Source organism: Erinaceus europaeus, chromosome 5 (genome assembly GCF_950295315.1).
Source record: "Erinaceus europaeus chromosome 5, mEriEur2.1, whole genome shotgun sequence".
Lineage (NCBI taxonomy): Eukaryota > Metazoa > Chordata > Mammalia > Eulipotyphla > Erinaceidae > Erinaceus > Erinaceus europaeus.
Genome location: NC_080166.1, coordinates 122,747,435 through 123,035,792, shown reverse-complemented (window position 1 = coordinate 123,035,792; position 288,358 = coordinate 122,747,435). Strand labels below are relative to the sequence as shown.

General features: G+C 40.9%; 4 protein-coding genes and 2 long non-coding RNA genes across 18 annotated transcripts in view; 3 read left to right on the top strand and 3 right to left on the bottom strand.

Annotated features, from left to right (window-relative positions):
• Positions 1–61,254, bottom strand: part of ADAMTS20 (ADAM metallopeptidase with thrombospondin type 1 motif 20) — a 139,839-nt gene extending 78,585 nt beyond the window's left edge. For all 4 annotated transcript variants that reach the window (XR_009550014.1, XM_060191745.1, XM_060191746.1 and 1 more), the window contains exons 1-14: positions 60,849–61,254; positions 60,043–60,401; positions 43,765–43,930; positions 32,897–33,156; positions 25,201–25,284; positions 23,699–23,823; positions 21,791–21,831; positions 19,589–19,694; positions 16,549–16,695; positions 12,913–13,054; positions 10,010–10,114; positions 4,193–4,338; positions 2,303–2,484; positions 2,069–2,205 (exon numbers count right to left, since the gene is read on the bottom strand). Coding sequence is in view for 3 of the 4 variants with exons in the window: in XM_060191745.1 (XP_060047728.1) it covers positions 2,069–2,205; positions 2,303–2,484; positions 4,193–4,338; positions 10,010–10,114; positions 12,913–13,054; positions 16,549–16,695; positions 19,589–19,694; positions 21,791–21,831; positions 23,699–23,823; positions 25,201–25,284; positions 32,897–33,156; positions 43,765–43,930; positions 60,043–60,401; positions 60,849–60,939 (2,091 nt within the window). In the remaining variant the exon portion in view is untranslated. The remainder of the gene's footprint in view (positions 1–2,068; positions 2,206–2,302; positions 2,485–4,192; positions 4,339–10,009; positions 10,115–12,912; positions 13,055–16,548; positions 16,696–19,588; positions 19,695–21,790; positions 21,832–23,698; positions 23,824–25,200; positions 25,285–32,896; positions 33,157–43,764; positions 43,931–60,042; positions 60,402–60,848) is intronic.
• Positions 34,626–95,399, top strand: LOC132538653 (uncharacterized). Its single transcript, XR_009550015.1, has 2 exons — positions 34,626–34,753; positions 95,260–95,399. It is a non-coding gene; the product is annotated as an uncharacterized LOC132538653 (long non-coding RNA).
• A 72,329-nt stretch (positions 95,400–167,728) lies between these two features.
• PUS7L (pseudouridine synthase 7 like) lies at positions 167,729–205,381 on the bottom strand. Of its 4 annotated transcripts, none has more exons than XM_060191742.1 (9): positions 205,292–205,381; positions 201,654–202,582; positions 199,455–199,614; positions 195,245–195,437; positions 189,896–189,994; positions 186,565–186,646; positions 182,719–182,999; positions 175,523–175,576; positions 167,729–171,714 (listed from the first exon to the last, which is right to left on the bottom strand). In XM_060191742.1, exons 2-9 carry the CDS (start codon positions 202,564–202,566, stop codon positions 171,388–171,390), a joined length of 2,109 nt encoding a protein of 702 aa, XP_060047725.1. In that variant the 5' UTR covers positions 202,567–202,582; positions 205,292–205,381; the 3' UTR covers positions 167,729–171,387. The 4 variants fall into 4 exon arrangements, with proteins under 4 accessions (XP_060047725.1, XP_060047726.1, XP_060047727.1 ...); XM_060191743.1 differs by having other exon boundaries at positions 205,301–205,345; XM_060191744.1 differs by lacking the exon at positions 205,292–205,381 and adding an exon at positions 205,035–205,204 and having other exon boundaries at positions 195,245–195,359.
• An 85-nt stretch (positions 205,382–205,466) lies between these two features.
• IRAK4 (interleukin 1 receptor associated kinase 4) lies at positions 205,467–229,786 on the top strand. Of its 6 annotated transcripts, none has more exons than XM_016190615.2 (13): positions 205,467–205,599; positions 206,859–206,940; positions 209,049–209,218; positions 213,824–213,969; positions 216,674–216,862; positions 218,520–218,680; positions 220,355–220,419; positions 222,429–222,543; positions 223,249–223,358; positions 224,726–224,909; positions 226,986–227,048; positions 228,759–228,917; positions 229,041–229,786. In XM_016190615.2, exons 3-13 carry the CDS (start codon positions 209,058–209,060, stop codon positions 229,071–229,073), a joined length of 1,386 nt encoding a protein of 461 aa, XP_016046101.1. In that variant the 5' UTR covers positions 205,467–205,599; positions 206,859–206,940; positions 209,049–209,057; the 3' UTR covers positions 229,074–229,786. The 6 variants fall into 6 exon arrangements, with proteins under 6 accessions (XP_016046101.1, XP_060047723.1, XP_016046100.1 ...); XM_016190614.2 differs by having other exon boundaries at positions 205,518–205,715; XM_060191739.1 differs by having other exon boundaries at positions 205,518–205,768.
• Positions 229,787–233,243: 3,457 nt separating this feature from the next.
• On the bottom strand, positions 233,244–248,882 carry TWF1 (twinfilin actin binding protein 1). 2 transcript variants are annotated; one of them, XM_007528619.3, is made up of 9 exons: positions 248,791–248,882; positions 246,662–246,739; positions 244,696–244,874; positions 242,681–242,776; positions 238,710–238,814; positions 236,564–236,689; positions 236,194–236,344; positions 235,562–235,683; positions 233,244–234,403 (listed from the first exon to the last, which is right to left on the bottom strand). In XM_007528619.3, the coding sequence occupies exons 1-9, from the start codon at positions 248,813–248,815 to the stop codon at positions 234,233–234,235; spliced, it is 1,053 nt and encodes a 350-aa protein (XP_007528681.1). In that variant the 5' UTR covers positions 248,816–248,882; the 3' UTR covers positions 233,244–234,232. The 2 variants fall into 2 exon arrangements, with proteins under 2 accessions (XP_007528681.1, XP_060047720.1); XM_060191737.1 differs by lacking the exon at positions 246,662–246,739 and having other exon boundaries at positions 248,791–248,856.
• Positions 248,883–249,016: 134 nt separating this feature from the next.
• Positions 249,017–270,571, top strand: LOC132538652 (uncharacterized). Its single transcript, XR_009550013.1, has 3 exons — positions 249,017–249,145; positions 265,104–265,218; positions 270,489–270,571. It is a non-coding gene; the product is annotated as an uncharacterized LOC132538652 (long non-coding RNA).
• The last annotated feature ends 17,787 nt before the right edge of the window (positions 270,572–288,358 follow it).

Sequence of the window (288,358 nt, the reverse complement as noted above, 5' to 3'; positions counted from 1 at the left end):
TTTTTCTATCCTGAGGCTCACATGTTCCAGGTACAGTCCCTGACAATACCATGAGCCAGATCTAAGCAGTGCTTTGGTTAAAGAAAAAAAAAATTAAACTGTCACAAGCTTTTCAAACCACTAAGTACCCCCTTTCTACAGATTTAACCTCTTTATTTAACCTCTTTTGATTTTCTTTGAATATTCCATCAGTTCTTTGCAAGCAAGTTCTTTTGTTATCTAGGAAACATGGCAATTTGTGTTTACTCGTAGTAAGAAACTGATCCTTTAAGTTCTAATTCGAACAAAGGAACGAGTTCACAAGATAGCTGTAGTCTTGAGATAGTATTCACTATCCTAGTCCTTAAACTCAACAAGTATTTTTTTAAATCTGTGCTTTAATTGAGGGTTTCACCTGCTGTGACCAAGCACAAAGCCAAATGAACTATCTTTACCCTTTTCCAATCCCGGTACATTCTAAAGATTACAATACACATATCACTTATGTCCCTGACTCAACTCCAGATCCTACCATGGCTCTCCAAAAAAATTCAGAGGAAAAAAAATGACTATTAACAAATAGCTGCTAGTCCCTACCTCCAGCCTAGGTCCCTCACCTTCGTCACCTTTCTAAAACCTACTCATCCTCAATATACAGTTCAAACTTCTCAGCTTCCATGAGGATTGTTTGAATCCTATACTCCCCTCCATCTGCATAGCCTCAGAATATATTCCCCAACAACTTGATGAGTCCCTGTGGGGCTAGAGTTCTGTTCCATTGCATTCACACAGTAGCTGGAACCATAACTAGCATCTAGCAAGTATTCAGGGAGTGTCTACTAAATAGACAGACCCAAGATGAGACCAAAGAGGGAGGTATTATCTCAACTTCCAACAGAAGAGAAAGGTAACACAGAAGCACACCTTCAAAGTATAATAAGAGTCTTTTTTTAAAAAAAGAATTGTTTATTATTATTTACTATTATTTTTATAAGACAGAGAGAAATTAGAAATGGATAAAAAAGGAGAAAGAAGCTCATGAAGCCTGCCCCCTGCAGGTAGGGCCTGGGGACCTGAACCCAGGTCCTTGGGCATGGTGATAAAAAAGAGATTTTTATACTTTATACTTTAAACTTTAAACTTTAGACTTTGTATCCTACTGATGCTTATCTTTTTAGGAAGCTGGTCTCACCTCTCATCTTGATATTGAGTACCAATGGCAAAACAAAGTGAAACTTGGGCTGTATGGACCCGGGGTTGTTGTGGGTTGCAGATGGTGGAGGGTCTGGCTTCTGTAATTGCTTCCCCGCTGAACATGGGCGTTGACTGGTCGGTCCATACTCCCAGTCTGCCTCTCTCTTTCCCTAGTAGGGTGGGACTCTGGGGAAGCTGAGCTCCAGGACACATTAGTTGAGTCGTCAGTCCAGGGAAGTCTGGTTCCCTCTCTTTTTTCTAAGCACCTGATCTTTCTGTGTCTTTGGAAATCCATGAGAATTATAGTAATCATTGTTGATCCACTTTATAAATTTAAAAAATTATTTTAAAAATGATGACTTCATCTTGGATGGAAATTGAGGGCATCATATTAAGTGAGATATGCCAGAAGAAAAAAGATAAATCATCTCACATACAGGTGGAACTTAAGAAACAAAGGCAGAAAACACAAAGTGTAACTTATAGTGGGTCTGGTGTATCACACCAAAGCAAAGGACTTCCTGGAGGAGGAGAGGAAAGGAGGAAAGTGAAAAGAGCTCTGAAAAAGAACCTCAGTTGGGGGTGAGAGGCTTCTGCAGACATCTGTCATGGGGAGATGACAAAGTGCGTCCGTGTGCAAAGAGCTACACCACTAACCATTAACAACCCTCCCAAAAATGATTAAGTAAATCAATAAACAAAAATGGGCTGAAATGGAAAAAAATAACACCTTCAAATGCTGGTGAGGAGGTAGAAGGAGGGGATCACTGGTCATTGTTGGTTGGACTGTAGATTTAATCACCATCATATAGCAGCGTAGAGTCGCGCTCTAGTCACGCAAATAAATAATGAATGACGCTTAAGACATAATGTCTTTTTGCGTAAATTTACTTACCCGACACAAGCCTTGAACACAGATGTCATTAGTTTCAGTCCCACAAGGAGTGCCATCAGCAACCTTGTCCTTCAGCTGGTAGAAGTTAGTGGTTCCAGCAACCCGGCAGTAGAGTTTGCATCTGTCTTTTATGGCAACTGTAACAAGTGAGCATTGTGGGTAGGTACAATAAGCAGCTGTGTGTGACTCAAGGATAGTCTGCATCCCAAAAATAAAATGATTCTGAGTACTTACTCCCACTGTACTTCGGAAGCCACCTGACATTGGGGGAGAGCCCATTGATGTTGAAGTGTTTACCATCAAAGTCAGAGCACTGCTTCTCGCGGAAGTCTTGCTTGCCTTTTGGACAGGAATCAGTGTTACATGACCGAAATTTCATCCTGCGGCCCACACAGTACTTGCCTCCGTTTCTTGGCCTAGTCAAATTCATTACATTTTAAAGCACATCAGTAGAATATTCTTCTGCCGGTGACATAAAAAAATCATTCTACTCTTTTCTGGATCCTGTAAAATACTGGTGCCCCACTATCTCTTTCAGTTTTGAATAGATGATGCAATATGGTACTTTTTTTTTCCTTTTCTTTTCCTTTCATCTTTCTTTTTCCTTTTCTTTTTCACCTACAGCACTGCTCAACTCTGGAGCATAGTGCTACTGTGGATTGAATATGCGTCCTTTGGTGCCTCAAGCATTTAAAGTCTTTCCAAATAACCATTATGCTATCTCCTCACCCCTGTAATATACATATATATATATATTTTTAAGACACTGTAAGGCTAACTATGAAACTATCCATTGAGGCCTAGAAAGCAGAACAGATTTTTTTTCCTAAATGGATTAACTAATGATGAGATTTTTAAAAATATTACAAAAAATTTTTTACTTTCTAAGAAAAAAGAGAGGGGTAGCGAGAGAGAACCAAAGATGCTGACAAAGAAAGCTAACACCATGCTAAACAAAAAAGAACTGTACAGTCATCTTTATTTTGTATATCCTACTTTTTAATTCAAAGAACTCCATGGCACCAATCTGTATGCATCTATCTCTTTATTTCAAGTTGTGCTGAAAAATAAAAACTCTTTTGTCAGCATTCTGTATATATGAAGACTCGCTTCATAACTAAGTTATCCAAAAATTCAAATAATAAACAGTGTCAGATTTTATTCAAAGTTACCACTACATTAAAAATATCTGTTAATAGAAACAAGTTGGGGGTATGGACACCCATGTCCAGAGGAGAAGCAGTTACAGAAGCCAGAACTTCTACACCTCATAAAGCTATCTGGTCCGTAACCTCAGAGGGACAAATAAGAAAGCTTCCAATGGAGGGGATGGGGTACAGAGTTCTGGTGGTGGGAACTGTGTGGAATTGTACCCCTCTTATCCCACAATCTTGTTGATCATTAAGTCACTAATTTTAAAAAATCTGTTAACACAAGTGAGGAATGTTATGTTTCCCTATCAATACGTATATCATGTATATATGTGTATATATATATATGTTTATGTTTACCTATATGTTTATATTTACTTAGGTACAGGTAACACAGATTTATGTATCATAAAACAGAAACATTTAAAAATCTTTAAATTTTCAAATCTTTAAAATTAGAATTCCATTTATTTTAATACTCTAAAGGTGGACAGTGGATATACATCAGCATGGATCTGAGTAGATATTGTTGTCTCTAATACGTGAAGCAGAGAAAGAAAATGACATATCAAGTTATAAAACACAGAAAAAAATACTAGTAATGAGGTACATAATTTCATCCAGGAGTACTAAACCTGGTTGAAAGAGCTAATCTTTCAATAGAGACACAGTAAATGTGAAAATGCCCTTACGTCACTGTCATTCTAGACAACTTTTTCTCAAATGTACATCAATGATAAAGCTGAAGAAACTGGCTCTGCATATACAGTCTAAAGATAATTTTAATCTGTTCAGGTTTTTTTTAAGATATAAATCTAACAATCAATAAAGTGATATGGCTTTAAAAATCCAGAACTTTTCTAAATCTCAGAAACTTACAGACTGACCTCCAGCATAGAAGTGAATGAAACTGATGTTTACTTTCTGGTGCCTTGAGATAATCTTAATCTACAGTGACATAAAAAGGACATACTCGGGACGATTACAGAGCCTGCTCGTGCTTTTGATTCCACCTCCGCACGTTCTTGAACAAGAACTGTAAGGTCCCCACGGTCCCCATTCACCATCTACAAGACGTGTTTCCATTTCTTTGTTTACACATAGCCCATGGTGGCAATGCTACAAAAATAATAAACACAAAGAAGAAACAATCATGTATGTGGTAACTAGACCGAAGTAATTATGACTGCTACACACAAATCAATGGAACAAAATGCAGACAGTTTTTCTGCTTGGTAGTTTAGAAACGCTTAAAAATTGAAGACTGGCCTTGTATTAGAGACCACTTATGGAAATATTCCATAAGATCAGCCTCAATTGCATGCAAACACACTCTCATTTTTGCTTACTTAAAAAGAAAAGAAGGAGAAACTTTCTAGCTTTTGTATAGTTTCTCCTTGAGAGAGTTACCCATTCTTATCATCTTACTGACCGACCTTACTGTGTATTCTCACGACCACACCCCAGGCAAGTTTCCATATCCCTCTCCCCCTGCGTGAGACTGCTCATGTACAAGTCATTTAGTGGTTGCCACGATGACAATACCAAGGAACAGTTCTTAGTCTTGAAGGTCCTAGACTTGACAGCAGTGTCATGTCTAGTCTTTGAAACATTTGTCTCTCTCTCGGTTTCCAGAGCTCCACACACTCCTAGTTGTTGTTTTTTGTTGTTGTTGTTTGTTTTGTTTTTGTTTTCTGCCTTGGTTATTACTCTGTCTCACGTTCTGCAGTTGCTGCTCTGTGTTGGCGGCATCCCTTAGCTGATAATCATTCCCAGTGCAGCTCTCTCTCTCTCTCTCTCTGTCTCTCTCTGTCTCTCTCTCTCCCTTAGCTGACAATCATTCCCACTGCAGCCAAACACTAGAAGAAGAAGTGCAGCCCTCTCTCTCTCTCTCTCTCTCTTGCCTCAAGGGTTATTGCTGGTGTTTGGTGCCTACACTATGAATCCACTGCTCCTGGAGGCTATTTTTTCCCCTTTTGTTGCCCTTGTTGTGGTTATTATTATTGTTGTCACTGATGATGTTGTTGTTGGATAGGACAGAGAGAAATGGAGAGGGGAGGGAAGACAGAGGGGGGAGAGAAAGATAGACACCTGCAGACTTGGCTCACCACTTGTGAAGCAACCCCCCTGCAAGTGGGGAGCCGGGGGCTCAAACTGGGATCCTTACGTTGGTCCTTGCACTTTGCGCCGTGTCCACTTAACCTGCTGTGCTACCACCCAGCCCCCAGTGCAGCTCTCTCTCCTGATCTCTGCACTCTATATACAGCTGTCATTCATCTTCGCCTGAATATCTAATAGATAATGCTGACGGAGCACACCCAAACTGAGCTCCTGCCTTGACCCTTGGTCCCTCAAAATCTATCGAATGCTTTGCAGCATTATCAGTCAAAAACCTAGTTATCTTAACTCCTGCTCCCCTAACTTTTCACCTTTTAGATACCAGCAAATGCTCATTCCTACAAAAGCAGAAACATGTCCTTTCAGTCCTCTCCCTCATCACTCTGATTTGAGCCACCAGCATCTCCCACTTTTCTTTTTTTTTTTTTTTCACCAGAGCACTGCTCAGCTCTGGTTTATGGCAGTGTGGGGGATTGAACCTCGGACTTGAGAGCCTCGGGCATGAAAGTCTCTTTGCATAACCATTATGCTGTACCCCCACCCACCACTTCTATCACTAAAACAGTGCCCTAAGCAGATATTCTGCTTCCACCCTTGTTCCTATAGGTTAGCCTCAATAGCTGTAGGAAAGATCCTTCTACAACTTCATTTTTAAGCTAAATCAGGTTATTCCTCTGTGAAAATCTTGTATCTAATTTTGAGTAGCTGTAGACTTCTTACAATGGCCTTCAAGGTTCTACAAAATTATGGCTTTTATTTTTCTGTATGATTCTACTGTTCCTGCTCCCTGCCCCAGTGCTTATCAGACAAAGAGGGCTGGAGAGAAAGGAGAAACATCACAGCCCCACTCCACCATTCATGAGGCTTCTACGAGAGAGGTGCTCCCATGTGGTGATCAGGGCTTTCAGCCTAGGTCCTTGTAAAGGGCAAAGTGTGTACACTCCTATCTCCAGACCCACCCCACCCCAACAAGGCTGCAGTATTGCATCATATTATGGGGAATTTCAACAAACCCAAGCCCAGTATACCATCTCACTGTAGAAATAGTCAAAACAATTACCAAGCATGTAAAAAGATGTTTGAGACTGATAACTATCATGAAAATACAGATTAAAACTACAATGACACTTAACATCTACTTAACTGAATTTTTGCTAAAAGATAAACACTAGTAGGAGGCCAGGTGGTGGTTCACCTGGAAGAGAGGACGTGTTATCAAGCTTCACAAACGATGCGGCCATGCTGCCAGTGTCTCCCTCTCTCTCCCTCTCCCTCTCTCTCCGTCTCTCACTCTATCAAAAAGAGAAAGAAAGGATGGAAGAACTGCCCAGAATGGTGGAGTGATGCAGGCACCAATTAACACTATCAAAAATTGGCAATAATGGAGGTGCAGGGGGAAAACTGACAATACTGTAACTGGACCTTTCATAAACTTCTAGCAATACCTATCTTATAAAATTGTTCAGCAGTTCTTATGAAGTTGAACTCACCTAGCCCATGATCCAGCAATTCTACTCTAGGTGTATACTCCAAAAAAATGCAAGCAGATGTCCACAAGAAGACAGGTACAAGGATGCTCATATCAAATTTATTCAAAATAGTCAGAAAAGAAAGTAGAAATGATCCAAATATCCATGAACAGGAGAACGGATAAAGGACTGTACATTTGAACAGTAAGTTACACTGCAGCATCAAGGAATGAAGTACTGAAGCTCAGAATAACATTAAGTTGACCAATAAAGAAATTAAAAAAAATTAAGATAATAACCAGGGACTGGGAGGTGGCATACCTACTTGACAACACATTACAATGCATAAGGACCCCGGTTTAAGACCCCTACCCCCACCTGTAGAGGAGAAGTTTCATGATCAGTGAAGTAGCAATGCAAGTGCCTCTCTCTACCTCTCTATTTTCCCCTCATCTCTCAATTTATTTCTACCCTATTAAAAGAAAGAGAGGAAGAAAAAGAGAAAGGAGAGGGAGGAGAGGAGAGGGGAGGGGAGGGGAAGGGAGGGGAAGGGAGGGGAGGGGAGGGGAGGGGGAGGAGAGAGAGGGAGGGCGGGGCGGGGCAGGGCAGGGCAGGGCGGGAAAGAATGGCTGCCGAGAGCTACAGATTATCATGTAGGCACCTAATCCCAGCTATAACCCTGGTGGCAATAAAATAAAAATAAAAACATGAAGTTGACCAAAAGAAGCTAATGTACTGTTCCACACCCTTCCCCCAAAGAAAGGATATTAGTTCCCTTCACACTAAGATCAAGAGCAGACAAGCTCATATACTGAGAGATAAATAAAACAGGAGTTTTCTCTGAAAACAGTTTACAAATAAAAAAGATTGAAATTACTGGATGATGACACAGCTTTCGTCCTGACAGTGCTGTTGGAAACGTGAGCATCTCCATGTGTGAAAGGTGTGCCCTGAGGATCTGTGTGTTCACCTCATATATCTCACCTTAAAACCATGCTTATCCAGTCTATCAACCTTTATTTGCAATCCTAACAGCAATTATGCCTGAAGACCCAGGGCACCAAGTGACCTGAAAAGTTGCTAAAGTAGAAAAAGTTTCAAATCCAGATTTAAGACAAGTAAGCATCTTTTTTTTTTTTTTTTTGCATTATCTTTATTTATTTACTGGATACAGTCAGAAATCGAGAGGGAAGGGAGTGATAGGGAGAGAGGCAGAGAGACACCTGCAGCACTGCTTCACCACTTACAAAGCTTTCCCCCTGTAGTTAGGGACCAGGGGTTCAAACCTGGGTCCTTGAGCACTGTAATTTGTGCACTCAGCCAGGTGCACCATCACCCGGCCCATACAAATGAGCATTTTGAAGTAAGGCTAACAGGCTGATACAAGCAGCCGGGTCATGAACCTTGAAAGAAGCTTTTCCCTGCTCACCAGAAGATAGTGATGTTAATGTTTAGTTTTCTGGGTACTTGCTGAGATTCCTGAATCAAAACTTTAGTATATTAATCAATAGATTTGTGCTGTGAGTGATACATATGGAAAAGTTAGAGGGGGAAAGGAGTCAATAGAAAATATAACCTATTATAAGTATCAGTAAAGTAACAGGTGGTAAAGCTCAAAGCTCAGCTGATGAATGCCCATCAAGGAGTTTTTACTTTGTAGAGGGGCAGTGGTACTTCCTGTCGAGCACACACATTCCCGTGTAGGGGACCTGGGTTGAAGAGCCAGGGGGGAAGCTTGACAAGTGGTGAAGCAGGGCTACAGGTGTCTCTCTTTTTCTCCCTCTCTATCTTTCAATTTCTCTATGTCCTATCAAGTAAAAAAGAGGGAGACAGGGAGTCAGGCAGTGGCACAGCCGGTTAAGCACCGGTGGCACAAAGCACAAGGACCAGCATAAGGATCCCAGTTCAAGCCCTGGCTCCCCACCTGGAGGGGAGTTGCTTCACAAGCAGTGAAGCAGGTCTGCAGGTGTCTTTCCCCTTCTGTCTTCCCCTCCTTTCTCCATGTCTCTCTGTCCTTTCCAACAATGACAACAATAATAACTACAACAATAAAACAACAAGGGCAACAAAAGGGAATAAATAAATATTTTTTAAAAGAGGAAGATGGGGTGGGTGGGGGGGGCAGGGAGAGACAGTTACCAGGAGCAGTGCATTTGCCCTGCAGTCACCAAACACCAATGATAACCCTGGGAGCAATTAAAAACAAATTTTACTTTTGCCTAGTGTAAAGTCAGTTAAGAGAAGTAGAACTAGCCAAAGCACACCTGAAAAAGTGTTACCTTTGCATAATTTTCTTGGCATAGACAAGCACATCTGACTTCATCCTCATATCCAGTTCATATCATTATCAGACAGATTTAGATAGTCAATAGTGATGTTAGACCAATAAACATGTAGCATGTAAGGCAGTTTAACAAAAATTTGAAGGAGTCACACAAAGATTTCAAATTTACATAAGTTATATGGAAAAGAGGCCTATGAAATAACAACATTCCTGAATTTGGGGAGTTTAGGGTCAGAGAAATAACTTACTTAGTGTACTGCTTTGCCCTATGTGCAATCCATCCCACACCATACTGAACCAAGTTTCAGTGCTGTGGTTTCTTTCATTCTTTAATTCTCTCTATCTACCTCTCTGTCTCTAAGGGGAAAAAAAGCCTTAGGTGGAGCTTGCTAAACTATTTGGACCTTTATGTATACATGATTTAGAATAACTAGACTGCAATATACTTAAATGGCTACATAAGTAATGTACTCATGAGAGCTTTATATAACTTTAATGTTAGTCTTCAAGGATCTGTTAAAAGGGACAAGGTGAAAAAAACTTTTCCTTTTTAAAATTTTTTATTATCTTTATTTATATATGAGATAGAGACAGCCACGAGGAGGTGGGGGAGATGAAAGGAGGGAGAGGGAGAGAGAGACACCTGCAGCCCTGCCTCACCACTTGTGAAGCTTCCTCTTTTAGGTGGGGTCCAGTGACTTGAACCCAGGTCCCTGCACATTACAATGTGTATGTTTAACCAGGTGTGCCACCACCCGGCCCCGGTGAAAACACTTTTCACTTGACAACATACCACTGCAACCAAAAATGACATTAGCATTAATCCTACTGGCAGAGCAAAAGGGGCAAAGGGATGAGGCAGAGGGCTAAAATATCAATCACCTCCTTAATACATGACTCACCCTTCAAGAAAACCTACCATCCCAGGACCACAGTTGGTTCCATCTGCCAATGGCATGTGTTGCGTGCGACAGCCCTTGTGAACACCTTCTGCACTCGTGCACCAGAGACGCCTGCATTGTTTCTACAAGGAACAAAAGACAGGGGACCGGAGTGAAAACACAGCCACAGCCACTGGCTCTAGTCAATACAGCACATGGGTGTGAGACTATGTGAAAGCTTGGTGGAGCTTAGGGGAGCTCTCCCATCCCTGAATGGAGGTCTGGAAAGACACCCCACTTGTCAGCCTCTCTCCTTATAGAGATGAGCCAAGAGGGAAAAGTCTCCCAGACTCAGTTTCTCCTTGTTAGTCTCTCAAGCTCACAGAAAGCCTACAAACCTTTCACACTTAGTTTCCCCTGCTAGCAGCAAGCCAAATGGTTGCCTGCCTTAGGGTTCACTCAAAGTTCACACATCCACTTCACCTTTTGATCATAAAGGAGAACACACTCTATCATACACCAACACCAGGCAGTGAGACCCCATATTCTATTTCCTTGTGCCCTTTGATATCTGTGATTTACGTCAAGCTTTGTTTTTCTTCTTCTCTGCCTCACCTTACTGGTTTAACCCCTGCTTCTCTCAAATACCTTTGGATAATTAACTTGCCTGCATCATGGGAGACTGATAGTTTTGACCTTTATGTATCTCATCAATTCTTGTCATACCAGCCCCCTACCATAGGGGCAAGCTGACCTTTAAGAAACCTGTAATTTCTGACATATGTGAAAAATGTCCTTTGTTTAACTCAGTACTCTTCTCCCAATAAACGAATGCTCGTACCAGAATATTCCCCGATGCCTCTTTCTGAGTCGCACAGTCCCTAGAACCAGCGAGGGAGGGTCGGAGGCTTACCCCCTGGTTGGAGCCAGTCCACGTGAGCCCCAGCACATGGGACCTTAAGGGTAGCCTTCCTGCTCAGAGACAGAAACAACCACCGAAAATCTTGACCAGGTACTAGCCATTAGTCTTCCTTATTATACACATAAAAGGCCAAGGTTTAGTTTAAAAAAAACTTTCAGATTTTCAGCATGCATTTTTAACAGAGGCAAAGAGGCATTAGAGAAGAAATATTCAAAGTTATGTAAGATACTTTCTCTCTTCCAAGATATTTCTCCAAAGGGCTTTTTGTTGTCAAATGTCATTCATAAGGCGTTTCCAAAAAACCCCTCTGATTCAATGATGAAATGTATAAATAATGTGCACAGAAGGACTGTATAATGTCCTCTGGCCCTTCGTGGTCAGAATGCAGATTTTCAAACATTTAAACAAAGGGTGTTTTCACTAGACACAGAAATCCCCAGAGGCTCAAAGGATCTATAGCCAAGGTAATGCCCTTCTTTTTTCAAATTTAAATTCAAAGTTTATTTAATGTTCCCATCAGGCAGGAAAGAATATACCTATTCTAACAAAAAAAAATAATAATAAGATAAATCTTCCTCTTCCATGGATATTTAAAGGTTTGCTAAAATTGGAATGATAAATTTACTATTTTAAAAACAGTTTTCATTAGATGGACTAGGTCTTTTATGTTTTTGCTCTCATTAGTAAGTAACCTCATATAGCCATTAAAAAATTCAGTCAGCATTTATTCTGTGGCATCTTTTATGTGGAAGCTCCTAAACTAAACACGTAAATGAAAGAATAAAACTGTATTCCTGGTGCAAAGATCTTCACAATCTATCCTTACAGTTAACAATTTGACAAAGGTTTACACAGGAATGGAGAAAACAGAATGATTGTTTGTTTAGTATGTAAGACATGAGTTCACCATAGTAGCTACACTGATTCCAATTAAATCCTAAATTTACCCCCAAGACAAGGCAAAAACCATGGTTTTAACCCAATAAATATGTTAAGCCAGCAAAATCAAGGTATTCTACAAAAAAAAACTCTAAAAGTAAATTATGAAATGGTAGCTTAATAAAAGATAAATGACAGCCCTCACATTTCATTATGGTGGGCCACATCTATGTAAATTAAAATATAATCTTTAGATTTCTCAGACCTTTAGTACATCTCATTCTCAAAACACATTTTTCCACACTCTCACAATAAAGCTATTTAAAAATAAAAAGTTAAATCCTTTTAAATTCCAAATCAAGATCTGAAAATTATTTGTAGCTCCCCATGGCTTTGTTTTCTAAATGGGCCCATTTCATATGATTTTGTGGGAGTTAGTAAAGATAATCTTTTAAGTAACTAACCCACAACTTAGCATAATAAGTTATCAGTAAAAATAAGTCCCCCATTTCTCTCCTTCTGGAAAACACTTTTTATATTATTATTATTATTATTATTATTATTACCTCCAGAGTTATCACTAAGCCTTGGAACCTGCACTACAAATTTACCACTCCCAGTGCCCCATCCCTTTATCTTTTACTTGATAGGACAGAGAGAAATCAAGAGGGGAGATGGAGATAGAGAGAGACCTACAGACTTGTTTGACCACCTATGAAGCTTCCCTCCTGCAAGTGGGCAGTGGAGGCTTCAACCCAGGGCCTTGAGCACGGTAACATGTGCATTCAACCAGGTGTGTCACCATCTAGCTCCCTTCTTCCCTTCTCCAAAACTATTTTATTTGTTTTATTTTAATGAAATAATGAGAGAAAGATACAGAGAGAGACCACAGCACTGCTCGGCTCTGGCTTATGGTGTGAGGAAATGAACTTGGGACTCTATAGCCTCAGGCATAATCATTATTATGGTATCCCACCCACCCACCACCACTCTCATTTTTTTCCAAAGACTTTAAAAACATTTAATATTATATAGTGCACTTCCTGTTCAAGAAAATTAATGAAGCACATCTTGAAATAAATTCCAACTATAGCTTGATGGCAGTTTGCTAACAACAACAACAAAAAGCCTTTTTCTTACCAAATAGGGACACACTTGTGACCCAGGACCAAACATAAGCTCACACTGCTTATTGACGTCATACGTCAGGCCAGGGAGTTGTAAAGACAGATCATATATTCTTCCATTTGGTTTGTCAAGGAGGCACTCTCCATGGCCAGTGCTGAACCAATAGCAGAAAACAAAATGATTAGACAGATAGGTTTCAGTGTAAGAATTCCTATCACATTTCCTTAGTTCTTCATGGTCAAAGAAAGTATCAGCAATTTTTTTCCCTCCACAATTCAAAAAACCAACTCACATCAAAGTAAGAAACATCTCAGTTTACCAAGGACTTGTTATGTCATTATTCTCACTGGCTTTTCATAATTGCCTTTATGCCTCCAAATTTTTTTATATTCTTTCTTTTTTAAAAATTTCTTTATTGGGGGATTAATGGTTTACAGTCAACAGTAAAACAGAATAGTCTGTACATGTACAATATTTCCACATAACAATACAGCCCCCACTTGGTCCTCCTCTGTCATCATGTTCCAAGACCTGAACCCTTCCCCCAACCCCAGAGTCCTTTACTTTGGTTCAATACACCAACTTCAGTCCAAGTTCTGCTTTGTGTTTTACCTTCTGATCTTATATTTCAACTTCTATCTATAAGTGAGATCATCCTATATTCATCCTTTTGTTTCTGACTTATCTCACTTAACATTATTCATTCAAACTCTATCCAAGATGAGGCGAAGAAAAGGAAACCACCATTTTTAATAGCTGTGTATCTAGACCACAACTTGCTCAGCCACTCATCTGTTGTTGGACACCTGGGTTGTTTCCAGGTTTTGGCTATTACAAATTGTGCTGCTATGAACATAAGTATATACAAATCTTTTTGGATGGGTATGCTTGGTTCCTTAGGATAAATCCCCAGGTGAGGAACTGCAGGATCATAGGGTAGGTACACTTCTAGCCTTCTGACAGTTCTCCAGACTGCTGTCCACAGGAGCTGGACTAATTTACATTCCCACCAACAGTGTAGGAGGGTTTTTTGTCCCCCACAACCTCTCTAGCATTTGTTGCTGCTACCTTTTCTGATGTATGACATTCTCACAGGAGTGAAGTGGTATCTCATTGTTGTCTTTTATTTGCATTTCTCTGACAATCAATGACTTGGACCATTTTTTCATATGTTTACTGTAAGCCTCCAAATTTTAAACTGAGCAATAACAAATAAGAAAAAAACTCTTCCAAATATAATCTAAGGCCTGGAATAGTGATTAAACAAAAAAGTTTTTATGTCTGAGGTACCAAAGTTCCTAAATTGATATCCCTAGCACCACCATATAAACCAAAGCTGAGCATGCTCTGGTCAAAAACAGCTAAATAAAGAATAATGATAATACAATAGTAATATGTATTTAAATAAAGTACATGTACATTCATATGTTGATGACACAATACTTTTGGTCTACTATGCTATTCAAAACTTAAGCCTGTACAACATTTCCAAATTGTCAAAAAGTGAATTTTAAATTAAGCCATGTCAGAAACTTCCAAATTTTAGAAATTTCCAAAAATGCCTCTGCTTCAAATCCATTTGTCCAGGAATCTAATCAAGTGAGACTACCAGAGTCAGAAGCTCGTATGCTAGGCCACCAGTTCCCAAGATGTTCTGCTGTTAACCAAGTGTTGAAGCTCCCCGAATCAATTTCTCCTCCACGGTAAATTGGGAGACCTGCATTAATCTTTAATAACTCATGTTCCCTGCAGAAATCTTAAAAATGCTATGAGCATTACACAAATTAACACATACGCTCAATTAAACTTTGTCAAAGCTGCATTCCATTAATACTATTTATTTATAATTAGTGACTATTGAGTCACAAAATCATGAGATAACACATCTAATTCCATATCATTCCCACCACCAGAGTTCTGTGTGGATTTATGCAATATTCTTGGCATTTTTAAGATTTATTCAGGGAGCACGAGCAGAGGCATTTTAGGAAACTAGGGAATAGTGTGGAATTGGATAGCTGGATCAGCTGAACACATATTGTGATGACTCTGTTGTTGCCTCCTCTCTCACTTCTCGCACCAGGCCTTGGTTTCTCACATTTTAATATACACCAAGCTCAGTGGTCTATGAACTACTTTGATTAGCAAGAAAGTGGTATGAACTTCCTTCTGGCTTTGAGGGTGCTATCAGAATTAGGATCAGTTATATTTAAAAGACTTATAAAATGTGGCGAACAGCAGAGGGGAATGTGTGTTTGTTTCTCCTACTTTCTTGTCATTTCCAGATTCTAAACAACTTTTAAAAATATTCAGACTTTCCATTTGGGTTAAAAGTAGTCATTGGTTCAATGGCAATAGTTGAAAAAGGATTATTTAATCATTTTTAGATTTTTGTACTGGTTAAAAGAACCTACTGAATTCTGTTCAAAAGATAAGATGTGAGTTTCAAGACTCCCATTGGACAGAATAATAGTACTCCCTTCCAAAAATAAGCATATGTACACTGGTGTTTAGTTTTTATTTCTGGGCACTGCTCAGCTCTGGCTTATGGTGGTGTCAGAGACTGAATCTGGGATCTCAGGCCCTCAGGCATGAAAATCACTTGTATATACTATTTCCCACTTTTTTAAGCTGTCAATCAATATATTACCTCGTCATTGAACAAAGCTACAGGCAATAATACATAAGTCAGCAACTCATTTCTATATTTTTAAATCAAGCTTCCAAGCAATGATAATCTCTGTTAATTATAATTATGAAATACATGAATACAGAGCATGAATTCATTTGGCCCCACAGTCCTAGGGAAGAAGGAAAGGAGGGGATGGGCTGGGGGGGGGGGTTCTTTCAGGTCCTGGTACATGGTGATGGACTTAATTTGGGGATGAGAGGGTTTTTCAGACACCTATAGGTGAAGTGAGAAAATGTACCCTTGTGCCAATAACTGCACTGTAAACCATAAACCTCCCAAGAAAAAACAAATAAATAAAAGAAAGAAAGAAAAACTTTAAAAGGGGGGAGGGGCTAGAAGCTACTGGTGCTCTGAGTTGGTGATTGGAAAGAGTATTTCACTGAGACAAAGATTACCTGAAGGAAGTTCAGGCTTGCTTTCTGGACAAGTTTCAGGGGTTAGAATTAAACACCACTTGGATAAAAGAAGTTGGGAAACAAAAAAGCTCACTGTGAGGTTAGGCTATGAAAATCTAGTCTAACACTTGGGAGCTGTTAAGACCTTCCAAGTGAATATGCATCCCTGTGGTTCTGACCGTGACAGTGACGTGGAACATTCAGTTCGACTGGAGCTATTTTCTGTCCTTGAGGGTCACCTCAAATTTCAGCAATCCTAGGAGCTCCTGCATCATATGCAAACATACCTAAAGATACTATGATTCTCATTCAGTCTGCCACCCCAAGGGCTATCATAATACAAGTCCCCCAAAAAAATTTTAAAAAGGAATAAACTGCCCCTTCAAAAAACATAAGCATACTTTTTTTTAGATTAAAATATCCATTCATACAGTGAAATTCAGTTTACATTTAGATAATTTAAAAAGCTGGATAGAAGTGGAAGATTTTTTTAAATTTCAAATTCTATTATCTAATAAAAGTTCAACTATTTAACAGAAGTAATATAAAAATCAAACTTACTCAAGGAATTCAGTGATAAATTTCTGACTACATTTTGACCAGGTCCAAGGGCTAGTGTGGTAATTTAATGTTGGAGCCATTACATGATACTGGTGTTTGATTCCAGATTCTTTACATTTAAAACTATCATCATGAGGAACATTAAACCTAAAACAAAAATAAACACTTAAGAACTACTGAAACAAGTGTGCAAATCAGCTGTAGATCTCTTACATTTACAATAAAAAACAGAGAAGACCTGGTAACATCAGAATTTGTATCTTTATCTCTCCATTAACATTGTAAACCTCAGGCTACCTACAGGATTAAACACACATTCTCAGGATCTTAACTCTGATCGCTAGTACACTGTGTTCATTTTACTGATGAGTCTAAACTAGCAAAACATTTTACTGTGGCTCACACATCAGATTTCAACTACCATATTCTGGGAGACGTGTGAGGGCAGATAAGATGAAGGAAGTGCCATCCTAAATTCTCAACCGTTGATCTATGTGTGCCAGAATCAAAGGATTTCTTTAGCTCTAATTCCACATCCATCTATTTGACATGAAAGAGCCTAAGTGCTGCTTCTGGTCTATAGTCACCAGTCAGTCGTTTGTTTTTAGACATAGACAGAAAGACTGAGAGACAGAGAATGAAGCGGACCACAACTTGACCAAAGTTTTCTTCAAGGCAGTGGGGGTCAGGCTTGAACCAGGATCATGCACATGACAATGCAGCACACTGCCCAAGTGACCTCTTTTGTTGACCCAATAAGTGATTATTGACAGAAAGTAAATAATAAAATCATTCCAAAGGGCAAATACTTTTACATAATTTTTACCTTAACAGCAACAGATCCTTTGCATTCTTGCAAGGACCAACGTGCTAGCTGACTAAAATCCTTGTCTGCTGAAATGTGTACTGAACCCAGTCTTTGAATTAGACTACTTACCCATTTTGTAAAGACATCTAACAATACTCTCAAAAGCAAAGTTAACATCCAAAATGGCACTCTCTGTTAACAGCCTTCTACTAGTGAGGAGTCTTGGAAACCAGGATATAATGCTTTCTAGATATTGTTGCAATGCACCAGGGCCCTCAGATATTCTCTTAACCCTACCCCCCCCCCACCTTAACAAACAATTCAAAACTCTAAGTATGCACCTTGTTGGTGATCACAAGATATCGCCAGGCTACAAGGAAACTGAAGAGACCTGACTTTGGTAAAAATGATCTCCACTTGAATTATCCCGGTTGAAAACTCTACTGATGTCAAGACATGACCAGAAAAGAAACACTGGCCTCCAGTCCTTAGGAAAAGACAGCCAAGAATCCCAGGAATATTAGGCCTTATTCAGAAGCATTTTACAGAGGATGACTATAAGGGGATGTGTGTGTGTGTGTGTGTGTGTGTGTGTGTGTGTGTGTGTGTGTGTGTGTGTGTGTGTTTGACATTAAAGGGTATTGCAGGAAGTTGTGGCCTCTGTTCTTAAAGCATAAAACTTCTGTAATATGTTTTTTCTTTTTCTGATAGAGACAGAGAGACCGAGAGAGAATGAAAGAGAACACAGCACCAAAATGCAGTGGGAGCTGGGCTCCAACCCGGGCTGCCCACTTGGCAAAGCAGCACACCATCCAAATGAGTTATTTCACCAGCCAGATATGCAGAATTTTTAACAATCCAGGAACAAATAAGAAACTCTAACAGATGTATTAAGCAAAGGGGGGGGGGGGGGGAGTGAATCTGGGCAAAAAAAAAAAAAAAACACCTCTGGGGAAAAAATTATTTAAATGATAAAGAAAACCCCCCGGGAGTCAAGTGGTAGCGCAGCGGGTTAAGCCCACATGGCGCAAGTGCAGGACCTGCATAAGGATCCCGGTTTGAGCCCTCGGCTCCCAACCTGCAGGGGAGTCACTTCATATGCAGTGAAGCAGGTCTGCGGGTGTCTGTCTTTCTCTCCTCTCTGTCTTCCCCTCTTCTCTCCATTTCTCTCTGTCCTATCCAATAACAACGACATCGATAACAACAACAATAACTACAACAATAAAAAGACAAGGGCAACAAATGGGAATAAATAAATAAATAAACAAATATTTTTTAAAAAGAAAGAAAACCCCATGGGTTACATTATCTTTTACTGGGGCTCCAAGCTTTGGAAAAGAAAGAAAGAAAGAGAGAGGGAGAGAGAAGAAGGAGGAGGAGGAGGAGGAAGGAAGGAAGGAAGGAAGGAAGGAAGGAAGGAGAGGAAGGGAGGAAGGAAGGAAGGGAAGAAGGAAGGAAGAAAGAAGGAAAGAAAGAAAGAAAGAAAGAAAGAAAGAAAGAAAGAAAGAAAGAAAGAGAGAGAGAGAGAGAGAGTCGGGTGGTAGCACAGCAGGTTAAGCGCAGGTGTTGCAAAGCGCAAGGACCGGCGTAAGGATCCAGGTTCGAGCCCTCAGCTTCCCACCTGCAGGGGAGTCATTTCACAGGTGGTGAAGGAGGTCTTCAGGTGTCTATCTTTCTCTCCCCATCTCTGTTTTCCTCTCCTCTCTCCATTTCTCTCTGTTCTATCCAACAACGGACAACATCAGTAACAACAACAACAACTACAACAATAAAACAACAAGGGCAACCAAAAGGAATAAATAAATAAATAAATATTTTTTAAAAAGAAAGAAAGAAGTTGGCTAGGAAGAAATTTATGGCTATGATTACACATTTTGGGGAATCTCCTAGACTGGGAGTCTCTGCAGACCCTCCCATAAAATGAAAAGAGGAAAGGTCCTGCTCATGTCTAGGATTACAGTGAGTAGAGACCAGAAGCACTTGTCGTGTAATCCAGTACAATAAATGAAATAAAAGAATTCCCAAGCTCTAATTCTTTGGCTCAGTTTGTTGATCTGTGCAGCCTGTCTGACCTAACCTAGATCACAAAAGAGCCTGAGTCAGCATTTCAGGGGTGATAATTACACTAACATCTTATAATCAGTCAGTCTAGGTGTTAATTACTTAACCGAATAAGGAGTTACACGTATGCTAAGTCAAAGACGTATGACCCAGATGGCACATGGTACTTACACATGCCCAAGTTCATGAGCGATGGTAAAGGCAGCACTGAGTCCGTTCTCTTCACTGATAGAACAGCTCCGTGAAGGATCACACAAGGTACCTAGTTCTGCTAAACCTGAAAAATTCCACATGTTCATCAAACTGGGGAAGGATACCGGGTCATAAAGTGAGCACTACATTCTAAAGCACTGAGCACTGGCATTACAACTTTGAGCTAAAAAGAGCTGGTTGATGAATGCTGCCTCAACATGTCACAAGGTGAAGAAGCACAGAAGAGAAATGGCAGGGCTTGAGCTGAAATCTTTCCGCAAACCCTTCTTTTACTCTTGTCCCACAGTATGTAGTGAGCAATTTTTGAAAGAAAGTAAAAAGAAATGTCCACAGTAAGATTAAAATTCAGTCCACATCTGTACAGACAGTAGAAAACAGATCTTTAAATTTATAACAGAAAAACTAGAAAATAACACACAGCATCACCTATGAATTTTCTTTGACTTTGCATGTTGAAGGAATATATAGCTATTCAACCGACATATACTACAAATGAGTAAAGTACATTGTTTTTTTTTTTCTTATTTTATTTATTTACTATTTACTATTGGATAGAGACGGAGAGAAACTGAGAAGGGAGGAGGAGGTAGAGAGGGAAAGAGATGGAGAGACACCTGCAGCCCTGCTTCACCTCTCATGAAGCTTCCCTCCTGAAGGTGGGGACCAGGGACTTGAACCTGGGTCCTTGTGTACTATAATGTGAGCACTTAACCAGGTGCGCCACTGCCTGGCCCCCATTAAGTGTTTATAATAGTGCCTAACCTTTACAATGTCAAAACAAGTATGGTGTGAGAATTAATGCAAGCACTCAATAATTTTGTCACTTTCTACACACACTAAAAAAAAAGTTATCCTGAGCCAGTTGTGGTATATATACACAATGGAATACTACTCAGCTATAAAAAATGGTGACCACCGTTTTCAACAGATCTTGGATGGACCTTGAAAAATTCATGTTAAGTGAAATAAGTCAGAAACAGAAGGATGAATATGGGATGATCTCACTCTCAGACAGAAGTTGAAAAACAAGATCAGAAGAGAAAACACAAGTAGAACCTGAACTGGAATTGGCGTATTGCACCAAAGTAAAAGACTCTGGGGGGGGGGGGGAGGAATACAGGTCCAAGAAGGATGACAGAGGACCTAGTGGGGGTTGTATTGTTATATGGAAAACTGAGAAATGTTATGCATGTAAAAACTATTGTATTTACTGTCAAATGTAAAACATTAATTCCATGATAAAGAAATTTTTTTTAAAGTTATCCTATTTTAAAATCTAATCTCTCATATAAAAAAAAAAAGCATGCAAGTTGATTATGCTGCTGAAAATAGTAGTGTAAACTGGCTGGAAGCCAAAGACAGCAATTACAGTCGATAAAGTCCTTTAAAAATAATCTGTAGTAAGAACTATATGCAAAATAAATATCCATTACAACAACCTATATTGTATTATCAGCCAAGTTAGCATTTCATTTTCATTTACTCACCCCCCCCTTTTATGGCAGAGCTGGGGACTTGCACATGTACAATTTCACCAATCCCAGAATAAAGCTCAGAGTTTTTTTCCATTAAAATACAGAGTGGAAGAAAGAAAGACGGAGACAGAGATAGAGAGAGCATAGTGCTAGAGCTTCCCTATTGCCAGACACCCCTTTCTAGTGCTGAGGTTCAAGTCCCACCACCACCACAAACCTTGTTCTAGGAGGTTCATTTTTAGCATATCCACATCTAAAGCCTATTTAATGTTATAGCACAATGACACTTTTAAAAACTTCATGAATGTACAACGAAACTCGGTGATAACATTTCATATTTCATGGGGGGGAGAAAATATTCACAAGCATAAATATTTTACAGATCCTGATGGCAATTATAGTCAATAATCCAGATAAGACAAATCAGTATTTCCAAAATTACTTGAGTAAAGACATTTTATTAGTAAAAAAACAAATGTGTAGAGCTTTGCACAACACTTGTCATTTAGAGACTGTGATACAAATTATTAGTTATTATTTTCTAAGTTTTATAGAATCAGCATAAACTGTAACAGCTGCGATCAAAACAGATGAAGCAAGCAGGTAGCAAATAAAAGATAAATTGCCAAGCATTATTTAAATAATTGGGTAAATGATTAGATGTTAAATTTACAAAATAACTTACCTAGTGTGTCACATTTCTCTCTAGCTCCACAAATGTCTTCCCTTAAAACAAAAGATTTTTGAAGCATTTTCAGAAACGAACAAAAATCATCTTTAACCACAAACTGACTTCTCAAACTCAGTATGTATTCCATCTGCACTAAAGGTAAAACCTCAAGCAATGCACCATTTGTGCAAATAAGCAACAGGTGCTATACAAGTGACCATGTATAACTGAAGTCCGACCAAATGCAAAGAAGAGTCTTCTAAGTGTGTATTTTCACCTCTAAGCCTTTCCATAAAAAGTATATATACTGTAATCTACTCTCTTCTTGATGTTTCAAAATCATTTTAAGCTCCAGCTACTCTTCTATGCTGCAAAACAATGTTCTCAGATAGCACCACACCAAATTATTACTATTTATTATTATTATGTATCATTTAGTCCTGATTACTCATTTTGACAGTTCTCTTGTCTTAAATTTTCCTTCTCAAATCTTTATGTCCTTCCTATTCTTAAATCTCTTATTTCCAACATCTATTGCTTACATGCTAACTATAATTCAGAGGAGAACCATGGGCTGGTGACAGATTACTATGTGTGAAATAAAGCCAATTCTGCTTCTATTTGGAAGAAAGGGACAAAATGTTGGCTATCTATGTTTTGGTTGAGGGAGCTAATGGTTACAGTACAGTTGTTGGCACATGGGTACAACTTCTCACCTTGTTACAATAGGTGTCTGCAAAACACTCTTACCCCTATCTTGGGTCCTTTTCCACCATCAAGCTCCAGGACCCCAAAGCCATCCCTCTCCCTAGTCTCCTTTCTCAGAATCCTTTGGTGCAATACACCAAACCAGTCCAAGTTTCACTTTGTTTTTCCTTTAAGTTGTTTCTTAAGTTCTGCCCAGGAGTGAGATCATCCCATATTCATCCTTATCTCACTTAGCATGATTCCTTCAAGCTCCAACCAAAATGAGGAGAAGAATGTGACACCTAACTAATGTTGAATACAGGCTTTTACTTCTGGGCTCTAGAAACTTTAGATTCTGAGTATGAATGACCAGGAAAAGATCGATTTCCTGTGGTTAACCAGCCAACCAAAAAACTTAAGATTTAGATAGCCTATTAAGATAAGGTTTGCTAAAACAAAGGTGTGAATTAATAGTGCAGTAGTGCTTGTCAAATGGGTAATTATTTTATAACAGAAGTCATCTTTCATATAAATAATAGATTTGAGAAAAACCCTAGCAGTAAGAGCATAATAATTAAGGCATTTGTAAAGCATTAGAATGAAGAACAGATTTAAAATAAATACAAGAAATCAAAAAGGTGGACAACCAAATAAATTCAAAAGTTCATCTCTGAATTAAACTTAGAAAGACTGAACACCAAATAAAAACTGACCGAAACCTGCTGTCAGTTCTCTAATTACATCAATTCCAATCTGTTCCCACATCCTCTTATTCTGTCACTAACGTAATAAGGAAATATTATGATTAGCTAAAGCTGTTACTTAGTCACTGGAGGGGCCAACTACTGCTTTATTCTAAAGGAATTCTTTCATCCAGTAGAATCTTTCATAATACAAGTTCTCCTAGAGCATTTCCCCTAATAGTGATTAAAAGAAGAAAAATTAAAGTAAGGGCCAGGGGATGGCACCACCAGATTAGCACACACATCAGCAGCAGCAAGGACTTGGGTCCAAGGCTCCTGCTCCCCTATAGGAGGGAAGTTCCACTAGTGGTGCTTCAAGTCTCTCTCTCTCTCTCTCTCTCTCTCTCCCCCCCCCCTTTTCCTCTCAACTTCTCTCTGTCTTATCAAATATAAAAGAAAGGGAAAAAATAATTAAAGTAATAAGAAGTGTCAGAGATCATTCAAGAGAGGCAGTAAGCCATTAGACTCGAAAGCATTGTTTCCAAAGCCGTACCTAGTGATCAGAATAGCCGTATCATGGTGTGAAGGGTGAGCGTCATCCAGAACATTCTGAGTTTGTTGCCATAAACAAAAGCTGCGTAGTGTGGTAGCTGCATTAAAACTGATGACTGGTCCTTCCTACACAGAGACACACACAAAAGAAGCAATTGGGTATTATGTCAAAATGTTCATCATCTCTTCCCTGCAAGCTGGTCAGTATCCACACAACGTGTCAAGCAGCACTTACATGGGTAAATGAAGGAGCACCATCTTTCCTTTCTACCTCAATTACATTCAGCAACACTTCAAATGTGATGAACAAAACTGCATCTAGCCTAACACACACACACACACACACACACACACACACACACACACACACACACACCACCCTGCCCTTTCTCTATCTTTAACCTCGGCACTGCTCAGCTCTGGCTTATATTGGTCCTAGGTATTGAACCTGGGACCTCAGAGCCTAATGCATGAGAGTCTTTTGCATTAATGTTATGCTGTCTCTCCAGCTCTTAGCCTAGCCTTCTCAAATCTCAATTCAAGATTTGGGATAAAGCAAAATATCTCTAAATATACCACATTTTAAGTCCTACAAGACTAGTATTATAAAAATGGATGTGGGAGTTGGGAGGTAGCACAGCAGGTTAAGCACAGGTGGCACAAAGCGCAAGGGCTGGCTTAAGGATCCCAGTTTGAGCCCCCAGCTCCCCACCTGCAGGGAAGTCGCTTCACAAGCAGTGAAGCAGGTCTGCAGGTGTCTATCTTTCTCTTCCCCTCTCTGTCTTCCCCTCCTCTCTCCATTTCTCTCTGTCCTATCCAACAATGACGACAACAATAATAACTACAAAAATAAAACAAGGGCAACAAAAGGGAATAAATATTTTTTTTTAATTTAAAAAATGGATGTAGGCTTTTTTTTTTCTTCCCTCCAGGGTTATTGCTGGGCTCGGTGCCTGCACCATGAATCCATCGCTTCTGGAGGCCATTTTCCCCTCCTTTTGTTGCCCTTGTTGTTGTAGCCTCATTGTGGTCATTATTATTGCCATTATTGATGTTGTTCATTGTTGGATAGGACAGAGAGAAATGGAGAGAGGAGGGGGAGACAGAGAGGGGGAGAGAAAGATAGACACCTGCAGACCTGCTTCACCGCTTGTGAAGCGATTCCCCTTCAGGTGGGGAGCTGGGGGCTCAAACCGGGATCCTTAAGCCGGTCCCTGTGTTTTGTTGCGCTTAACCCACTTGCGCCACCGCCCGACCCCCGGATGTAGGCTTTTAACCTGACATTGTCAGCTCATTAATTATTGCTACTTTCTCTGCTGTGCAGGCCACTTTCACATCACAATAGAAAAAGTAATTTCAAAAAAAAAAGTAATTTCACTTCTTTTCAAATCAAGTTTAACATAAATTTTTAAAGATCTCATTAAAAAAAGAGTTCTGTAGCCTGTATCTGCCCATTAAGAGCCTACTATAAATAGCATTACTACTCTTAGTCCTGCTACTTACCTGTTCACTGTGGATGACGACCAATTTTACAATGACTATGTTTATAAGATTTCCAATACTTGAGTCCTTGTAGATTGCTGCAACCTGCGAGGAGAAATGTAGGAGAAGATGCCTAAAATGAGTTACTTCTCCTCCAAAGCACATTAAAAACCAGTCCTGGAGCTGGAAAGAGAACTCGTCAGGTAAGGCACCTGAAATGCAAAGTGCATGGCCCAGGTTCAAGCCCCAGCACCATGTGGAAGATGCTATGGCGAAAGTGGGAGTTTTGGAGCTGGTGTCTCTTCCCACCCCTCATCTCTGTATCTGAATGAAAAAGTGTGGCCTGGAGCATTGAGATCATGCATGTGCACGAATCCCAGTTTCATCCATCAGTAGTTCTAGAGCATCGATTCTCTGATTTAGCTGCATGATGGAATTTTCTAGACAGTTTTTAAACACATTCTTTACCAATTAAATCAGAATCTCTAGAATGAATGTCCAGGCTTCACTATCTTTTTTAATGGCCTGCCACTAGGATTAGGGAGATAACTGCACAGGACTTGAATGCCTGAAGTCACAGGTTCGATCTCTGGCACTGTCATATGTCAGAGTTGAACAGTGTTCTTATCTCTCCCTTCTGCACTTCTCTCTCTCCTAAAATAAATAATAAAATAAACTTGGCTGGTACTGATGCTGGGGAAATGAACCATCTTGTATCCTCAGGATAAATTATACTTGGTTATAACCCAAGGTCCTTTTGATTTGCTAAGATTTTATTGGGGATTTTGTATCTGTCTCTGAGTCTTCGTCCATAGTTTTCTTCTTTTTTTAGATGTTATTATCTATGTTGGTATCAGAGTAGTATTAGTCTCATAAAAATGTGTTTGGGATATTCCCTCCTCCTCAGTTTTTGGGAATAGCTTGATTGATACATGTTAGATCTTCCATGGAAGTTTGGTAAACTCACTGCTCCTGGACTTGTATGTGGTTGGGACTGGGGGTGTCTTAGTTATTATTTCAATTTTTTTCTTTATATATTAACACCATTCCCACCACCAAAGGTCTGTGTCCCTCCCCCCAAACCCCTATAGTAGAGCTGAAAATCTACCCTTCTCCCCACCCTGAGTTTTTACTTTGGGGGCAATTCTTTTTTTTTTTTTTAGGATGGCTTGGCTGGCCGGTTTTCCTATTTCTTCCTGAATCAGTCATGGAAGTTTACAGCACTCTAAGAATGATTCCATTTCTAGTTCTCCACTTCTTCAAGACTGTCCAGTTTCTACTAGCATGTTTATATTCACAGATGTCTCATAATTATTGATATTTCAATGGTTTTGTTGCGAGTCTTTCATTTCTGATTCATCTGTCAGGGTTATCTCTCCTCCTTGTAAACCTAAGCCTAACTAAGTGCCTATCAAGTTTCTTCACCTTTTCAAAGAACCAGTCCTTGGTTTCAATGACGTTTGGTGTTGTCTTTATTTCTGCTCTGTTTTTTTTATTATATTCTTCCCTCTACTGGCTTTTGGTTTCATTTGTTCTTTTTCTAGCTCCTTTAAGAACACGCTTAGCATGTCTTAGGATTTTCTTAGTTCTTGATGTAAATCTATTTTTCTAAAAACTTTTAATACCACTTTTGCTGAATCACATGGGCCCTGACAGTATGTCTTCATTTGTGGCTGTCTTCAAGAATATAGTTCTCTTTTGATGTTTTCAGTAACCCAACAGTTATTCAACATCAGGTCACTTAGTTTCTATATATTTTAGATGGTTTCAGCTGCCTATGGGGGTTTGGTTTCTACTTCCATACTTTGAAATCACATTGCTATGATTTCAGTCTTCATAAATTTATGGAACTTACATTTTATACTCTAATATATGGGCTGTCCTTGAACATTTTTTCATGTGCACTTAGAAAAAAAAGCCTACTCCTCCTTTATTGACTAAAACATTTTGCATGTTTCAAACCCACCTGCTTTAAACATGGTTTATGGCACATTTTCCTTGTTATTTTTTCTATTTTAATTAATTAATTTATTTATATTTATTTTAATGAGAGAGAAATATAGAAAGACCAAAGCCCTGCTGAGCTCTGACTAATGGCGGTGCTAGGGATTGAAATTGGGACCTCAAAGCCTTAGGCATCAGTCTTTTGCATAAACATTGCACTGTCTCCTCAGCCCCTTGTTATTTTTTCGTTTAGATGATCTGTGCTTAGATGTGAATATGAAAACGTCCCAGTTATTATACTGCTCCCAATATCTCTCATTAGGTCTATTAATAACTGTTTTATATACTTTGATATTCCTTCGCATGGTACAAATATATAGAGAGCTGTCTTCTTAATGAGTTGGTGCGTAATCATTATATAAACTTAATTTTTGTCTCCTTTTACTTTTTTACCAATAGTAATAGATTTACTTCCCAGAAGTCAAAAGGCCTGCTCTCCCCTTGATAAATTATAGCTTTGAAAACCCCCCAGGAACTTAGTTATCTCAAGGAATGCTAAAAATATCTTCCAGAAAGTGATTACATGAACCAATATTTATATAAAATACAGATAGAAAATTTTTTTTTTTTAAATCACCAATTTGTTTTTAAATCTGCATGGAACTATTCCTATTCCAAAAAAACTCGGGAAAAACTACTCACATCAATTTACTCCTTTTATGCACTATTTTCAAAGCACTGATATCAAAGCTATCAGGCAGTGGCACAACTGGTTAAGTGCTTACATTACAGTGTGCAGTGATCCAGGTCCAAACCCCTGGTCCCCACCTGCAGGGGGAAAGCTTCTCAAGTGGTGAAGCAGGGCTGAAGGTATCTCTCTGTCTCTCTTCTCTATCTCTCTCTCCCCTCTCAATTTCTCTCTGTCGCTATCCAATAATAAGTCAAAATTTTAAAAAATGATCAAAGCAATATTCCATTTAACATGCTTCAAAATCTGTTACATTTTCAAAGTCTAGGATTTTCCTTCAGTATCTCTACATTCTCAACCCACCACTTTTATCATCTCCTTGAACCATTTATAATTGCAAAGTTTATCCCACATATAATTGATACAATTTCCTACATATCAACTGACATCCTCCAGGTCAATGTTCTCATTAAAATTCCTTCATAATGGGTATGAAACACCCACATACATAATTATACATCTTGATAATTACACATCAAGAAAATTACTACAGATTTGTAGTTGAAAAAGTCATAAGGACAAATTTCTATGTAAAGCTCTGTTGTCCTTTTAAAAATTCCAGTCAACAAAACACAAATCTGTACCAGTTTCAGAAAAATACTATGAATTGTCTCTATTAGATATCATTTCTATTATAATGCCATGCTTTCTTTTTTTTTAAGTATTATTTCAACCACCTATTCACTTATTACTTGTCTCTGTAACTATGAATTACCAGATACTATGTTTAGGAAATATGCCTTATATCTTTCTAGCACTATAATCATAGGATTTAAGATAAAATATAATATCTAAAGAAAATAACAGAGTCTTGGCATTTTTGCATTATAGTGAAATTAACTGAGAATTTCTAACAATGGCTAGTACAGGATGATTACTTAATGGACTATACACAATAGATCTGGGGACTCAGAAGGGGAAGGGGGGGCACTAAGGGGAGGTTGGGGACCTAAGTCCTTATGGTGAAATAAGATGATGGTGGTTTGGTGGAGGATGGATTATACTGATACCTGTCTTGATGATGATGGTTTGGTGAAGGATGGATTATACTGATACCTGTCTTGATGATGATGGTTTGGTGGAGGATGGATTATACTGATACCTGTCTTGATGATGATGGTTTGGTGGAGGATGGATTATACTGATACCTGTCTTGGGGAAATGTGGAACTGTACCCTTGTGGCAACAACAAGCATACAAGTCAATATTTCCTCAATAAATAAATATTAAAAATGAAACAATAAATAATAAAATGACAGCACTGGGGGAGAAAGAGGAGAGGAGTGCTTGAAAGAAACCAGTTTGAGGTAAAAGGGAAGTAACTGAAGAAATGTGACAGGATAAAAGAAATGTGTCTGACAAGGAAAGGGAATGTTTAAAAGATAAGTCTCTGGAAACTATGGAAAATATCTAAAAAGACAATGAAAAGTTCAGAGATATGTAAAGAGTGAAGAAAAAAAAGAAATCTGAGGCAAAAAGGAGGTGTTTAAGAAGAAAAGGAAGCTGTTGGAGATGAATTAGTGTCCGGAAAAAAATGTAGTGTGTGTGAAAAGTGAACTACTGGCAAGAGTGAATAGAAAAATGAAAGTCTGAGGAGAAAAAGAATGAGTCTGAGAAGAAAAGGGAAGTATTAAGATAAAAGGAGCAGTGTCAGAGAAAAAAATCTGAGAACATGGGAAGAGTGAAAAGAAAAATCTGAGGAGAAAAGACTTGTTCGAGTAAAAAGGGAAGCATCAGGTGAGCTTGCCTCCAACAGAATTTCTAGCTGAAATAAAAATTACAGTGTTTGTGAAGAAATACAATGTGTCTACAGTAATAGCGAACTGATTAGATATTAAAAAAGAAAGTGTAAGAAAACAAAACAAAAAGAAAAAAAAAGGAAATCTAAAAAGAAACTGTAGGAGGACCAGATGGTAGTGTACCGGGTTAAGAGCACATAGTACTGGGAGTCGGGCGGCAGCGCAGCGGGTTAAGCGCACGTGGCACAAAGCGCAAGGGCCAGCGTAAAGATACCGGTTCGAGCCCCTGGCTCCCCACCTGTAGGGGATCACTTCACAGGCGGTGAAACAGGTCTACTGGTGTCTCTCTTTCTCTCCCCCTCTCTGTCTTCCCCTCCTCTCTCCATTTCTCTCTGTCCTATCCAACAATAGCGACATCAATAACAACAACAATAATAACTACAGCAATAATAAAGAACAAGGGCAACAAAAGGGAAAATAAATAAATAAATAATTTTTTTTTAAAGAGCACATAGTACTAAGCACAAGGACCAACTCTAGGATCCCAGCTGGAGCCTCCAGCTCCCCCCCTGCAGGGGGGGTCACTTCACAAGCTGTGAAGCAGGTCTGCAGGTGTCTATCTCTCCCCCTCTCTATCTTCCCCTTCTCTCTCAATTTCTATCTTAACTAATAAAATGGAAAAAATGGCCACAGGAGCAGTGGATTCACAGAGCAGGTACCAAGTCCCAGCGATAACCCTGGAGGCAAAAAAATAAAGAGAAAAGAAAGGAGGAAGGAAGGAAGGAAAGAAGGAAGGAATGAAGGAAGGAAGGAAGGAAGGAAGGGAAGGAGGGAGGGAGGGAGGGAGGGAGGGAGGGAGGAAGGAAGGAAGGAAGGGAGGGAGGGAGGAAGGAAGGAAGCGAGAGAGGGAAGAGAGAAAGAAACTAGTGTTTGGGAAGAAAAGTTAATAATCTGAGGAATAGTGAATAGGTGAAAGTGAAAAGGAGAGTCTCAGAGGAAAGGGGAATGTCTGAGAAGAAACAAGCAGGGACTAAAGATAAAAGGGAACTTTCTGAGGAGAAAATAGTAAGGACAATGGAGAAAAGGAAGATTTCTAAAGACCTGAATCTAGAGAGAAATGAGAAGCATCCCAGTAGATACTTTCATAAAGGAAAAATGTCTGAGGAAAAACTGTGCTGGGAGAGACATTCTTGAGTTTGAATAGAAACTGCAGGATCAGAAATACAAAGTAACACGGAGACATTGGGATCTAAGAATACTGAAGATATGTTAAGAGTCTTGGGAAGAAAGGGAACATGTCTCAGAACAAAAGGGAAGAATCCAAACAGAAATTGTAATCTGAGGGGAAGAATTCTGGTTGAGGGCAGGGTTTCTTGATGAGGTAAAGCTACTTCTGAGGAAAAGATTATCTTTCTGAGGGCACTTGACTGATAAAAGTGTGTGAGGGGGAAATAATTATCTTTGAGTAGAAAAGTCTACATGGAGAAAAGTTTGTGAGGGACAAACTTTGTAATAAAGATTAAATGTGCAGACGGTCACAGGTTCACCCCATTCCTCCCCTCCTCTTTGTCTCTGCCTTTCTTTCTCAAGCTATAAATAAATCCTTTATAGAAAATTCTGTTCTGTGGATACTGGCACCATTATTGCTGGACAAAGATAATAATCAGATCAAGTACCCATAACTACTATGACTTCATGCCCCAAATTTGCTAACAAGGGTGTTGAAGTATTAGCCTATGCTTTTATTTCATAAACACATTGACAATTCAAAATACTCTCCCTTTGTCCTAATTTGATCTGGCAAATACTGCAGTAGTAAGGATATATGCCCTCCCCTCTATGCTAAAAAAAAAAAAAAAAAAAAAAAAAAAGAAAGAAAGAAAGAAAGAAAGGAAAGGAAAGAAGGAAAGAAAAAAGAAAGAAAGGTAAGAGTTCAAATTAAAAGGCTTGAGAGTACAATGGACAAGTCTCACCCTGGGAAAACCACCTGCCTGATCATGGTCTTTCCTCTGCCAGGTAAGTATGGGCCCCAAATGAAACTGATGGGGTCTATAGTCAACAATATTTATATACCTTTCCCATATCTGGGAGCTATTCTATTTCCTGATCCAACTTTCTAGCCCTTTTTCCAAACATGACATCATCTACCCTAGACAGTAACTTGGGTCCACCTGCATATCAGAGGTCAGGTTCAGAAAAAGAAAAGAAAAAGAAAAAAAACAGTAGTCATGGGCCTTTTGGAATATAACTAAAATAGGCCTACTAGCTATCTACAAAACGGAGACCCCCAAGTCTTCATCTGCAATATTCCAGTCTTTAGGTTCATGATTAATCAACAGTTTGTTTAGCTTTATATGTTAACTTTTTTTTTCAGCCATCAGGTTCCAGATGCTAACATGATGCCAACTGGACCTCCCTAGGCCGACAACCCCACCAATGTGTCCTGGAGCTCCGCTTCCCCAAAGCCCTGCCCCACTAGGGAAAGAGAGAGACAGGCTGGGAGTATGGATCGACCTGTCAACGCCTATGTTCAGCAGGGAAGCAATTACAGAAGCCAGACCCTCCACCTTCTGCACCCCATAATGACCCTGGGTCTATACTCCCAGAGGGTTAAAGAATAGGAAAGCTATCAGGGGATAGGATATGGAGTTCTGGTGGTGGGAACTGTGTGGAGTTGTACCCCTCTTATCCTATGGTTTTGTCAATGTTTCCTTTTTATAAATAAAAATAAAAATAAATAAAATAAAAAAATAAATGGCTTGTGAGATCTTACTAGACTCTTCCTGGCCACTAGGGGGCAGAAACTAGTTATGTGATGAAGTAAGGAATAATTCAAGCATTGTCTATGAAGTAGTTTTAGAAAGTTTTCAGTGTTTCAGAAAATGATCCATTGAAAATGACATGATTGAGACATTCATCTAAATCTCAATTAAACAATATTTTGGGCTTAAAATCTATATATAGTTTGATATATGAAAAATTATGTTTTAAAATAAACGTGAAAAACTGCCAACAGTGGGGATAGACAGTGACACACCTCGTAGAGTACACACATCGAGTGGGTCAAAGACCCAGTGGGTTCAAGCCCCAGTCCTCATCTGCAGAGAAAGAAGTTTCAGAAGCAGTGAAGCGGTGCTACAGATGTGTCTTTCTCCATCTCTATGACCCCCTTCTCAATTTATCTTCCTGTCTAAAATAAATTAGTAAATAAATTATGTAAAGGAAAAGAAATTTTAAAAAGCTGAACCACTTTAGGAAATGTAAAGAGATTGCTAGTTTTACTTACAATCGACATCAGTGTTAACACGTAGTGCTGCAAATTGTGACCATGATGATGGACCATTTTGGCATCAGCTGTAACCATGACTTCCACATATCTTGGATAGGATAGGAAACGCTTTTTCCTGGAATGTAACTGACTTCTTTCATCTTCTAATGAGACATTTCTCGCCAAGAGTCGTGAAACCGTTTCCCTCTTTAAATTAATATCTTCATCCATGTTGCTGTAGTTATGAAAAGGTAAAGTGATTTTCTTTACTTGACTTTCTAGGTGGGGCAGAGGAAAGGAAAGAAAAAAATATGAAGCCATTAAACTTGATGTGACCCAGAAAACCATACAAAATAGAGCAGCAAAATAAATAAATGAATAAATACACTTCTGTTCCCAGTGTAAAATAATGTAATGATAAAATAGAAGGTATTTTTAAATCTTTTACAGTACTAGTACTACCCATAATCATAAAACGTTCACATTTTTTCATTTAAAAAAAAAAGCATCATATTACAATAGCTGTAACTATTCAAAGCTTTTTTTGTTTTTGTTTTTGTTTTTGTTCTTTTTTTGTTACCAGAACACTGTTCAGCTTTGGGGGATTGAACCTGGGACTTCAGAGCCTCAGGTATGAGAGACCATTTGCATAACCATTATGCTATCTACCCTCCACCCAAAAGCTATTTCTTAACCACTGAGTATCAAATTAAAATAAATCAAGGACCTTGTGATTTTTCTCAGTAAGTAAAATGGATCTATAAGTCTCCAAAGAAATTTATTTATTTTATTTCTTTTCTTTTCTTGCCATCAAAGTTAGCACTGGGGTTTAGTACCTACAAAACTCCACCATACCCAGAAGCCATGTCTTTCCTTTTCCTTCTTTTTGAAAGAAGGTGATGCTGGGGCTTAAACCTGGGCCACAAGCATGGCCAAGGCACACACCCTTACCCAGTGAGCTAAGTCCGTAGCCCTAGGAACCTCTCCAAAAACCTTAGTAAGTGCCTATTTATTATTCAAAGTTCACTTGCCAATTCAGTTGCATCACTTTACTGCAGTGTTTGTCTATTCATAGTCCGTGGCCATATGCTAAAATAATGTTTTGCCCTTATTAATAACAAAAGTACTGTGAATCATAATAAATTCTGACCCAACCCAAACATCAAAAATAAACATTAGGCAACAATGATAATCTGCCCATTTGAATATAAAATATGGGGCCAGGCAGTGGCACACCTGGTTAAGTGCTCACATTACAGTGTGCAAGGACCCAGGTTCAAGCCCTTGGTCCCGACCTGCAGGGGGACAGCTTCATGAGTGGTGCACCACGGCTGCAAGTATCTCTCCATCTCTATCTCTCCCCTTCCTCTCAATTTCTATCTCTATCCAATAATAAATAAAAATTTTAAAAAGAATATAAGATACCTAAAATTTCTTTTTAAAAATATTTTATCTATTGATTATTGGATAGAGACAGAGAGATATTGAGAGGGGAGAGAAAACAGAGAGACACCTGCAGCCCTGCTTCACCATTTGTGAGGCTTTCCCCTGGCAGGTGAGGACCAGGGGCTTGAACCTGGGTCACTGCACACTATTATGTGAGTGATTAACCAGGTATATACCACCTCCTGGTCCCCCAAAAATTTCTTAGGTGTATATAATCCTTACAGCAACATTGAATATTTGGAAGCACAATAACACCATTTAAAGCTAATAATAATGTCTAAGAATACAAAGTGCGGGAAGTCAGGCTGTAGTGCAGCGGGCTAAGCGCAGGTGGCGCAAAGCACAAGGACCGGCATAAGGATCCCGGTTCGAACCCCGGCTCCCCACCTGCAGGGGAGTCGCTTCACAGGCGGTGAAGCAGGTCTGCAGGTGTCTGTCTTTCTCTCCTCCTCTCTGTCTTCCCCTCCCTCTCTCCATTTCTCTCTGTCCTATCCAACAACGACAACAACAATAATAACTACAACAATAAAACAACAAGGGCAACAAACGGGAATAAATAAATAAAATAAATATTAAAAAAGAAAGAAAAAAAGAATACAAAGTGCTAAAAATATCCATGCTGTATGATTTGTAATTGCTAAGCTATGTAGATAACAGAAGTGCCCGTCAATAGATGATTGCATAAAGTAGAGATATAAGGGTCTGGGTGGTAGTGCACATGAAACAATGTGCAAGGACCCAGGTTCAAGCCCCCGGCCCCCACCTACGGGGGAAAGCTTCACAAGTGGTGAAGCAGTGCTGCAGGTATCTCTCCCTTTCTCCCTCTCTCAATTTCTGGCTATCTCTATCCAATAAATAAATAACGGTAATAAAAGAAAATCTAAAAAGAAAAGAAGTGATATATATGTATATACATATATCAAGTAACATATATTATCTACAATGTTATATGAATTGTCAATGTTAGTAGAGATCTCAACCAGTATTATAGACTCATGATATACTGTTTATAAAACACTCCACAGTGCATTATTTCAGTAAAGCCCCATTTACAAGTAATGAATGTGCCAGAGATTATGACTTGCCTATGGCCAGCTAAGAAGAGCATCACATCTTTAGTCCACAATGCAGCCCTGAATCAGTCACTATTACAGTGCACATTTAACAAACAGACATATGAGTCAGGTTACATGAAGTTTCAACAGACACCAGCTGAGTAAGGAGCATAGCAAAGACATGAATTCAGATTTCCTTAATACCAGTGATCACACCCTCAATTATTATATCTGAATTCCCTACCTCATGACTCTACCAAAAGTCTTGTGTGGTAATGTGTGCAGAATGTTAAGAATTTAGTAACCAGAGTCATCATGGAAAATGCTTCCTCCTCGAAAACTAGAAGTGAGGTTAGCTATTCATCTTCCTGCAAATATGGAGCCTATCCACTCCTCTTCTCATTATAGCATCAGAGAAGTAAGCTACATTTGGGATCTGAAGACATGGAGCTCTACCTTATGTCGACCTGACACAGATCTAAGGTTGTCCTTTCATTCTAGTGACCCTGAGAGAAGAGAGCACTGGAAACTCACCCAACTAGTTCCTTTGGCTGTGTGAGCTGGCAGGACAGAGTACACAATGGGAAGTACTATAGAGTAGATACCCTTTCTTCTGCATTCTCAGGAAGACAACACATGGGCCCCAGCTAAAAGCTGATTAGCCCAGAATTCCTTTAACAAACAGAATCAAGGACTCTTGGATGGATCAGCAGCAGAAAACAGACACACTGGTTTCAATCCCCAGCAGCACCATAAACCAGAGTTAAAAGGGTGCTGTGGCCTCTCTCTTTCTCTCTCTCTGTCTCTCTCTCTCTCTCTCTCTCTCTCTCTCTCTCTCTCTCTCTCTCTCTCAAATAATAAAGTAAAATATCTTAAAAAGAAAATATACATATTCATTCATAAGTTCAAAAGCTTCAGATTGCATGACCATCTAAATTCTCACTATATTACTTTTGAAAAAATATTTAAGTATTCAATTAGTAAGTTCATTGGCATATAAAGATGTGAATGAACTGTCGCTTTTACTTCTTTAAACAAATTCAATCTTTTACATAACCATCTCCCCAGCCCTGATTAACTAATAGTTTAGATACAAAACTCAGATTTGTTGCTCTCCATAAATGATCTGTGTTAATTTTATTCCTTTCCTTTAACTTGTTGAGTAAACCTAAAAGAATACCAGGAGTCTTAAACATAATTGAGGACATCCTTAATATCCCTTATGTAGCCTGGTTTGTATTAAGCATTCCTTGCAATAAATCCTCATCTCCCTTGCTCTTTTCCCATACAATAAGGGGAAGACTGCAAACCAAATTCATCTATGCACAATGATGCAAAAATTTTAAAGAAAGCATTATAAACAAGAATACAGACTGTCACTTGAAAATAAATGAACTGAGTAAAGGAAAAAATATATATGATCAATCATCTTGGTATACGTTGAGCAAAAGTGCTGATAAAATTCTACATCCACTCAAAATAAAAATTCTAAATAAACTATGGATTAAACTGTTTACTGTTCAAAATCCTACATTAGCTCTGATGCTCAAGTTATAAGCATGGCTGTTAATACCACTTACACTGGTCTTACGTACTGCGTAAGATTCACCACGAACCTAACACAGCTTAAATTTCAGGTCTTTTCACAAAGCTCCTTTCAATGCCTTGGAAGGAATCCCAGAATTTTTACAATTGTAACTTTTCTATTATTTTTCATAACAGATAAGGCTGGGGGGATATAGCATAACGGTTATACAAAAGACTTTCATGCCTGAGGCTCTAAGGTCCCGGGTTCACTCTTCAGTGCCCCCACAAGCCAGAGGTTGTAAATGTATTTTCTCGCTAGGTCCCACTTCCTGGACCTTCCCACAGATACGTTAGCTAGACTCCCAGAAAAACTCCTCCCCTCCAACTCCCTTCCCTCATGTAACTGCACTATTCTGGAACCAACAATCCCCCCTGGTGTCTGCTTCCATCTGGAATTATTCTCACTCACTCTCCTTTCCCAGCTAATAGTTCCCACTCATTTGAGGGATAATGTGTTCTTTTCTTAAGTAAGCCCTCTCATATTTGCACTTCTGAGCAGGGTCTGTCTCCTGAGAAAACCACCCCAAATCATCTTCTGAATGAATCTCATCTTACACACCTGCCTGTTAACAGAAAAACTTATTTTGGAACCAACAATTCCTTTACCTACTTATGCAGAAGTCACTGCAGACATAACATAGCATTCGTTGCTGGAGGGGGGGGAGTAACCATTTACTTAAGGAAACATAAATACAGAACCTAAAAACTGATATCTGGAATACTATAGACACAGAACAGATTTTGAAACAATACAAGATAGTACACATTGTGTGCAAAATAAGCAACACAGTCCCTAAATTGCAAGCTATTATTGACAGAGATTCCAAAGGTGATACTTAAACTTATAAAATTACAAAGAGGGACATTAACCATAAAAGAAAGCACAAGCTGCTAATTACGAAAGAGCTTCATAGCAATTTTCAATAAAGCAAGTTTGTAATTAGTTATAATTAGTACACGAGCCATAGACTAATGACTCTGAATTTTTATTTCTATAAAGCACACCTTGCACTTAAGCATTTAAATGAACTCATCTTTACAGCAAAGTTTTTTTTCCCCCTTCCTAGCAGGCATCTCTCACTGTGAAGGAAATGCCCAGAGAGAAATTTCCTAAAGGCGCAGTAAGAGCATAGCACAGCAGAGGAAACACAGAGCCACACACAGACCCTTGAAGAGTGAGCTTGTGGAGTCACAAGGGGAGATGCAGTTAATTCTAGCAAGGAATGCTTACACTGTCATCAAGTAAAATCTCACAGAAATTCTAGTCTTAAGGACTAAAAATTTTACACAGGAGTGTCAACATAGAAAGTGATCCAAAGACAGAAATATCTTAGTTTGTAGCTGGGAAAACAGCACAGCCAAATAAGCACCAGACTTCATGCTTGATGTCCGTTCAATACATTGTTTGTAACATCATGGCTCCTCTTCCTCCTCCTCCTCATGGGAAACTCTTTCCCATATGTAACAAAATTAACGTTTAAAAAAGGAAGAAAATTCTTAGGAGAGGAAAAAGAGAAAAGTAGAAACACGGTGTATTTTAAAGACGAGTTAATATTCCATTGTGGGCAAGGGTGGATAGCATAATGGTTATGCCAAGAGACTCTCATGCCTGAGGCTCTAAAGTCCTAGGTTCAATCCCCCACACCACCATGAGCCAGAGCTGAGTGGTGCTTTAAACAAAAAAAAGGAGAGAGAAAGAGACTGAAAACTGGGAGACTAGTAAATAAAATTCAGCCACCAATATTTATATTTATTAAATTAGTCAACTAATTTTTCCTCACCTAAAAAGTTTTCAGTGTCTGTGCAACAAATCTAGTCATGCTTGCTGCTTTACTTATTTCTTTGCAAAAGGTACGTATATTCCCTTGGACAATGAATACTTCAGTGCCTCACTCCTTTCTAGTATCTCTGCAGGTACTTGTAGCTGTGAGGCATCTGATTCAGGAAGCCCTACTGGTTAGATTCACTTAATTAGCAAGTGGAGTAAATGCACTACTTACAGCCTACAAGAGATCGAAGTCAGAGAAGTTAAGTTCTCAAAACATACAGCAGAGGATTAATCTTTTGGTCACAAGATAGCTTCATGTTTTGATTCACTTTTCCCACCTTTAGCCTCTAAATATTAATTAAAAATTATCTTTAAAAAAAGTAACACTATCATGCCAGGTGAGCAATACTCCATGTGACACATAACAAATCTACTTTAAAATGTTCTCCCTAACTAGGGAAATCGCGGAACCTATTAGTATGCCCAACTTGCACGCCTGAGGCCCCAGAGGTCACAGGTCCTATCCTTGGCACCACTTCGTACCAGAGCTGAACGGTCATCTGGTCTCTCTCACTCGCCCATCTTCTCATTCTCCCTCTCTCTGATAATAAAGATTTCAATAAATAAAATGTTCTGTGGGGAGGGTAGGTAGAGAGTACATTTTGGTGAGATGGCACTGGAACTTGGAGTGGAAGGGTGTAGTGAGTGATACGCCAAGCAGGTGTAGAAGCCACACTTCTGGACTTTTATAATGTCACAAACCCAAGTTGAATCAAGAAAAAAAAATTTTAACTTTGTACGCCCAGTACCGTTGGAAGAGCCTCAAAAACATTTTGTCCTGGGAGTCGGGTGGTAGTGCAGTGGGTTAAGCGCAGGTGGCTCAAAGCGCAAGGACCACATAAGGACCTTGGTTTGAGCCCCCGGCTCCTCACCTGCAGGGGAGTCACTTCACAGGCGGTGAAGGAAGTCTACAGGTGTCTATCTTTCTCTCCACCTCTGTCTTCCCTCCTCTCCATTTCTCTCTGTCCTATCCAACAATGACACCATCAATAACAACAACAATAATAACTACAACAATAAAAAGAGGGCAACAAAAGGGAATAAGTAAGTAATTTTTTTTATCTTTAAAGAAAAACAAAAAAATTTAGTCCTGTTGGATCTACCTTTCTGTCTTCCTAGTCCTCATCTCTCCTTACTCCCCAGTCTCTTCACACATTAGAACTTTAAAGATGCAAATACTCTCTAATGTCTCTTGCCTGTACCCCTGTTCTAACCAGCTTTTATAGATGGAATAATTGACCAACTACTAACCACTCATCACAGGACCAAACTGTCCAAGTGCATTCCCTCTGCTCTCTCAGTCTGGCTTTCAGCAGAGTTCTAGAGTCAGACCCCAAACCCTCCAAACCTCAGTGTCTGTGTTTCCCTCTTTCCTAAAGAGATGGCCTGCTCTAACAATTTCCCACCTCCATCGTAAAGCCTTCTGCCACACTTTCCCCTCACTCCTTTGCCTCTTGACAACCTAGAAGTTTCCCAAGTGGGCACTGGGAAGTAATAAACTCACCCCTCAAAAATAATGGTCTCTGTAGGTCATCTTACCTACCTGATTAAGGCAAATCCCACATAGATTTGATATAGGCTTCAGTTTGGCAGTTGCTTTCCCTCCCCACTTTGTTGTTGTTGTTGTTATTTCTTTGTTTCTGACTTAGAATAATGTCTATGAATTCTTAAGAATGGAGATTAAATAGTTTTTTCCATTTTTATTAGCAATTTAATAATGGTTCAAAGTTCCTAAGATTGCTGGAGGATAGTTCTACCCTATTTACAAAAACTCCCTACCCAAAATAAAAATCACCATAGTTCTAGAAGAGTCTTAGAAACAATCATTGCACTACTGCCCAGCCCCCTATTTTGACATTCCTAATGGATTTTTGTTGGGTACTATGCCAGCTCCCCCTGGCTTCTGCTTAACCAAGCACCGGTATGCCTATATAGGGATTGGTTTGATCCCATTCAAAGCGGTCTATTTACATAAATCACTTTTACATTTACATAAAGCACCACACTCCCTCCAGGGCATTGGTGGTTTAGTGGTAGAATTCTCACCTGCTCCGCCCCCTCTCCTTGTCACACCCTGATCCTCTCCTTGTCACACCCTGATCTTCCACCAGTCACTTTTTGCTCCACCCTCTCTATGTCACATCCTGTTTCCACCCTACTTGGACAGTACAAAAACAGCTGCTCTTCTGATTAAAGACACTTGGAAATTGCTTTCCGGCTCCGAGGGTTCCAGAGTGTATCTCCTGCGAAGTTAGTGCGGCACGAGTCCTAGATCGGCTCCAGTTGAGTTCTCTCCAACCCAGAGAGCACTAGCTCAGGAAGAAGCACCCTCAGGCTATCCCGGCAGATTTTATTTCAAATGCACCTGATATTTACATGGCAGCCTAACATCAATAATATTGGATTTAGGAAAAATTATGCACTTTTGCATAGAAAAATATGGCATGACTTTTGTGACAGTCCAGCAGGATGTTTAGATTTTGTTATCAAATAAAATATGTATGGCAACAAGGCACATGGTAAATACTGATATTGTAAACAATTTAACTTAATTCACCAAGACTGAAGCCACAATGATTTGTGACACTTTAGGTTCACAGTGAATAAAAATCATCAATGGAAATAGGGGAGAAAAAACGTGTTTCCTTTCCTGCTAAGTCCACCTGCATAAAGAAATCTCCTAAATGTTTTGCCTTTTGGGTATGTAAGCTCCTGAAAAGATTTCTGAACAGTGTATGAACTGGGAAGGAAATAAGCCTCAACTAACATTTTGCTAATTACATTCTTTACTTTTTTTTAAATTTATTTATTTTCCCTTTTGTTGCCCTTGTTGTTGTTATTTAGATAGGACAGAGAGAAATAAAGAGAGGAGAGGAAGACAGAGGAGGGAGAGAAAGGCAGACACCTGCAGACCTACTTCACCGCCTGTGAAGCGACTCCCCTGCAGGTGGGGAACCGGGGGCTTGAACCGGGATCCTTCTGCCAGTCCTTGGTCTTTGCGCCACGTGTGCTTAACCCGCTGCACTACCGCTGGACTCCCCATTCTTTACTTTCTATGCGTCTCAACTTGAACCAGCAAAATGGTGATCAACAACTACTTGTTTAAGGTCGGCAAAAGAGCTCACCTGGATAGCGTACTCGCTTCCCATGTATGAGTCAGGTTCAAACCCAGCCCCCAGTTCACTGGGGAGATCTTAATGCTGTGGTGTCTTCCCCTTTCTTTCTGCTTCTTTCTCTCTTTCACATACTCTCTCTTTCTCTACCAAAAAAAAAAGAGTCAACCTGAGGTGGTGAAGCTTCCATAGAAAGATTACAAAGGCCATATAAGTGATTGACTTTAAGTCATAAAACATATGTGTGTCAAGTTGCCTCTTTTTCTGATACAATAAAGAACAGAAAAGAATAACTACTGCTGTTTCCTATTTTAGTGAATAAATGCTATGAGGGAAAAATGACAATGAATTAAAAGAAAAGTCCCATAGCAGTCTAGTTGGCTTTCATTTGTAACTCTTTAGCACAAAACATCATTTTCACAGGAGAGGCCAGCTTTTCTGAACCAGTTCCTCCTTAATAATAAACCCTGACTGACTGTGAATGCAGATCCCTGCACATCATTATGTGAAACATGTCCGCGTTCACAGTGTCTGTCTGGTGGGTTTCTTCTGAAGAAGCTAAGCAGTTCATTAAACAAGCTGCTCATGAATGATAGGCCAGAACAAGCGTGAGCTGCCTTCTCCAGGCTTCCATTGTGGAGCTGTACCCATATGTGTTTTCTTTGAAGCCATAAAAATGAAACCCTTATGGTCACAGTAAAAGCATAAGAAAGGCATCTATTATGTCAGTAGAGTTAAAACACGGCCTTGGACACAGTGAGAACCACTCCAGCACAGACAGCACTTTTCTAATAGCAAAGGTTAAGAAGTGCATTCCCAGGGGAAACCTTCAAAGGCCTACTTATCACTATGCCCCAGAACAGATGACATCACAGTGTTTACAACTGCAGGTTAGGGACACCTACATTCTCAAATAAATCCTTGCTAATCCCCCTTTTTTGTCTAGATTATATATTTCGATGATTACTGCAGGTGCTTTTCCCCACCAAATTATTGTGCCTTTCTGTGAAGAATAAAGTTTCATGTGTACATACGGGCATATGGACATAACCCTTTGTACATACAGCATGCATGCAACATACACTGTGCTGTGCAATGTGATAACACTTGATAGAAAGCTATTTGTCCTAGATTCTACCATTCTAAGTCACCAGTAATCTGAATGTTACAGAAAAACTGAAGCATACAGTTCTCTCATTTATTGCTGGAAGAATAGACTCGTGAAAGGTATTTTGAAAAGCAGGGAACGTGGACCAAAATACTCACAGCAAAAAATAAAATACACACACACACACACACACACACACAGACTCAGGTTCAAGCCCCTAGTCCCCATCTACAAGGAGGAAACCTCACAAGTAGTGAAGCAGGACTACAGATGTGTATCAGTCTCTCTTCCTTTCTATTTCCTCTTCCTCTCTCAATTTCTCTGTCTTTATCCAAAATTAATTAATACAATATTTTTTTTAAAAACTGAAGACAGTGTTTTTTGTCACTAAGGCTGAGATATGTATTAATTAGCTAAATTCTGCAGAGAAAAGTCATGCTAGCATGACTTTTTTTGTGTGTGGACAATTTGGTACAATCTATTTCAGTGAAATTGTCCACAGACATTAGATAATACCTACAGAATTCTCAGTCAAGTCCCCCTCCCATGATTTGTAATGTAGACTGGGGGTTAGGGAAGTACCTGAGCCAATCAGAGCACAGGATGTGCATGCCTGAGGTCACAGAGGCTGCAGGTTGCATTAAATTGGTGTAGACTTTCAAATTCAAGAAAAATGGGCAAATTCAAGAAAAACGGCCACTGTTTAAACCAAGTGCAATGTAACCAAGAAATTTCATTTCCTCATGTACCTGAAGTGTCACAAGGCTTGTGAGGCTGCAGAGCAGAGCTCTTCTTTAATTCCTGTCTGTATATGAGATGCGGCTTGCTGTAGTCATCATCTTCATGGTCACTCCCATCTGCCTTCATCACAGGTTCGAGGAAATACTCACCATCATGTGCTTTAAATGTGCCCATCTAAAAACAGAAGTTTTTTTGTCACAAAGAAAACGCTTGGTGTTCATCCCAAGAATGAGCACGCAGATGAAGACCATAGGATAAGAGGAATACAACTCCACACAGTTCCCACCATCAGAGTTCTGCATCCCACCCCTTCCATTAGAAGCTTCCCTATTCTTTATCCCTCTGGGAGCAGAGACCAAGAATCATTCCGGGGTGCAGAAGATGGAAGGTCTGGCTTCTGTAATTGCTTCTCCACTGAACATGAGAGTTAGCAGGTCAATCTGTACTCCCAACCTGTTTCTATCTTTCCCTAGTAAGGTAGGGTTTTGGAGAGGTGGGGTTCCAGGACACACTGGTGAGGTCTTCTGCCCAGCGAAGTCAGAATCTCTCATTAAATGCCATTGACTAAACATAAAGCTGCCTTTCCCTGGCTCACTCTCCTCTCCCCACTGTCAGGGATAAAGCTGAGGTGACAGACATTCCAGATATAAAAAATGTCATATGCAAAGGCCACAAAATGAGAAACTGTAAGGAATGTTCTAGAAGAAAGGTCAGTTTGTCCTGGTCTATGTAGTATCAGACTTAAAAATGTAAAGTAAAGGACTCTGAGGAAGGAAGGTAGGGAGAGGCTAGGGCAGGAGTGGGGGTCCATGATGGCAGAAAAGGACCCAAGTTGTGGGTAAGAGTGTTTTGCACACACCTATTATGGGGAGATGAGAAGGTGTACCCGTATGTCAACTGTACTGCAAACCATTAACCATTTCCCCTCCCATGATTTTTAATGTAGACTGGGGGTTAGGGAAGTACCTGAGCCAATCAGAGCACAGGACATGCATGCCTGAGGTCACAGAGGCTGCAGGTTGAATCTCTAGTAGCACCTGATACTAGAATTAAGCCATGCCACAGGCTCACTCAATAAGTAAATCCATATATGCATACAACTTGTGAGGGCTTTTTAAATCATTATATTGGGAGGATAACAGTTTACAGTACAGTTGTTAAGACAGCAGGCCAGGTAGGAATGGGAGAGGCATGGTGGCAACTGTTGGTGGTCTGTGTGTTTGAAGATGGGCTGGGAGGAAGGGGTGCGGGTCACACAGAGTATCAGAGAATACTGTAAGTTTCAGGTGAGGGGAATGGGTGGTGGTGTGCTTGGCTGAAAGCACATGTTACAATGTGCAAGGACCAGAATTTAAGCCCGTAGTCCCACCTGCAGGGGGAAAGCTTTGCAAGTGGTGAAGCAATGTTGCAGGTGACTCTGTGTCTGTCTGCCCCCCTCCCCCCTCCCTCTCAATTTCTGGTTGTTTCTATCCAATAAGCTTTTAAAAAGCTAACAAATAAAATTTACGTTTCATTTGATGAGGTCATTCTAACTATGAATCAAAATCCATTAAAATATTAGTAAGTTCACTAATAAAAAGCAATAGAGAAAAGACTCTAAACTTGTAAAAAGATATATGTGTGTACATATATGTGTATATGTATACATATGTGTGTATATACACACACACATATATATACATAAGTCGGGAGTAGGAGTATTTTATAGACACCTATCATGAGGAGATGAGAAATTATACCCATGAGTCAACAACTGCACTGTAAGCAATTAACCACCCAATAAAAATGGAAGAAAAAAAGAAAAAAAGAAACAACAGTAAAATAGATGCTATATTTATGTATATGTGTGTATACACAAACAAACACATACACATGGAGAGCCAGCAAGACAGCTCATGTGGGTGGGGCACTGCCTGCTTTTCCATGGACAGCGCCCCTCAATGTAAGTTATTTACTTTGCATTTTATCTTAGAATGTGCTGAAGTATTCTGATGTTGGATAGTATGCCAGCTCCCCCTGGCTTCTGCTTAACCATATGCCTATATAGGGATAGATTTAATCCCATTCAAAGCTTTGGTCTATTTACATAAATCACTTTTACATAAAGCACTCCCTCCAGGGCATTGGTGGTTCAGTGATAGGATTCTCGCCTGCTCCGCCCCCTTTGTCACACTCTGATTTTCACCAGTCACTTTTCTCTCCACCCTCTCTATGTCACATCCTGTTTCCACCCTACTTGGCAAGTATATATAAAGACAGCATTGTGAGTTTTAGGGTACTTGAGTTTAGCTTAGCTCGTCTTAGATTGTGCCGCGCCCTGCATGAATAAAGAGATACTGCCTACAGCCCAGCCATGAGTCCCTGGTCGTCTGTTACCCGCCCGTGAAGCCAGCCCGGCGAAAACAACATAACCTGTCGAAAACAACATTCTGATGGTGGCCCCATAGGGTGAATCATAAAATTAAGAGAAGTGGCATGAGGAAGGAAAGTCAAAGCACTAACTGGAAGACTAAAAGGTCTTAGAGTAATTCTAAACCCAAAGCAATACATAAGGATCCCGGTTTGAGCCCCCGGCTCCCCACCTCCAGGGGGGGTCACTTCACAAGCGGTGAAGCAGGTCTGCAAGTGTCTGTCTTTCCCTCCCCCTCTCCGTCTTCCCCTCCTCTCTCCATTTCTCTCTGTCTTATCTGGCAACATCAACAGCAATAATAATAACCACGACAAGGGCAACAAAATGGGAAAAAATGGTCTTCAGGAGCAGTGAACTCACAGTGCAGGCACCAAGTCCCAGCAAAATGTTTTAAAAAACAGTCTGAAACACACACACACACACATGATTTTTTCTGCCTTTCTCTTAATACTGAAGAGTAAAATAGGAACAAATAAGGTGATGTGCTAATATGATAGGATACAATATATTTATTAAAACTTCACAAAACTCTACATATAGTGAAGTTATAATGTATAAAAGATGATATTTACTACAGATCCAGCTATTTCTTGGGTATTTTCATGAACATTCTAGCTTGTTTAATTTTCTCATGCCTGCCTTTGGAACATAGCTACCGATCACTTAGTTTTTCCAATACACATCTGAATTCCAACTCTCTCTACCTTCACAGGGAAGATATTATATTAGTAAGCAAAGATGCCATTAGAGACTTTGGTTTCATGGCTGGAAGGGTGGTTCAGAAGCATAACACCAGATTTGCAGAGAGAGAGAGAGTGAGATGCCAGAGCTCTTGCTCTGAAAATGGCACTTAAGTCCTCTCTCACTCTTGTGTGCTCTCTCTCTCTCTCTCTCTCATAAAACAATTACATATTTTAAAATATATACTGTAGAGATAACTCAGTAATGGAGCACAGGACTCAAAAGCCTGAGGTCCCAGGTCCAATCCCAGGCACTGTATATGCCAGAGCCTGCGCTCTCTCTCTCTCTCGCTCTCTCTCTGAAATGTTTTAAAATATTAATACATCAAAATATAAATAAATTTAAAAATATATTAATACATCAAAAAATAAATGTTTTTAAACTGCTAGTTTTGAAACTGGTTTTGGTAAAGGAATCCATGAAAAATCACTTTTCTGCCTTTTGGGGGTAGAGGAGTGCCGCAAAGGGGAAACGTGGCAGACTCTTGGTAAAAGATACAAACAGAAAGGAGGCCACTTGATACCTAAGTGCATCTATGAAACTACTTTGAATCACATCTCATTTCCCCCTCTCCAAGAATATTGGAGATATTTAAATTTAAATAAATTTAAATAACATCGTATTGAGATGTTATTTTATTCATTTATTTTGGATAGAAACAGAAATTGAGAGGGAGGCGTGGGAGGAGAGAAAGACACCTGCAACTTTGCTCCTGCACTCATGAAGCTTTTCCCCTGCAAGTGGGGACCTGGGTTTGAACCAGGGTCCTTGGCGTGGTAATACACGTGTCCAACCAGGTACACCGCTGTCCAGCCCCTAGACCTTGAGACCTGATCATGAAGTACTTCCACCAGACTGTCCTAATACAGCTGTCTGCGACCCAACCTGCATCCCCCTGTGGAAAGTATATATACTTTGACTCACAGTCTGTCCGCCCCTTCGTCTAAGTCATGCTTGAAACACTCTGAAAACACTGTCTTTCCAGCTCAATTATTTCAGTAATAATACCTTTGCTGTAAAATAACAAGCTTGAAAACTAATTGAAAATAATTTGTCTTCTAAGTGATTTCCTTGTATTGACCAATGAAAAACCTGACAGGTATTTCACTTCCACCAATTTTTTTTTATATATATATATATAATCCACACCATTGCGGAAGGCTTTCTGTGCAAATAAAGTATAGTAGTAATAGTAAATAATAACAACAACAACTAGGGTTCTGAAGGAAGCACCAAAAAAAAAAAAAAACTAGGGAAAAGAACGTGGCAAGGCTGGAGAACGTAACAGGTGCTGCCTTGAATCGTATTGAGAGTATGATGTATTTTCAGCAGCCTAACCTGCAATTTGATTCACGAGAAATGCCAACCAGATTCCAAATACATTCTAAAGATGACTATTAAAAGCAGCAAAACTAGCTTCCACTTGGGCAAGGGTTTCCCAATTACTTGAAGCAACAATCTTCTACTTGCCAAGTTGTTTTGAAAGGTAGTGAATGATTATACAACTGCTTCCAACTGACTCTCACAGGACAAAATTTTTATATGTTATGGGGATTTTACACAGTTGTTTTTCAAAAATGTTCTTATTTCAGTCTCGTCACAATCATCCACATATTTCCCCTCAGGGTATATAGCAAACATGCACTATAGTCTCAACCAACAATGCATCTTCAAATTTCATTAAGACAGCAGCCACAAAATAGAAGCCATTTGGGTTTCTTCCCTAACTTGTTTAGTGAGCAAATTAGCATTGGCAAACAAACAAACAAAAAAAAACATTCAAAACCAGGGTATTATTGAAGAAGGTAATTAGAGCCTGTACTGAGAAATTATTCTGGTAATAAATTATTCCCAGATATTCATAAAATTGGATTTTCACTTAAGACTAAGACATCTCCAGTCTTCAATCCTAAATCCCACAATGAGAATCAGTATGAATATATATAATAAGAAAGTTTGAATGGGAGTTCTAAGTTTGTACTCATGAGAATGAGAATGTGGAGAAGTCACATTATATCTCAGGCTGTCAGCTCTGTGTCTTGTAAAACATAACAATTAATTTTATCTACTTTTCTGAGAAAGACAAAGTGTGTCAAGATGGTTTCAATCACTTTTCAAAGAGAACATATTCTGAAATAGGATGAAAATTCTCCACTAAAGACACAGATGTTATGGCCACATTTTTATAATCATAATAATCTAGGAAGATACATTTTTACTTTGAGATACTCTGTTCAATTCAAAAAGTTCCCCCTCCTCATGTTAAACGAGATGAATCAAAATGAGAAAGACACACACCAGATGATCTCACTCCTACATGAAACTTTTGAAACAAAGACAGCAAGAGAAAACACAAAGTGAAATTTGGACTGGGCGGGGTGTATTGGACCAAAGCAAAGGACTCTGGGGAAGGAGGGGAGGGAGGGGGTAAAGGGGGTCTTAGGGTGCACCATGGCGGAAAAGGACCTAGGTTGCAGGGTGAGTGTTTTACAGACACCTATTATGGGTACATGAGAAATTGTACCCATGGTGTGGTCCAGGAGCTAGCACAGTAGATAAATTGTTAGGACTCTGAAGCATGAGGTTCTGAGTTCAACTCCTGGCAGCACATGTACCAGAGTGATGTCTGGTTCCTCCTCTCTCTTCTCCTATCTTTCTTATTAATAAATAAAATCTGAAAACGATTATAAAACAAAACAAAGAAAAAGAAAATGTACCATTGTCATGTAACTGTACTCTAAGTCATTAACCCCACCAACCCCTACAATAAAGTGATAAAAAGAAGTTTTCCCTTCTTGTCTCATATCACACCGCTGAGCATGTCTAGGGAAGGGTTTTAGCTACACCAGCACATGTTGAATAAATGCTCCAAAAGTATGAAAATACAATTGACTCCAGAAGCAGAAAACTCATCTCAAGGTTTCTTCTCCTCTACTCTAGGAGCATTCCTCCAGCTCTCCGGCATGCAAGAAGAAATATGTTCACAACATAATGTAACAAAAAAAGGAGGGTGGCTGATGATCCTCCCGTGGGAAGACACCTCCTTTGCAAGCACACAGCCCAGTTCAAGTCCAGTTCCCATCACAATGGGGGAGCTTCAGTGCTGTCGTGTCTTTCTCCTCTCTGTGTCTCTGTCTCTCTCTTTCAATCTGAAAAAAAAGTCACTCCAAACAGGTGAAGGCAGTGACAAAAATAAGTCAAAGAGGACACAGACATGTACAATCATCTACTATTATATTTCTCTAGTGTATCTCTTTACTCGTTCAATGGGATTTAAATTGTCACCAACAGAACTTGAGAACATCCAGTACTGAACACAAACCCAAGGCTACGTGTTACAGGTATGAAGGCGAGATGGCAAGAGAGCCCAGTCAGCATCAGCACCAGCCTCTTCACTGCTTACCACTGCATTTGCTGAGTCAGTGGCAGGACCAGGTGGAGGCATCACATCTGTTTCTGAACCCCAGATGATGATGGATATAGGGGTACATTCTGAACCGCTGGTGTTGCATGAATGGATGTTTTTACAGCTGAGACTTAGAAATGGGGTATGTGAACCATAAACCTTTTGCCCTCGAAGAGACATTAGGCTTCTTACTTTAGCTGAATGAGACATGTCTTGTGAGGGGGTTAGTCTTCTAGTGACCAAACCAGCACATAACCATGAATCTGCTATTCTTCACACAAAAGTAAAGCCTCTTCTTGTAAATATTTGAATGTATAGTTTGAAATAGTCAAGAAAGGTCTATCAGGTAGAATCTAAGACCTGGATATGGTTTGACTATTGGAAAAAGGACTTGATGTCTTAGCCTTGCACATCCAATTAAAAAATATCTTTCAGGGAAGAAACATATTGAAATACTGGCTAGAAAGACATTAGTTATCCACTGTACAACATCTGCGTTAATATCTTTTTCAGTATGGCTTGGATAAATTTTTACATTATCTAAAATCATGGTTATATACCAGAAGAGAACATCTGACATTTGACTTATCACTCTTGGCTCCTATTCTGTCATCTCCATGTGTCATCTGTGACTTATGCCATCATCTGTGCATCTTTTGGCATGATCTTACGTGAGGCCATCTGGTCACATTCCATGACATCGCGAATGTTCTCACATTAAGTCATGCACATGAATGGGTTGCAAACCCTTTACCTGGCATGGTTTTTTTTTTTTACCTGGCATGGTTTTTTCCAACCCCTGGCATAGGAGGGAGCAGGATATTCAAAAGTAACATGGCCCTCTCCTGCAGTTTTTTTTTTTCTTTCACAATGGTAAAATAAGCAAAGATTGTATTTTAATTATGTCACAAGAAGTCTGGAGGTCAGTTATTTTTGGCATTGATTCAACAGTCCAAAGTCATTGGAGTGAATGCCAGCTATTATTCTCTTGGCTTTTCTTTCCCTTCTGGTAGGAGGGTAAGTAAGTATAGCTAAGCCATGAGGCTGGATGATAAGAGAAAGGGGGCAACTCCAGAGGTACCGGTCACTTTTTTTTTTTTTTTTAGAGAGACAGAGAAAGAAAGGAGAGAGAATGTGAAAGGGACCACAGCACCAAAGCTTCCTTCAATGTGGTGAGGGCCAGGTTCAAACCTGGGTCACCCACCTGGCAAAGCAGCACATCATCCAAGTGAGCTATTCCGCGGATCCTGCACCTAGAACTTTTAACAGGGAAAGAGCTACTTCTCCCAGAAATCCTTAGGATACCTCCTCATGCATTTCATCAGCCAAAAATATCCCTTTGTCCTAGAGTAGAAGCTAAAAAATGAATCTCTGCTTTGCTAGTCTGCCCAAGTATCTCTCGATTTATTTACAATTACTGACACATGGTATTATTTAGTATTCGGACAAACACACCCACTTTTCTCATTTGTTGTTACGCTTAATATTTCCTACCTAAAGGTCACAATGTATTGTGATTTTGTGATACTTCTTTAATATAGCTGGAATTTCATTTGGCTGATCAGTAAGGCATGAATCCAATATTTTGTTTTCCTTCATAATAGAGTTTTGGCATTCACGGATTTAACATAAATGCCTTTTAGGCTTTGGCAACTATCACAGGAAATGAACTTAAAGCAATTATCAAAACCCAATCTGCCAACAGGAGTTTCTGAAGGATTAGACTGTCAAAGAAACCACAGGTTCGGACGAAAGAAACCTTGACTACTTTTGTTGTCAGACATCCTAAGACCCTGAGAATTGCCCCAGCATCCTGAATCCCCCACAGCCAGTATTCTCCCCAGATGTGCCTTGAAGGGAAATCAGCAAGACCATTTCAAGGGGCAGAAGACTGATAAGTCTTCCTGGAAAGATGAATCAAGAAACTCCCCTCTTGCCAGGGTTGGGGATTGAGGGAGTCTCCACAATTTCTCCTCAGGAGACCAAAAGGGCTATAAACCAGCAAGTGTCAGGCACATCCCGTCTTCCTGTGCAGGTGATGCTGATGGCTGCAGTCACGCTTTTCAGATTGTAGATCAGGTCAGAGGGAGAAGCAGATACTGGTTTTTCACTTGCCAAGTCACCAAAAAGCTGCATCTGGACTTTATGGAGAAGACCAGCTTATCCAGAGATGCTGGTCTCTGAGCCAGAGACAGTGAGCCTCTGGGGTTGTCTCCTTGAAGACAAGATGCGTCTGTCTGGTGTGCGGGAAAAGATCTAATGGACATTTGATAAGTAGACTGCTGATGATGGCCAGTGCACAGCCACAACACACCCCTCTTTTCTCCCTGGACATAGCTCAGCACTTCTTTTTCTAGCCCTTTGCATCTAGGTAGACACCAGCTAGCTCACATCAACAGAGTATTCAAAGAAGTGGTGTTTTTCTGTAGTCCAGGAGGTGGCACAGTGGATAAAGCACTGGACTCTCAAGTATGAGGTCCCGAGTTCAGTCTTTGGCAGCACATGTACCAGAGTGATGCTCTGGTTCTCTTTCTCTCTTTTGTTTTATATTCCTCCTTAATAAATAAGATCTTAAAATAAAGTAGAATAGGATAAGAAGTAGAAGAAGACGTGGTGCTTTGTCACTTTTGAATGGAGATGGTCAAGAACCAGTCCACCTTCTCTCCCATCTTGCTACTATGATGGCGAAGTCGCATAACTCAAGAAAGCTTTTATTTAGCAAATTTAATACTGCTCCAACAGGAAGGGTGTTAGTGTACCGCCAGATCTAACAGTGGATAGCACACAACAGATGAATGTTAAGTATTTCTTGAAGAAATACAGTGTCTTCCTTTGAATGTTAGTATGAATCAGCTATGGATAGCACAAAATAGATGAATCTTAAGTATTTCTTGAAGAAATACAGTGTCTTCCTTTGAATGTTAGTATGAATCAGCTAGCTTATGGAAATAGTCGTTTGAAGCAAGACAAGCATAAAGCTATGTTTAAATCCGTCTAAAAGCCATGTTTAAATCCATCTAAATGGCATAATAAATAGAGCACAGCTAAGATATGGTCAGAAAAGGATCTAATCCATACAAGAATTTAATATAAAATTTAAATATTTAAGCTAGGGGCAGGAAAGTTGTGCACCTGGTAGAGCACACACATTACCATGTGCAAGGACCTGGGTTCAAGTCCCAGGTCCCCTCCTGCAGGAGGGCGGCTTCACAAGTGGTGAAGCAGTGCTTCAAGTGTCTCTCTTTCTCCCTTTCTATCCCTCACCTCCCTCTCAATGTCTTTCAGTTTCTATCAACAAAAGGATAGAGAGAAAAATGGCTGCCTGGAGCCATAGTGGGTTCACTATGCAGGCACCAAGCCCCACCAAGTGTATATGAATATGGACAGTGGGCGCAACAATCTGACCTACACTAGTCTGGGCCAGCTGAGAAAGTAAACTTTTCCCAGAATTGACAAATTAATAAAGATGTTACTGATGGTTTCCACAGTTACTTCCTGCCTGAATAAAACGTTATTGGTACTACACAGCTATTAAGAACAATGAACTCACCTTCTCTGACCCATCTTGGATGGAGCTAGAAGGAATTATGTTAAGTGAGTAAGTCAGAAAGATAAAGATGAATATGGGATGATCACACTCATCAACAGAAGTTGAGAAAGAAGAACAGAAAGGATTTGACTGAATTTGGAGTAGGGCACCAAAGTAAAAACCCTGGGGTGAGGGTGAGGATGGATGTTTGGCTTACAGGGGGTGGGGGGGGAGGTGGATGGGATGGGACACAGTCTTTTGGTGGTGGGAATGGTGTTCATGTACACTCCTATTAATTTGTAGTCATATAAATCACTATTTAATTAATATGAGGGGGGAAATTGATTGTATGTCTCAAACTTTTTAAAGCAGATACCGAGTCTTTTTAATACATAGGCTGAGACTTTGATATGTTGACTCTCTTGAAAGCCTAGACCAGGGAGAACAGAAGCAACCGGTGGGTGGCACAGCTATATACAAATCATGCCAAAAGACATAAATTATGGTGATGTTATGTATGACACAGCAAATCCTAACAAAGCGATTTTCCAAAGTAAACCCAATTTCCAAAGAATGTGATTATAGCAACAACTATCTATTGTCTTCTTAACCCTAAGACAGTAGGAACCTCCCACTTCCTCAATAGGGCCTATATTTCCCCCAGCCCTGGAACATCTAGGGTGGGGCTCACTTTCCTGCATGCTTCTCTCAATTCATACCAAATGATATTGCATCCGTTGATCCCAACCTAATCAACACAACGAGTACCACCTCAGCATGCTTCACTTCAGACTGTGTCCAGAGACGTCAGGCGTGGAATGTCAACCCTTCACCCTCATGCTGACCAGACTTCCCTGGACAGACAACTCCACCAACGTGTCCTGGAGCTCCGCTTCCCCAAAGCCCCACCCTGCTAGGGAAAAAGAGAGACAGGCTGGGAGTATAGATCAACCTGTCAATGCCCACGTTCAGTGGGGAAGCAATTACAGAAGCCAGACCTTCCACCTTCTGCATCCCACAATGACCTTGGGTCCATACTCCCAGTGGGTTAAAGAATAGGAAAGCTATCAGGGGAGGGGATGGGATATGGAGTTCTGATGGTGGGAATTGTGTGGAGTTGTACCCCTCTTATCCTACGGTTTTTTTCAGTGTTTCCTTTTTATAAATAATTTTTTTAAAAAAGGAAAAGGAAAGAAAAAAAAGAATAATCAGTCCAAGCAGTCAAGTTGGTTTGGCTTATGAAGTGTCTTTGGAAGAGGAAGCACAGGGTTTGGGTGGTGTCACACTGGGTTAAGCGCACATAGTGGGAGAGGAAGCACTAGACACTCTGTAGTAGTTCCTTAGTGGGTTAAAAGAGTGTGATTAGTCATTATATTACTTATTGATAATAGCATAGTATGGTTGAGTTCCATTTTCTTATCTACTATAAGTTTTAGGAATATATAAATATACCAAGTTAGGCATGATAGAATTATGAAAAAGCAAATAAAGTAGTAAGAAAAAATACAGAGAAAGAAAAATTGAAATGTTCTGGTAAACTCTTAGCACCTTTCAGTTCTTGGGCATAAAATATGTGAGAAGTCTAAGCAAGGACTGTCAGAGCGCTCATGTGGATAGGGGCTGCTTTGCCACATGCTTGACCCGGGCTCAAGCTGGGTCAGGGTCAAGGAAGTTTTAGTACTGAGGTCTCTTTCACTCTCCGCTTCTCTCTAATAACACAACACCACCAAAAAAATATATAAACAATACTAGTCCTGGTTCAATGGTTTAGTAAAGAAGAAAAACATGTAAATGCCAAGAATTTTTTAAGTTGAAGAAAGTAGTCCAGAGGGAGGTACAGTGGATAAAGCACTGAATTCTTAAGCATAAGGTCCAGAGTTCCATTCCTGGTAATTCATATACCAGAGTGATGCTTAGTGTTCGTGTTCTCTCTCTCTCCCTCTCCCTCTTCTCTCTCCCAATATCTTTCTCATTAATAAATACTTTTTTTAAAAATGGGGAGAAATACTCATGCAGAAGTTAAAGGACTAGGTGGCATGCACAGGGTTAGCACAGCATGAATCACTTAACAGAATCAATGGCCGTGTTTCAATGGTGATGTATCACGGAGTGTTTTGATACAGCATTTTGGATTTCTATTCCATTCCTGTCAAATTTCTCAGCAGCCACCAGAGAAAGGAAGTGTCAAGGCAAACTCAAAAAGAAAGTGGGACCTCAAGAGGGAAGATGGGAAGAAAATAAATGCACCAACTAAATATGATGGGAAGGATTCCAATAAGAAACATGGATTCCAAGAAGAAACATGGAAGAGGGACAAGAAAAGACATGTATGCTAAGTTCTCCATTGAGAGTGGAGGAGATGACAGTGGCTGCCAAGAGAAGTGCTGGCCATGTGCTGTGTGGGACTGGGAGGGAATTTCCAGGGGGTTCCACACTCTGGCACTAACAGGTGTAAAGTCTGGCATAGGAAAAGGGAAGGAACTGAGTCCCCTTGGATTTGCAAATGCTACAGAGGATTCAGCCCATAAAAGAAGCAAAGTGACCCCTGGATCTGAAGCCTGCACAATGCATCAGCCAAATAAGGAAGTAAGTGGGTTTTGTGGGGGAGGGGGACCTATCACTGAGAACCCCCCCCCCCAGGAGGGATGCAGGAGGGATGAGTCAGAGCCAAGACCCGCAGGCCCCAGTTGGACAGAGAATAATGGCCCCAAATTCTTAGACATGAATGCAATGATCAGTGTCACAAAGGTGCAGAGAGAATGAGTACCAGAAGAAATGAATGATTTCCCCCACAGGCAGACTTCAGAACACTTTACAGACCTGTATGTGGTCATCTGTCATTTATGGTCAATGGAATCGTTCTTTTAGGATCTAAAAACTGAGGCTAAAAAAAGAGACCTGATATGACTAGCGGACTCCAATATCTGCCAGCAGATCTGCTACTTGATGAAACTATAATTCAAAAGAAAATCTGGGATAGTCAAAGCAGACATCAAATACACCATCATAAATATATATATAACCAAGTTCTGTCTGCGTCAGGGCTAATACTAACAACAGAAAACAAAATCAGTGAAATGAGACTATTCTCATTAGTAGTTAGGGTTTAATATGATTCATGATCACTAAACGAAGAAATCTATATATCCTGGCATCTCCAGTTACTTGCTGTATTACTAGAAATCGTCTGCTTGTCTCAAGACTGACATCCTCAATGCTGCCATATAAATACAATGAAATTCAGAAGAAAACTCAGTCACACAGACACAAAAATGTTTTCATACTAAAGGAAAATGCCTAAACTTTAAGCAGATAATATGCATGCATAAATCAAAATAATTCAAATAATCCAAACTGACACAATGTCAGGAAAGGACAAATTTCTATTACGCCTCAAAGACATTTTCAACTGTTTTCTGGTTTCAAAGAGGGAATACTGAATGATCTGACCTGTGCCAACATTTACGAATCAAAGTGAACCAAAGCATCCCATCTGGAATGTTGTCAAGAAACACTGACCATGACAAATTTGTGGTAGTAAATCTAGAATGTTCCAGAAAAACTAAACATTATTTTGAAAATACTTATTTCTGTCCTTTGATGTGCAGGTTTTTGTCTTCCTGAAGACACCTTTATTTATAGCATAAAAGAAGAACACTGTTCAATGTGTTCCATATCAATGTAGCTCAAGAGACAGCATGAGGAGAAAAATTTACTAAGGCATAATGCGTGTTCATGCCCCCAAAGGCATCTTACATCAATCAATCTAAAAGGGAGTATTCTATTTGGCCTGGAGGAGACTGGTTTTGGTTTTAACTTCATCCAAGAATAATGATATTCTAATGATATTTCTACCACAAAAAGGTAGAAAACTTGGGAGAAGTGCCAGAAGCCAATCACCAAATGTATTATTGTTGTTTCTTCTTAAACTTACATGTGTGGGAGGAATGACAGATGAAAGGTGCTTGTATGTATGTAAAGCAGGTGTTCCTAAGGGTTAAGAACTTCCCATGAGCTTAGATGGGAACTACATCTTTATATCCACTAACTTCTGATAGCTGACAAGCCCTTCATTATAAATTATAGATAAAACCAAAAACACTGTAACCTTATCACAAAAAACTGGCACTTTCTTATCACAGAATTGGATTTTTATACCCATAATGACTACAAAATAAGCACAACCCTCCCTTTGACTTTGTAATATTGTGACTAGTATTAGTTTTAGAGAAATTAAGTCAACTAAGTAACATGTCTGTTCTTTTACATATGCTGAAAAGAAATGCAGGATTTCTCTAGATTGATGGAGAAAGGGGAAAAAAAGTTTTTACTGTTCCCAGAGGTGGGACAGTGGTAGATCTTGGTAGATCTCAGAACAGGAAAGTGGTATGAGGCCCCAAGTTTGATCCCTAGTACTGTATATGCCAAAGTGATGCTCTGTCTGGTATGTTTTCTCCCCATCCCCACCCCCCGGCCCCATTAATACATCTTTTTAGAAACAGGCTGGGGGTATGGATCAACCTGTCAAGGCCTATGTCCAGTGGAGAAGCAATTACAGAAGCCAGACCTCCCACCCTCTGTACCCCATAAAGCTCTTTGGTCCATACTCCCAGGGGGACAAAGAATAGGGAAACTTCCAGTGGAAAGGATGGGATATGGAACTCTGGTGGTGGGAATTGTATGGAATTGTACCCCTCTTATCCCACAATCTTGTCAATCAGTAAATATTAAATCACTAATTTAAAAAAAAAGCATTTAAATCGGGCGGTAGCGCAGCAGGTTAAGTGCAGGTGACATGCAAATCGCAAGGACCAATGGAAAGATCCAGGTTTGAACTCCCAGCTCCCCACCTGCAGGGGAGTCGCTTCACAGGCAGTGAAGCAGGTCTGCAGGTGTCTATCTTTCTCTCCCTCTCTCTGTCTTCCCCTCCTCTCTCCATTTCTCTCTGTCCTATCCAACAATGACGACAACAATAATAACTACAACAATAAAACAACAAGGACAAAAGGGAATAAATATTAAAAATTAATAAAAAAGCATTTAAATCAAAATGATTAAATAAATACATCTTTTAAAAGGTGTTTTAGAATATGTTTCTAAAAGAGAGGCAAATAAAACAGTTCAACTCTTTTTTTTTAAGAATTTATTTATTTATTTATTCATGAGAAAGATAGGAGAGAAAGAACCAGCCATCACTCTGGTACATGTGCTGCCAGGGATTGAACTCAGGACCTCATGCTTGAGAACCCAATGTTTTATCCACTGCACCACCTCAACTCTTATTTCATGTTCTCTCTCCATAGAGAGGTTCTAACCGTCTTTTATTCTCATCACTCTCACCAGTTCTCACCCCAGCCCCTCCCTATTCTGAACCCCCACATATTACCACCAACACTAATTTGCCCTTGTCCAAATATTTTGCTTTAATAGACACCTTCATTCTTTTCTTTTTTTCTCCTGTCATTCTAAACTCAAGGAACAAGTTTCAGTACATTTAGTGGATCTGGGGTCTGCTGCCTCCACCGGGGGTGGGAAAAGAGTGGAATTGAATCAAGCAACAGCCACATTTCTCTCCCTTAGAACTCACCTAGTTACAGCCAGCCACACACGGCTACCTCTTCCAAGTCTCCGCAGAGAAGGGTTGATTTTGCCCAGCAGGTAGAGACAGAGTACAGCACCCCTTTTTCCTTAGCAACAAGAAGTCATCTGGGAGTCAGCGGTGCAGCGGGTTAAGCGCAGGTGGCGCAAAGCGCAAGGACCGGCCTAAGGATCCTGGTTCGAGCCCCCAGCTCCCCACCTACAGGGGGGATCACTTCACAAGTGGTGAAGCAGGTCTGCAGGTGTCTGTCTTTCTCTCCTCCTGTCTTCCCTTCCTCTCTCCATTTCTCTCTGTCCTACCCAACAACAACGACATCAATAATAACTACAACAGTAAAACAATAAGGGCAACAAAAGGGAATAAATTTTTTAAAAAAAAGATCACTTTAAAAAAAAAAAAAAGCATAGCTTTTAAAGGAGGAGGAGGAGAAGGAGAAGAAGAAAGAAGTCATCTTGCAGGTTAGGCCCACCTGGGGACTTAGCCACCTTTGGTGGCCAGCTCCATTCTCCTGGGACATGAAGCTCCACCTCTGGGACCCACTGCCCAGCTCACAGGCCTCACTGAACCCCCAGAAAGTGCCGAGGCACCGGCGAGCGCTTACCAGGCCTCCACAGAGGCTGAAGACAGCTGTGTGGTCCTCCCGCGCGTTGACCCGGCCACGGTAGAAGCAGTGGCGCAGGTCCAGGGGCTCCTCGCCCGGCTGCCAGCGGTGCGCGGGGGCCCCCAGGTGCACCTCGGCGTAGCCCGCGGCCAGGAAGGTGGCGTCGGCGCTCAGGTTCAGGAGGAAGAGCTGCCCGTAGGCGCTGATGCGGTAGTGGGTCCTGGCCGGAGGAGGCTCCGGGGCCTTGGCTCTGCGCTTTCGCCGGCGAAAGTGGCGGCTCGGGGGAAACGCTTCGCCGAACTCGTTCACCCTTGAGGGAGTCACGACTTCGTAGGAGGCCAGCGTCCTCACCAGCGCTTCTGCGAACACAGCCACCAGTCGTGGAGCCCCCCACGCCCTGCGCTGCCCGCTGCCCAGCCCCACCCCCACCCCCGGCACCCAGCTCCCAGACCCCCGAGTGGGGTCCCCGGGGGGGCTGCGCGCACACAGGCGCCAGCGTGGGGGGAGGCGTGCACCGAGGCAGTCCCGCACCCGACCTGCCCCGCCCACTCCAGGCAGAGAACCCCCCTTCCGAGCCGCCGCCCCCCCAACTCTTCCCCATCGCGCCAACGCGTATTCCCCGGGCGTCCACCGCGTGGTCGGGGCAGAGGTGTCCCCTGCTCGTGGGACTCCAAAAAACCCAGCACCGTGGCGACCTCTTGGAGAGCCCAGAAGGAGCCGAAGCCCCCGAACGTCCTCGCTCCCCGCCTCGGGCCACCGGGCCCCGCGCCCCCCGTGCGCTGCTGGGGGACACGCGGCGCCCTTACCTTGTCTGGGGTGCCAGTGGGCTTCCCAGGATCTGGTGATGAAGAGCGAGAGCGGGTACAGCAGCCCCGTCAGCCACTTGGCCGCCCGCATGGTCCCCCCGGAGGGGGGCGCAGCCGGGAGGCCACTCCGCCGCTCGGCCGGCTCCCCGCTCTCCGCTCCCCGCGCTCCGCCCGCCGCCGCGCCTCAGCAGCCTCCCGAGCAGCAGCACCGGCCCGGGGCCGGCTCGACTCGCCACACCGCCTGCCTCCGCTCCCTGAGCCGCTGCTTCATCGCACTGCAGCCGCACAGCCCCGGCTCGCTATCCGCAGCCTGGCTCCGGTGCCCCGGTCCGCGCCGCGCTCGCCAGCCGCTCCCGAGTCCAGCTCCGCGCCCCGCAGAAGCTCCCGCTCGCCTGCACTGAACCATATACCGCCCGCGGGTCCGCCAGCGCGGCCTAAGCCCGCCCCCACGGAGTGGACCGCCCAATCAGCGGGGACACCGCGGGGCTCAGCCAATCAGCGGCTCACGGCCCCCTCCCCTCCCCGCATGCAGTTTGCATGAGTCCCGCTGTGGGCGCAATAGGAGATAGGAAAGCCCAGGCTGGGTGCCGGCTGCCAAACGGGCATCCCGGGAGGGCTTCGGGACGTGGGGTGTCCAGCTTTTACAATGAAATGACAAAGTCAGATGACACGCTTCTGTCATTGATGTGTCGTGGAAACGTGAGGCTTTTCAAAGAAAATCAAATAGATTCTTGTACCAGAAAATGCCACCAATGGAATTTGATGGCACTGCTTGTCCCAGTAGTTTGGGGGAAGCTTCGGGGTGTTTTAGAAGTCGATGAAAGAGGAAAAGGGCTTTCATACCTGAGGCACCAGCGGTTCCACGTTCCATCCCCAGCACCACCATAAACCAGAGCTGAGCAGTGCTTTGCAAAAAAAAAAAAAAAATTGCGGTTGTAGTCAGAGTTTCTAACAATTCTCTATGGGTGGGGGGTTCGGCGGGGGCGCACCTAGTTAAGCCATGCACAAGGACGGGGTAAACTGTTAATCAGTGCTGCAGGTGCCGCTGTCTCTGTCTCTCCCTCTGACTCTCCCTCTCAATTACTCTCCTATCAAATAAAAATAAATATTTTAAAATATTTATTTATTTATTCCCTTTTGTTACCCTTGTTTTTTATTGTTGTAGTTATTATTGTTGTCGTCGTTGTTGGACAGGACAGAGAGAAATAGAGAGAGGAGGGGAAGACAGAGAGGGGGAGAGAAAGATAGACACCTGCAGACCTGCTTCACTGCTTGTGAAGCGACTCCCCTGCAGGTGGGGAATCCTGGGCTCAAACCAGGATCCTTACACTGGTCTTTATGCTCTGTGCCACGTGCGCTTAACCTGCTGCTCTACCGCCCGACTCCCATAAATAAATATTTTAAATAATGAAGAAAAAAATCTTAAGAAAGGAAGTCTGAGTCTTTATAATTCAAGCAACTTATGTGATTTTCCTTTTAAACTTTCGTTTTCGTACTAAATATTTTTAAAAGACCTCCCAAAAAATGCATAAATCCAACGAAATCATTCCAGTGCACTTTGTTTAAAATATGCAAGTGACCCTGCTCACCCAAAACTGTCTCTCTCAACTATTGTAGCTCTGTGTCACCTCATGTCCAATGGCCAATTGGACCTCAGTGGCACCTAAGGTTAATCTTTGTTTCAGAACTCTTTTATTTCTCAGATACACTTGTTGTTTTACAGGTTCCACAGTATCTCTCTCCTTAACCAATATGAAAACAAAGTGTGGGAGGGTGTTTTGAAGTCCAGCCAGGGAAGAGAAAGCAAGTGAGAGAAATGGGAGAATACACGTTTGAGGGGCCTGACAGTAGCAACCTGCTTGAGCACACAGGACCAGGGGGCAGCTTTGTTCCACACCCACAGGGGGCCCACTTCACAAGCAGTGAAGCAGGTGTGCAAGTGTCTTTCTCTCTCCCTTTCTATGCTCTCTTCTCATTTCCTCTGCCCTACAAATAAAATAGGGAGAAAAAAAAAAAAAAAAAAGCTGGGATGAGGGGGAGAGGATGTCTGCCACTAGCAATGGATTCATAGCGCCAATACCAAGCCTGAGTGATAACTCTGGTGGCAATAAAAATAAATAAGAATACATGTCTTCACAAACACAAAGGGATATGCTCCCAATTTACTTCCTGGCTGCCCTTCCATCTCTGAATGTTCCACAAAGAAATTCTATTCCACTGCGCTGAGCTTTATGTCCCATGCTTTGCACACCTGTGTTTCACCACTAGTGCTGGTGCAAGTCTTGCTCAAGGAGAGAACTTCATCTAACTTTTGCCAAGGAAATCACCCTGTTTGGAATGTTAATTTTTCCATAGTCTATCTGCTTCTGTTTACCTTTTCCACAAATGTCATTTCATTCATCACAGAATTACAGGCTTCTGGTGGGTAGTTTTTGCTTTTGTTTGCTTTTTCTGGTTAAGCATTCTGTTATTCTAAATAAAAGTGTTCTGAACCCACACCTGCCTTTAGCACATGGTAATTTAGAGCTGTTTTAATTACACTGCAGCTCTAAATTCATCTTTACATTAGAAGCCAGGACTTCCTTTATGCAAATAACAGAAAAAGAAATGCACCTGATAACTTCAGGCAGACTAAGGGTAAAATGAATGTTTTATTTCCATCACTAGATATCTGTCATAGAAAGCAGTACTGGCAGTGGAGTATTTTATTTATTTTTTTAAACTGCTCAAACTTTTTGGAAGTACTGTCTTAGCTGGGCACATTTTTTACAAGAAAGAAAGGATGAGATGAAGAAAGAATGAATGAGAGAGAGACAAAAAAGAAAGACAGGCCCGAGACTGGGCAGTGGCACACCTGGTTAAGTGCACACATTACAGTGCGCAAGGACCCAGGTTCAAGCCCCTGGTCCCCACCTGCAGGGGAAAAGCTTCACAAGTGGTGAAGCAGGGCTGCAGGTGTCTCTCTGCCTCTCTCCCACTCTATCTCCTCCTCCCCTCTCAATTTCTCCGTCTCTATCCAACAACAAATAAATATTTTGGAAAAAAAAGAAAAAGAAGGGCCTGGGTAGTGGCACATTGGATAAGTGCTAGACTCTCAAACATGAGGTCCCAATATCTGGCATCACATGTACCAGAGTGATGCTCTGGTTCTCTCTCTCTCTCCCTTTCTCTTTCTACTTCTTTACTGGGGATTAATGGTTTATAGTCAAAGGTAAGATATAGTAGTTTGTACATGTGTAACATTTCTCAGTTTTTCACATAACAATTCAACCCCCTCTAGGTCCCCCTCTGCCATCATGTTCCAGGACCTGACCCCCCCCCCCAACCCCTGAGTCTTTTACTTTGGTGCAGTACACCAAGCCCAGTCTAGGTTCCTCTTTGTGTTTTCTGATTTTTCAAGTTATTTTTTATGAGTGATTTAATAATGATCAACAAGATTGTGACATAAGAGGGGTACAATTACATACAATTCCCACCACCAGAATTCCATATCCCATCCTTTCCATTGGAATGTTTCCTTTTCTTTATCCCTCTGGAGTATGAACCAAAGAATTTTATAGGGAGCATAAGGTGAGGAAGGTTTGGTTTCTGTAATTGTTTCTCCACTGGACATGAGTGTTGACAGGTCAATCCATACCCCCAGTCTGTTTCTGTCTTTCCCTAGTGGGGAAGTCCTCTGGAGAGGCGGGGTTCCAGGACATATGGGTGAGGTCCTCTGCCCAGGGAAGTAAGGTTGGCATCATGGTAGTATTTTTCAGCTTCTTTCTATGAGTGAGATCATCCCATATTGATCGTTTTCTTTCTGACTTACTTGACCCTCTCTCACTTAAATATTTTGCTTATTTACTGGATAAAGACAGAGAGAAACTGAGATAGAAGAGGGTAGATAGAGAATGAAAGGAAAAGAAAGACACCTGCAGCACTGATTCACCCCTTCACAAAGCTTCCCCCTATAGGTAGAGACCAGAAGCTTAAACCAAAGTCTTTGCACATGGTAGCATGGGTATTCAAACCTTTCTCTCCCTTTTTTTAAATTTTTTATTTATAAAAAGTAAACATTGACAAAACCATAGCATAAGAGGGGTACAGCTTCACACAATTCCATCACCAGACCTCCGTATACCATCCCCTCCACTGATAGCTTTCTAACCCTCTGGGAGTATGGGCCCACAGTTATTGTGGGATGCAGAAGGTTGAAGGTCTGGCTTCTGTAACTGCTTCCCCACTGAACATGGGTGTTGACAGGTCGATCCATACTCCCGTCCTGTCTCTCTCCCTAGAGGGGAAGGGCTCTGGGGAAGCAGAGCTCCAAAGCACATTGGTGGGGTCGTCTGTCCAGGGAAGTCTAGTTGCATCCTGCTAGCATCTGGAACCTGGTGGCTGAAAAGAGAGTTAGCATACAAAGCCAAACAAATTGTTGAACAATGGTGGACCTAAAGGCTGGAATAGTGCAGATGAAGTGTTGGGGGGGTCCTCCATTTTGCAGATAGCCAGTAGGCATGTTTTAGTTATATTTCAAAGAGCCTGTAGCTATACTAGTGTTTTTTGTTTGTTTGTTTGTTTGTTTGTCTGAGCCTGAAATCTGATATGCAGGTGGATCCAAGTTATTGTCTGGGGAGATGATGTCATGGCTGGGAAAAGGACCAGAAAGCTGGATCATGGAAGAGAGTAGCTCCCTAATATGGGAAAGGGGTATAAATATTTTTTACTGTAAACCCCATCGATTTGATGTGATCTGGGGCCCATATTCAGCTTAGGAGCCTATGTGACCTCTGCATCCCTGTAGATCTGAGCTCACATTCTGTGGTCACGAGTAGGAACATTCCATGCTGCCCAGTATCAACCCACATGCTTCCTCAGGTGTAGCATAGAGTATGTTGTCCATCCTCCCATCAGAGGATGGAACATTCTCTACCATTGTTGATCCAGGTTGAGAGCAAGGTCCTATGGGGGCCCACAAAGAGGTCTATTTTGTTGTTCCTGATAGAGATAACAATGGAGAGAGGGATTTATTTGAGGTCTAGGCCCATCAAGTCTGTTTGGGAGTCTCAGGATTCCCCGATTAGGGCCCCAGCTGGTGGAATGGCCTGATAGTGACTAAAGAGTCATTGTTAAAGTATGCCAGTCTCTTGCCCTTATTCAGCTTTTGCAGTCCTTGCTTTGCTAAGGTTAGCTTTGGAGTGAGTGATAGAACTGTAATATGAAGTAGGTGAGGAGGGTAAGTCTAAGTAGACACTATTTCATTATGAACTTGATACTGACTCACTACAAACTATTGTGTATTTTTGCTTTCAGGTATATATTTTGCCCTCATTTATGGATACATGTGAACATATGCTCTATCTTACAGGACCTGGGCTCTATCTAAGTCAATCCTCTTTCTCAGATAAATCTTTAAAAAGGAAAGAAAAGGAGAAAGGAGGAAAGGATGAAACATGATGTTTGTGTTCTTTGTCATTTCACAATATTTGACAAATAGCAATATTTCCTCCTCAAATAGAAAATAAATGACACATTTTCATACAGTATTCATGAAACTTCCTTTACTCTTCTCCCTAATGATGCGTCATGAATCACCTAATGTAATAGTAAGCTAAGCTAGTAGTCAGTGTAAATCATGTTGGTTTCTCTCACATGGGTGATCATGGCTCCAATATATGCAATTGTGTTGACGTAGTCAAGGTGATGCAAGAAACTTTAGAAAATTGACTCATTCAATTGTTAATATTTTCTCCAAGGGGCTCAGTGAAATTAAGCAATTTACCATCTTTACATATCAAGGTAGACTTGCACTTCTAGGGCTTAAAATTCCATCCTCAACTTTTTTTTTTCCTCCAGGGTTATTCCTAGGGCTCAGTGCCTGCACTACAAATCCACTGCTCCTGGTAGCCATTTTTTTCCATTTTACAGGTTAGGACAGAGAGAAATTGAGAGAGGAAGGGGAGATAGAGAAGGAGAAAGAAAGATGCCTGCAGACCTACTTGACTGCTCATGAAGCATCCCCCCTGCAGGTGGGGAGCCAGGAGCTCAAACCCAGATCCTTATGTGGGTCCTTGCGCTTGGTACTATGTGCGCTTAACTGGATGTGCCACAGCTTGGTCCTCTATATGCAACTTTTTAAAAAGAAAAGTGTACCCATCTTAGCAGCTCAGGTCTGGTACAGGCAGTGGCAGTTAGCAACAACTCAGAAAAATGGGTCCTTGCATATTGTAAAATCTGTGCTTAACCAGGTGCACCATCACCTGGCCCCTTGAATGTAATTTTTTAAATTTATAGTTCTGAATATCAACATTCTAAATATAAGCTATACTATGAGGTAGAGTGTTTTCAGTCTTGAAAAGCAGATACACTCACTCTTCTCACTATATTGAAGACAGACCTTCTTTTATTGGCCACCATCTCTTCTGCAAAATTCAACAATTTATCAAAACTCTTCAACCATCCTTTTTCTCAATATTGTAAAATGGAGGTAGTAATCTTAGTTGAAAAAGTGCTGCTTACTTTCTTGGCACGATAGTGGACAAAATATGCACTCAATACATGTTCAAGTTGGTTATGGCTTTTTAAAAAGTTTTATTTATTTTGAATACAAGCAGAAAGAAATTAAGAGAGAAAGGGGCAGGAGACAAGAAGAGAGAGGGTGAGAAAGAGATATCTGCAGCACTGTTTCATCACTCTTGATGCTTCCCCTCTAGGTGGGGACTGGGGATTTGAACCCAGGTCCTTACATACTGGAATGTGTCACTCCACAAGGTGTGCCACTACCTGGGCACACTTATTATGCTTTTTATTTCATTACCAGAAACATTCAGGTGATTCATGTTTATACCAAAAATAACTATTTGCTTTTTTCTGATATTAATAAACAACAGTATGGTAATTAATGGGTAAGCTGATCCATCTTCACCATTTGCCTAAAACAGAAGAGTTTTCTAAGAGGCAAGACTCTCAGGACTGACTTGGGAATCCCTGGGAAAATCAGTGACACCAGATGAGTTTCTCAAACTAAAAGCTATTGACTTTGAGGATGAGGGGACTCTTGGTTATGGGGATTGCCCTGTGATTTCTAGAATCTTTAACAGTACCCCCAGCTTCCCTTTGCCCAATGACCTCTGTTGTGACAACCCAGAATATTTCCATATTTTACCAGGTGTCCCTGGAGGAGGAAAATTGACCCTAATTATGTCAAATGAATGAAGAAAATTTGGAAGTGGTCAATGTACTTAAGCGGGGGAAACAGCCCCGTTCTTGACACAATTGACAGCATAATAGAAACTGTAGCTTGGCAGAGGGTAGATAGCATAATGGTTATGCAAACAGACTCACACGCCTGAGGTTCCAGAGTCCCAGGTTCAATCTCCACACCACCATAAGCCAGAACTGAACAGTGCTCTGGTAAAAAAAGGAAGGAAGGAAGGAAGGAAGGAAGGAAGGAAGGAAGGAAGGAAGGAAGGAAGAAAGAAACTGTAGCTTGGAGTCAGTATCTGAAAATTATCTTTCATTAAATCAAAACAATACAAATTGCAGTCATTCTGTTAATAATTTGAAAGCATTTTCATCTCCTGGCAAGAAATTTGCTGTTGCAAATAGTTAATTATTCCTATTACTAATAAATGTGTTGGCACTCTTCTAGTTATCTATTGACTGATCTGCATTCAGCACTAGATTATAGTGGGCAGACTGCGTAATGGTTTTGCAGAAAAACTTGCAGGCCTGAGGCTCATGTGGGGAAGCGCTGAAAGAGGGCTGTTTGTGGCAGTATCTCCGGCACCCAGTGTTGTGCAGCATTAAATATTTAGTGAATGCAATGCAGGGAGCAGGAGATAGCTTGCCCAGGAAGCTGTGTGCCATGCCGTGGAAGGGGCCTTCAGCTGGAAGCCAGCACTATGGCGGGGGGCGGGGATCTCCATGAATCGCAGAGTTGTGTTCTAGAGACTCTCTGCTCTCTGTCTCTCCCTGTCATTTTTGTTTCATGCCTGCCTTTAAAGTAGGTGAATGAGAAAATTCAAGCTCTGGAAGCTTCTATCATGTTTACAGGGCTCTGGCAACAGATGAAAAGCAATAATAATATTAATAATAATAAGTGCACATAACCTATAATGATAAACACACAATGTCATTTCTATTTAGTATAATATGTACGTTTACATGCAGGTCTGTTATCTTGATTATCTATTATCTTGATTCTTGTTTTCTATTTGTTCTATGTTCCACTAGTTGTTTTTTCTTTAATCTTTTTATTTATTTATATTTATGATTGGATAGAGACAGAGAGAAATTGAGAGGGGAGGAGGAGGTAGAAAGGAAAAGAGACACCCTCAGTCCTGCTTCACCACTCATGAAGCTTTCCCCCTGTAGGTGGGAATCAGGGGCTTGAACCTGGGTCCTTGTGCACTGAAATATGTGTGCTTATCTAGATGCACCACCGCCTGGCCCTCTTTTTTTCTTTTTATACATTTCTTTTGACTTGCCAAATGTATTTTCTCCAACTACCTAATTTTTGCTAGTTATAAGTTCTAGTGTTCTTAGTTACTCCGAGGTTTTTGTTTACAACTTTTACTTATCTCCATCTGCCTTCAAATAATAATATGCCAGTTGATTGTATCCCTTCAAATCTTCATGCTTTTGTTGTCAGTACGGGATTTAATGACTGTACAACATGGGATTTATAACAATGTAATTTTTAAAGACTTTAATACTTTATTCAATTTTTGAGGGGTAGAGACAGAGAGAAATTGAGAGGTAAGGGAAAGATAGAAAGGGAGAGAGAGAGAGATACTTGCAACACTGCTTCACTGCTTATGAACCCTCCCCCCTCAGCAGCTTGAACCCCGGTCCTTGTGTGATATAATACATCCACTCAGTCAGGTGCACCACTACCAACCCCAACATATGTGAAAGTTAAACTGAGTAGACCCCACATTGCATTGGTGCTATATTTACTTACAGTTTTTTTCAATTTTTTTGTTTTCTTTTTCTAGTTTTTTAAATTTTTTTATTATCTTTATTTTTATTGGATAGAGAGAGCCAGAACTTGAGAGGAATGGGGAGGCAGAGAGAGACAGAGAGACACCTGCAGCCCTGATTCACCACTCGTGAAACTTTCACAGGTGAAGACTGGGGCTCGAACCCGGGTCCTTGAGCTCTGTAACATGTGCGCTCAACCACGTGCGCTGCCTCCCAGCCTCTTAGTTATAGATTTTGAAAGTGTTTATTTGTTTATTTTAATAAAAGAATAGAGCACTGTTAGAGTCAAGAAAATCATTACTAAGATTTTTGTTTAATTCTACACTGAGGCCATGATATATTTGGAAAAATCAAAAAGTTACTTTTATGATCATGTTACATTAACATATAATAACCAAAGGGTGGGAGTAGATAGCATAATGGTTATACAAACAAACCCTCATGCCTGAGGCTCCAAAGTCCCAGTCCCAGGTTCAGTCCCCTGCACTACCATAAACCGGAGCTGAACTGTACTCTGGTCTTTAAAAAAAAAAAAAAGCATGTAATAACCAGTAGACAGTTTTTGGGGGGTTTTGTTTGTTTTTGACTTGACTGAGTGTGAAAGAAGATAGAACAACATCAGAATAGGGTAATAGGGGGAAGATGACCAGCAGACTCTGAACTCCAATCTCATCAGGACCTGGAAGGTGGGGGGGGCATGCAAATGTAGTAGGTGTGACTTAGAAAGGAAAAGAAGGCAGGCCCATAAGAAAAATGGGCAAATGTATGTAAAGGTAAATAAATAGTTATAGAAATAACAGTCAACTCATAGCTGTGTTCTTGGGAGAACTAGTGCACTTTCTAATGGAGGGAACGGTGTGGCATTATTCCCCTTTAATCTTATAATTTTGTAAATCAATACTAAATCACAATTAAATTAAATTAAAAAGGCAAGGAATCTTTAAAGCCAGTAAAGGGAGGGGCAATGGTATCGTTTTAAGGAGTGTCTTCTCCCTGTTAAGCTTGAATTAGAAAACTTGGAAGCATTGGGAAGAGCTAGTAATTCAACTCTGTCTTGGCCTGGCTAACATGAGGATGACTGAATGGTTTAAATATAAGATGTGACTTTGCATAGGCAGAAACAAGTGTATGTCTGCACTCCGGAGAACATGACACCAAACAAGAATTTGTGTAGGCCTTTTCATTCCATCCGCATTACCACACTCCCAGAAATCATGACCATTCATTCTATAAAATAGAGGCTACAGTGACTGACACCCTTGGACGAGTCAAAGTCAAGCAAATCCCATGAGCTGAAGGAGGGATTTGAAATGAACCTGAAGGAACAGAGTGGGAGAAATAGGGCTTACTTCTGGAGCAAAGGCAGTAGAAAGTCAGTAGAAATGCCGGCTTCTGAAATCACATTGGCAACCCAGTCAATCATTTTGCATAACTGAGTTCATTGAGAGTTTCTCTCTTCCCTTCCCTCTGTATGGCATTATAAGGGATGCAATTTTGGAGCCTATTAAAAATTACTCCTGGGCCTGACGAGATAGCATAATCTTGATGCAAAAGACTTTCATGCCTGAGGTTCCAAGGTACCAGGTTCAGTCCCCAGCACTATCATAAGCCAGAACTGAGCAGTGCTCTAACATCTGTCTGTGTATCTTTCTCTCTGTATCTATCTAAAGTAAAAAAATTATTATAAAAATAGTTGTTTTTTTTTTGTCTTGCTTTATATCTTACTGCTTTTCAGCCACCAAATTCCAGATGCTACTACAATCCCATCCTGACCTCTCCAGGCAGATGACCTTGCCAGTGTGTCCCTGAACTTCACCTCTCCAGAGGTCTACCTCACTAGAGAAAGATAGAACCAGGCTTGGGGTATGAATCAACCAACCAGTGTCCATGTCCCAGAGAAGCAATTACAGAAGCTAGAACTCCTTCCTTCTGTACCCCCAAAAGAATTTTGGTTCAAACTCCCAGAAGGGCAAATGTTAGGGGAAGGTGACCTCTAAATTCCCAATTACTCCAGGACCTGGAACTTTTGTGGCCAGAACCCCTTTTTTTTTTTTTTGTACCATCACTAAAAGATTCTAGGAAACACCTGAGAAAGTCAGGTACTGTTTTTCTTACCTGAAAGGGAGTAGGAAAAAGGAAAGACAAATATGAGATGATTTCACTTGTAAATGAAATACAGAGAATTCAGGGGCCAGGTGGTGGCTCACCTGGCTGAGCACACGTTACAGTGCGCAAGGACCTGGGTTCGAGTCCCCAGTTTCACCTGCAGGGGGAAAGCTTTGCAAGTGATGAAGCTGGGCTCCAGGTGTCTCTCTTCCTCTCTATCACCTTTCCCTCTCAATTTCTGGCTGTCTCTATCCAGTAAATAAATAAATAAATATTAAAAAGAAGAGAATTGAAGCACATGAACTTGAAAGGGGGGAATATATATACATCATATATATGATATGACCTTGGAAGAACTATGGTGTTATCATTGGGGGCTAGGGGAGACAAAAAAAACACACATATATATATTACATGGAGCTACATCTTGGAATTTAACGCTTTTCTTAACTGGGTATATCCTGTAACCATTTGAAGTCAGCATGGCAGAAAGTTGAAATGGATGGATCAAGATTTCAGAGCACAGGATGGGTAGTGGGGAATTGTTTGTGTATACATAAACATTGTGTGTGTGTGTGTGTGTGTGTGTGTGTGTGTGTGTGTGTGTGTGTGTGTATTACCTATCACCACAGGAAGAAAGAAAAAAGGCAGATTCAGTCTTGGAAGAAATGCTTCAAAATAACACAGTCTTTGGGGGATTGGGTGGGGGTTCAGACTGTGATGCTGTGAAATATCAGCAGCTGGGGCCTCTGACAAATGACAGAGTAAGTGGAGAATTCTGGAAAGTCTATTTGTGGCACTAGGGAGATTCCTGAAATGTCATCTGAAGCATAATCAAACCCCTCTACCAGAAAAAGGGACTTGGTTTTGAATTTCAGTTTCAATTCACTCCTGTTTCCCAGTGAAGAAGAATCTGCTTGTCAATGACTACAAATATAGACAATAAGTTTATTTGATAAATAAAAAGGGCATCACATTACCAGTTCTTGCAAAACAGATTATCTGGCAAGTCTTATTATTGCCTTGATTTATTTTTCAAGAGTAGTTATCTATATATTCACAGCCCTTATTACTTTCTCCAGTAAATATAACTTCTTTTTTTTTCTTCAAACTCACTGTACTGGAATATTAACATCTTTTAGTATGGTTGCTGACACATAAATACAAGTTTTCTTCTTTTAATATTTATTTATTTATTCCCTTTTGTTGCCCTTGTTGTTGTAGTTATTATTGTTGTTGTTATTGATGTCATTGTTGTTGGATAGGACAGAGAGTAATGGAGGGGAAGACAGAGAAGGGGAGAGAAAGACAGACACCTGCAGACCTGCTTCACCGCCTGCGAAGTGACTCCCCTGCAGGTGGGGAGCTGGGGGCTTGAACCGGGATCCTTGTGCCAGTCCTTGAGTTTTATGTCATGTGCACTTAACCCGCTGCGCTACTGCCCAACTCCCCAGGTACAAGTTTTCATCTCCCTGTGATAGGTGTCTGCAAAACACTCTCACCCCCAACTTAGAGCTTTTCCACCATCATACACCTTCTCTTAAGGAACTGGTTCTTCTCTGCTCTCATGTTTTGTTTTTTTCTTTTTAGTGGTTTAATATTGACTTACAAGATTATAAGACAATAAGGGCATAATTTCATACAGTCCCCATCTCCAGAGTTCTGTGTCCCATCCCCTCCATTGGAAGCCTCCCTATTGTTTACGCCTTTGGGAATATGGACCACAATTCCTTACAGAGTGCAGAAGATGGAAGGTCTGTCTTCTGGAATTGCTTCTCTGTTGGACATGAGCATTGGCAGACAAACACATTCCCCCAGTCCATTTCTCTCTTTCCCTAGTGGGGTAGGGCTCTGGGGAGGTGAAGTTCCAGGAAACATTTGTGAGGTCCTCTGCCCTAGGAGGTCATGATGGAATCATAGTAATATCTGCAACTTGGGTGTCTGAAGTAAGATAGAAAGCAGACAAAATGTTTAATAAACAGGAACCATAAAGTAGGAATATAGTACATGAAAATAGGGACCTTAGGATAGAAGGAAGCTAGGAAGTCTATTTTAGAAATGCTCCTAGGAGCCTATGTTTTAATAATCTTTGCTTGAGCTTGATAGCTAACATGGGGGTGGACTAGAAATATTGTCTGGGAAGATGGTGTCAGCATTGAGAAGCAAGATTAGGGCAGAGAGTTGCTCACAAGCTTGAAGAAGATAAATAACACAGGATAAATAACAAGAAGATATTTAACACAGGAGACTGTATAACCTCTGAGTCCTGGTCAGAGTGAGCTCACAGTCCATCATCACAGCTGGAAACATTCTAGGCTGCACTCATTTCAGAACCAGTCTTCCATATGTGGCAGAGTAGGATGACCCTGCTTGTCTTAAGAGAGTGGGGAAGACCATAGTGAGGGAAGTTCATAGTGAGGGTGTGGGTAGTCCGAGAGACAGCGCAGTGAATGAAGCATTGGACTCTCAAGCAGAGTGAGGCATGGACCTGAAGAAGCCTACAAAAAGGCTTATGGTGACATTTCCAATAGGTGTGACCAGTGATGGTGGAGGGAAGGATCTATCAGAGGTCTAGGCCCATCATGTATCTATTTGGATATCCAAGAGTTCCTTGTCTTGGACCCCAAGTGATGGATTGGACTGATAGTGGCCAAAACAAGCACTGTTAAGTGAGCCGGTCTCTTGCCCTTCTTATCCAGCTTTTATAGTCACTTCTTTATCTGACGAGCTTAGACTTTCTCCCAGTTGTTAGAGTGTTGTGTCATTTGTTGTATCCAAACCGGTATCTGCTCTCATTTCTTAACACAGCTGAGACCGTCAGCAGGAACAGACAAACCAAGCTCACCTTTCAAAGGGTTCCACTGTTTTAGCAGCAGAGATTGTTATGAGGAGTCTGTTTGAACTTGGTTAATCGGCATTATTACATAAAAGTATTCAAAAAGCAGGATCTGACTGAATTTGGAGTAGGGTACCAAAGTAAAAATCTCTGGGTTGAGGGCAAGGGCAAGGGCAGGCATTTGGCTTCACTGGGAGGGGCGGGGGCTAGAATGGGACACAGTTTTTTGGTGGTGGGAATGGTGTTTATGTCACTCATATTAATTTGTAGTCATATAAATCACTATTTAATTAATATGAGAGGGGAAAATTGATTTAATGTCTCAAACTTTTTAATTCATAGACCATAGGCTGAGTCTTTGATATGTTGACTCTCTTAAAATCTTAGACCAGGGAGAACAGAAGCAACTGGTGGCACAGCTATATATAAATCATGTCAAAGGACATAAATTATGGTGCTATTGTGTATGATACAGCAAATGCTAACAAAGGGATTTTTCTAAGTTAACCCAATTGCCAAATAATATGATTACAGCAATAACTATCTATTGCCTTCTCAAACCCTAAGACAGCAGGAACCTTTCACCTCCTCTATAGAGCCTGTATTTTCCCCAGTCCTGGAACTTCTAGAGTGGGGCTCAATTTCCTGCATGCTTCTCTCAATTTATAACAAATAATATTGCATCTGCTGATCTCAACCTAATCAATGCAATGAGTACCACCTCCACATGGCTTCACTTCAGACTGTGTCCAGAGACATCAGGCGTAGAATGTCAAACATTCAGCCTCATACGCAGGTGAGACCTTTCCTTTCATAGGATTCTCTAATTCTATTATATCACTTCCTAACAAAGTCCCAAAACCTAGATATTTCCCAGGTCCCATGAGGTAGAGCATATGTTCACATTAAATTAGGGCAAAATATTTACCTAAAAGCAAAAGTACACAATAATCTGCAGTGAGTCAGTATAAATTTCATAATGAAATAGCACCTACTTAAGACTTAAATACCCTCCTCACTTACTTCCTATTACACTTCCCTCACTCACTCCAAAGCTAACCTTATCAAAGCAAGGACTGCAAAAGCTGAATAAGGGCAAGAGACTGGCAGCTATTTACAAAACGCAAACTCTTTAACTCTTCATCTGCACTATTCCAGCCTTTAGGTTCAAGATTAGTCAACAATTTTTTGGCTTTATATGTTAACTCTCTTTTCAGTCACCAAATTTCAGATGCTACCATGATGCCTACCAGATGTCCCTGGACAGACAATCCCAACAATGTGTCCTGGAGCTCCGATTCCCCAGAACCCCGCCCCACTAGGGAAAGAGAGAGGCAGGCTGGGAGTATAGATCAACCTGCCAATGCCCATGTTTAGCGGGCAAGCAATTACAGAAGCCAGACCTTCCACCTTCTGCATTCCATAATGACTCTGGGTCCATACTCCCAGAGGGATAAAGAATAGGAAAGCTATCAGGGAAGAGGATGGGATACAGAGTTCTGATGGTGAGAATTGTATGGAGTTGTACCTCTCTTATCCTATGGTTTTGTCAATGTTTCCTTCTTATGAATAAATAAATAAGTATTTTCCATGAAGCAGTGAGTGACAAGCTTATTCTTTGGAGTTATGAAGCTTTTGTATCTACAGAATTAGAGCAGCTTGGGCCAGATGGTAGCACACTTGGTTGAGTGCATATGTTGTGATCCACAAGGACCCAGGTTGAAGTCTCTGGCCCACACTTGCAGGGAGGAAGCTTTGCAAGAGGTGAAGCAGTGCTGCAGGTAACTCTTTGTCACTCTCTACTTCCCCCTCCCCTCTCAACTTCTCTGTCTCTACCCAATAAATAAAATATAAAAAATAATAAATAAAAATAAGTAATAAAAAAGAATCAGAACATATGTTCCAAACCAAATACATTGACATGTAGACAAAGACAGTTTAAAGATTGGAAGATGGGGCGGGGGGCTGGGTGGTAGCACAGCAGATTAAGTGCACATGGCACAAAGTACAAGGACCAGCGCTTGCTGGTTGGAGCCCCCATCTTCCCACCTGCAGAGGGGTAGCATCGCAAGCAGTGAAGCAAGTCTGCAGCTGTCTATCTTTCTCTGTCCCTCTCTTTCTCCCCTCCTCTCTCGATTTCTCTGTATCTTATCTAGGAGCAACAGTAGCTATAACAACAATAACAACCAGAACAAGGACAACAAAATGAAAAAAACAGCCTCCAGGAGCAGTCCATTCATAGTGCTGGCACCGATCCCCAGTGATAACCCTGGAGGCCAGAAAAAAGACTGGGAACAGGGACCACATATTGGTGTACCCAATAGAGTACACATGTCACAGTGTGCGGAGACTTAGGTTCAAGCCTCTGACATCCATCTTCAGAGGAAAGTTTTGTAAGCAGTAAAGCAGTTGTCTTCCTCTCCTCTCCCCTTTCCCTATCAATATGTCTCTCTATCTAAAATATTTTTTAAATCTTAAAAAAAAAAAAAAAGCAGTAGCCTTGAAGGCTGGAGGAATAAAAACCAGAAAAATTAAGCTTGGGAGGTGTGTGTGTGTGTGTGTGTGTGTCTGTGTGTGTCTGTGTGTGTGTGTGTGTGTGTGTGTGTGTGTGTGTGTGTGTGTGTGTGTGTGTGTGTAACGTATGCATTACAGGCAGACAGAGAAAAGAGGCAGGCAGAGAAAGAAGAGGCAGGGAAATCCAAGTCTCATTAGAAGAATAAAAATTATCTTTTTCAGTTTACATGTTGCTCTATTGACATTATCATGCTGTTTCCTGAGAAATAATTTTCTTAAAACAAAAGAAAACACAAACATCAATTACAGTACATCTCGGGAAGACATGTGTGAATGTTTATCATCATTTAGCTGACCCAGCCTTACCAGGCTGCTCAATTTTAAACTGTTTATTTCTACTCTATCACCAGGTGTGACACTAACGAAGATTCTAGCTTCAGAGTCCATATGTTAAAAGCTGCATTGGTGGTCCAGGAAGTGGCGCAGTGGATAAAGCGCTGAACTCTCAAGTGTGAGGTCCTGAGTTCAAGCCCTGGCAGCACATGTACCAGAGTGATGTCTGGTTCTTTCTCTCTCTCCTCCTATCTTTCTCATCAATAAATAAAATAAAATAAAATAAAATAAAAAATAAAAAGCTGCATTGCTTTTGCTCACGCTCTGGAGCCCCACTGTAAATATTTCAAACATGTCAAGTTTATGATCTGCAAAGGAGATTTCAAGCAAAGATGAAGGCTCCGAAACTCCCCTGAAATATCAGGACGGGCAAGAGAGTCATTATAACTCATAAAGTTGTGTACAATCCAGGCTGATTTCTTCACTTGGCAGTAGTGCTTGAGTTTCCTCATGTATCTTTCTTGAGTAGCCTTGTTTTTGGCAGCATCGGCTTGCTTAATACTTTTAAAGGCTCTCTCTCTCTCTCTCTCTCTCACACACACACACACACACACACACATACACACATACACACACACACACACAGAAAAAAAGTCGAAATGGAAGAAAATGTTACTGAAGAGTAAATCAAAATGGTCTCGAACCACCAACAAATTTGAGCATTGAATTTTTCAAGGCGGCAAATTTTCTGAATTCCAGCTCTATGTTGCAAGAATTGGAAACGGATAACAGAGGCATTGTTATACATTTTCCACTTCCAGTTTTTTTCTGCCACCACAAAGCATCCCAGTCTCTGTCCTGTGGTGTGTGTGTGTGTGTGTGTGTGTGTGTGTGTGTGTTGATAGGGAGAGGAATTTACATGGAAAATAATGAGCTTTTGGTTTTGTTTTCCAGTAACAAAGATGCACTTTTGGACTTCCACAAAGAAATGGCTCCACCTAAAATTCTACCTGTCTCAGGTAGAATTCAAATTAAAATCCAAAATGTCTCAGGATGTATCAGGTAAGACTTACTTCCATATTTCCATTTTTTTTCATCCTTAGGGGCACTTGCAAACATAAAGACTGGAAATAAGAAGACAGATCTTTTTCCACAATATATAGAGTTCTCATATTGCAGTCCTAACTTGGAGTCTTTAGATTGGCATTCTCCATATTTATCCAAAGATCACATAAAAGATAAAATCTTTCTGACCTAAACTTTATTGCAAAGTTTGATGCATCCATATTTAGAAGGATTTATCTTTATGAGAGGGGGAGAGAGATGCTGAAATCAAAGCTCTGCTCAACTGCTCGATGTTGGCATCTATGCAGTGCTGGGGATCAAACGTGGATCCTCAAGCATCCATGTCTTGTGTCCTGCTTCAAGTTCTCCAGTTCCACTCCATCCATTCCTGTTTATAACTGAGACTTCTATCAAAATTGAACATTTAAAGGGAAAAAAAAGTCTTTGTTTTTTTATCTTTTCCTTTAGAAGTGTTCTACCCCTCACTCCAGCAGGATTGCCCATAGGGTTGTTTGTTTTTTTGTTTGTTTGTTTGTTTTAAATAGAGACAGAGAAGGCAGAGTGTGTAAAAGAAACCACAGCACTGAAGCTTCCTTCAACACAGTGGGGACTCTATGGGGGAGGGATAGACTGTAACCTGGTCCCACACAAATGGCAAAGCAGCGCACTATCCGGTTGAGTCAGTTGACCTGTCCTGGATTGATTTCTTACATGAAAACAAGGCTAGTCTCTTTACAGTTTGAAAAGCAGCCTGACCCACATACTTAGTTGTTTCTTCACTCAGAAGAATGCTTTAATGATGTCCCGCCTTTCTAGAAAGTCACAGCCAATACTGCAGGGAAGGAAGAGAGAGCAGGGAGATGAAGAGGAACCCACAGCAGAAACATCACCTCTGAGGAAACAGATTCAGGAGGGAGGGTCACAGAAACCCCCAGCAAAAGAATTAACTGAAAAGGTGCGATATCATCACAGAGCTCAGTATTTCAGCAGACACAGATGGTGTAGCATATGAGACCCTCTACCACAGAATCGTCCAATAAGAGACCTTGTACAAGTGTTTCCTTCTGCCTATCTCCTTCCCTTAGCAGAACACAAGACCCCTAAGATCCCTCTCAGACCCTAATGTGTCCACGTTCTCAACAGACTGAAGTGAAGCTGACTCAGAACAAAATTTACAGCAGGGCTGTTCTGGACAATGAATGTCTAATGAAATAAGTTTGGAAGGACTAAGAGTTCCCACTGTATCTCTCAGCTAAAATTACATACAGATGCTGCTCAGTGCCTGTATTAACTTGTAACTGTGAACAAATTATAAGGTTTGAAGATCATGGAAAAGTTTTTGAAGTTGAAAATAACCACCATTACAGACAAAATAACCTGTCACTTCTTCTAGAGTTGAGGGAAATAAAATGTTGGTAAGAAAATAAAGCATCCTGGCCCCATGCCAGAACATAATATTACAGTCTTTCATACAGTTCTAAAGTGCTTAGATGTCAGCAAGAGGTTGTTTGCTCAAATCCAACTCCCTTAAAATTATTTAAGATCCTTGTGTGTCTGTTTTTATAAAACATTATGTGTTAAGTTTGCTCTAAAATAATAGTATCCAGACCTCTATTTCATCTGACCAAACCTGCAATATATGCAAACTCACCCACAAATCAAGGAAGGACAAATGTGTGATTTTTTTTAAAGTGAAAAAAATGACACTACTGGCATTTTAATAATGCACTGGCATGACTATTTCCCTGGGTTTATTCTTTGAAATCTGGTGTGACGTTCAGATTTCTGTATACAGGGGCCAGGCGGTAGTGCACCCACTAAAGTGTACATGTGCAAGGACTCAAGTTCAAGCCCCAACCCCCACCTGCAGAGGGGAAGCTTCATGAGTGGTGAACCAGAGCTCCAAGTATCTCTCCTTCTCTCTCCTTTCCTTTCAATTTCTCTGTCTCTATGAAAGAAAGAAAGAAAGAAAGAAAGAAAGAAAGAAAGAAAGAAAGAAAGAAAAGAAAGAGAGGAAGGAAGGAAGGAAGGAAGGAAAGAAGGAAGGAAGGATGGAAAGAAGGAAGGAAGGATGGAAAGAAGGAAGGAAGGAGACAAAAAAAGAATTAATTTCTGGGGGCCTGATGGTGTCACACCTGGTTTAGTGCATACATTACAGTATGTAAGGTCCCAGGTTCTAGTCCCTGGTCCCCACCTGCAGGGGGAAAGCTTCATGAGTGATGAAGCAGGTGTCTCTCTGTCTCTCTCCTTCTTTATCCCCCCACTCTCAATTTATCAATTACTATTATTTCAATAATAAGTAAATAAAAATATTTATTTAAAAAAAGAATTTCTGTAGTTTAGGGCACATGTTACAATGTGCAAGGACCAGAGGTCAAGACCTCAGTCCCCACCTGCACGGGGAAATCTTTGCAAATGGTGAAGCAATGCTGCAGGTGTCTCTCTGTCTTTTTTCCTCTCTAGCACCCCTTTCCTCTCTATTTCTGGCTATCTCTATCCAGTAAGTAAATAAAGATAATACAAAAATAAATAAAGAAATATTTTAAAGTAAAATAAAATAAAAGAAATTCTGGATATAGCTTATCTTCTGTCCACAACTACTTCACCAGTCAATGACATATTTTAAAGATGTGTGTGTGTGTGTGTGTGTGTGTGTGTGTGTGTATTCAGAGAAATGAAACCTAATTATAATGTTATTCTGTAGTTATGAGAGTAATGGCTTACTCATAAGGAATAAATAACTGATGTGAAATGGAAAGGAGGGTTGCCATAGAACACTCTGATGAGCCAAGAAATATGCCGTTTTTCCCCACCTGCAGGGAAGGAAGCTTCATGAGTGGTGAAGCAGGGCTGCAGGTGTCTCTCTGTCACTCTCCCTTTCTATCTCCCTCTACCCTCTTGATTTCTGACTGTCTCTATCCAATAAATAAAGATAAGAAATTTAAAAAAAGAAATATGCAGTTTTTGCTCTGAAAGGGTTCTCTGGAGATTTCTCCTCTGCAGCTGTCATTACAGAAGTCTAAAAACCACTGAAATGAGTTGCCCCAAGGTTCATCCCACGTTTTTTCTTTGACGGGAGCTCTAAGGGTAAATTTTTGAGCCTTATTGTTATGCCATTTCAAATACACTCTTTCAGTGGGATCAGTGGAACAAGGTCATGTAAACATAGGTCCAGCATCTCAAAAGTCTTTAATTCTGACCTTCTTTAGTGTTTCTCCCACATGTCGAGCCATTCTGGCTTTTATTTGCCTTCTTCCTTCTGTCTTCCTCTCATAGAGGAAAATGCTAATGTAAATGCAATGGAACTTCCAAGCTATGAAGTGCATTGGCATATAAATAGCCAGGCAGAATCTGTCGTGTCCAGATTCTAAATGCTACGTATTATTTGTTTCAAGTAATTAAAGTCATAGATGTGACTTCTAACTTTTTTTAATTGCCACCAAGGTTATTGCTGGGGCTCAGTGCCTACACAATGAATTCTCCTGGTAGCCATTCCTTTCTTCCCTTTTCTTTCTTTTCTTCCGTTCTTCCTCCCTTCATTTCCCTCTCTCTCTCTCTCTCTCTCTCTCTCTCTCTCTCTCTCTGATAGAGACAGTGAAACTGAAAGGGAAAGAGAGAGAAAGAGAGGCACTACAACACTGCTTCACTGATCATGAAGTTTCTGACCTACAGGTGGGGATAAGCTGGCTTAAACCTGGATCCCTGAGCACTGTAACATGTGTACTCAAACAAGTGTGCCTGGCCCCAAAATTTCTAACTTTTAATGACAACATAGTGCCTAATACCATAAGTAATATTTCAAGAAGGTCAGTCCTAGACTATCATGTGAAGAGTGGGATTTATAAACCATTCAGCCTAAGTACAATACTTTACTAGATGTAATACTTTTGAGTACTTTGGGATTGTATTAACTGACTAAAAGGCAGAGTGCTTTAGATTCTACCTTGCCCATAGAATTTGGTCTAGGATAGGGAAGACTCCATTATGGTTATGCAAATAGAATCTCATGTCTGAGCCTCCAAAGTCCCAGGTACAATTCCTGACACCACCATAAGTCAGAGTTGAGATGTGATCTGTGAAAGAAAGAGAAAGAGAGGGAGAGAGAGAGAGAGAGAGAGAGAGAGAGAGAGAGAAGTGGGTCTAACCTTGAGCAAGTCTTGTTAAATATCTTTCCAAATCACTGGGTCACTCAAAAAAGTTATGTCAAGTGGAATAGAATTGAGAGCCTGGAAGTAAGTCCCCATACCTATGGACATTTAATCTTTGACAAAGGTGCCCAGACTATTAAATAAGGAAAGCAGAGTCTCTTCAACAAATGGTGTTGGAAAAAATGGGTTGAAACATGCAGAAGAATGAAACTGAACCACTATATTTCACCAAATACAAAAGTAAATTCCATGTGGATCAAGGACTTGAATGTTAGGCCAGAAACTATCAGATACTTAGAGGAAAATATTTGCAAAACTCTTTTCCACATCAATTTTAAAAACATCTTCAATGAAACGAATCCAATTACAAAGAAGACTAAGGCAAGCATAAACCTATGGGACTACATCAAATTAAAAAGCAAAAGAAACCACCACCCAAACAAAGAGACCTGTCAAAGAATGGGAGCAGATCTTTACATGCCATACATCAGACAAGAGGCTAATAACCAACATATATAAAGAGCTTGCAAATCTCAACAACAAGACAACAAATAAACCCATCCAAAAATGGGGGGAGGACATGGACAGAATATTCACCACAGAAGAGATCCAAAAGGCCAAGAAACACATGAAAAAATGCTCCAAGTCTTTGATTGTCAGAAAAGTGCAAATAAAGACAACAATGAGATACCACTTCACTCCTGTGAGAATTTCATACATCAGAAAAGGTAACAGCAGCAAATGCTGGAGAGGATGTGGGGTCAAAGGAACCCTCCTGCACTGCTGGTGGGAATGTAAATTGGTCCAACCTCTGTGGAGAACAGTCTGGAGAACTCTCAGAAGGCTAGAAATGGACCTACCCTATCATCCTGCAATTCCTCTCCTGGGGATATATCCTAAGGAACCCAACACACCCATCCAAAAGGATCTATTTACACTTGTGTTCTTAGCAACACAATTTATAATAGCCAAAACCTGGAAGCAACCCAGGTGTCCAACAACAGATGAGTGACTGAGCAAGTTGTGGTATATATACACCATGGAATACTACTCAGCTATAAAAAATGGTGACTTCACCCTTTTCAGCCGGTCTTGGATGGACCTTGAAAAACGCATGTTAAGTGAAATAAGTCAGAAACAGAAGGATGAATATAGGATGATCTCACTCTCAGGCAGAAGTTGAAAAACAAGATCAGAAGAGAAAACACAAGTAGAACCTGAACTGGAATTGGCATATTGCACCAAAGTGAAAGACTCTGGGGTGGGTGGGTGGGTGGTGAGAATACAGATTCAAGTAGGATGACAGAGAATCTAGTGGGGGTTATATTGTTATATGGAAAACTGAGAAATGTTATGCATGTACAAACTATAGTATTTACTGTCGAATGTAAAACATTAATTTCCCAATTAAGAAATTTTTTTAAAAGCTTATTCAAGGGCATGAAGTTCATGAAAGGGCCAGATAAATCAATTATTCAACTGAATGGGTACCACTGTCATGTCATGTCACATCATACAAGAATATGATAAACCGAGGCCTTCAAAAATGTTATTATGGGGGCTGGGTGGTGGTGCAACTGGTTAAACGCACACATTACAATGTGCAAGGACCCAGGTTCAAGCCCCTGCTCCCCATCTGCAGGGAGAAAGCTTCATGAGTGGTGAAACAGAGCTGCAGGTGTCTCTCTGTCTCTTTCCGTTTGTATCTCTCCCTCCCCTCTCAAATTCTCTGTCTTTACCCAATAATAAATAAAATAATATAAAATAAAAAGATTTTTAAAAACTGTTATTATGCAGGGCCAAGCAGTAGAGAATCAGGTGAAAGCCCCCAATACCCACCTGCAGAGGGAAACTTCATGAGCAGTGGACCAGTACGGCATGTGCCTCTTTCTGTCTCTCTCTATTTTCTCTCCCTCTGTTTTTCTCTGTCTCTATCATAAAAAAAAGAAAAAGGGGGTAAAATGAATGGCTTTCAGGAGTGGTGGAGTGGTTGTACAGGCACCAAACCCCTGTGATAACCCAATGGTAAAATATGTATGTATGTAAATCAATAAATAATGTTTGGGTGCTACTGATATTGGCAAAATTGAAATTCACTTAAATGGTTTATGTAAGGGACCTGAGAAAGCAGTTGGCATTTAAAAAAAAAAAACACTAAGAGCTGGGTAGATAGCATAATACTTATGCAAAAGACTTTCCTACCTGAGACTCTGAGGTCCCAGCTTCAATTCGCCAGCACCACCACACCCCAGAGCTGAACAGTACTCTGGTTTCTCTCACCATATCTCTCTTAGTAAAATAAGACAAAGAAAATATTTTCAAATGTAATCAAGTAAACAACCACTAACATGGTGAAATCTGAGATTAGCAAGGCTGTTAGTCAGGGAAGGCAGTACAATTGGAAAATGAGAAAGCAAACTGGATGTAAGAAGATTAAATAGATAAAGAGTGCTTAAACTTCTGAACATTCCCATAAAGAAAATGGAACCTTCAGAGTGGAAGAGGCCAGAAAGATATGTCAAGTTGATATAACTCAGCAATATGTGCTAGATAAGGATCTATTTGAGGGAAGAGGAACTTGACCAGGTAGAAAAGATGGCAAAGGGAAAATAATGGCCTGAGAAAGGACAGGAATCATCAATGCTTTAGTTTGTTCCACTGAGCAGTGACCTCTTTCAGCCCCCGGGCAAGGGGTCAGAGGTCTGCCTTCTGTTGACTTCACCGGCTCTTCTAGCAGGTACATGTTATGAACATGTTCATGAGTGAACAGTTAAGGCACACAGCCCTGTGAGCCAAGATTGGAACCCAGGCAGATCCATACCCCTGTCTTATGGCTGTTAAATGCTGCATCTTTGAAGCCTGGGAGGTAGACTGCAGGAGGAGAGAGAGGTGGTGGGAAGGCACTGTGTGGGTGGCTTGCAGTGGTTGCATAAGAATGGGAGAATAACAGAGAGCAGATAGAGACAGACGTGGATGGAGAAGGCAGGAAGGTGATGGAAACAATTACATCACCACTTGTGAATGTCTAACACTTGGTATGTGAAACAATACATCCCTTGTTTCATTATATTGCCATCTCAATTTCACCCTTCTCTCTGCCCTCACTGATCTGAACCTCATTCCTTCATCCAGGACAGACATGGGGTATATAGTTTCTTGGACTCCTGGGCCAGAAGTAGAGAAGACAAGAAAGATGTTAGAGGCAAGGAATAAGCATAGCTTAATAGAAAGCTGAAATCAAAGTTCCTCAATTAAAAGAAAGGAAGAGAAGCAGATCTGGAGTCCAACAGTGGCCATCCAGTAACTTAAAATTCTAGTAGTCACATATGGAGAGTCCTCAAACAAGTAAAAATGAATTCACCTTATGATCTTGCAATATCACACTTGGGCATTTATTCAAAGGATATGTAAACACTAATTCAAATGGGACATATGCACTCCTATGTTAGCAGCTTCATTATTCACTGTAGCCAAAGACTAGAAACAGCTTAGAGGTTCACTGACAGATAACTGGATAAATATATATATATTTGTGTGTGTGTGTGTGTGTGTGTGTGTGTGTGTGTGTGTGTGTTTCCATGAAATACTACTCTGCAATCAAAAGAGATTATATTGTGTCCTTTGGGACAAAATGGTTGGAAATGGAGGTGATTATGCTTAGCAAAATAAAGAGATGAAAGACAACTAAAAGATGGTTTCATTCATATGTACAATCTAAACAACTGAAACACATGAAATGGAAAATAATGCCAGAGGCACACAAATTGTTTCTAAGATTATTCTGAGAAATCTGATGGTTATGGGGTGGAGTTGGGGGCACAGAACTTTGGTGATGGGTGTGATGTGGAACTATAACCTATCATTTTTAATCTTCTAAACTATTATTAATCATGAATGAAAAAGGACTTGGGAAAAAAATTCTGGGAGTCAAATAACTAGGAAGAGCCCCAGATCACATCAAATTGATGGGGTTTACAGTCAACAATATTTATACCCCTTTCCCATATTAGGGAGCTACTCTCTTCCCTGATCCAGCTTTCTGGTCCTTTTCCCAGCCATGACATCATCTCCCCAGACAATAACTTGGATCCACCTGCATATCAGATTTCAGGCTCAGACAAACAAACAAACAAACAAAAAACACTAGTATAGCTACAGGCCCTTTGAAATATAACTAAAACATGCCTACTAGCTATCTGCAAAATGGAGGACCCCCCAACACTTCATCTGCACTATTCCAGCCTTTAGGTCCACCATTGTTCAACAATTTGTTTGGCTTTGTATGCTAACTCTCTTTTCAGCCACCAGGTTCCAGATGCTAGCAGGATGCAACTAGACTTCCCTGGACAGACGACCCCACCAATGTGCCTTGGAGCTCTGCTTCCCCAGAGCCCTTCCCCTCTAGGGAGAGAGACAGGATGGGAGTATGGATCAACCTGTCAACGCCCATGTTCAGTGGGGAAGCAATTACAGAAGCCAGACCTTCAACCTTCTGCATCCCACAATGATCTTGGGTCCATACTCCCAGAGGGTTAAAGAATAGGAAAGCTATCAGGGGAAGGGATGGGATATGGAGGTCTGGTGGTGGGAATTGTACGAAGTTGTACCCCTCTTATCCTATGGTTTTGTCAATATTTCCTTTTTATAAATAAAAAAAATTTTAAAATACCTAGAAAGAGGCTTTAAAAAATGGTCGTACTTGGATGTTAAACCAGAAACTATCAAATACTTAGAGGAAAATATTGGTGGAACACTTTCCTACCTTCTTCTTCTTCTAGCGTTTGCCCTTATTCCGTAGCCAGTCATCAGCGTCAGGTTGAAAGCTGTCAGGAGCTGCTTGTTGCTGGCTTTGAAAGTGACTGGGATCCATGTGGATTCAGTCGGCTAGGAAGGATCGTCAGTTTCCCCAATCAATGGGTACTCACGGGATGCACCACGAGAAGGTCGATCCAATGCATCCCACTTTCCTACCTAAACCTCAAGGACAACTTTGATGATATAAACTCAATTGCCAGGAAGACTAAAACAAAAACAAACCATTGGGACTACATCAAATTGAAGAGCTTTTGCACAGCAAGAGAAACCATCACCCAAACAAAGAGCCCCCTCACAGAATGGGAGATCTTCACATGCCATACATCAGACAAGAGGCTAATAACCAAAATATATAAAGAGCTCACCAAAGTTATCAATCAAAAAGCAAATGACCCCATCCAAATATAGGGATAGGGTATGAACAGAATATTAGATATAGAAGAGCTCCAAAAGGCCAACAAACATATGAAACATTGCTCCAGGTCCCTGATTGTCGAAGAAATGCAAATAAAGACAACAATAAGTTATCACCTCACCCTTGTGAGAATGTGATACATCAAAAAGGACAAATGCTGGAGAGGTTGTGGGGACCAAGGAACCCCCCCTACACTACTGGTGGGAATGTAAATTGGTCCAACCACTGTGGAGAGCAGTGGCTAGAAACAGAATTTCCATATGACCCAGTAATTCTTCTCCTAGGGATATATCCTTACTCTGATCCTTGCATTTCGTGCCATGTGCGTTTAACCTGCTGCTACCTCTGGGATATATCCTAAGGACTCCATAACACCCAACCAAAAAGATATGTGTACATTTATGTTCATAGCAGCACAATTCATAGTAGCTAAAACCTGGATATAGACCAGGGCCCATGAGATAGGGCATGTGTACACATGTACCCATAAGTCAGGGGGAAATATACACTTTAAAGCAATAGCGCACAGTGTCAATGAGTTAATAAATGCAGCAAGCAAGTAGAAATACCTAAAAAAGACACCATAAAGTACCTAATCAAATAGTTTCTACTTAAACCTAGATACCCCCCTCACCTACTTCCTATTTCACAACCCTCAATCACTCCAAAGCTAACTTTTTCAGACAAAGTAAAGATTACAAAAGCTGGATAAGGGCAAGAGACTAGCATACTTTAATGATGACTCTCTGGTCACTACAAGGTCACCCCATTACCTGATACCCTAGTCAGGGAGTCCTGGGATTCCCACATAAACATGATGGGCCTAGACCTCTAATTTATCCTTCTCTCCATGGTCACTGGTCATTTCCATCAAGAACAACATAGTGGACCCCTTTGTGGGCCCCTATAGGACCTTGCCCTCTGTGTGGATCAACAATGGTAGGGAATGTTCCATTCCTTGAAGGGAAGTTTGGCAACATACTCTACCTATCACTTGAGGAATATGGGTCCTGAAATTAGTGCAGCCTGGAATGTTCCTAGCTATAACCACAGAATGTGAGCTCAGACCTACAGGGATGCAGAGGTTACATAGGATTCTGTGCTGAACATGGGCCCCACATCAAATTGATGGGGTTTACAGTCAACAATATTTATATATTTTTTCCATATTTGGGAGCTACTCTCTTCCCTGATCCAGCTTTCTAGTCCTTTTTCCAACTGTGACACCATCACCCAGACAATAACCTGGGTCCACCTACATGTTAGCTGTCAGACTCAGGAAACAACTAGTAAAACCATCGGCCCCTTGGAATATACCTAAAATAGACCTACTAGCTTTTTCCAAAATGGAGACTCCTAAATTTTCACCTGAAATATTCTTGCCTTTAGGTTCATGACTAGTCAACAATTTGTTCTGCTTTATATCTTAACTTTTTTTCAGCCACTAGATTCCAGATGCTACCATGATTGCTAACCTGACTTCCCTGGGTAGAAGACCTCACCAATGTGTCCTAGAGCCTCTCACATCCCCAGAACCCTGCCCCACTAGGGAAAGAGAGAGAGATATCCAACATCCATGTTCAGTGGAGAAGCAATTGCAGAAGCCAGACCTTCTAACTTCTGCAGCCCATAATGACCCTGGGTCCATACTCCCAGAGGGATCAAGAATATGGAAGCTATCTAGGGAGGGGATGGAATGCAGAGTTCTGGTTGTGGGAATTGAGTGGAATTGTACCCCTTTTATCCTATGGTCTTGTCAATATTTCCATTTTATAAATTAAAAAAACATAGTTCACATTAAAAATAGTGGTCATAACAGATGTCATTACCTAAATCTTTTTATCTGCTTCATTTATGTCCAAACCGACTAGCCTAATGGGCTGTGGAGGTGTTTATTCTTTCAGGTTATTCTTTTCAGGTATTTATTCATCTTGGGACAAAGAACCATGCCTTTTTTTTTTTTCACCTGTAATTCTGTCCCCAGCATGTGACCATGCCCTGACATGGAGAATGTGTTTAAAACATTGAGTAAAAGGCTAGCTGTTTTGTCATGTATATGGCCCAGGTTTGAGTCCAGCCCCCACTGCACTGAAGGACACTTCTGTGCTGTTTTTTCTTTTAAGATTTTATTTATTTATGAGAAAGATAGGAGAAGAGAGAAAGAACCAGACATCACTCTGGCACATGTGCTGCCAGGGATCCAACTCGGGACCTTATGCTTGAGAGTCCAAAGCTTTATCACTGCGCCACCTCCTGGACCACCTGTGCTGTGATTTTGGGGGGGGGGGATTTTTGTTTGTTTGTTTGTTTTGTTATTTTTTTAAAGTCACTGTGGAGCTCCAGGTGCCTCTATTTTTTTTAATCTTTATTTCTAGATAGAGACAGCCAGAAATGGAAAGGGAAGTAGGTAACAGAAGGGGAGAGAGACAGAGAGACACCTGCAGCCCTGCTTCACCACTAGTGAAGCTTTCACCCTGCAGCTGGGGACCAGGGGCTTGAACCTGGGTCCTTTTGCACAACAGAATGTGCACTCAACCAGATGTGCCACCACCCAGCCCCATGCCTCTATTTTTCTTTCCCTCTCTTCTCCCCTTTCCACCACAGTTTCTCTGTCTTTGTCCAATAAATGAATAAAGAAATAAAGTATGTTTGAATTTTTTAAATATTTATTTATTCCCTTTTATTACCCTTGTTGTTTTATTGTTGTAGTCATTATTATTATTGATGTCATCATTGTTGTTGGATAGGACAGAGAGAAATGGAGAGAGGAGGGGAAGACAGAGAGGGGGGAGAGAAAGATAGACACCTGCAGACCTGCTTCACCGCCTGTGGAGCGACTCCCCTGCAGGTGGGGAGCCAGAGGCTAGAACCGGGATCCTTACACTGATCCTTGTGCTTTGCACCACATCCACTTAACCCGCTGCACTACCACCCGACTCCCCTGAATTTTTGTTAATCATCCTTTCTACTTCTTCTTCTAGCGTTTGCCATCCTTTCTACTGATATTTGTAGACAGCTCAGCAAACCTATTTATACTGAATCCACATGCCACTGCGGGCCCTGGGCTAGTATGCAGTTCTCTAAATGTTCTATCATTCAGGAATTTATAAAGCAAGTATGATGCACTACCACTTATATCAAGTAAGGGATCAAGTATAATGATGGGGCATTATGAAGGATGGTGAATAAATTCATTCTAATTTAGTGCTTCTGCCTCTGACTATAAATCTGTAGTCACAAGGGGCTCCCAGGACTGACAGTCTGGACATGAAGTGGGCTGTGCTGTAGCAGCTGGACCTCATATCTGTCATTCACGGTGGTGATTATGAGATGCAAGTGACCCAAAGAAGGGACTTAATCCCTTCTCCATGGAGCTGCACAGGTAGGACTTCAAGAACTGAAAAGGAGCTGGAAGAGCCCCTACCAGCCACGGCTCAGGCCAATAGTGAGGCTGCAAAGAAACAGTGACAGGCACAGGCTTCCATGCACCATTCTCCCTTCCTGACCCCCAGAGCCCAGGCGTTCACTTAGGACTCGTGGCCTCACCTGGCACAATGTTCTCCAGGCTTGGCTTCTAAGCTGGAGCCATACAAGGAGGGCAATTCCAGGGAGCATCATTGCAGGTTTTATGCCAGTTTGCATTAGCCCCTGACTCAGGACAGGTTTTGTCTGTTTGTTTTATTTTTACTGACACCAGAATTATCTCTGGGACTCAGTGCCTGCACAATGAATCCAGTGCTCCCTGAAATCATTTTTCCCTCTTTTTCTCTTTTATTTGATAGGACAGAAAGCAATTGAGAGGGAAAAGGAAAAAGAGAGAGACAGAGAGAGAGACCTGCAGTACTGCTCCACCACTCATGAAGCATATGGGGTCCTTACACTAGGTAAGCTGTGCTCAACCAGTGCACTACTGCCAGGCCCCCAGTTCCTGTTACAGAGTGTTGGTGTTGTCATCTTTCTACTTCCCTAAAAGGCAGCTGCAGAGATATATCCAGTTAGGGAATAGTTCATGAATTGATTATGATGCCTTTCATTCTTGGAGTCAGAATTATTTTGCCCTTATTTATTTTTTTGTATTTTTTTATTATCTTTATTTATTTATTAGATAGAAACAGTAAGAAATCAAGAGGAAGGGAAAGACAGAGAGCGAGAGAGACAGAAAGACACCTGCAACCCTGCTTCACCACTTGCAAAGATTTCCCCCTGCAGGTGCCTATTTCTTGTTTTTAAATTTAACTTGGGGCTTGGGGTTATTATACATTGAACCCTGTTCTCATTTTCTTCAAATTTGGGGACTGCGTTTTGCTCTAATTATTCCTAGATATTGCAAATTGATATGAATGGCTGAGTCTCTACAGAGGAGCAAGCCTCCATGTGTGGGGTAAAGAGACATCCTCTTCCCTAACGATGGAAGTGAATTCAGTCCATAAAATGTCTTTCTAATCTTAAAATAATATCCTGTCCTGTTGGCATGTTCCCAGAATAGCAGAGACCTGCCCTCTGACGCACATGACATCTGCAAACATATCACCTCAGATATTTCTGAGATAGAATAACATTGGTTTTGTGCATATCAAACAGTGGTTGATGGTCAACACTGAACACTTACTTACGTGTATTTGTTTAGATTATGCCCCACTACGATCTCCCCAATTCTGTTAGTTCTTCTCTTTTTTCTTTTTTTTAAATATTTTTTATATTTATTTATTTCCCTTTTTGTTGCCCTTATTTTTATTGTTGTAGTTATTACTGGTGTTGTTATTGATGTCATCATTGTTGGATAGGACAGAAAGAAATGGAGAGAGGAGGGGAAGACAGAGAGGGGGAGAGAAAGTTAGGCACCTGCAGGCCTGCTTCACTTCCTGTGAAGCAACTCCCCTACAGATGGGGAGCCGGGGGCTCCAACCAGGATCCTTATTCCAGTCCTTGCGCTTTGCGCCACTTGCACTTAACCCGCTACACTACTGCCACACTCCCTCCTTTTTCTTTTTTTAAAGTTTGTTTGTTTTAATGTCAGAGAAAGACCACCCAGAGTACTGTTCAGCTCTGGTTTATGATGGTGCTGAGGACTGAACCAGACCTCAAAATCTCAGGCCTGAAAGTCTTTTCTTTTTTTTTTAATTATTATTTATTTATTCCTTTTTGTTGCCCTTGGTTTTTTAATTGTTGTTGTGGTTATTATTGTTGTCATTGATGTCGTCGTTGTTGGATAGGACAGAGAGAAATGGAGAGAGGAGGGGAAGACAGAGAGGGGGAGAGATAGACAGACACCTGCAGACCTGCTTCACTGCCTGTGAGGCGGCTCCCCTGCAGGTGAGGAGCCAGGGGCTTGAACTGAGATCCTTATGCCGGTTTTTGAGCTTTGTGCCATGTGCGCTTAACCCGCTGCACTACCGCCTGACTCCCCTGAAAGTCTTTTTCATAACCATTATGCTGTCTCCCAAGTCTCTAGCACCTCTTAAAATGTCCATACTGCTATCATTTTTGATGGGTACAATCAATCAGTAACTATGAACTGGTAGCATCATATAAATTATCTCTTTGAAGTATTTTCATTGTTGTATCCTTTTTCCTTTACCTAAAATAGATTTCCTAGCTCATTCGAACATGAATACCCCAAAATTCATCTGTAATACTTCTACATTTAGTGTCCTGATTGTTAAACAAATTGTTCTGCTTTTTATCTTAATACTTTTCATTTACCAAGTTGCAAATGCTACCATGATGCCAACCTGACTTCCCTGGGCAGACGACTTCTCCAACATACCTGGAACCCCACCTCCTCAGAGCCCTACCCCACTAGGGAAAGAGAGAGAGAGGCTGGGGGTATGGATTTACCTATCAACTCCTATGTACAAGAAAGAAGCCATTACAGAAGCCAGACCTCCCATCTTCTGCACCCCATAAAGATCTTTGGTTCATACTCCAGAGAGATAAAGAGCAGGGGAAATTCCAATGGAGGGAATGGGATATGGAACTCTGGTGGTGGGAACTGTATGGAATTGTACTCCTCTTATACCACAGTCTTGTCAATCATTATTAAATCACTAATAAAAAATTAAACTAGGAAAATGTTGTTCATAAGACAGTAGTTGTCTTAGGGGTACAATATCACATGCCCCCCGAATAAGTGCGTGTTTGAAATGCCTTCTTCCTCCACTACAGAGCATAGTGTCCCTTCCCCGCTTTGAGCACCCTTTCTTGCTGTCCCACTGCTGTCCTCACATCTGCTGATACAGATCAAGGGGTGATTCATGTTTCACCTTTTCATTCTTTCCTTTGCTTAATATCTTTTATTTTTTTAATATTTATTTATTCCCTTTTGTTGCCCTTGTTGTTTTATTGTCGTAGTTATTATTGTTAGTTATTGATGTCGTCATTGTTGGATAGGATAGAGAGAGAAGTGGAGACAGGAGGGGAAGACAGAGAGGGGGAGAGAAAGACAGACACCTGCAGACCTGCTTCACTGCCTGTGAAGCGACTCCCCTGCAGGTGGGGAGCCGGGGGCTTGAACCGGGATCCTTCCACCGGTCCTTGTGCTTGCTTAATATCTTAAATCCCATGTATGAATAAGCTCATTGGATATTTGCTTCCCTTTTTTTCTTCTTCTACTTTTTTTTTAATTGCCACCAAGGTTATTGGTGAAGCTCAGTTCCTGCACAACTAATCCACCAATCCTGATAGGCTCTTCCCTTCCCTTCCCTTCCCTTCCCTTCCCTTCCCTTCCCTTCCCTTCCCTTTCTTTTCCTTTCTTTTCCTTCCCTCTCTTTTCTCCTTTCTTTCTTTCTTTTTTAAGTCTTTGCTCAGAGAGAAATTGAGAGTAAAGGGAGAGGTAGAGCAGAAGAGAGAAAGAAAGACACCTGCAGGGGCCGAGTTGTGGTACACAGGTAGAGCATACTACAAGTTACAATACGCAAGGACCCTGGTTTGAGTTTCTGGTCCCCACCTGCAAGGCAGAAAGCTTTGCAAGTGATGAAGCAGTATTGCAGGTGTCTGTCTCTCTCCCTCTATCATCCCCTTCCCTCTTGACTTCTGGCTGTCTCTATCCAATAAATAAATATAATTTTAAAATTTTTGGGGGGTCGGGCGGTGGTGCCGTGGGTTAAGCGCACGTGGCGCAAAGCGCAAGGACCGGCGTAGGGATCCCCTTTCGAGCCCCCGGCTCCCCACCTGCAGGGGGGTCGCTTCACAGGCGGTGAAGCAGGTCTGCAGGTGTCTTTCTCTCCTCCTCTCTGTCTTCCCCTCCTCTCTGCATTTCTCTCTGTCCTATCCAACAATGAATAGCATCAACAATGGCAATAATAATAACCACAACGAGGCTACAACAACAAGGGCAACAAAAGGGGGGGAAAGTGGCCTCCAGGAGCGGTGGATTCATGGTGCAGGCACCGAGCCCAGCAATAACCCTGGAGGAAAAAAAAAACTTGTAAATAAATAAATAAATAATTTAAAAAAATTTTTTAAAAGACACCTGTAGCACTGCAGGTGAAACATCCCCTCTGCAGGTGGGGACAGGAGACTTGAACCTGGGTCCTTTGTGCATGGTAATGTGTGTCCTCTACTGGATATGCCACCATCTGGTCCCTGTCTTGCTCCTTCTGACTTACACTTGAAGTGTCTACATGAAGTCTGTGAAGACAAAGATTAGGACAGAGTGAAGTAAGATAGAATGAATCAGTGCACAAAGCCGGGAAGATGTGTAGACTTCCATGGCCTGCCTGCTCCTTTGAGTCCTTTCAGAAATGAGTGACTGACAAGATGGAGAATCACACCTATTATGGGCCCGAGGTGAATGACAAAGTCAGGTTCACCAATCTGATTCATTTTTTGTTGTTCGACTTTGTTGTTTGTGATGATAATGCTCTATATGTTTATAGGGATAAACTTCATGCAGTTCTGAATTAATAGTTTACTAGTTTTAAAAAGAATACATGTATGGGGAAGCAAGCAGTGTAAACACACAATGTAACTATGATTTTGTGATTTATCAAGTAAAGATACATTCACCATGGATATCGATGTGCAGTTTTCTCTCAGTTCTAATTCAGAGCTCCCTTATTAATTTGGACATATCTTACACGATTTTTTTTTCTCTTCTTTATCCCTGCCTTCTCTCTCTCTCTCTCTCTCTCTTTCTTCCTTTCCTACTTTTGTCACCAGGTTTATTGCTGGGGCTTGGTGACTGCACAATGTATCCACTGCTCCTAGTAGCCTTAACTTTTTTTTATACAGATAGAGAGAAACTGAGTGGGGGAAATAGAGAGGAAGAAAGAGAGACACCTGTAGTGTTGCTCCCACACGTAGGAGTTAAGCTTGAATGCTGCTCCTTGTGTACTGTAATGTGTGCATAAAACCAGGTGCACCACTGCCCAGTCAAAGCATAACATATTTCCCTCTGCCCATATAATTATCATGTCATCTCAATTGTATCCAACTTAGGAAAGATCCAAATCGATAACAATTTGTGGTGACTAGATTTTCAGTGACTTACGTGATCATGATCTCACTCTTCCTCCTTCTGTAGTCCTTTTTTTTCCTCTTTTTTTCACATTTCTTTCCGTTCTAATTCTTCCATTCATCCATTTCTCTTCCATTTACTCTTAAACCATTAGTACAGTATCTCACAAACCTCTTTGTTGGAGCCATTGTGCAATGCACACTTAGTATTGTGTAAGAAATTCCCTTGTACATTCTTCAGGATTGGCAGCTAGTAGGTTAAGAAAGCCTGAATGCAATTTAATTTTCCTTGTATCCAATAAGATGAATCCGAATTAAGGAATGCCTAAGGGCTCGGACCAAGGAATAGAATATTCATTTTACAAAAACATGTAGGAGTTTTCAATGGGACAAACCTTTGTGTTGGACACAGGGACCATTCATAAGTTACAGTAAATCTCTATAGATGATTCAGTCGTGGAAGTTCCCTGCATCCTGGCCTGTGGAAAAGAAATGTTACTTTGAGCAGAATTTCTGATGCCACCCTATTACACCAAGTTCCATGTACATACAGCTTCTATAAAGAATGTATTCAACTAGCCGCAGTAGGAAAAGAGGTCATGTATCTGAAGAGTAAGAAAGGCATAAAGGACAAATCTTTGAGCTATTGGAATAGCTCGATTGGTAAGTGCTCTGATCCAGTTTCAAGCCTGGCCTTTACCGCATTGAAGGAAGCTTTGGAGCTGTGGATTCTCTCTCTCTCTCTCTCTCTGTATGTGGTGTGTACTTGTGTATCTGTCTATCCCTTTTTGTGTGTATGTGTGTGTCTATCTGTCTGTTTCCATCCAGAAAAAAGAAATGAAGGAAGGAAAAGGGAGGAAGAGAGACAGAGAGAAGAAGAGAGGGAGTGGGGAGGGAGAAAGGGCTTCAAGTGATAAACTGTTGACTTGGGGGGGGGGGTCAAGGGGGGGGCTCTGTCCTTAACTAATAATGATAGCTGAGCTACTTCAGGTCTTAGACTTCATTTTTCCCTTCCACAAAGTTAAAAGGATTGAATAAGATAATATTAAATAGCCCTTCCAATGTTCTTTGTTCTGTAGTTCATAATGAGAGTGATTTCAAAGAAACACAAAAAGTTGAGTTTTTCTGCAAAATAAGCAAATGGAAGGAGGAAGAAGATGGACGAGATGGAGGTGAAGGGTTGTATGAAATCGTTCCAAACTGGTTGATTGCATAAAGATGCTATTTCTTTATGTACGAATGAGATCGATTTAACTGACGAATTCCTGCCATGCTTGTGGTCTCTGCCTGCTCAAAGGGAGGCAGGGTTTTCTCACGGGCGGAACAGAATCTCCTCTAGTAATGAGGCTGAACTTGAGCAGTGAACTTGAGAATCCCCAGAATATAAAGGGTGTGTGTTTCAGAGCTGATGTGGACTCTTGGGACCTCTCGATAGAGAGGCAAGAGTTCTCTGTACCACTCAGAGACTCATTGGCAGCAAAGCCATAAGCATTGCACATACCCCTGGCCTTTTCTCACACTTTTTACAAGAATGGAAGGAGCCAAGAAAACAGGAAAAGCTCTGTTAACTCCAAACTAGAGGCATATAGTTTGATAGAAGAAAAAAATGTTTTTCTGGTTTGACCATCTCATCCTTTGAGTCTCTGAAGGGGGAAAAATGCCCCTCCTTCTATTTTTGTCTTTCCAGTGCAATGATTTCAGGAGAATTAAGCGCTGCCGTGCTGATCTGAAAACTTGTTCCTAAACTTCTTCATTTCTGCAGAGCCCATGCAACCAACCACCACAGGTCAAAGATCACAGTTCTTAACAAGGCAGCTCCGTGGAAAATGACTGTGTTCACACAAAGCTATGGACTGCAGTACTTCAAACTCACTCAGGGTGGTGAATGCTGGCAGAGCTAAACACTCAGTAATTAATTCCACAGCTGCACACTTGCCTCTGTGTATCATATCACTAGATCTAATTGCAATCAAAATGTACAGACCATCAACAATCCTTACATTTACTGAATCTAAAGCTCCAAAATCCAAGAGGACTAAAGTTTCACATGCTGATATCAGACAATTTCATTTATGGAGGGTACATATATATTTTTTGTGGCTTTACATGAACTAAGCACTAAACTTATTTCATCTGACAGTGTGACAGTGGCTTAGTTGGCTGGAGTGCACTGTACTGTGCACGTGCCAGGAAGGTTGCTGTTTAGTAAGCGGGGGAAATGGAGCTCATAAATGTTTGTGGAGGACTGGAATGTTCTATGCTAAGGCAAAGTTTCAGTGATGTATTATTTAAAAATTATAACAACGCTTTGGAATTCGAAAGTGTCTGATATGCTGTGTTCCATTAAACTGCATACAAATGCCCTCTGTTTTGAGGCAAATCCAACAGCTTCAGCCTCTCCACTGCCATCCAGAGGAAGAAAGAGGGGGCAGGAGAGAAAGAGAGAAAGGGGCCAAAAAGAGAAGGATAAATACAGAATGGTTTCAACTCATAGTAGAACTTAAGAAACCAGGACAGGGATAAAAGGAAAACTATCAAGGGAGGGGATTGGGTATGGAGTTCTGGTGGTGGGAATTGTGTGGAAATGTACCCCTCTTATCCTATAGTCCTGTCAATATTTCCATTTTATAGATAAAAATTAGAAAGAAAAAAAAAAACATGACAAAAAAGGAAAACACAAAGTGAGACCTAGACAGGATTTGGCGTATTGCACAAAGCAAAGGACTCTGGGAAGGAAGGCGAAGTGAGGAGCTAGGGGGTTAGTTTTAAGTACTGGTGCATGATGGTAGAAAAGGACCTAAGGATAAATGACATAGTGGGGGTTGTATTGTTAAATGGGGAATGTTATGCATGTACAAACTATTGTATTTACTGTTGAATGCAAAACATTAATTCCCCAATAAAGAAATAAATTTTTTAAAAAAGAAAGAAAAGGACCTAAGTCCTATTCCCAAATTGGAGGTGAGTATATTTTGTAGACACCAAACATTAGGAGGTGAGAAATTGTCTGCTTGTGTCAATAATTCCTCTATAATTCACTGACTCTCCAATAAAGTCAAATAAATAAAAGAGAAAAAATAAATCAAAATTTTAAAAAAATAGGGGATTTTTTTCTCCAGAGTCTCCAGTAGAAGAAAATTATTTTACTGTAGATTTTCTCAGATTCTGTATTTGGAGAATCTTCAGTCAGAGAATAACAGCAACAAAAAATAACAACAGGGAGCCAGGAGGTGGCACAGCGGGTTAAGTGCACGTGGGGTGAAACCAAGAACAGGCATCAGGATCCTGGTTCGAGACCCCAGTTCCCCACCTGCAGAGGGGTTGCTTCACAGGCGGTGAAGCAGGTCTGCAGGTGCCGAACTTTCTCTCCCCCTCTCTGTCTTCCCCTCCTCTCTCCATTTCTCTCTGTCTTATCCAACAACAACAACAGCAATAACAACAATAATAATAACAACAACAATAAGGGCAAAAAAGGGGAAAAAGTGAATAAATAAATAAATAAAGTTTTTAAAAAATAAATAAAATAGCAACAAAAAATTAGGGGAAATATTTAAGTGACTAAGAGATTCTCAGGTAGTATTCACATGTCACAGATGTGCCTAGGGTGTCAGGATACATGCTTCTTTTTTTTTTTTTTTTATTTAAGAAAGGATTAATTAACAAAACCATAGGGTAGAAGGGGTACAACTCCACACAATTCCCACCGCCCAATCTCCATATCCCACCCCCTCCCCCGATAGCTTTCCCATTCTCTATCCCTCTGGGAGCATGGACCCAGGATCATTGTGGGTTGCAGAAGGTAGAAGGTCTGGCTTCTGTAATTGCTTCACCGCTGAACATGGGCGTTGACTGGTCGATCCATACTCCCAGTCTGCCTCTCTCTTTCCCTAGTAGGGTGGGTCTCTGGGGAAGCTGAGCTCCAGGACATATTGGTGGGGTCTTCAATCCAGGGAAGTCTGGCCGGCATCCTGATGACACCTGGAACCTGGTGACTGAAAAGAGAGTTAACATACAAAGCCAAACAAATTGTTGAGCAATCCTGGTCCCAAAGCTTGGAAAAGTGGAGAGGAAGTATTAGGGAGGTACTCACTGCAAACTCTAGTGTACTTCTGCTTTCTTGCTTTGGTGCCATACTCCAAACTCAGTCAATTTCTGCTTTGCGTTTCTACTTCTTTTTTTTTTTTTTACATGCATAACATTCCCCAGATTCCCATTCAACAATACAAGCCCCACTATTTAATTCATCATTTTTCATGGACCTGTATTCTCCCCACCCACCCACCCACCCACCCCAGAGTCTTTTACTTTGGTGTAATACTCCAATTCCATTTCAGGTTCGACTTGTGTTTTCTTTTCTAATCTTGTTTTTCAACTTCGGCCTGAGAGTGAGATCATCCCGTATTCATCCTTCTGTTTCTGACTTATTTCACTCAACATGATTTTTTCAAGGTCCATCCAAGATTGGCTGAAAACGGTGAAGTCACCATTTTTTACAGCTGAGTAGTATTCCACTGTGTATATATACCACAACTTGCTCAGCCACTCATCTGTTGTTGGACACCTGGGTTGCTTCCAGGTTTTGACTATTACAAATTGTGCTGCCAAGAACATATGTGTACACAGATTTTTTTTGGATAGATATGTTGTGTTCCTTAGGATATATCCCCAGGAGAGGAATTGCAGGATCATAGGGTAGTCTATCATGTCAGATATGAGAATAGCTGTTCCTGCCCTTTTTTGTGGGCCATTGGCTTGAATGATAGTTTTCCATCCTTTCACTTTAAGTCTGTGTTTGTCTTGTTGCGTTAGGTGAGTTTCCTGTAGACAACATATTGTTGGGTTGTGTTTTCTGATCCATCTTCCTACTCTGTGTCTTTTAATAGGTGAATTCAGGCCATTCACATTTATTGATATCAAAGATTGAAGATATTTTAACGCCATTCTTGTAGAGTTTTAGAGTGTTTTGATATGTGTTCTATTTGTGGTGGTCTGGTTGTTTATAGGAAACCTTTCAGAACTTCGTTCAAGGCAGGCTTGGTGATGGTTGCTTCCTTCAACTGTTGCTTGTCTGAGAAGGTTTTGATGCTTCCATCTAGTCTGAATGACAATCTAGCAGGATATAGTATTCTTGGCTGAAAGCCTTTCTCATTGAGCACTCGATAGATATCTTGCCATTCTCTTCTGGCCTGTAGTGTTTGTATGGAGAAGTCTGCTGCTAATCTTATGGGTTTTCCTTTGTAGGTGACTCTTTGTTTTTCTCTTGCAGCCTTGAGGATCCTTTCTTTATCCTTATTCCTTTCCAATCTAAGTATGACATGTCTTGGTGTCTTTAGGTCTGGGTTAATTCTGTTTGGGACCCTCTGGGCTTCTTGAATCTTTATGTCTTTGGTGTTGTCTAGACTAGAGAAATTTTCAGCTATTATGGCCTGGAGAACGCTTTCTTCCTCTCCTTCTCTTTCTTCCTCTGGTAAGCCAATAATGCATATATTGTTTCTTTTGAAGTCATCCCATAGGACTCTGTTGTTGTTTTCAGCATCTCTTAATCTCTTTTTGAGATCTCTTACTTCTTCTTTAGTTGTCTCTAATTCATCCTCAATCTTGCTAATTCTGTCTTCAGCCTCATTGATCCTATTCTCTCTGCCCTCTACTGCTTTCTGGAGTTCATCTATTTTGTTGCCCTTCTCTGATACTGTTTTAGCTTGTTCAGCTAGTTGCCTTCTTAGCTCAGCAATTTCAGCTTTCAGCTCTCTAATAACCATGATATTATTAGAATTTTCTTCCATATTCTCATTTGTTGTTCCTGCAGTTCTGATTACAATTTTTTCAAATTCTTTACTCACTCCTGTTATTATTTCCTTAGCTAATGTTTGGATGTTGAACTCGTTGTTTTGTGCTTCGCCCTCTGGAGGACTTTTAGCTGGACTCTTGTCCTGGTTCGAGTCTCCATTATTTTTTCTTGTTGTTTTAACCATTTTATATAAGTTAACAGTTTTTTCAATCCCTGAGTTGGAGTTCAGTGGTGTAAAAGCCTTTTTTTTTTCCCCCTGTAGGCTATGGTAGCCTGAGGGCTTTTAAACTATCAATAGGCTTCTTGGCTTAATCAATGACTCCTGACCAAGAGATAAAGCAGGGTGTGGCAGAGATAATCCAGTGGTTATGCAAAGAGACTTTCACAGCCCTTCAGCTATGCCACCGAGGTATAGGTCTTCTCCTGAGTTTCCCGGTTAGATCTCTGTGCCCTGGTGTCCCTCCCTGTTGCTGCTCCAGATTCTGAGGGTAGTAGCAATGGAGACTCAGAGTTGTACTTGGTGAGTCTCTGGGGAGTCCTTTCCTCCCTTCAGCTGTCCCCTTGTTGGTGGAGCAGACTGGAGGTGGTGTCTCCACTGACAGACTGTCGAACTGTTAGCAGTCACTTAATCTCTCCTTAGGCCCCTCTCTCCTCTCTGTCACCAGCCACACGTGTTTGTACTCACGGGTGATTTACTGGGTTTCTGTGGTCATTCTAGTCCTGTCTTTTCGGTCCAGGTGGTCTCCTTTGGTATTCCTAGTTGATCCGGGAGAGGAGAGGAGAGGAGAGAAAGCTATCTGCTGCTCGTAGCTCCGCCTCCGGAAGTCGAATCCCCGATACATGCTTCTTAAGTGCAAGGCAGGAACTCAAGTCTCCCTAAGCATGGCCATTCCTTACATGAATAGCAGGAATGACTGGAACAGCTCGGTTCTTTCAAAACTGTTACCCTTCAGTTACCCTGGCTAAAGTAACTCGGTCTAGAGCTAATTGTAGATTGCTTTTAAATACAGTGTGAGGGGTCTCCAATTCATAATTCTCCTTTTTGCTTATTGAAGAGATAAAAGTGTGTGTGTGTGTGTGTGTGTATTCATTGTCAGAGAATAAATTTAGCAGAATAAAGTCAAAATAATGTTTTTTTTGTTTTTTTGCTTTGTTTTGTTTTGTTTTAAATATTTATTTTATTTATTTATTCCCTTTTGTTGCCCTTGTTGTTTTATTGTTGTTGTCGTTGTTGGATAGGACAGAGAGAAATGGAGAGAGGAGGGGAAGACAGAGAGGAGGAGAGAAAGATAGACACCTGCAGACCTGCTTCACCGCCTGTGAAGCGACTCCCCTGCAGGTGGGGAGCCGGGGTTCGAACCGGGATCCTTATGCCGGTCCTTGTGCTTTGCGCCACCTGCGCTTAACCCGCTGCACTACAGCCCGACTCCCCAAAATAATGTTTTAAGATCTCAGATATTCTAATGTATGGGTTATAACATTTTATTATAGGTTAAATTTATATTTCCCTCATGACTATTAACATTAAGCCGCATATATATGTATGTATATATATACATATATATATTCTATATATTTTTAAAGAGCCAGAGTTTACCTTTCAAGGTAATTATTTTTCTTTCTCCCTCTCTCTCTCTCTCTCTGTCTGTCTGTCTCTTTTTTTTATTCTACTACCTCCAGAATTATCACTGGGGCTCAGTGCAAACATTACAAATCCACAGCTCCCAGAGTCCATTTTTCTTTTTGCCTATTTTATTTGATAGGACAGAGAAATTGAGAGGTGTGGGAGAACGAAAGACACCTGCAGAACTGCTTCACTGCTTGTGAAGAGTCCCCCACACACACACACCTGGCCCCCTCAAGGCACTTATTTTCATTTAGATAAAAACAGAGTTCGGCAGTAACTGCCTTCAAGTGCCCTCTTTCTTTTTTGCATCACCCTCTGTTGTTAGGTAATGGGCACAGAGTTGTCATAGAGACAGGGTGGACCATTTGGCCAGCAGTGAAGTTCTGAATTTATCATCCTACTATTAAATATGTTCACTCCAGTTTTTTTTTTTAGATACTCTTAATATAAGAAGTACCCTCTCTGTTCCTATTTTGTTGGCAAGTTTGTAATATAAGTAGTTGTTGCTCAAGATACAGCCATAGGTGGCTGATGAGATTAAAATGATATGACATATGTGGAGAGAGATACTACTCAGATAATGAAAAGAAAAAAATGAAATTCCACTTACAACAACATGCATGAATGGAATTTGAGATGATTAAGTAAAATCAATGAAAATGAGAAATAACGAATTATTTCACTCATCTGTAGATTATAATGAAACAATCAAACTAAACCAAACAAAAAACTACATCTATCCACTGAGTCGCCCACTTTCCAGGTCACAAAAGTGACTCCTAGACTCTAACAATGAAATAGTAGTTTGCAGAGTGGATGGGAGTAGAGATGGGGGGTGGAGTAGAGAGCTATCAGTTGACTTTTGTTAGAAATACTAAACTCTTTTGGTATGATGGTGTGATGTCATACATTTGAAGAATTGTGAGTGGGGGCTGGATGGTGGTGCACTGGGTTAAGCACACATAGTATAAGCACAAAGACTCACACAAGCATCTGGGTTCGAGTCCCTGACTCCCCACCTGCAATGGGGACACTTCACAAGCAGTGAAGCAGGTCTATAGGTATTTATCTTTCTCTGTTCTTCTCTTGTCAATTTCTTTCTGTCCTATCCAATAAGATGAGGAAAAAAAAAAAAAAAAAGGTTGTCAGGAACAGTGGATTCATAATGCCAGCAACAAGCCCCAGTGATAACCCTGGGAAAAAAAAAAAAAAGAATTGTAACATCGTGACTGTAAAACATGCACAATGCTGTAAACCAATGTTACCTTATACTAAGACAAAGAAGGAAGGGAGGAGATTGAAGAAGGGAGCTTCCCTTGGTTCCATAGCTTCCTTGCATGTGGGTTGTGCCTGAGATTCACACAAGGCAATGAACAATCTGGCCCAGTGAGCTTTATCTCTAGTCCCAGAGATTTGATTTAATTTTGTGGTGTGTGTGTGTGTGTGTGTGTGTGTGTCAGAGAGACAGAGAGAGATAGGTTGACTGACTGACCAGAATACCAGTCCAGTACTTATGATCCAAAGCATAAGTATCCAAACTCAAAACGTTTACAGCTTTGCCATGTGTTCAGCAGGTTCAAGCTTTGCCCCCACCACGTTGAAGGAAGCTTGTATGCTATAGTCTCTTTATATCTCTATCTTAGAAAAAAGAAGGAGAAGGAGGGGGAGGGGGAGATGGAAAAGGAGAAGAGAAGGAAGAGAAAAGAGAAAGGGGTGGGTGGGTTGTAGCTCAGCAGGTTAAGGGCACATGGCATGAAGCACAAGGACCTACGTAAGGATCCCGGTTAGAGCCATAGCTCCCCACCTGCAGGGGGGTCGCTTCACAAGTGATGAAGGCGGTATGCAGGTGTCTATCTTTCTCTCCCCCTCTCTGTCTTTCCCTCCTCTCTCCATTTCTCTCTGTCCTATCCAACAGTATCATCAATGACAATAATAATAATAACCACAACAAAGGGCATCAAAAGGAAAAAATAGCCTCCAGGAGCAGTGGATTCATGGTGCAAGCACCGAGCCCCAGCAATAACCCTGGAGGTCAAAAAAAAAAAAAAAAAAAAAAAGAGAGAGAGAGAGAGAGAAAGGGAGTGTTTTTAATTAGTAATTCTAATAATTCATAACCTGTTGATTGTTTTCCATTTCCTGCTGCCGCCATTTTCTGGATACATGGTGAATTACCATGACTTCTGTACTGACCACTGTTAATGTATAAACTCGTGTCCTGCTGTAATCTTCTTTCTGTAATCCAATTTTGATTTAATTAGCTGTCATACCACAACTTCTGTCTCAGTTTTCATGGGTGTGGTTCAAATCTCCGTGCAGGTCTAAAAATACTGTTTGCCTGAACTTGTCCACACTGAAAAGTGAGCCTTTGACATCTTCAGGGCTGTATGCAGAATTAAAGGCTACTCTCCTCTGACTGTCTCTAATCTGAGAGTCTCTCTTCACTCTCCAGTAACCCAGAGGTTACCTGGCTGGGCTCTCTAGTTACAATGATGGACTTTTGATAGAAATTGGCATCGATCTTGTAACTATCTACTTCTAGCAGGTGGCTCAGTGAGTAGGGTTTAACCCAGGGATAAAGCATAAAAGGAGACAATGGGAAGTGTGCCGCTTGAATTCATATTTCTATTCCCTTCTACATCTATTTACTGTTTAGAATCCTGAAACAGCATTTCCCCTGCTACTGTATGTGATGATTAATTTAAGATTTATTTATCTATTAACTAATGAGAGATGGCGGCAAAAGGGGGGTGATGAGAGAGAAACAGCATCATTCTGGCACATGCAATTCTGGGGACTGAACTCAGGGGTCCAACACTTTATTCACTGTGTCACTTCCAGGGGTGCTTCCCCCAGGTAGTTTAGTTGCAGTTAGGAGAATTGTTGGATTATAATCAGTTTATACCACCATTATAAATTATATTGGTGGTATAAATTATAATCAATTTATAATTTATACCACCATGCAGAACTCTTTCTACATAAATCAACAATTCTCAAACTTCAGCATAAATATATCATTCATATAATCAAGTTAGTGAATCATGGCATCACACACCTAAAACTAAAGGCATCAGGAATTAGACTAGATTATATCAAGTGCTACCACGTATAGTAAAACTAACTCATTTTTTTAAATAAATTTATTTATTTATTTATAGAACTTCTTTTTAATATTTTATTTATTTATTTATTTATTGAATAGAGATGGGAAAACTGATAGAAAAAGGGACAGAAAGAAAGAGATTTGTAGCTTAACTACTCATAAAATTTTCAGCCTGAAGGGCACTTGAACCTGGGTCCTTGTGCATTGTAACATGTGCACTCTACCAGGTGTACCACCACTCAGCCCCCAAGCTCCGTTTATAAAATGTTTCCTTGATTTCTACTCAACAAATATTATTAAGCACCTAGTATGCATCAAAGATGGTTTTATTTATTTAATTTTATATATGTTTTATTTGTTTTCTTTTCATGAGAGAGACAGACAGAGATAGAGTTAGGCCAGAGTACTGCTCAGCTCTGGCTTATGGTGGCTCTGAGGATTGAACCTGGGACTTTGGAGCCTCAGGCATGAAAGACTTTTTGTATATGATTATGCTATTTCCCCAGCCCTTAAAGACTGTTTTAGATTGTGGGAAATATGGTAGTGAACGGAATGTACAAGGATGCATACTTTATAAACAATTGGTTGGAATAAAAACTTTCTTTTAAATTTATTAATGAGAGAGACAGAGGAAACAAGAGAAAGAAAATTAGACATCACCATGGTACAAGTGCTGCTGGGGAACAAACTCAAGATTTCATGCTTGAGAGTTCAATGCTTTTTCCATGATACTACCTTCTGGACTGTGGAGGAAATGTGTAATGTGCTAAATAAACGAAAGCATCCAGGAGATTGTTCCGTGGCTGAGCACAGGACTTCATGCACGAGGCCCCAGGTTCAACCTCTAGTGCCACTTAAGCCACAGCTGACCAGCACTCTGAGATCTGCCTAGCTATCATATAAAAATAACTAAACTTTTTTAAAATCCCAGAAAGAAAGAACCCTTCCGCACCTGTCTAGCCTTGTGTGGAATCATTCTGAGAAGAATGCTGGGAACGTGTGAACTCCCTCAAATTAACACCTCACTGACACCATATGGTGTTAGTCTCACCAAATCAGGTAAGTGAGGAGCTGAGGCACAGCTAAGAGTGAACAAAACAACAGATATGTTGTGAGTTTTTCCCAGAGATTACACAAATAGATCTCTCTGTTTTAATCCCTTAAAATTAATTTCAGAAGATGAAGAACATGTATATCAACATGTTAACTGGAAACCTAAAACCCATTTTCAAATTCCTACCACCCCACAGTCAGGAAATCTCTAGAAACTGTCTAGGTCTCTGAGCTGCTGGTGCCTGACAGGGGCTCTGGCCTCTATTTTTTCATTCTCCCATCTTCTCTTTTCTGCTACCTCCCTCCCTCCCTACCCCCTTCAATCCTTGCCAGTCAAATGTCTGTTATTCCTCACGTAGGACAGTGTCAATTTTCCTTTCCTCAATTTCTTGCCCAAAGCTAGAAACAAAGACATTAAGACCCACTCGCTAGTCACCATTCACTCTACCTTCTCTGAGTGAAAAGAGTATTCTCCCTTTCTGCAGGGCTAGCCCGAGGGTGTTTCTTCCCGGGCACGTGCTCTCCAGGTTGGAGAGAATTCGACCTGAGCCAACCTAGGCTGCTGCTTACTCAGCAATGCAGGAGAGGAACCAGGAACTCTTGTGGCTGAGCAGGAACGCAATGCAATGTGTTTTTTGATCAGAAAAGAATCTGCCTTTATATCTTCCGAGGCTGAAGTGGCCAGCCAGAAAAGGAAGTGGGCAGGAGAGTGGGTGGAGAGAAGGAAAAGAGCAAGAATTTCATCCAACCAGTGGGGATTAAACCAATGCCCTGCAGGCAAGGCGAGTCTCAGACAAAACAATGATTATGTAAATTGACCACAGCTTTAAGCAATGCAGGGGGCCTGGCATAATAACCAACACCTTTCCATTTGGGGTCAGGTAAAATTTGAGGTCTGGGTGTGCTACTGGAAGGTAAGGGTGTGTGTGTGTGTGTGTGTGTGTGTGTGTGTGTGTGTGTGTGTGTGTTTAGCTAGAAACGGGGAAACAGAAGGGCAGAGAGAGAAAGTGAAAGAGTCTATAGCACTAAAACTTCCTTCAAACTTCCTGGTGAGGACCAGGTTCAAACCCCAGTCAGACCCCTGGAACCCCACCTCCCCTAAGCCTTACCACACTAGGGAAAGATAGAAACACACTGGGGGTATGGGTTGACCTGTCAATACCCATGTCCAGCAGAGAAGCAATTACAGAAGCCAGACCTTCCACCTTCTGCTCCCCATAAAGATCTTTGATACACACTCCCAGAGGGATAAAGAATAGGGAACATTCCAATGAAGGGGATGGGATGGAATGTGGAAATCTGGTGGTAGGAATTGTATGGATTTGTACCCCTCTTATCCCATAGTCTTGTCGATCATTATTAAATAAATAACAATAATAATAAGTTGAAAATAAGAAAACATAAAGCAAAACTTGGACTGGGTTTGATTTATTGCACCAAAGTAAAGGACTCTGGGGTGGGGGAAAGTGTTCAGGTCCTGGAACATGATGGTGGAGAAGGACCTAGAGAGGCTGAATTGTTCTGTGGAAAACTGAGAAATGTTACACATGTACAAACTACTGTATTTTACTGTTGACTGTAAACCATTAATCCCCCCAAAAACCAAAACAGTCATGACACTTGCTAAAACACAGCACTAAGAGTTATTTTATCAGCCCAGAAGTCCTATTTTAACCCCCAAACTTAGGGAGGGAGTAGACAAAGACTCTACTGTCTTCATGTCACCTAGAAGTAGATAAGAGAGAGACAGGTATATTTTTCTCTCTACAAATATCTCTAACAATATACTTGAGTAGGCAACATCTAAGTGAACCAGCAAATTATATAGTCCCATGCAGGAGTTTAAATAGTTATAATTTTTTTTTTTCTATCGTAAGGCTGCTTTACAGATAGGCTTGATTTTAGTAGCAATGTTACCTACCTAGTTCTGCTCTGGCATTGTTGTTGGGATGAGACAGCACAGCACAGCCTCCCAGGCCAGGCTCATCGCAGAGGTCATTAGCTAGATATGCCCCCCAGCCCATAAGGGTAACCCTCTTCCTCTGTCTCAACGTCATCTTCAGCATAATCCTCTCTGTTAAGTGCCCTAAGGCAGCCATGACAATTAATCAGTACTGGGACAGATGTTAAATTGTATTTTCCCTCTAGACTTTGTGTTAGTGATAAGAACTTTCTTGGAAAACTGTTTTCATCAAAAAAAAAATTACAGTTCTGTCAAGGAATGACTAATTGAGAAAACAATGTCCATTTTTACTCTTTCAAGGTTACAAGAAGAGATGAAAGAAACAAGATTAAAAGCAGCAGCATCTTCAAGTCACACAAAAAAATTAAGTATACATAACTGAAGAAAATATGCATTTAGACCAACAGAAAGATCTTTTTTAAATAACAAGTATTTCCTCCCCGTCTGCTTCATAAAAAAATGCAATTCTGGAAGCAATTTGGCAAATTTACTACATGTAGATTATAATTAAGTTTAGACAGAAATCATTTGCTTTCTGGAAAAGTGGTCAGTAAACTCAAGGACAGGGAGATCAAGTTCAAGTCAGGCAGAAAGAGATCCAATACATGATACAGCTCTCACTACCTGCTAAATGGTTGGAATTGCTATGATTCATCCATTATACTACACCGGTATGTTGCAGTAACATCTAACACATTTATAACTTTAACTGCAGAGATGTTATGAACATGATCATTTTAATTCATTTTGCATCGCACATAAACTAGAGATGAATTTGTATTTATATACCACCACCATCCAGCCTAGAAATGCAGGGGCAGATTCTTCTTAAAAAAAAAATGGGGGGGGGGGGCAAGGCGGTAGCGCAGCGGGTTAAGCACACATGGCGCAAAGCACATCCACCAGTGTAAGGATCCGGATGCCAGCCCCCGGCTCCCCACTTGCAAGGGGGTTGCTTCACAAGTATCTTTCTCTCCCCCACTCTGTCTTCCCCTCCTCTCTCAATTTCTCTTTGTCCTACCCAACAACAACAATAATGACAACAACAAAAGCAACAAAAATGAAGGGAAAAAAAATGACCTCCAGGAGCAGTGGGTTCCTAGTGCAGGCACCGAGCCCCAGCAATAACCCTGGAGGCAAAAAAAAAAAAAAATCAGGAGGGAAAACACAAAGCAGTTGATGTACTGCACCAAAGTAAAGGACTCTCAGGTGGAGAGAGCGTTCAGGTCCTGGAACATGATGAAGGAGGAGGACCTAGGTGAAGAGTTAAAGTGTTATGTGGAAAACTGAGTAATGTTACACATGTACAGTCCTATATTTTACTGTTGACTGTAAACCATTAGTCCCCCCCCAATAAAGGAAAAATAAATAATAATAAAATCAACTCTTGAAAAAAAAAAAACCTGCTCTTTTTCACTAAGAGGCCTGCTCCATTCCGAAGAATTTTAATTTCTGCTTCATAGGGAAAAGTCCCAAAAAAAAATGTAGGTTCCATATTATTAGAGGACTGAGGGTATATGTATATTATATATATGAAGGTTGGGGAGACAGCATAATGGTTCTGCAAATGTCTGTCATGCCTGAGACTTCTAAGTCCCAAGTTCCATCCCCAGCACCACCATAAGCTAGAGCTGAGTAGGGGTCTGGTCATTCTCCCTATGTCTTATCTCTCTGAATCTTCCTGTCATTAAAATAAAACAATTTTTAATCAAATAATGATTAAAAAATAAAACACGTTTTTATAATTTTATTTATGATTTTTCTTTAGCATTTGCCAAATATATACTGTGTATCATACTTTTCCCTCCTTCACAAAATACTCTAGACCTGTGTTTGGTTTTACTAAGATCTTTAGCAGATATTCTTACCCTTTTTAAAGAAAAGTATAAACAGCTGAAAGTAAAGAAATCTCATGTTTCCATTAAAAACAAAGCAAAAAAAAAACTACTCCAGAAAGCGGAAGAGAGAGGGGGGAGGGGGGAGACACTGAGGAAAAAAACAGTTGCCTCCTCTTAGATCTGAAGCTGGCACTGACTTGTGATAAAGAGAGAAGATCTTGCCTGAATACTGCAGAGGTTTGAATTATCTTTCATTCAAATAATCTGTCAAGGTAGTGTCTCTTGAAAATGCCAGCTCTGGAAAGTTTGAGGTGATCTGTTCTAAACACTTTCAGTTCTCAATCGCATGATGCTGGTTTTTTTTGTATGTTTTTTTTTTGCCTCCAGGGTTATTCCTGGGGCTCAGTGCCTACACCATGAATCCACTGCTCCTGGAGGCCATTTTTTTCTCTTTTGTTGCCCTTGTTTATTGTTGTTGTTGTTATTACTGTCGTCGTTGTTGGATAGAACAGAGAAATTGAGAGAAGAGGGGAAGACAGAGACAGGCAGAGAAAGATAGACACCTGCAGACCTGCTTCACCGCTTGTGAAGCGACCCACCTGCAAGTGGGGAGCCGGTGGTTCAAACCCGGATCCTTACGCTGGTCCTTGCACTTCGCACCATGTGTGCTTAACCCACGGATCTACCGCGGTCCCCGCATGATGCTTTTAATAACTGATACTGTAGCTTTGAAGGTTTTCATCCTCAGCTTCTAAAACACACTTCACGCCAAACAACTTGGCATTTGCCAAAACAAGCAAATAAACAAGACACCTGCAGTTCCCCTGCTGGTATTTACTTTCCAGGTTTTTCTTTAAAGATCTTTATATCATCTAAGACTTCATCTCAAAAGTTAACTTGTTTATGCCTTTCCTTATTCTTTTTACCCTGCCCCTACCTTCATTATTTTTTGTCTTAGACATTACTTTAAATTTGTTATTTGTGTAACTCTGAACACACATTACTTAATCATCTGTTTCTACCAAGAGATCCTGAAGCTAGATCTTTCTTTCCTTTGAGATCTCACCCTGCGTCTATTTACATGGAACTGAATCGGTTGCTAAATTGTTGACGGTTAACTTTGATTAATAATTTCAAAGGAGAGACTCTGGCGCAACATATGAAGGCTGACCAAACACCTCCTGCCCAGAACATTCTGTTTTCACATTCTCAGGTCTTGTTTTATGATGCTATACGTTTTCCAGTATACCCTACTGTTCTGCCTTTCGTAATCATGTCCTGTTTTCACAACATAAATCCAATCAAGCAGAACACTAAGGACGTCATCCTCTGCAAAGAAGTGGAGCCCTGGTTATGGGACAAACAATTTGCAGAATGAAGTAGAAATAGACAGAATGAAATAACATGAAGAACACTATTGTAAGCTAGCTATAAGATTTCCTACATGAACATCAAATTTTCTGGGGTTTTTTGTTTAATCTTTATTGTATAAAGACAGCCAGAAATCAAGAGAATAGAGGGAGATAGGAGGAGAAACAGAGAGACACCTGCAGCACTCAAAAAGCTTTCTCCCTGCAGGTGGGGACCAGGGGCTCAAACTCAGATCCTTGCACATTGTAACATGTTCACTCAACCAGGTGCACCACACAGCACCACTTCTATGTTTCTTTACAGTGGACTTTGTTCTGCCTTCTTTCTGATTCACCTCACTAGTCAGTGTATTTACAGTTAACTTCTGTCTTACATGTCAAATCTGTGATTCCAGTGAGTGTATATGCCACTGCCCTCTTTCTGCCTCCTACCTGCTACTCTTGTTGGCAAATTGCTTAACAAAGACCCCCTTTGCTTCCTTCTTTCTACACGTTGCCTGTTGTGAATTCTTGAGCAGATCTGTAAGGTGGGTCATAGGCAAACACACCTTATGACTGACTTAAACTTTCAATTTCTGCTGTTCCAATCCAATGTCACCATGATATAGTGGCAGGGGCTAAGTTGTATCCCCCTCTCAATTATATATTAAAGACATAAACCTAAATACCCCAGAGTGTGAACTTATATGAAATCTTTTTTTATATATAGAAATGACCAAGTTAAAGTTAGGGTGGCCCCCAATCCAATAAGATTATTGTCCTCATCAAAAGGGGGCATATAGACATAGAAATACATATATAGGGGGCCGGGCAGTGGCATGCCGGGTTAAGTGCACACCATCTGCAGAAGGAAATATTCTGCTAACACCTAGATTTTGAGCTTCTAGTCTCCAATTCTGAGAGACAATATCTGTTTGTCTCCTAAGCTGTGGTCCTCTGCCATAGCAGTTCAAGCTAATTAATGCATATTATAATTTCACAATAATTTTTCTACACATTTTGAAATTTATCATCTTCACTAGTTATTTTCTTAATTCCCTCACTTGAATTTGACACATTGCCGTGGGTCTGGTCTTGACAATCTTTTCAACTGCCAACATTCCTGTTATTATTTTATTATAACACTTCCAATGGGGAGGGGGATATTACATACATCATCATTCATCTGTCAGACAATGATTGAGAACCCATCAGGTTCAACAAAGTTCCACAAGTCCTAAAGGTGTTGAGGGCATAAGATCATCAAATATGTTCCTTTGATCCCAAGCACACAATCTACCATAAAGGACCAGACCAGTCTACTGAATTTTAAGATGTTAACACTGTGTCCAAATATGTTTGTAAATTCCCAAATACTAGTGGATAATTCCATCAATGATCTCTCTCGTAGTTCAAATGGATATACTGATTCCCACACCACAAGGTTGGTTTGGCAGTTTGATAAAATAAGCTATCACAGGATTTACCCTGGAGGCCCTGAGGTATTTCAACTCTGAGGGGTTGTCTAGGCTTTCAGACCTTCTCTGTGACTCACACATGCAGACTGGCCTCAGCAAAGTGTTACAGAGGAGGCTCTAAGCCTCCCTCAATGTCCTCAGACGTGAAGAGTTCATCCTGTACAAGTGGTTAAACTTTAAAGCAAGGAGGGATTTGTGATAAGGGAAAAATGCTGTCTCTCTGAATTAAAGACACAGGTTAAGGAACTCAGAAGAAAAGGGGATGGACTGAAGTCCTTGTTGACTATGGTAGAGGAAGATGACGGCTTGGTGAAGGTTGAGGTGTGATGATAACTGTCTTGGGAAGATAAGAACTATGACAACAACAGTCCTGTAAAGCAATAAGTCCTCAGTAAACTGATATTGAAGCTGGAAGAGGAGGAAGAGAAAAGGAAAAAGAAGAAGGACACAATGTTGTTTTCGCCGGGCTGGCTTCAAGAGCGGGTAACAGACGACCCAGGACTCATGGTTGAGCTGTAGGCAGTATCTCTTTATTCATGCAGGACACAGCGCAATCTATACCAAGCTAAGCTAAACTAAAAACTACAAACAATCTTGTCCTTATAAATATACTAGCCCAGTAGGGTGGGAACAGGATGCGACGCAGAGAGTGTGGAGAGAAAAGTGACTGGTGAAAATCAGGGTATGACAAGGAGAGGGGGCGGAGCAGGTAAGAATTCTATCACTGAACCACCAATGCCCTGGAGGGAGGGTGGTGCTTGTTAACAGCGGTTATGTAAATAGAATGCAGTGGTTATGTAAATAGAATAGCGTTAAGCAGGGGGGATTAAACTAATGAAACAGAAGGGGTTTTTAGAAGCATACCAACAATTCCCCCTTTCTTTTTAACTAATGGCCATAGTATCAGGATTGTGGGGTGAAAAGAAACCTATATGGTACAGGCGTTTTCAAAAACACTGGCATAAGACATGGAAAACAAAATAGGCGAGCAGCAATAACCAGTGTGATGCCAAGGGGAACGTTTCTTGCCTTAAAGGGCAAGGCCTAGCAGGCGAAAGGGCATTTCTTGCCTCTGGGAGCGCTTCATACCTCTGGGGGCATCTCTTGCCTCAAAGGGTGTTTCCTGCCTCTGTGGGCATTTCTTGCCTCTTGGGGCGCTTCATGCCTCTGTGGGCATAACCTAATAAGGAGGGGGAGTTTTCTGCCTCTGGGAACAGAGCCTGCAGGTGAGGGAACATGGTCTATAAAGTCTCAAGGCAATTGGCTGAAGTTAGTCTTTGAGAAATACAGCAGCATATACCAGTAAGTCCGATGGAGGTGTCAGTCCAAAGTAGCTGACCACAGAAGAAAATGCCAAGGGATGAAACGCTGCATGTCTGTCTCGATGGGGAATGTCAGCCACCAGAATTCTGCTTTTCTGTAGAGAGTGAGCTTTGGAGTCTGTGAATCTGTTTCTTCAGGTCATGCCAGGTCACATCATTGCTTTCCAGGGGTGTGTTGTAGTCATTCCATCTTGTGGGCGATGTCAGAGAACAGGGGTCCAAATGGATTTCCGGGAATTCCATTTGAGCAGATGTTTTTTCATGTGAAGATTTGACAGCTGAAATTCACTTACTTGTCAAACAAAACTTGTAGCAGAATAGAAGTTTACTATAGTTGATAACTCCACTATAATTGGAATTCTTTTCTAGTATGATTTTAAGGTTGGTTTAAACAGTTTAAACTCAATAAAATGTGGAAAGGTAAACAGAAGAATCACGGTTAAAAGCCTCAGGCATGAGAATAATTAACATAATCATTCCACTATCTGCCCCATCCATAACTCATACCGTTTCGGGATTAAACGTTTCAGATTTATGCCAAGACGTAAACAAGAAATCAAAGGAGGGAAAAAACAATTTTTTGGATTGTTTTTGGATGTCTCTAGAAATCATGGCTGCGTCCAGCATTTTTTTTAAGTCAATGTCATACAAAAATTCAGTCATTCAAACCACTCTCTTATGATAGGCAACTTGAACCAGATTATCCAGATCTCACCATGTAGTATCATGAGTCCCCAGAGGGCATCCTAGTCCAAAAAGCTCTTCGAAATTCCATTTAGGGTGCTTCTGACTGTTCCTGCTGGATTGCTTCAGGCACCCATTTTTCTTTTTTTTTTCTTTTTTTTTTAATATTTATTTTATTTATTTCCTTTTGTTGCCCTTGTTGTTTTATTGTTGTAGTTATTATTGTTGTTGTCATTGTTGGATAGGACAGAGAGAAATGGAGAGAGGAGGGGAAGACAGAGAGGAGGAGAGAAAGACACCTGCAGACCTGCTTCACTGCTTGTGAAGCGACTCCCCTGCAGGTGGGGAGCCGGGGTTCGAACCGGGATCCTTATGCCGGTCCTTGTGCTTTGTGCCACCTGCGCTTAACCCGCTGCACTACAGCCCGACTCCCCAGGCACCCATTTTTAAAAGTGTCTTCTCATCGAAGAAAGAATCCAATCAGGAGAGTAGAACTAACCACGTGTCTCCATTCTTAGGGATTGCCAGGGTACTCGAGAATGCTCCTCAAATTAAAGTAGTCCTTCTCCATGGGAAACATTCGAGAAGAAGTCCAGAAAGTCCCAGGGGAAATCTCCATGCATATCCCAAGGTCTACGATCATGGTCATAAAGAACCAAATTGTGGCCCGGAGCAAAATGTAGTCCTTTTCCTCAGGAAACATGGGCGAGGGAATCCAGAAAGTCCAAGGAGAAATCTCCATGCATCTCCCAAGCTCTATGATTAGGGTCACAAGAAATCAAAGTTCCCGGTCAGGGAAACAAAGTGTGGCCCAGAGCAAAATGTTCCAGAGACAGAGTAACTGTCTCATGATGAAACAGTAGAGGCTTTGGCAAACCTCGTCGTAAGTAGAAGAGAAGACCATAGTGCATCGGTAGGCAAAGTCTTCACTTATCTGGGAGTTGCGCAGGTCCGGCCCCACGTTGGGCGCCATTATGTTGTTTTCGCCAGGCTGGCTTCACAGGCGTGTAACAGATGACCCGGGACTCATGGTTGAGCTGTACGCAGTATCTCTTTATTCATGCAGGACACAGCGCAATCTATACCAAGCTAAGCTAAACTAAAAACTACAAACAATCTTGTCCTTATAAATATACTAGCCCAGTAGGGTGGGAACAGGATGCGACGCAGAGAGTGTGGAGAGAAAAGTGACTGGTGAAAATCAGGGTATGACAAGGAGCGGGGGCAGAACAGGCAAGAATTCTATCACTGAACCACCAATGCCCTGGAGGGAGGGTGGTGCTTGTTAACAGCAGTTATGTAAATAGAATGAAGTGGTTATGTAAATAGAATAGTGTTGAGCAGGGGGGATTAAACTAATGAAACAGAAGGGGTTTTTAGAAGCATACCAACAACACAATAGTAGTTTGAAGACTGAATTGCTTGTTATTTGTGAATATGTTGTTTTGTTTTTGCTTTTGACTTATGAATATGTAAGAAGGGCCATAGAACTATAGAATTTCCCCCACTTTATGTGATCATAAAAACATTTCAGCAAGGAGAAAGTGTCATGAGACACTAGGGCATGACACACTACAGGCAAACTCAGCTTGGGATGCAAAATGAATTCTGAACTCCCGAGCATAAATCTCTGAGCAGGTCACTCATCCTGCCTTTAGATTGTTCTCTTACGATTTTCCTTTTTCATCACCACCAATTCAGGCTGTAGCCTGTTCTATATTTTCCACAATTTGGTGCACGATGTGCAGTCTGCTTTTCTCTGCTTCCCACCTCCTCTCTCCTTCCTAGAATGAAGTAATCACTTGACACTGGAGAGGAAAAAAATATTAACTTATCCCTTAATGTCTGGCAAAATCTCTTGTTCTATTACTCCATTTTATTTTTTTTTTATTTCTTTATTGAGGGATTAATGTTTTGCAGTCGATTGTAAATACAGTAGTTTGTAAATGCATAAGATTTCCCAGTTTTCCACCGTTCTATATTTTTATTTTATTAATGATTTAATATTGATTTACAAAACTACATGTCAACAGGGGTATAATTCCATACCATTCTCACCTCCAGAGTTAAAATAATAAAGAGAAAACAAAGGCCTGGCATAGATTTTGTTTGAGGAGGAGACAAGAAGTTTGGAAAACCTTGGACCCTTCCTTGATTGCCCCTGAACACTTTTCAAGTATAAATTCTTCCTAAAATCAGGGGGAGGGCTGGGGAGATAACATAGTGGCTATGCACAAAGATTGAAGAAAAGAAAAGAGAGAGAGAGAGAAAGAGAGAGAGAGAGAATAGAGGGGAAAGGTTAGTATGAATGCTCCTGCCTCCATTCAACAGCAATAAATTAGCATTTTTTCCTTCATGCAAAAAAGCTGGTGTGATGGTGTTTGGCTTTCTGTGAGAATGGGTAGCAAGTCTACATTCAATTTCCTGCTCATGTACCAATAGATAGATCATCACTGTGTCTTTCTTTTTATGAGACTGTGTGTAAAAGAGAATATGGGAGAGAATGAATGAGTCATCTGTATGTATTTAAAAAAAAAAAAAGAAAGAAAGCTCCTGGAACCAGAAAACACCTAGAATTGCCAAAACTGTCTTGAGGAAAAGAAACAGAAATGGAGGCATCACACTCCCAGATCTCAAACTATATTATAAAGCTATCATCATAAAAACAGCCTGGTACTGGAACAAAAATAGGCACACAGACCAGTGGAACAGAAATAAATAAAGGTTGGAGACAGATCATCCCAAGGGCCCTGGAATACATCCGAAAGGCCTTTCTGTGCAAAGGTTCCTTTATCTTAACACTCCACATCATTACACCTGTGCCAGCTTCTCACTGGCCCGCTGAAAACCACCAAGTGTGGTTACCTTATTGAAACTCCTCCCACTACATACGTGCAGTGCAAAGCACCTTTCTTGTGCTCTCTGCCATGTACTCATACAGTGTCCTTGTATCCTGATTGCACATGTGCAAACTCAGAGAAAACAAAGTGTCTGTGCTCTCACGGGTCTCCCTATGCCCCTGTGCTGCCCCTCAATAGTGTCAACAACTGTATTTACTGTTAACCGTAAGCCATTAATCCCTCCCAATAAAATTAATATAAAAAAATCTTAAAATTGAAGCGCATCCAAAAGTTTATGGAGCAAAGTACTTTTATTTTATTGAAATGCCTAGGGTCATCAAAGTGCAAAGAAATTTCCTAAGAGATCTTCAGTCTTGAAGGGAGTTGGGCAGTGGCACACCCCAGTTAAACACACATATTATAGGGCAGGAGGACTGGGGTTCAAGCACCCACAAGTGGTAAAGCACTGCTGCAGGAATCTCTCTTTCAAGCTCTTTCTATCTTCCCTTTTAATTTCTCTCTGTCTCTGTAGTAAAACCTTGGGGGGAGGGGAGATATATACCACTCTAGTGGTACAGTGACTCATAAGAAACATATCTATTCTACCCAAACCAAGAGACCCCTCACAGAATGGGAGAAGATCTTTACATGCCATACATCAGACAAGAGACTAATAACCAACATATATAAAGAGCTTGCCAAACTCAATAACAAGACAACAAATAAACCCATCCAAAAATGGGGGGAGGACATGGACAGAAGAGATCCAAAAGGCCAAGAAACACATGAAAATATGCTCCAAGTCTCTGACTGTCAGAGAAATGCAAATAAAGACAACAATGAGATACCACTTCACTCCTGTGAGAATATCATACATCAGAAAAGGTAACAGCAGCAAATGCTGGAGAGTTTGTGGGGTCAAAGGAACCCTCCTACACTGCTGGTGGGAGTGTCAATTGCTCCAACCTCTGTCTAGAATAGTTTGGAGAACTCTCAGAAGGCTAGAAATGGACCTACCCTATGATCCTGCAATTCCTCTCCTGGGGATATATCTAAGGAAAACAACACACTCATCCAAAAAGATCTGTGTACACATATGTCCTTAGCAGCACAATTTATAACAGCCAAAACCTGGAAGCAACCCAGGTGTCCAACAACAGATGAGTGGATGAGCAAGTTGTGGTATATATACACTATGGAATACTACTCAGCTATAAAAAATGGTGACTTCACCCTTTTCAGCCGATCTTGGATGGACCTTGAAAAATGCATGTTAAGTGAAATAAGTCAGAAACAGAAGGATGAATATGGGATGATCTCACTTTCAGGCAGAAGTTGAAAAACAAGATCAGAAGAAAAAAAGAAAAAGTAGAACCTGAACTGGAATTGGCATATCGCACCAAAGTAGAAGACTCTGGGGTGGGTGGGTGGGGAGAATACAGGTCCAAGAAGGATGACAGAGGACCTGGTGGGGGTTGTATTGTTATATGGGAAACTGGGGAATGTTATGCATGTACAAACTATTGTATTTACTGGTGAATGTAAAACATTAATTCCCCAATAAAGAAATATAAAAATAAAAAAAGAAATACCTATTCAACACAGGTTCAAGGCCTGTCCCCACCACACTGGAGGAAGCTGGAGCATTGTAGCATCTTTCCCTCTCCTCCTCTATTTCTCTTGTCATTTGCTTTACATCTTCCTTTTCTAAGTTGGCTTGGTGAGGTAAAGCCATAACCATGACAAAAGAAAAAGAGAGGGGGAGCAAGAAAGAAAAAAATACATCTATCATCACCATAACTCAAAATTGAGAAAAAATAAGTGTGTGTGTGTGTGTGTGTGTGTGTGTGTGTGTGTGTGTGTGTGTGTGTACGTGAAATCAAAATATATTTATTTAAAAACATTTTTGTTTGGTTTTTTTATATATTTATTTCCCCTTTTGTTGCCCTTGTTTAACATTTTTGTGGTTACTGATGTCATTGTTGTTGGAGAGGACAGAGAGAAATGGAGAGAGGAGGGGAAGACAGAGAGGGGGGAGAGAAAGACAGACACCTGCAGACCTGCTTCACCGCCTGTGAAGGGACTCCCCTGCAGGTGGGCTCGAACCGGGATCCTTATGCTGGTCCTTGTGCTTTGAGCCACGTGCACTTAACCCGCTATGCCACCACCCGACTCCCTTTTGTTTGTTATTTATTGGATATGTAGAGAGAAATCTAAGAAGAGAGAGATGCACCTGCAGTACTACTTCACCTCCTGTGAAACTTTCCCCCTGCAGGTAGGAACAAAGTGTCTGAACCTTGATCCTTATGAATTGTAATGTGCACTCAACCAAGTGCGCCACAACTCAGCCCCTTAAAAAAAAAAATACATACATATATATATATATATATATTTCAAACTATAACTTTATTATACCTCTTGTCACAATCCACAGTTGTTGAAGCACAGCTCTCCCAAATTCTTGGCACTTCCTTCATATTGAGAGTGTTTACTGTGTCTCTTGTTATGCCAATGAAGTAACTTTGGAAACAACACCCCACACACACCATCCATCCTCCATTGATTGCCAGGGAAACTGGGTATAGGGCTAGAGTTCCCAATCACATACCCAAACTTCCATGAAACTTAAATTCAGTGGCCAATGGCCAGACATTTAATCTGTCACACCCCCATAACTAATGGCCAAGAAGAATGCCTTCAGAGAGCTTCCAGGATAAGGACCACAAAAAAAAACTTAAGGGAGAATGGCACACATGAAGAGAATATGGAAGCTCCACACCTTTTCTCTATGCCTCTCCTTGTTTATCTTCTAGTCATCTGTCTGTTAATTCCTGTCCTTTATAATAAACCTGTGTCCTCATGTGTAATGACTTTCCTGAGTCGTATAAGCTACTCCAGTAAATTAGCTGAAACTCAAGATGACACCTTAGACAGTTTATATTTGTAGTCAATCAGAAGCACAATCTGGGCTTGCAAATGACATCTGAAAGGTAAGGCTGCTGGGTCATAAAAGCTGGCATTTGATCTGAAAATAGTCTTGGAAGCCTCAGCCCTGCCCTGTGGAAATGTTACACATGTATAAACTATTGTATTTTACTGTTGACTGTAAATCCCCCAACAAAGAAATTTTTTAAAAGAATTAAATAAGGGTGGAGGGTAGATAGCATAGTGGTTTGCAAACAGACTCTCATGCCTGAGACTCCAACGTCCCAGGTTCAATCCCCCACAGAACTGAACAGTGTTCTGGTAAAAAAATTAAAAAAAAAAGAATTAAATAAAAGTAATACAAATAACCAGAAAAGACCTAGAATTGCCCAAAAAAAAAACTTGAGATGAAAGAACAGAACTGGAGGCATCATACTCCCAGATCTCAAATTGTATTATAGGGCTGTTGTCATCAAAACTGCTTGGTACTGGAACATGATTAGACACACTGACCAGTGGAATATAATTGAGAGCCCACAACTAAGCCCCCACACCTATAGACATCTAATTTTTGACAAAGGGGCCCAGACTATTAAATGGGGAAAGCAGAGTCTCTTCAACAAATGGTGCTGGAAAAATGGGTTGAAACATGCAGAAGAATGAAACTGAACCACTATATTTCACCAAATACAAAAAGTAAATTCCATGTGGATCAAGGACTTGGATGTTAGACCAGAAACTATCAGATACTTAGAGGAAAATATTGGAAGAACTCTTTTCCACATCAATTTTAAAGACATCTTCAATTGAAATGAATCCAATTACAAAGAAGACTAAGGCAAGCATAAACCTATGGGACTACATCAAATTAAAAAGCTTCTGCACAGCAAAAGAAACCACTACCCAAACCAAGAGACCCCTCACAGAATGGGAGAAGATCTTTACATGCCATACATCAGACAAGAGACTAATAACCAAAATATATAAAGAACTTGCAAATCTCAACAACAAGACAACAAATAACCCCATCCAAAAATGGGGGGAGGACATGGACAGAATATTCACCACAGAAGAGATCCAAAAGGCCGAGAAACACATGAAAAAAATGATTCAAGTCTCTGATTGTCAGAGAAATGCAAATAAAGACAACAATGAGATACCACTTCACTCCTGTGAGAATATCATACATTAGTAAAGGTAACAGCAGCAAATGCTGGAGAGGCTGTAGGGACAAAGGAACCCTCCTACACTGCTGGTGGGAATGTAAATTGCTCCAACCTCTGTCTAGAATAGTTTGGAGAACTTTCAGAAGGCTAGAAATGGACCTACCCTATGATCCTACAATTCCTCTCCTGAGGTTATAATCCAGGTTCAGTCCCACACCACTGTAAACTAAAGCTCTTTAGAAATAGAAATGTTCACTCAACGAATCTCAGTGGTGGAAATATTCGCAGATACCTTAAATGTGCTAACTGTGAGCAGTTTCACAGTGTCTGCTTTACATCAGACATCTAGTTCATTGGGAGGGAAACATATTCCTGGGAGAAATATTTCAATTGCACTAGAGCAAAACAAAGACAGTCTTTCTAAGCCACACTAGAAACGTACTTTTTTTTTTAAATATTTATTTTATTTATTTATTCCCTTTTGTTGCCCTTGTTGTTTTATTGTTGTAGTTATTATTGTTGTTTTCGTTGTTGGATAGGACAGAGAGAGGAGGGGAAGACAGAGAGGAGGAGAGAAAGAAAGACACCTGCAGACCTGCTTCACCGCCGGGGTTCGAACCCTTATGCCGGTCCTTGTGCTTTGCGCCACCTGCGCTTAACCCGCTGCGCTACAGCCCGACTCCCAGAAACGTACTTTTAAAATCAAACTTACGTAAATTTTGTAGACCTCTTGGATTATACCAGCCTTTCATTATACCAGAACTGTTATTTCTGTGATGATAAAATTATGGGTTGTTGGCATTTCCTTTAATCTTTTTATATTCATTAATTAATATAAATGTCCAGGAAATTTTACTTTCAGCTAAGACCCGACATGGAATTGGCATAATTTAATTATAAAAGGGGTGAAAATAACCACTACTAAGACACAGAGAGACAACAAATTTTCTTTAGGAATTCAGCCTCTTTTTTATTATTATTTTCCCTTTTCTTGCCCTTGTTTTTATTGTCATAGTTATTATTGTTGTTGTCATTGATGTCATTGTTGAATAGGACAGAGAGAAATGGAGAGAGGAGGGGAAGACAGAGAGGGGGAGAGAAAGACACCTGCAGACCTGCTTCATCACTTGTGAAGCGACTCCCCTGGGGAGTCGAATCCTGATCCTTATGCAGGCGCTTCGCGCTACCTGCGCTTAACCCGCTGCGCTACCGCCCAACCCCCAGAACTCAGCTTCTATATCTTTCTTCAATATACTACTTTAGGTTTTGGTTTTTGTTTTTGAATTCTTTATTAACTAGAGCACTGCTCAGCTCTGGTTTGTGGCGGTGCTGGGGACTGAACTTCGGACTTGGGAGTCTCAGTCATGGAACTCTTTTTACATAACCATTTCGCTATCTTCCAGCCCTTAGAGGTTTTTTGTTTGTTTGTTTTGCTTTGTTTTAAGACTTTACTTACTTATTAATGATAGAGATGAGAGAGAGAGCCAGAGTATCACTCTTCTAACCCATGTAATGCTAGGGATCAAGCTTGAGACCTCATGCATGCCATCACTCAAAGCAACACACCATCTCCCATCTCCCCGGTCACCTGTTTCAGGTTTGTATTGAGTGGCTTTAGCTTTTTATCACTTAGTTTAGGTATAATTAATTAATTTAGGACACTCATGTGTCCTGCCTATAACATCAAATTTAAGGTCACTTTAGAAATAAGAGTTTATGGGACCAGGTAGAACACGTATTACAGTGTGCAAGGACCCAGGTTCAAGCCCCCGGTCCCCACCTGCAGGGGGAAAGATTTGCAAGGGGTGAAGCACTGTTGCAGGTATCTTTCTGTCTCGCTCCCTCTGTGTCTCCCCCTTCCCTCTAAATTTCTATCTGTCTCTATCAAATAAAGATGATTGAAAAAGAAAAAGAAAGAAAAGTTTATGCTTTCTTGGGAATTGTGTGCTCAGAAATGGTAGGTGTGTCACAAAGTAAAACTGTACTACATATATAGAGATTGAGATGAGCAAGACACTATCAACTTGTTATTCCTTTTTTCCTTCTTTCTTTTATTTATTTCTATTAGTGATTTACAAAATTACAAGATAACTGGGGTGTAACTAACTCTGCACCACTCCCACCATCAGAATTCTGGATCCCCAATCCTTCTGTTGTGAGCATTTCTCCCAAGGTTGCACATAATGGTTTAACTATTATTTCTGCCACTATCTGTCTATATTTATATGTATTTGTCCCTTTTTTAAGGTCCCATCTTCTCTTCCTTTCCGAGTCACACATACACCTATTACTACATCCAAATGTCTCTCACTTTTTCCTCCTCTCTCTCTGGTTTCTGATGAAGCTAGAATTCAGAGCCCTCTGGCCATTGCACCCTGTCATTTCTCCCCCATTGGAAGTGTGGATCCTAATTCTTTTTGGGGTGCACAAGGTGGACAGTCTGACTTCTCTAATTGCTTCTCTGCTGGACATGGGCGTTGGCAGGTTGATCCATACCTCTAGCCCTCAACTTGTTTTTCCAAAGTCACACCTAGGAGATTTTCTATTTGATGGATAAATTGGCCTTGAATCTTTAGCTTAAACAAATAAACAAAAATCACAGTCATTTGAAGAAGTCAGCATGATGCTTGGAACAGGTTACTATGATTTTTAAAAGCAAAGCATAAATAATTGTTTACTCACAGAATTCTTTCATGCTGTTGTGGTTTTCTAGGAAATACAACTTTTTTTATCCAGTCCCTTGTAAATATGCAAATTAGACACATTACCTCATGGAACAGTTAAAGAGAAGCACCTGTGTATTTTAAACTGGTTTGATAAGGCCTTCAATTAAATATTGATTAACCAGAAGAGTGGCACTATGTTCAAAGGCCATGAAAACTATATTTAACATCTCTCCTTTAATACCAACATGATAGAGAAGCCTTTAATACCAACAGGATAGAGAAGATTTCATTGTGTTTCTAGGTACTGCCTTACAGAAAAATCAACTGTCATAGTCATTTTTATAACCCCTATAATAACATTAGGGTAGTGGCTGAAACATGTAAACATTTTAAAATCTGTGGTTAAATGGTAAACATGGCTGTCTTAGTTCTGAAGCTATATAGTTAATTCAGACAGTTGACAAACTGCCCCAAATTATTCAATGAATATCCCGTCTTTGAAAATGATCTACAAAGTTCATGCCCTCTTCCCAAAGTTTCTTGATTGTGTAGTTCAATCATTTAGCAATCCAGGGGGTTAACTAAAGATGGTAAAGAGAGAAGCCCCAGGAAGATATTGTAAAATATTTCATGCTAAAAAAGATTATGTGGCTTAAGCTTGACAAATAGAAAGTGACATCTGCCTGGCTCCTTTGTAGAAGCAGATGAAGGATCTGCTTCATCAAGGCAAACAAAACCTGACCAGGAACCAGTAAGAGGAACAGCACATCAGCCCCAAAGAAGCAGATCTCTGCAGATGATTCACACACATGGCTCTCAGGAGATGAAAAGGAAGAGTTTTTCATTCATTTTCTGTAGACCACATAGAAGGAATCTTCTAGATCAAAGCCTTGAGTTATAGTGGGAGCTAGTTGAATACAATTACAAGGAAAAGCATTTGTCAGAATGTGCAAAAATGAAACATTTCATGCTAGAAGATTTTTAGAGACTCAGTTCTACCATTGTATCAAACTATATTATGTAATAGGCACTAGAAGTATTGGCATCCCTTTGTGCTGCTTCCTTATGAGGAAAAATAGTGCCTTGCCAAGCAAGGGAAAACTGGGCTACTGTAAATGTCCGTAGCATAAAATATGACTCTTGGGCTAGTGGTGGCACACCTAGTTGAGCACAGATTACAATGTGCAAGGACCCAAGTTTGAGTCCCAGATCCCCACCCACAGGGGAAAAGCTTTGCAAGTGGTGAAACAATGTTGCTGGTATCTCGCTCTGTCCCTATCACCCCCTTCCCTCTTGACTTCTGGCTGTCTCTATTCAATATAGATAATTTTTTAAAAAAATTAATAAAAAATTTTATACAGGAATTTCTATTGCTATATCATTTACAGGCAAACTCTCATGTGTTTCCATGTTTAAGGGTGCCAATTATTGGAGAAAATATTTAATACTTGACTGTTAATTAGGTCATCATGGTCACTAGAATTCCTGAACTATCAACCACAAAGCACAAATCTTTCTGGTATTTTCCTGCATTGTTGCAATTGTCTGACTACATTTATAGCAAGAAATTCTATTAGTAACCTTAACAACCTGAGTATACTTCTGTAGCTTGCTCTCATGATGACTCATTTGAGTGGTCAACCATAACAAAGGAAATGGAGGGTCAATGGTTCCAATTAGTCTAGTCAGGATAAAAAAAAAAAAACTGTAAGAGTTAAATCTTCCTCCTTGTCTGGAAAAGCACTTACATGACCTCACTTAGGCATGTAAATGTTCAACTAGCAGGGGTATAGTCTTAACAGAAACATCTTTTGATTTTGACAGCTATTTTTGAAAAATCACCTTACTCAAGTGTAGAACATCGAGTTGTCTTCTTTCATTTCCCAACCTCCATCAAAGGAATACGCAACACACCTCAAGCACAAAACTCTTCTTTGAGAAACTCACACAGATATCTAAAACCAACCAGTGATTGGCACCTCATCCCTCATGAGCTCCAGATCTCTGCTCAAGTCTACCTTTCTTCACTCAGGTAGTCCAGAGACAAAGCAGCAAAATGCCTGGCTTTTCAATGTACTGGGATTGGGGCCAAGGGTCTTATCTCCCTCTCTTGTTACATCTTTAATTGTTTATAAACCTTAGTTCAGAGCAATCCTCCATGACACTGAGAAATAGCTTGTCCCTCTCAAACTCTCTTTATGGAATGGATATCACTCTCTTACAAAGACTGATGACCCTTATTCTCTCTCTCTGGAACATTTATTTATTCATTTATTTGTTTTTATTAATGATTTACAACATCACAAAATAACAGGGGTACACTACCACACCATCCCCATCACCAGAGTTCTGTGTCCCCATTCCCTCCATTGGAAACCAGTGATTCTCCCTAGGTCACAGATATGGGTTGACTATTATTTCTATCACTATCTGTTTATCTATCTATCTTTGGACTACCAGCTGAGGAAGAAAGTGAAGGTGATTATAGGCAATCAGGTAAACTATCTAATTAAGTAAGGCCTGCAGAGTAGAGAAGCAATCACAGAAGCCAGATCTTTCACCTTCTGCACCCCATAAAGATCTTTGGTCTATACTCCCAGAGGGATAAAGAAAAGGGAAGCTGCCAATGGAAAGGGTGAAATATGGAACTCTGGTGGTGGGAATTATATGGAATTGTACCCCTCTTATCCTACAATCTTATTGATCATTATTAAATAACTAATAAAATGCATTGTATTAGACATTTTTTTTAAGATAGCAGCAGGGAGAGAGAGAGAGAGAGAGAGAGAGAGAGAGAGAGGACAATCCAGATATCACTCTGGTACATGTGCTGCTGGGGATTGAACTCAGGACCTCGTGCTTGAGAATCCAGTGCTATATTCACTGTACCACCTCCCAGACCACTGTATTAGACATTTTTAAAAAGTTATGGCCTGCAGGAAGTTGGATCACCCTGATTTCAGGAAGTTCCTTGAACATAGGTTATAGGGAATTTGGGACATTTACTTATTTATTTATTTATTCATTTCCAGAGCATTGCTCAGCTCTGGCTTATGGTTGTGCTAGGGATTGAATCTTGGACTTTGGAACCTCTATCTCAGCCCCAAAGATTCATTTATTTTATTATGAGAGAGGATGTTGAGGAAGACAGAAGCAAAGTAATGCTCAGGATTGTCATAAAGTGGTTCTGGGGGAGGGAGGACAGGTGGTGGTGCACCCAGTAGAGCAAATGTATCGTGATGTGCAAGAATCGGTGTCCAACCTCCTGGTCTTCATCTGCAGGGAAAGCTTCACAAGTGGTGAAGCAGTGCTGCAGGTCTCTCTCTCCCCACACCCCCTTTGTATCTCCCCCTCCCTCTCAATTTCTCTCTATTCTATCAAATAAAATAAATAAAGTTAAAAAATTTTAAGTGGTTCTAGGAATTGAACCTCTGACCTCTAAGATCTCAAGCAAAAAAGTTGGTGCTTTAACAGACTGATTTATCTCCTAGGCCCAGAATTGATTTTTTTTTTTTAAGTTTATGACCTTAGGAGAAATTCAAGAAAAAAAAAAAATCTTGTTTGATTTTTATAAGAATTATTCTCATGGAAAACGCCAATCTTACTTTATTCTATTCTTTGCCGTCCATGAAAATCTAGAATTTTATGATGATAATGTAATTTGGAAAAGCTGATATTTGATCTTTCATTTCTGTTTTTCAAGTGTCAACTCAACTTTGATGATACACATGAGGTTTTAGAGGAAATTTGCATCAAATCTGTTATGACCAGCAAAAAACTCCAGTACAAAACTGCCATGAGTTTATAGAAAAAGACTGAATTGCTTTCAGGTTTATAGTCATTCAGACTGAACACTGAACATCAGGGTTAGAGAAACTCTAATCAACTCAAAATTAATAACAAATTTGTGGATTTTCTACTTTTTTTTCTTCAGGAAGGAAGATTCTATTCCCCCAGCTGCAGGGAGCAGAACCTCAAACAGCCCTCTAGAGTCGAGCAGTGGTCCACCCAGTAAAGTTCCCATTACCATGCACAGGGACCCGAGTTTGAGTTGAGGTCCCAACATGCAGAGCAGAAGCTTCAGGAGCAGAGAAGCAGTGCTGCAAAACAGCCCTCAGTCACCAACCTCTTTAGTTATGTCCTCAGAGATCATAATTAATAACAGATGAATAGAAAGTTGTGGGTGAAAAAGCAACTTTTAAGTCGGAAAGCTTGTAGATAGAATAGGCTTTGAATCAGGCTTCAAAGAAGAGAAAGTGTTGTGCTTCAGAGGGTGAACAGTAGATAAAGCATCAGGCTCTCAAGCCTGATGTCCTGAGTTCAAATCCTGGCAAAACATGTACCAGGAGATGGTCTGATATTCTTTGTCTCTCCCCAACCACCTCATAATTTTTTTAAAAAAATTATAAAAGGGAGTCAGGCTGTAGCACAGTGGGTTAAGCACAGTGGCGCAAAGCACAAGGACCAGTTAGGATCCTGGTTCAAGCCCCTGGCTCCCCACCTGCAAGGGAGTCACTTCACAGGTAGAGGAGGCAGGTCTGCAGGTGTCTCTCTGTCTCTCTTCCTCTCTATGTCTCCTTTCTCTCTCAATTTCTCTGTCTCTATCCAATGACAAATGAATTTCTTAATTTTTTTTCTTTTCTTTTTTTTTTAATATTTATTTTATTTATTCCCTTTTTTGTTGCCCTTGTTGTTTTATTGTTGTAGTTATTATTGTTGTTGTCGTTGTTGGATAGGACAGAGAGAAATGGAGAGAGGAGGGGAAGACAGAGAGGAGGAGAGAAAGATAGACACCTGCAGACCTGCTTCACCACCTGTGAAGTGACTCCCCTGCAGGTGGAGAGCCGGGGTTTGAACCGGGATCCTTATGCCGGTCCTTGTGCTTTGCGCCACCTGCACTACAGCACGACTCCCTAATTTTTTTTTAATTATAAAAGAAGGAAAAGTTGGAGGTCTGCTTATATACCCAGTAGTGTTAGGATGGAGTGGTCTATACATCTAGGAATTTTGGGGAGGATGGGGGTATCATTTATTTTTCTGAAGGACAAAGGTAAGCATACTCATCAGAGGAACACTGTTCTATTTCTCATTAATAAATGCATAAATATAAATATAATAAAATAAATGCATAAATATTATTAAAAGAAAAGGAAAACTTATTCACCATGCTGTAAACTGCTAGATTTATTAAAATCCATGTGTCTTCAGATGGTCAAGTGGTGACACAGCTGGTTGAGCAGACATGTTGCAAAGTACAAGGACCTGGGTTCAAGCCCCTAGTCCCCACCAGCAAAGGAAAAGCTTCTCAAGCAGTAAAGCAGTGCAGCAGATGTTTTTCTTTCTCCTCCATTTCTCCTTCCCTCTTGATTTCTCTGTCTTTATACAATAAATAAATACAAAAATAAATGTGTTCTTGGGTTAAAAAGAGGAGTTTTAGTGGGGAATGAGCCTGGGGCCTTGGAGCCTCAGGCATAAAATTCTTTTGCATAGCCATCATGTTATGCAAAACCATCACCAGAAGCCAGAATTAAACAGTGCTCTAGTGAAAAAAAAAAAGGCCATTTTATACAAAAAACACATGCAAACTTAAGGAGCATAATTCTAGTGAATTCCCTAAAACATAATGACTATAAAGCTGAGAAATTTTACAAAATTGTAACACATCTGTTGAATTCACCAAAACTAATCACTGGAGCCATTTGTGTACAGATTACAACCACAGAGAAAAGCAAAAACCAAAATTTAGGATGTCTACTTAAAACCACTGAGCCTGTCTAAACATCTTTAAAGAACTTGTCAAATGAAAGCATATGCTTTATTCTTAAACTTGACTTTATTTTTAATTCTTATATAAGTCTCTCATTGGATAAGCATCAATCATCAAAAAACTAAAATTTTATGAGTAGGGAGTCAATGAATGAGGAAAGGCAAATATGTATGGAGAAATTCTATTTAGAAAGGCAGCCTTCAAGCTTTTAAGTACATTTTCAGATTTGTGAAGGACTTAGAGTTATTAAATTGAGCCAGGATCTATTAACTTCTTCATTGTCTCTGAGGTTTAGGTAAAAATTTAACATTATTTACCAAAAACTTAATGGGAAGGAGGTGGGGAGGGAAGATAGATAACATAATGTTTATGCAAAAAGACTTTCATGCCTAAGGCTCGGAGGCCCCAGGTTTAATCCCTAACACCACCATAAACCAGATCTGAGCAGTGCTCTGCTCTGGTTAATTAATTAATTAATTAATTAATAATGGGGTGGTGGGGCATAGAGATAGTATATGGTTATTCAAAAAGACTTTCATACCTGAGGCTCTAAAGTCCTAGGTTCAAATCCTTCACATTGCCATAAGCCAGACCTGAGCAGTGCTCTGGTCAAAATAAAATAATTAAAATTAAAAAGAAGTTTTTCCTTTCAGGCTTTCTCTATTTCTGTGTAAAATGCCCAGCTGCCTTTGGGGTCACCCTGGAGGGCAAGCACACAGCTGGCATGAAACCTGATGCTTGACTAAGCCTTCCTAGAGTGAAACCTGCCATAAAAACACTCGCCCCTGCTTTGAAAGGAGCTGCATCCTCGTAGTATATAGGCAGAAGGCAGCATCTGCCATGGTGCTTGAGGTAGATGAGCACTTAGGAGAGGTGTTAGGATTGTTTTCCAGTCCTGAGAGAATACAGCACGGGGGCAGCTCCTGCTGCCCGCCCCCCTCCACGCACCTCGGGTGACCCCAGTCAGTTGCATCTACTGGACTGTGCTCTTAACCGACAGGGACAGATGTGCTTCTCACTGAATGCCTGTTTAGTTCTTCTTCTCTTTTTTCATTTCTTCCTGCCAGATCTTTGTCAGAGTTTGTGCCTGTGTGATTCCACTACTCCTGGAAGGCTTTTTTTATTTTGTTTATTTTATTTCATTTCATTTTTACAAATGCAGGGAGAGAGACATAGAAAAGAGGAGCAATACTCCCCCATGAGGGACGCTCCCCCTTTTGCATGGTACTTCCATGTGGTGGCCACTGGCTCAATCCTGGGTCCTTGCACATAGTAAAATATGCACTCCACTGGCTGAGCTACTTCCCGGCCTGAACCCTTATATTTTTGACAATGACTTTCAGAAAATCTAGCAGCACTTTATAAGATGAGTGAGGCCAGAAATAAAGCAGAATCAGAGTATCACTTTGCTATCATCTTAGTCTGGCTGGCCTCCCCACCTTTTGTCTGGCCCTTACAGCAAGAATGAATGGGATAATTATATCTAGGGTTCCTTTGCTGGCCTCAATACCACAACCTCCTTCCACGTAAATTTCTGTTTCCTATTAGCATGGATGTTCTCAGTTCTCAATCCCTAGCAGCCTTCACTATTTCCAAAAAGACTACACTGAAGTCACAACAGCAATAAGCAAATCTATTTTGATGGAAAGCCTGGAACCTGTCCTCCACCCCTGCTCCTCAAAGGTAAAGATTTTAGCGATCATTTGCAAATTAAAGGGGTATTTTTCTGGGTGAATAAAAAAGGAAACTATTTTACAAGTAGAAGATATTTGGTATCTTCCCCTCCCTATTTATCCCCTTCTAGTGAATCTTTTCTGTTTACTCTTCCTTTAAAAACATGTTTTAATTTATTTTGGATAGAGACAGAGAGAAATTGGATTGGGCAGTAGCACAACGGGTTAAGCGCACATAGTATGAAGCAAAAGGACCGCATAAGGATCCGGGTTCGAGCCCAGGGCTCCCTACCTGCAGGCCATTCACATCACAAGTGGTGAAGCAGGTCTGCTGGTATCTATTCTTCTCTCCCTCTCTCTTTCTACCTTCCCCTCTCGATTTCTTTCTGTTCTATCCAACAACAATAGCAGCAACAACAATAAAACGGCAATAACACCACCAACAACAATGGAAAAAAGATGGTTGCCAGAAGCAGTGGATTCATAGTGCAGGCACTGAGCCCCAGCAATAACCCTAGAGGCAAAAAAAAAAAAAAAGACAAGTTTCTGCCTCCAGGGATCTGGCTCAATAAATATAGGCCAGAGTTGTATTCTAGATTCTCTCATGAAATAAATACATTGGTTTTTTATTTTTCCAGATAACCACTCACCTCTGATTTCTATGGTGCTGTGGACAGAATCTGGTCGCTTTGATGCCTCAGGTATGAAAGGCTTTTTGCATAATCATCATGCTACTTCTCCAGCCCTAATATTTTTAAAAGATGAACTGTCATAAATTAAGTTATACAACAACACTTATTGACAAAGTACATTTGCTCATTTTATTTTAGGTGTTCAGAATCTTTTCATTGCTGATGATTAACGTAGTTAATTTCTTTAACAATAAGAAAGAGCACTAGCCAGCTAGCACGGGGTCACACAGTCCAAATACAACTTAAGAAACAGACTTCTCAGACCACTTCTGATGTTACTGACAGAGCTAAAGAAAAGCGTTTTTTCAACTGGTTCTCTCTTGGAACACATTCTTCACATTAGGTTAAACATCTGTGATCATGCTATATGCAGACTTCTGTCTTAAATAATCTGGTTGTAAAAAAATGTTATTTCATTTAAATGTCAAAGCAGATGAAAATTTATTTTTGAAACAGAATCTCCTTCACTAGTTCTTATTTTTCATGATAAAATCACTGGTCTTGAAAGGGCATGAACTCTTTTAATAAGAAAACGGTTTATGAGAATTCATATCATCATCTGTGACACACTATCTTTCTGAAAACTTGCTGTAAATGAAATTGTACACTGATAACATTGCTTTAAGGAGAATGGATTATTTTAACTATTTTTAAAGGACATAAGACAGAGGTTTGGATTTAATGGAAAATGTATGTAAATGAATTCTTGTAATCTTTTTATAAAGATGAGCTCATTGTTAAAATTAGAATTATTATTTTGATAATCTCTTTTATCTGGTAGCTTCAATGTAATTCTTGCTTGATTTCTTTTCAGACTTTAGATGTAATATTCTTTTTACTAAGGTAATGAAATATCTTCTGTTTCTTTCTTTTTTTTTTTTTTGAGCTATAGGTATTATCATACTAATCTTGGAAAGTGGTCATGTTGCTTAGCATTAGAAGTTTAAAGTACTTGTTCAAGATTTCAAACTAAAGGTTTTTACTGTCAAGAAAATGAGATAGTGGCCTGGCAAAATAGCTCACTTGGGTAGTGTCCTGCTTTGCCATGTGCACAACCCAGGCTTGAGTTCAGCCCCACCAAGTTGAAAGAGGCTTTAGTGTTGTGGTCTCTATCTCTGTCTGCCTCTGTCTAAATAAAATTTAACTAATAATTAATTTTTTTAAATAAACAGTATAGATTAAATGAAAAGATTGCTGAAAGGCATTTTAATGGCAGGTGGTATTATGGCTGACTTTTTTTGGAGGGGGTGACTTATTTTTATTTTTCCAACTCTCCCTAAAGATTTTACAAGATTTTTCCATAGCATATGCTTTATAAAATCTAAAAGTATAATGATCTGGGGGAAATTTTGGTGGTCTATGATTTACTTCTTATACATCAGTGGCAAAAAAAAAGTTAAGTTGTTAACAGTTATTGATTCTGATCTAAATTATTCCAGGTTTTAAAAGACAGCAATAACACCCATGTCCAGAGGAGAAGCAATAACAGAAGCCAGACCTCCCACCTTCAGCACCCTATAAAGATCTTTGGTCCATATTCCCAGAGAGGTAAAGAACAGGAAACCTTCCCATGGAAGGGAAAGGATGTGGGACCTGGTTGTGGAAATTGTACAGAATTGCACTTCTCTTACCCCACAATCCTATTGATCATTACTAAATCACTAATAAAACAAAAAAAATGTAGTGATAATTGTCAAGACAAGGATAATACAAAGAAAACGCACCCTGAGGAATTGCTAGAAATTACTAGAGCATTTGGGCCATTTTACTTTGGAGCTAACATAATCAGAAGTTTTATAAGGATTCTAAGATGTCCCATGACCCTACCTAAAGTAGTGTTATTGATAAAGAGAAAGTTCTCTTTTCCCACACTGCCTTTCAGGATAGCTATTTCCCCTGACAAGACAAGAAATAATTCTCATTTATCCTGAAACTTACAACCATATATTGATTCTAGAAATATACTAGCATGGGAAGTTCTTCTCAAATATCCGAACTAACTAGGAGAACTAGCCCTTCTTCCAGGGACCAGGCGGTGGCACACCTGGTTGAGCACACAAGCTACTTTGATCAAGTTTGAGCCCCTGGGAATAAAGCAGTGCTGTGAGTGTTTCTCTATCTCCCCTTCCCCTCTCATTTCCTCTCTTTCCTAGCAAATAAAAGAAAGCCCTGTGGATAGAAGGAGAAGGAGGAGGAGAGGGAGAAGAAGAGAGGGAGAGGGAGAAGGAGAAAAGGAGAGGGAGGGGGAAAAGGAGAGGGAGAAGGAGAAGAGAAGGAGGAAGAAGAAGGAGAAGAAATAGCCTTATTTCCATCTCATTAAGAAATATATTACTAATAAAAGTTCATTTTTATAGTTACCATTCATTACAGTGTATGTGCTTATTTTTATCATTTGTGCATTTGCAATAGTTATGACTTAATTCAGAAAGGTTATTTGAATGATGCATGCAAATCCTGGTTATCAGGACTGACTAAACAAAAGAAGCAGGAGTGACACATATAAGGAGGGCCAAGGAGACACAAGATGAGGAAGACGAGCTATTTTGTCCAACAACTTTGACCATATTAAAGGAAGAGTGTATGTATAAACATACAAGTGTTGAGTCTTCACAAAGTGATGAGAGACATGAGCCATCTAAACCCTTTATTTTAATCTTTTTATTTATTATTACTACTTAAAGACTCAAGTTTCTCTGCTTTGTCTTTGTTATGCTATGTGATTGCCATTCTGGGAAAAAAAAAAAAAAAAAGGAAAGAAACTATAGATCTAATTTTAGTTTTGCTCTTGCAAAAAAAAAAAAATTCTGACTCTACATTTTGATATTACAGCCAAATTTTTCTGTCTTTAATAGGATAAGCAAAGCAAACTTACAGCATCACAGAACAGCTCTTGGAATACCAACTGCTTCATTCATCCTCAGCTCTCCACTCAACTCTCCAAACATCTTGAATTATGAAAGGTTTCTTTTCCTTCTTTTTTCAGCAGGAAGACAAATAATGACATTACCTCTAGTCTGCACGTATGATCAAGGAGCTTCCTGTCACCATTGAGCAGGAATTTCCATTTAGATTACCAAAAAGCCGCCCCATCAGCTTTTTAATCTAGCTAACAACTCTTCAGTCATAGTTGCAATTAAGATAAAAGAAACACAGAACAGACAATCTATTTATTTATTTATTTATTTATTTGTTTATTTATTTTATTTTGCCACCAGGCATATTGCCGGGGCTCAGTGCTTGCATAGCTCCACAGTTTCCAGCAACCTTTACTTTTTTCTTTCAGTCTGATAGCGGGTGAAAGACACAGAGGGGAGCAGAGAGAAAGAGAGACACCCGCAGCACTATGTCACAGCCACTCCCCCTGCAAGTAGGTCCTCTCACACGATACCTTGCACACTACCGGGTGAGCCGCCACCTGGCCCCTTCGGAACAGACTTTTTTTTTCTTTTTTAAAATTTATTTATAAAATAGAAAATATTGACAAAAATAGTAGCATAGGAGGGGTAAAATTCCACACATTTCTCACCACCAGAGTTCCACATCCCATCCCCTCCACTGGTAGATTCCCTATTCTTTATTCCTCTGGGAATATGGACCCAGGATCATTACGGGGTGCAGGTGGAAAGTCTGGCTTCTATAATTGCTTCTCCATTGGACATGAGATTGGCAGGTCGATCCCTACTCCTAGTCTGTCCCTCTCTTTCCATAGTGGGGCAGGGCTCCAGAGAGATGGGGGCTCCAGAACACATTGGTTGCGTCATCTGCTCAGGGCAGTCAGGTTGGCATCATGGTAGCATCTGCAATTTGGTGTTTGAAAAAGCATTAAGATATAAAGCAGAACAAATTGTTCAATAATCTGGAACCTAAAGGCAAGAGTATAGCAGATGAGTTTTGTGGTTTCCATTTTGGAAAAAGTTAGTAGGTCTATTTTAGGTATAATCCAAGGGGCCCATGACTTTACTAGTTTTGCCTGGGCCCGACAGCTAACATGCAGGTGGGTTAAAGGTATTGTCTGGGGAGATGGTGTCAGGGTTGGAAATAGGACTAGAAAGCTAGATCAGGAAAGAAAGTAAGTAGCTCCCAAATCTGGGAAAACTATATAAATTCCAGACATTTTATAGTCAGTAAATATGCAGATCATGGTACAGCACAATCAACCACTCTTAGCAAAAAGACTTTCATTATTTCTTTAATTTCTTTAAAAAAATTATTTCTTTAAAAGCACACTTTCATTTCATGTATATCTTTTTAGTCTATAGCAATATGAGGACACCCTAAAATTTACTTCACCACTTTTATATTAGATTTTTAAAATTCCCTAAATATTCTGGTGTATTTATGAAATGTATTCCTCTTTCTTTTGTCGCACTTTTATTTTTTGCTAGAATGAAATCCTTAGGAGGTTTATATTCAAAAATCAGACTTATGTGTCATGCATCTCTAGCGGCTGAACAATTAGAATATAACAACTCCTTGAGACCTTGCACTACTGGAACATGGTAATAACTTTAGGGGCCCATCTAAAGATTGTCCCTAGTCTCATACAAGTTAATCTGGGAACTTGATGGAAAAGTGGCTTGCAAGTAGAAGAGGTTTGGGAAGTCAAGAATCCCACGACCTGGTTTTTATTTGAAAGATTGCCTAAAAATCCAGAGATGAAATGCTTTCTTTCTTTCTTTTCTTTTCTTTTTCTTTTTTTTTTTTTTTTATGAAAAGCTTCACATCTTTATCTAAAATTAACATTGAGGTTCTCCACATAAAATAAATGCTCAGGTAATTTTTAGCTTTGAAAGGAAATTGAATTAGTGAGGACAAATCCTCTCTCTTTACATTGAAAAACTTGACAGTTTTCTACTTTGCCTCCTTGTAAGTGGTGGCCTCTTAATAATATCCAGTCTTCAATAATAAAACTTGGGGGTTAGGAAAAAAGAGTGGGGGTGGGCCAAATTATAGACACATCATTATTTTTCAGGATGATTGGTGATTAACAAATGCAGTATATCATTAACTTGCATTTAAGTGCTCGGACAAGCATGAGACAAGTTAAATAGACTCCTTACCGTCCAGGAAGAAATTATTTATTTTTATCAGATTGCAGCATGATGTAATGGATGTAACAGTGAATGAGAGATTTATTCATGGGGATATCACAAACTGAAACACATCTTTTTCAAGACTATGCTTGCTTTCATTTATTTTTATTAAAAAAGAAGAAGGAGGAGGAGGAGGAAGAAGAAGGAGAAGGAGAAGGAGGAAAGGGAAATCTCAGTGTGTGCATGGTGATTGAACCTGAGACCCAATGCATGGAAACCCTTCACTCCATCCGCTTAGTCATATTCCTGACCTCACACATCCTTTATAAATCCCATAGGGAAGCAAAATCAAGAGTTAGAGCATTTACTTTCATCTTTTGTCTAAGTATCCTGATAGTGACTGAATCTCTGAATCTCTACTATAAGTTTTAGAGAAAATTCTTTTTTAATAGTTTTTATTTTATTTTTTAAATTTGTAGATAATGGGGCCAGGTGGTGGCACACCTGGTTGAGAGCACATGTTACAGTGCACAAGGACTCAGGTTCAATCCCCTGGTCCCCACCTGCAGAGGGGAAGCTTCATGAGTGGTAAAGCAGGGTTGCAGTTGTCTCTCTGTCTCCCTATCACCCCCTTCCCTCTCGACTTTTGGCTGTCTCTATCCAATAAACAAATAAATATAATAAAAAATTAATAAATTTGTAGATAAATCTAATTTTATTAATTTCATAACAGTTTTCTAGTTTATTAGCTTTCATGGGTAGATTTTTTTCTCTCTTATTTCTCCTGGTCCTGATGAAATTGAGTTTCAGAGCCCACTGGTCATCTTCCCCTAACATGTACACTTCTGAGAGTATGGACCAAAAATCCTTATGGGGTGAAGGTGGAAGGTCTGGCTTCTGTAATTGCTTCTCTGCTGGACACTAGCATTGGCAGGTCAATGCTACCCCAGCCCGTTTCTATCTTTTCCTAGGATAAAGTTGCTTTTTTACCCAGTAAATGATTTGTAGGAACTATGTTAGAGAATGCAAATATTATTATCATTATTATTATTTCCACATTGGTTTGCAAAATCCCAAGATTTCAGGTGTATAGCCTTGCTCCTATATATGTGTCTATGTACAGCTAATCATACCCACCACCAAAGTTCTGTGCCCCTCCAGGTACTACCCCACTTTCTTCCCTCACCCCCATCCCATTCCATTCCCTCTCATGGCCACCATAGTTTTGAGAGTCTAAGACACAGTCTGCTTACTGTCTGATATCAAACAATACATGCCAGAATTTAAAAATGATAGATTCAGAAAAAGTAGGAAACATATTAAGCAGGAAAATGTCCTCAAAATTGTTCCTGGGAAGTTAGTACTTGTGCTTGGTATTCCCATAGATATAAGCTCCCCCCACCCCCTTTTGTTGCCCTTGTTGTTTTTTTCATTGTTGTAGTAGTTATTATTGTTGTTGTTGTTATTGATGTCGTCGCTGTTAGGACAGAGAGAAATGGAGAGAGGAGGAGAGATAGACACCTGCAGACCTGCTTCACCGCCTGTGAAGCGACTCCCCTGCAGGTGGGGAGCCAGGGACTCAAACCTGAATCCTTACTCTCAGTCCTTGCACTTTGCCGCCACATGCACCTAACCTGCTGTGCTACCGCCCAACTCCCAGATATAAGCTTTTAAAATCATTTTACTATCACCTGACCAATACTTTACTTTATAGAAAGAAACCAGACAGACATACCTGAATAAATAATTATTTTTGTAAATGAATCATGAAAAACAATGTACCAAGTAAAATATTCATTCACTTACTCAGGCAACATGTATTTTTTTCTTTTCATTGTTTCCTATGATTTACTCACCTATGTATGAAAAATGCAAGTCTCTGCCCTTTCATTTTTATATTCAAAGAGAAGCAATTATTTCATTAATGTACTGGAAATGAGTGTGCCTGTGCTTTGTGCTCTACAGCTAAAAATAAACCATGTCTAGCAAGTTCTCCTAAAAGCCTGGGATAATAGTAAAGTGAGTCAATTTAAACTACTCATGTGTGAAATGAAAATTGCAACAGTCATGCTGCCATTTCATTATTGCAGATAATTTAAGGTATTAATTCATTGACCAAGCATGTTGACGCATAGGTATTCATCACTCCTTTGATGTGTTATTCAGCATTAAATTTGATAAATTACCAGGGCCATGCACTGAGAAAGACAATATTCTTTTTCATCCATACAACAGACAAGTCATAGAATGGCTGACCAGTGTATTTAACCAGCACTTAGATTAAAACAAAAAAGCATGGAGGCTACAAAACTGAGAATGAAGAATGAGGCCAGAAGAGTTAAATGTTAAGTTGGTGATTAAAAAGATATAAGCAGAGGAAAATTCAAGGCAAGAAAATTAACAAAGGCAGACTGGAATTGGCAAGTACACTGGATGCTGATTAGACATCAGGTAGGTCAGCTGGCTAGGAGAATCTGAAGCTCCTCTAGAAGGCTGAGACCAAAGAGTAGAGATTTGGGACAAAAAAAAATCAGAAATTCAATTCAAAGAGTGTAATAGAAAATTCCTACTAGACGCTTTTGAGCACTACACATGGTTTTTTAGCAGTGAAAATGGAGTTTATGACTGCTCTGAGGAGTCTGGGAGCCTAGGACTCCCTTGAATGTTTAGCCCAGAGCTAAGAGCTAATTTTTTTTTTTTTTTTTTGCCTCCAGGGTTACCGATGGGGCTGGGGCCTCCACTATAAATCCACTGTTCCTGGAGGCTGTTTTTCCCACTTTGTTGCCCTTGTTGCTGTTGGATAGAACAGAGAGAAATGGAGAAAGGAGGGAAAGGGATGGAAGGAGATAGACACCTGCAGACCTGCTTCACCATTTGAGAAGTGACACCCCCCCACAGGTGAGTGGGGGAGCCGGGGCTCAAACCCAGATACTGTCCTTGTGCTTTGCCCCGTGTGCACTTAACCAGCTGAGCTACTGCCCGTAACCCTGCCAGCACCCACTCCTCCCCCCCCCCCCGCTAAAATGAATTTTATAGCAAAAAGCTTAGATGCAACTTTGCATACTCTTGAGTCAGAAAAAGGTACTTAAAAGTGATGTCTTTTGGTATAAGGTATGGTAGACAATCTTGAACTAGTTTATAAAATGCATTAGGTAGAGTTTTTTTAAGAATTTTAAAAATATATATATATTATGTATTTATTTCAGATAGAGACAGAGAAACTGAGAGGAAAGTGGGAGATAGAGACACCCACAGCACTGTTTCACCACTTGTGAAGTTTCCCTACTGCAGGTAGTGACTGGGGGCTTGAACCTAGGTCCTTGCACACTGTAATGTGTGCACTCAACCAGCTACACCACCACCTAGTTCCTAAAATGCATTAGGTAGAGTTCTTACCAACTGCAAGACCACAACAGCTTCAAATTAGTAAAATTTCTTAAAGTCAATTTAATAGGGACCGTGATCCAACATTCTTATCTTGATAGTAAATTCATATTGCTGGTGTACCTTGGGTCTTCATAAGGACAAGCCATAGCCTTCACTACTATTGGGAAACTAAAATAAGACATTTGATTTCAGATGTGAGAATCTAAAGTTTTGTTCTTTAATCTCAAGGCCTGATAGCCAAACTCTGTGAAGAGAAAAGACTTTCAACCCAAGAAGTTGGGCCACCTTTGGATCCTAACAAACACTGTGAATACCCCTATGAGAAGGAAATAATCACCATATATGTAAGTAGGCAGTATTATTAGCTCTTTATCAACACACAGAAAGGCCCAAGTCCTGCTGTCTCCGAGCTACTCATATATGCCAAAATATGCCCACTTGTCTACATGTAGTATTATAGGCTACCAGAATTTTCACAGAAATTACTATCTTACTCCAAATTTTACCTACTCCGAAGATTTTATCAGCATTAAAAGATAATCATTTCCTAGTTGTTTTATCTAGATTAGTAAAGAAAAAGAGGCAGGGGTTGGGTGGTTACCATGTGCAAGGACCTAGGACTGAACCCTCTGTCTCCCCCATCTTCAGGGAGGAAGGTTCATGAGTGGTGAAACAATACTTCACGAGTCTCTTTCTCCCTCTCTAGCACCCCTTCCCCTCTCATTTTCTCTCTGTCCTATCAAATAAAAAGAAAGGAGTGTGGGGGAGGGGGAAAGAAAAAAAAATAACTGCTTGGAGCTGTAGATTTATAGTGCAGAAAGAGAGCTCTAGCTATTAGGCTGGTAGCAAAAACAAACAAAAGCAGGTTCTTGTAATTCACATATATGTAAATTATAGCACAAATACTATCTATTGTGACTGTTTGCGCTTAAGCTACAATTCATTCTGCTTGAGTTAAAATAGAAAAATAGAGAAACTTCAACAAGCAATAATACATTTTTTTTTAAAAAAAGATAAAACTACAAGAAAACCAATAGAACAAGATTCCTAATGGGGCCGGGGGGGGGGGGGGGGAAGAAATCCAAGGTAAAGGGGTAAAATTACAAATGGGCTTTCAGACAAGCTGTAAGTACTCCAAGCAATGAAGGATGATTGAAGATGTAAATTGGAAACAGATTCAAGCAACAAGAAACATATTTTGCCAGGGAGGACAGCTGTAATGGCTTGGGGGGAAGAAAGGAAGTAAGTGATGGAGCAGTGAACATGAAAGAGTGGCTTAACTGTGCAGTCGCAGAGAGGTGGTCAAGAGGAGGTGAGGTAGAAAAGTACAAAGTGAAGAGAGACTGATGGCAAGTCAAGCTGGAAATTTCAAATTAATTTTAAACAGAGTGAATTAACCAGAGTGAAAATCTATCTTCAAAAAAAAAAAATAAAAAGATAAAAAGGCCTGCTGAAATAACTCCCTGAGATTGTCAGCTGCTTTGCCATGTCGGTGACTCAGGTTCAAACCTGGGCCCGACCACACTGAAGAAAGCTTTGGTGCTGTGGTCTCTTTCATTATCACTCGCTACCGTTCTCTCACCTTTCTGACTATATTTAAAATAACAATAACATTAACAAATAGAATAAAATAAACAGAGTGAAATGGAAGTTGATACATAACTAGCCTTTAGTTTTTAAAACTGTTGTGATGGGAAGAGAAAATATTTTCAGGAACACGGATAAATTTGGAAAAATTAGCAATAATCTATACACAAGAAAGTCCAAGCAGGGAAGTGTTTCAACAAGGAATAAACACCTCATCAATCACATTAGTATCTTCTGAATATGATGTACTGTGGTAGGTGTTCATGGCCTGGGGTAAAATTCTTGACCTTACCTCCTATAAAATCATTTCGCTTGTATTCATATACTTTCTTCAAGTTTGAGAGCTACTCTCTGCCCTTCTCCAGTTTTCTAACCCTATTCACAACTCTAGCAGCATCTTCCCAATGCTTTTAGTCCACCTGCACATCAGCTAACGAGCTCAAATAAAAATTACAAAAGTCATGGGCCCTCAGGAACATACCTAAAATAGACTTCCTAGCTTCTTTCCACCCTAAGATCCCTATTCTCATCTGCTCTATTCCCACTTTTTGGTTCTTATTTATTGTTCAATTTTATCATTTTGTCTTGCCCTGTATCTTGCTGCCTTTCAGCCACTAAGTTGCAGATGCTGTCATGATCCCATCCTGACTTCCCTAGGCAAATGACCTTACCAGTGAGTCCAGGGATCTCACCTCTTCAGAACCCTACCTTATTAGGTAAAGATAGAAACAGGCTGGAGACATGGATTGACCTGCCAACACCCATATCTAGCAAAGAAGCAATTACAGAAGCCAGAACTCCCACCTTCTGCACCCTCAAAAGAGTGCTGGCCCATAACCCCAGAGGGGGAGCAACATTAGGGGAAAATGACCAGAGTTCTGAACACCAATGCCATCAAGACCCTGAGAGAGAAGAGGAAAAAAGGAAGAGGACATTTAGAAGTATCAATAGGTGTGGGTGTGACTTAGAAAGGAAGAGAAGGCAGGACCATAGAAAAAATAGGCAAAAAAAAAAAATATATATATATATATTTATAGAAATAATACTCAAGCCCTATTTGTGACCTTGAGAGAACTACTGCTGTTTCCAATGGAGGGAATGGGGACACAGAACTCTAGTAATGGGAAAGGTATGGAATTATACCCCTGTGGCTCATAATTTTGTAAATCAATATTGAATCACTAATAAAAATCACTTCATGCAAATTCCTGGCTTCTTTAAACAAAAGGTCTTTATGTATAAAGTGAGGATAGTAGTGTCTACTTAATAGAATATTGTTAGGATTAAATTCTACTGCACTATGTAAACGATGCTTTATGGCTAAAATATGTAGGTTTTTTGTTTGTGTGTTTGTTTGTTTTTTCCAGAGCACTGATCAGCTCTGGTTTATGGTGGTGCAGGGGACTGAACCTGGGACTTTGAAGCCTCAGGCATGACAGTCTATTTGCATAACCATTATGCTACCTTCCCCTGCCCAAAATATGTAGTATTTTTAAGGAGAAGAAACTACTTAGAGAAGTTGAGTTTATACCCTCTGGAGAATCAGAGATTTACTCAAGGAATTACTTTTGGGGTGACTCTTATCTCTGAGGCCCCAAAGTCCCAAATTCAATCCCTACACACAATTGTAAACCAGAGTTGATCAGTGCTCTGGTTAAAAAAAATTAACTAATTAAAAAAAAAATAGCAGTCTGGGAGTTGGAGCAGTAGATAAAGCCTTGAACTCTCAAGCACGAGGTCCCCAGTTTGATGCCCAGCAGTGCATATGCCAGAGTGAAGTCTGGTTCTCTTTCTCTCTTTCCTCTTATCTCTCATTAGTAAAATATAAAACATTTAAAAAATCAAAAGAAATAAACATGAACTGATTTAAAAATACTTCATTACACTGCCCAGTCCTGGTTATCAGGAACTTCCAGTCTAGTTGAGAAGAAAATACATGTAATATCAAATGTCAAGACAAAAAAATCATAAACAATCTATGATCATATTAGATGTTATATTGAAAGGTTCTTAGAAAAACTTTTTATAAGAAAAATACTTAGGAGGGCCAGGCAGTAGCACCGCAGGTTAAGCACACATGGTGCAAAGCACAAGGACCAGCTCAAGGATACCAGTTCACCCCCCACTCCCCACCTGCAGGGGAGTAGCTTCACAGGCGGTGAAGCAGGTCTGCAGGTGTCTTTCTCTTCCCTTCTCTGTCTTCCCTTCCTCTCTCGATTTCTCTCTGTCCTATCCAACAAGAATAATAACAACAACAATAACTATAAACAACAAGGGCAACAAAATGGAAAAAAAACACCCTCCAGGAGCAGTGGATTCATAGTGCAGGCACCAAGTCCCAGTGATAACCCTGGAGGCAATAAATCAATAAATAAATAAATAGAAAAAATACTTAGGAGCCAAGTGGTGGTACATCTGGTAGAGAGTACATGTTACCAAGCACAAGGACCAGGGTTCAAGTACCCAGTCCCCAATGAAGGGGGAAGCTTCATGAGGGGTGAAGCAGTGATGCAGTGACACACGTCATACCTGGATCAGCTTCCTGTTGGCCTGCTGGAAACACCAGCAGGTGTAGTCACTTTACCCAGACTCCTCTTGCAGTGTGCATCTTTTGTGCTCAAGTGCCCAGGTTCCCCCTTTCCATGTGTTTGTGCCCCAGTTCCCAATGCCCCATGTGTGCAAACGCAAGTGCAGAGTGTTCTTCCTGTTCCTAAAACACAAGTGCACCCAGGTTCCTCCTATTCATTTCCTGACCTCAACACCCTGAAAGTGATGAATGGGGCTATAGAACCTTTCTATGTTCTCCTTATAGGAGCTACTTTGCAAAGAACACTCAACATTCAGGCTAGAATCAAAATTAGAAGACAAAAGGACAAGGGGCCGGGTGGTGGCACACCTGATTGAGTGCACATATTACAATGTGCTAGGACCCGGGTTCAAGCCCCCGGCCTCCACCTGCAGGTGGAAAGCTTTATGAATGGTGAAGCAATGCTGCAGGTGTCTCTCTGTCTCTTTTCTTCTCTATCACCCTCTTCCCTCTTGATTTCTGGCTTCCTCTATCCAATAAATAAAGATTAAAAGAAAAAAGAAAAAGAAAAGGACAAATCTCAGAGACTCCCACCCCCACACCATTCTTGCTTGCCTGCTTGCCTTGCTCCTTTAGAATAATGAGTCAAGCTTTGTTTTAGGAGGAAATCCACAAGAATCCCTTCAAGATCTGAAGGGGCGATGACCTGATAGCCTCAGGCCCCCATCCATTTGCCTCAAACCCAACACTTGGTTTTCCAGTGCCTCCCTGTATAAATGTTATCAGAGACAAAGAAGTAGAGATCCTTGAGTGTTGGCCCTGCCCCATTGCTCACCGGAATGGGAATGAGTCTTCCCCTTTTTGCAAAAGCTGATGTGACAGGGTTTTGCCTTTTTGTGGCACCACGCAGCTTCAAAAGAATCCCAAATTTAGCAAATTTAATAAAGCGTATGAACTACTGCTTACACTTTCTTGAAATGGGGTTTTCAGCTGGAAAAATCATGACATATTTTTTCTTTTTTTTTAATTGGGGGATTAATGTTTTACAGTCGATAGTAAATACAATACATAACATTTCCCGGTTTTCCACTTAACAATACAACCCCCACTAGGTCCTCCTCTGCCATCCTGTTCCAGGACCTGAACCCTCCCTCCATCCAGGAGTCTTTTACTTTCACTTTGGCGCAATACACCAACTCTAGTCCAAGTTCTGCTTAGTGTTTTCCCTTCTGATCTTGTTTTTCAACTTCTGCCTATGAGAGAGACCATCCACATTCATCCTTCTGTTTCTGACGTATCTCACTTAACATGATTCATTCAAGTTCCATCCAAGATGGAATGAAAATGGTGAAATCACAATTTTTAATTATATATAGACCACAACTTGCTCATCTGCTGTTGGATACCTGGATTGCTATGAACATAGGTATACACAAATATTTTTGGATGGATATGTTTGGTTCCTTAGGATATATCCCCTGGAGAGGAATTACAGGGTCATAGGGTATAATCTATTTTTCTATGAAAAAAAAAAGTGTCATGACTTTTCTGACAACCCAATAACTGCCAACAATAATTCAATTCCAAGATACAGAAGACAGCCCTTGCAATAGCTCATTACTTTACAGTGCACAGGGTGGAAAAAAATATAGAACTAGGAGTCGGGGGTCTTCATCACTCAGAAAGCTGTCATAGTGACCTGCAGTTGACCGGGACCAGAGCAAGCTCACCTTCACACCACCACTTCCACTCCGCACCTACCTGTTTCCACTCTTCTCTCCTCTCTCTTCCTTTATCTCCACCTGTCTCCCTTCCCTCTCTTTTTTTTCTGTCCCCTTACCCTCCTCTCCCACTCTCCCTTCCCTTCTCACCCCTTCCCTTCCCTCCCCTACCCCTTCCTCCCCTCTCCCTCTATTCCTCCACCTCCTACCCTCTCCCTCCTTCCTCCTCTACCTCCTCCTTTCATCCTGCTCCCCTCCTCCCCTCCACTCCCGCTCCCTTGCTCATATTTATATAGATAGCTTTTTATATGTGTGTTTTTGAGTAGAGTGAGTAGAGTTTAGCTGTTTATACATATTTGGGGGGTTGGTTATATTAGTTATAGTTATTATTGTTTTTGTTGCAGGATGGGTGGGGGTGGTTCCTGGGTTCTTGGGTTACTGTTAAGATTCCCTCTCCCTGAGCCGTTATTTAGAGAGAGCAGACAGGGCTCTCACTGTGCCAGCTCCTGTGAGGCCTGGCAGTCAGCGGTCGACATTGGGCCACTATGGTGGCCTACAAGTGACATCTGGCCTGCTTGTAGGCCACCATAGGCTGACTGGGGCCCAGGTCAAGATCTGGGAGGTTGGTCAACTGACCGATTCCAAGGTCCAGCAGCTCCTCCAGGGGCTAGAAATGCCGGGGACCTTCCAGCACCCCAACGCCCTGAGTCTCCTGGGCGTGGCGGAGGAGGCCCACTGCATCTTTGTAGTGGAGGATCTGGCCCAGGAGCAGGACCTGGCCACACTCCTGCTCCAGCGCCCCGTCCTGGCCGAGGCCAAGGCCCGCAGCCTGCTGAGGCAGATCACATTCGCCGGGATCTCACCATCGGGGACCTGAAGGCCAAGTATGTGCTGGTGCCTGCGGAGGGGACAGAGAAGCTCTTCACCGTGAAGGCGCTGATGGCAGTGTGGGAGTGGCTCTGGACCGGCCTGGGGGCAGCACCTCTTCATGGCGCCAGGAGTCCTGTTGGGGCAGCGCCCTTCAACCGCCAGTGACCTCTGGTGCCGGGGGGTCCTCCTGTACCAGATAACTTTAGGAACCTTCCCCTTCCTGGGGAAAGACTTCAAGGTGGAGGAGGACAAAGTCCTGCGAGGGGCCCTCCACATCCCATATTCCACCCCATTTTATCCTACGCCACCTACTCAGCCGACTACTCCACCAGGACCCCAGGCAGCGGGGCACCACCCAGGACATCTTGAGGCACCCTTGGACCTCACACCAAGAATTTATTAACATCAGAGTGAGGCCCAAAGGGTGCCCCCAGGAGGAGGGTGGTCCGAGGTGCCCCGCAGAATCTGACTCTCTACTGGGGACTCCAATGCAAAATGAAACCGCCATCACCAGCTGGAGGTGGGTAGAAGAAGCCAGCTGGATGGAGCCCCAGCCTGGGATGGAGTCCCAAACCCCCACCCCAGAGCTGGGAAGCAGCACTGAGGAAGACACAGAGATGGAGCCCCAGCCTGGGGTGCAGTCTTCAACATCAGCAACCCCAGAAGACCGCAGCTCAGTTCTTACTCCAACCCCAGAACTTCCAGACCCAATGCCCCAGAGTCAAAGCTCAACGCCCCAGAGCTGCCCTCCCTCATCACCTCCACCCAGCCACTCCAGCCTCACCCCTCCTCGGGAGGGGACCCAGGAAGTCCTGGAAACAGCTGGGCAGCCTCCCAGAGCCACTGCAACTCCCCGTTCTGCTCTCTGATTTCGAAAGGCAAAGCTCTGCAGAGCCATACTGTGCCTCTTCTATTTCCCCTGGCTGCTCAGCAACAAGGTTGCTCCCAAGTAGCCGACACCCCGGTGCAGAAGATGTTTCCCCTCCCACAGGCCCCTTTGGAATCCTTCCCAACCACTTCAATGGAGTGAGGAGACCAGGACTGAATGCCAGCCCCAATATATGTTAAGAGTACTGGACTTTGAAATCTAGATTTTTATTTTGTATTTATTTTTATTTCATATATTTCATATTTTTATTTTAGTAAATTGTTAAAATGCTGAAGAAAAAAAAAAAAGAACTGGGAGTCGGGCGGTAGCCCAGGGGGTTAAGCGGACGTGGCGCAAAGCACAAGGGCTGGCTGAAGGACCCCAGTTCGAGCCTAGCTCCCCACCTGCAGGGGGGTCGCTTCACAAGCGGTGAAGCAGGTCTGCAGGTGTCTATCTTTCTCTTCCCCTCTCTGTCTTCCCCTCCTCTCTCCATTTCTCTCTGTCCTAACAACGATGACATCAATAACAACAACAATAATAACTACAACAACAATAATGACAAGAGCAACAAAAGGGAAAATAAATAAATAAATATAAAAAAATTTTAAATACAGAACTGTGGGATAAACTAACCATTAACCAAAACTAAAAAGACAAAGATGTAAATAAAAATAATGACAACTATAGCCTTTTTATTCATTTATTTTTTCAAGCCATTTCTTATATATGATTAGTAGTGATTTGCAAGATTGTAATGTTACAAGGTATATTGTTCCATACTGAACTCACCACCAAAGTTCTGTACTCCTACCCTCCCAACAACTGTAATCTGTTGTTAATAATAATAATCTGTGGCCTAGGAGGTGACAGAGTGGATGAAGCATTAGATTTTCAAGCATGAGGTCCTGAGTTTGATCCCTGGCATCACATGTGCCAAAGTGATGCTCTGGTTCTTCACCTCCCCCCATAAATAAATATTATTTCAAAAATTAAACAATAGAATTTACTTAGAGATCAATTTACATTATTAAGGAATAAACTTATTTTTAAATATCACTTCCTGAGGGGTAGAAAGATAACATAATTTTTGTGCAAAATACTTTTCATGCCCAAGACTTTGAGGTCCCAGGTTCAATCACTACCATAAGCCAGAGCTGAGCTGTGGCCTGGTTTGAAATTTAAAAAAAAAAATTGATTCCTAAATGTAATGCTTATTTCATATTTAAGGTTTAACAAAACTAAGTTCAATTTCAAAAATGTTTGAGAAGAATTAAGAAAATAAAAATTAAACCTTAAGATGTTTTCTTTGATGCTATTAAAAAACTGTCAGCCCCTGGTTCCCACCTGCAATGGTTGGGTCGGGGCCTTCACAAGTCATAAAGTGGTGCTACAGGTGTCTCTCCTCTATGTCTTTTTCTTCTCTCTTAAAAAAAATAGTGACAAGGGATAGTAATATCATGCAAGCACCAAGCCTAAGCAATAACCTAGTGGCAAAGAAGTAAATCAGATAAAAGAAAAACACTGCCAAGACCAGGAGATAGCGCACCCAACAGAGCCACACACTGATTACAATGCGCAGTGACCTGGGTTTGAAGCCTCAGCACCAGATGGGAAACCCGTGCACAGCGGGTACTGCTCTACTTCTGCTGTTGTCTGTGCATCTCTTTCTCTGGCTCTATTGCAAATGAAAAAGGAAAGTCCAGGGAGTCGGCCAGTAGCGCAGCGGGTTAAGTGCACATGGAATAAAACACAAGGACCTGAGTAAGGATCCCGGTTTGAGTCCCCGGCTCCACACCTGCAGGGGAGTCACTTCACAGGCGGTGAAGCAGGTCTGCAGGTGTCTGTCTTTCTCTCCCCCTCTCTGTCTTCCCCTCCTCTCCCCATTTCTCTCTGTCCTATCCAACAACGATGACATCAATAATAGCTACAACAATAAAACAACAAGGGCAACAGAAGGGAATACATTTAAAAAATAATATTAAAAAAATGAAAGAAAAATGAAAGTCCACCAAGAACTGTGGAACTGTACAGGAATGAAGCCCCAGTGTACAAAGATAGACAAAGAAACAAGCAAACTATTAATCTACACCACAGATTGGTAGAGCCCCCGTGCCTACCCCTCCAGGATATCTCCAAAATTGGTGGCGATGGTGTTGTCTCCAGGGACCAGGTTGGGACTGCCATGTATGGCTCACAGTTAGCCAGTCAGCATTACCTGGGAAGTGGCATCAGTTGAATCGCTCCCTGAAGCTCTGTGTGAAACTCTTCCCTGGGGGCAGTTTATTTATTTACTTATTTGTTTTTAAATATTTATTTTATTTGATAGGACAGAGAATTTGAGAGGGAAGGGGAGAGAGAGGGAGAGAGAGAGAGAGAGACTCCTATAGCTCTGTTTCACTGCTCATGAAGCTTCTTTCCCCCTGTAGGTGGAGACTAGGGGCTTGAACCTGAGTCCTTGCAGATGACAGCATGTGTGCTCTGCTGGGTTTTCCACCGCCCAGCCTACTCAGCACCGGCCTTCCCCCCACACACCTGCGTGAGATTTAATGGCAAGGAGAGGGTATGCCTGGGCTGTTGGTTGTGGCGATGCAGTTCAGCAACAGCAAAAATGACTTTCCCCTCCCCCATGGGGGAGCAGCTGGGGTCAGGGTGTGGGAGATTATTCTCAACCACCCAGGCCAGGCCAGAGCCAGACAGACCCCCTGCTGGATTGTCACTGGGCTCACACTGCCTGCAAGTTCTCTGAGCTGGGGGAGGGGACCGACTGCCATTCTCGGAAGAAGCTGGAAGGTGGCCTCACCCAGGCTGCCTCTCTTCTGGGCTCTTTTGCACTTTGTGCTGTGAGCCAGTTGCTGTGGCTGTCGACCAAGCGGTGGCCAAGGACAGGTCACAGAGTCCACACAGAAGGTTCCCAAAGCAAAATGATCCTCTCCCCAATACCTGTCACCCCAGTAGTCAGTGGAAGAAGTCTCAGAACTGCCTCAGTTGGCCAAAAGTGTAGGGAGAGAGCTGGTGAGGACAGCATGATGGCTATGCAAATTGTCCTGGACTAAGGACCTGCGGACCTAAGTGCTGGAGGTTATTAAACAGGGAGACCAGGATAATCTGCCACGATTTACAACTCAAAGATTTACCCTCCTGCTTCCCACAATTAGGACTCATGGTTGCTGGTGATGCTTTGTTAGCCCCTGGTCAGTTTCAGCAGGATTTTATTACCTTCCTTGCCTTCTCAATTTCTCACACTGTATCATCTAAGAGAAGTTTTTGGTTTTTTTCTCCCCTCTAGGATACTCCCTGCATCTTCAGATGAAGTATTTTTGCTACTTCTGAAATTTGCTGTTAGTAAACCCTCTTGCTGCTTCCCCCCTCTTGCTACCATGCAAATTCTTTCAGGTCTCAGTTGCTCTTGTATGGAAAGTTTACTTATTCAAACTATGTCTAAGACTTGTGAGAACTCTGGCGGTTATCTTTGGAAGATGGGAGGGTGAGGACACAGAGCTTTGGTGGTAGGTGTGGTGTGGAACTATACATTGTAATCTTACAGTCTTGCAACAAATTATTAAAAAATGAATAAAAAATAAAGTTTGTTTACTGTGTTGATTGCAAGTTTTACTTGTAAGGTTGGTTTTGCTCATTATTCTTTGTTTAAAAAATATTTTATTTTGTTTTATTTTAATGAAAAAGAGAGAAAGGTGCAGGAACACCAGGGCACTTCTCAGCTTCTGGTTTCTGGTGGTGCTGGGGATTGAACCTGGGACTTGGGAGCCTCAGACATGAGAGTCTCTTTGCATAACCATTATGCTATCATCCCTGCTCCTCATTGTTATGATATGACCTTCAGAACAATGAGGGTGCAGGATCCACTTGCACAACCATATTCAAGTTAGAAGAAGGTATTCAGAGATGTAAGTTTATGTATGTCTTATATAGTTATATCTGCTTTCCTGGGTGAATTGCTTATACAAGGACTTAGGACATCAAATTCTCTAATTTGTCTCACTAGACAACTATCTGGCTATTTACCAATAACTCCTATTAGGAATATATATATATATATATATATATATATATATATATATATATATACAATTGCTATTCCTAAAGCAATTCATCTATCAAAATACTATAGTAGCTGATTTGTCCTTTAGGAAAGTGATTTTTAAAAAAAGCATCCTGACTTTCCTAAGATGGACAGAAAACACTCCTTCCTTCTTTTTTTCTTCTTCTTTTTCTCCTTCAACACTAAGACATGACTGAGAAGCCCTAGCCAGGTCAAATGAACCAGGAAGGGGTTTATAATTGGAAGGATACATTTCACTGTGAAACTAGAGCCGACCTTGAAGTCCAGGACTGGCTCCCAGAGAGTTGTCTTTCAGGAGCACTAAGTAACCATCAGCACAAAGGTCACAGGAGTAGCTCATGAAGCCCACTGCTTAGGACTTTTTTGTGCCTATGGAACTCATCAAACCACTTGTCAAATGCAAGCTGAGATCCTGGGGGCACGAACTGAAAAGAGAAAGTTAAGCAGACACAAACATCTGTTTAAAAAAAATGATGGTCACGTTTTTTTGTCTACATTTTCTGTTATTATTTTTTTAATGTAACCTTAAATGCAGAGTGATTAAAATTTTCCATCAAAAAGTGCAGAGTGATTAAGAATAATGAATTGTTTCCTTCATCCTCTCCCCACACTCTGTGGCTCTAGTTAATGTAGCGCTCCCCATCTTGGTCCCTTATAAGCAGCTAGTGACATATGTCACTCACACTTGTCACCTCTGCTGAGTGCAGGATATCATCAGACTCCTAGCGGGAGTGTTGGGTGGAGCCACTTAGGCAAATAGTGACCCACCTACAGATTGGTGACTCCCACTTGGATTCTGACAAGCTGAATTTCAGATTCTGGAAGCTGAAATAATAAAACATTTCCTCTCAGGCAACAAACTTTCAGCTAAACTATTTCCTTCACACAATGAAATGAAATGAACAATTAGAGCAGCTACTTCTTCTTCTAGCGTTTGCCCTTCTTCCGTAGCCAGTTAATGGCTTTGAAAGTGACTGGGATCCATGTGGATTCAGTCTGCTAGGAAGGATCTTCAGTTTCCCCAATGAATGGGTACTCACGGGATGCACCACGGGAAGGTCGATCCAATGCACCCCAGAGCAGCTACTAACACCAGCCAAATCAGCCACTCCTACAAGCCTCACTGGGGGGTGCCACTGGTGATGCCTGAGAGCTCCTTGGCGTGGTTTTAGAGAATATGGACAACTGGAGGCAGCTGTAGATCAAGACGCAGAGCTGGAGTCAGATTGAACTGTAAAACCTTAAGGGATACAGACCAAGCTTTGCCTTGCCTTGCCTTGCCTTTCTTCTCTTTTCCTTTTTCTCCTTTTCTTTCCCTCCCTCCCTTTCTTTTTTCTTTTTTGTACCTCAAGTTCCCTGCTTTGATCAATATTTAATTGAGACAAGTGCCCTAGCTTTCTGTGTGTCAGTTCATACTGTCAATATATAAAGAATAGATATTAGAAATGGCAAGTGTTTGTAAATATATTTTAATTCGTTTACATCAACAATAATAAACCTGTTACATGTGATTTGCTTATGAGAACTACATGTGTGGATTAAATTTGTAACATATATTTTGGAAAAATAAAAATTTCCAAATAAAAATTTAGTGAGAACAGTGGCACTGTTTCAGTTTTTGATAAATCTCTTAAAAGTGAGAGAGTATGAGGAAGACCACAGCATCGAAATTCACTTCAATCCTCTGCGCTTGAACCAGGGTCACACACAGACAAAAGTGGCGTACCAGTCAAGGAAGCTATTTAACTGACCCAGTAAATCTCTTTAAAGTCAGGGAAAACAGAAGCCATCTGACCAAAGCGAGCTAGGTCAAATGATTTATAATCTAGAGTGAGCCTCTGAGTCATTCTGGCCCTGAAAGTTTCACTTTTAAATGAAAATAATTCTAGCACTTAACAGCTTGCTCTGAAGTGCAAAAGAAATTCTACAAGGGCAGGGGCCAGGGGCAGACAATGAGATATCTGGTTCAAGCCCCTGATTCCCACCTGCAGGGGGCACACTTCATGAGCAGTGAAGGAGGTCTGCAGGTCTCTCTTTCTCTCCCTCTCCCCTCTCAATTTCTTTCTGTCCTGTCCAATAAAATAGAAGGAAAAAAGAAAAAAATGACTGTCGGGAGCAGTGGATTTGTAGTGCAGGCACCAAACCCCAGAGATAACCCTGATAGCAAAAATAAATTAATTAATTAAATAAAAAGAAAGACTCTACAAGGTACTTAATATTTTGAATCAAGGCAGTCCTTTTCTAAAGAGTCATGACAAAGAAGGAACTATTAAAATGATGTAGATAATTTTTGTTCAAATGGTATTATAGAGACTTATTTATTTATTCATTCTTTTTTGTTTGTTTGTTTATTTTTAGTTACCGCCAGGGATTAGTGCCAGCACTATGAGTCCACTGCTCCTGGGAGCCATTTTTCCTTTCTTTTTTTTTTTTTTCCTTTCTATTTTATTTGATAGGATAGAGAGCTGAGAAGGGAGAGTTGGAGAGACAGAGAGACACTTGCAGGACTCCTTCATGGCTCTGGATAGCTGGGACTCAAACCTGGGTCTTTGAGCATGGCAACCTCTGTGCTCATCCAGGCATGCCACGGCCCAGCTCTCAGACATCTGGTTCTAATATTCTTAGCCTCCTTTGTGGATAAGAACGACGTCAATATATTTGTGAAATAAGTAAATTTACTGAGATCTGTATAAGGGGCTCACTCCAATTTTTTTTTTTCCAGATCACAGCTCAGCTCTGGCTTATGGTAGTACTGGGGACTGAACTCAGGACTTCAGAGCCTCAGGCATAAAAGCTTTTGAATAGCCACTATGTTGTCTCCCAACCTTCACTCATCATTTTTAAAAGTATTACAAGTCAGGCACTGATGCATTCCTGAGGGATATACAGGAATAGATAGTAGGAGTAGAGAATGAGATATCTGACCGAATATGTATAATGTGGTAAGAGGAATAAGATAGTAGAGAGATATGCAAAGTGTTGTGATATTAATTTCACAGAGAAAACGTTTACCCTAAAGACAATGTTCTGGCAACAGAAATGGGAGGTCAAGATATATACAAAGAAAAACTTGCTATATTTGGCAAAGAGCATGTAACTGAAATGAATTGTATGTTTCACGGAGACACCACTTAAAGAGTATTTGGGGAGTCAGGCAGTAGCTCAGTGGGTTAAGCGCAGGTGGCACAAAGTGCAAGGACAGGCATAAGGATCCTGGTTTGAGCCCCTGGCTCCCCACCTGCAGGGGAGTCGCTTCACAGGCAGTGAAGCAGGTCTGTAGGTGTCTGTCTTTCTCTCCCCCTCTGTCTTCCCCTCTTCCCTCCATTTCTCTCTGTCTATGCAACAACGACATCAATAACAGCAATAATAACTACAACAATAAAACAAGGGCAACAAAAGGAAATAAACATTTTTTTTAAAAAAGAGTATTTGAAACCATGCTGTGCAATGTGTACAGATTTGAACCTTTAGATATTAGGAAGACACTGAGATGTATATTCACATAAATAAAATGACAGGATCACATTTATTTTTTGTAGGACTCAGAATAGTACAGTTATTGATGTAGCTGACATTAGTATACAAGATGGACTGGCTTGAATGAAAACTGGGAGCAGTCAGAAAAGTATCATCATCATCAAAAAGAGAGGTTTGTTTCATAGTTCGAAATTGCTTCCTTTTTAGTTGCCTTGGGGGATTTTTTTTCTTTTTTTTTTAATATTTTTATTTATTTATTCCCTTTTGCTGCCCTTGTTGTTTTATTATTGTAGTTACTGTTGTTGTTATTGATATTGTTGTTGTTGGATAGGACAGAGAGAAATGGAGAGAGGAGGGGAAGACAGAGAAGGAAAGAGAAAGATAGACACCTGCAAACCTGCTTCACCGCCTGTCAAGCGACCCCCCCCCCCGCCCCCGCTGGTGGGGAGCCAGGGCTCAAACCGGTATCCTTACTGCCAGTCCTTGCACTTTACACCACTTGTGCTTAACCCACTGTGCTACCACCCGACTCCCTGGGGGATTTTTTTTATTATTATTTTTTTATAAAAAGGAAACACTGACAAGAACCATAGGATAAGAGGGGTATAACGCCACACAATTCCCACCACCAGAACTCTGTATCCCATCCCCTCCCCTGATAGCTTACCTATTCGTCATCCCTCTGGGAGCACTGACCCAGGATCATTGTAGGATGCAGAAGGTGGAAGGTCTGACTTCTGTAATTGCTTTTCCTCTGAACATGGGCATTGACAGGTCGACCCATACTCCCAGTCTATCTCTCTCTTTCCATAGTGGGGCAGGGCTCTGGGGAAGCGGGGGTCCAGGATACATGGTGGGGTTTTCAGCCCAGGGAAGTCCGGTTGGCATCATGGTAGCATCTGGAACCGGGTGGCCTCTCTCTCAATAATACCACGTTGAAAGCTACTTCCTTTTGGAGCTCACACCAAGTGTTGTCTCCAAGTCACCATCTTGGCTCCAAGGGGGGGGGGGGTTTGTCTGTTTGTTCTTAATAACTACTTTCTAGAGTTTTTATTTGGTTTCCTAATATGAAAAAATGCATTATTAGTTATATGTCATTATGAATTAATTAGACTTTCACTATGGCATTCATGGAAAAAGGTGACTTAAATTAGTTTTTAAAAATCAGATGTGTGCTGGAGGTGCAGGTTGTGATACTCATAGAGTGCTCATATTACAGCGCACAAGTACACAGGTTAAGCCCTGTTTCTCCACCTACAGGGGAGAAACACTGCTGCAGGTGTATCTCTTTTTTTGTTGTTGTTTAAACCAGAGCACTGCACAGCTCTGGCTTATGGTGGTGCAGGGGATTGAACCTGGGACATTGGAAACTCAGGCACAAAACTCTCTTTGTATAATCATTATGCTATCTACCCCCCCCCCCTCGTCTTTTTCTCTCTCAATTTCTCTCTGGAAAAAGAGAGGGAGGAAGGAAGGAAGGAAGGGAGGGAGGGAGGGAGGGAGGAAGGAAGGAAGGAAGGAAGGAAGGAAAGATAGAAAGGGGGCCAGGTGGTGGCACAACCGGTTAAGTGCACACATTACAGTGCGCAAGGACCTCAGTTCAAGCCCCTGGTCCCTACCTGCAGGGGAAAGCTTCACGAGTGGTGAAGCAGGGCTGCAGGTGTCTCTCTGTCCCTTTCCCTCTTTCTCTCTCCCTCTCCCCTCTCAATTTCTCTGTCTCTATCCAATAATAAATAAATCTTCTTCTTCTAGCGTTTGCCCTTCTTCCGTAGCCAGTCAACAGCATCAGGTTGAGCCTGATGTAAAGTTTCGAGACCTCCTTTGAATCTGGAGAGGTGGCAGTCGTTGACTATGTGGGTCATAGTCTGTCTGGAGCCGCAGGGGCAGTTCGGGTCGTCTCTGGCTCCCCAGCGATGGAACATAGCGGCGCACCGGCCATGGCCTGTTCGATAGCGATTGAGGAGGGCCTGATCATAACGTGCTAGGTCAAAGCCGGGTTGACGCTTGCAGGGGTCTGTGATGAGGTGTTTGTTCTTTACCTCAGCTGACTGCCAACTCTGTTTCCAAGAGACTGGAACAGAGAAGTTCAGTGTAGGCGTAGGGGACCAGATTGGGTGACGAGACGTCAAGCGTTGGACAGGGTGGGCGAAGATCTCCGCGTATATTGGCAGGTCCGGTGGAGCGTAGACGTGGGAAATGAACTTAGATGATGCCGCATCCCAACGAATATCTGGCGGAGCGATGTTGCTAAGAACTAGAAGCCATGGAACCGGGGTGGAACGGATGGTTCCAGAAATTATCCTCATGGAGGAATATAATTTGGAATCGACCAAGTGGACATGGGGGCTACGGAACCATACTGGGGCACAGTATTCTGCAGTGGAATAGCATAATAAATAAATAAAAAGGTTAAAAAGCAAAGAAAGAGAGATAAAGAAGGGAAGAAAGTATGAAAGGAAGGAAGGAAGGAAAGAAGGGAAAGAAAGAGAGCAAGAATATAAAAATGCCACTGGCAAAGATGGATTTGTTGTGCAGGCATGGAACCCCAGTGAAAACCTAGTGGAAAAAAACTATCAGAGGTGAGGACTGGGAGATAACTCACCTGGTAGAGTGCACACATTACCATGTGTGAGGACCCAGGTTTGAGCTCCTGTCTCCAAACATTTATTATGGGAGAACCATTCAAAGGGGAAGTTTCATAAGTGGTAGAGTAGTGCTGTGGTCTCTCTCCTGCTGTGGTCTCTCTCCTGCTTCTCGCCCTCCCTCCACCTTTCACACTCTATCTGAATAAAATAATAATAATGATCTGCCAGGAACAGTGGAATCTTGCAGGCATGAAGCCAAGGCAGGTGGGAGGGATGTTAGATGCAAACCATTTTATTATAGCTTAAGAAAAAAAGAGTATTTATAGAATTTTCATATTGTCTCTTTAGAAAAGAACACTCATTCTTTATGGCTGGGTTTTGGGGTGGAAGCAATAATCAGTTAAAATTAATATCCTGCTGTAGTGAAAATCCCGACTTGCCAGTCTAAGTCAATGCCAGTAAGGCTTCTCAGGAAAGGGGGACTTGGAATAAAAGCACAAAGAACCCTTCTATGCTGTGTCCCACTGTTGTCAGCCCTCAGAGGGGAGTGTTTTCAGCTCCTTAATCTGCCCTTGAAACCAATCAAACAGCTCTTGTTTTGACTGCATGATTAAGCTTCCTGCATGTGCCAAGGATTTTATTTCAAAACTGATAATTGAGTATTCACTAGGGAAACTAATTGTGATGAAGATAATTTAGTGTGTTTTACATTTTGTAATATTGTCCAAGCATGTCTACATCTTCTCACGGCATGGCTACCCTGATTTCTTTTCATGACTAAACTTCTCTTTTTGAAGCAAGATCTATGTATTCAGACTTAGTTAACGCTGACCCCAAAATGGTAGGGTGAAGACAGCCTGTGGGTCCTGGTGTACGATGATGGAAAGGACCCAAGTTGGGATAAGAACGTTTTGGAGACACCTACAAGGAATGAGAAACTGTACCTGTGTGTTGACAACTGTACTGTAAGCTATTAATGGTTCCCAAAATAAAATGGGGGGGGGAGGACTTCTAGAGGCATGGCTATGGAGTAGGAGCCCTTTCAGATTGTCCCTCTGACAAACTAGAAGAAAACAATGAAAAATCACCTGAAAACTCAACAAACTACAACCAAGATTTCTTCAGAAACTCACTAAGACACAGCCACCAAGTTGCAGATACTACTCTGATTCCTTCCTGACCTCTCTGGGCAGAGGACAAACTCAGCAATGTGTCCTGGGACCTCACTGCTCCCTACTCCACTAGGGAAAGATAAAAACAGGCTGGGGTGTGTGGATTGACCTGCCAACCTGTCCAGTGGAAAAGCAATTGCAGAAGCTGGGCCTTCCACCTTCTGAACCCCATAAAGAATTTTGGTCCATATTCCCAGAGGGGTAAATGTTTGGAGACCAGCAGAGAGAAGACTGGGGGGGGGGGGGGGGAAGGAAGGACACTCAGAAGTAGTAGGTGTGACTTAGAAAGGAAGAGAAGGCAGGACCATGGGGGAGGAGAAGGGCAAATATATATAGATATAGATATAGAGATAGAGATAGAGATAGAGATATGATATAGATAGAGATAGAGATAGAGATAGAGATAGAGATAGATATATAGATATAGATATAGATATAGATATAGATATAGATATAGATATAGATATAGATATAGATATAGATATAGATATAGATATAGATATAGATATAGATATAGTCTACCCATATCTATGATCTTGGGGTAGCTAATGCAGTTTCCAGTGGAGGGAATGGGGAACTCTGGTGATGGGAAAGGTATTGTCTTATAATTTTGTAAATCAATATTAAATCACTAATAAAAATAACATTTAAAATGAAAAATAAAAAGTAAATAAGAAATCCTTCAAGTGGAAAAAATTAGTCATTTTCTTTATTTTTCAAGGTATTCCTTGGGGGAGGTAGCATAATGATTATGCAAAAAGATATTTATGACTGAGGTGCCAAATGTCCCAGGTTCAATCACCAGTAGCACCATAAACCAGAATTGAATAATGCTCTGGTCAAAACAATACAAAATAAAATAAAGGTTTTTCTTAAAATCCACACTAAAATAACATGAGATAAACTCCATTAACACCACTTCCCAATCTGTAATAACTTCCTAGAAAACAGTACTTGGGCTGAACTACTCAAAGTGCTTTTTTTTTTAAGTCTTTTTTTTTAATATTTATTTTATTTATTTATTCCCTTTTGTTGCCCTTGATGTTTTATTATTGTAGTTATTATTGTTGTTGTCGTTGTTGGATAGGACAGAGAGAAATGGAGAGAGGAGGGGAAGACAGAGAGGAGGAGAGAAAGACAGACACCTGCAGACCTGCTTCACCGCATGTGAAGCGACTCCCCTGCAGGTGTGGAGCCGGGGTTCAAACCGGGATCCTTATGCCGTACCTTGTGCATTGCGCCACCTGCGCTTAACCCACTGTGCTACAGCCCGACTCCCGCGCTTTTTTTTTAATTTATTTATTGGGAAATTAATGTTTTACACTCGACAGTAAATACATTAGTTTGTACATGCATAACATTTCCCAGTTTTCCACATAACAATACAACCCCCACTAGGTCCTCTGTCATCCTTTTTGGACCTGTATTACCTCCCCCCCACTCCAGAGTCTTTTACTTTGGTGCGATATCAAAGTGCTTTTAAGAGAAGGGAGAAAATGCTCAGAAATGCTAATACAAGTAAAAGGATACAAGGTTAAGGACTTGGAGTGCAGCACTGGGAGGTCAAGGAACTAGCCGGAGAGTGAGCTCTAAGATACAGGAAGATGACACTTTTCTCTGTATCTTTTAGTCTGAGTATTATTGTGGGTAGCACTAGAAATTAAATTATAAATTAGGATATAACACTGTTAACTCAAAGGCAGGGACACTACCCAATCTATTTCTGCTCTTTGTGAAGTAGAAAATTCCTGTACCTTCCGTTTGTGAAAACGGGGCTAGACAAAAACCACACTAAGATCTAAGCCACTTATTGTTTGTCTTACTTTTAAGTAGCTAGCTTAACTGCAAACCCAAGTCCTTGAAACCCAACCGCTTGCTCAAGGTTGAGGGAGCTGATAGCCAGGTGGTCTTAGCTGATAACGGGAAAGTGTGGCAACCCTATTTTGTATAGAGGCTTGAAATTAGACAATTCCTATAGGCTGCTTAGTGTGTTGCAATGTCTGAAATGATTGGATCCCGCATTTCTTGTAAAATGTTATTGAATGTGTTGAAGAATCCTCGTTTTGCATATTTCCCCACCCAGAATGTACTCTAGAATCCTATAAATTGTGTGGCTTGAGTTCTGTTCGGGTCGAGCCTTGGTGGACTGCTGGCAGTCCCCCGCTCGTCCCAGATTCGAATCTGTAATAAACATCTTTGCTTCCCTGCAGTGGATGGTGGTCTGCTTTTTACTCACTAACACTCTTCCCTGCAACTATTATTGAATGATGTGTGCTCGGGACACTCAACTATGTGATTACTGTGTCATAGATTTGGCATTGCACTGTGGTCTGCCATAGTGATAAGATGCATAAGGGTTGGGGGGTTAAAAACAAACAAACAAAAAGCCTAAAGCAGTCCTATAAGCCATCAAGCTATCTCTAGGATAGAATAGCTATGCATGTAAAATTAAAAGTCACAGCACAGGCACTTTGACTTTAGGTAACAACTACCACTAGTGCTACTGAAACGTATGGTGCAGAATATTTTCTCTCTGGCAGTATGTCCACATGAGCCACTGAGAGCAACCTAGAACAACACTGAACAAATTGCATTAAGATCTATCAATTCTCTGACCTTGTCCTCTCTAGACCTAATGTCATTTTTAAGGTGTTTCAGTTGCAAAATTAACTGACAAATACGTTCTTCGCTAAATATTCAAACATTTCAGAGATGAAAAAATGGAAAAATTTTTTAAAGTCCTATTATCCTCTATATTTATATATATCCTCTAGACTGTTTTCCTACTTGATATTGAAGCATAATTATTTTTGCAGATTTACAAAGGGCTTCATTCTTTCTGGTCTCTGTAATCCTAAAACATACAATTTGTAAAAGATTGCTACAATTAAATAAACAAATAGACAAACAAGTCAATAGAACTTTCTTGATAAGCCAGGTCTTCATGGATGAGCAATTTCACATCCCCCAGGCTACTTTTTCACTCAGTACAGGAAAAGGAAAGATAGAGAGAGAGAGAGAGAGAGATAACACCACAGCTGCACCAAATGTGGTAGCACTCCCATATGGTACCAGGCATGAACCTGGGATAGAACCCCCCTTGTAGATTATTCCTACAGCCTCTAAAGCAATGTTTTTTAAAAATTACATATGAGTGGTCCAGGAGGCGGTGCAGTGGATAAGGCACTGGACTCTCAAGCATGAGGTCCCAAGTTCAATCCCCAGCAGCACATATATCAGAGTAATGTCTGGTTCTTTCACGCTCTCCTCCTCTTTCTCATGAATAAATTTTAAAAAATTTAATAAAAAATAAAATACAAATCACATATGACTTTCTGTTTACCACAACTGAAAACTCAAGTGTTTTTATGTTAATAAAAAGATCTCTTACCTGATTTCCATTAGTTATCTGAGGCTATATTGCTCAGTTTCAAATGTAATTTTTAAAATTAAAACTAATCCCAGATAATCTTCTGAATGCCTCCCCTCACCAAAAATGAAACACATACAACAGTGTGACTTTGAACATCATTTGGTTAAAGTAGATTAATGTCCTCAAACTGAAATACATTCACATATCAAATATTATTGTCATATAAAATAATTTTCCTTATCAACAATATCTGAATATATTTTACAATGACTTGAACCAAACCTAACATTTTTTTTCATTGTGAAAGTACTAACAAAGTAACAGATATCTTATAATTGTAGTGCCATCTACTGGCAAAGAAAATATCAACAATAGTATACTCACAAATTCTCCTAAGTGCAACTCATGTGAAAGAAATGGAGGACTTAATGTGTACAGCTCAGTTTTTAACTTGATATACATAGTATTTAACACATGAAATAAAATATTTTCTTTTTTAAAAAAATATATTAGTGGATGCCAGTCAGTAGCGCACATGGTGCAAAGCACAAGGACCAGCTTAAGGATCCCGGTTCCAGTCCCCGGCTCCCCACCTGCAGGGGGGTCACTTCACAAGCAGTGAAGCAGATCTGCAGGTGTCTATCTTTCTCTGCCCCTGTCTTCCCCTCCTCTCAATTTCTCTCTGTTCTATCTAATAACAACAGCAATAACAATAACAACAAGGGCAACATAATGGAGGGGGGATGGCCTCCAGGAGCAGCGGATTCATGGTGCAGGCACCAAGCCCTAACAATAATTCTGAAGGCAAGAAAAATGTATTAGTGACTTAATATTGATGTACAAAATAATGAACGGGCTGGATGGCAGATGCACCTGGTTGAGCACACGTCAGTGTGTAAGGGCCCCAATTCGAGCCCCTGGTCCCCACCTGCAAAGGGAAAGCTTTGTGAGTGGTGAAACAGGACTGCAGGTGTCTGTCTTTCTCCCTTCCTATCACTCCTTCCCTCTCAATTTCTGGCTGTTTCTATCCAATAAATACATAAAGGTAATAAAAAATAATAACAATGAGATAACAGGGGTATACAGTCATCCCTTGTTTATTGTGGTTAATCAGTTCCAGACTCTACCACTATAGACTTGGAAGTGACTTCCCATGAAGTAGGAGTCTTTATAAATTGGATATTTTCATAGTTAGGGAATATAAAGCCTGCTTACGACCTTCTAAACACGGTGTTTAACATTATTAGAGCCCTTGACATGAAATAACACCCCTTTATCTTTGCTTCCTTGTTGAAAGAGACAGTAGCTATTGGAGGGATGTTCTTTTCATCTTTACGGATGGAATGAAAGGTAGACTCGTTTGAGTCATAATAGCGGGCAACCTCTACGATTTTCTGGCCATCTTTGATCATACCCATAGTTTCACCTTCTCCTGGTCGGTAAGCATCTTCCTCCAGTGCTTAGTTTCGTCGTCAGAAGGCTGAGAAGCAGCAGCACGTTTAGGAGCCATTGTGGGGCTTAGATAAAGGTTCTCAGCAATCTCAAACACTTCCAAGAGCAAAGATGCTTCTGCTGCCTAGCGATGTAGAAACTCGTCTGAGAGAAACATGCTCTGACTGGCTTGGTTTCCCCACACCTGATTTCAAACACCCACAAGGAGCTGTGGAGCGGCGGCACCCAGTCTTGAAGGATTTGCGGGGCTGCTCGGATACACAGGCCTGCAGTCCGTACATACAGTCATTTTAATTTTCATACAGGAGTGTATAATTGACTCAAAAAACCGAGCGGACACTGTCTCATTTTCACTGTCTTGAGCAATTTTTTAGTGAATATATTTGAAAAAACTGCCATAGAGTGAAGCCACGAAAGTCAAAGCGCAAAGTGGCAAGGGACACTACGACTCTACACTGTTCCCACCCCCAGAGTTCTGCATCTCCACTCCCTCCATTGGAAACTACAACAGTTCTTCCAAGTTTGAAGATATGGGTTGACTATTAGATAGATAGATAGATAGATAGATAGATAGATAGATAGATAGATAGATATAGATAGATATAGCATATATATGATGTTTGCCCATTTTTTCCTATGGTCCTTCCTTTCTAAGTCATACATATACCTATTACTACTTCCAAATATCTTTTTTTTTTTCTCTGAGTTCTGATGCAATTGGAGTTCAGAGCCCTCTGGTCATCTTCCCCTATCATTTCTCCCCCTCTGGGGGGCATGGATCAAAATTCTTTATGGGGTGCAGAAGGTGGAAGGTCTGGCTTCTGTAATTGCTTCTCCACTGGAAATGGTGTGTTGGAAGGTATATCCATACCCCCCCCCCCAGCCTGTTTCTATTTTTCCTTAGTTGGGGAGGGTTCTGGAGAAGTGAGGTTCTAGGACACACTGTTGAGGTCACTGCGCAGTAAATCAGGATGGAATCATGATAGCATCAGCAACTTGGTAGCTCAAAGGTGGTAAGATATAAAGCAGGACAAAATGATTAATGAACAAAAGCCAAAAAGTAGGACTAGAGCAGATGAAAGTAATGATATTAGGGTGGAAAGAAGTGAGGAGAGGAAATCCATTTTAGGTATGTTCCTAGGAGCCCGTGACCTTAGTAGTTTTTGCTTAAGTTTTATTGCTAACATGCAGGTGGACAAAAATGTTGTCTGGGAAGATGTTGTCAGAATTGAGAATAGAACAAGAAAGCTGGAATAGGGCAAAGAGTAGCTCCCAAATTTGAAGAAAATCAATAAATTAATGTTTACCCCATCAATCCAACCCAGAGCCCATATATATTCATATTTAGCACAGGAGCCTGTGTAACCGCTGAGTCCTTGTCAGTTTGAGCTCCCAGTTGTTGTTCACAGCTGTGAACATTCTAGGATGCCTTCATTTCAGGACCAGTCTTCCTTGAGTGGCAGGTTAGGATGACCCAGTCTCCTTTCAGAGAGTGGGGCAGTGCTTACATTGCTGGTTTATAGTGAAGGTGAGGTCCTGGAGTGGCCCACAAGAGGTCTTATGATGCTCCTGATGGAAGTGACCAGTGAGTGATGGTGAAGAGAGGGTCTTTTAGAGGTTTTGGCCCATATTGTCTACTTTGGAATCCAAGACTTCCCAAATTAGGGTCCCCTTTGACCAAAAAGGGTACCATTAAATGAGCCAGTAGCTTGCCCTTATCCAGCTTTTATAGTCCTTTCTCTGATGAGCTTAGACTCTTCCCAAGTTGTTAAAAGTACCGAGTGTCATCTGTTGTAATATGGGCCTATACTGCTATAAACTTCCCTCCCAGGACTGTTGCTGCATCCCATAGGATCTGATAGCTGGTATCTTTATTTTTATTGATATTGAGATGTCTTAAGTTTTTTTTTATCTCTTCAGTGACCCATGTATTATTCAAAAGCACATTGTTTAGTCTCCAAACTTAGGGGGAATTTCTTCTTGTGCTTGACTTCTAGCTTCATATCATCATAGTCTGAGAAGATGCACTTTATCAACATAATATTTATGTATTTGTTTAGGCTATCTTTGTGACCCAGCTTATGATCAATCCTTGTGGATGTTCCATGTGAATTGAGAGTGTGTATTCCTTTCTCTTGGGATGGAAAGTTCTGTATATATCTGTTAGGTTCATTTCTTCTGCTGTTTCACTTAAGACTGCTATTTCCCCATTGACTTTGTGTCTCTGCTGTGAATGGTGTATTAAAATAGCCTAATGCTATTGTGTTGCTGTCAATGTCTTCCTTAAGTTCAGTATTTGATTTACATATTTAGATGCACCTGAGTTTGGGGCATGTATATTTATAATTCTTGTTGGATTCTTTGACCATAATGTAACATCTTTTTCTGTCTCTGCTTACTTTCTTTACTTCAAAGTTCATTTTATCTGAGAACAGAATTTTTTCTGAATTATTTTTTTTCTGAATTATTAGCTTGGAATATCTTTCTCCAAGCTCTTATATTAAGCTTCTGCTTGTTTTTTCTTTGGATGTATTTCCTGAAACCACATAATGATCGGATCTTGTCTTGAATCCATTAACTGCTTTGAGTCTTGGCAGATGAATTTAGGCCATTCAAATTTAGGGTGATTATTGGTATGTGTGGTTTACTTACATCCATTCTGATTTTTGTTTTGAATTCATTTTATTTTTTGAAAAGGTTTAATTTTTAATTTCTATTGATTTATTGGCTAGAGACAGCCAGAAATTGAGAGGGAAGGGGGTGATAGGAAGAGAGACAGAGACACCTGCAGCCCTGCTTCACCACTCGCAAAGCTGTCCCCTTACAGGTGGGAACTGAGGGCTCAAACCTGGGTCCTTGAGCACTGTAACATGTATGCTCAACTAGGTGCACCACCACCTGGCCCTTTTAGAATTCATTTTAAATTGCTGATTCTTTGCCCAGTTGTTTCTATCTGTCATTTTATATGGATGGGTTTCTGTGATGAGTTCCTCACTGATCTTTATCTTCTATTAATCTGTTTCTTGTTTTTGTACTGTGGTTACCATAAGTGTAATAACATATTATATCTTTTAAAACATCTTTTTATGTTGTTCTTGATTAACTAACATTTGATAAAAATGCTTTATCCATTAACTCCCTACCCTTTCCTGTTTCACTGTTCTTTCCTTTTCTGTTGTGTTCTTAGTTCTAGTCTACTACTGTTCACCTCACTTAGAATGTTTATTCCTTTGCTTCTTTGCTTCTGAGACTCCTCTTAGTAATTATTGTAAGGTGAGGTTGATGATGGAAAATTCCTTTAGCTTTGGATATCTGAGAAGACCTTTATTTCTCCCTCCTCATATTTGAAGGATAATTTTTCAGGATATAAGATGTATGCCTCGAATTCTCTCTTTTAGTACTCTGAATATGTCATTTCACTTACTCTCTCCTTGCCTGTAGGGTTTGTGAAGTCTGATGAAAAACTTGGTAACTCTATCTTTATATATAACTTATTTCCTTTCCCTAACAGCCTGCAATTTTTTTCCTTTTCATAGGGTTTTGATGGTTTTACAATGATATTGTAAAACTATCAAATGGCGTACCACCATAAGCCAGAGCTGAGCAGTGCCCTTGTAAAAAAGAAAGAGGGAGAGAGAGAGATGCAAATTAAAACTGCTCTAAGATTCCACCTCACACTTGTGGGAATGGCCTACATCAAAGCAGGAAATGACAGGTATTGGAGAGGTTATAGAGAAAAAGGGATTCTATTACTCTGCTGGTAGGGGCAAACTGGTGCAGAACCACTTTGGAAGATTGTATGGAGAGTCATTAAGTAAATTAAAATGGAATTACCTTATGATCCAGCAACACCACTCTTGGACATTATCCAAAAAACATGCAAACATGTACCCCTATGTTCATAGCTGCACTATTCACATTAGCCAAACAGTGGAAGCAGCCTAAGTGCCCATCCACAGATGACTGGCTAAATAAATTATGGGATACATATACTCCATGAAATCTATTCTGCAATCAAAAAGACAATATTGTGTCCTTCGTAACAAATTAGATATGACTAAAGGGGATTATGCTCAGCAAAATAAATGAAGTAAATACAACTACCAGATGGTTTCATTCATATGTGGAATCTAGAGAACTGACAAACATGAACTTAGAAAAAACAAGCAAACAAAAAAAGAGAAGTAAACAAACTATTTCCAAAACTTTGTAAGAACAATGGTGGATATTGTTGGGAAGACATTTGGTGGTGGGTGTGGTGTGAAACTATACCTTGTAATCTTTTTTTTTTTTTTTGCCTCCAGGGTTATCGATGTGGTTCAGTGCCTGCACCACCAATTCACCACTCCTTAAAGGCCTTTTTTTTTTTTCCCATTTTGTTGCCCTTGTTGTTGTCATTATTGTTATTGTTGCCACTGATGTCGTTGTTGTTGGATAGGACAGAGAAATAGAGAGAGAGGAGGATACAGAAAGGGGGAAAGATAGACACCTGCAGACCTGCTTCACCACCTGTGAAGCGACGTCCCTACAGGTGGGGAGCCGGGGGCTCGAACCAGAATCCTTATGCCAGTCCTTGCATTTTGCACCACTTAACCCACTGCACTACCGCCTGACTCCCCTAAATTCAGATTCTTCAACTTATGAGCTACATGTCCTCTGGAACACTAGCACCAAATTTCTGCTTTATCAAATGCTGTAAAATAAGAGAACACTACATATATTGCAGAGCTCCTTGCACATGGTAGATGCTAAAGAAACGCCAGCTCTCTTTCCTTTGAAGAGTATCATGTACACACTTCTGTTAACAGGACTGGATTTAAAAGTCATGCTTCATGATTTCCCTGAGGCAAATTGTAGCATAGCATGATGCATCAAGATCAAAAGAGATCAGAAGAGATAAAGTGGCCTCACTGGTGTGGGATCCTTCCATGCTGAGATCAGTATCATGTTCCTCCATGAGCTTATAGGAGACATTGCAGGGATGTTTCAAAACCTGCCGGAAGCAGCCTGGAACATTTAGTTTCAGAGCAGGAACTTTAAACCTGCATGTCTGCAGTCCATCTCTGCGAAGTCTCTCCTGGTACCACTGCCCTACTTCATTCCTTGGGTACTGATTGTTGTAGCCAAGCACTGGAAGAACCACCTGCAAATGGGAAGGGGGAGAAGTCATGAGACGAGCTTTAGAGAAATAAATGATCCTATTACAAATGATTCTATTACTTAAACATGAATCTGTTAACAGTATAAATTAGTCTACTGAATTTTGACTGCTATTTTGACTATTATTTCTTCCTTAAATGTATTTACTTTGGATAGACACAGAGAAATTTAGAGAGGAAGAAGAGAGAAAGACACACACACACACACACACACAGCACTGCTTCACTTGTGAAAATTTCCCCCCTGCAGGTGGGAGCCAGGGACTTGAACTGGCGTCTTTGTGCATGGTAACTTGTGTGGTCTGCCAGATGTGCCACCAGCTGGCCTCTACTTTATTTTTTAGAGCTGCCAAGCAAAGAAAAGGAATGACTAAAATTCAGATTCCCATTAAACAAGGCAAGCAATTCACATCAGATTTTATCAGACAAATTTTTATCACTATAGAAGAGACAGAACAGGAAGTTTGAATTAATTAGCCAAGAAAATTCAGCCTTTCTGCAGTCATACACTTTTAAGAGCTATTTTTTTTCTGTAATACAAAGAATAAACCCATCTGCTCAATCCCATAACTGGTATTTAGTATAGTAATTATACATCCTTTTTATTTAAACTAGAAAGAGTGGTCTGGGAGGTGGTGCAGTGGATAAAGCATTGGATTCTCAAGCATGAGGTTCTTGGTTCAATCCCCGGCAACACATGTACCAGAGTGATGTTTGGTTCTTTCTCTCTCTCCTCCTGTCTTTCTCACTAATAAATAAATAATTTTCTTTAAAAGGCTAGAAAAAAGACAAGTAGAAGCAAATAAGTTAATTTTTCTCAACTGCTTCTAAATCCATCTGCTTTTGATGGCTTCTTTCTGCCATCACTGGTGACTGACTTCTAGACATTTACCTTGAACAGTACCAAATATTCAGAAAAAGATGAAAAAGAAAGAGGAGGAGGAGATGAAGGAGGAAGAGGAATGCTTCATGCTTCACCTCAGACTGTGTCCAGAGACTTCACGTGTGGAATGACAACCCTTCAGCTTCATTACTCGGGTGAGACCTTTCCTTTTATAATACACTCTAATTTCATCTCAGGTAGTTCACTTTCTAACAAAGTCCCATAACCTAGATATACACCAGTTTCTGTGAGAGAGAGCTTATGTTCACACGTACCCATAAACTACTGAAAAATATATACCTGAAAGCAGAAGTACACTAGAGTTTGCAGTGAGTACCTCCCTAATACTTCCTCTCCACTATTCCAAGCCTGGGATCCGTGATTGCTCAACAAATTGTTTGGCTTCGTTTGTTAACTCTCTTTTCAATCACCAGGTTCCAGATGCCACCAGGATGTTGGCCAGGCTTCCCTGGATTGAAGACCCCACCAATGTGTCCTGGAGCTCAGCTTCCCCAGAGACACACCCTACTAGGGAAAGATAGAGGCAGACTGGGAGTATGGACCGACCAGTCAACGCCCATGTTCAGCGGGGGAAGCAATTACAGAAGCCAGACCTTCTACCTTCTGCAACCCTCAACGACCCTGGGTCCATGCTCCCAGAGGGATAGAGAATGGGAAAGCTATCAGGGGAGGGGGTGGGTTATGGAAATTGGATGGTGGGAATTGTGTGGAGTTGTACCCTTCCTACCTTATGTTTCTGTTCATTAATCCTTTCTTAAATAAAAAATTTAAAAAATAAAAAATAATAAATACATAAATAAAATAAGGGAAAAAAACCTAAAATATGGATAATCTAAATGAATAAATTTCAAATTTGTTATGCTAACTGAAAAAAGCCCTATATCCAAAGAAATGAAAACACTGATTCAAAAGGGTACCTGTGCCCTTATGCTTACAGTTGCATTATTCACAACAGTCAGAATAAGGAGTCAACCTAAATGTCCTTCTGTAGACAGGTGGGTAAAGAAGGAATGGAATATATACTCAGTGAAATACTATTCTATAATAAAGAAAGAGAAGTAATATTGTATTGTTTGGGACAAAATGGATGAAATTAGAGGTGATTAAGTGAAATAAATGACGAAGATAAAGGCAACTACCAAATGGTTGTACTCACATGTGGAGTACGATCAACTAAAGTAAACGAACTTAAAAAAAAAAAGTCACTAAACTATGTCTCAGACTGTCTGAAAAACTGTGGGGGGTGGGTGTCAGGGCAGGAAGGCCACCTGACTTTGGTGATGGTGCAGTAACATACACTCACACATCGGTGTGAAACAATATCCCTGAATATCAGGATTATATACACCAACACTAAATTGCTAACAATAAGAATATTATTATTTTTTAAAGAGTAATTAGAGTTCAATGAGGCCATCAGCATATAATATAATTCATATAACATAACCCAGTACAAATAGCTCTTCTAAAAAGAAGAAGAAACACCAGGCTGTGAACATAGAGAGAATGTCCTGTGAGGATGCAGGGAGGAGGTGATCATCTGGAAGCCAAGCCTCCTCGAACCATGGAAAATCCATTCCTGGGGGGGAGAGAGGGACTGGGCAATAGCATACCGGGTTAAGCGCACATAGTACAGAGGACATGTGCAAGGATCCCAATTTGAGCTTCTCACTTTGCAAGCGGTGAAGCAGGTCTGCAAGTGTCTGTTTTTCTCTCCCCCTGTCTTCTCCTCCTTTCTCAATTTCTCTCTGTCCTATCCAACAACAATGAGGAAAAAAAGATAGCCGCCAAAAGCAGTGGAGGCAAATAAAGAAAAAAGAAAATCCATTTCTGTTGTTTAAGCCACCCAGCCTGGTATTTAGGTATGGTAACTCAGAAAGTTAATATGCTGGAAATTTTTCCTTTTGTACAAAGAAGATTTATTTATTTATTTATTTATTTATTTATTTATTATTGGATTGAGACAGACAGAATTTGAGAGGGGAGGGGGAGATAGAGAGAGGGAAAGAGGCAGAGAGATACCCGCTTCACCATTTGTGAAGTTTTCTTCATACAGGAGGGGACCAGGGGCTTGAACCTAGGTTCCTGCACACTGTAATGTGTGTGCTTAACCAGCTGTGCCACTGCCTGACCCACCCCCCCGGCATTTTTCCTTTCATATATTTTTAAGAATCTGATGTTTTGGGGGTAGATAGCATGATGCAAAGAGACTCTCATGCCTAAGATTCCAACATCCCAAGTTCAGTCTCTTACACCACCATAAACCAGAGCTGAGCAGTGCTCTGGTTAAAAAAAGAGAAAAAAAAAAAAAAGAATCTGATGTTTAATGGTTATATTTTCATCACACTGATACAAATATTCCATTTAGTATATTTCAGTCATTCTCAACTTTTATTATAATAATTCTTGCAAAGGAAAAAGATAATAGAAATAAAAGGTCGCATGCTATTTGATTACATTTACAAAATACTCTTTCACAGGTAAAACCTTTGGTCAAAAAGAAAAGAAAGCAGATAAGCTGTTGCCAAGAGCTGGGGCTAGAGGCTGATTATAAGGGAGAAGGGGCAGGGAAATACTGGGGAGAGTTGAAATAGTTCTTCATCTTGATTTCTATGATTGTCATAAGACTACATATATTTGTCACAACTCAAAGAATTATAAACTAAAAAAGAATGAATTTTCTAATACTGAAACCATACTTGATAGGCTGAGGAGACAGCACAATGGTTATAGAAGAAGACTTTCATGCTTTAGGCACCCAAGTCCCAGGATCAATCCCCAGCACCACCATATGCCTGAGCTAACTAGTGCTCCGGTAAGAAGCAAGAAAACAAACATCATACTTAAATTAAAAAATGGTTTGAAAGATAAGAGGAGGTGTTTGTTACCTGATGTATTGCATATGTATTAGCTGATTCCTCTTCATTAGTTACCAAATGAACCTATTTTTGAAAAACATAAAAACATAAATGATTCCCAAATATTCCAAAGTTTTCAATTTTCCCTGCCTCTGTTACATAGGACTTAAATTCCATGCTGTATGTATTTACACATATACACAAACAGACAGACATACCTGACTCTAAAATTTGTCTCTGGAGGAGCAGAGTAATGAAAATTAGAATGATTCCTCCAGCTTTGCCCACTGATAACGGAAGTTGGAACCCACAGAATGTCACTGAGCAGCATAACATTCTAGAGTGATCCTGTCACCTCAGTCACCAACAGTCTATCAAAATCAGAGTGTTCTTTACTAAGTGAAAGATCTACTTCTGTGAAAATATCCTTGATCCATTTGGAGTTGATTTTTGTTTCTGGTGAGATAAGGTGGTTCAGTTTCATTCTTTTGCATGTTTCAACCCAGTTTTCCCAGCACCATTTATTGAAGAGAGCCTCCTTCCTTCATTTAATACTTTGGGCCCCCTTATCAAAGATTAGATGTCCATAGGTGTGGGGGTTTAGTTCTGGGCTTTCAATTCTGTTCTACTGGTCTGTGTGCCTATTTTTGTTCCAGTACCAGGCTGTTTTGATGATGATGGCCTTATAATATAGTCTGAGATCTGGGAGTATGATGCCTCCATTTCTGTTTCTTTTCCTCAAGATAATTTTGGCAATTATAGGTGTTTTCTGGCTCCAGATAAATGATTGTAGTTTTTGTTCTATTCTCTTAAAGAAGCTTGGTGGAACTTTGATGGGTATAGCGTTAAATCTGTATATGGCCCTGGGGAGAATACTCATTTTGATGATATTTATTCTTCCAATTCATGACCACGGGATGTCTTTCCATTTCTTGGTATCATTTTCTATTTCCTTGAATAGTGACTCATAGTTTTCAGTATACAAATCTTTCACTTCTTTGGTCAGCTTTATTCTTAGGTATTTTATTGATTTTGCTGCAACAGTAATTAGGAGTGATTTCTGAATGTCTTCTTCTTCAGATTCGGTGTTTGCATAAAGAAATGCCACTGATTTTTGTACACTGATTTTTGTAGCCTGACACCTTGTTATATTGCCTAATAACTTCCAGTATTATATAATCTGCAAATAGATCCAGCTTTCTGGTCCTGCCAGCCATGACACCACCTCCCCAGATAATAATTAGGATCCACCTGCATATCAGATTTCAAGATCAGGCAAAAAACAGAAAAAAAAAAAAAAAACACTAGTATAGCCACAGTCCCTTTGGAATATAACTAAAATACGCCTACTCTGCCCTCTTTGTCTTTCCCTCCTCTTTCAATTTACCTCTGTCCTATCCAACAACAACAATAATACAAGAGCAGCAAAATAGAAAAAATGACTTCCAGGAGCAGTGGATTTGTAGTGCAGGCACCAAGCCCCAGAGATAACGCTGGAGGTGGTAATAAATAAATAAATAAATAAATAAATAAATAAAATCAATCTATGAAGTGACTTGAAATAAAGACACATCTACCAATCTAGCAATTTATCAGAAAAGAAAACCAGGTTAGTTTTCTATAAATTTTAGTTGTAGAAGCACATGGCTCATATTCCACTTAGAAGTCTTATTCTTTTTCCTTTTCACATTTTAACACTAGAACCTCTATGTCCTGCATTTCATTTTTCTCAGTGCTAACTAATAAAGTATAGGTAGTTGGTATTAAAAATGATAAGTTATTTTTAGCTGATATGAAAATAAAACATTGCAATATACAAAGGAAAATATTTTTTCTTTTCACTATAGTTTTAGAAAGAAAAACATACAATTCTGATTACAAAACTATCCTTGCAAATGTTACTTTGGACTAAGAAGTCATAAGACACATATACATCATACTGTTAGACCTTGTCAAAGTAAACTTGAGCTTCTAAAAACCTGCATTAGAGCTCTCTCTCTCTTTTCAGGTCATCACGTGAGTACTAGCTCTGCTGTTCTCTCTCTCCCCCTCTTTCTCCCTCTGTCTTACTCTCTCCCTCTGTCTTTCTCTCTCTCCTTCTCTCTCTCTCTCTCTCTCGCTCTCTCTCTCTCTCTCTCTCTCTCATGTGAGAATATTCTCATGTGAATATTCTCAATTTTCCTGAATAAAATTTTAAATTCCTGGAAAAAAAATATGTATTAGAAATACTTATTCAGCCACCAAATTGCAGACACTACTATGATTCCATCTGACTTCCCTGGAGAGATGACCCAAAGTCTCACCTCTCCAGCACCCTCCCCCATTAAGGAAAGATAGAAACAGGCTGGGGGTATAGATCGACCTGTCAATTGTTGTTTTCGATGGGTTATGTTGTTTTCGCCGGGCTGGCTTCACGGGCGGGTAACAGACGACCAGGGACTCACGGTTGAGCTGTAGGCAGTATCTCTTTATTCATGCAGGATGCAGCACAATCTAAGAGGAGCTAAGCTAAACTCAAGTACTGTAAAACTCACAATGCTGTCTTTATATATACTTGCCAAGTAGGGTGGAAACAGGATGTGACATAGAGAGGGTGGAGAGAAAAGTGACTGGTGACAATCAGAGTGTGACAAGGAGAGGATCAGAGTGTGACAAGGAGAGGATCAGAGTGTGACAAGGAGAGGGGGTGGGGCAAAAACATATCATGAAACAGTGGGGATTGAACCAATGCCCTGGAGGGAGGGTATTGCTTGTTAACAGCGGTTATGTAAATAGAATGAAGTGGTTATGTAAATAGAATAGTGTTAAGCAGGGGGGATTTAAACCAAATGAAACAGAAGGGGTCTCATGCATACCAACAGTCAATGTCCATGTTCACTGGAGAAGCAATTACAGAAGCCAGACCTTCCACCTTTTCCACCCCAAAAAGAATTTTGGTCCATACTCCCAGAGAGATAAAGAACAGGGAAGCTGTCAATGGAGAGGACTACGGGACATAGAACTCTGGTGGTGGGAACTGTGTGCAATTATAACCCTGTTACCTTACAATTTGTAAATTTTTGTAAATCCTTACAAAATCGATAATTAAAAATATAAAAAAGAAGTATTCATTTAATAATGTGTTGCTCAGGTAATATTTAAATGAATAATTTTCCTAGAAGGTGTTAAAAATAATTTTCATTAATTATCAAAAGTGGATCACTGGCAAATCTCTCATCATATGAGGAGAGATAAAACTAGTGATGCTGGGCGGGAGTAGATAGCACAATCGTTCTGCAAACAGACTCTCATGCCTGAGTCTCCAAAGTCCCAGGTTCAATCCCCTGCACCACCAAAAGCCAGAGCTGAACAGTGCTCTGGAAAAAAAAAATTGTGAATCAAAATAGATAATCTCTCTAAAACTTGTGATGCTGGTGGCCAGGCTGTGGTGCATTGGGGAGAGTGCACATGTTACAGTGCCAAGGACCTGGGTTCAAGCCCCTGGTCTATTGAAGCAATGCTGTAGTTGTCTCTTTCTCTCTCTTTTTTTTAACATTTATTTATTTATTTCCTTTATGTTGCCTTTGTTTTTATTGTTGTTGTAATTATTGTTGTTGTTACTGATGTCGTTGTTGGATAGCACAGAGAGAAATGAAGAGAGATGGGGAAGACAGACTGGGGGAGAGAGAGAGACACCTGCAGACCTGCTTCACCGCCTGTGAAGCGACTCCCCTGCAGGTGGGGAGCCAGGGGGCTCGAACCGGGATCCTTACGTCGGTCCTTGCGCTTCACGCCACGTGCACTTAACCCACTGCGCTACTGCCCAACTCCCTGTCTCTTTCTCTTTATCTCCCCTTCCCTCTAGATTTCTCTGTCTCTATTCAATAAAAAGGTAAATTAATTAAATATTAGAAAAATAGAGCCTTTTAAAAAGAACTTGTGATGCTGCTAGGTATTTTTCTCATACAGTTTCAAAGTGTGCATCTACATTAAATGATACCAAATGCCCCTAGTAATGCCTCAGTGAGAGAGGGATCTCAAGCAAATCGATGCAACCAGTGCCAACTCAGCATGTTTCACTTCAGGCAGTATCTCGCAACACCAGGTGTGGGATGTCAACCCTTCAGCTCCATTACTCTGTCTGCTGAGACCTTTCCTAGCTCATGGGACTCCTTAACTCCATTTTGGATAGTACACTTCCTAACAAAGCCACAGAACCTAGATATAGACCAAGGCCCATGAGATAGGGTACATGTGCACATGGGTCATAAGTTAGGGGAAAATATAGACCTTAAGCTAAAAGTACATAATAGTCTACTCAAGTGAGCAGAAAGACCTAAAAAGACACCATAAAGTACTTAATCAAACAGTTTCTACTTAGACCTAGATACCTATCTCATCTACTTCCTATTTCACTTCCCTCAATCACTTTAACACTAACTTTGTCAGATAAAGTAAGGACTACAAAAGCTGGATATGGGCAAGAGACCAGCACACAGCTCTTTTGGTCACTACCAGGCCACCCCATCACCCAGGGCCTTAGTCACGGTATCCTGGGATTATTATACAGACATGACAGGCCTAGACCTCTAATAGATCCCTCTCTCCACCATCGCTGGTCATCTCCATCAGAAGCAACATCATATACCCTCTTGTGGGGCTCTACGGGACCTTGCCTTCAGTGTAGAACAATAATGATGGGGACTGCTCCACTCTCCAAAGAAAGGCTGGGTCAATATACTCTGCTACTCAAGGAAGAAGTAAGTGCAGCCTAGAATGTTCCTACCTGTGACCACAGAATTCAAGCTCAGACTTACAGGGATGCAGAAGTTATACAGGCTCCTGTGCTGAATACAGGCCCCAGATCAGATTGACAGGGTTTACAGCTGACATTATTTACATACTTTTACCATATTTGGGAGCTACTCCCTTCCCTGACTCAGCTTTCTAGTCCTTTTTTTCCAACTGTGACACCATCTCCCCAGACAATATTTTTAGCTCACCGGCATGTTAGCTGTCAGGCTCAGGCAAAATTGGTAAAGTCATGGAGCCCTTGGAATAGACCTAAAATAGACCTCCTAGCCTTTTCCAAAATGGAGGCCCCAAATCTCATCTGATATAGTTTTACCTTTAGGTTCCTGATCACTAAACAATTTGTTCTCCTATATATTTTAATGCTTTTCATCTACCAAGTTGCAGATACTACCATGATGCCAACCTGACTTTCTTGGGCAGCTGACCTCACCAAAGTATCCTGGAACCTCATCTCTCCAGAGCCCTGCCACACGAGGGAAAAATAGACAGGTTGGGGTATGGATGAACCTGTTGACACCCATTTCCAGCAGAGAAGCAATTACAGAAGCCAGACCTTCCACCTTCTGCACCCCATAATGACCTTCGGTCCATGCTCCCAGAGGGATAAAGAATAGGGAAGCTCAGCCCCCAGTTCCAGCTGCCAGCTCCCCACCTGCAGGGAAGTTGCTTCACAAGCAGTGAGGCAGGTCTACAGGTGTCTCTCTTTCTCTCCCCTACTCTGTCTTCCCCTCCTCTCAATTTCTCTCTGTCCTATCCAACAACATCAATAACAACAACAATAATAACTACAACAATAAAACAAGGGTAACAAAAGGGAATAAATAAATATTAAAAAATTTTTTTTAAAGAATAGGAAAGCTTCCAATGAAGGGGGTGAAATGCAGAACTCTGGGGGTGGGAATTGTATGGAATTGTACCCCTCTTATCTTAGTCTTGTCGGTCATTATTAAATCAATAATAATAAAAAGATATAATGAAAAAAATTCAGTGACATTATAATATAAATAGCTTCACTAGATTTAAAACCGTATTTGAGAATGACAAGATTCCTTAGAACAATAATTTGCTCTTTCTACATTATACTACTATAAAGTAAATATCTTTACTCACTTATCTATGGAAATCAGTTACATTATTTAGTTTAAATCCACAGATAAAAAATATTTTTGGGGGGGCCAGGCAGTGGTGCACCTGGCTCAGCACACGTCACAATGTGCAAGGGCCTGACTTTGAACCCCCAAGTGGTAAAGCAGGGCTGCAGGTGTCTCTCTGTCTTTCCTCCTGTCTACCATCACCTTCTCCCTCAATTTCTGGCTGTCTCTACCCAATAAATAAGTAAAGATAATTTTTTATATTTATTTATCTTCCCTTTTGTTTCTCTTGTTTTTTATTGTTTTTGTAGTTATTATTGTTGTTGTTATTGATGTCATTGTTGTTAGAAAGGACAGAGAGAAATGAAGAGAGGAGGGGAAGACAGAGAGGGGGAGAGAAAGACAGATAACTGCAGACCTGCCTATGAAGTGACTCCCCTGCAGGTGGAGAGCTGGGGGGCTTGAAAGTAAAGATAATTTTTAAAAAATTAAAAAATATTTTTTGACTAGAAAGGAAACGAAAGGGCCAATTTTAAAATATATGTGCTACAATTTTATTAATATAAATGTCTCTAAGGCAATGTTAAGAGGAAAAATGCAATCATTTACATTTATAACAATTCACATTTACACAAAACATGGACCACATCTCATTATAGAAATTACTCTTTTTCATAGTTTAAAATTTCAGCCTCTAAGTCCTTTGTTTGCTTAGTGATCACTAACAGAATAAAATCTACCTTTCTGCAAATATTTATATAAAGGTATAGGGAAAAGTCTAGAAGGATACACATCCCAAAGAAGAGGGAACTTTTTCTGGAAATGGGAAAGGAAATCACAATACAGCTGTGACAGGAATGAGCTTTACAATTTTTTAAATTTATTTATTTATTCCCTTATTGTTGCCCTTGTATTATTGTTGTAGTTATTATTGTTGTCTGTCTTCGTTGCTGGATATGACAGAGAGAAATGGAGAGAGGAGAGAAAGACAGGGAGAGAGAAAGACAGACACCTGCAGACCTGCTTCACCGCTTGTGAAGTGACTCCCCTGCAGGTGGGGAGCTGGGAGCTCGAACCTGGATCCTTATACCGATCCTTACACTTTGCGCCACGTGCATTTAACCCGCTGTGCTACCGCCCAACTCCTGAGCTTTACAATTTTTATACTACTTGTGTGGTTCTTGAAGGGAGGTATATTAATTAACTGGGTACCTTTTACTTCACAGCATGGTCTGTTTTTAGTTTTCCATTTATAGACGTCTGTTAAGACTCAGATGACAGTACAACACATAAGCCTTTCTCCTGCAAATGCACGGAACACTCTGATGTAGGAAGACTTACCTTATGGTTTGTGAACTGCTCAGCATCAACAACTTCATCCAAACACACCAAATCACCCTCCACAACTCTCGGCCCGTATGTTGCAAGTCTGTAAGATGCTGCCTCATTCCAAATCTTGCTGCTATAAGCGTGGACGTAAAATAGGCGCATAGAGTGAGGGAGTGAGAACCAGGCCTGCACGCAGCCCTCCTCTGTCACACCAAAGCGATGCAGCGACTCCAGCAGTACTCGCTCGCGGACTTTGAATTCAGGCATCAGGGAGAGTGTGCCTTTAGCATCCTCTGAAATAAAGGAAGTTATGCAGCTTCGTCTAGCCAAAGGCCAGGTATAAAGATATTCTGTCCGTTCTCTAAATGGGCCACAATGAACATGAAGAGGCTTAGCACTGACTATGTCTAACTATACACGGAAGTTTGTGTAATAGATATCTTTAATCAAGGGTTTGAGATAATGGTTATGCAAAGACTTTCATGGCTGAGGCACCAAAGGTCCCAGGTTTAATCCCCAGCTCTGTCATAGGTCAGAGTTGAGCAGTGCTTTGAAAAAATAAATAAACAAACAGGCCAGGTGGTGGCACACCTGGTTGAGTGTACATGTTACAATGTACAAGGACCTGAGTTTGAGGCCTTGGTCCCCACCTACAGGGGGAAAACTTTGCAATACGTGAAGCAGTGCTGTAGGTGTCTCTCTATCTGTCCCTTCCCTCTCAATTTCTTGCTATCTCTATCCAGTGAATAAATAATCATACTTTTTAAAAATCAAACTAATTTAAATTTAAAAAAGCAAAAAACACCCATATATTGGAAAAGGACCTAGGTTAGGGGTGAGTGTTTTGCTGATACTTAACATCACAGGGATATAAGACATTGCACCTATATGCCAACAAATGCACTATACACCATTAACCCCGCAAAAAAAGAAAGAAGAAAAAAAGAAAGGAAGAAAGACTATTGGATATAACAAATGGCACTCAATGCTTTAACAACTGAGAGTAAGTCTAAGCTCATTAGATAAAGAAATGACTACAAAAGCTGGATAAGGGCAAGCTACAACTCACTTAACGACAGCCTTTTTGGTCAATACCATGCCACCCCATCATCTGGGGCCCCAGTCAAGGAATTCTTGGACTCCCACATAGATATGATGGGCCTAGACCTCTAATAGATCCCTCTCTCCACCATCACTAGTCACTTCCATCAGGCACAGTATCATTAAGACCTCCTGTGGGTCTCTGTAGGACCTTGCCCTCACTATAAAGTAACAATGTGCTGGGAAATTGTGCCGATGCAGTCACATCTGCCATGTTGTCCCCTCAGGCTATTGCTAGTTCCACAAGAGTTGGGACATTCTCGGAGCACCTGTTCCACCATGTTGTGCCCTCAGGACATTGTCTATTCCCCCAAAATAGTTGCAGTGCTTTGGTTACTCCTCCCCCTTCCCATTCTCAGGAGAGTTATTATCCTACCCTGGAGTGCTATGGTTACTCCTCCCCCTTCCCATTCTTGCGAGAGCTATTCCCATAAAAGCCCTTCTTCCGCACCTCACTCTCTTGCCGGCCCTTCACTTCGGTGGTTAGACACAGGGAAGGTTGCTGCGTGAGGCAGCCATTTTTGCTACCTCCACGTGGCCCAACCTGCTTCTCTCTCACCCAACTCTGAGGTGCCAGCGCAAATAAAGATTTGTGTTCCCTCTTTGGTCCGGACCTCCTCTCTTCTCCACGGCACAGCTCAACAACAATGGTAGGGACTGTCCCACTCTCTAAAAGGAGGCTGGGTCACCCTACTCTGCCACTTGAGGAAGACTGGTCTGAAAATGAATGCAGCCTAGAATGTTTCCAGCTGTGACCATGGTTATGAGCGCAAACTGACAGGGACTCAGAGGTTACACAGATTCCTGTGCTAAATGTGAATATGTTTGAGCCCTGGGTCAGATTGATGGGGTAAACAGTTAATTATAGTTACATAATTTATTCAAGTTTGGAAGCTACTCTCTGCCCTCATCCAGCTTTCCAGTTCTATTCTCAACTCTGACAACATCTTCCCAGACAATATTTTTAGCCCACCTGCATGTTAGGTATCAAGCTTAGGCAAAAATTACTGAAGTCATGAGCCCCTGGAACTTACCTAAAATAGACTTCCTCACTTCTTTCTGCCCTAAAAGCCCTATTCTCATCTGATTTATTCCTACTTTGGGGTTTCTGTTTATTAAAAATTTTGTGCTGCTTTCCATCTTACTGCTTTTCAGCCACCAAATTGCAGATGCCACTATGATTCCATCCTGAACTCTCTGGGCAGATGACCTTGTAGGGAAATTGTGTGGATATGGTTGAGCATGGTGTGGGACCTCCTATTAAAATATGGGAGTCTGGATGCCACAACCTTTCCTGTTAGGCTCTCTCTACTTGAGATTGAGCATGGAGGGAACACGACCACCAGGAAATGTCTCCTCTGTAAGCCTCCCTGCTTCACAAAGGACCCTGCATGCAGCCCATTCCCTTGTTCTCAAACCAGCTGGTTCGTTTACTCAGAAGTTAACAGAAGTCCACCTTCTTTGATTACACATGGCCCACACATCATTGTTCTGCTCTGTCAAACTACAACCAAGAACATCCTCTTTACTCATCCACCTCCTCCAGTCCTTCTAATCCTACATGATCTATCTCCTCTCTGAAGGCTCCTCTCTGTCCGCTAGTTATTGATAACCCTACTTCCTTTGTTCCTTTGATCAACTAAACCCCTTGTACAACATTTACTAGGGGTGCTCTGACCTTTTCCTAACCCCCTATTTCTCTTTGTCCTTCTTCTCCAAAACAATATATGGAATGGATAACTTGCGTCCTCCTACAACCACTTATAAACCCTACTTTTCTGTTCAATAAACGGATTGTCCATGAGACAAGTCCCTGGGTCTTCTCTCGCCATGACACTAGCATCAGGCATAGAGAGAGACCTTTACGGCTCCACCTGTGCTGCCCCGGAACATTCTCTTAGGCCCCTGCATCTGGTGCACAACACAGCGGGTAAGCCAGGAGTTTGTGCCCGGGAAAGAGGCCCCCAAAAAGCCTGACATGACCTCACTAGTGTGTCCCAGAAACTCACCTCTCCAGAGCCCTACCTCACTAGGGAAAAATAGAAACAGGCTGGGGGTGAGTTCCAGGACACATTGGTGAGGTCATCTGCCCAGGGTAATCAGGTTGGCAACATGGTAGCATCTGCAACTTGGTGGCTGAAAAGCATTAAGATATAAAGCAAAGGGTGGGGGTAGATAGCATAATGGTTATGCAGAGACTCTCATGCCTGAAGCTCCAAAGTTCCAAGTTCAATCCCCCTGCATCACCATAAACCAGAGCTGAGCAGTGCTCTAGTAAAAATAAATAAATAAATAAATAACAGAACAAATTGTCTAGTAATCAGGAACTTAAAGGTAAGAGTACAGCAGATGAGATTTGGGGTCTTAATGTTGGAAGAAGCTAGGAAGTTTATTTTAGCTATATTGCAATGGGCCCGTAACTTTACTAATTTAAAATCTAGAGCAATAAAAACTAAGAAATTGGCCCTCCCAGCACCCAGCAAGAGTAAAAATAATCAAAAGTCCTGGAGAAATGGGCAAAAATGAAATGTGTACTGACTGTAATAAAACAAAGAAATATGTAATCTATTTCTTTTTTTAATATTTATTTATTCCCTTTTGTTGCCTTTGTTTTGTTATTGTAGTTATTATTGTTGTTGTTCGTAATCTATTTCCTACCAAACGTTTGTTGCAATGAATGTCCATCTGCTGACACAGCATTTATATTATACAACTATCTACATGGCTAAACAAAAAAATCAAGAAACTTTTAAATACCAGTTTGGAGAAAATATTTCTTCGCTCTATTTACAGGGTCATCCAAATCTTCAGGTGTAAGAAATAATTTTACAGCCTTCACCTTTAAAAAATCAAACAAGCAAACATACATAAAGTGAAAATGACAGGTAATGTTTAAAAAAAAATAGTACAAATTTTCTGGTATTTCAAAAGAAATGGCATTGACCAAATGACTGCTTTTATCAAATTGGTGTTGCAATTTTACTGTTACGCTTTCAAATTTGGGAAGTAAGTCTCCAAATAAAGCTAGTTTATACATAAGTCTAAGTCCTTGGATGTGGGGGTGATCTGGCTGTGATATCTGTCACCACATTGATCACCAGGGTTGATCTGGCTGATCTGGCCGGCTAGGCGGGTGTCCCCTTCCTCACTCACAGCTCCATGTGTGTCCCTCCCGAAGCTGCGCGCTCAGTTGAAGAGGACGGCCTTCCCCAATAGAGAAGGCCCGGTCTTCAGTCGAGTGTATCCGAGTAGCTGCGCTCCCCTGCTAGAACCTCCAAACAAGCTCTCATAAGTCTAATTCCATACCATAGCCTGGAAAAAACACTACTTAGCCACTTCCACAGTTCTACATTTGTCCTTTTTTCCGTGTTACTACCAAGATATGAATGCAAGAGAGAGAGATGGTGACATAAAGTTCAGGCTTGACAAATACAAACAACAAAAACAGGAATAAAGAAAAGCATTGGCAATAGTAAGTCACTGATTTCATTCATGGTCTCATGTCTTAGAATTCTTCAACCTTAAACATAATCGCCAAGGTTAAAGGAAATAGCATGATGATGCTGCCAGAAGACTTTCACACCTGATGCATCAAAAGTCCCAGGTTGAATTCCCAGCATCATCGTAAGCCAGAGCTGAGCAGTGCTCTGGTAAGGGAAAAATAAATAAATATATAATTGCCAGCTTTTAACTAAAGGACTTAACATTAATATTTCCTTTAAATCTAAATAATGTAAAAGTTGTCCTTTTAATTTTTTTTGTACTTTTTCTTTTAAAAAAATTTTTATTTATAAAATGGAAACATTGATAAGATGATAGGGATAAGAGGTGTATAATTCCATACAGTTCCCATCACCAGAACTCCATATCCAATCCCCTTATAGCTTTCCTATTCTTTATCCCTTTGGGAGTATAGACCTAGGGTCATTGTGGGATGCAGAAGGTGGAATAGGTCTGGCTTCTGTAATTGCTTCCCCGCTGAATATGGGCGTTCATAGATCGATAGATACTCCCAGACTGTCTCTCTCTTTCCCTAGTGAGGCAGAACTCTGGGGAAGTGGGGGTCCAGGGAGGTCCTTTTTTTATTAAGAATGTTATCTTCTGGGAGTCGGGCGGTAGCAAAACAGGTTAAGCACAAGTGGTACAAAGCGCAAGAACCAGCCTAAGAATCCTGGTTCGAGCCCCTGGCTCCCCACCTGCAAGGGAATCACTTCACAATCGGTGAAGCAGGTCTGCAGGTGTCTATCTTTCTCTCATCCCTTCTGTCTTCCCCTCCTCTCTCCATTTCTCTCCGTCCTATCCAACAACAACAACAATAGTAACTACTACAGTAAAATAACAAGAGCAACAAAAGGGAATAAATAAATATTTAGAAAAAAATAATTTCTTAATAAAAAAATGTTATCTTCTTATTTTATGTATTTTATGACTGTTTCCAACACTGTAATTTATTTCTAGGTCTGCAGATCTTAAAACAAGACATTCAACCTATCCCCCAATTCAGTCTTCTTTCCTAGTCTTCAATCATTCAAAAAATATATATATGATGATTCAAACAAACATTAAGTATTTTCCATGTGTCTGGGTACAGGATAGGGCACTAACAACTATGTTTGACAAGAGAGACAGGATCCCTGTTTATTGGAAAAGACTGAGTAAGAAATAGCAATTATAAACATAAGAAAACTTAAGATCCAAATTTCAGGAAGCTATAGGTTCACAAGGCAAAGGGCATTCCATTTTTCTTGAAGATGGAACACAGTAGTGCACCTGGTTGAGTGCACATGTTACTGTGTATAAGGACCTGGCTTCAAGCCCCTGGTCCCTACCTGCAGGGGGAAGTTTCACAAGTGGGGAAGCAGGGCTGTAGGTGTCTCTTTTACTCTCCCCCTCTCTAGCTCCCTCTCCCCTTTCAATTTGTCTCTAGCCAATAAAATAAAAATGAATAAAATATTTTGTAAATAATTTAAACGGAGACACAAAGAATGCCAAGGTTGGAGGTGGGGGGCTTCAGGCAAAGAAAAGATTACAGAGCTCACGAGCTGCGGGGACCAACTTACCACGGTGCCCCCCAACCCTTTCCCACCTCCGAGTTCTGACATCTGTGTGGGTCTCTCCCACACTTACAAAGTACGCTATGTGGCATTTCTGTGGCTTCCATATAGTTAGTACAACTTGAAAGACAGATATGTTTTAAAATATCTTCTGTTTATTTCTCTTCTGTTTTTTTTTATTGGGGGTATTAATGGTTTACAGTAAATACAGTTGTTGTACATGTGTAAAATTTTTGTTTTCTGCAAAACACTCTTAGCTCAGCCTAAGTCCTCCTCCACCATCAGGCACCAGGACCTGAAAGTCTCTCTGCTCCCAGAATCCTTTACTTTGATGCAATACACCAAACACAGTCCAAGTTCTAGTTTGTGTTTCACCTTTTTGTTATTATTTCTCAACTTCTGTCTGTGAGTGATATCATCCCATATTAATCCTTCTCTTTTTGGTTTAATAAGAGATACACAGAAAAAACAGACCAGAGCACAGGTTGTGTTGGTGCTGGGGATTAAGCCTGGGACCTCAGACCCTCAGGCATGAAAGTCTCCCACATAACTATTATGCTATATCTCCAGTCCAATATATATTTATCTATTTACTTATTGGATAGAGATAGAGAGGGAGTTGGGTGGTAGCATAGTAGGTTAAGTGCAAGTGGAGCAAAGAGCAAGGACCAGCATAAGGATCTGGGTTGGAGCCCCCAGCTCCCCACCTGCAGGGGGGTCACTTCACAGGTGGTGAAGCAGATCTGCAGGTGTCTATCTTTCTCTCTCCCTCTCTGTCTTCCCCTCCTCTCTCCATTTCTCTCTGTCCTATCCAACAACGATGACATCAATAACAACAACAATAATAACTACAATAAAACAACAAGGGCAACTAAAGGGAATAAACAAATATGGATAGAGATACAGAGAAATCAAAAGAGGAAAAGGAGACAGATATAGAGAAAGAGTGACAACTGCAACACTGCTTCAACACTTGTAAAGCTTCCCCCCTGTGGGAAGGGACTTGAGGATCAAGACAGTTTCTAACTCCATACCATTTCATTCTTCAGCAAGGCTAATCCAATCTGGTCTGTATGAACTTTGCTTCCCATCCCAAATCTTTGTGGTCCATAGTAATTCACAAATCCTTTGACCTGTGAAAACAAACAAAAATCTAAGTGAAAACTGTCTTATCACCCCCTCAATTTCCACATTTAAATTCTACCCCACCAAGTGATGCATTGGGCACGGGGCGGGCAGGAAGAGGCACTTTGGGAGGTAGTCGGGCCATGAGAGCAGAGTGCTCCATAGAAGAAACAGTCACGGGACTAACTCATTTTCTTTCTACCAGGCGGGAGTACGGGAAGAGAGTGACAACACTCTGATTTCAGACTCTGGAACAATAAGAAATAAAGTTCTTTTAAAAATATTTTTTATTTATTGGCTAAATAAAGAAACAGAGAGAAATTGAGGAGAAGAGAAGGCAGGAGAGAGACAGCTGCAGCACCGCTTCACTGTTCACTAAGCTTCCCCATGCAGGTGGGGACTGGGAGTTGACCATAAGGCCTTGAGCATGGAAACACAATCAGGTGTGCTACCAACTGAACCCAAGAAATAAACTTCAACTAATTGCAGCTGGGACAGTGGCTCAGCGATCAAACACAGTATATGTAGATATGAGGTTGGAGTTACATCCTCAGCACCACATATGCCAGTGCTGCCCTGCTCCTTTCTCATTAACAAGTAAATGTTTATTATTTTTTTTTTTTTGGTCTCCACGGTTACTGTGAGGGGAGGGGGAACCTCGGTGCCTGCACTACAAATCCACTGCTCCTAAAGCCCATGTTTTTCCCTATTTTTCTTACCCTTGTTGCCATTGTTGTTGTTATTAGATAGGACAGAGAAGAACTGAGAGGAGGGGAAGACAGAGAGGGGAAGACAAAGACAGACACCTGCAGACCTGCTTCACCACTTGTGAAGCAACCCCCTCCCTGCAGGTGGGGAGCCGGGGGCTCAAACCAGGATCCTTACGCCAGTCCTTGCACCTTGTGCCATGTGCGCTTAACCACTGCGCTACTGCCCAGCCCCCTTACTATTTTTTAAATGGCTTTTTGAATTTATTAATGAAGAGACAGAAAATGAGAGACTTATCCAGAGCATTGCTTTGGTACATTTGCTGTCAGAGATTGGTTTTGGGATCTCATGCTTGAGAATCCAACACTTTATCCACTATTCTACTTCTGGAACTACAACAAATAAATATTTTTTTAAAGGTTTTATTTATTTTTGGATAGACAGAATTAAGAGAGATGCGAGAGATGGAGAGGGAGAGAGACAGAGATACACCTGCAGTGCTACTTCACCATTCTGAAGCTTTCCCCCTACAGGTAGGGACCAGGGACTTGAACCCGGCTCTTTGTGCATTATAGGGTGTGCGCTTAGCCAGGTGTGTCACCACCTGGCCCCAAGATTTTATCTGTTAACACTAGGGAGAGAGACAATAAGAGAGAGATGAAAACAATAAAAAACAAATAAGGAGTAAGGCAGTAGCGTACTGGGTTAAGTGCACATAGTGCAAAGCACAAGGATCCCGGTTGGAGCCCCCGGCTCCCCACCTGCAGGGGGGTCACTTCACAAGCAGTAAAGCAGGTCTGCAGGTGTCTCTCTTTCTCTCTCCCTATCTTCCCCTCCTCTCTCAATTTCTCTCTCCTATCCTATGGAAAAAAAATGGCCTCCAGGAGCAGTGGACTCAGAGTGCTGGCACTGAGCCCCAGCAATAACACTGGAGGCAAAACAAACAAACAAAACACCTGAGTACCACTGTGGCATGCAGAACACCAGGGGTTGAACTCTGGACTTCATAATTCTAAGTTCAGCACCCTACACACTGCATCAACTTCCAGACACAAAAATAATTTTTAATATGTATTTATTTATTTATTCCGTTTTGTTGCCCTTGTTGTTTTATTGTTGTAAGTTATTATTGATGTCATCACTGTTAGATAGGATAGAGAGAAATGGAGAGAGGAAGGGAAGACAGAGAGGGGGAGAGAAAGATAGACACCTGCAGACGTGCTTCACCACCTGTGAAGCAACTCCCCTGCAGATGGGGAGCCGGGGGCTTGAACTGGGATCCTTCATCCAGTCCCTGTGCTTTGCACCACCTGCGCTTAACCTGCTGCACTGCCGCCTGAAAATAATTTTTTTTAAGTCACTCAGGGGCTGGGCGGTTGCACATCTGTTTAAACACACATATTACAAAGTGCAAGGATCTGAGTTCAAGCTGCAGCTCCCCACACCTGCAGAGGGTCCACTTCACAAGCTGTGAAGCAGGTCTGCAGATGTTTGTCTTCCTTTCTCTATCTCCCCGTCCTCTCTCAATTTATATCTATCCTATCTAATAAAAATTACCACTGCAACACTGCTCTCGTGCTTGTAAAAGTCGACCCCTGCAGGTGGGGACCAAGAGCTCTCACCCAGGTCCTTGTGCCTGGTAACTTGTGCACTGCACTGGGTGTACCACCATCTGTCCACAGGGATATTATTTTAATAACAGTTTTTCAGGAAAAAAGAATTTCAGGTAGGCACTGAAAGAAAAACCATACACAGAGTGAGCAGATACTTCGATGGTTTTTTTAAATACCTTGAGTTAAAAGACAGTGTCCTATCAAACATCTACTGATTTAAAAACCATTTTTTTGTTTGTTTGTTTGCTTCTCTGTTGGAGAGGCATACATTCTGCGAGGTCTCATGGTTAGTATTTCTCAATATTATTGATAGAGTCTCTAAGAGAGTTAAAAGGAAAATACTAGTGTCTGAGTTGCATTATCTCCAAGTGTGTGTGGGAGTGTATGCATGTATGTATTTTTAGGAAAGCACTGCTCAGCTCTGGCTTATTTCAGCCTGGGACTTTGGATTCTCAGGTAAGAGAGTCTTTTTGCATAACCATTATGTTATCTCCCTCACTTCCAAATGTTCTTACTTATTAGGCTTGGAAGTAGCAATAAACTGCTAAGATTTCTTTTAAGTACCATAAATTAAGAATCACTCTTCTGAATCAGAAATTGATGAATTACTAATAATCCACAGTCAAATCTGACCCAATACCTATTTCATTATTGTTGTTGTTTACATTGTCACCAGGGCTTGCGTTGGACTTTTGCCTCAGGCTTCTGCAGTTCTTTTTCCCTTTATTCTCTCCAAAAAGAGATGAGAGATAGAAAGGGAAGGAGAGACACCAGAGCACTGCTCTACCCCTACTGAAGTCTGTGTGGTGAGTGGGAGCTTAAATCCAGTTCCATACACAAGGTAAAGTATGTACTCTACCAGGTAAGCTAATTCTTGGCCTCTTAAAACCTTTTTTTCAATTTTTTTATATTTATTTCTTTATTTTCCCTTTTGTTGCCCTTGTTTCTTATTGTTGTTGTAGTTATTACTGTTGTTGTTACTGATGTTGTCATTATTAGATAGGACAGAGAGAAATGGAGAGAGGAGGGGAAGACAGAGAGGAAAAGAGAAAGACACCTGCAGACCTGCTTCACCGCCTGTGAAGCGACTCCCCTACAGGTGGGGAGCTGGGGGATCGAACCAGGATCCTTAACGTCAGATCTTGTGCTTTGTGCCACATGAGCTTAACCCACTGAACTACTGCCCAAACCCCCGATACCTATTTTTATAAATAATGTTTTACTAGAACACAATCATCCTCATTCATTTTTCTTCTTTTTAATTTTTTATTTATTTTTAATAAATTTTTATTATATCTATTTTATTTATTGGATAGACAGCCAGAAATCGAGAGGGTAGGGGGGAGATAGAAAGGGAGAGAGACAGAGACACCTGCAGCACTGCTTCACCACTTGCAAAGCTTTCCCCCTGCAGATGGGGACTGGGGGCTCGAACCCAGGTCCTTGTGCATTGTAACATGTGCACTCAGCCAGGGCTGCTTATTTATTTATTTATTTTTATTGTCTTTATTTATTTATTTGATAGAGACAGCCAGAAATTGAGAAGGAAGGGGAAGATAGACAGCCAGAGAGACACCTGTAGCCCTGCTTCACCACTCACAAAGCTTTCCCTCTGCAGGTGGGGACAGGGAGCTCGAACCCGGGCCCTTGTACATTGTAACATGTGCGCTCAAGTGGGTGCGCCACCACCCGGTCCCTTTATTTATTTATTTATTTATTTATTATTGGACAGAGACAGAGAAACTGAGAGGGGAGGGAGACAGAGAGCAAAAGAGACAGAGAGACACCTGCAGCCTCTTTTTCACCGCTTGTGAAGCTTTCCTCCTGCAGGTGGGGACCAGGGGCTTGAACCCAGGTCCTTGTGCACTGTAATGTGTGTACTTAATCAAATGTGTCACTGCCTGCCCTCCCCCCTTTTAATAGTCTATGTATTTTATTTTAATGAGATACACAGAGAAAGACCAGAGCATTGCTCAGCTCTGGTCTACCGCAGTACTAGGGACTGAACCTGAAGACTTTGGCGCCCCAGGCAATGATGTCATTTGTGTAACCATTATGCTGTCTCCCCAGCCCCTCATTTACTTTTCTGTTGCTTGTGGCTGCTTCTACAATCACAGTGGAATAGTTAGAATAGAGATCATATGCCTAGAAAGTAAAAAAATACTATAACCTGGTCCTCTATCGATGAGTTTGCTGACCCACAGTCTAGGTGATCAAAAGGCTGTGGCTGTATTTGTGTATTTGTGTATATCTGTGTATTTGTGGTTGGTTGTATGTGCATATTTAGATGCCAAATAGATGCCATTTAAAAACTTAGGCTAAATCAATTTTTGCAATAAAACACAAGAAAATGTGTATGGCTTATTACTTGAATACAATGAACTAAATGTAGAATTACATTTTTAAAAGATTGTATATAAGTCTGGAAAAGAATGCAACTGTTTACCAAATATTTTGGAAAAGACTACTGGGGAAATTGAAAACAATAATCACTTTGCCTTAAATACTATTCTACATATAAGATGCTGAATATAATCTTCCTTCTCATATAATAGGCTTTGTTATTCTTTCTCCCCTCTCTGGGGAACATTATACCCTGTAATTTTCATACTGTATTAAAATTTTATTTTTTAATATAAAAGGTACTATGGAAAAAGTTCAAAAATAAGCCAAATAATCTTCATGGTCATTTTAAACATAGATATGGGTGGGAGAGATAGTATAATGGTTATGCAGAAATATTTTCGTGTCAGAGGCTCCATGTGGCCTAGGTTCAACCCTCCACACCACCATAAATCAAAGCTGAGCAGTGATCAGGCAGAAAGAAAGGAAGGAGAGAAGGAAGGAAGGAAGGAAGGTCTACATGCTCACAAAAAAGAAAGGCATGAAGGAAATGCTTTCCTGTTAACAGTCCAGTTTAAAACTGAGTTGTCTTACCTTAACATTTTCTATGGCCTCCAAAATTCTCTCTCTCAGGTTTTCAGAGTCATTTAGTTGGTTTCTTAAATTTCTAATGACAATATCAAAATGATTTCCTTTGAGTTGGCCCAGTCTAAGAGAATCATCGACAGACCGAATATTAAACAGTTTCATTCTTTTTTTTTCCATTTCTTTTTCAATATTTTTCAACCTATAAATAATAAATCACATAGACTGTTAAATGTTATACTGAAAAATTAATAAGAAGTAGTCTGGGAGATGGTGCAATGGATAAAGCGTTGGACTCTCAAACGGGAGGTCCCAAGTTCAATCCCCGGCAGTATATGTATCAGAGTGATGTCTGTCTCTTTCTCTCTCTCTCCTATCTTTCTCATTAATAAATATATAAAATCTTTAAAAGCAAAGATTTATTTTAAAAAAATGATAGGAAGACTGAATGACAGTTAGCAGACAAGCATCTATAGCAGAATAGCAAAATGTTTTTTGGAATATTCAAAAGTTAATATAAACAATTGTGCATTAAAAATCCATCACTACGGGAGTCGGGCTGTAGCACAGCGGGTTAAGCGCAGGTGGCGCAAAGCACAAGGACCAGTATAAGGATCACGGTTCAAGCCCTGGCTCCCCACCTGCAGGGGAGTTGCTCCACAAGCGATGAAGCAGGTCTGCAGGTGTCTATCTTTCTCTCCCCCTCTCTGTCTTCCCCTCCTCTCTCCATTTCTCTCTGTCCTATCCAACAACAATAATGACAACAATAATAACTACAACAATAAAAAACAACAAGGGCAACAAAAGGGAATAAATAAAATAAATATTTAAAAAAAAATCCATCACTACATAGGGGGCCAGGCAGTAGCACAGGGGTTTAACTACACATGGCACAAAGGGCAAGAACTGGTGTAAGGATCCCAATTTGAGCCCCTGGTTCCCAACTTATAAGGGGGGTGGGTCACTTCACAAATGGTGAAGCAGGTCTACAGGTATTTATCTTTCTCTCCCCTGTCTTTCCCTCCTCTCTCGATTTCTTTCTGTCCTATCCAACAACAATAGCAATGATAACAATAACAATAAATACAACAAGGGCAACAAAATGGGGAAAAAATGGCCTCCAGGAGCAGTGGGTTTGTAGTGCAGGCACCAAGCCCCAGCAATAACCCTGGAGGCAAAAAAAAAAAAAATCCATTACTACAGTATTATACTAATAGAGTTCTTTTAAGGACTTAACAATATATTACTAATGCTGTATATGTAGGCCTTCTGACTTCTCAGAGAGATAGAATCTTTAAACAGTTCTCTTTTTTTTTTTCTTCCCCTATCATTCTTCCTCCCCAGTCTCATCCCCAGCATTAGAGTGAAACCAAGGGGCCAGCTGGGTGGTGGCACATCTGGTTAAGCACGCATATTACCATGTACAAGGACCCAGTTTCAAGCCCCTGGTCCCCACCTTCAGGGGGAAAGCTTCATGAGTGTTGAAGCAGGGCTGCAGGTGTCTCTCTGTCTCCTCTTCCCTCTCAATTTCTTTCTGTTCTATCAAATAAAGTTAATTAAAAATAAAGATATACAGAGTTAAACCAATACCAGAGTACACAATTCAATTCTTTTCAATTCCTTCCCAAGATCTAAAGAACAGATTTGAATGATCCTAACATAAAGTTTAAGATGCTGTTAGAACGGACATAGATTTCTTTGCATTTGCATTTTATGTAATTCGCATGGGAACCATATGTTTTGACAGGTAAACTATCAGTCTAACTCCAGCTTGTTGTTCCTCCTAGTACATCTTCAGATTTTCATATCTGCAAAACTCTTACTATCACTTAAAAGAGCAATACCATATCCATACTCCCTCCTACAACAATTAAAATTTTTATTTTTGTTAGTTAAAAGTGAGGTTTTAACATTTAAATACATTTTCCCTTTCTTTTTTATTTGATGGGACAGAGAGAGATTGAGAAGCGAGGAGAAGATAGAGTGGGAGTAGGAGACAGACTTGCAGTCCTGCTTCACCACTTGTGAAGTCCCCTACTGCAGGTATGAAGCCAGCTTGAACACTGATCATTGCAAATGGTAATGTGTATACTCAACCAGCTGCACCACTGCATGGCTCCAACTTCTAAGTAAACATCTAAAATCTTTCCTTCTCACCTACACACATTTAGCCACAATAGCAAAATCATTCATGACTTTTTGCCCTAATAGAGGAGTTTAGAAGACTAAGCTGTCAACAGTGTATACTTAAATATCTGATAACTGAAAATTGATATGTCTATTGTTTAGTAAATTAGGCTGACTTTTTGGATTAAACTTATTCAGGCCGGGTGATGGCGCACCTGGTTGAGCACACATGGTACAATGTGCAAGGAAAGACGGGGGTTCAAGCCCTCATATCCTACCTGTAGGGGTGTCACAAAGTGGTGAAGCAGTTGTTGCAGGTGTCTTGCCCTATCACTCCTTCCTTTGAGATTTCTGGCTGTCTCTATCCAATAAATAAATAAAGATAATTAAAAAACTAAAATAAATAAATAAAATTCTCCACAGGACACAGACTTAAGTTTACTAATACTAACCACAATAGAAAATTGGAATGGATTTCAATACCCAGAGGAATATTAAATAAGTCTATATAGTAGACATTATTTTTTTAGTATTTCACAACATAATTTTTATAATATAGCTTTCATTTTAAAATAAAATATAAATTACATAGCATTACTTGAATATAGATATAAATGTTTTGGTGTGGTATGTGTAGACAGCATAATCTCTGAAAATCATGGGAGGAAATAAACTAAAATGTTATTTCTAAGTAGAGAAGTCTATTGGTAACTTTACATTTCTTTCTATACATTTTCTACCTTGTACATCTTTTACAATGAATATGTTACCAAAAAAGTTTCATTATCTTGAAGAACAGGTAAGTTTTAGTACTTTAACATTCAACCTAAAGTGAATTTAAAATGTACAGAAATGTAATAAAAAACACAAAAGTACTGTAACAATTAGGAAAAAAGCAAATGGTGTTTGTAAGACACTATACTTAATGTCTTACACTTAATGCGTGTTTAAATATAATACAGTAGGAACAATTAAGTCCTTTAAAAATCTGCCACTTATCAAGGTTTCTACCCTAAAGCTACCTATCTCATCAATGTAATTTTTTTTAATTATCTTCTATTTATTTATTGGATAGAGACAGCCAGAAATTGAGAGGGAAGGGGGTGATAGAGAGGGAGAGAGACAGAGAGACACCAACAACACTGCTTCACCACTTGCAAAGCTTTCCCCCTGCAGGTGGGAACCAGGCGCTGGAACCTGAATCTTTGCACACTGTAACATGTGCGTTCGACCAGGTGCATCACCACTGGGCCCCTTCATCAATGTAAATTGAAGACATAACTCTAGTTAGAAGAAATTCTATTACTAATATAGAATGTGCTGCTCAGGAAGCTAGTAATCAAATTAATTACTTCTGATAGTGACATCACTATCTTACTAGTATTATTCTGAGTTCCTAATTTACATTTATTTATCTGATGCAACAAGAAAAGTTAAGTTCTTATAGGTGGGACTGTAGCTCAGTGGTAGAACACAGGACTTGCATAGGCAAGGTCCAAAGTTCAATTCCTGCTACTGCGTATGCCACAGTGGCTACTCCAGTCCTCTCTCATTAGATAAATAAGTACATCTTTTAAAAAGAGAAAAAGGGAGTCGGGCAGTAGCACAAAGCGCAAGGACCAGTAAGGATCCTGGTTTGAGCCCCCGGCTCCCCACCTGCATGGGAGTTCCTTCACAAGTGGTGAAGCAGGTCTGCAGGTGTCTTTCTCTCCCCCTCTGTCTTCTCCTCCTCTCTCCATTTCTCTCTGTCCTATCCAACAACAACAACATCAATAACAACAATAACTACAACAATAAAAAAAAACAACAAGGGTGGGGGCCGGGTGGTGGCGCACCTGGTTGAGCGCACGTTACAGTGCTCAAGGACCCAGGTTTGAGCCCCCGGTCCCCATCTGCAGAGGGAAAGCTTAGCAAGTGGTGAAGCAGTGCTGCAGGTGTCTCTCTTTCTCTCTCATTCTCTATCTCCCCTACCCTCTCAATTTCTAGCTGTCTCTATCCAATAAAGATAATTTTTTTAAAGGGGGGCAACAAAATGGAATATTAAAAAAAAAAGTGAAGAAAATTCTTGTTGATAAAAGTAATGCCTTATTACCTCTCAGGAGTCACTTTTTTCACAACCATTGCTTGATAGGTAATGGCTTTTTTGTCTTTAAGGCCTGCGTAAGTAAAATCTGATGGAATCACACCAAGTTGGACAGCTAGAAATCCAATAGCTTCAAACATTTCCATGTTTTCTTTGCATAGGGTGAAGGCTGAAATAAAAATAATCCTAGATTACAAAAAAGTAGTTACCATAAGTAAATGATATCCTTAGCAGATTAACAAGTCGATGTAGTGAATCAAATCATTAATATAAATTGAATACAAGAGAAGCAATTACAGAAGCCAGACCTTCCACCTTCTGCAACCTACAACGACCCTGGGTCCATACTCCCAAAAGGATAGAGAATGGAAAAGCTATTGGGGAGGGGATGGGATATGAAGATTGGGTGGTGGGAATTGTGTGGAGTTGTAACCCCCCATCCTATGATTTTTGTTAATGTCTCCTTTCTTAAATAAATAAATAAATAAATTGAATACATATTCTTTCCGCTTTATTTGGCATACTTCATTTGTCAAAACACAATGGTGTCAGCAGTTCTGCTTCAAATATCTTTCACGTTCTTAAGGTTGAATGCTCTTAAAGCAGGGGTGCTATTTTCTTGACCATTATATCTTCATCCTCACACACAGTATTCACAATTTCTCAATTTGATAAATAAATGAACTATACAAGGACTTGATTATTTAATCATGTATGACAAAAAAATGTGTATATATTCATCACAGTCAGTCTATGAGCTCAACAAACAAAAATATGTAACACATGGTATAGTTCGTAAATCTCACAGCCTGGGAAGTGAGTAGCTCATGAGTAGAGCAGGAACCTGCATAGTGAGTTCCTGGGCTCAGTCCCTGACTGGAACTATGCAACTGTGCTCTGTTTCTCTCTGTCTCTGCCTCTCTCTCTCTCTCTCACACACACACTCACACACACACGCTAAATACACTCTCCTATTAAAGTTCATAAGTCTTTTATGAATCAAAGTCATAAATGAAATATAAAGTCTGATATTTCTAAGGTCCAGACTCTTTTCACTTGCACTACAAGGTCCTTCCATGGTGTAATGCTACTTCTATGCCACACACGTCTATGCAGATGTGGTTTGCTGCTTTTAACTTCAGTGCTTTCCTGTATTCATCTGTGAACCCTGTGATCCATGTGCTGTCATCCCTTATGAAAGATAAAAGCCAATCAAACCTGGCCAGTCAGACTGTGTAATGAGATGCTATTACTTCCTTCTCATTCTAGGAATCAAACACATTCCTTAAATCAGGGATTCTCAAAATGTGGCCCCAGACCAGCAGAAAAAAACATCATGCAAGAGTATGTGAAAGTCCTACTTGAATACTTACCCAAAGGTAAGTAAGATAGCTTTCAAAATGTGAAAGCAAGCTCTACTGCCAATTAAATCAAGTAAACACAAAATGACTGGTGCAATTTCATATGCCTGCAAGCTAGCTGTTAAAGTCTGCACTAACCCTGTTTTATTCAAGGCTAATTCTTTAAAATTTTAGATTTAGTGTCATTTGAACAGCTTTACATTAAAAAAATAGAACCGGGCTCTGGGCGGTAGCACAGTGGGTTAAGCACACATGGTACAAAGCACTGCGGGCATAAGGATCCTGGTTCCAGCCCCCAGCTCCTCCACCTGCGGGGGTGGGGGGGTCACTTCACAAGCAGTGAAGCAGGTCTACAGATGTCTGTCTTTCTCTCCCCCTCTCTGCCTTCCTCTCTGCTTTCAGTTTCTCTCTGTCCTATCCAACAACAACAGCTATAACAACAATAACAATAACTACAAGGGCAACAAAATGGGAAAAATGGCCTCCAGGAGCAGTGGATTCGAAGTGCAGGCACTAAACCCCAGCGATAACCCTGGAGGCAAAAAAAAAAAATTAGATCCATTAAAGGGTTTGGGGTCCTGATGAGTGACAGTGAAGGACCTAAGTTAGGGTTGAGAGTATTTTGTCACAGACACATATCACTGGGAGATGAGAAAATTGTACCCATTTGTCAACAACTGTTGTAAACCATTATTCCCCAACCACAAAATGTTTTTTTAAAAATCCATGTTATCTGTTTTAGTATCTCTCCAGACAAGACCATTTAATTCATTAGGAGTTATTCAGCTTTCACAGTTTTAAACTAACCAAGCTTAGCCAAGAAAGTAGTAACAATTTATTAAGTTACCTGTGTATATGACTTTTCTTTCCTGGCATTCAAAAAGAGACCTTTTCCTATGCGTATGTGCTTTTCCCCGAAATCTTACTGTTATCACTGCTTGTGGATCACCAGCATTGGAACTCAGCTCAGGAAAAGATTTGGTTTCCACAAGGTTTCCAAACTTTCTGTTGACAAAATGGTGGACAGCTCTTCTGTGGTCTTTGCTTGTATCTGGTTTAAAGGTGAATTTGGAATTTTCTTTCTTTGCATCCAAATATCTGAAAAAGCCAAATGCTTCTTCTTCAGACACCAAGTGACAAAGTTCCTTACATTCAAGATTTGGTCTGACAAGAATTTCACTGTTTTTCCCTACAGTTATTAGAAAAGGAAATTTTTGCCTAATACAACTATGCAAAACAGCTCTCTGGCTTTTGTCAAGGATTCTTCCTACTGAGAATTCAGGAGATGGTCCAGTTAGCTCAGTTTTAGAATTCCAATTTTTTTTTACATCACAGGCAAACTGATTCAGCAATTCATTAGTTCTTTCATCTAACAAGGTGCCTAATACATCAACATTTTCTTCTTTGCTTTTGGAAGTTCCATAATTGACAGCATTTTCCTTTTCTGAACCAGAATGAGGACACCGGTCAGCATCAGAGGATTCCATCAAAGGACTGACTTCTTGGTGGCTTCTCTCTTCAAAGGAAAAACTCTGAACATCGAGCTTTGCTTTTTTGACAAAATCATTTGGTTCAGATAGTCCTCTACTAAGTGTATAAGTAGGCCCATCGGTGGCTTTATAAACTAACTGTCCTTGTTCATCAATCTCAGTAACAACAAAGTCACTCGGTGAGTTTTTTATAGTGCCATGAAATCCAATATGGTCAGTAATAAAACACAAGGAACTGAACCTGGTTTTAAAATCTGTATCCTCTTCCATTCTGAAATAGCAATGCCTATAAAGGAAACAAAGCTTTCAGTTACCAGAAAGAGGGGTTGTTAAAAAAAAGAAAATTAGGTTTGTAAGAATTATTTATTTTTGGGAGTCGGGCGGTAGCGCAGCAGGTTAAGTATAAGTGATGCAAAGCGCAAAAACCGGCATAAAGATCCTGGTTCGAGCCCCTGGCTCCCCACCTGCGGGGGGGGGGGGGGGGGTCGCTTCACAGGCAGTGAAGCAGGTCTGCAGGTGCCTATCTTTCTCTCCCCTTCTCTCTCTTCCCCTCCTCTCTCCATTTCTCTCTGTCCTATCCAACAACAACGACATCAATAATAACAACAATAACTACAACAATAAAACAAGGGCAACAAAAAGGAATAAATATTTTTAAAAGAATTATTTATTTTTTTCCTTCAATTCTGAGTCCCCTTAAATAGAACTTTAATTGATTTCTGTATAGCATGTGTATTTTGACTCTCCAATACTAAGGTGAAGTAATGTTTATGTCATTGTCGATTTGTTAATGTCATTATTGCCATTTGTAGACCCACAAAGGAGAAAAGAACATAGGACTATTTGTAGTACTTTGTCTAAATTCTGATCCTGGGAACAGCCTAAAATTTCCCATTAATTCCAGAGAAGTTGTGGTCAGATTTTTAGAATTAGGGAAGGAAGAGAAGAAAAAAGGAAAAGACAGGAAGAAATGAGACAAAACGATAAACGAAGTTCAAAATACCAGCTTACAAAGTGATGCGCTTTGAAGGCTGGGTGGTGGCACACCCAGTTAAGGGCACACATTACTATGTGAAAGTATGCTGGTTCCAGCCCCTGCTCTCAGCCTGCACAGACAGTGGGGCAATGCTTCAGGGGGATGCTTCAGGAGTGGTAACACTGGCTTGCAGATGTGTCTTTCTCCATCTCTCTCTCTCTCTCTCTCTCTCTCTTTCCTCCTCCTCTCTCAATTTCTCTGTCCTAACAAAAATAGAAAGGAAAAAAGGAGAAAATCGCTCCTGGGAGCATTGGATTTGTAGTGCCATCACAGAACTCCAGTGATAACCCTGGCAGCAATAAATAGAGTGATGTGCTTCAAGATAGTCTCCAATTAATTTTCAATCTTAACCCTTGTTGGAGGGTCAGATACAAAATTTTGAGGTGAACTCGGGAGAAAATTCCAACTACATTGTTGGCATCAAAGAAAAGAAACCCTTACAGAGTTTCTAGAAGTAATCAAGACAATAGTACTCTGATCTTGTCTTCAATCACTCTTTAGTCAGTGGCTACAAACCAGATGGATCTGCAAGGAAGGTCAATTATCCAAGGATGTCAGGCTACTCATTCATTCTCCAGGTAACTTATCATCATCTTAACCTTTGTCCAATTGCTAAGTGTTCTAGTAATTGGAACCAGTTTAGCAATCTCAGCCATAGCCTTTCTGTTTTGTCACATAGCAATATATCAAGCACAACAACAAAAAACTTTTTTTTTTTTTTTAACCAGAACACTGATCAGCTCTGGCTTATGGTGGTATATGGGGTTGAACCTGGACCTCAGGAATGAGAGTTTCTTTGCATAACCATTATGCTATCAGCCCCTATGCACAACAAAGATTCCTATACCCTAATTTCCAAGAATATATTTATTATCTTTCATTCTGTAATTTTCTGCAGTCTCTTCAGTTTCTTGCCTTCACTAAAGGTGAGGCAGGAGGGAATCTTCATAAGTGGTGTAGCAGTGCTGCAGATGTCTCTGTTTCTCCTACCCATTTAAGTTCTGGCAACAGATCAAGAGTTAGAAACATAGAAATATATCATAAGTAATGTATAAATAAAATGTGCAGTGAGTTGGGGGGAAATACCACTATGTCAACAATCTTATTGTAAACCATTAATCCCTCAATAAGATGATCTTAAAAAGAACAAATAGGCCAGTTATGGGAAAATAGAAGGAAAAGCTATCTCATACAGCTTGGGCAAATACAGCAGGAGAGACTGACTATGCAAGACACCAAATGCCCTGTCAAGGACTAAGAATCTACTAAGTGTCCAATGCACTTTCACTGGAGGTGTCAGAATAGGAAATGATACAATCAAAGAAGATGCTTTGGGAAGATGATTTGACTGCTCTAAGTAGCACCCATGGGATGAAACGTTAGGAGTTAGAAAGTACTGTCACCACGAGTGAGGCTGTTGTATTGACATTGGAAAGAATTGTGACCTTCCTCCAGAAAAAGGTAACCGGCTGAGTTACATTCTGACTCTGGGAAAATGTAAGGTGAAGGAAGATTAATACAAAGAAGCATCTCAGTGAGAGTGAGTGGCAGTGGCACAGTGGAGAGAGCACTGAACTTGCAAGCATAGATCCTAAATTCCACTTCCTGCATCACAGATGCCGGAGTGATGGCCTGGCCCCTATCTCATGAAATAAATAAAATACATCTTTAAAAAGTGGAGACATTGAGGTTGGAGACTCACTCTTAAGGAGAGCCTTTCACTTTTTGCTCTTTCTCCACCAAGCGCCTAGGCTCCTCCAGATTCACTGCAGCTTCCCACCTGTGCGGCCAACACTCAGAACTGAATTCCAAAGGGCGCACGACACAGTCAACACCCCTCTCCCAAGTAGGCCCACCCCACATCAGTCCCCTAATAAGAGAAAAGAGTAGGTTCCCCCCTCCCCCGCCCCGTGTCAATCATCCCTTCCACACAGCCCACGTGGTTCCGCGAAGACGCACCCGGCCCACCTCCTGTGCCAGAGCTGCCACCACTCCGCAGCACAGAGCCCTGCGCATGCGCTCAAGCTTCACACTAGCGTGTCTGCTACGGAAGCGTATTTAAAGGGGCAGGCCTCTTACTGAAGAAGTGCCTCATGGGAGACCTGATTTCACCCAGTGGAGAGGCCGGGGGCGTGGTCGCTGTTGGTTGGGGGCGGGGCCTGTCGGCATGTGCCCGCCCCTCCCAGGCCCTTTCCGGAGCGCAGGTTCCCGGAAGGCAGGCAGGCAGGCAGGCCGGGTTCCCAGCGCCGCCCCCGCCCCCTGGCCAGGTGAGACGCTTGTCTGGGCTCCCTCTGTACCTGCGGGTGTCCCAGGTGTGCGGCGGGACGCCCCTCTGCTTGTGGAGGGACTGTGTCGAGAAGAACAGCGCCTTCTCATCCGCCAAGTGGGCCGAGGGCGAGGAAGTGGGGTGCGAGATCTGCGCTCCCTGCCAGAGAGGTTGGGGTGAGTCCCGGGGATCCAAAACTGAAGGGGATGGAGCCTGCGAAGGAGCCTCCAGTCCCTCGGCTCCCCGAGGCTGGTCTCCGAGAACCCCGTTAGGAAATGCAGTCTTCGCCTGACAAGCAGGAAGTGAGCCCAGCACCCGGCTGAGGTGCTGGTGTGTGCTGGAGGGAGATGGCTTGATGCTCATGCAAAAACAATTTGGCGCCTGAGGTTCGTGCCCCGGGTTCAATTCCTGGCACCACCACAAGCCAGCTAAGCCTCCCCATGTTTCTACTGTAATTAGGTTGTTTCCCCAGCTTCCATGCTATCAGGAAATTAGAAAAAGCGGAGAAGGATTTAAGGAGGTGGGGAAAATGCATTTTAACCCATTATAAGTACAATTAGCTGCAGTGAACGCCTCCAAAGCGTATCTGTTCTGGGAGCACCTTGAAAAGGTCTGTTAGAAAGTTCTCATTTCTTCTCTTCTTCTGTCTGCATGCCAGGCAGTCGTTTGATTTCCCGATCTTCCAGACCAAACTTATTCCTTTCACAGTCCTCTCCATCTCGGTGATTGTCAAGGAAGCTTGACCAGGGTGAAAACTTTGATGCAACTTCTCACCTTCTACATCAGCACTAAGAATTCTTCTTGTTCTACCTGAAGATGTCAAGCCTCCTAGGACTTTGCATCTTTCTCTGCTACCATCATGGCCCAAGCTGCCTCCCACCTGGGTAACTGGTATTATATTCTACCAGAGCTTCTTCTGCTTTGCTGTCCTAACTCCCAGATCCATCTTCTCAGCAGCCGCTGCAGTTTTGACTAGAGTGTAGAAGGTATCTGAAACTGGCAGTGCTCAAAGTGTGGCTGGGAGATCAGAGCTATCAATAAAGTGGTAGGGTAAATGAGCACATGGTAAAACACATACGGGTAAATGAGCCATTCAGAATGCAGTGGATTTGAGCAGGACAGAGTTCGTGGATAGAGTTCCAGGCGCTGCACTACAACTAACTTCAGGAAATTACTTATTTTCAAGTATAATAAAGTTGACTAGAGTTACAAATATTTTGTGGAAAGAATATTATTCAATAAAACACTTCCTTTTTCCAGGTAGGACATATGTGTGAAGCTGGATTTTCTTCATATCTGTCAACCAAAGCACCATATTCCAGCAGACTGAATGCAGTAGCAGGTATGGGAATCAGCTGTCTTTTCTTAAGTAGGACATTAAGTAATTTGCAAAACTTTACGCCAAGATCAATCCTTTTTATTTTTTTTGAAACTACATACAATTGTTTATTATACTAATATATAGTGTTTGGGGGTGTTTTTGTTTGTTTTTGCCTCCAGCGTTATCGCTGGGATTCAGTGCCTACACTACAAATCCACTTCTCCTGGAGGCCTTTTTTTCCCATTTTGTTGCCCTTGTAGTTACTGTTATTGTTGTTATAGCTGTTGTGTTGGATAGAACAGAGAGAGGAGGAGAAGACAGAGAGGAGGAGAGAAAGACACCTGCAGACCTGCTTCACCGCCCAGGAAGCAACCCCTCTGCAGATGGGGAGCCTGGGACTCCAACCAGAATCCTTAGGCCAGTGCTTGTGCTTCATGCCATGTGCACTTAACCCACTGCACTACTGCCTGGCCCCCAGTACATTTGTTTTTAAATGAATTGATAAATGCCTTTTAAGTTTTTCTTAGTGTCAATTTTAGTACATCAGATGTTAGTAATATACCTAAAAGAAACAGCTGTTTGGTCTTTATAATTTTTTTTTACTTTTTAATAATTAAAAAAATATCAAGGTAAACATTATGTACTCATAATATCACCATTATGGGTACAATTGGGTATATCCAAAGGCAACTATTGTAGAATATCTGAGATTTTTTTCCTTCTGGTCTCTGTTGTGTTTTCTCTCTCTCTCTCTCTCTCTCAAACCTAATCTTGATCTTCTCATTTTGTACCTTTTCTACTACCTGAACACAACAGCATACACTTTTATTTTATTTTATTTTATTTGCCTCCAGGGTTATCACTGGGCCTGCACTACAAATCCATTACTCCTGGAGGCCATTTTTTCCATTTTGTTGCCATTGTTATGGTTGTTATTGCTGTAGTTGCTAGATAGGACAGAGAGAAATCGAGAGAGGAAAGGAAGAGAGGAGGAGAGAAAGATAGACACCTGCAGACCTGCTTCACCACTTGTGAAGCGAGGCCCTTGCTGGTGGGTATCCAGGGGCTCAAACTGGGATCCTTACCCTGGTCTTTGCACTTCGCATCTGTTACTTCTGTGTAATTAAATTTATTGCTGGGCATGTCAGCACCCAGCTAGTGACTACATCCCCTAGCCTCCCTTGCTGCAGGGGAAGCCACACAAATTACTTTTTTTTAATTTTAATTATTTATTTATTTTCCTTTTTGTTGCCCTTGTTGCTTTTATCATTGTTGTGATTACTTTTGTTGTTATTGATGTCATTGCCGGATAGGATAGACAGAAATCAAGAGAGAAAGACACCTACAAACCTGCTTCACTGCTTGTGAAGCAATGCCCCTGCAGGTGGGGAGCCGGGGGCTTGCGCTTTGCGCCGCCTGCGCTTAACCTGCTGTGCTACCACCCGACCCCCAGATTACTTTTTAATTATTTATTTATATACTTAACTCATTTTTGGGTAGACACAGAGAGAAATTGAGAGAGGAGGAAGAGATAGGAAGGGAGAAAGAGAGACACCTGCAACACTGCTTCACTGCCTGAGACACCACCCTCTGCAGATGGGAACCAGGGGTCTGAACCTGAGTCTTTGCGCATAATAACACGTGTGCTCCACCAGGTGCACCACCACCTAGCTCTTCTTCCTCTTCCTCTTTTCCAGACCACTGTTCACCGCTGGTTTATGGTGATGCTGGGAATTGAACCTGGGACCTTTAGTGTCTCAGGCATAAAAGTAGATTCGTATAACCACTTTTCTGTCTCCCCAACCCAGGACTGTATCTTCTGTCGACGAAGTATTTCAGGTTGGTTTGCTTCTCATGTAAATTTCACTCAGGATAAGATCAGGGTCAGGAAAACTACCCTCCAGTTTTCATTAATATTGAACAGTGGAGGTGGCAAGCAGGACAGTAGAAATTAGAGAAATGCATCACAATCTAAGCTTCTCCTTAGGAGATCAGCTTTGACTTGGTCCCTTATTCTGGAGCTGTCAGTGACCAGCATCTCACTGATGTGGCAGCGTGTGACGGATGCACTCACAAATGTCACCGCTGGAACCGTTGTAAAATTTTCACGAGAATTTTCCATATTGTAGGAGGAGAAGATGGACAGGCCCATAACTCCATCAACCTATGTGCGCTCCCTCAATGTCGGGCTCATCAGGAAGCTGTCAGATTATATTGATCCTCAGGAAGGCTGGAAGAAGTTGGCAGTAGCTATCAAAAAACCATCTGGTGATGAGAGATACAATCAGTTTCACATAAGGTAATATATAAAACTCTTTTCTTTGGGTTTCTTTCTTTCATCCTTGTTCTTTTCCTTTCCTTCCTTCCTTTTTTTTTTTTTTTAATTATTATACCAAAACACTGTTCAGCTCTGGCTTATGATGGTGCTGGGGGGGTTGAACCTGGGACTTCGGAACTTCAGGCAACAGATTCTCTCTGCGTTTGCTATCTACCCCTAATTTGGGGCTTCTGACGTCACAATCTAAGATTAGTAGATATAAATATTGCCTAATGTGACTTAGGATGTAAACCTATCTCCATTGAAGACCATGACAAGAAACTTTTTTCCTCTAAAATAATTTTTACTTTGTTCTTTATCATGTCAGAAGCTAGACTAACAGTGAGATGTTGCAAATGTGTTTCTGTATTAGTTTCATGATTCCCATTTTAATGCTAAACAAGTCCTAGATAGTACATGGTGCCTCATAATTCTTAGTTCCAGTTTGAAATAACATGAGGATGTTGTAAGAGTCACTGGAAAAACTCTGGAGCCCAAGTCTCTAAAGGCATGACTATTTGATGTATGCTAACAGTGTGTTTGGGGAATTCTTTACCTTGACATTTAAAAATATTTTTTATTTACTTACTTATTTATTTTTATTTATTGAATAAAGACAGAAATCAAGAGGGAAGAAGATAGAGAGGGAAAGAGATACCTGCAACACTGATTTATGGCTCATAAAGTTTTCCTCTTGCAGGTGGGGCTGGGGTCTTGAACCTGGATACTACAACATGTGCACTCAACCTGCTGCCGTCACCCAGCCCCTACACCGTCTCTCTCCCTATCTCCCCTTCCCTCTCAATTTCTGGCTGTCTCTACCCAATAAATAAGTAAAGATAATAAGAAAAATTAAAAATAAATAAACTGTTTCGGGAGACGGGAATATGGAGCAGCAGCAGCAGCTGTGTTTCTCTCCTCTCCTCTCCTATCCTGGGTCAACTAGGAATACCAAAACCACATGGGACCACAATAAGACAGGAGTAGAACAACTTCAGGAACCCACCAAATCACTGGTGAGTGCAAACACATGTGGCTCGTGGACAGAGAGGAGCCCAAAGAGATTAAGTGGCTAATCACAGTCCGGCAGTTTACCAGTTGAGACACCACCTCCAGTCTGTTTCACTAACAAGGGAATGGCTGAAGGGAGGAGAAGACTCCCCAAATACAACTGTGAGTCTCCATTGCTACTGCCCTCAGAATCTGGAGCAGTGGCAGGTAGGCCCTGTACTGACACCAGGGGACAGAGATCTAACCAGGAAACTCAGGAGAAGATCTATACATGGGTGGCCTAGCAGTGGGGCTGTGAAAGTCTCTTTGCATAATCACTGGATTTTCTCTGCCTCACCCTGCTTTATCTCTTGGTCAGCAACAAAAACAATAAAATATCTAGGAGTAAACCTAACCAAAGAAGTGAATGACTTGTATACTGAAAATTATGAGTCACTACTCAAGGAAATTGAAAAAGACACAAAGAAGTGGAAAGATATTCCATGTTCATGGGTTGGAAGGATTAACATCATCAAAATGAATATACTTCCCAGAGCCATATACAGATTTAGTCCTATCCCCATCAAGATCCCAACCACATTTTTTAGGAGAATAGAACAAATGCTACAAATGTTTATCTGGAACCAGAAAAGACCTAGAATTGCCAAAACAATCTTGAGAAGAAGGAACAGAACTGGAGGCATCACACGCCCAGATCTCACATTATATTATAGGATCATTGTCTTCAAAACTGCTTGGTACTGGAACATGAATAGTCACAATGGCCAGTGGAATAGAATTGAGAGCCTGGCAGTCAGCCCCCACACCTGTGGACATCTAACCTTTGACAAAGGTGCCCAGATTATTAAATGGGGAAAGCAGAGTCTCTTCAACAAATGGTGTTGGAAAAAAGTGGGTTGAAACATGCAGAAGAATGAAACTGAACCACTGTATTTCACCAAATACAAAAGTAAATTCCAAGTGGATCAAGAACTTGGATGTTAGACCACAAACTATCAGATACTTAGAGGAAGATATTGGCAAAACTCTTCTCCGCATCAATTTTAAAGACATTTTCAATGAAGTGAATCCAATTACAAAGAAGACTAAGACAAGCATAAACCTACGGGACTACATCAAATTAAAAAGCTTCTGCACAACTAAAGAAACTACTACCCAAACCAAGAGACCCCTCACAGAATGGGAGAAGATCTTTACATGCCATACATCAGACAAGAGGCTAATAAACGGAATATATAAAGAACTTGCAAATCTCAACAACAAGACAACAAATAACCCCATCCAAAAATGGGGTGAGGATTTGGACAGAATATTTACCACAGAAGATATCCAAAAGGCCGAGAAACACATGAAAAAGTGCTCCAAGTCTCTGATTGTCAGAGAAATGCAAATCAAGACAACAAGGAGATACCACTTCACTCCTGTGAGAATGTCATACATCAGAAAAGCAGCAAATGCTGGAGAGGTTGAGGGGTCAAAGGAACCCTCCTGCACTGCTGGTGGGACTGTAAATTGGTCCAACCTCTGTGGAGAACAGTCTGGAGAACTCTCAGAAGGCTAAAAATGGACCTACCCTATGATCCTGCAATTCCTCTCCTGGGGATATATCCTAAGGAACCCAACACACCCATCCAATAAGATCTGTGTACACATATGTTCTTAGCAGCACAATTTGTAATAGCCAAAACCTGGAAGCAACCCAAGTGTCCAACAACAAATGAGTGGCTGAGCAAGTTATGGTATATATACACAATGGAATACTACTCAGCTATAAAAAATAATGACTTCACCCTTTACAGCCGATCTTGGATGGACCTTGAAAAATTCATGTTAAGTGAAATAAGTCAGAAACAGAAGGATGAATATGGGATGATCTCACTCTCAGACAGAAGTTGAAAAAACAAGATCAGAAAGGAAAACACAAGTAGAATCTGAACTGGAATTGGCATATTGCACCAAAGTAAAAAACTCTGGGGCCGGGGGGTAGGGGAGAGAATACAGGTCCAAGAAAGATGACAGAGGACCTAGTGGGGGTTGTATTGTTATATTGAAAACTGAGAAATGCTATGCATGTACAAACTATTTACTCGAATGTAAAACATTAATTCCCCAATAAAGAAATTTTTAAAAAATAAACTGTTTCTTTTTTTATTCCCTTTTGCTGTCCTTGTTGTTTTATTGTTGTAATTATTATTGATCTTGTTGTTGGATAGGACAGAGAGAAATGGAGAAAGGAGGGGAAGACAGAGAAGGGGATTGAAAGATAGACACCTGCAGACCTGCTTCACTGCCTGTCAAGTGACTCCCGTGCAGGTGGGGAGCCGGCGGCTCAAACCGGGATCCTTACATCTGTCCTTGCACTTTGCACCACGTGCACTTAACCCGCTGCACTACCGCCCGACTCTCAAATAAACTATTTCTTAAAAAAAAATAATAATGTATACTCTACTGGGTGAACTATTTCCTAGTGCCAGTGAATTTTTCTCTCTTTTTAATTTGTAGATATATTTACTTTGATTAATGTCAAGGTGATAGTTTTCTAATTTATCATCTTTCACAGGTAGATTCTCCCCCCCACTCCACCCCACTTCTCTCTCTGGGTCCAAATGGAATTGGAGTTCAGAGCTCTCTAGTCATTTTCCCCTAACATTTACCCCTTTGGGGGGGCATGGATCAAAATTCTTTATGGGGTGCAGAAGGTGGAAGGTCTGGCTTCTGTAATTGCTTCTCCACTGGACATGGACATTGCAGGTCGATCCATACCCCCAGCCTGTTTCTGTCTTGCCCTAGTGGTGCAGGGCTCTGGAGAGGTGGGGATCTGGGACATACTAGTGAGGTCTCCTGCCCAGGGAGTACAGGATGAAATCATAGTAGCATCTATAACTTGGTGGCTGTGACTTAGTGAGTTTCTGGAGAGATCCTGGTTGTATTTTGTTGAGTTTTCAAGTAATTTTTTTTTATCCAATTTTTCCTATTTTATCAGGAACATAATCTGAAATGGCTCCTACTCCATAGCCACACCTACCCAGTGAAATTTTTATATTTAGCTCTTCAAAACAACTCTTTCAAGAAGTGGAAATAAAAAACTAACCTTTGTCTTCTCATCAGTTAATTAAAGTGCAGTTAATATTAAAAGTCTTATCCTCCATGTTTATATGTATTCAATTCCTTTAAGCAGCTTATTTTGTTAAAAAATCAGATAACAAGCAGAACTCATACGTCACTTGTACCCTTTTATCAAACGAGACCTGAAATTGGAGCACAATGTCAATTCAACTCATCAGCTTCAGCCTGGCTTTTCCATTAGTAGTATACCAATTGCAGTGTCTTTGAGGATTCGTTGAGTTGATGAGAGTACAACTGTAGCAGTGAGCAAATATTTAGTAAGTGCTCCGTCTGTGTTAACTTGAACATCTTTGCAGTTCTTTCTGATTGTCTCATTGCATTGCACTGCATTACGTTACACTTTATGTTCCTTTTTAGGAAGTGCTGTAAGCAAGACAGGAGCAGAGAGGAATCTTTCCTGTTTTCCTATTGACTCTTATTAATACTAATTCTTTGCCACTTGTTTTTAAGGCGATTTGAAGCGCTACTTCAAACTGGAAAGAGTCCTACCTGTGAGTTACTGTTTGACTGGGGCACCACAAACTGCACTGTTGGTGACCTCGTGGAGCTGTTGGTCCAAAATGAGTTTTTTGCCCCTGCAAGTCTTTTGCTACCAGGTAATCTGGGTGTGACGGGTATCATGAGTAGGGCAGAAAGACAAGCTCAGCGCCGGGTAGTGGCTCCCCCAGGAAAGGGCTCCTGTTACTATGTGCAAGGATTCTGGTTCAAGCCTCTGGTTCTCACCTGCAGGGGGGGGCAGTTTCATGAGCAGTGAAGCAGCTTCCAGTGTCTCTCTTTCTCTTCCTCTCTACCTCTCCCTTCCCTCGCGATTTTTCTTTGTCCTATCAAGTAAAAGGGAAAAAAATGACCACTGGAAGCATTGGATTTGTCATGTAAGTACTGAACCCCAGCAATAACCCTGGTGCCAATGAAAGAGAAAGAGGGGGAAAAAAAAGAAAAAGATGGAGTCTGGCAGTAGCACAGCGGGTTAAGTGCACGTGGTGCAAAGCCCAAGGGCCGGCGTAAGGATCCCGGTTCCAGCTCGCGGCTCCCCACCTGCAGGGGAGTCGCTTCACAGGCAGTGAAGCAGGTCTGCAGGTGTCTGTCTGTCTTTTTCTCCTCTCTGTCTTCCCCTCCTCTCTCCATTTCTCTCCGTCCTATCCAACAATGACAACATCAATAACTACAACGATAAAACAAGGGCAACAAAAGGGAATAAATAAATCTTTTAAAAAAGAAGAAAGATGGGAGTCGGGCGGTAAGCGGGTTAAACGCACATGGCAAAGCGTTAATGGACCAGCGTAAGGATCCTGGTTCGAGAACCCGGCACCCCACCTGCAGGGAAGTCGCTTCACAGGTGGTGAAGCAGGTCTGCAGGTGTCTCTATCTCTCCCCCTCTCTGTCTCCCCCCCTCTCCATTTCTCTCTGACCTATCCAACAGCGACGACAACAATAAAACAACAAGGGCAACAAAATAACTGCAACAATAAAACAACAAGGGCAACAAAAGGGAATAAATAAATAAAATTTTTAAAAAGAAGGAAGCAAAGTGGTGAAGCAGGGCTGCAGGTGTCTGTCTCTTTCCTCCTCTATCTCCCCCTCACCTCTCAATTTCTCTCTGTCTCTATCCGATAATAAATTAATAAAAAATATTTTTTAAAAGAAGGAAGGAAGACAAGAAAACAGACAAGTTTACCAATAGGAAAATTTCTTACTTTTCTTGATGGTGAATAAATCTTACTTTTCAGAGCCTTTCTACCCCTTCACCCCCCTCTTCTCTTTAAGAATCACCTCACTAAAGGGCACTGTAAAACTGTTGCAAATGACATGACATAATCCATGAGATCAGATGTTGAACTTATATATGGATGGACATCCAGCACGGGCTGTAGGAAATCACTCTTTGAGCTTTTGCTCTCTTCCTTCAGTTCTCCATGCTGGTGGAACTTTCTGACTTTGGTCCCCAACATCATATTCTGGTGGATGAGAGTTTAATTGCTGTCCTCATAACCTTCCCCCCACCACCAGCACCACTACTTTGTTTCCGTTGGTCCAGTGCCTCTTCTGCTGGAGCAGGCACAGGAATCAGCTGGGCTCTTGTTTAAAGCATAGCTCCCTAGAGCCAGCTAAGTAGCTCCCTCGGATAGTGCGCTGCTTTGCAATGAGTGACACAGGTTCAAGCCTGGCCCCCACCACAATGGAGGAAGCTGTGGTGGTATGGTCTCTTTCACTCTCTCTGCCTCTCTGCCATTCTGTTTCAGTTTATATATATGTATATATATATGTCCCTGGGCTTATTCCAGACCTTAGAATTCTGGGACTGGAGTCGAGCAAGGTCCATGTTCTTAGATGAATGCTGCAGTCCTTCTGACTCAGATTACTCAAGACTTCTTTCTGAAAACACCACCCTTCCACTATCTCCCTTTCGTCATGAAAACTTAAAAATTCCCAGTAGGCAGTTCCTGGCATGCAGACTTAAGGACTGTATGGGGTAATTGGAGTGATGTTAAGCGAACAGGGTTCTGAGCTTGGCTTTTGCATCCTTTTTTCTTTATATTTCTTTATTGGAGGTTACCGGCTTACAGTACAGTTGTTAGCACATAGATATAATTTCTCCTCTCACCAAGGTGTCTGTGAAACACTCACTCTCAAATTAGGTCCATCATTGTGAACCAGAACCCGAAATCCTCCCTTCCCCCACCCCTCTCCCTGTCTTCCTTCCCAGAATCCTGTGCTTTAGTGTAATACACCAAACCAACACAAGTTTTAATGTTTCTCCTTTCTGCTCTTTTTTTTTTTTTTTTAAGTTCTGCCCAGGAGTGAGATCATCCCATATTCATTCTTCTCTTTCTGGTTTATCTCACTTAACATGATTCCTTTAAGTTCTACCCAAGATGAGGTGAAGAAAATGAATTCATTTTTGATAGCTGAGTAGTATTCCATTGTGTATATATATTACAACTTTCTCAGCCACTTATCTGTTGTTGGACACTTAGGTTGCTTCCAAGTTTGGGCTATTAAAAATTTTACTGCTGGGGGCCAGGCGGTGGTGCACCTGCTTAAGTGCTCACATTACAGTGTGCAAGGACCCAGGTTCAAGCCCCTGGTCCCCACCTGCAGGGGGAAAGCTTCACGAGTGGTGTCTCTCTGTCTCTCTTCCTAGCTCCCCTTCCTCTCTCAAATTCTCTCTGTCTCTATACAATAATAAATAAATTTTAAAAAGATACCTCTCTTAAAAAAATTACTGCTATGAACATAGACCCTATGATCCAGCAAACACTTTTTCTTATGAGAGATCAACTTCCTTATTTCATTTGGCAGAAGCTGTCCCGAAACCCAGAAATACGCTGCCGTTTACAGAAGTGGTGACAGCTCAGCAGAAACCTGTGCTTCTCAGCTGCAAAGACAAGCCATCGACATCAGTGGTGCCTGTGCAGAGCCTTGAACAAAACTGTGTGCTGCCTGACTCATCCAGTCCCGAAAGCAGGAGCTTAGAAGTGAGTGATACATGTAAGTAGCACATTTCCTGCCACTGGTAGGTTTATTGTTGGCACACTTTCTGCTTGCTTGCTTCCTCTCCCTCTCTCTCTCTCTCCCTCTCTCTCTCCCCCACTCTCTCTCTCTCTCTCCCTGTTTCTCTCCCTCCCTCCTTCTCTCTCCCTCTTTCTTCCTCTCTCTCCTTCCCTCCCTCTGATTTTTTTTTTTTTTTTGCCATTTCTGATTTTAAAAAAGCATCTCTCCTTATTGCAACAGTTCTTCTCTGATTAATTTTCCCCTTGGTTTACTGAACACTATTTTCTTGGTAATGTTAGTTCATGCCTTGCCACAGTCACTATTTCTAAAGAAAAAAAGTAGATATCTACGTAACTTGAAAGGGTCCTTCTGTTGAGCTGTTGGAAAAGTCTTGACACATTTCTGCACAGAAAAACATTTTCTTTTTTTCTGGTGGGCATTTGAAAAAAAAAGAAATTTCTATTTTCAAAGATGGTTTTAGAGGGCTAGGGGAGATCACGTAATGGTTATGGACACAAGCTTCAGTGCCTGAAGCTCTAAAGTTTCTCTTTCAATCCCCTGCATCAACATAAGCCAGAACTGAGCAGTACACTGGTAAAAAAATAATAATAATAATACATAAATAAGGGGCCGGGTGGTGGTGCAGCGGGTTAAATGCATTTGGCGCTGTGCAAGGACCAGCTTTAAGGATCCCGGTTCAAGCCCCCAGCTCCCTACCCGCAGGGAAGTCGCTTCACAAGCAGTGAAGCAGGTGTCTGTCTTGCTCTCTCCCTCTCTGTTTTCCCCTCCTCTCTTGATTTCTTTCTGTCCTATCCAACACAGTGACAACAATAATAATAACAACGATAAACAACAAGGGCAACAAAAGGGGAAAATACAACCTCCAGGAGCAGTGGATTCATAGTGTAGGCACACTATGAACTACACAGCGATAACCCTGAAGGCAGAAAAAGAAAAAAAAACCATAAATAAAAACTGGTTTTCGGGAGTGGCCCCAGAAGTGATGCAATGGCTGGAGTGCATAGGGTCCCAAGTTCAGTCTCCAACATCACATGTGCCAGAGTGATCCTCTGATTCTCTCCCTCCACCTCATCAAAAAAAAAAAAAAAAAAAAAATTTTAAATGGTTTTAGGGATTGAAGTTCTAGCTTACTGGGTTGGGTACATACTTTGTGATGCATTTGACACAGATTTGAGCCCCGTACCAGATGGGCTATCCTAGGGAACTAGAAGAAGCTCCGCCACTCTTATCTCTCTTTCTCTCTTTCTTTAAGATTTTTATTTATTTATTAGAAAGGTAGGAAGAGGGGGAGAGAGAGAAAGAACCAGATATTACTCTGGTACATGTGCTGGAGGGAATTGAACTCAGGACCTCATGCTTGAGAGGTATCCACTGTACCACCTCCAAGACCACCAGCACTCTTATCTCTCCTTCCCTCTGTCTTTCTGTGTGAAAATAACATTCTGCAGTAGTGAAATAGTACATGTTCAAGGCCCAGCTCCACTAAGAAAGAAAAGTGTTCTTCCTCCTTCTCACCCAGCTTAATGTTTTAAATACTGGATTATGTTGAAAATAGGTGAATTCAGAACAATGCTAAAATTATTAAAGTAATTATCTTTTCCCTAAAGAACTCTCCCCTTATTTGTTGATACAGGCTTTTATAGTTTTTCATTTTACGAATTGAAAAGCGTCACTAACAACTTTGATGAGCGGCCCCTTTCCCTTGGTGGCAACAAGATGGGCGAGGGTGGGTTTGGAGTTGTGTATAAAGGCTACGTGAACAACAGGACCGTCGCAGTGAAGAAGCTTGTAGCGGTAAGTTTGGTTCTCAGGGAAAGAAAAAAACTAAAGGAAGATTTGTTTTCTACTATTCTATGTAGTGATCATTCATTTTTTAAAATATTTATTTATTTATTCCCTTTTGTTGCCTTGTTGTTTTATTGTTGTAGTTATTATTGTTGTCGTTGTTAGATAGGACAGAGAGAAATGGAGAGAGGAGGGGAAGACAGGGGGAGAGAAAGATAGACACCTGCAGACCTGCTTCACCGCCTGTGAAGCGACTCCCCTGCAGGTGGGGAGCCTGGGGCTGGAACCGGGATCCTTATGCTGGTCCTTGAGCTTTGTGCCACCTCCGCTTAACCCACTGTGCTACCACCCGACTCCCTGATCATTCATTTTTTAGGAAATAGGTCATTTGAGTGAGTCTCTTCTATAAATCAATATTCTAAGCTGACAGTTTAAAAAAAGATTTTTTAAAAAAAGATCTATTGATTTCTTATGAGATTGAGAGAGGAAAGCCAGAGCTGGGGGAATCTAACCTCAGGCATGCAAATCTCTTGCGTTACCAGCTGACTCATTTCCTACCAGCTAAATGGACAGCTTTTATAGTTTAAAAATGTATTGAGGGCCTTGGAGAGGTAAGTCAGGGGGAGAAGATAGGACTTGCATGCCCAAGGTCCCATGTTTAATCCTTAACAGTACATGGTGCTGGAATGGTGCTATGACTTCTTTCTCTCTCTCTCTCTCTCTCTCTCTCTCTCTCTCTCTCTCTTTTGCCTCTATGCCCCTATCTTTAAAAAACAATTTTTTTTAATCACACTTCTCAGAAAGGCATAAGATAAAACTGAGAAGCCCGGCCCTACATATTTCTTCCTGTGTAATCAAGATGAAAATTTCATAAGATGCCTCTGTATTACTTTTCTCATTTAAAAATAAAGGGTAGAAAATTTACAGTAAGGAAAAAATATTTTCAAGTTTATCATCTCTCTCCTCATTTCCATTGCTGCTGAGTACTCGCCGTTTGCTTATGGGCTCGTTATATTCTGAAAATATCAGCAGTATAAACATTTATATAATAAGGAGAGGCATCAGCTGTTACATGGGTTGCAAACACTTCTGCAGGGTTTGCTTTTCTTTTTTTTCTTCAAGTTTTTTTAAATTTCTTTCTAATTATCTTTATTTATTTAATGGAAAGAGACAGCCAGGAATTGAGAGGGAAGGGGGAGATAGAGAGGAAGAGAAACACCTGCAACCCTGCTTCATCAGTCATGAAGCTTTCCCCGTGCAGGTGAGGACAGAGGGCTCAAACCTGGGTCCTTGAGCTCTGTAACGTGTGTGCTCACCCAGCCATGCCGCTACCCAGCCCCCAGAGTTTGCTTTTCTTTTGCCTTCAAATTTGTTTAAATTTCCTGCTAGACAGATTTCCCCCACAAAAGGTTTTATATGGTGAATTTCTTATTAATTCCATTCTGTTCTCACAATAATTCAGTGATCATTATGTAACTTGTAAACGTTTTTCTTTCCACTAACCTGACATAGAACCCTGAACAAATCACTTCTATTTCTAGTTCTCAGTTGGTCTAGAAACTGGGAGTATATTACTCTCTTTTTTAGAGACAGGCAGCTGAACCATCCTATCCTTTGTGCCTTCTAACTATTGAAGCCTAGGGCTTGTATTGTAAGAACTGTATGTTATTTTATTCCTTTCAGATGGTTGACATTAGCACAGAAGAATTGAAGCAACAGTTTGATCAAGAAATAAAAGTACTGGCAAAGTAAGTTGATTTGGCAGCTATACCGTAGAAAAGCACAGGAGATGAAATGAGAGCCTTGACTTCTAACCCAGAGCATGTCCTGAGCCAGTGATGTTCTTATTAAAGGAATTACAGTCATTTTATACTTAAACATACTATTTTATCTGTAGCCTAAGAGCAGCCATTGTTTTAAATAATAACAGAATTACATGGAATTTTGCCATTATAATAATTGTATTTGTTTTGCCTTCCTGATTTAATTAGAGCTAAATTCTAAAGATACCAGAAAAAATAGGAACAAGAAAGTGAGGAAGGAAATAAAAGTAAAAGAAAGAAACCAACACTAGGCTTGTTTCTCATTTGTTCTAGTTTTCAGTAGTATGAAATCAAGGACCCTTATATCTTTTTACACATACATCTTTAATACACTTTTGCTTATTTCATCAGGATAGAGTGCTATGAAGAAGAATTACTGGTTCAGAGTGTACAAACTTATTAAATACTATCCAAGTCTACCTCCTAATGACTACATAGATGTTACAGTAACTTTTTATTTGTTTGTGGAACTGTGGCTTCATACATGTGCATTTCCATCTCTTTGAACCACTTTTTCATTCAGATACAGAGACAGAGAGAGAGGGAGAAATACCATAATGCCAAGCTTCCTCAATTGTCATAGCACTTCCCATGTCATGCCAGGCCTTGAATCTGAATTGTGTACATGGAATAAAAGCCTTAGATAGGACTTAGTCCATTAAGTTACTATGAGAATAAAATAAAGACAATTCCCATTCCACAGTAATATATATATTTAGCAGCTGTGAACTACTTGGTTTTATTTGTGTGATTGTTTTTTTTTTTTAATGATTTATTTATTTAAAGAGAATGAAAGAGACCATAGCACTGAAGCTTCCTTCAGTGTGCTAGGAGCTGCGTTCAAACCTGGACAACACTCATGGCAAAACAGTATACTATCCAAGTGAGCTATTTTTCCAGGCCTCACTATGCATTTTTAAAATATGCCAAGTTAGTGGAAAATGGAACATTTACCATTTTGATCTGCCCTACTTAAATAATTTCTAAGGGCACAAGAAGTCTGATTTCAAATAAGGAAATGGCAGAACTGTAGATCATTTTGAATGAACACAGTTATCATTTATTAGAATTCATCATATCAGAGTTATAATATACTTGTTTATTTAATTCTCACAGCCTCTATGTTAATAGGCTCATTTGTTTAAAAAAAATAATAATAGAGACCAGGGAGAGAGTACAGTGCTCCGCAAATGCTTGTAGCTTTGTGGTACTTGGGCTTTCCTTTTCGTTTTAGTACTCCCAAGTATGAAAAGTAACTCAAAATAGATTGTAAACAATCTTATAAACAAAATAGATCAAATTGTTTATAATCAAAATGGATTATAAACAAAACCCTGTTTTCCTATGGTTTTGACAGTGTTTCCTTTTTATAAATAAAATTTTTAAAGTGATTATAAACAATCAAATATGATTAAAGGTCAAAATGAATAAATGTTAATGTGAATCAAGATAATCACATATTCAAGATAATGTGACTCAAGATAATGTCGATATTCTAGATGTGTGAGAGAATTTTTGAAAGTGTGGCCATGAAGTGTCAGCCGACTTGTTGAGATCTTGTTTGTGCTGCCATGGTGGCATTGTTGTGTTAAACAAATGTCAGTCTCATCCAGTAAGAGTGTTCCAAGTTCAGTTATTGAAACTTACTTACAAATAGAATGGGCTTTTGCTTCTAATGCAAACCAAGATTAACTCAAAGGTGAGCTGCTTACAGAAATTTGTATACAGTAAGAATATACAGACACCATGTGTAGTGTTAATGGCTCATGCTGTTTTCTACTTTTTCATGTTTTTTTTTTTCTTTCTATTTTTATTAGTGACTTAATGGTCTAGTACTTTTCATCTGTTAACACTCTAGATTGAATAGCCTCCAACCTGTAGCTGAATACATGTATGTATTATAATAATTTGGAGTGGAACATTATTTGTCACAGGTGTCAACATGAAAACTTAGTAGAACTACTTGGTTTCTCAAGTGACGGAGAGGACCTCTGCTTAGTGTACGTTTACATGCCTAATGGTTCATTGCTAGACAGACTGTCCTGCTTGGTAAGAGGACTGCCTGTGAGACTGTCTGTTGTCTATGTGTTGGGATACTAATGTTCACTTTGTGATCAGTCATTTAAGCTGCACTAATATGACTATTCTTCCTGCTTTTTTTTTTTTAACTATATAATTGGGTGCCTGGGAGGTGGCACAGTGGGTAAGGATTTGCATGTGCCAGAATGATGCCATCTATCTACCTGTTTATCTCTTTAATACACTCTTTAAACAAAAGTATAGAGTTTATATTGTGAACAATTGTAGTTTTCACTCAATTAGATGATAATCAAAATGTGAAATTGTTCATGAAAGCTAGACTTTGAAGATGCTCTTTTATGTTTTTATCATAAAGTAAGAACTACTAAGCCCCACCTGATCTTATTTAAAGACTATTTTTAACAACTTAAAATTCTTAGGGATAGAATATCGTTTTTAGAAGTTGCTTAAAGGGCTGACAAAACTAGCTCACTTGGTTAATAAGCTGCTCTGCCTTTTGGCTTAACCTTGACTTGAACCTGGCCCCCGTTGCTTTGAATGAAGCTTCAGTGCCATGGTCTCTTTCACTCTGTCCCTCTGCCTTTCTATCTCTAAAATAAATAAATAAATAAATGCAGTTAAAGAAGCTGTTTAGAAAAATGATTGTGATTCATATTCATATTTTCTGTGGATTTGTTTCACCCTTTTACACATACTGATTTATTTCTTCTGAAGGATGATACTCCAGCACTATCATGGCACATGAGATGCAAGATTGCTCAGGGTTCAGCTAATGGCATTAACTTTTTACATGAAAACCATCATATTCATAGAGATATTAAAAGGTAAGTACTAATGTTGAAACACTTTCAGAAACAATAAGAATTGACTTGCATGCACTGTTCATATGCCTAGAATATTCCATGAAAGCTCAGATTACTGATCTGTAAAATCTTCATTAGAAAACCAGTGACCTCTTCCAGAACTCATTCTTCTTGATTTTTTTCTTTTCTCTTCTCTTCTTTTTCTTTCAGAAACATTTTTCCTTTTAGTTTCTGGCTCATCACTCTTTTTCTTTTTTCCCTAAATACCTTCATCCTCTGAGTACTCTTTCATTCTCCTCTTATGTATCTGTGCATTGATAGTTTATATGTGTTAATTGAGCATCTTTTGTATGCTTTTCCCTGTATTTGGTACAGTTAGCAAAGACAGCACTTATAGGTTTCAGTTGGTCCTGTATTTCATAAAATGAAGAAGGTTTCCTGAGAAAGTGATACTTAAGCTGGAACCCAAACAAGTAGGCATGGTTGGGAGGCAGCTGTGAAGATGGGGAGGAGAGTTTCAAGCAGAAACCAGAGGTGAGAGTGAGTATGGGAATGTGAGGAACTACACAAAGTGAAGAAAATGTATTGCGACTTGTTTGCAGAAATTGAAGGAAGGGATGATTGATGGGAAATACAGCTAGACATAGGGAGGGACCTAGGGCTTTGAACAGACAAATGCAAGGATTTTAAGTTTATCATGTGTTACCAGAAGCCACTGAAAATTTTTAAATAGAAATGTCATCATCAGGCGGTACTTAGTGAATTTTAAAGAAGTATTTAAGGCTGAGGAGATTGCATTAATGGTTATGCAAAACTCTTTTCATAATGGAAACATCAGTGTGTCAGGTTCAGCCCCCAACACTGCCATAAGCAAGAGCTGATGAGCTGTGCTCTGGTAAGAAAAAAAAAAAAAAAAGACTTTTTAACCATATTCTTAACTCTTTAAAAGGGTTCAGATAGTACAGGAAGGAAAAAAAAAAAAACCCTAAAAATGAATAGCTGAGATGCCCTGGATGAAACTGCTTTCAGATGAATTGAGAAATCGTAGGGGAGTAGTAAAGAAGGACCATATCAGGAAGTTACCAAGCCATAAGTGGTTGGTGAAATGCCTCTGTATAATAGAAATAGCCTCATTTAATTTTTATTCCCCTAAATTTTTTCTTCAAGAAGCATGAGGAAACAAAAACAATGGTTTATCTAGAGCTTTAGTTTGAAATCTAGATACATGTACCCAATTTTTGGACTTTTATGACATAAACTATAAAGTGGTATGCTCTACATGTGTATTTACATATGTACACTATGCTAATACATCTACCTAAGAAAGCACTTCTTAACTGGGAAAAAAATTTTTTTTCTTTCTCTCAACTTGATACTTTTTTTTTCAGTGCAAATATTTTATTAGATGAAAACTTTACAGCCAAAATATCTGACTTTGGACTTGCACGGGCTTCTGAGAAGTTTTCCCAAACAATGATGACAAGCAGAATTGTGGGGACCACAGCTTATATGGCACCAGAAGCTCTAAGAGGAGAAATAACACTCAAGTCTGACATCTACAGCTTTGGTGTGGTAAGTCTCTTGTCTGTATATATAGCTGGTCCCAGTGGTCATCCTGGCTTCGATTCTGAAACTAAAGCAGGCTATTTTAGAGATGCCTTTATTGCATAAGTCTTTGATGTAGAGATGTAAGTTGTTCACTTTACTCTTGAGTTCCATGAGGAAGTTATAATGCTGCCCAACTTGTATACATTTTTTAACTGATTTCTAAAATAAACTGTAAGAAATGATTTTAGGGTCAGTGAGATAGCTTACTTGGATATTTTGCAGCTTTGCCATGTGCATAACCCAGGTTCAAGCCAACCCCAGTGCACTGAAGAAATCTCTGCTGTGGTCTTTTTTACACATACACACACACACACTCACTCACTATCTCTCTCTCCCTCTCTCTCTCCTCTCTCTCCCTCCCTCCCTCACCTCTTTCTTCCTCTGTCTGTGTCTAAAAAATAAACAAAAAAAGAAAGAAAAAATGATTTTAACCATTGTCTAAATGACTTAGTATGAAACTTAAGACAGTGCATACAACAAATAATGTCAGACAGTATGCATTATAGTAACATATATAAATTGGTACTCTAACAGGCTGAGCTATTTCCCCAGCCTGTAATATTAAAAAAAAGAAATTCTGTCAAGGATATATGATTGGGCATTGCTAATCTACCAATCTACCACTCTGTTTCTAGTAACTTTAAAAAAATAGAGATAGAGAGGTAGAGATATATAGAAAGAGGGAGGGGGGAGGGAGAGAGACAGAGACAGACCATAACACTGAAACTTCCTTCAGTTTGGTGGGACCTGGGCTTGAACCTGGGCCATGCACATGGCAAAGCAACATACTATCCAGGTGAGCTATTTCACCCATCCTATCCCAATAACTTCTAAAATGAGTGAGAAGTGGATAAAAAAATCAGGTTCTCATGAGTTGGGCGGTAGCACAGCGGGTTAAGCACACGTGGCGCAAAGTGCAAGGACTGGCATAAGGATCCCGGTTCGAGCCCCCATCTCCCCACCTGCAGAGGAGTCGCTTCACAAGCAGTGAGGCTGGTCTGCAGGTGTCTTACTCTCCCCCGTCTTCCCCTCCTCTCTCCATTTTCTCTGTCCTATCCAACAACAGCGATGACAATAACAACAACAATTAAACAAGGGCAGCAAAAGGGAATAAAGTCAAGTGACCATTTAAAAAATTTTTTTAAAAAATCAGGTTCTCCTTCAACTTATTTTTTTCTGTGTGTGTTTCATATATAGAAATTTAACTTCGAAGTGCTATCAAGTTAAAATGAAGGGCTATGGCTAAGATAAGTTACAATAAAGATTAGGTTACACCTAAGTTTTAGAAAGTAGTATTCAGGGGCTGGGTGGTGGCACACCTGTTTGAGCACACATTTTACAGTGCACAAGGACCCAGGTTCAAGTCCCCGGTCCCAACCTGCAGAGGGAAAGTTTTGTGAGCGGTGAAGCAGGGCTGCAGGTGTCTTTCTGTATCTCTCCCTATCTCCCCCACCCCTCTCAATTTCTGGCTGTCTCTATCAAATAAATAAAGATGATTTTTTTTTAATTTTGAAAAGAAAATAGTGTTTTAAGAACCATAGAAAAATTATTCCTATGAAGAGTTTCCTATAAGGATTGGGAATGGGAGCTTCCAGATTACATATTGAGTAGAGTTAATTGTTTACAAAGAGCTGAATAGAAAAGAACTGCTAATAGGAATGGATGAAGCCTAAGGGTCCCTGAGAGAAAGGTGTTGAGCACTGACCTCTGCTCATTTTCTTCCCGATGTACATGTACTACCTAGTGCTATTTGTGGAAGTTATTAGTCGGATGTCATCGCCAGTGTTCAGATGAGTTTCTCTAATATCTCAGAATAGGATTTTTTGTGATGTGATTTAGAAGGCTGTTGGAAGATACTGAAAGATTTTTCATGTAAGTTAATTATAATGGTATTTCCAGACCTAGAAAATAACCTGCCAAATAATGCCCACCAGGCACATACTCCTTTTGAGTAGCAGGAACAACCTGTATTCATTCTAATTTCTCTATGTTGCCTTTGAACGCTATGCTAATGTTTTGTTTTGTTTTTTGCATTCATAGGTTTTACTAGAAATAATAACTGGACTCCCAGCTGTGGATGAACACCGTGAACCTCAGTTATTGGTAACTGAAGAATTATTTTTTCCACCCGTTCTTTTTGTGTTTATAAGCTAAATGTATACAAGTGAGTTTGGCATCTAGAAAAGTCATTTTCTATTGACAGTCTTTTCATTGACAATTAGTGTGTTATAAGTAAAGATCATCACAAAAATTTTTTTTCGAGATGGAGACAGAAAGGGTTCAAGCCCCTGGTCCTCACCTGAAGAGGGAAAGCTTCACCAGTGGTGATCAGGGCTGCAGGTATCTATCTCTCTCCTCTATTTCCCTCTCCTTTCCTCAACTTCTCTCTCTATCTATGCAATAGTAAATAAAGATCAAAATTTAAAAAATAAAAATATTGACTTTAAAATAATAAATTTAGATACTGGTTTTATCTAATTTATGTATTTTAATGAGACAAACCAGTATGACAGATTCATACAATACATATGTATATTATTTCCCTAAAGAATATTGTTTCCATAGAATAAGGATTAGAAACTTAAAATCTATAGTTTCTATTTCTTACTTATTTCACTTAACATGATAATCTTATGCCTCTCTCTTTATGCATAACTTTTTTTTGTCATGACCCAGCCCCGTCTTTCCTCCTCACATTCTGTTTCAACAGTTTGACAGAGAAGTTGCACTATCTAGGTGAGCTCTCTCGCTAGCCTTCAACAAGTTGAATACCCCAGAAAACGTTGCATGTGGAGGGAGGGAAGAGTCTGAGTATAGAGTTGGAATTACATTTATAAGAAGCAGAGTTTGCTGGCAGCCTGGTAAATGGCATAATCAGTAACAAAAAAATGGAAAAAGAAGACCTATGTATAGAGATATGTGTAGGAGTTAAGTGTTGATGTATACATTTATTTTTTAATGCATAGTTTTTTTATTTTTTAATATTTATTTATTCCCTTTTTGTTGCTTGCCGGGATAGCCTGAGGGTGCTTCTTCCCGAGCAAGTGCTCTCTGGGTTGGAGAACTCAACTGGAGCCAACCTAGGCTGCTGCGTGGGAGAAGGATCAGGAACTCTTGGGCTAGCCTTGCAGGAGACTCTGGGACTCTTGGAACCGGAAGGCAATCCCATGTGTGTTTAATCAGAAGAGCAGCTGTATATACTTGCCAAGTAGGATGGAAACAGGATGTGACATAGAGAGGGTGGAGCGAAAAGAGAGTACAAATTAGTGGTGGAAAACAGGGTGTGACTAGGAGAGGGGGCGGAGCAAAAAGAGAGCGAACTGGTGGGGATTAAACCAATGCCCTGCAGGCAGGGTAGTTCTTAGGCAACAGTGGTTATGTAAATAGACAGCAGGGTTAAGCAGGGGGAAGCTGGTGTACTGCCCAACAGTTGACCTTGTTGTTTCTTTATTGTTGTAGTTATTGATGTCATTGTTGTTGGATAGGACAAAGAAAAATTGAGAGAGGAAGGGAAGACAGAGAGGGGGAGAGAAAGATAGACACCTGCAGACCTGCTTCACTGCCTGTTTTGAGCTGGGATCTCAAACCGGGATCCTTAAGCCGGTTCTTGCACTTTGCACCACCTGCACTTAACCCGCTGTGCTAGCCCCCAACTCCCGTATGTATGCATTTATTAACTAGGTTTCTCTTGTACATCTTCAAGACTTAACATAGTTAAATAAGACTACGTTCTTATTAAGTAGGCTGAATATCCAAAATATTTTCTTTCACTTTTATTTAAAACTCTTAAGAATTTTAACATTCATTGTAAAGCTAGATATTAAAGAAGAAATTGAAGATGAAGAAAAAACCATTGAAGATTATATTGATAAGAAGATGAATGACATAGATGTCACTTCCATTGAAAATCTGTTCTCTGTTGCTAGTCACTGTCTGCATGAAAAGAAAAATAAGAGGCCAGACATTAAAAAGGTAATCATTATTCACTTATTTTAAAAGAGAAAATGGTGGGGTTGTTTTTTACTGTATATATATTAAACCAAGTATTTAATGCAGTTTTTTTGTTGTTGTTGCTGTTTGTTTGCTTTACAATAGGTTCAAGAGCTGCTGCAAGAAATCACGATTTAAGGGAGTGTCGGGCGGTAGCGCAGCGGGATAAACGCATGTGGCACCAAGCACAAGGACCGGCATATGGATCCCAGTTAAAGCCCCCGGCTCCCTACCTGCAGGGGAGTCACTTCATAAGTGGTGAAGCTGGTCTGCAGGTGTCTGTCTTTCTCTCCCCTCTCTGTCTTCCCTTCCTCTCTCCATTTCTCTCTGTCCTATCCAACAATGATGACATCAACAACAACTATAACAGTAAAAATAAGAGGAAAAGAAAAAAAAAACTTTTAAAAAAATGACAACTTTTGAGACTGCAAGCTTCTGATATATACGTGTGTAAGCCATTTCCTTCACTACTTTTGCTTATCAACGGAGCATGTGCAGTACAATTGGGGCTGGTACAGCACACTTAACTATATAGAGCAAACAAAATTGAAGCCACTATTTTGATGCTTTGACCTTTTAACTCCACCCTCAATCTTTGCAGTGACTACCTGATATCTCTCCTTGGAACCCCACCACACACCTTGAAAAAAATTAAGACTTTTTTGAGATTGATGTCTTGCAGGGGACTCAGGTAGGGGGAGAAGGGAGAGGTGGCTTTAAGGTCCTGGTGAATGATGGTTGAAAAGGTGAGGGTGAGACAGTTTTGCAGACACCACAGGGAGGTGAGAAACTGTACCGTGTCAGCTGTAATCCATAGCCCCCTCTCCCTCCAATAAAGTGATTGGACTGTAGTTTGCAAAGATTAATCTGTTTTAAACCCATCTGAATGTTTTCATCACAGTTTTCTACTAACATTGTTCAGGTGTCTGCAGTGCCTCTCTTGACAGGTAGTCCTGAACATCAATTGATGCAGAAGATATACCAGCATTTTGTACATTGAAAAGCAATACGCGATTTAAGTTTAGGTAGGTTATATAAAATCCTGTTGTCATATGCTTATTGAGTTGTGTTCATTTCCCAATGTGCCATTTCAAACATTCCTTCACTACAAACCAAAAATGCCCTAATAATATACCCAGGATGACATGGCTATTTTTGATTCCATTATTTAACAGAATTGAAGGACTTATGCAGATAGATGCAGGTAAGGTCTCTTAATTGGCTGACCATAGGGAAACTACCAGGCAGGATTGCTCTGGTAAGCACAGTTGTTATGGAAAGCCAGAGATCCTCCTAGGAACTTTGAAAACCTGTACTAATTTAAGAAGGTCCCACTGACTAAGACCCAAGGGTGGCTTTTATGGAGATAAGAACCACCTTCTAGCTGTCAACCAGCAAGGAGAAACCTGAGGCATTGATCATACAGTCACAAGAAACTGGATGAAAGTCAACAAACAGAAATAGCTTAAGAGTAGTCTAAGAGATCATAGCCCTAATCTCTCTAAAGCCTCTCATCACAGACCTAACTGAATACACTCTGGACCATACAAAAGTAATAGATGAGGGACTGAGTGGTGGCGCACCTGGTTGAGTGCACGTTACAGTGCTCGAAGACCCAGGTTCAAGCCCCTGGTCTCCACCTGCAAGGGGAAAGCTTTGCAAGTGGTGAAGCAGGACTACAGGTGTCTCCCTTCCTATAATCCCCTTTTTTCTCAATTTCCGGCTGTCCCTATCCAATAAATGAAAAAAGACGAAGAAAAAGAAAATAGACGATGTCAGTTGCATCGAGTCACTGTTTGTGGTTCATATGCAGTAACAGAAAATGAACACAGATTTTGTTTCCCCTATGATTCTTCCATGTGGTACCTCACTACATCCACATGTTCTGCCTATACTGGGGTGGGGGTGGGAAGGAGCAGAAATTGTATAGGGAGTGGAGTGCACCGATTTTTACTGGGGTTCACCTTCCCCCTGCCCCTGACTCCTGCATTATTTGTATGTGTATGCTTTTGCTCATTAAAGAATAGTTTGGGCTGGGGAGAAAACAAAACAGTATGCCAAAGACTTTCATGCCTGAGGTTCCAAAGTCCCAGATCTGCCACAAGTCCCCAGCAGCACCACAAGCCATTGCAGAACAGTGATCTGGTTGTTCTCTCTGAATCTTTTTGATTATACATAGTTTCACATCTCTATGGATAAATGTATACAGCCCACTACACCAAGGTTACTTGTACCATCACACCAACTAGAACTCTGAATCTGTTTAGTACTGCCCTCCATTCCAGCCCTTTCCCTCTGATGCAGTCTCAGTTTAAGAGTTTGGTTGCTATTACTTTTGCCAACTTGTTTGCATTATTTACCTATATTTTACATGAGCAAAATCATCCTATAGCTGTCTTTCATTTATTTACTGATTTCACTAAGTGCAATCACCTCTAATAGCATCCACTTAGTCCCTAATGATACATCTTTTTAAAAAAATATTTTTAATATTTATTTTGCCCTTGTAGTTACTATTATTGTTATTGATGTCGTCACTGATAGATATGATAGAGAGAAATGGAAGAGGGGGAGAGAAAGACAGACAGACACCTGCAGACCTGCTTCACCACCTGTGAAGTGACTCCCCTGCAGGTGGGGAGCCGGGGGCTTAAACCAGGATCTCTACCCCATCTTTGCGCTTTGCACCACGTGCGCTTAACCCACTGCGCTAGGCCCAACTCCCACAATGTCATCTTAATGACTAAGTAATCTTCCATTGAATATATACCCCATAACTTCATTTATATATTGAATAAACAGCAATACAAATGGAAGGGGGAGACTGAGATGGGGAGAGACACATGCAACTCTGCTTCACCATTTGTGAAGTTTTTCTCCTGCAGGTGGGGACCAGGAACTCAAACCTGGGTCCTTTTGCAGTGTAACATGCACTCAACCAGGTGCACCACCACACGGCCCCTGGGACCTCATTCTTGAGCACCACTTCCCAGATAACTATCAAAATATAAAAATTTTTCATTTTTATATCAGAGTACTGCTCAACTCTGCCTTATATTAGTGCTTATACTGAACTAGGGACCTCAAAGCCTGAGGCATATGTTTCCATAATCACTATGCTATCTCCCTATAAAGATCACACTAAAAAAGTCAACTTAGTACACAATTTAAAGACAAAAAAATTTTTATTGTGATATAAAATGCACTTATAAAATTTCCACAGAAGGCATGTAATTCTTCGCTGCTGTATAAATTTATTGGGAATACTTATTCACCTATTGCTATGATGATGCCATCTAAAACAAACTGTAAACAATGAACAATGAATTATGATCTAAAAAAGAATGCATCACTGATTTTTCAGTAATCATTGGTTTAATCATTAGTTTAAGACTACATAATCACATCTATGTTCTGGAATGTCTGTTTATCTTCATGTAGTGTAGTGGAATTTAGAGTATAATTGCACACAGATAGTACAGGAAAACATTACTACTAAATTATTTTATACCTTCATGATAGGTTAACATTCTTGCTGACTGCAGAAAATCTTCAGCTCCAGGATTCTCAATCGTGTGTGTGTGTGTGTGTTTTCACATGTACACACACCTGTGGACCAACCACTGTTAGTGTACCTTGAGTAAACAAGTGCAACATTACTCTGTTTTTCCTGTTTAAATGTTAGTCTGATTATTTGTAAACAAACAAAACACACAAATACTCTCTAGAAGAAAAAAAATCTGTCAACCAATCATTCTAGTATACATTACTTGAAAACACACTGAATTTCAAAAAAGGTGCAATATTCCCTTAGATAATAAGGTATAAAAATGAGTGCTTTGTATTTGATACTATGAAATGTGCATTTCTGAAATTTGTTTTTTGCAGCATAAAGTTTAGGCCAAAAAGTTCTAAATCCTGGATCCCCACAGTTCATTTGGAAAACTCTCCATTATGGCTCCTGCAGCAGGCATAACAGATTAAATATGAAGTGTTCTAGCTCTCTCCATTTCAAGTGTCCCAAGAAAATAAGGCTCAAAATCTCTACAGACTGTAAATGAAAATGCAAAGCTTTATAAAACAGTTAAATGTTGTGAAAAAAAGATATAAATTGAAACAAGGTTGTGTCAGGACCTTAAAATCAGTGACAACACAATCTGGGGCTAGGAAGACAAAGTAACAGTTATCCAGAGCCTTCCTTGCCTGAGGCGCCAGAGGGCTCCCAGCACTAAGGAGCCAAATGTGAGCACTGCGCTGGGGAGAAAAAAAAAAAAAAACCATTAATGTTTCTGGAGAAGAATCTTGAACTTTGGTTTTTTTTTTTTTTTTGGCTTGTTTTTAAATGTTATTTAATAACCAATCAAAATACTTGGTCTCATATTAAAGTGAGATGACTTACTTTGGAAGTGTTTGAAGTTGGGGCAGGGGTAGATAGCATAATGGTTATGCAAAGAGACTTTCATGCCTTTCCAAGAGACTTTCCATGATCCCAGGTTCAATCCCTCACACCACAATAAACCAGAGCTGATCAGTGCTTTAGTTTAAAAAAAAAAAAAAAAAAAAAGTTTAAAATTGTAAAGAATTTACTAGATCTGTTTAAACATGCCTTTTGAGTTCATCAGAAATCCTGCGATGTACAAAATACTGAGCTATTTTCTTCTTTAATATCTGGGGCTCTCAAGGTTTCAGAGCGAGCTGATTTTCTATAGTTTTTACCTTACGTAAACAACTAAAAAGTCAATTAGAAAAGGCTGCTGCAGTAAAGCATTGTTTCTGAAAGTTGCAGATGACCCCACATCCTGAGAATTAACAGTTTCTCAGAATAAGCCTGTGTTTTCTTTCTCTAGGCACCCTAAGCTTTCAGCTTAGGAAATAGTCTAACCTGGCCCTTGACATATTCAATAAACAGTGTGAATATTGAAGGCCTCTCTTCCTTAAAGAAAAAAGCTCACTGTCTAACCAAAGACTGATAGGAAGTGTGTCTTGGAGACATTAGTCTTTCTGGAACTGACTCTGCTATATAAAGCTTAAGAATTATGAGAAAAGTGTTGAATATTCAACTCTGTGAAAAGTGTGACAAAATGAAACATGACTATGTCAAACCCTTTCTTAGCCTTAACTCAAAAATAGAAATCAGGTGTCTTCTATAACATTAATTTTAAAAGCACACAAGTGAAAGGTGCCATTTTTCAAAAAGAACAATTTCCCCCATACTATGTATCAACATGGAATGATTTCAGTTCTCCTGTACTAAAAGCTGAACTTTTAAAAAACTAGTTAAACTTAATATAGTGATTTTAATCAGTAGTGGCTTCAGTTTCAGCTGGGCCCCTTATCAGTCTTCGAATCCCTCTTTTTCCTGCAGGACCTTTTGGTTTTGCGAAACTTTGTTTATGTGCATGCTGTCTAGGGTGTACTTCTTCATATAGGAAGTCTGCAGTCAACTCATCTCCGTCGTCTATCTCTATCTGTAAGAGATGAAATTAGGGAAAAGGACAACATAACCAACAAGCCAGTTCTCAGGTATAAGCGCTCACAATATCCATTCCAGCAATAGCACAAAGACAGCAAGCAAATACTTTTATTTTGGAATGAAGAGGAATGTTAAATGAGTTGCTAAATGTAAAAAAAGTTGATTATGGCATCTGTTTAGTTCCTTCTTCAATTTAATGTTTAAAAATAGATGTTACCACTACTTTCTCTAGTTGTTCTATTTTGATAAACTACATACTTGTATGCACTCAAGGACCTCATACTCATGGCCCCCTCCCTCCTCTCTCTAGAACAAAAGCTGGCAAACAATAGTCAGCTAGTCAAGTCTGGCCCACGTTAAAAGTGTATTCACTTTTTTTTTTTTTGAAGGATTGCACAAACTAAACGTGAGAAAAACCTCATGTGGCTTGACAAAGTCTAAAACATTTCCTATCCGGTCCTGTTTCACAAAAGTCAATCTACAGCCCCTACTAGTGAAGGTGATTCCCAAGTTCTACTCCTGAAGGGCTCAATACCTAAAACACTGGCAGTTTATAAAAATTTGTGCTTTAAGAGATGAAAGACTCAATAATAAGCCAAATCTTTCTTCTGGCCCCATCTTCATTTAAGAGATTAAACAAGAATGGTAGCTTAGTTCCCTCAAATTCAATCATTTGTACTCACTGCCTCCACTCCTAACGACTGAAAAGATAGCAAACTGAAGCTGTAGTTTCTTATGAGGTTTGTGGTCACCAAGCATATATTTCCAGTTGCACTGATCAACAGAACTTTCTGAATATGTGCACTGTTATTACTGTGTGCTGCCAGGACTTGAAACTGGGCTGCCTAAATATAGGCTCCCTAACCAATGAGTTATCTGTCTGACCAATGTACTTAAATTTAAATAACTGAATGAAGTCTATGGCTACCAGATCTAAAGGGAGGAGAAGGTCAAGGTCATTCTCAGACACTTAAGACAGCAGAGGCGATACTAAGAATTTCTGGTAAGAACAAGAAGAAAACATTCCATTTGCAAGTTATGATACATCAAAGGCTATACAGAAATGATAACAAAAAGCTTAGAAACCAAAAATTTTAAAACACGCAGGTATTAGATATGTAAACAAATCTAAATAAGTAGGTGGTTAAGTTACCTTTCTAATCACATCCATTTGTAGTTGTCTTTCTACAATTTCTAACAGAGGGCTCTTGCAGCTAGAATACAGCATCCGTTCTCTTATACTGCATGTGTATCCAGGCATTGAATAAATAAAAACTATAAATAAAAATAACACATAACCATCAGCATATCAGTTACAGCACAAAGGCTCATAAAATTCAATCTTGGCAAGTAATAAATTACATACATTCTTCACCTCATCTTGGATATAGCATGAAGGAATCATGTTAAGTGAGATAAGCCAGAAAGAGACGGATGAATATGGGATGATCTCACTCATGGAGAGAGGTTGAGATATAAGAGCAGAAGGGGAAACACAGCAGAACTTGGACTGGGTTTGGTGTATTGCACCAAAGTAAAGGACTCCAGGGGTGAGGGGGATGTCTCAGATCCTGGTGCATGATGGTGGAGAAGAGCCTAGGTGGGTGGGGAGAGTTAAAAAGCTTTGCAGAGAACTGAGAAATTTTACACATGTACCAAAAACTATATTTACTGACGACTGTAATCATTAATCCCCACAATAAAAAAATTAAGATATAAATCACTGAGATGAGAAATAGAGAAAGTGAACTGAAAGAAACATGTTAAAAGCAAGGGATCACAGACCTATCGACTCCAAGTAGTCTCCTTCATGGGAATGTTTATATAGAAAGAAGTGGTAACGTGCTGAGTCCTTGGGGATCCTCTTTGGCAAATCTTTTAGTTCTGTATTTGTTGTACTGGCCAAAACTATAGTCTCATTTTTTATATCTATTTCCTGTCAGTGAGAAACAAAATATATTAAAACACACAGAGAAAGCTCAATCTTATAATGAAAAAAAAGGAGAAAGTAATTCTGATTTTTCTCATAGTAAATATGTACTGTTTTTGTAGTGGGAACAAATTTAAAAAATTTTAACTCCATAAAAAAAGAAACCTTATATATGCCATAAGCTACTAGACAGTGATCATTTCATACTAATCATATGTCTCTTACCAATTGAACATAGTTGAGCTGTCTGTTATTCAATTTCTCCAAAGCCTGAAAAGCTTCTCGAGAAATAGGAAACGCAACTCCTTGCAGTGTTTGATGCTTAGTGTCCACACTCACGTCAGTTTGTACCTAAGTGTGACAGATTGAATTTATTGATCAAGTTTTAGTTTTTGAATGTCAGAAGGCAAAGAAAACCCAACTTCTTTAAAGGAATTCCTTTTAAAACACTATAAACTTAAAAAGTGAGTAATTTTTACATGTGCTCATGTCCTGTTAGATCTTTGTCAACATGCAGAATGCATGAAACGTCTTTATGAAAATGCTGACAGTGAACATTTACGTGAGTTTTAGTGGGGTTTTATTTCTATGTTAGGTTTGGAACAACCGTAATGAGCTATAGAAGCTTTCTGAACTGCCTTCAGATTCCATCTACAAAAACTTACTTGGTAAAAATTGTGAGCTGTGTGATAAACAGGTAATGCATACAGAGCTTCGTTTTATTGTTAGACATAAAATGCAACACAAACACCATGCACTGAACTAAAAGAATACAAACAGTATACAAAGACACAACACAGCTAAATAAGTTATTCTACTGCAGAAGTTCCAGACTTAGAGCTTTCTTTACTAATAGCATGAGTGCACAGGTACAAGAGAAGAGTACTTCAAGAAAGCATCGAACGCTCATGTGTAAGACTCTTATACTCAATAAATAGCTAGTATAGGGTCCCATTTGCTAGTACAGGGTCCCAATAAAATAGATTTTATTTTACAATAATGAATGGAGATTCTACAGCATAAATGATACCAGAAAATGAAAACATCATAGAATATGTGCAAATGCATACCCCAATATGATCCTCTGGACTCTGATTGCAAGGAATAAAACAAACTATCAAAATTGTAAAAAATAAATAAATAAAAAGAAACATATAAAAATCCCTACTCAAATAACTGGAGTTAATTACTATAATAGATCCTTGCTATCAGGTTACTATTAAATAAAATCAACTGCTTTCTAGAATGATTCCTATTACTTACTTAGAGTTGTGAATAATGGTATTTATGCCTTATCTTCTGTAAAACCTCAATAGAAATCCAATAGCTTTTCTTTCTTTTTTTTTAATATTTATTTATTTATTTATTCCCTTTTTGTTGCCCTTGTTTTATTGTTGTAGTTATTATTGTTATCTGTCTTCATTGTTGGATAGGACAGAGAGAAATGGAGAGAGGAGGGGAAGAGAGAGAAGGGGGGATAGATAGACACACCTACAGACGTGCTTCACTGCTTGTGAGGGGACTCCCCTGCAGGTAGGGAGCTGAGGACTCAAACCGGGATCCTTTCGCCAGCCCTTATGCTTTGAACCATGTGCACTTAACCCACTATGCTACCACCCAACTCCCCTAATAGCTTTTCTAACTTGTAACTAGAATGGCTGTTGGAACCACATTAAAAATGACAGGCTATATAAGAGATGAAAATAATAGACTCTCCTATACAGGTACTCCACGATCTCCATACTCTTAGGCATAATGCACATACCCACACAAGTAGTATTCACAGATGTTAATTTACAGTTTCTAGAAAGCCTAAATATCTTAAAGATCCACCAGCTGCTCCTTAGTCATCAATAGTCTTTAAAGTAACATAATAAAAACAAACCTTCAGAAAACACTAGACATAATATTCTTATTTTATTTATTTATTCATGAAGAATGGTAGGAGAGAGAACCAGACATTACACTGGTACATGTGTTGCCAGGGATTGAACCCAGGACATCATTTTTGAGAGTCCAATGCTTTATCCACTGAACCACCTCCTGGACCTCACTAGACATAATATTCCTTACACTAAATGGGTAATATGTACTTCTCCCACTTACTTAGTATCTGTAGTAGAATGCTGTACATCCAACAGGAAGATTTACTGCCTTCTCACATATATTATAAAGACAGAAGTTCTTTATATAAAAACAGGTATGTTTAATTTTAACCTTTTTTCCTAAAAATTTAGCAGTCTTTCTCTGATCAGAATAAATGTATGTCATATTATTAAATTAGTCTCTGGTTTCCACCACATCTATTAATTTAAAAACATGGTATTTCCAAACATTGAGCATTCTGCAAGGTTTCACAGATCTAACTTACCTCATTAATTTTAATCTGCCGTAATTCTTCCTCCGCTGCAGTCAGTGGGGCAGGCGAGGACTGTGAAAGCAAGTATTTTTTATATCCACGCAATGACACATCCTCCTGTAAGCACAGACAGAGACTGTTATCTGTTATTCTCTAGAGGTTAAACTCTAGAGTTGAGACTACAATCGGAATAAACTGGTTTAACAGAAAATATTTTGTATCTTATTTCCTAAGTTTCAAAAAAGAAAAAATGGTAAGGGTACCTCGATTCATTTCCTTAGGTTTTACTAACTACTGAATCCTTTATATGAGACTTGACTAATGCCAAGCCTGTGATGAATCTGGTCATACTTCAAGCCCATCAGACAACTAAAGGAAATTTCCAGGTAAACAGATTAATTATTAATCACTGATCAGCACATTCTTATTCTGTGGTTTTTTTGTTTGCTTTTTTGCCTCCAGGGTTATTGCTGGGGCTTGGTGCCTGTCTTATTCTGAATTCTACACTGCATTGATTGATACAATTTCTGTATGATTCACAGAAAATGGCGATAGTGCTCATTCAAAAGGAAAAGAAAATTCCCAAAGGTCTACTTTTCATAAAAACTGTGGTGTTAAAAGTCATGCCACAATTAAGAATGAATAAGTAAAATATTGCCATCTAATCTAATCTACTAATCATATTACTTTCTGAATCTGAATGAAAACTCTTGTGGTTGAGGAAGTGATTCAGCTGACAGAGTGCAAGACCTGCATGTATGAGGCCCCCAAGGCTGGCTAGCTTTTTTTTTTCAATATTTATTTATTTATTCCCTTTTGTTGCCCTTGCTGTTTTATTGTTGTAGTTATTATTGATGTCATTGTTGTTGGATACGTTGTTGTTGGATAGGACAGAGAGAAATGGAGAGAGGAGGGGAAGACTGAGAGGAGGGGAGAGAAAGACAGACTCCTGCAGACCTGCTTCACCGCTTGTGAAGCGACTCCCCTGCAGGTGGAGAGCCGGACTCCAGGACCTTACGCTGGTCCTTTTGCTTTGCGCCACCTGCGCTTAACCCACTGCGCTACCGCCCGACTCCCCGGCTAGCTTTCTTACCTCTGACACCATCTTCCCAAACAATACTCTTAGCTCACCTGCATATTAGCTGTCAGGCTCAGGCAAAAATAAGTAAAGTCAGAGTTGGGTGGTGGCACACCTGGTTAAGTGCACATATTACCAGGCACAAGGATACAGGTTTAAGCCCCAGTCGTCACCTGCAAGGGGGAAGCTTCACAAGTGATGAAGCAAGGCTACAGGTGTCTCTCTGTCTCTCACTCTCTACTTCCCCCACCCTCTCAATTTCTCTGTTCTATGAAATAAAATAAAGTTTAAAAATTTAAAGATTAGTAAAGTTACGGGCCCCTTGGAATATACCTAAAATAGACTTCCTAGATTCTTCCAACAAGTAGACCCCAGATTTCATCTGCTATACTTACCTTGCTTTTCAGCCACCAAGTTGCAGTTGCTACCATGATGCCAACCTGACTTCCCTGGGCAGATGACCTCACCAATGTGTCCTGGAACCCCACCTCCCCCAGAGCCCTCCCCAGCTAGGGAAAGATAGAAACAGTCTGGGAGTATGGATCAACCTGTCAACGCCCATGTCCAGTGGAGAAGCAATTACAGAAGCCACACCTCCCACCTTCTGCACCCCATAAAGATCTTTGGTCCTTACTCCCAGAGGGATAAAGAATAGGGAAACTATGAATGCAGGGAGGTGGGGGGGGGGGCAGTAATGGAACTCTGGTGGTAGGAATTGAATTGTATGGAATTGTACCCCTCTCATCCCACAATCTTGTCAGTCATTATTAAATCACTAATACGATTTTTATGAGAATACAACAGATGTATTCTTTTTTTATATTTGTATTTATTAGTGGATAGAGACAGAGAGAAACGGAGGAGGGAGGGGAGACAGAGAGACACCTGCAGCCCTGCTTCACCACTTGTGAAGCTTCCCTCTGCAGGTGGGGACCAGGAGCTTGAACCCGGGCCCTTGCACACTACAGTATGTGTACTTAACCAGGTGAGCTACCGCTTGGCCTATTACATTTTTTTTTAAATAAATGCATACATTAAAAAAACTGAAAGCTCTAAACAAGCAAATACCTGCTCATAATTTCAGTTTTTTCTGAATCTGTCTATGTATAAATATATTCAGTATGCACATTTTTTCAATAAAAAGTGAATTGCTAAATAAAAATAATCAAATTTCTAAATTATTGAGTTAATTATCCCAATTACTTATCAGCTAAGGTGTCTTGATCCTCTGGTTTAAACCATACAGCAACTATTTCTACAACACAGTTACAAATGCTAAAAACATCTAAAAATGAATGCCTCACTCAAGTACCCTGTCAATTTTGAGCCTATTTGTCAAACTTAAAATCAAAGGCACTGTGGGGGCAGGCAGTAGCACAGCGGGTTAAGTGCACATGGAGCAAAGCGCAAGGATCAGTTCAAGGATACGGGTTCGAGCCTTTGGCTCCCAACCTGCAAGGGGGTCACTTCACAAGCAGTAGAAGCAGGTCTGCAGGTGTCTATCTTTCTCTTTTTCTCTTCCCCTGTCTTTCCCTCTTCTTTCGATTTCTCTCTGTCCTATCCGGCAACAATAATAGCAATAATAACAATAAGAAGGGCAACAAAAATGGGGAAAATGGCCTCTAGGAGCAGTGGATTCACAGGGCAGGTACCAAGCCCCAGCGATAACCCTGGAGGCAAAAAATAAATGAGTGAATAAGTATAAAAAAAAAAATCAAAGGGGGACCAGGTGGTGGCGCACACCTGGTTGAGTGCATGTTACAGTGCGCAAGGACCTGGGTTCAAGCCCCTGATCTCCACTTGCAGAGGGAAAGCTTCACAAGTGGTGGAGCAGGGCAGCAAGTGTCTCTCTCTCTCCCTCTTTATCTCCCCCTTCCTTCTCGATTTCTGGCTGTCTCTATCCAAAAAATAAATAAAGATAATAAAAAATTTTTTTAAAAAAACAAAGGCATAGTGGTAAGAGTGCCTGACTTATAATTAAGAAGTTCTGAATTTCATCCCCAGCAATACATATGCCAGAATCATATTCAGGTTCTGTCTCTTGCCTCATTAATATATGACAAAACAAAACAAAACCTCAATGGGGCTCAGGTGGTGGAGCATCTGGTTGAATACGCGTTGTTTCAATGTGCTAAGACCCCTGTTCAAGCCCCCAGTCCCTACCTTCAGGAGGAAAGCTCCATGAGTTGTGAAGCAGTGCTGCAGGTGTCTCTCTCTCCCCCCTGCCCTCTCTCTCTCTCTCTCTCTCTGTCTATATATATATATATATATATATATATATATATATATCCCTTCTTGATTTATAGCTGTCTCTATTCAATAAAGATAATAAAATAAAATTTTAAAAACAGCTTTACTAAATACTAAGATATATTCAAGTTCTTGAATTTTATGATCTATGAATTAACAAAGACAATTCCAATATATTTTGAAGGGGTAAGCATAGGGTCTGGAAGGTAGCACAGGGACTAGGGCACTAAACAAAGAAGCATGAGGTCCTGAGTTCAATCCCTAGTATCCCATGAACCAGATTGATGCTCTGATTTTCTCTCTCCTTATCTTGGGTTAATAAATAAAATCTTTTTTTTAAAGGGTAGATACAATGTATAACTATAACTTATGCTCAATACCAAATAAATAGGTCCAAATGAATAGATGCAAAATTACATAATCATTGGCATTAATTTGTATTATCTGTATTGTATTTTCTCCCTTATATATGTTAAAGACTTCTCTTGCTACCTATGAAAGTTTCACACAGGCAGAAGAGGAGACAAGTCAGAGCACCAGCCCACAGACGCAGTGCCAGTAAGTCCAATGCTCTAGCAACTGTACTATTTCCCCAATCATTATCTACAAGTTGTTTAACCCTGTTAGTTGCAATACACATAGTGGTGGTCTGTACCTTTGCTGTTCCAAATACTTCGTCTTTAATGTGGCCCCCTCCAAACTCCTTTTTCAGAGTTGCTCTTGTTGCAGCATATAACATTTTTTGACGAACCTATTAAGTCAGTGAGAATTTACTTAGAAGTTTACAGATAAAAACTATAATTTTAACAGATGTGGTTTCCTGAATTAAAATCTCCAAGCACATTAAAAATAAGTGGCACTGAGCCTTAGAAGTAACTCTGATGGTGATGAAATAATAATAAAATTAAAATTAAGTGAGTTGTTGAAACTGAAGTTCATTAACTATATGTCAAAATATGTGTATAGAAATAAGCACCATAACATGAGCATATAAGTACCAATTACCATTAAGGTAGACTTCAATTTATGTCACATTTTCAACAAAAAGTGGTTGTTTTGTCTTGTTTTGTTTTGTTTTAACTAGAACACTGCTAAACTCTAGTTTATAATGGTGCCAGTATTGAAATTTGAGACTGCTGAGTCTCAGAAAATAAAAGCCTGCTGTGTAAAACCACTGTGCAATCTCCGTACCCCAAATAAATTTTTTAAAACGACTTTTTCATAGCATAACATAAGTTCATTAATTAACCAAAAAAAAAAAAAAAAAAAACAGAGCTGGGGAAGTGCCTCCACAGTACAACACACTCCTGAAAGCATGAAGCCATGGGTTTAATCTCTGGGACTACAGGAAAACAAACAACAAAGCCTGACCAAACAGAACTCTTACAAATATTACAGGTGCTTTGGTTCCTTTTCTGTGATTGTCACTCACTGACTCAGAAGTCAATACCACATGAATGTAAGTCCCTGGGCTCATCCTCAACGCCATATTTTTATAAAATGAGGGGGCTGGGCAGTGGTGCACCTGGTTAAGTGCACAGGTTACAGTGCACAAGGACCCAGGTTTGAGCCCCCAGTCCCCACCTGCATGGGGAAAGCTTCACGAGTGGTGAAACAGGGCTGCAGGTGTCTCTCAATCTCTCTCTCTTCCCTCTTGATTTCTGTCTCTATCCAATAAACAAAGATAGTAAAAAAAAATTTTAATGAAAAATAAGACTTGAACAGTACTTTAAAATACAGAAAAGGAAACATCACTGAAATGAAGAAATCTTGATTCTGGTAGTTCACTCAGTGAAAATCTAGTTCAAATGATTACTTAGTTACTCAGTTATTTAGGAAGCAAATAGAGATAGCTTACCTACTGCATATGCCAATCTATGAAGGACACAAAGAACTAAACACCTAATATTATGAAAGGATTTATTATCAAAAGAAAACAACTCAAGATTACTGCTAATCATAGAGATATTTTCAGAGTCAAGTATAACATTTCTTCTAGATGAAAAATAAATATAAATTAAAGAGGAAGGTGTAACTTTTGAGAAAACTATTAAGATAATGTTAAGAAACAAGAGAATCTTTAAAATACTAGGCAGTATCAATTTTATCTTTTGTTCTATTTACGAAGTCTACTAAACTAATACTTTTTTCTATCACCTGGACAGTGTATACCAGCATCTAATATAATGTTCAAGTATTTTTCTGAAGATTACAAATTATTGCTCTCAAAAAAAAATTGTTTTTGTTTGTTTTGTCTTTTACCAGGCAACTGTTCAGTCCCTGTTCAAGGTGACGATCAGATTCAGCCCAAGACAGTGAAGCCTTGGGTTTGCAACCTCTTTTGCATAACCATTATGTTATCTCCCAATTCCAATAATTAGTTTTTTTCTCCTGAAGTCCTGAGAGTAAATTATAACCACTATATATTTTACAAATCCACAGTAATTTTATTGATTTCATGGGCAAGATTTCTGAATCTAAGCATGTTAATCCTGATAGTACATTACAATTCATGAATTTTCTCCAGGACCATTCCTTTCTATGGAAAAATCACTGTTGCTCCTTACTCTTCTCTTAGACTAGGAATATTTCAGAAGAAACAAAATGAAAAACCACTTTTCCTAGCACTTAATGTAAACTAATCATTAAAAAAAAAAAAAAAGTACTTACATGAGAATGATCTGGAGACCATGCAATGAATATCCATTCATATCCCTGGGCGTTCTGAGAATCTAACCTGAATAATATATAGCATGGTTGTTTGTCCTCCAAAAGTGGTAAGACAAAGGAATCATAATCCTTATCCCAGGAATCTGAAGGCTGACTACATGATCCAATCACAAGTTTTTCTAAGAGGAACAATTTTTTAAAAAATATATGAATGGCTTAAAATATCAAACGGTAGTGACAAACAGAAAATTAAATTAGTAGTTATTTCCTATTACTGACAGCAAAAAGTTGAAAGGAAAAAGGCTGTAACAGAAAGTGACTATGATATACACTACCACTAGAAACAAATATGAAGAATTTATGATTAGCATAGTGAAATGTTTTATACATAAACAAACACAAAAAAAATGACCATAAGTAGTTGAGCTGGGTGGCTAAACAACGTGTGGATATAATCTTATTTTTCAAAATACTTCTATTGTTATTAACAGATTAAGTACGTGCACCACTGCTCAAAAATAAAATCTCTGAAATGAACCTTGGATTGCATAGGAAAAGATATTTTAAAGCAAAAGAACCTGGTTTAGTTCTAATTTGGTCAGACTATAAATTTTAAAACCCACGCAAAAGCAGAAATTGATATAGTCAGTTTGATGTCCTATCTGACAGAATCAAGTAAAATTCTGAATTTCTCTGCACAGGAAACTCTGATACACAAGTGCAAAGGAATTCATTATGGCAATATGTAGTTAAAATAAAAAGTGAAAATAGGTTCCTCAATAAGAGAATGGGAATGTAGCATGTATTTATTATATTCTTTAAAAAATGTATTCTCTGTCAAACCTAACTATATGTTATTCAAGAATTTATGTGAAAAGCACATATAAGGAGAGGGTCATATACAAAAAAAAAAAAAAAAAATACTAAACTTTTTAAAGGCTTAATGCAATAATGATAAACCACTAGGAATTAATAAAGTTATGGGAGTAGAAGTACATGTTACAGTATAAATTCATTGTAATTTCCTTAAAATAATTCTCTAAACAAGAATACCACTGACACAAGGAAACAATGATTCAGAAAACAGTGCAATTTTCCCTCTGTAGAGATACCACCTAGGTAAGCTTTCACATCACCATTTCATTACTTAACGAGCCACTTAGGAAGTGATAGAAGTGATACCTTTCAAATTTTTTAGATATGCTACTTGACAGTATGTGTTTACTCGTGTGATGATCTATGCGGAAGTGTGATGATCTATGCGGAACAATTGCTTATTTCCAAATTATTATGGCATTCGATGTGCAAGTACAAGAAGCAAAATAGGTTTACTTCCAATTTATGAAAGAATGTTTTTCCAAGCAAAAGATTTCAAGTTACTAGAGAAATCAGGCCACTGGAATATTTTGGCATTCATATGTAATTAAGTACTTATAAATTAGTCATTCAAAGTCAAATACATCCAAATTAAAAGTTTTTCCTGCTTAGAGAATTCTTTTGAAATCCTGTCATATTCTCAGAACTTTCCCCCAAACAAATACCGGGAGGAATCATTTCTACAGTGTACATTACAATCCAACAGCTTAAACTGGATAGTTTGAGATACTGTTTCTACTTCAAAGCTTTTCTGAGTAATAACTCCTAAGAAAGTTTTCCAAAGAAAATAATCACCTGCTTACTAATCTCCCTTCCAGAGAAAGTAGCAGTAATAGAAAAGAATTGTGATGCACAAACTTTAGAGAAAGACACTTTACAAATATTGTTTCTTGAGATTCAGCTACATAATTCAGAAAGAAAGCAAAGCCTCTAGGGGCATGCTCAAAATGAACAATATTCAAGTTACCTAAAGGTAAACTTCATACTTGCTCCACCTTAATTAAGAGTTCAAATCACGGGCTTAGAGAAGTTTAAAAATACAGCACCCAATTATCCCAGGACAAGCAGTACTTAAAAATACTTAACTAACCATTTTCAATAGATATTTTCAGAAGTCTGTATTTTCCATTTCTTGCTTTGGCAAAGATATCTTTGACATCTTCGCTTGCTGTGGGGGGAAAAAAAATAAACCTATTTTTATATTCAATATAATATTATTTTCTAATGTCACTTAATTAAAAATGAGAACACAGAATCCTGAGTACATAGTATCCTTTTCAGTGATTTAAATCATAAAACATAAAAGTTTAACAGTGAACACTGTATATAGCTAAGAAATAGAAATATTAATACAGTTTTCAAGTATACTGGCTCTAATTCTAGTTTCAGTAGCAACTGACTATACTTCTCAAACCCAATATTGAACAAATTCTGAACATTACTTTTACTGCTTGTTTGGAAAAGCTGAAAACCTGACTTCATCCTAATACTTGGGTAAACAAAATCACTTCCTTCAGCAAGTCATTTTCTACATTTTTCTATGAAAACAGTATCACATATCCTATCCTTACTAAAAAGAACCTCAGTAAAATGAATCCAAATTTACCTGTGGCAATTTTTTTTAAACTTGTGTTTCTCAAAAAGTAGAGTAAGCTTACTACACATATTTATATTTTACAAACTAACCCTGGGTTCCTATTAAAACTTCAATTTCGTTTCAGACTGTAAACTGACGAGAACCACGCAGAACGTGCTAGTTAGGATCAAACATAAATGTCAGAAAATAATTAAATGTTAGAACTAACACGGAACAAAAAGAAAACCAGAGGGAGTCGGGCGTTAGCGCATCAGGTTAAGCACAGGTTGTGCAAAGCACAAGGACTGGCATAAGGATCCTGGTTCGAGCCCCCGGCTCCCCACCTGCAGGGGAGTCGCTTCACAAGCGGTGAAGCAGGTCTGTAGGTGTCTGTCTTTCTCTCCCCCTCTGTCTTCCCCTCCTCTCTCCATTTCTCTCTGTCCTATCCAGCAATGACAAAACAATAATAACTACAACAATAAAAAAACAAGGGCAACAAAATGGAATAAATAAATAATTTTTTTTTTAAAAAAAGAAAACCAGAAAGGAAGAACTGCTTTCCAATTCTACTTTGCTGGTGTCTGTGTGTCTGGAGAGGCGTGGGTGTTGTCAAAGACCCTGAAGAACAAAGCAAACAATTAAGTGTTCATCTGGGGCAGAGCTGCGTAGTCTGGGCGTGGCTTTATAAGAGAGCTCTTAAATGATCTCGAGTAACCCCGGGATATACTTTTTCATCCTGATTCTCTGAGCCTTCCCAGACTGTCATACACACCAGGAAATAATGGAGGTCAGGCATTAAAAGTGCACTTCCAGCTACACACACACCCCACTTCTCTGATCCCTGTTACACACACACACCAAACTTTCCTGATCCCTGTTACACACACACACACACACCAGACTTTTCTGATCCCTGTTACACACACACACACACACACACCAGACTTTTCTGATCCCTGTTACACACACACACACACACACACACACACACACACCAGACTTTTCTGATCCCTGGGGGTGGGGGGTGAGGTCGGGGTGGGGGTGTCCCTGAGAACCAAGCACATCCCACCGGCGGGATTCCTCGGAACACACACAGTTCATGTTCCCACTTGGGAAGCAAATTACAGCACAGTTAGGGGGAGTGGGGGAACTTTTACAGAAATGAAAACCATCTCGGTGTCACTCCTTCAGACTAGTCAAGTGATGGAGCCCTCACTCTCCCAGAACCTGGGAAAGAAAAATCTTGCTCTGGAAAGACAGCGAAGGGAACCCTCGGCTGCTTCAGTTCTTCCTTACCTGGGATCTAAAAGGGGGAGGGAAGCTGGGCTCAGGTTAGGGGCGGTGGGATCAGGCACGCCCCCTTCAACTGGGCCGCCAGGAACAGCAATTTCCTTCGCTCCTGGCAATTATCTCGGGCTCATCTGCAACGTGGCAGCGGCCGGGCCGGGCCGGGCCGAGCTGAGAGGGACGCGGGCCTGGAGCGCACGGGACCCGGGGGCGCGGAGGCGCCGCTGCCCCGCTCGCCCCGCCAGCCCCGCTCCCAGACCCGACCGGCTCCCGGCCTGCCTGTCCCGCAGCCCGCTCGGGTCGCTCGAGGCCTCTCGGGAGCCCCTTCTCCGCGAGGCAGCTCCGAGTGCCGTTACCTTGGATGCCGGTCTGGTGGGACATGGCGGCGGCCGCAGCTCCCGGCTCCCGGCTCTGGCGCTGAGCTGACCGAGCCGCCCCAGCCGGCGGCTCCAGGAAGTGGCGGCTCCCTAGCCGCCCCCTGGAGCGTCATCCACCTGCGACGCGCTGGCGCCCCGCCCCGTGAAGGTGACGTCACCGCCGTGCGACTCAGTCGCCCTAGCCGCGCCTACTAGGGGTGAACTGACCTCTACTCTCCCGCCCCCCATTTTGGAGAAACAGCACAGAGCTTGCAAGGAAGACGGCTTTAAAATGAATTTGATTTCCTCTTACTGGGCCGCACCACTGTTAGCTGGCAAAATGCTACGTGGAAGGGTCAGTGAGATAGCTCGCCATGCCCAGGGACCCAGGTTCGAGCCCCACCTCCCCGCACTGGGGTTGGGGTGGCGCTTTGGTGCTGTAATGTCTTTCCCTCTCTCCCTCCTCTCTCATTGTATCTGCAGTAATCAGCCGCGGATGGTGAAGCCCTGCAATGCAGGAACAAAAGAAGATGCTTAGGAAATGGAAATAAAATTTTTTGGAGGGAAACGGGTGCATGATACCCTTCTTGATCGACTCTTCCGGTAGTCTGTACAATTTAATGGGAGCCACTTTTTTAAAATAATAAAACATGGACTACCTATCAAATTTACCAACACTCAGACAATTAACTTCCTTTTTTAGTTGAGCATGTTTACAGACCACGTTTTCCACGATTCCAGAAAGAGCTGACAGTGAGATTAGCTGACTTCAGTATTACTCTAACCAGTCCTACCATCATAACTATTAACTCTGCTCTGCTTCAGACCATTATTCATTAACCAAGCACTTAGTCAAGACTCTGGAAAATTAGTTTGTAAGGTAACAGATACTATTCAAAAAATGTCCTCATTTTCTGCTGTTTCCCTTCTGAAAGGTAATTTTAGTTGCTTGTGCTACTTTTCTACCTTTATCATAGTTTACCAGGTAGAAATCTGAGGCTTTTGTCTCTGGGGTCCTGAACTGACAAGATAATAGTAACAATAATTAAAATATTTTTATCAACAGATAAAAGGGCTAATAATTTAAATGCAAGTTAACAAAATTACTTTCCTTGCACAGTGTATTTTTAAGTAATTACAAGTTAGCAGGCCTGGAGTGGTTTATCTCTATAAGGATCACAGTAAACAGGTATCTGTGTTCTCTTGTTATTTGAGCTCCATTTCTCGAACAGATGCTCGTGATCCAGGAGAAGCAACCTTTAAACAGACTTTTATTATTGACTTGGATTAAGAAACCATGGGAGGAGTTTCACGCTAATCAGATTTTTTCCTGACACAACAGTTTACCCGGATTTACTACTGTTGAATGCAAATTGCAAAATTCATGTTGGTGCATTTTATTTTTATGACTGATTCATGTCCTGATGACTAGGGAAAATTGCTTTAAAAAATAGTCATTAACCAAAAGTACTAATGATAGAAAAAGAAGAACTAAATCACACATTGATGTTTAGAAAGATCCATTGTATTTTCAGCCCTGAGGAGGAGGAAAGACCTGTTAGGTTGGGTGGGACCAGAAAGTGCTTATTTTCTTCGAGTACAGTAATTTGACTTTAAAAACTTTCAAGGACGTTGGTTGTGGTGTTTTTGAAGTAGGAAGGTTGCTCTGAGCAAAAAAGGAAATGGAAGGAAGGGAAATTGGTAGGCACTTAAGAACATAGACAAAATGATCTTTTAAACTATTTATTAGCATTCCTGCACTCTAGCATTTTTCTCTGTGTTTAAGGGTGTATATATAAAAAGAAAAAAATGTCCTATATTTAAAATGAAATACTGGTGCTTTCATGCTATGCTTTATTAAAACTCTTATACTGACAATACACTTAAATTTCAGTATTTTACTATGGAAAATGTTTATTGCAGATAGAGTTAAAGTTTAATATTCTACTAATTTTAGAGAAATGGTTTATTGAATATATGGAGTGCTATCCATGCTACCTTTGCCTGTTTAAGAAAACAGGTGGAGGGGACTGGGCAGTAGCGCAGCTGGTTAAGCGCACATGGAGCTGAGCGCCAAGGACTGACTTATGGATCCGGGTTTGAGCTCTGGGCTCCCCACCTGCAAGGAGGTTGCCTCAGACGCTGTGAAGCAGGTCTTCGGGTGTCTGTCTTTCTCTCCTCCTTCTCTGTCATCCCATCCTCCTTCGATTTCTCTCTGTCCTGTCCCACAACAACAATAACAAGAGCAACAAAATGGGGAAAATAAGGGAGCCGGGCGGTAGCGCAGCGGGTTAAGCGCACGTGGCACAAAGCGCAAGGACTGGCAGAAGGACCCGGGTTCGAGCCCCGCACGTCACCTACAAGGGAGTTGCTTCACAGTCGGTGAAGCAGGTCTGCAGGTGTCTATCTTTCTGTGCCCTTCTCTGTCTTCCCCTCCTCCCTCCGTTTCTCTGTCTTAACAACGACATCAATTACAACAACAATAAAAAACGAGGGCAACAAAAGGGGAAAAAAATGGTAACGGCTAAATACAAGTCTACTATCATAAAATGGGAAAAATAGCCTCCAGGAACAGTAGATTTTGCAGGCACCAAGCCCCAGCAATAACCCTGGAGGGGAAAAAGAAAGAAAGAAAGAACAAACAGGTGGAGTTAGAAGTGCTACTTCTTTGGTTAATCTTCTTGCTTACACCTTGAGTTTGATCCTAACCGTGACTTCATTCCTTCTTTCTTCCTTTCTTTTTTTTTTTTTTTTATATTTCATAGAACAGAGAAAAATTGAGCAGGAAAGAGGAAATAGATGGGGAGAGAGAAAAAGAGACACCTGTGTCACTGCTTCACTACTCATGAAGCTCCTCCCGTGGTGAAGACTGGGTATTTGAATCTGGGTGCTGTGTATATGGTAACGTGTGTGGTCTCCCAGATGCTTCACTGCCTGGCACCAGAATGCCCCTTTTTATGACTGGCCTCTCTCCCTTAGCATAAAGTTATCCAAGTTCACCCTTTTGCACCTTTTTTTTTTTTTTGCCTCCAGGGTTATTGCTAGGGCTTGGTGCCTACACCACAAATCAACTGCTTCTGGAGGCTTTTTTTAAATTTTCTCCCTTTTTTGTTGCCCTTGTTGTTTTATTGTTGTTTTGGTTATTATTGTTGGTATTGATATCTTTGTTGTTGTTGGATAGGAGAGAGAAATGGAGAGAGGAAGACAAAGACAGGGAGAGAAAGACAAACACCTGCAGACCTGCTTCACCACCTGTGAAGCAAGCTAACCCCCTTGCAGGTGGGGAGCCGGGGGCTTGAACTGGAATCCTTATGCCCGTTAAGTGTGCGCTTAACCCACTGCGCTACCACCCGGCCCCACAACCCAGTTTTTTATAGTAAAGTGAAAAGATTCTTTGGAAGAGGGGAAATATGGAAGCAACTGACTTCTTGTTGAGCAGACGTTGTCGTACTTGTGGCAAAGCATGTATCTCCTCATGTCACCACCATTCCAGTTCTGCTGCCCACTAGTTGCTATGGCCACACATGCATCTATCATGAGATTCATAAGTGGATCACATCCCCATAGTATTCCTTGGAAATATCTACCACCATTTAATTTCAATAACAGCTTCTTAGCCATAGATTTGTTGTTGTTTTTTTTTTGCCTCCAGGGTTATTGCTGGGACTCAGTGCCAGCACTACGAATCCACTGCTCCTGGAGCCTATTTTTTTCCCTTTTATTGTCCTTGTTGTTTATCATTGTTGTTGTTATTATTGTTGTTGTTGCTGCTGTCATTGTTGGATAGGACAGAGAAATAGAGAGGGGAGAGAGAGATAGACACCTACAGACCTGCTTCACCGCTTGTGAAGTGACCCCCCCCCCTGCAGGTGGGGAGCTGGGGGCTTGAACCAGGTTCCTTATGCTGGTCCTTGCACATGGCTCCAGATGTGCTTAACCCACTGTGCTACTGCCTGGCGCCCGGTTTTGTTCTTTTTTTTTTCTCCTTTCTTTAATTCAGAAGGGTAAGCCTTATTCATGGTGTCTACTCCACAAGCTCAAAGACCTATTTATTTACTTTTAATTTGACAGGACAGAGAAATCATTCATTTTCTTGAGCTAGAATGAGACCAGAGCATTATTCACGTGGCGGTGCCAGGGATTAAATTTGGGGCCTCTATGATCTCAAGAATATAAGTCTGGGACTCTAGTGTTCAGATATCTCCCTGACCCTGCTTCTACTATTATACTTTTAAGAATAAAAGAAAATGAGTGAAATAGCTCACCTGATTGTTCTATTTTTTGTTTTTTACCAGAGCACTTCTCAGTTCTGGCTTATGATAATGCAGGGGATTGAACCTGGGACCAAGAAATTTCAGACAGGAGAGTCTCTTTGCATAACCATTTTACTATCTCCTCTACCCAGCTCACTTGATTAATGTGCTGCTTTTCCATATGTGCAGCCCAGCTTCAAACCCAGTCCCCACTGTATTGAAAGAAGTTTTGGTGCTATGATCTCAGAGACTCTCCCTCTCCCTCTCCCTCTCCCTCTCCCTCTCCCTCTCCCTCTCCCTCTCTGCATTCTCTGTCTTTAAAAAATACTAATTAGGGCCAGGTGGTGGTGCAAGTGGTTGGAAACACATTGCGCAGGGTCCCAGGTTCAATCTCCCAGTCTCCACCTGCAGGTGTCTCTTTCATCTCTCTCCCCTTCTATCTCTACTCCCCTCTCCATTTCTCTTTATCTCTATCCAAAACAAATACATAAAAATAAAATAATTATAAAAAATAAGAAGAATCCCTGGGAGTCGGGAGGTAACACAGCGGGTTAAGCGCAGGTGGCACCAAGCACAAGTACCGGCGTAAGAATCCGGTTCGAGCCCCTGGCTCCCCACCTGCAGGGGAGTCGCTTCACAGGTGGTGAAGCAGGTCTGCAGGTGTCTCTCTTTCCCTCCCCCTCTCTGTCTTCCCCTCCTCTCTCCATTTCTCTCTGTCCTATCCAGCAAAGACGACATCATTAACAACAGTAACTACAATAATAAAACAAGGGCAACATAAAGGAATAAATAAATACAATAAGAATAAGCTTAGAACATTAAGTACATAAATAACTATTTGAGTCCCTATTTTTGATTATTTTGGGTGTATACACAGAAGAGGAACTTCTAGCTTGTTTGTTAATTCTATTTTAATGTTTGAGAAAACGATGTACTGTCTTTAAAGCAGCTTCTTGGAAATAGTCATTGAGGGTGTAAGTCTACCAGTTTGCCTGTGAGCTAGATCTGGGCAATTGGAAATGCAGCCCCTTCTTCTGTCCCTGTAATATGAGTGTGTGCCTGCTGTTTCTATGCCAGCCACTGGTTTAGAGGCAGAACCTTTTGATAGTAAGATATTGTTGAGACTGCTAGGGCTGGATAAGTGACTGAACCCATGTAAGCCCCCAAACCTCCCACCTTCTGCACCCCAAGAACAATTTTGATCCATACTCCTAGTCAGGGAGAAAAGTAGGGGGAAGATGAACAAAGAGCTGTGAACTCCAACTCCATCAGGAAACTGAGAGGGAGGAGGGGGAAAAGGGAGGGACATTTGGATGTAATAAGAGGTGTATGTGTGACTTGGAAAGGAAGGGAAGATGGCACCAGAGAGGGAAAGAGGCCAAATGTGTGCAAATACAGACAGATGGTTGTAGAAGTAACAGTTGACCCATTGTTGTTGAGGTGGTCTGGTGTCGGGCTGCACCGCGGAGAAGAGAGCGGACGTCCAGAGCAAAGGGGTACACAGATCTTTATTATAGGATGGGGGGGAGGTTTGGTTCAGACCACGTGGAGCCAGCCAGCAATGGCCGACCACGGGGGGAGAGCAGGGAGCGAGACCTCAGAGAGGGAGAGCCGAGAGCCCAGAGAGAGCGAGGGGAGGGGTGAGGGGGCTTTTTATTGGGCGACAACCAGGGGTGACGTGTAGGGCCAGGATTGGTTGAAAGGGGGCACTCTAGGATTTAGCGAGGCATAGGAAAACCTGGGGGCGGAGCCAGGATTGGTTGAAAGGGGGCACTCTAGGATTTAGCGGGGCATAGAAAAACCTGGGGGCGGAGACTGCATCAGAATAAGTCCTCAGCAACATCTCCTCCTATCCCTTTATATCTAAATGGACACAGTAAAGAAAAATGGAGCATGCTTAAATGTTTTAGAGGAATGCCATGCTCAGGTGGGAAGATGTAGGACTTTCTGTGGAGGAGGGAAGGCTTAAATGGCTGCCAACCTTGTGAGATTTAAATGTCCTCCTGTGCTCAACCCCTCTTCAGAGAGAGAGACTTACCTGGAGAGACTCATAGGTTTAAGCGCAGCCTGCTCAACCATCTCTTCACAGTATCTCTACATCTTTTCTATCTTTCTATCTAGTAATTGCATAAGATGTACAAAGTCTATAAAAGACTATCATGGGGCAGAAACCTTTTGGACATAAGCCTAAATGACATAACAAAATAGGAAGGGACACGAAGGGGAGAAGTAAAAGTCAGTGGGGTGTGAAGGGAAGGATTGGTGTGTAAAGGAACATTCCCTGCTTGAGTGGGGAAAAGGGCAAGGGTACATAATGAGGGGGCGGCAGGAGGCATGACCCACCAAACAGAGGGGCTATTTGGCATTGTATAGTCCTCAAGGCAACAGTCTGTAAAGTCTATGAATTACTCAGGATTAGTCTATGAAAAACCAGCAGCGTGAAGGGAAATAAGCTGCTTCAAAATTGTGTAAAATGTATATAGGGTATGTCAGAAAGTCCGATACAAGTCTCAGTCCGAAGTAGATGGCTAGGGGAGGAATTGGCAGGGGATGCAACGCTGCATGAGGGAGGTCAGCTGCTGGAATGTTGCTCTTTTGTAGATAGCTAGCTGGAACTGCCAACACGTAACAAGCAGGTCAGAAGCAGGAACGGTAACCAGGCATGAAGAAAGTTCTGTCCTTGGAATTCGTGTATCAGGTTCTTCAGATCACGTTGAGTGACATCTAGGGTTTCGGGGGGTGTGCCACGGTAGTCGTGCCATCTAGTGAGTGACGTCAGGGTGTGCAGGGGTTCAGATGGTTTTTCCGGGGTTCCTGTGAAAGAAACACAAACAATCTGCTTCTCGTGGTTAATTTGAACTGGTAACAAGTTATAGGTTTGTTATAGTTGGTACCTCGATGATTATAATTGGTTTAGAATCTCTTTATGATTTATTAAAAGGTCATCTAATGTGACCTCCTGTAGCAGCCTCTACCGCAGGATCTTGAGACCAATTTTAGCTAAAATATGTATTTTAAACAGACTCAAATTGCTTAGAGAGTTAACGCATATTCGTGACAATGATTTTAACGTTTACAGTGCCAGATTGATGCCAGATCCGTTGTGGATTAATTTCCACAAGATAGTTTACAGGGCACCTTTGGGGGCCCTTCAAAGGTGTCCTGTATATAAAATTTATATAGTTTAGTTTTGGGAATGAATAGTCACGTTGAACATTTAGACTTTTACCTAAATAGTAAGTTACCTTAACAATTAATATTTACCTTGTCTGGTAAAAGTGTAGCTGTAGGGTTACACTTCTGACCGTTAAGTTAGTGTTACCAAACTTGAGACATACCCATAAACATTTAGTTATAACAAACTGGAGGAAAAAGAACTTTTGTTATAAAAACACATTATTTAAAAACAATTTTAAATCTGTCATTAGTCACACAGTTTAAGACTAAACACTTACATATATACCAATACTATATATAAAATTCAAAAGAGGGAGAAAGAAAAAAAATTTTTTGGAATGTTTCTGGACGTCTCCAGAAACTTTGGCTGCGTCCAGCATTTTTATATAAGGCCAATAACCTTTTAGAGTACTCCAAGCAGATGGGTCATGCAAAAAAAAGAAAAAAAATTTTGTCATTTAACACACTCATTCACAAAAACAACTGGCCAGTTATAACATAAGACATACAGGGAAAGGGTAGGAGAGAGGTCTCTGTGAGCCAGATTTGCAGGTTCTGCCATGTCGTATTACGGGTCCTGGGATGTATCCTGCATCTGGTCCTCTTGTAGTATTTCTTGTTCTTCAGGAATAACAGCGCCATCCTGCGGGTATTGTCGGACATGGCGGGCAGGAACCCAGACAGGTTTAGAGAAATTTTGAGGGAAAATGCATGCGAAACCCCTTCCCATGGTCAATAATGGGTCAGGCCCTTTCCAAACTTTATCGAGTGGGTCTCTCCATTTCACCTTAATAGATGGGAGGGTAGATGGTGTTTGCCAGTGAAGAATAATAGGGGGTAAGGCTGAGTTATTGTAAATATTAAAGAGATTTAACGTAGTTAAGGCTTTTGCTAGCTGGATATTGGGGGGATATGTTCCTCCTTTATCTTTATTTAGTTGAGCCTTCAGTGTTTGATGGGCCCTTTCGACAATGCCTTGTCCCTGTGGATTGTAGGGAATGCCCGTGGTATGAGTAATATTCCAGAGGGAACAAAAATCTTTAAATTGTTTGCTTGAAAACATAGGTGCATTGTCTGTTTTCAAAAGTAATGGTACCCCCATAACGGCAAAACAAGAGAGCATATGGCTTACAAGCTTTTTAGCACTTTCTCCTGTCTGAGCTGTAGCCCACATAAATTTAGAAAAGGTATCAATTGAGACAAACACATATTTTTGTTTGCCAAAGTTTGGTATGTGGGTGACATCAATTTGCCAAATAGCATTAGCTTTTAAACCTCGGGGGTTAACCCCAAGGGTCTGGATAGCAGGTGTCTTTATGAGATTTGCACAAGAAGAGCATGTAGCAAGGATATGTTTTAACTGTGGTACAGGAACATCAGGGAATCGAGCTTGAAGGCCTTTAAGATTAACATGGGTTAGAGAGTGAAAATTAGCAGGATCAGAGACAGAGACTGGGAAAGTTCCTGTGGAGGCAAGGCGGTCAACTGCGGCATTCCCTTCGGACAGGGAACCAGGAAGAGGGCTGTGGGAACGAAGGTGTTGCATATACAGTGGTTGGGTTCGAGAACAGAGCATAGAGGCGATTTGAATCAAGAGAGGGGAAAGTGGGTTGTCATCAATTTTCACATACGAACGAGCAAGCCATGGAAGTAAGTTAACAGTATACACACTGTCAGAAAAAAGGTTGAAGGATTCTGGTACAGCTTTTAGTGCAAGAAAAACAGCATAAAGTTCTTTGTACTGAGGGGAATTATCAGGAAGCTCAGTAAAGAGAGGTTTAGGAGATTGTTTGTCTGGGTAATATATAAGGGCAGCAGCTCCCCTTTTTCCGCCATCAGTAAAGATTGTAGGAGCAGAGGGAATGGGATCCCGAGAGAAAAGTTTAGGTGCTAGTAGAGGCAGAAGAGGTAAAGAAGCTATCAATTTATTAGAAGGAAAATGGTTATCTATTTGTCCTGGAAACCCCACGAAGCTTATGGCAAAGCGGGAATGATGGCGTATAAGCCACTCTGTATCTGTGAGAGAAAAGGGCAGAATGATTAAATCCGGTTCTTTCCCTAAGACCTGCACAGACCTATTTCTCCCTTGGCTAACCATGAATGCTAACGCATCTATCTCAGTGAGGAGTCTTGGAGCTCCTCCTACTGGCGTGTGAAGCCATTCGAGAACCCCATGGTCTTGCCACAGTGCCCCTACTACTGTGGGGGTGGAGTTGAAGATTAGAAGGTTTACTGGAGAGGAGGGGGAGAATCGAACAAGGTGCATGTCCTGGAGGGCCTGGTTAACCCTTTCCAGTGCCAAGGAGGCCTCGGGAGTTAACTTACGTTTTGAAGAGGGCTGTTTGTTTCCTTTCAACAGGTCAAACAGTGGTTGGAGGCAGCTTGTGGGCAGATAGAGATACTGCCTAAGCCAATTTAAATTTCCTAGAAAACTTTGTAAAGAAGCAAGAGTAAGGTTAGAAGGGAAGGTAACATTAGGTTTTAAGGGACGAATTTGCGTTAGAGAAATCTCTGAACCTAGGAGGGATATTGGAGGGATTAGCTGTATCTTCTCAGGGGCTACATTAAGGCCGCTTTTCTTTAATGCAGGAATGAGAAAATCACGTAAGGCATAGAGATCTGTATCTGATTTTCCCCATATTAAAATATCATCTGTATAATGAAAAATATTAAGGCCCTTATGAATATATGGGACAAGGGCAGATTTAACAGCCTCCTGACAAATTGTAGGACTATTGGCCATACCCTGGGGCAGCACCACCCATTCAAATCTGTCAGCGGGGCTGGCATTATTAATAGACGGAACAGAGAAGGCAAAACGTTTACAATCTCGCGGATGCAAGGGGATAGAGAAAAAACAATCTTGTATATCAATAGCTATGATTGGAATTCCCGTGGGAATTGCAGAAGCAAGAGGCAAACCCCTTTGGGGGGAGCCCCAGACCTGCATGGTTTTATTTACTGCACGGAGATCTTGAAGGAGGTGCCATTTTCCCGAGCGCTTTTTAATCACAAAGACAGGAGTATTCCATGGGCTTCGAGAATGATGAATGTGTCCCAAGGACAACTGCTCTCGGACGAGCTCTTTTAAAATTTTTAGCTTATCCCTAGGTAAAGGCCACTGTTCCACCCAGACAGGCTCATTAGAAAGCCAGCTTAAGCGGGGTGTTTGGCTACGAACAGTGGCATTTAGTATTGGGGGTGCTGAATAGACCTGGTATCACGGGAATAAGTTTTACGCTCTGCAGAGGCGTCTGTGGATATCCTAACATTAAGACATTCCAGAAGATCCCTGCCCAGTAAGTTGGTGCTAATATTAGCTACCAAAGGGCGGAAGTGTCCAGTAGAACCTTCTGGGTCTTCCCACATAAGCGAGTCTCGTGTGCAAAATGCTCTTGTCATCCCTCCTATTCCATGTAAACTGGGTCCAGGGATGAGTTCCCAATCTTGGGGAACCTCTTCTTGCCTTAAAATCGTCTTTGCTGCCCCCGTGTCAATCAAAAATTTAAAAGGAATATTGCCAATCTTTACTGTCATAGAAGGGTGACCTTGTTCTAAAACAGGAGTGGTCCACAAAATCTCAGGCCCCGAATTTGTACCATTCAGGGGCGAACCATCTTTATGAAATTGGGACCAACAATCTCTCTTCCAATGAAACCCCTTACGACATTTTGGACAAACAGTACGTGGTCTCTGGCTCCCTGACTGAAAGCGGGGTTGCTCTGGCTGGAGGCGTGGTTTCCCTGACTGGAGGCGTGGTCGCAACTTATCAGGACATTGGTTACGCCAATGTCCTTGGTGACCGCACTGAAAGCAGGCCCCGTTTTGCTTACGTGGGGCAACTGCATAGACCTGCGTCGTAGCGGGTGTCCCATAATTGCCTGATGTAAGCTCCTGTGTCGCTAGAATCCAATTATCTGGGTGTAGGTGTTTAAGATTAAGGCATACCTGACGGAATTGTGGTGTCATGCCTTCCCAGACAATAGAGCGCAGGAGTAGTGTGCGGACGTCAGGATTATAAACCTTTCTCTCTAAGCTTCTCTTCACCCTTGAGATGAAGCTCGCCACTGACTCATCAGAGCCTTGGTGAAAAGAGTTAATGGGAGCTGATGGATCTACATCAGGTGTGGTCACCCTTTCCCATGCTTGTGTTGCACAGATGCGTACCTGTTCAAAATAACCAGTTGGAAACCTGGCTTCTGCCTGCTGAGCTCCAGATTCATAAGCTCCTGCTCCAAACAAAGCATCAGAATTCCATTCTATCTGTTTGTTACTATTTTCCTGCGATTGCCTAGAGCACTCATCGCGGAAACATGCCTGCCACTGAAGATAGAGAGGGTCTGGGAGTGCAGCACGAGCCAGTTCTTTCCAGTCTTGTGGTGTATTTAAATGCTGGTAAAAGCTTCTCAAAACGGACTTGGTCCATGGAGAGTGCATACCGTCCTCCCTGACTGCTTACCTGAGCGTTCCAAGTTCTTTCGAGGAATATGGCTGCCACGGCTGAGGGTTTTGTTTAGAAGGGGCCAAGTTTACCGGGAATGTGTGGATTTGGTCCAGTGGCGCGGGAGAGGGAGCTACAGAAGTGGAAAGTTCAGTAGAAACTGCTGTAGTGGCTGCAGGGGAGACTAAACGCATATCTACGGGGACGGAGCTCCCGGGGTGGACTGCACATGGTTTAAAATCCTTAAATGCTGAAAAAATATCCTTTAGCTCTCGTATCTCAGCCACTAGATCTCTTAATGGTGATGTATCAGCAGGGGGCGGGGTCAGGGACGAGGAAGCCTCAGGCGGAGCTGAAACCGCGGCAGCAGGGGCCGGGGGCGGGGTCAGGAAAATGGAAGCTGCAGGCGGAGCTGAAACTGGGACAGCAGGGGCAGGGGCGGGGTTCAGGAACGCAGAAGCTGCAGGCAGAGTTGAAACCGCAGAGGCAGGGGCCGTGGGCGAAGCTGAAACCGGGACGGAAGGGGCAGGGTTCAGGAACGCAGGCGGAGCTGAAACCTGAAAGGTGGAAGGGGGTGGGGTCAGAGGAGGAGCGTCCGAACACGTGTGCGTGTCTGTGGGAACGGAATTCTTGGGTTTAGCCGCTGATCGCTTAGGATGTCTAAGTCTTAAGCACATGTGATTTAACTCTCGTACCTCAGCCTCAAGGTCACTTATCCTTATGGCATACCACGTTTTACATATCTTGAAAGTGGCGACCACAGTTAAAAAAATCCAAGGGGTAGCGAAAATTAAACCTTTTATGACAGCGGGAATCTGTCCCAGGTCAAGAGATAATGACTGGGACACCTCCTCATAAAACGAGAAATTTCCCATAGTGGAGGGAAACGCGGGGCCACAGAAGTGGGCGGATGCCACTTACCTGTGTCTGGGCGGTTTCGGAGACCTCAGGCCGGGCGTGGTGTGGGTACGGAACACGATGGGCACCAGATGTTGTTGAGGTGGTCTGGTGTCGGGCTGCACCGCGGAGAAGAGAGCGGACGTCCAGAGCAAAGGGGTACACAGATCTTTATTATAGGATGGGGGGGAGGTTTGGTTCAGACCACGTGGAGCCAGCCAGCAATGGCCGACCATGGGGGGAGAGCAGGGAGCGAGACCTCAGAGAGGGAGAGCCGAGAGCCCAGAGAGAGCGAGGGGAGGGGTGAGGGGGCTTTTTATTGGGCGACAACCAGGGGTGACGTGTAGGGCCAGGATTGGTTGAAAGGGGGCACTCTAGGATTTAGCGAGGCATAGGAAAACCTGGGGGCGGAGCCAGGATTGGTTGAAAGGGGGCACTCTAGGATTTAGCGGGGCATAGAAAAACCTGGGGGCGGAGACTGCATCAGAATAAGTCCTCAGCAACAACCCATGTCTGCAACCTTGAGAGAACTGCTGTAGCTCACAATGGAGGGACTGGGGATCCAGGACACTGGTGGTGGGAGTGGTGCAGAGTTGGACCCCCGTTACCTTGTGATTTTGTAAATCAATATTAAGTCACTAATAAAAAAATTACTGCGAGGGTATTTTGGAGTTAGAGCAACACTGAAATGGATAGACTTTAGGCTGATGGAATAGCTCACTTGGATAATGAGCTGCTTTGCCATATGCATGGATCCAGTTTTTTTTAATGTTTTAATAATTTTGTTTATTTTGGATAGAGACAGAGAAGTTGGGGGTGGTAGATAACATTAATGGTTATGCAAAGAGACTCTCATGCCTGAGGCTTCAAAGTCCCAGGTTCAGTCCTCCCACCCACCACAGCCATAAACTGAAGCTGAGCAGTACTCAGGTAGGAAAAAGAAAAATAAAGAAAAAAAGCAAGATTATATATATATATATATATATATATGCCGGGATAGCCTGAAGGTGCTTTTTCTTGAGCAAGTGCTCTCTGGGTTGGAGAGAACTCAACTGGAGCCAACCTAGGCTGCTGCGTGGGAGAGGGATCAGGAACTCGTGCTGGGCTAGCATCGCGGGAGTTAGACTCTGGGACTCTTAGAGCGGGAAGGCAATTCCAAGTGTGTTTAATCAGAAGAGCAGCTGTATTTATACTCGCCAAGTAGGGTGGAAACAGGATATGATTTAGAGAGGGTGGAGCGAAAAGAGAGTGGTGGAAAACGGTGTGACTAGGAGAAGGGGCAGAGCAAAAAGAGAGTTCGAACCAGTGGGGATATTTAAATCAATGCCCTGCAGGCAGGGCGGTTCTTAGGTAACTGGTTATGTAAATAAACCGCAGCATTTAAGCAGGGGGAAGCTGGTGTACTGCCCAACATATATATATATATGTATATATATATTTAATATTTTTTAATCCATTTATTATTGGCGGACAGGCAGTAGTGCAGCAGGTTAAGCGAATGTGGCATGAAGTGCAAAGACCAGAGTAAGGATCCCGGTTGGAGCCCCCAGCTTCCCACCTGCAGGGGTGGGGAGGGTCACTTTACAGGCAGTGAAGCAGGTCTGCAGGTGTCTATCTTTTCCCCTCTTTGTCTTCCCCTCCTCTCTCCATTTCTCTCTGTCCTATCCATCAACAACAACAATAAAAAGGGCAACAAAAGGGAAAATTTTAAAAATCTATTTATTATTAAATATTTGTTTATTAAGACAGTTTGACAGGACATAAAGAAATTCAGAGAAGGGGAGATAGCGAGAGTGAAAGAGATACACCTGCTGTACTGCTTGACCTCTCCTGAAGCTTCCCTCTCTTCAGGCAGGGACTGAAGGCTTGACCCTGGGTCCACGTGCATGGTAATGTGTACATGCAGCCAGGTGCGTCAACACTCAGCCCCTCCCTATATCTTTGTAAAAATTATCAAGGAGTCGATTTCTTTGATAATTGAAATAATTATATAGTTGCCTAGTAAACTAATCATTTGGAAACAATTCCAAGTATTTTATAACAATTAAATTTGAAAACTCTGGATTGTAAAAATTTTCTTAGAACTATTTCTTTATTTTACATTTTATTAATTATGTTTTTAACAGTGACTGTTCAGGCAGCTGTAAAAATCACATCCTCTATCCTTTACCTAATTCTCTTAAAATTTATTTATATAGCAGCTGGGAACATAGCTTATCCAGTTGAACATAGAATTTATATGCCCAAGACTCCCAATTCAATCCCTCAAATATCACATAACCAGAACAGCACTTTGGTTTTTCTGTCTCCTTTTGTAACTGTCTATTTCATATAAAATAAGTAACATAAACCTTTTCAAAAAAATTTGAAACAATTATTAATCTGCCACTGGCAGCTAACTTTTGACCCTCTCAGTTTATGTGTTATTTGAATCCTCTGAGCTAATCATGAATATTTCCCTGGTTTTTTTTTTTTTTTTTTTGTCTATTGTGTCTCTAGCCATTAACATTTGCCTGAGCTCTCATAATAATAGTGGCTTAGGTTTGCATAAAGATTAATTGTGCATAAATACAACTAGGAAAGACATTTTTCCAACTAGGAAAGACAAAGACAGCTTTGAGTGCCAAGCTGAGCATCAGTACAGTCCCATCTGTATTGATGGCTGAACAAAGTATTATCAGGTTTATTTTTTTATCTTTCAGTGGTTAGAACATTGAGGCATAGAGAGGTTTCAAGGTTTTCATCAGGTTTCAAGGACAAGTGGTTGGAGACAAACCACTTTAAGTCAATGTATACAAGTAACCGAAATAGATGAGAGTCACATGAATCCTAATGGTTTCCCTTCTGCTTCTCTTTGTCTCCAAAAGAGATCTCTGTGTTGTTGAAATGCAAAATATGGCCACTCTGCACTCCCCCAAACTGGCTTTCATGTTTATAGCAACTTGCAGAGATAGTACAGGTGTTTTGAAGTCCATATTATGTGTTTAATTGCCACCCAGGTTGTTGCTGCGGCTTAGTGGGGCACAGTATAGCACTATGAACCCCATCGGCCATTTTTCCATTGTTGTTTTTTTTTCCTCTCTCTCTCTCTCCCACTTATATGACAGGACTGGGAAAAATTGAGAAGGGAGGGAAAGATAGAGAGAGAATGGGAGAGAGAGAAAGATAACTGAAGACCTGCTTCACTGCTAGTAAAGTGTCCCCCCTGCAGATAGGGAGTCAGGGCCCAAACCCTGTCTCCCTGTGCATGGTAGTATATGCACTTAACCGGGTGTGTCACCATCCAGCCCCCTCCATAGTCTTCTTTTAAAATGTATTATTATTATTATTACTATTAATAATATTATTATTATTAGAAAGGGAGAGAGACACATTTTAGTACATGTGCTGCCAGAGATTGAACTCAGGACCTCACACTTGAAAGTCCAATGTTTTATTTTTTTATGCAAAACCTCTTGAACCAAAGTCCAAATTGTTAGGAAAGCACATGACTGATTTTCCTTGGCCAGTACTAGATAAATGATTCATTGTAATCTTATGTGCAGGCATGAAATAGGAAAAACAACTTTTGTCCATAAAAAAGGACCCAGCTGGATGGTGATAAACCTGGTACAATGTTACCATGCATGAGGATCTTCAGAACCCAGGTTCAAGTTGCAGGTATCTCTCCCTCATCTCTCTTTGCTTCACCCTCTATCAAAAGAAAAATGTAGAAAATTGTCAATGTCCTAAAAAAAAAAAAATGAAGACCAAGTGACAAGCAACAACCTTGACTAAAATGAAGCATTGTTCTATGCACGCAATTGTTATTTTAATAGTTTCTATTTGTTATCAGTAGTTGGCTACAAGATTAGAAGATTATGGTGTATAGTACCACACCACACCTACCACAGAAGTTGTGTATCCCCACCCTCTAGCCTCCCAAAGATAACTACCATAGTTCTCACAAGTCTTAATGTTTGCTTGCTTCTGTTTTGTTTAGATTTTTTTGACAAGTTCATGTGTATCAGTTCTCTAAATTCCACATGAGTGAAACCATCTGACAGTTGTCTTTCACGTCTTATTTCTCTAAGCATCATCACCTCCAGTTGAATCTGTTTTGTCCCAAAGGACACAATATCATCTTTTTTGATTGCAAAATCTATCTGTCCCATCGCTTCTTTAGCCAGACATCTGTTGATGGGCATTTAGGCTGCTTCCACTCTTGGGCTTTTGTGAATAATGCAGCTGTGAACACAGGTGCATATGTCCCTTTGAATTAGAATTCTGAGTATCCACTGGATAAATAAATGCCTGAGCAGTACTGCTGGATCATAAGGTACTTCATTTTTATTTAAGGACTCTCCATACAATCTTCCAAAGGGGCTGTACCAATTCGCATTCCCACCAACTTATGCATTCAGTTATAATCCTCTTCAATCCACAGTAAACACCTTGCAACGTGGCAAAAGGTATTGACACAACAGGATATGTTAGAGAATATTCTTTCATTCCCAAAAGGCTCTGTGGTACTTGAATGAGTCACTGAGGAAACGGAACAAAGTGTTTGGGTTAAATATCAGTTTGAGAAAATATCTTTTTATAACCCTCTTCTGAGTGAAATCTTGGCTGAAATAATCTTAAGAAATGATATGTATCTTCTAATGAAGCAAACAGGGAACACTTTGGTTTGAAAGAGTTGTTGATACTGAGAAGAATGCACACTGGAATCAGAATACAGGGAAGCACAAAGCAGCCAGCTTTGTAATGTATTATTTATAGTGGATTTTCACCCTGGCTTGGAGAAATGTCTTTGCAGCAATATCTTGTGCTCCTTTCATTATCTCTAAAGGCTTCACTAGGTAGGATGGTTTAAATGTGAAGGGGGATATTTGCACACTAGAAAAACAGCACTCTATTTTTCTTTTTTCCTTGTCTCACTGTCTTTTCTAATGATGCTAATTAGCATTTAAGAGGTAATCCTCTAATGTTTAAATAGCATGAAGATCTGGTAATCCGAAGTCCACAAGAGGAGACAGCAACATTCTATTTTCTTTAATTACTTTTGTAGTCACAACAGAGGCAGTGCCAGCATATTAGAGGAATTTAGCAACTGAATCTGCAATTTGATTGGAAGGCAGTTCAAAGGAAGACTGTGAAGCTGCACCTCAGTAGTAGTTGTGTATATATTCTTTTCATTTCTTTTCTTTTTAATTAGCTTTATTTAGGGGACAGAGAGAGCCAGAAATTGAGAGGGAGGGGGGCAGTAGAGAGGGAGAGAGACGCCTGCAACACTACTTCACCTTACTTCAGCGCTCATGAAGCTTCCCCCACAGGTGGGTTCAAACCTGGGTCCTTGCACATTGTAACGTGGCATCCATCCAGGTTACACCACCCAGCCCCTGTTGTTTTCATTAATAAACCCATCCATACAAAATATGTGAGAAGGTATTGCAAACTAAACAAGATCATGGAAAAGATAAAGCACCTTTATGCCCACCCATATTACTATTAACATAATTATTGTTACTTTTGTCACTGGAACTTTCCTGGGCTGACTTTTTCAGATAGAAATAGAGTCAGAGGGAGTTGGGCTGTAGCGCAGCGGGTTAAGCAGGTGGCGCAAAGCACAAGGACCGGCATAAGGATCCCGGTTCGAACCCCGGCTCCCCACCTGCAGGGGAGTCGCTTCACAGGCGGTGAAGCAGGTCTGCAGGTGTCTGTCTTTCTCTCCTCTTCTCTGTCTTCCCCTCCTCTCTCCATTTCTCTCTGTCATATCCAACAACAACAACAACAATAATAACTACAACAATAAAACAACAAGGGCAACAAAAGGGAATAAATAAATAAAAAGAAAAAAAGAAAAAAAAAAGAAATAGAGTCAGAGCGCAGGTGGCGCAAAGCACAAGGACCGGCATAAGGATCCCGGTTCGAACCCCGGCTCCCCACCTGCAGGGGAGTCGCTTCACAGGCAGTGAAGCAGGTCTGCAGGTGTCTATCTTTCTCTCCTCCTCTCTGTCTTCCCCTCCTCTCTCCATTTCTCTCTGTCCTATCCAACAAGGACAACAACAATAATAACTACAACAATAAAACAACAAGGGCAACAAAAGGGAATAAATAAAATAAATATAAAAAAAATTTAAAAAAAGAAATAGAGTCAGAGACAGAGACAGAGAGAGAGAGAGAGAGAGACAGCATTGAATCTTCCCTCAGTGTGGTGGGAGCCAGGCTTGAACTTGGATTACACACATGGCAAAGCAAGCACACTCTCCAGAAGAGCTATCTTGCCAGTCCTTTTGTGCCTACTCTAAATACCCTTTGGATGTCCCTGAAAACTGGGTTGGTACTCCAAATTGATTAGTCTTTTACTAAGTAATATTCCAGAACAGAAACTTTATATTAACTAAAGCTTTGATGTATTGTTATTATTATTTTGTTTAGGTTGGGTTAATATAGTGAGATTTATTTAGTCTTGAATTAGAGATATGCCAGTAAAGATTTATCACACATCTTTATTTATTTATTTATTTAAATCATGGGAATCTACAATGAATTCCCAAAAAAGAGATTGTTCAAAAGTCATTAACATAATTATATTGGCTAAGTTTTTTTCTTTTCTTCTTTTTTTTTTTTTTGCCTCCAGGCAGGGTTATTGCTGGGGCTTGGTGCCGGCACTATGAATCCACTGCTCCTGAAGGCTATTTTTCCCATTTTTTTGCCCTTGTTGTTGCCCTTGTAGTGGTTGTTACTGTTATTGTTGTTATAGCTGTTGTTGTTGGATAGGACAGGGAGAAACCAAGAGAGGAGGAGAGAAAGATAGACACCTAGAGACCTGCTTCACTGCTTGTGAAACGACACCCTGCAGGTGGGAAGCTGGGGGCTGAACCGGTCCTTCTGCTTTGCACCACGTGCACTTAACCCGCTGTGCTACTGTCCAGCCCTGGGCTATGTTTATTTTGAATGCTTTAATAATAGCTTTTGATGAAACAGACACAACGTTCTTATTCCTTAATAGCAGAACTAAGATTGTATTTGGTGTCACACACTCAGAAAAAAGTATGCATTTAGACTTCCCCTGCAACTAGATATGATTGTGTGATTAAGTTTCAGTAACTAGATGGAAATAAGGGCTGAGCCGCCCTAAAATGTTCCCTTAAGAGACTGGATAGGGACTAGGCAGTGGCACACTCTATAAAAGGCACAGGTTTCCAAACATGAAGACCTGAGTTCAAGTCCTTAGTCCCCACCTGCAAGGGGGAAACTTGAAGAGAGGTGAAGCAGTGCTGCAGTTGTCTCTCTTTATCACTTTATTTCTTTGTTCCTATGAGAAAATAAAAAATGGCTGCAAATTTACAAAACTACTAAAGTCGTGGGCCCCTTGGAACATACCTCACATAGACTTCCTAAGCTGCTTCTCACACGAAAACCCCTAGTTTCATCTGCTCTTTTTACCTTTGGGTTCCTGTTTATTGAAAAAAATTCCTGCTTTATGTCTTACCAGCTTTAAGCCACCAAGTTGCAGATGCTACTATGATTCTATCCTGACTTCCCTGGGCAGAGGACCTCACCAGTGTGTCCTGGAACCCCACCTCCTCAGAGCCCTACCCCACTAGGGAAAGATAGAGACAGGCTGGGGGTATGTATCAACCTGCTTCTTCTTCTAGCGTTTGCCCTTCTTCCGTAGCCAGTCAACAGCGTCAGGTTGAGCCTGATGTAAAGTTTTGAGACCTCCTTTGAATCTGGAGAGGTGGCAGTCGTCAACCTGCTAATGCCTATGCACAGCAGAGAAACAATTACAGAAGTCACCTCCTGCACCCCATATTCCCAGAGGGATAAAGAATAGGAATTTCCAATAGAGGAGATAGGACATGGAACTCTGGTGGTAGGAACTGTATGGAATTGTATCCCTGTTTTCTTACAGTCTTCTTAATCATTATTAAAACTAACAAAAACTAGATATAGACCAGGTCCCATGAGGTAGGGCAGATGTTCACATATATCCATAAATTAGGGCAAAATAAATATCTTAAAGCCAAAGGGCACAATAGTTTGCAGTAAATCAATAAATGAAGCAAGCATGTAGAAAGACCTAAAAAGACACCTTAAAGTACCTAATGAAATAGTTTCTACTTAGACCTAGATAACCTCCTCACCTACTTCCCATTACACTTCCCTCAGTCACTCCAAAGATAACCTTATCAAAGTAAAGACTACAAAGGCTGAATGAGGGCAAGAGACTGGCATACATTAATGATGACTCTTTAGTCACTATCAGGTCACCCCATCAGCTGGGGCCCTAGTCTGGAAGTCCTGGGATTCCCACACAGACACGATGTGCCTAGACCTCAAATAGATCCCTCTCCCCATAATCACTAGTCATCTCCATCAGGAACAACATAATGGACCCCTTTGGGGGTCCCCATAGGACCTTGCCCTCAATGTGGATCAACAATGATAGAGAATGTTCCATCATCCAAAGGGGGGTTGGATAACATAATCTATCTACCACCTGAAGAAGACGGGTCCTGAAATTGGTGCAACTCGGAGTGTTCCTACTGATGACCACAGAATGCAAGTTCAGACCTGCAGGGATGCAGAAGTTTCACAGGCTCCTGTGCTGAACATACATCAAATTGATGGGCTTTACAGTCAACAATATTTATACACTTTCCCCATATTTGGGAGCTACTCTGTTCCCTGATCCAGCTTTCTAGCCCTTTTCCTAGCCATGATATCATCCCCCCAGACAATAACCTGGGTCCACCTGCATATCAGATTCAGGTTCAGGCAAAAACTAATAAAGTCATGGGCCCTTTGGAATATACCTAAAATAGACTAGCTATTTCCAAAACAGAGACCCCAAATCCTCATCTGCAATATTCCAGCCTTTAGGTTCATGATTAGTCAACAACTTGTTTGGCTTTATTTATTAACTCTTTTTCACCCACCAGGTTCCAGATGCTACCATGAAGCCAACCAGACTTCCCTGGACAGATGACCCCACCAATGTGTCCTGGAGCTCCACTTCCTCAGATCCCTGCCCCACTAGGGAAAGAGAGAGACAGGCTGGGAGTATGGATCGACCTACCGATGCCCATGTTCAGCAGGGAAGCAATTACAGAAGCCAGACCTTCCACCTTCTGCACCCCATAATGACCCTGGGTCCATTCTCCCACAGGGCTAAAGAATAGGAAAGTGTGGAGCAGGGCACCAAAGTAAAAACCCTGGGGTGAGGGTGAAGGTAGACATTCGGCTTCCCAGGGCAGTGGGGGGTGTAGGGGTGGGGAGTGGATTGGGACACAGTCTTTTGGTAGTGGGAGTGGCGTTTATGTATACTCCTATTAATTTGTAGTCATATAAATCACTAATTAATATGAGACAGGAAAAATTGTATGTCTCAAAGTTTTTAAAGTACAGACTGAATCTTTTTAATACATAGGCTGAGTCTTCTATATGTTGACTCTCTCAAAAGCTTAGACCAGGGAGCAACTGGTGGCAGCTATATACAAGATGTTGGGTATTATATAGCAAATCCTAACAAAGGGACTTTTCAGTTTAACCCAATTACCAAATAATGTGATGATAACAATAACTATCCATTGTCTTCTTGAACCCTAAGACAGCAGGAACCTCAAATTTCCACTATAGAGCCTATATTTTTCCCAGTCCTGGAAACTTAGGGTGGGGCACACTTTCCTGCATGCTTCTCTCAATTCATATCAAATAATATTTCACAACCTAATCAACGCAATGAGTGCCACCTCAGCATGCTTCATTTCAGACTGTGTCCGGAGACTTCAGGTGTGGAATGACAACCCTTCAGCTTCATTACTCGGGTGAAACCTTTCATTTCGTAGTATTCTCTAATTCCATTCCAGGTGGTTCACTTCCTAGCAAACTCCCAAAACCTAGATATAGACCAGGTCCCCTGAGATAGAGCATATGTTCACACGTATCCATAAACTAGGGCAAATATATACCTGAAAGCAAAAGTACACCATAGTCTGCAGTGAGTACCCCCCCCCCCCAACACTTCATCTGCACTATTCCAGCCTTTAGGTCCATAATTATTCAACAATTTGTTTGGCTTTGTATGTTAACTCTCTTTTCAGCCACCAGGTTCAGATGCCAGCATGATGCAGACCAGACTTTCTTGGACAGACAGCCCCACCAATGTGTCCCGGAGCTCCATTTACCCAGAGCCCCACCCTACTAGGGAAAGAGAGAGGCAGACTGGGAGTATGGACCAACCAGTTCATGTTCAGCGGGGAAGCAATTACAGAAGCCAGACCATCCACCTTCTGCAACCCACAATGACCTTGGGTCCATGCTCCCAGAGGGATAGAGAATGGGAAAGCTATCAGGGGAAGGGATGGAATATAGAGATCTGGTGGTGGGCATTGTGTGGAGTTGTACCCCTCCTACCCTACAGTTTTGTTAATGTCTCCCTTTTTAAAGAAAGAAAGAAAAAAAGAAAGAAAGAAAGAAAGAGAAAATTTATATATATAAAAAAAAGAATAGGAAAGCTATCAGGAGGGGAGGGCATACAGAGCTCTGGTGGTGGGAATTGTACCCTTCTTATTCCGATGGTTTTTGTCGGTGTTTCCATTTTATAAATAATTTTTTTAAAAACACTGATAAAAACTTTAGAAAATGACTGGTGGGAGTGGTGGACTTAGTGTAACCCCTGACTCTAGGCTGGAATGGATCTTTGTTTTTGTTTCCCATTTTTCTTTATCATCTCACTTCTTTCTGATTCCTACGAGAATGAAGGTGTGATAATTCAAGCTGCTAATCTAGACTTTTCATGGTTACTTAATAGTCTCTTGTTATTTGTTGCCTATTTTATCAGTAAATGCAGCCATTTGCTTCACCAAGACTTTATTATCTACTCATCCATATTCCTTCTTGGTGGTGGGTTTTGTTATTGTTTTATTTTCTGTTCATAGGGAGAAACCCTGGAGAACAGATTTGTAAATGGAAACTACTGGATTATCCAAATTCATCTATTTCCTGAAGTTTGGTTGGCAATTAGTGATTATGTGGGTGTCAAGGAATACATGTTGGTTTATAGGTGAAACTACAACTTGTCAATATTCTACATTCCTTGCTTTGAAAAAAAAATCACTCGCATAGTCTTCCTGTAATTTTGCTAAATAAGAGAATTAAATCATCCAATACCTAAAAAAAAAACTTATTTATTTAAACTCAGGTAATTTAGACATTTTTATCAGCTTTAGATTTATAATTAGAAAGATCTGATATTTTAGATCTTTCATAGCGTAGAAAATGTCACTAGGGAGTTGGGCTATGGCAGCACAGAGGGTTAAGTGCAGGTGGCTCAAAGTGCAAGGACCAGCGTAAGGATCCTGGTTCGAGCCCCCCCAGCTCCCCACCTATAGGGATGTTGCTTCACAAGCAGTGAAGCAGGTCTGCAAGTGTCTATCTTTCTGTCCCCCTCTCTGTCTACCCCTCCTCTCTCCACTTCTCTGTCCTATCCAACTACGACAGATATCAATAACAACAACAAAATAACTACAACAATAAAACAAGGACAACAAAAGGGAATAAATAAATATTTAAAAAACAAAAGATATTCTTCTAAAAAAAAGAAAAAATGTCTCTAAACTTTTTAAACTTTTGATGAGAACTCACCTTTATATGAATTGAAGCATATTCAGAAACGTATATCTTACATTTTAACATTTTCCTAAATATTGATGCAACCCCATGTTATACAAGAAGTCAGTTTTCACCATCTTAAAAATAGTATTGTACTTATTGTCTGGCAGTACTGATATTATTAACAGACATCAGTGTTTCCTCTCTGATTTTTTAATATTATTATTATTACCTCCAGGGTTATCACGGGTTGATGCCAGTACTACAGATCTGCTGTTCCCGGTGGCCATTTTTTCCATTGTGTTGAATAGGGCAGAGAAATTCAGAGAGGAGGAGGAGGAGATAGGGAATAAAAAGACACTTGCAGACCTGTTTCACCGCTTGTAAATCGTCCCCTCTGCAGTTGGAGGTGGAGCTCAAACCTGGATCCTTACTCGGGTCCTATGTGTGCTTAACCGGGTGCACCACTGCCAGACCCCACTTTATTATTTTTTTATCGCCACCAGTGTTATCGCTGGGGCTTGGTGCCAACACTATGAATCCACTGCCCCAGGAGACTTTTTTTCCTCACCTCCCCCTATTTTTATTTGCTAGGACAAAGAAGAATTGAGAGGGGACAAAGAGAGAGAGAGAGAGAGACTGACTCCTGCAGGCCTGCTTCACCACTCATGAAGCTTCCAGCTGCAGGTGGGGAGCAGGGGCTTGAACCTGGATCCTTGTATATGATAATGTGTGTGCTCAACCAGGTGCACCACTGCCAAGCCCCTCCTCTCTGATTTTATTATGTGATCTAATCCTGATTCTATATTCTACCTTCATTTTGTAATTAAAGTTAAAGGGTTTGGGGGGTCGGGCACTTAGCGCAGTGGGAAGCGCAAGGACGCGCCCAGGGATCCCGGTTCGAGCCCCCAGGTCCCACCTGCAGGGGAGTCACTTCACAAGTGATGAAGCAGGTCTGCAGGTGTCTTTCTCTCCCCCTTTCTGTCTTCCCCTCCTCCATTTCTCTCTGTCCAACAATGACAGCAACAACAGCAACAACAATAATAATAATAACAACAACAATGATAAACAACAAGGGCAAAAGAGGGGGAAAAAAACAGCCTCCAGGAGCAGTGGATACATAGTGCAGGCACCAGGCCCTAGTAAAAACCCTGGATGCAAAGAAAGAAATAAGAAAGAAAGGGATTGGGTGGTGGTGCATCTGGTTGAGCGCACATGTTACAGTGCTCAGGGACCCAGGTTTGAGCATCGGGTCTCCACCTGCAGAGGGAAAGCTTTGCAAGTGGTGAAGCAGGGCTGCAGGTGTCTCTCTTTCTCTCTCCCTCTCTCTCTCCCCTACACTCTCAATTCCTGGCTGTCTCCATTCAATAAATAAAGATAATAAAAAAAATTCATATTAAAGGATTTAGCAGTAGTGCAGCTGCGCAAGATTTAAACAATAAAAACTTTATTTTGGAAAGTACAGTAGAACGGGACTTTATAGTTTAGGCATGGCAAAATAAGCATTTATCAGCAGTGGTATAGGTTATTCATTATGGCTGTTGAGGGAACAGTAGGCATCGTGAAGCAACAGAAAGCCTCTTCCGCCTGGCACATGCTTAAATTCCGTCCTGACATCAGCCTGTATGCTAATTCCACACAATTTATCAGCCACATGCTAACTACATCACAACACCTACATTCTTAGATTTGACCATTTTCACTGTTCACAAATGAACTTTCAGAGACATCTTGTAAAAGACGAAATAATTCTCTCTGGTGTTTCATGCCAGTTGTATTTGACCGGCTGTCAGTGGTGAGTCAAGCTTATTGGAGGGCTGAGTGGCATGGGGCTGAGGAATCATCAGGAGAATAGAGATTCATCCTACTTTTCTTTTCTCACTGCAGCAATGCACATCTTAAAACACAAGGTAAACTTTGAATTTACAATAAGAGCTAAGTGGAGGAGATCTTGTGAGAAACAGCAAGTTTTTACTTTTATGCTATTCAGATACTGAGCTTATAAGGATTTCAAGAGTGAGACCAGATTCTACCATGTACTTCTCATTTCTACGTTTCAGTCTGAACCTAGCCTTTGCACTTGGTAGTTTAGATCAATTTTGGTAAACCTGTTGACTTTGACCTAGAACTAAGATGTGCTCCCTCACAAAGAAGAAAGTGTGTGTGCCTGGTTCCCCAGGTCCAAGTCCATTTAGCCTCTCTACAGAACTATTCTGTATGCCCCTGTCTCACTGGTTCTGTGGGCTCATTCCAGTTGCCCTCATGGCGATACCCATATGAGCCTTCCAGATGGTGCTGGGTAATTATTGCCATTCACTTAGGTTTTATTTTTTTCCTTTTATCTTTCATATCCTAATCTCAATTTCTTTCTCTCTCTCTCTCTCTCTCTCTCTCTTTCTTGTCCCTTCTCTGAAATAACATCAAAGCTGACTTCTTCCCTCTCCATGCCTTTGCCATGATCAGTCTACATTGGTCTCATTGATTCATTTCTCTTTTATTTATTTATGTTTATTATACTCTTTTCAAAGAAGCTCACTTCACAACCCTGACTCTTTGGCAATTGTTCCTTTCTAAATTATTCTTTCACAGAACAATAACATTAGTAAATCACAGTTGCTTTTTTTTACTCACCTTACACATGATAAAGTCCAATTCATTTTGACTTTGTTTGTTTTTAAAGATTGTTTTTCTCCTCTGTCCCCCTGTCCTTTCATTCCTTTCCACAGCCATTATTAGTGTCTGGCATTTTCAATGTAACTATTATTCTTGCTTGTTTACAGCACAGTGAAACTGACAGGAGAGCTCTCCTGTGGGTTCTCAGGTACATTCTTATTGTTGCAGCACATCTTAGAGGTTTTTAATGGAGAGAGAAATAAGCCTTGAAAAGAACAAAAATCTTTCTGTTCTACACTCAAGGCTGGAACAGAAATACATTTGCCACAATGGGTAATGCTCTTGAGAATGGATAATACTCTTGAGAAAACCAGAACTCAACGTGAGGTGAATCACACATTGAAGAACTTAATCTTCCCTGCCTCCCACAATGATCACAGCTGCCGAGAGACTGACAGGAATGGGAACATGAAATCTCAGCAGCTCAGAAAACAGACACAAAATCTGTAGCAGCAGCTGCTGCAAGCTGACTCCAGCAAGCTCGCTAGTGGGAACAGGGCTGCAACACTCCTGCAGGCATCTTCTTCTTGTTAGATCCAGAGGTGAATGTTTCCTGAGTCAAAACATTTTTTTTTAAATCTGAGTGTGCATACAGGATGTAGTGCTTCCCAACCGGAAAAATCTGGTCTTCTAATCCCACGTCCTTGTTTTTTGAGCTGTGTGGTGTTGAAAATAAGATAGTGAGAGGCTGGATGGTGACACACCTGGTTGAGAACACATGTTACAAAATGCAAGGATCCAGGTTCGAGCCCCAGGTCCCCACCTGCAGGGAAAGCTTTGCGAGTGGTGACATAGGGCTGCGGGTGTCTCCGTGTCTCTCTCCTTCTCTGTCTCACACTTCCCTCTCGATTTCTGGCTGTCTCTATCCAATAAATAAATATAGTAGACAAGTAATTAAAATAAAGAAAATAAGATAGTGAGAGGCTGGGTGGTGGGGCACCTAGTAGAGTGTACATGTTACAAAGATCAAGAACTTGGGTTCCGGGTCAGGCGGTGACACACTTGGTTAAGTGCTTACATTAAAGTGTGCATGGGCCCAGGTTCGAGCCCCTGGTGCCCAAATGCAAGGGGAAGCTTCACAAGTAGTGAAGCAGGACTGCAGGTGTGTCTCTCTCTCCCTCTCTATTTCCCCCTCCCCCTCAATTTCTCTCTATATATATCGAATAATAAGTAAAAGTATTTTTAATATTTATTTATTCCCTTTTGTTGTACTTGTTGTTTTATTGTTGTTGCTATTGATGTCGTCTTTGTTGGATAGGACAGAGAGAAATGGAGAGGGGAGGGAAAGGCAGAGAGGGGGTGAGAAAGATAGACACCTGCAGACCTGCTTCACCGCCTGTGAAGTGACTCCCCTGCAGGTGGGGACCTGTGGGCTCGAACCTGGATCCTTACACGGGTCCTTGCGCTTTGCGCCGCCTGCAGTTAGCACAGTGGGAAGTGTAAGGACCCGCTCAGGGACCCCGGTTTGAGCCCCCGCGCCTCACCTGCAAGGGAGTCGCTTCACAAGCAATAAAGCAGGTCTTTGCACCTGCGCTGCACTAGCCCCCCACTCCCATAAAAATATTTTTTAAAGGACTTGGGTTCAAGCAGGGTGGGGAAGTTTCACAGGTGGTGAAATAGTTCTCCAGGTGTCTGTCTTCCTGTCTCCCTCTCCCCTCTTAATTTATGCATAAATAAATAAATAAATAAATAGTAAGAAAACGAGACTGTGAAAAGGGGAAGGAAGGGATATCAGCATGAGAGGCAGCTCTGAGCTTCACCATGACCTTAGAAGTGCTTTTTGGTACATTATCTTGGCTGGGTTCTTTCATTCTAAGCTCCCCATTGCCACCCTTCTTCTTTTCTTAAAACAAAGGTAATTTTTTACTAGGCATCTTATACTTTTAAAATATTTTATTAGTGATTTAATAATGATCAACAAGACTGTAAGATGATAGGGGTACCTCATATTCATGTGACTCAGTTTCCCCAAGTGGCCTCAGTAGATCCTGCCTCTTGTCACCTTGTGTCATATCCCAGGCTGTCCTAATACATGCCGACATATCCCCTTTTAATAACTTCTTAATCTGAGTGACTTTTCAACCCTTCCCATCGCACCCACTTAGGGAACATACCAGTAAGGTGTTTTTCTGTCTCTTTTGCTCTGTATTTCCCCTTCCTCTCTCAATTTTTCTCTGTCCTATCAAATATAAGAAAAAGAAAAGAATTTATGATAAAAAACAAAAAAAGATAATAGTAGTACAATTCCATACAGTTCCCATCCTCTCCACTGGAAGCTTCCCTATTCTTTATCCCTCTGGGAGTATGGACCAAAATTCTTTTTCTTTTTTTAATATTTATTTATTTATTCCCTTTTGTTGCCCTTGTTGTTTTATTGTTGTAGTTATTATTGTTGTCGTTGTTGTTGGATAGGACAGAGAGAAATGGAGAGAGGAAAGGAAGACGTGGGGGTGGGGAGCTAGACACCTGCAGACCTGCTTCACTTCCTGTGAAGTGACTCCCCTGCAGGTGGGGAGCCGGGGGCTCCAACCGGGATCCTTATGCCGGTTCTTGCGCTTTACGCCAGGCGGCGCAAATCCTGCTTAACTCACTGTGCTACCACCGGACTCCCTGGACCAAAATTCTTTATGGGGTACAGAAGGTAGAAAGTCTGCATTCCTTAATTGCTTCTCCGCTGGACATGGACATTGGCAGGTCGATCCACACCCCCAGCCTGTTTCTATCTTTCCCTAGTGAGGTAGGGCTCTGGGGAAGTGGGGGTCCAGTGCGCATTGGTGAGGCCATCTGTCCAGGGAGGTCAGGATGGCATCATGGTAGCACCTGCAACTTGGGGAATGAAATGTGGTGTGATATAAAGCAAATTGTTCAATAACCAGGAACCCTAGGAGTAGAGCAAATGAAACTAGGGGTCTTTGAGTGGGAGAAAGCTAGGAAGCCTATTTTAGTCATGTTCCATGTAGCCCATGACTTTAGTAATTCTTGTCTGAGCCTGACAGCTAGCATGTGGGTGGACTAGAAGTACTGTCTAAAGTGCCAGCACTTTTCTCATTTTCCCTCTGGCTGTCCTGACTGGTGTTTCTCTCAGTCTTGCTGGTGCTCAGCCTGACACTCCGGCCTGCACCTTTCCACCCTCCACACTCCCTCCTCCTACAGCTAATTTGTCCAGGGTCTTGCTGCTCAGAATACTTGCCAGGTAACTGGAAGCCAATCTGGTAAAGTAACTCACAGCAAGTTGCTCACTCATGGGCTGATTAAACATTGATGGTGTACCTGGCTTCTGTGCTAGGTGTGAATGACTGACCTTTCACGGCATTATCTTCATTCAGTGTGGCTACCCTGGTGTCGGGGTCACGCGGTACTGAATTCGAATCTGTCCTTTCACTTGTTTGATCTGTCACTAAAGAATTTCCACAGCTCCTCTATAACTCTCAGTTTTCTTATCTGTAAGATGGAGGCAGTAATCACTTCCTATAAGATTGGCTTTCTGGACAAGACTATACAGACACTAGCTCATAGCACTTGCAAAATAAATAGTGCTTAATTAAGATGCTGTTGATTATTCTTTAAAAAAATATTTATTTATTCCCTTTTGTTGCCCTTGTTTTATTGTTGTAGTTATTATTGTTGTCGTCATTATTGGATAGGACAGAGAGAAATGGAGAGAGGAGAAGACAGAGAGGAGAAAAAGATAGACACACCTGCAAACGCTATTGATTATTCTTGCCACACAACATTTCTGGGGATTGCTGGCTCTCTAACTTCAGATGTCAGTTTACGATCAATAAGCATTTGTGGAGGACCGGTGAGAGACAGGGAGCTAGGGAAAACTTTCCCTGCTTCACACTCATTTCTGTCAATAGAATACCCCTAACTTCAGATGTCAGTTTACGATCAATAAGCATTTGTGGAGGACCGGTGAGAGACAGGGAGCTAGGGAAAACTTTCCCTGCTTCACATTCATTTCTGTCAATAGAATACCCAGTATCAGCTGTCTGGAGAACTGAAGCCCTGTGACTTGCTGAAGACACAGAGAGGTGTTCTAAGGATACACAGAGGTACATTTTCAAGTGAGGCAGACTGGCTACAAAACACCGGCAAGCAGCAACAGCAGGTCATGAAGTGAAAAGTAGGTTACCTGTGTGGTGCCGGGGTCAGACAAGGTGAGGAGCCCATGGCCACAAACAGGGATAAACTGTGAAAACTGCTCCCCTAGCTGTAAACTGAAGGACTACCAGGTGAAGAGAAACGCTTGTCCTGTAGCCTTCACTCTGCCGCTCTTGCATACATGTAAAGCAACAGCATCAGCCGTCTGCAATGTTTTTATCAACACAGAGAGGAGTGAATGATAAATTGAGAGCCCAGAGGACTGATTATGCACAAGGACAGGAGAGGAGCAGAAGAGAAAGTGAGCATAAAACTCTTGCTTATTTTGTTGCCCACACCCCAAATGCGTGGGGTACTTTTCAGATGTTAAGATATCAAATAGACCAGATTCTAATGTCACATGTTGGGATGTAGAAATGCAACATCTGCCTTTTACCTGCTCTTGCACATTCGGTAGGTCTTCTACTACTATGTTTTTTTTTTTGTTTGTTTGTTTTTTAAGACAAAGACAGAGAGGGAAAGGGTGGGGGGGGGGAGGGAGAGAGAGACCTCAGCACCAAAACTTCCTTCTAATCTGTGGGGAGCATCTGGCATGTTAGCATAAGCCTTCTGTTGGGTCACTCCAGGAATCTGTCCTCACTATAAAGTAGCAATGGTCCAGATTGCCCCACTCTCTGAAGGGAGGCTGGGTCATCCTACCCTGCCATTTGAGGAAGGCTGGTCCTGAAATGAGTGCAGCTTAGAATGTTCCTAACTATGACCATTAACTGTGAGCTTAGACCAACAGGGATTCAAAGGTTACACGGGTTACTGTGTTAAATATGAATATATATGGGCCCTGGATCAGGTGGATGGGGTAAACAGTTAATTTTATTCATAGATTTTCTTCAAGTTTGGGAACTACTCTGTTCTAATCCAACTTTCTAGCCCTATTTTCAATTCTGACAGCATCTTCTCAGCTTCATGTCAGCTCTCAAACTCAAGCAAAAATTATGAAAGTCACCAGCCCCTAGGAATATGCCTAAAGTCAACTTCTTCACTTCTTTCCACCCTAAGATCCGTATTCTTATGTGCTCTGTTCCTACTTTTCGGTTCCTGTGCAGTAATCATTTTGTCCTGCTTTATATTTTACCAGCTTTCAGCCACCAAGTTGCAAATGCTATCATGATTCCATCCTGACTTCCTGGGGTAGACAACCTCACCAATGTGTCCTGGAACCTCACCTCCCTAGAACCCTACCCCACTAAGGAAAGATAGAAACAGGCTGGGCATGTGAATTGACCTGCCAATGCCTATGTCTAGCGGAGAAACAATTACAGAAGCCAGACCTTCCACTTTCTGCATGCCACCCAAAAAGAATTTTGGTCCATACTCCTAGTGGGAGAGAAATGATAGGGGGAAGATGATCAGAGGGCTCTGAACTCCAACTCCATCAGGACCTGGAGAGAGAAGAGGAAAAATGGAAGGACATTTGGACACATCTATCATGAACTAAAGTTTCTTAAATTGGTACATTAGCAGTGTAGAAGTGTTGTAACTAAAAATTAAAAGGGGCTTTGGCTGTGACACATAATGGATTCAGCTGAGGGATGGCTGAGAATAGGTTTAAAGGAATCAAGGTTTTATTAGGGTAGTACAGAGGTATGGGACATTATTTTAGGTACTGCAAAATAAGCAGTTATCATCAGGGGTGAAGAATATGCCAGGTCCTTGGCTCGGAGCGCACATGGTGCAAAGCGCAAGGACGGGCTTAAGGATCCTGGTTCCAGCCCCCAGCTTTCCACCTGCAGGGGCTCGCTTCCCTAGCGGTGAAGCAAGTCTGCAAGTGTCTATCTTTCTCTCCTCCTCTCTTCCCCTCCTCTCTCCATTTCTCTCTGTCCTATCCAAAAACAACAGCTATGACAACAGTAACAACCACAACAAGCACAACAAGAAAATTGGGGCCGGGTGGTGGCGCACCTGGTTGAGCAACATATTATAGTGCGAAAGGACCCAGGTTCGAGCCCCTGGCCCCCACCTGCAGGGGGAAAACTGCGAGTGGTGAAGCAGGGCTGCAGGTGTCTCTCTATCTATCTCCTCCTTCCCTCTCAATTTCTGGCTGTTTCTATCCAATAAATAATAAAAAGATAATGAAAAAAAAAAAGCACAACAAGGGCAACAGAATATGAAAAATAGCCTCTAGGAGCAGTGGATTCATAGTGCAGGCACCGAGCCCCAGAGATAACCATGGAGGCAAAAAAAAAAAAAAATGCTAGGTCCATAAAGTCCATGAGTAGTTATCAAAAGTTCAGTCCCATGAGATAAATAATTATCAGCCAAAGTATAGGTTGCTCATGACTGTAAAGGAATCTTAGCTGAGTCACACATGTTCAGTTCCCAGGAGAACTAGCCATGGCGGGTACCTTGAACAGTCTAAGCGGAGAAATGTCTGACTAGGCAAAGAAGCAGCAGCCAAAGAGAGTGGACTTCTGGGTGGCTGTGCTATTGAGTCTATTCAGTCTACCCGCAGTGCTTTGTACATCGCACAGACCAGATCCACCCGCAGTGCTTTGTACATCGCACAGACGAGATCCACCCACAGCTCATTGAGTGTTTGCGCATATCACTGTATGCTCTGCTGCCAAGGCTGACGTCAACCGAGCACTGTGCCTGACTTCTTATAGTCAGCTGGTATACTGCATCACAACGTAGAAGTAATTGAAAAAAAGTTCCTGGGTAGGGGTACATAATGGTTATGCAAAGAGACTCTAATGCCTGAGGCTCTAACGTCCCAGGTTCAATACCTAGGACCAATATAAGCCAGAGCTGAGCAGTGCTCTGGTTGAAAACAAACAATAAAAAAAGTTCCTTTGACCAAAATTATGATGTAATACTGTGCTTGTTTTCTCTGATTTCTGATATCTGATAATAGAAGAGTTAAATTTTATGTATCCTGAAGATCATGAAGAATTTACAATAAATTGGAGTTATTTGGAGCGTTATAAGTAGCTCCCCAAGTAGAGTGTACATGCTTCCACACACAAGGATCTGGGTTTGAGCCCCAGACCACTAAATGGGAGTGTCTGCAGGGGGAAGCTTCATGAGTGATGGAGCACTGCTATGGTGTCCTTCCTCTTCTCTCTCCCTCTCTCTCTCTCTCTATCTGGAGGAAAGAAAAAAGTGGCCACTGGAAATGGCAGAGTCACACAGGCACTGAGCCCCAGCAATAACTCCGGTGGCAAATAACAACAACAACAAAGTTGCTTTAACTGACACACCAGGAGCTATGGGAAAGCACATGACTGTGCAGGTGCGCTAGCCCATAAACTGCTCACCACTGGATTCTACAGCACTGGAGTAGATAAAGGGCTTCTGGGAAGTCCACATTTACATGTATATTAGTATTAGTTCTAATAGGCACTTATTTATAAGTGATGGAACTGAATATAAATTCACACAGTTTCACATTGTTAGAAAATGTAATTTGGGTAGGAAGTATGTTTATTAATCTACTCTCAGAAACATGACCTTTTATATATTCACCAGAAGCATTGTCCTGGGAAGGGGTTTAGGAGGGTGATGCCCAGTGCCCTACGATGGGGGGAGATGTGAAACTGTACATCTGAGACAATAAATGAACATTATAAAATCAACATTATAATAAAACTAAATGTGAGAGAGAAACACAGAGAGATTATCCTTACCTGAAAGGATAATAATCTGGTTAGGGAAATATATTCTTATTAGAAAGAGGTATGTTTTGAAAGCATAGTGATTGAGTAGAAATATATTATGTTTACTTTTGATTTATCTTACTTGAAAATATGTGCTTGGTTCTAGAATAGGCTTGTCCATAGTTAGCAACTCAAAAATATGAGGAAGGAGGTTTCAATTTTCAAGGATGCCTTACCAATCATTTTTCAGACTCTTAAATGTGTTTTCAGTACTACTAAAATAAAAAAAGGACTTTTGTTTCTTTCCTACATGCACTTTAAAACTTGCAGATATACTTATACATTCAAATTCTCATTTCTACCCATGAATGTCTGATTAGGTCAAAGTGTTTGAGTGAATCAGATTTCCTGTGGGAAAACAGAAAGGTTGCACATATAAGTGCTGCCATTGGTTTCATTCCATTAACTAAAAAATGAAATTAACTTTTAAATGAATATTTTTTCTACATTACAAGCAATCTGTACTTGCCACCCTACTCACTTTGCCTCCTACTTTAAATTTTTCTATCTGGGGTAGCACGATGGCACAACTGGCTGAGTGCGCATGTTACAGCATGCAAGGATCTGGGGTTCAAGCCCCCACTCCCCACCTGCAGGGGGAAAGCTTTACAAGTGGTGAAGTAAGGCTGCAGGTATCTCTCTCTCTTAAATTTTACTAGTGACTTAATATTGATTTACAAAATTAAATGTCAACAGGGATATGATTCCACACTGTTCCTACCACAAGCATTCTGAATTCCCAATCCTTCCATTGCAAGCCACCACAGTTCTCCTAAGGCTGCAAACATTGGTTAACTATAAACTCTACAACTGTTTACATTTGTATATAATTGCCCCCTTTCTCTTCCAGGTCCTATCCTCTCTTCCCCTCCAAGCCACACATAACCCTATTACTACATCTAAATGTCCCTCCCTTTTTCCTCCTGATAGAGCTCCTTCAGAGCCCTCTTATCCTCTTCCTCCTATCACTTCTCCCCCAGTGGGAATATGGATCCAAATTGTTTTGAGGGAGCCAAAGGTAGGAGTTCTGGCTTCTATAATTGCTTCTCCACTGAACATGGGTGTTGGAAGGTCGATCCATACTTCCAGCCTGTTTCTATCTTTCCCTAGTGGGGTAGAGCTCAGGAGAGGGATCTTGCTCCCTTTCTACACTTTCCTCTAAATTTATGTCTATTTCTATGTAATAAATAAATAAAATTTATTCCCAATTTATTCATTTTCCTCGTATGTGTGTGTGTGTGTGTGTGTGTGTGTGTGTATGTGTGTGTATGTGTGTGTGTTAAAACCATTGTTTTATCGTTGATCTAATATTTCCTCTCTGTGGAGTATAGCAGACAGTCTTTGCCAGCCTTTTATTTGCTGTCTTGCTCCTTAGGTTGGCTTAGAGGGAAATAAGAATAGTCACCTTTATCTGGCTCAAGTCTATTTACTGCAGTTTTATCCCAGTTTTCTCTTCTAAAGCTTGACTGGTGGCTTCATTCGTAATAGACTCCACTGTAAGATGAGATTCCCTATCTGATTACTCAGAGCAGTGTTGCATTTCCCCCTGTGATAGTTTGGCAGGGCTGCCTGACCCAGCAGCATTGATTTTCTCTATTAGTCATGACTGTGTGTTTAAATTAAAATATATAGCTCTGCCTTGATGCTATAGCCTAGAAAGAGTTGTATTTCCACCCTAATCATTTTGTAGTCCTATTCTATATGGAAGTTATCTAAACTTATATTTTCCAGATAAAAAGTTCAGTAAGTGTGTATGTGTGTGTGTGTGTGTGTGTGTGTGTGTGTTTAAGCCTGGAAAAAATAGAAGTCAAAACTTGTACAGTCTGCATGTTTTTCAGTTATGTCAGCTCTCTGTTTACTACCTGCATATAATAAAGGAGCATTTCCAAACAGAGTCAATGCATTACTGTAAGAGAGAATGCAGTAAACATTCTTCATTCTGCAGATGTGAAACTTCTTTTCTTTTTGCTTCTAGGGTTATTGCCAGGGCTCAGTGACTGCAGGAAAAATCCACAGCTCCCAATATATCCTTCTTTTTTTAAAAATTTTTTATTTATAAAAAGGAAACAGTGACAAAACCATAGGATAAGAGGGGTACAACTTCACACAATTACCACCACCAGGACTCCGTATCCCATCCCCTCCCCTAATAGCTTTCCTATTCTTTAACCCTCTGGGAGCATGGACCCAAGGCCATTGTGGGGAGCAGAAGGTGGAAGGTCTGGCTTCTATAATTGCTTCCCCGCTGAACATGGGCATTGACAGGTCTATCCATACTCCCAGCCTATCTCTCTTTCCATAGTGGGGAAGGGCTCTGGGGAAGCAGAGCTCTAGGGAAGCGGGGCTCCAGGACACATTGGTGGGGTTGTCTGTCCAGGGAAGTCTGGTTGACACCATGATAGCATCTGGAACCTGGTGGTTGATAAGAGAGTTAACATACAAAGGCCTCCCAGGAAGGCCTCCCGGTCCCAGAGTCCTTCGCACATGTGGAGTTGAGGACAAGCATAGATGCTGGGGGTCACGTCGGCTTGTGGACGGCCAGAAGTGGAGCACCTACATGGGCCAAGGGCTGGAGAGACCCTCTTCTGGCACTGCAGCTCTGGGTGCAGGAGGCTGCGAGTGGGAAGTCCTGTTGGGTGGGAAACCCCCAGCTTCTACCTGTAGAGAGAAGCTACATGAGAGGTGAAGCAGGTCTGCAGGTGTTTGTCTGTATCCCTCCCTCTCTGTTCCCCTTGTCTCTTACTTTATCTCTGTCCTATGAAATAAAATAAAAGTTAAAAGAAATTTTAAAAACTGAAACTTATTGGTTTTTAAGCACTTGCAATGTGGTCTGGGAAGTAGTGCATCACATAAAGCATTACACTCTCAAGCATGAGGTCCAAAGTTCAGTTCCCTGGCAGCACATGTACCAGAATCATGTCTGGTTCTTTCTCTCTCTCTCTTTCCTTCTATCTTTCTCATTAATAATAAATAAAATCTTTTTAAAAAGGGAGTCGGGCCGTCGCACAGCAGGTTAAGCACACGTGGCGCAAAGCGCAAGGACCGGGTAAGGATTCTGGTTCAAGCCCTTGGCTCCCCACCTACAGGGGAGTCACTTCACAGTTGGTGAAGCAAGTCTGCAGGTGTCTATCTTTCTCTTCCCTTCTCTGTCTTCCCCTCCTCTCTTCATTTCTTTCTGTCTTATCCAACAATGACATCAATAACAACAACATTAATAACAATAACTACAACAATGAAACAACAAGGGCAACAAAAGGGAAAATAAATAAATATTTATAAAAACATTTTAAAAATCTTTAAAAAAAAAATAATCATGGGGGTCAGGCAGTAGCACAGCGGGTTAAGCACACGTGGTGCAAAGCACAAGGACCAGCATAAGGATCCCAGTTCGAGCCCTGGCTCCCCACCTGCAGGGGAGTCACTTCACAAGCTGTGAAGCAGGTCTGCAGGTGTCTGTGTTTCTCTCCCCCTCTCTGTCTTCCCCTCCTCTCTCCATTTCTCTCTGTCCTGTCCAACAACAGCAACATCCACAACAACAATAAAAAAAACCAACAAGGGCAATAAAAGGGAAAATAAATAATAATAAAAAATTTTTTAAAGATAAACATTTGCATCTAAGTTAAAGGTTTGTCTTTTCTTCTTTTAATTTCTCCTCTCTCTCTTTGTGGTACTTGTACTTCTTCATACCTAAGTGACTTAAACTGCTCCTGGTTGTGCATATGTATATTCAGTTCAGATATCCATATGTGCACACCTGTATATAAAGAGACACCACCGCACTGCTCTATCATCTGGGGCCTTTCTCCCTGCCACCATGGTGCTCCTATGTGGTGCTGGCACTCAAATCCAGGGCCTTGCACATGGTAGGTAAGTCACGCTGCTGAGTCAGCCGCATGATCTCTTGGCCCCTGTACCCAGCTTTGGTTTATTTATTTACTTGTGTCTGTATTTATTGATTTTTTTTTTTACTGGAGCATTGCTCAAGTCTGCCTTATGGTGGTGTCAGGGATTGGCCCTGGGACTTCAGAGCCATAGGCATGAAGACCATTTATATAACCATTATGCTATCTTCCCAGCCTTCTAACTCAAAGATTTAAAGCACTATGAGTCAAAGAAAATAATCCATAGGTCAGATTGCTATCATTTTATAGACTCTGAGACAGGGCAAATCATTCTGGAACTTTGGAAGTAAAAGCTCTACCCCACCTCAATCTGGGAGGTACTGCTTTAATTGGCCAGGATGAGCTCCAAGTTGATTGCCCTGATATGAAGTTGAGGTTGAATTCTACCCAGTAAGTCATATGAAATGACTGAATTCTATATAGTACAGGGTCACATCCACCAGGCTTCCCCAGCTGGTTTTTCTCCCTTTCTCTCCTCCCCTTCCCTAACCTTCTCTTTCCTCCTACTTTCTTCTGTTTACTTTCACCAGAATACTGCTCAGCCCAAGTTTATGATGGTGCTGGGGACTGAACCTGATATCTCAGAGCCTCAAGTATGAAAGTCTTTTCTATAACCACTATGCCACCACATTGCCACCACCCCTCCCCTTATCTACTGCATTCTCTGGACACACCTTTATTTACAGGTCTAAACTATCAGTAGTTCCCTCTGCTTATATTTCTCCAACTGAAATGCAGTAAGAATCACTTAGAACTTTGTTAAAATGGAGATTGTTCACCTCCACTGCACCAGGTTCTGTTCCTGGT

What these genes read in the sequence shown, in the direction of transcription:
- PUS7L (XM_060191742.1), bottom strand. Translation starts at nt 202,566, where the DNA reads ATGGAAGAGGATACAGATTTTAAAACCAGGTTCAGTTCCTTGTGTTTT. An exon ending in AAGAAAAGTCATATACACAG is followed by an intron (nt 199,615 to 201,653) that starts GTAACTTAATAA and finishes TTTTTATTTCAG; the next exon opens with CCTTCACCCTATGCAAAGAA. An exon ending in AGGCCATAGAAAATGTTAAG is followed by an intron (nt 189,995 to 195,244) that starts GTAAGACAACTC and finishes TTGTTTTCACAG; the next exon opens with GTCAAAGGATTTGTGAATTA.
- IRAK4 (XM_016190615.2), top strand. Translation starts at nt 209,058, where the DNA reads ATGGACAGGCCCATAACTCCATCAACCTATGTGCGCTCCCTCAATGTC. An exon ending in CAGTGAAGAAGCTTGTAGCG is followed by an intron (nt 218,681 to 220,354) that starts GTAAGTTTGGTT and finishes TATTCCTTTCAG; the next exon opens with ATGGTTGACATTAGCACAGA. An exon ending in ATTCATAGAGATATTAAAAG is followed by an intron (nt 223,359 to 224,725) that starts GTAAGTACTAAT and finishes TTTTTTTTTCAG; the next exon opens with TGCAAATATTTTATTAGATG.
- TWF1 (XM_007528619.3), bottom strand. Translation starts at nt 248,815, where the DNA reads ATGTCCCACCAGACCGGCATCCAAG. An exon ending in AGACTACTTGGAGTCGATAG is followed by an intron (nt 235,684 to 236,193) that starts GTCTGTGATCCC and finishes TTTTATTTATAG; the next exon opens with TTTTTATTTATTCAATGCCT. An exon ending in AAATGGATGTGATTAGAAAG is followed by an intron (nt 234,404 to 235,561) that starts GTAACTTAACCA and finishes CATCTCTTACAG; the next exon opens with ATAGAGATAGACGACGGAGA.